This window comes from Callithrix jacchus, chromosome 9 (assembly GCF_049354715.1).
Source record: "Callithrix jacchus isolate 240 chromosome 9, calJac240_pri, whole genome shotgun sequence".
Lineage (NCBI taxonomy): Eukaryota > Metazoa > Chordata > Mammalia > Primates > Cebidae > Callithrix > Callithrix jacchus.
This window is the reverse complement of record NC_133510.1, coordinates 10155484-10436516: the sequence shown is the minus strand read 5'-3', so window position 1 is coordinate 10436516 and position 281033 is coordinate 10155484. Positions and strand designations below refer to the sequence as shown.

General features: G+C 45.1%; 5 protein-coding genes, 3 long non-coding RNA genes, 1 other non-coding gene and 3 pseudogenes across 16 annotated transcripts; 8 read left to right on the top strand and 4 right to left on the bottom strand.

Annotated features, from left to right (window-relative positions):
- The first annotated feature begins 18866 nt into the window (after positions 1-18866).
- GPRC5A (G protein-coupled receptor class C group 5 member A) lies at positions 18867-40172 on the top strand. The gene is made up of 4 exons (XM_017975818.4): positions 18867-18971; positions 35274-36202; positions 38576-38634; positions 38979-40172. Exons 2-4 carry the CDS (start codon positions 35281-35283, stop codon positions 39069-39071), a joined length of 1074 nt encoding a protein of 357 aa, XP_017831307.1. The 5' UTR covers positions 18867-18971; positions 35274-35280; the 3' UTR covers positions 39072-40172.
- Positions 40173-53198: 13026 nt separating this feature from the next.
- Positions 53199-61090, top strand: LOC144577831 (uncharacterized). The gene is made up of 2 exons (XR_013522449.1): positions 53199-53295; positions 60683-61090. It is a non-coding gene; the product is annotated as an uncharacterized LOC144577831 (long non-coding RNA).
- A 3436-nt stretch (positions 61091-64526) lies between these two features.
- GPRC5D (G protein-coupled receptor class C group 5 member D) lies at positions 64527-76772 on the bottom strand. 2 transcript variants are annotated; one of them, XM_017975816.5, is made up of 4 exons: positions 76709-76772; positions 73876-74815; positions 66496-66563; positions 64527-64800 (listed from the first exon to the last, which is right to left on the bottom strand). In XM_017975816.5, exons 2-4 carry the CDS (start codon positions 74768-74770, stop codon positions 64729-64731), a joined length of 1035 nt encoding a protein of 344 aa, XP_017831305.1. In that variant the 5' UTR covers positions 74771-74815; positions 76709-76772; the 3' UTR covers positions 64527-64728. The 2 variants fall into 2 exon arrangements, with proteins under 2 accessions (XP_017831305.1, XP_017831306.1); XM_017975817.4 differs by lacking the exon at positions 66496-66563.
- Positions 76773-79027: 2255 nt separating this feature from the next.
- Positions 79028-85415, top strand: LOC100408184 (interferon-induced transmembrane protein 3 pseudogene; annotated as a pseudogene).
- Positions 85416-97055: 11640 nt separating this feature from the next.
- LOC118144698 (small nucleolar RNA SNORD88) lies at positions 97056-97134 on the top strand. The gene has a single exon (XR_004729448.1). It is a non-coding gene; the product is annotated as a small nucleolar RNA SNORD88 (small nucleolar RNA).
- A 3255-nt stretch (positions 97135-100389) lies between these two features.
- On the bottom strand, positions 100390-126373 carry HEBP1 (heme binding protein 1). Its single transcript, XM_002752124.7, has 4 exons — positions 126183-126373; positions 115380-115518; positions 112854-113034; positions 100390-100991 (listed from the first exon to the last, which is right to left on the bottom strand). Exons 1-4 carry the CDS (start codon positions 126258-126260, stop codon positions 100820-100822), a joined length of 570 nt encoding a protein of 189 aa, XP_002752170.1. The 5' UTR covers positions 126261-126373; the 3' UTR covers positions 100390-100819.
- A 1144-nt stretch (positions 126374-127517) lies between these two features.
- LOC108593073 (5-hydroxytryptamine receptor 7 pseudogene) lies at positions 127518-132011 on the top strand (annotated as a pseudogene).
- A 7763-nt stretch (positions 132012-139774) lies between these two features.
- On the bottom strand, positions 139775-148370 carry LOC108593268 (large ribosomal subunit protein eL30 pseudogene; annotated as a pseudogene). The gene is made up of 4 exons (XR_008473595.2): positions 145954-148370; positions 141583-142365; positions 141021-141141; positions 139775-140254 (listed from the first exon to the last, which is right to left on the bottom strand). The product of XR_008473595.2 is annotated as a large ribosomal subunit protein eL30 pseudogene (transcript).
- A 12628-nt stretch (positions 148371-160998) lies between these two features.
- LOC144577830 (uncharacterized) lies at positions 160999-163676 on the top strand. The gene is made up of 2 exons (XR_013522448.1): positions 160999-161184; positions 163080-163676. It is a non-coding gene; the product is annotated as an uncharacterized LOC144577830 (long non-coding RNA).
- Positions 163677-170473: 6797 nt separating this feature from the next.
- Positions 170474-208125, top strand: FAM234B (family with sequence similarity 234 member B). The gene is made up of 13 exons (XM_002752123.6): positions 170474-170529; positions 180671-181066; positions 183858-183956; positions 187655-187843; positions 188965-189095; positions 193272-193419; positions 193770-193911; positions 194913-195056; positions 195231-195312; positions 198317-198472; positions 202851-202968; positions 204487-204701; positions 205306-208125. Exons 1-13 carry the CDS (start codon positions 170493-170495, stop codon positions 205309-205311), a joined length of 1863 nt encoding a protein of 620 aa, XP_002752169.4. The 5' UTR covers positions 170474-170492; the 3' UTR covers positions 205312-208125.
- Positions 208126-208204: 79 nt separating this feature from the next.
- Positions 208205-227630, bottom strand: GSG1 (germ cell associated 1). Of its 6 annotated transcripts, none has more exon segments than NM_001270902.2 (7): positions 208205-209330; positions 211255-211366; positions 212274-212426; positions 213215-213262; positions 213577-213645; positions 214836-215154; positions 227406-227630. In NM_001270902.2, coding segments are annotated over 7 exon segments (1092 nt in total). In that variant the 5' UTR covers positions 227454-227630; the 3' UTR covers positions 208205-208987.
- Positions 227631-269609: 41979 nt separating this feature from the next.
- On the top strand, positions 269610-279953 carry LOC128928686 (uncharacterized). The gene is made up of 3 exons (XR_008474112.2): positions 269610-269796; positions 273634-273752; positions 274048-279953. It is a non-coding gene; the product is annotated as an uncharacterized LOC128928686 (long non-coding RNA).
- Positions 279954-281033: the final 1080 nt, after the last annotated feature.

Here is a 281033-nt window from a genome sequence, read left to right as displayed (position 1 = left end):
TCGGGACTAGAGTGCCTTTGTAAGACCAATATTAGCCACAAGATTAGAAATTATGGCCAGGCATAGTGGTTTATGCCTGTAATCCCAGTACTTTGGGAGGCTGAGGAGGGTGGATCACCTGAGGTCGGGAGTTTGAGACCAGCCTGACCAACATGGAGAAATCCCATCTCTACTAAAAATACAAAATTAGCCAGGCATGGTGGTGCATTCCTGTAATCCCAGCTACTCAGGAGGTTGAGGCAGGAGAATTGCTTGAACCCAGGAGTCGGAGGTTTTGGTGAGCTGAAATCATGCCATTGTACTCCAGCCTGGGCAACAAGAGGAAAACTCAGTCTCAAAAAAAAAAAAAAAAAAAAAAAAGAAGTTATGGTTTAGTTGTCATGCAGATGGAGGCTACAAGATTCTAACCCACCCCTAAACTGCTGCTAAGATCAGTGCTTGAGATATTTTGCAGACCCTGTACTTGATGGATCAGCTGGTTCCACCCAGATCAATAAGCTGGCTCATCTGATCTTGTGGCCTCCACCCAGGAACTGACTGAAGTCAAGAAGACAGCTGTGACTCCCTGTGATTTCATCCCTGTCAATCAGCACTTCTGAATCCCTGGCTTCTCCCCACCCACCAAGTTATCCTTAAAAACTCTGAGACAGAGTGAGTGAGACTCAGTGAGACTCAAAAACAAACAAACAAACAAACAAACAAACAAACAAACAAACAAACAAACTCTGCTCCGTGAGTGCTCAGGGAGGCTGATTTGAGTAAGAATAAAACTCTAGTCTCCTGCACTACCAGCTCTGTGTGAATTACTCTTTCTCTATTGCAATTCCCCTATCTTGATGAATTGGCTGTAGGCAGCGGGCAAGGTGAACCCCTTGGGTGGTTACAGTAACTGAGAGAGGAGACTCAACTATAAATTAGTTCCATTTGTATGTTCATTCTTTTTTTCTAGTGTCTTATCTTTGGGCTTATTTTATAACTTAAATCTGTAAAGCAGTCATCTGAACCTGTGATGAGTTGAAGATGGGAGGCTGAGGTGGGTGGATCACCTGAGGTCAGGAGTTCGAGACCAGCCTGACCAACATGGAGAAACCACGTCTCTACTAAAAATACAAAATTAGCTGGGCATGGTGGTGGGCACCTGTAATTCCAGCTACTTGGGAGGCTGAGGGCAGGAGAATCGCTTGAACCCGAGAGGCAGAGGTTTTGGTGAGCGGAGATCACGCCACTACAGCCTGGGCAACAAGAGTGAAACTCCATCTAAAAAAAAAAAAAAAAAATCCTCTGAAAAATGTCATTATTACCTTTCCATAGTTGCAGGAGTCTGGGAGCCTCCTTTGGGCAGAGATCTTTGTATTGCCAGATTAGTACAATGCCCTGCACATAATAGATGCTTAATATGTAGCACTGCACGGACCCGTTTTGGAAAAGAGGCGCAGGCGAATCCCTGACACAATTCAAGGTCTTATAGGAAACCACTTCCAGTCAACCAAAACGAAACCAAGGCACAGCTTTCCTTCCTCACCTGGCTTACTGATATTTTTATATTTACAATGCTGCAAGGTCTTTGGTTTCCACTGCCTGGGGTTAGCCCATTAAACCTTATCTGCTTTATAAACCCTGCCATGAATATGCTTATCAGTTTCTTCCTGGGAGCATAAATGGATTTGGATAATGAATATAAAGCGGAGTATCACAGAAATCGCAGAATAAGGAAGAACACTGGAATAAGAATAAGAATAAGAAGCCGGGCGCGGTGGCTCACGCCTGTAATCCCAGCACTTTGGGAGGCCGAGGCGGGTGGATCACGAGGTCAAGAGATCGAGACCATCCTGGTCAACAATGGTGAAACCCCGTTTCTACTAAAAACACAAAAAAATTAGCTGGGCATGGTGGCGCGTGCCTGTAATCCCAGCTACTCAGGAGGCTGAGGCAGGAGAATTGCCTGAACCCAGGAGGCCGAGATCGAGCCATTGCACTCCAGCCTGGGTAACAAGAGCGAAACTCCGGGTCAAAAAAAAAAAAGGAATAAGGACTGGAATAAGGAGGGTGCTCAACAGATGTTAGTGTAAACTAGAGCAGGTTAGAGGTGAGCAGGTGCTCAGAGAAGACAGAGGGGATAAGGGGAAGGACATGGAATTAGTGGGTGGAACTGGGGAGGTGAGCGGGGCACCAGGCACTGAAAGCATCTCCTTCCCAGCTTGTTCTAGACAAGAGTGGCCTTGCCTGCCAGAAGCCCTAAGATTACAGGTGAGCTGGATCCCGAGAAAGGAAGTCCTTGACTAATACCGAATAAAGACCCAGCCATTTGATAGTTCTGTTCTGCATCTTGGAATGGGCAGAAATACAGTAACAGCACCAAACACGAATTCTGAAAAGCAAGCTATGAATGGAGACATTTGCTAAGAGATGCCAGCTCAGCTTCAGCGAAGTCAATTCATCAGCTATTTTCACTTGGGAAAGAGAAATTAAGGGTGGAGCCGCAGCCCCTGCCAAACCTAACAGTTTAAAAAGCAGACTATGTAACTAATTTACCAAGGCCTCAGGGCAACATTAGCTGCAAATGAGCTCAGCAGGGCGGGGGGGCCTCCACACAGTTCTCTGGGGGGAAAGAGTCTCTAATGTGAAAGCCACCTGCAGGGCCAGAGGGCTTCTCTGGGGGCAGAGGGATGCAGCAAAGACGACTTGGCTCTGGAGTTAGGGCTGCACTGGGCGGCGCCTCACACTTTCTAATGATTACTTAACTCTCTAAGCTTCAGTTTCTTCACCTACAAAGTGAGACTAGTAGCGTCTGCTGTGCAGTTTCCATAAAGATTAAAAACAAGACAAAGCGGCCGGGCATGGTGGCTCACGCCTGTAATCCCAGCACTTTGGGAGGATCACTCGAGGTCAGGAGTTCGAGACCAACCTGTCCAACATGGTGAAACCCCATCTTTAAAAAAAAACAAAAGCAAACAAAAACAAAAACAAAAAACAAGAGAAAGCAAGCACAAGGGCTTTGGAAACTGTATAGACTCTGGATGTCAGATATCATCATCATGAAAGAGAAACAATACTGGTTAAACACAAAAGTTTCCTTCTGTTGACTATTCCGTGATGTATTTTAGTGAGAGGAAAAAAAAAATCCTGCCATCTATAGATAAATATTTTCTTCCTGTAGTAAGCAAATAGGCTTCCAATAAAAAGCTGCCTGTAATTCCAGCCCTTTGGGAGGCCGAGGCAGGTAGATCACATGAGGTCAGGAGTTCCAGATCAGCCTGGCCAACATAGTGAAACCCCATCTCTACACTACAGGTGTGGCACACACCTGTCTTCCCAGCTACTCAGGAGGCTGAGGCAGGAGAATTGCTTGAACCTGGGAGGCAGAGGTTGCAGTGAGCCGAGATCATGCCATTGCACTCCAGCCTGGGTGACAGAGTGAAACTTTGTCTAAAAAAGAAAAGAGAAAAAGAAAAAAAATGCTGACATAAGGAAATGTTTTTCCCTCTGGAAGACCATGCCTTCCTCTGCCCTGTGTTGGTCTATCCCTACCAACCCGTTTTTGTCACCTGGAGAGGCAGCCAGGTGCGCCTTCTAAGACAAACCGACCTATGCTGGCAGGTACACAGGTGAAGGGATACAGGATCATAGCACTTCTAACCTTATGGATTCCTTTGAGAATATGCTGAAAGTCATGGACATTTACTCAAGGAAAATGCACACACCTTTCTTTCTTGCTTGCTTGCTTTCTTTTTCTTTCTTTCCTTCTTTCTCTCTAGTTTCTTTCTCTCTTTCTTTTTCTTTTTCTCTCTCCCTTCTCTCTTTCTTTTCTTTCTTTCCTCTCTTTTACTCCCCCTCCCCTCCCCTCCCCTCCCCTCCCCTCCCCTCCCCTCCCCTCTCCTCTCCTCCCCTCCCCTCCCCTCCCCTTTCTTTTGGTTTTGCTCTGCTGCCTAGGCTGGAGTGCAGTGGCATGATCATAGCTCACTGCAGACTTGACCTCCCAGGTTCAAGTGGTCCTCCCACCTCAGCCTTGAGAGTAGCTGGGATCACAGGTGTGTGCCACCACACCTGGCTTTTTAAATTTTTATTTATTTATTTATTTTTCTGACAGAGTTTCACTCTTGTTGCCCAGGCTGGAGTGCAGTAACGTGATCTCATCTTACAACTTCTGCCTCCCTGGTTCGAACGATTTTCCTGCCTCTGCCTCCCGAATAGCTGGGACTACAGGAGTGCGCCACCACACCCGGCTAATTTTTGTGTTTTTAGTAGAGGTGAGGTTTCACCATGTTGGCCAGGCTGATCTTGAACTTCTGACCTCAAGTGATTAATCCACCTTAGCCTCCCAAACTGCTGGGATTACAGGCGTGAGTCACTGCATCCAGCCTAGTTTAAAAAAAATTTTTTTTTTGAATTTTTTATTGGATTTTAGGTTTTGGGGTACATGAGCAGAGCATGTAAGACAGTTGCGTAGGAACACACATGGCAGTGTGCTTTTCTTTCCTTCTCCCCTTCACCCACATTTGGCATTTCTCCCGAAGTTTTTAAAAATTTTTAGTAGAAATGAGGTCTTGCTCTGTTATCCCGGCTTGTCTGGATCTCCTGAGCTCAAGCCATATATTTCTGACAACAAGGGAGAGGGTTCTGAACTTGAGTCCCGTCCTGAGTCAGTGTGTGTGGGGGCTCCATGGTCACTAGGTGTCATAGTCTGATGGGGCTGCAATAACAAAATGCCACGGAACAGGTAGTCAAATAACATATTTATTTGCTCATAATTCTCGAGGCTAAAAGTCTAATCAGGTAGCAGGATGTCTGGATTCTGGTGAGGACTCCCTTTCCGGCTCATGGATAACTGCCAACTTTCAGTGTGCTCATGATGTGACTTTTTCTTTGCATGAGAAGGATGAGACGGGGGGTGGCGGGGAGAGAGAGAGAGAGAGAGAGGAGACAGAGAATGAGCAGAAGCTCTCTCTGGTGTCTTCTAAGGGCACCAACACCCATAAGTATCCTACCTTTATCACCTCGTCTAAACCTAATTACCTCCTAAAAGCCCTACCTCCTGATGCCATGGCACTGGGGGTTGAAGCTCCAAATGTAAATTTCAGAAGGGCACAATTCAGTCACTGGCATCAGGTTATGAATCCTTTCACCACAGAAAATAGGGAGCCTTGGTGGTCTCTGGGCTCATGTATGACATTTCTTTTCCCTTTGGGTGAAAGCAGAAAATGCAGGATTAAAAAAATGCAGAATCCAGTGAAACCCTGTCTCTACTAACGTACCAAAAAAAAAAAAAAAAAAAATTAGCTAGGTGTGGTGGCATGTGCCTATAGTCCCTACTACTTGGGAGGCTGAGGCAAGAGAATTGCTTTAACCTAGGAGGCAGAATTTGCAGTGAGCCTAGATCATGCCACTGGACTCCAGCCTGGGCGACAGAACGAGACTCTGTATCCAAAAAAAAAAAAAAAAAAAAAAAAGATAAAGAACTGCAGAATCAGAATCAGGCTGGGCGTGGCGACTCACTCTTGTGTGAGAGATGGGAAATTTCTCCTTCAAAGTTATCTTAGGCTACATTTATAAGGAGTTACAATCTCTCGCTCTGTGGCCATTATCCGCTATTAGCATAAACATACGCCCATGTATATTTATTCTCTAAATCGTCCACGACTTAAGTCAGCTACCTTGACCCGCTCCAGCAAGTTTGAATAGAACTGGGCAAACTTCAAACCTTGGTGCATGCCATTCCTTATTTGGAAACCCTCTGACCTTCTCCTGACTAGCTTATTCTTTTTCCTTGTCTGCTTTAGGTCTTCTTTCCCCCTTATCTATTCAGTAAATTTCCAAGTTCTTTAGCCAATCGGGTCAAGCTTAGAATGTGAGGTCCCGTTCTGGCCAATGGAAACTAGACACAGTAGTAGGGCAATTGCGTCAGGTTATGAAAGTTATAAATGTCCCCGTCTCCTTGTTCAGGTGTGCTCTCCTGGCAAGGCCACGGGTGAGTTGCCCCCTTCCTGCAGGAAGTAAACCAGCCTTGCTGAGTGATCCACTGTCTCCGTGTGGATTCTCCCGATGTTATAAACCTGTTTCCAATTACCTGTAATCCCAGCACTTTGGGTGGCTGAGGTGGGTGGATCACTGGAGCTCAGGAATTTGAAACCAGGCTGGGCAACATAATGAAACCTCGTCTCTACAAAAAATACAAAAATTAGCTGGGTGTGGTGGCGCATGCCTGTAGTCCCAGCTACATGGGGGACTGAGGCGGGAGGATGGCTTGAACCCAGGAGATGGAGGTTGTGGCGAGCTGAGGTTGCGTCACTGCACTCGAACCTGGGTGACAGAGTGAGATCCTGTCTCAAAAGAGAAAAAGAAGAAGGAAAAAAATGCAGGATGGCAGAGTTTGCTATCTAAAGTGTCATCCTTGGGCAGGCACTAAAGTGGGAATTAGGGTGCTAGGGCAGCTGGATGCTGGGAACAAGAGTCTAGAGACCTGGGTTCTAGTCCTGCCTCCCCAGCCAGAACTGGGACCTAAGACATATCACTTGGTCTCTCTGAACTTCAGTTGTTTCACTGGTCAAGCTTATTCCCACCTAATGCTACTACTTACTGATGCCATTATCATGGGCCAGACACTAGGCTATTTCCTCCGTCCCCCCACCCCAAATATAATTGCTAATGTGTTTAATATTACTTCAAAGCAAGTATACCCATTTTGCAGCAAAGGAGGAGGTTAAATAGTTGGCCCAAGGTCATGTAAGCTATTTAAAGAATGAGCTGCAACTGGCATTCAGGCTTAGCCAGCTCCAGGCTCTTGCTATATATGGTTGTACTGACATTATGATTATGCCGTGAGAATTACACAGGAACACATGCAGAAAATCTTCTGAAAACTATGCAACATTCTCTCTGTCTCATATAGACACATACACACACACACGTACACACACACTGTTATTATTTTGTGGGAAGACAGCCATACTACTTCACAATGAGAAAATAAAATTCCCATAGGTCTCAATTCAAAAATTCTTTCTCAGGGGATCCAGACGTGCTTTGGTTATGAGAAACTAAGTAGTCATACTCCTGGGCCCTCATCTTTAGCAAGATCAAAGTGGCTTGGTCTTCTCCCACTTCCCCATAAGATCTCTTCTCTCTTCAATACCCACCTTTGTCAGGCCCTATTTACACTGTTCCCTCCCAAGGCCACACCCATCAATATCTTGAAAGGGCATTTCATGCAGTCGTGGTTTGGGGCAGTACAAGAGAAATAAGGAAATGACTCGTGGGTGAATGGAGAGCCCAATGGCACCCTTGTTCTGCCACCTGCCTGCCGCAGGCCAGGGTGGCTTGGAGCTGCCACTGCAGTGGGTCCCTGATGGTGGGGCCCTGGGGTGTTTCCTCAGCAGCAGCTCAGAGTCTCTCCACAGGAGTTTCACTCTGGGTTTGGGTCTCTGTTGTTCTTGGAATGGGCCCGTTAAACAGATGATATCAGGTCAGGCACGGTGGCTCACGCCTGTAATCCCGGCACTTTGGGAGGTAGAGGAGGAAGGATTTTTTGAGCGTAGGAGTTTGAGCCCACCTGGGCAACATAGGGTGACTCTGTATCTATTAAAAATTAGCCAGGTGTGGTGGTGGGTGCCTGTGGTCTCAGGTACTCGGGGTGGGAGGATTGCTTGAGTCTGGGAGGTCAAGGATGCAGTGAGCCATGATCCTACCCTACACTCTGACTTGGGCAACAGAGTGAGACCCCATCTTGGGATGGGGAAAAAAAACCTAAAGAACCCAGATGATATCTTGTGTCTGCTGGTGCCACTGGCCCCTCTCTGGGACAAGGCTAGAACCAGACTCAGACATGGCCGAAGGACTGGAGAGCAGACTGAGCCTGTCTCTTCCCACCCCTGTGGGACCCTACCCCATCCCTTCCGACTATTTTCCTTGGGATCTTTTACCAACAAAGCAAACAAACTTAGCAACCAGAAGAACAGGCAGCAAAGGTGGTAATCAGATTTTCTAACTCAAGAGAGGAGGCTAAGGACGCTTGGATGCAAAGGTGTTTTTTTTTTTTTTTTTAATTTCAGTGTGGTCTGTTTGTTTATTCATTGATTCAGATTCATCTAAAACACTACCCATACCTGGCACGTAGTATGTAGTTTATACAAGCTTGTAGAGAGAATCCATGAACAGTTCTCCTTAGTCCTTTTGCACTAAAAAGGAGAGTCAGCACACAGCAGGCCTTCGATTAATACTTGATTCTTACCTCTGTCTTCCCCTCTGTGTTTTGCTCTTACTTCAGACACCTCAGGAAACCATAAGTGAGGCTGCGTGAAAGAACATATTTAAAAACCTCAGGCCAGCCCGGCATGGTGGCTCACGCCTGTAACCCTAGCACTTTGGGAGGCCAAGGTGGGCAAATCATGAGGTCAGGCAATCAAGACCATCCTGACTAACATGGTGAAACCCCGCCTCTACTACAAATACAAAAAATTAGCCGGGCATGGCGGCACGTGCCTGTAAATCCCAGGAGGGATTGGGAGGCTGAGGCAAGAGAATTGGTTGAACCCAGGAGGCAGAGGTTGCAGTGAGCCAAGATGGTGCCACTGCACTCCAGCCTGGGTGACAGAGCGAGACTTACACAGGACCATATGTAGAAGAAAATCTTTTGAAAACTATGAAACATTGTCTCTGACTACGCTTGTGTGTGTACACACACACACACACACACACACACACACACACACACTGTTATTAGTTTGTGGGAAGATAGCCATACTACTTTACAATTCAAAAATTCTTTTTCAGGGGATCTGGATGTGCCTTGGTTATGGGAAACCAAGTAGTCATACTCCTGGGGCCCTCATCTTCAGCAAGATGAAAGTGGCTTGGTGTTCTCCCACTTCCTCATAAGATCTTAAAAAAAAAACCAAAAACCTCAGGCTAGTCTGCACTGAAAAGCCAAATATTTCCTCTATACTCAGGGGAGATTTAACTTTGTTTACTGATCTTCTTATCTCGGGAGGAATGCTTTCCTGGGTTCCACTGACTCATCAGGTAAATTTCAGACAAGGTCATTTTCTTTTTATAGGTCTTAGCCCAGCCCACCTGCTTAGGGACATAGGAGATCTGAGTGCATTTGGGAAGAAAGTTTCTTTGAGAACAATTTCAGAAGTGAAGGTGTTCCTTGCCTCCCTAAATTGAAACTCTGGATTGTTCCAGTCCATGAGAGTAGAAATGTTTTCCTTTCTCTCACCTTATTTTATTTGCTGGGGGATAAATGTTGTGGCTTGAAGACAGAGGAAGGAATTTGTCTTCTATACGTGGACTCTAAGTGAATCATCTCACCTGTGAACTATTGTGAAAGAAACCTATGACTTCAAACTTGTGCAGGATGGTGCCAGAGAGGATAAAAACAAGATGGAGGCCAGGCACCGTGGCTCATGCCTATAATCCCAGCACTTTGGGAAGCTGAGGTGGGTGGATCACCTAAGGTCAGGAGTTCGAGACTAGCCTGGCCAACATGGAGAAACCCCGTCTCTACTAAAAATACAAAAATTAGCCAGACAATGTGGCACGTGCTTGTAATCCTAGCTACTTGGGAAGTTGAGGCAGGATAATCTCTGGAACTTGGAGGCAGAGGTTGCAGTGAGCTGAGACTATACCACTGCACTGCAGCCTGGGTGATGGAGCCAGACTCTGTCTAAAAACAAACAAAACAAAAACCAAGATGGCAAATGTTGTCATTTGTGCCCCTGTGACACTTTCCCGTTTTGGACGAACGATGATTGATTTATTCTAGACTACTCTGGAGTTTGGCAAACTTCATGTTAATTCTATATCCTAGCATCTGATATGTCACCAAACTCTTACCTCACTGTCAAAGTATTCCACTCCATCCAGCTCAGCCACACGGGCACCAGTGATTTGACCAGGAAATAGTAAAGAGAATTAATGAGAAAGCATCCCCAGAATTCTGTTGGGGAAAGTAAGAGGTTATAATGTTTTAAGGGATCATCCCAGTTTCAAATACTCACCCCAAAACTGATCCCATAAACCTTTATAGTGTTGCAACTTTTTTTTTTTGAATAGAGGTGGGATTTCGCTCTGTTACCCAGGCTGGTCTCAAACTCCTGGCTCAAGCCATCTGCCTGCCCAAGCTTCCCAAGGTGTTTGGGTTACAGAAATGAGCCACCATGCTGGGTCCAATATCCTGAAATCTTTGAAGCTTAGGTCTCTTTATCTTTGAACTGCCCCTGCCCTTACAGCATGGCATCAAAACTATTTGGTAGTTCACACCATCTCATTTTGTATTTTGAAATATGGTCATTTAATTTAAAGGAGAATTTAGTCATAAGGGCCCTCGTTTTTTTCAATAACAAATACACAGCAAAAAGAACGTTCAATGGTATTCAAAGTCCCCCAGACTTTGGGATTGTCCTGGACTCTTCTTTCTTTCATATCCCACGTTCAAGCCATTAACAAATTCTGTTGGCTTTATCTTCACAGTGTAACTGGAATCTAGGCACCTTTTACCAGCTCCAGGTACTGCTTTTTCCAAACAACCTTCACCCCCAGCAAGGCCTCCCAGGCTGCCCTACTGGAGCACACCGCCCCTTCCCATCTGCTCTCAACCCCAGAGAAGGGAGAGTGAGTCTCCTAGAGCCTTAGATCCTATCATTCCTCATCTTTCAATGGCTTCCTCACTGAGAGGAAAAGACAAGCACCTCTCAATTTGCAAGGCCTGTCTTGTGAACCCACAACTTCCCAATGCCTCTCTCCTCCCACTCTCTCCCTCCTCCCTCCCCTACCATTTCTAGGGCCGTCTGGCTGTACCCTAAATATGTCAAGCACAGGGCCTGGCACTGCCGTTCCTCTCCCCAGGATATCTCACCCTAGATATTTGCAGGGCTCTCTCCTCTCCTGCCTCCAGGTGTCTGCCTAAGTGTCGCCTTTTCATCAAGGGCTTCCCAGGCCACCCTATATAAAAAGCACCTGCCCCTTCAACCGTACGCTGTCTATTTCTCCTGACTCTGCTTAACGTATTTACTTTCTTATTGTTTTATTTCCTCCACTAAAATGTTAACTGCATGAGGACGGAGACTTTGTCTTGTTCACTGCAGAATTCCTATCTCCTGGAAGAAGGCCTGGCACGTAGAGATTTTCAATATATATTTGTTGAATGAATACATATCCTAGTGTCAAGCCAGGGAGTGAAGGACAAACAGAGAGGAGATAAGTCATCACGAATCCTAAATCTTCAGGTGTCTAAACCACATTTCCAAAATAGCTTCTTGCTGGGGTGCAGTGTCTCATACCTGTAATCCCAGTACTTTGGGAGGCTGAGGTGGGCATATTACTTGAGGTCAGGAGTTTGAGACTAGCCTGGGCAACATGCCAAAACCCCGTCTCTTCAAAAATACAAAAATTAGCAGGGCGTGGAGGTGCATGCCTGTAGTCCCAGCTACTCAGGGGGCTGAGGTGGGAGAATCGCTTGAGCCTGGGAGGTTGAAGCTGCAGTGAGGAGAGATCGCTTCTCTGCACTCCAGCCTGGGCAACAGAAAGACCCTGTCACAAAGCAAAACAAAACAAAACAACAAAACAAAACAACAAAAAAAAAAACAAAACTGATTCTTATGCCTGGAAAGAACACCAAATAATTTTCAGACTAGAACCTTCTCCTGAAATGCCTTCTATAGCCTGTCCCATCATCCTTCAGCTTTCTTAGAATTAATTCTACTCTTGGCGCTCTTCGTGATCCCCCTCCTTCTCCCCTCCCCCCTTTTCTTTTTTCTTGAGTCTTGCTCTGTTGCCCAGGCTGAGGTGCAATGGTATGATCTTGGCTCTCTGCAACCTCTGTCTTTCAGGTTCAAGTGATTCTCCTGCCTCAGCCTCCTAAGCAGCTGGGATTACAGGTGCATCACACCTGTATTTTTGTAGAGACGGGGTTTTGGCATGTTGCCCAGGCTAGTCGCAAACTCCTGACCTCAAGTGATCTGCCCGCCTTGGCCTCCCAAAGTGCTGGGGTTACAGGCTTTTATTCTCCCTCTCCACCATAAGAGTTTTTGAGATCCATGTTGTGTGTATCAGTAGTTCATTCCTTCTTCTTCTTTTTTTTTTTTGACATGGGAGTGTCGCTCTGTCACCCAGGCTGGAGTGCAGTGGCCCAATCTCGGCTCACTGCAACCTCTGCCTCCTGGGTTCAAGTGATTCTCCTGCCTCAGCCACCCCCTACCCTGCCCCAGTAGCTGGGATTGCAGGTGTGTACCACCATGCCTGGCTAATTTTTGTATTTTTAGTAGAGGCAGGGTTTCACCATGTTGGCCAGGCTGGTCTCGAACTCCTGACTTCAAGGTGATCCACCTGCCTCGATTACAGGTGTAAGCCTCTGTGCCCAGCAGTTCATTCCTTTTTATTGCGAAGTAGAATTAATAAGCCCTTCTTTAAATGGAAAATACTCCCAGAAGGGGTCATCAGGAAGCTTTTCAGTCCTTTTAACACTCTAGTATGAATTAGTTTTTTGGTTGAGCAGTCTATGAAAGTACAGGAGTGTTTGGGTGGGAGGAAGTGAGGAGGCCTGACCAAAGGGAGAGGCTGGAAGGCAGTTTTGCCAGCTCGGAGGCCTGTCTTCCTGTGCAGATTCACGAAGCTGCCTTCCTTCCTGCCTTTGGTGCCAGAAATCCAAGAGTGGGTGAGTGAACGTTATTGAAGATCTCCTGAGTGCTAGATGTAAACCGCATTTGATGCTCGACACAACCCTGTGAATTCAGTGCCGTCACTGCCCTTAGGTGAGGAAATAGACCATCGTGTTGTTGAGCAGGGTTCAGGCCAGTTCTTCCCAATTCTGAGGTTCAAGTGCATTCCAAATTACTGCCTCTAGGTCAGGCAAAGGCTTTTAAGCAGCAAGAACCAGAAGAATAGACTGATTTTTGAGGCGTGATCAAAAATGAGGCTGAGGTATGAGCCTTCCTGGCCACTGGCTCCCTTCCCTACCGTGGGACAGGCTCAGAGAGGGTGAGAGAAGTCGGGGTGGATTCTCGAAGCGGAAGGAGAATCCCACAGCTGCGTTGGGTTTCATGTCACTGAACCAGTCTGAGCACTTAATGGGATTCTCTAACCCAGCCTTGGGGTTATGGTAGCACCTCTCTGGTTTCAGCCTGCGGGCTTCGGTTTATGAGTTTCCTCGGAATGAAGGCCCTGGGAATGAGTGCGATCTTCAAGTCCATCCCACAAAAGGCGGGGAAGTCTGAGCTGTAACCACAGCATTTTAAAAATAGTCTGATAACGATGAGAGGCCCCATGAGAGGCAGTGCTGGGACCGGCCAGCCTGCTGACTGCATTCCGGGGCTTCAGGTGTCATCTCTCTCACTCTGTAGGCACGTGTTTGCCCTCTGCACACGCCACTCCTGTCCCCATTCCACCTGGGGGTGGGGGGATGAAACCAAGGACGTTGGAGATGAAGCCCTAGAGACTCCTGCTGTGCTAGGTGGACTCTGTTCAGTGACACATAACCCGCTGGCATATGCAAAAATTTCAAAGGTGTATTGTTGCCCTAACAAAGTACAACAAACCGGGCAGCTTAAAACAGCAGAAACGTGTGGTCTCTTACTTCTGGAGACTGCAGGTTCAAGATCAGGGTGTAGGCAGTGTGGGCTCCTTCTGGAGGCTCTTAGGGAGAAGCCTCTCACGCCTTCAGTCTTGGGGCTCCTCAGCTTGTAGCAGCCCACTCCAGGCTCTGCCTCTGTCTTCCAAGGCCTTCTCTGCGTGTCTGTTTCCTCTGCATCTCTCTATCTCTCTTCCTGTAAAGACACCAGTTACTGGATTTCAGGCCACAGGAATGGCTCTTCCTCTCACACGTGGCATCGTGGCCATCTCTACTTCATGCCTTCTGTGCCCTTCTGCTTCTAAGATGAGTCTGGGACTCTGGACTCAAGCTGGCCACTGGCCATCTGCTTCTCCTCTTGCGCACATGTTGTGCTCACACTTCCCCCCCCCGCTTAGAGTCTTGCTCTGTTGTCCAGCCTGGAGTGTAGTAGCACCATTATAGCTCACTGCAGCCTCGACCTCCTGAGCTCAAGTGATCCTCTTACCTTGGCCTCCTGAGTAGTTGGGACTATAGGTAAATGCCACCAGACCTGGCTAATTTTTTTTTTTTTTTTGTAGAGATGGTGGTCTCACTCTGTTGCTTAGGCTGGTCTTGAACTCCTAGACTCAAGAAATCTTCCTGCCTCAAAGTCTGGGATTAAAGGTATGAGGTACTGCGCCCCGTCTGTGCTCACACTTTCTTAACAGGCAGAGCTGACACAGGCCTCTGTGTTTCTGTGCATTCTGCCCCACATGCCTGAAATGCCCTTCCTCATCCTTACCCCTCTTCCCTTCTCCATCTGAAAAGCCTTTACTCATCCTTTAAGCCTCTCCTCCTCACTGGGGTCTACCCTGAATTCCGGGGTGAGTACTGCCTGCAGCTTTTTGTTCCCGAACGTGGTTCCTGTGCATTTTTTCTGGTGTGACACCTAACACAATGCACAAGTTGTGTTTGATTACTGCCCATCTCTCGACCAGACTGAGCTTCTTAGAGGCAGTTTTCTTTTGATTCTCCAGCATAGTTACATAGAAGACCATCTACATTTGCTAAATGACTGAATAAACATAGACATTCCCTTCAGGGGAGATTGAGTCGGGTCTTTCTCCTACTTCCCTACAATGCGTAGTGCACTAGTGGCTCTCAAATGCTTCCAGTGTGGTTGAGTGACTGAATGGAAGAACCGCTATGAGCAGGAACCTGGCGGGACCTGTGGTTCACTGACTCTAGCAGTTCCAACAGAGTAATGACCTAAGGAAACAGAATTCCCCTCTGCCTTTCTCCGACCAACTCAGGTACTTCTTATATGAGATTTAATTGGGGTCAGGGAGAGGAATAAGTAACACCTTCCATCTTGCCAGTTAAAAAAAAAAAAAAGGAGCACCTTCCATCTCTTCCATCTTGCCATCTCTCCCAAAGGGAGAGAAAGGGGGAGCCCCAGGCCTGAGGTTCTGTAGCCGGGAATTCCAAGGCAGCATTGGAAGGGGTCAGGATCAGGACACTGGTAGCGCCGTCTGTGTTCTTGCTTTATTCCTGCAATCAAGAGTGCGGATCATGGAGGTGCTGGTTGGTGGGCATCAGAAGGAAAGGGGTCAGCAGAGACTGGGTTCTGGGACTCCCTGAATGAAGCAGACCCAGTCCCATGCTCTTGGGCCATAGGCACCCCCCAACCCCCTCCTGCACTTCGCTTGCCTTGCAGCTGAATGAAGGTCCTCTAGAGCATCACACCAGCCTCTCTTTTTGTGGGGAACAAGGCACCCTTATGGGGCTCTCTCTTCTCCTCTCATTTCCAGTCTGGTAAGCTTTCTTCTGTGTTGTTTAGCAAAGCTACTTGTCATTTTCAATCTGGTGACACTCTAAGGAGGATAACTAGAGTTGGGAGTGAAACATGGGCTTCCAGACCCCCCTTCCTATTGTATCTTCCATTGATTCCCAAGGACCCTCAAACTTGGTCTCCAGACCATTTTAGCAGGATGAAAGACCTAGGGAATGAACAATTCTATCTACTGCTCCTGTCTGTCTTCTCCTCTGGGGCATCTCAAAATCACTCATACACCCCGGAATCACTCAGCTATTCTACCTGCCCTAGTCCTCCCTGTCTTCTTCCAGAGAGCTAGCCCCCCAGGGACGCAGGTGCAGGGCTGGGACTAGGAGAGGCAAGCAAGGGGCCTAGAGCTCAGAATTTAAAGGGGCCTTCACAAAGTTGTGGAGTGCCTCCCTGAATTCCGTGCTCTGGATCCCTCATCGACCTCACTTAGTCCCGGATTTGTGCAGGCAGGTGTCTCCATAAAGGGATGGGAGAAGAAAAAGAGGTTAGAGGAGTGTACTAAGAGGACAAAGTGGGACATCCAAAGTCAATGGCACTACTTAGGAGGCCAAGGCAGGAGGATGGCTTGAGCCCAGAAGCTGGAGGCTGTAGTGAGCTATGGTGGCCTGTGAATAGCCACTTTGCTGCAGCCTGGGCAACATAGTGAGACTCTGTCTCTAATAATAACAACAAAGAGAAACAAAGAAAAGCCAACAGCAAAGTGGACAACAATGACCGAAGACAGCTTCAGAACAAGCATGGCCACACATGCTTTCTCTCTCACACACCCGGGACCTGCCAGACAGACCCCATCCAGAGAACAGTGACGAGGTCCTCCTAATGAGAATGTGGTCCTGGGCGGGGGTGGTGGTGTAGAGATGGGGTAGGATCCTCAAAGTCACATCGTCTTTGCTCTCTCTCCATCCTCAGACTTGACATCTTTTGCTTGATGTCATGAAACTCGCCCTAGGAGTGATGATTAGACTCCATGCTGGAAAAGCCCTCGGGGATGACTAGTCCTCACTGTCCAGTGTGGTAGCCACAAGGCGCACACAGCTTTTGAGCAATGGAAACGTCCGTGGTCCACACTGGCAGGTGCTTTAAGTATAAAAGACACACTGGGTTTTTGAGGATACAGTTGGAAACAAAAGAAGTAAAATGGCCCATTAATATTTTTTTAAAATATTGATTACAGGTTGAAATGATTATATTTGGGTAAAAGAAAATATACGCTATTATTAAGATTAATTTTCTTTCTTTCTTTTTTTTTTTTTGTTTTTGAGATGGAGTTTTGCTCTTGTTACCTAGGCTGGAGTGCAATGGCGTGATCTCAGCTCACCGCAATCTCTGCCTCCTGGGTTCAGGCAATTCTCCTGCCTCAGCCTCTGAGTAGCTGGGATTACAGGCACGTGCCACCATGCCCAGCTAATTTTTTGTATTTTTAGTAGAGACGGGGTTTCACCATGTTGACCAGGATGGTCTTGATCTCTTGACCTCGTGATCCACCCACCTCGGCCTCCCAAAGTGCTGGGATTACAGGCTTGAGCCACTGCACCTGGCTTTAAGATTAATTTTATTTCTTTGTATTTCTTTCATTGTGGCTAGAAATTTAACATTACGTATGTGGGCCAGGTGTGGTGGCTCCCACCTGTAATCCCAGAAGGAGGGTGGCATGAACCCAGGAGTCTGAGACCAGCATTTGCAACACAGTGAGACCTTGTCTCTAAAATAATAAAAAGAATTACTTGGGAGGCTGAGGCGGGACAATTGCTTGAGCCTGGGAGGTCAAGACTTACAGTGAGTCATGATGGTGCCACTGCACTCCAGCCTGGGTGACAGAGTGAGACTGTCTCAAACAAAAAACAAACAAAAAAAGTAGCCAGGTGTGGTGGTGCGCACATGCGGTCCCAGGTACTTGGGAGGCTGAGGTGGAAGGATAGCTTGAGCCTGGGAGGTTGAGGCTGCAGTGAACCATGATTGTGCCATTATACTCCAGCTTGGGTGATGGTGAGACCTTGTCTTACACACACACACACACATACGCAAAACACAAAACAAATGAGGTTTGTGTTTGTGGCTTGAATTATAGTTCTATTGTACATAGGCAGTCTAGTTGAAGTTGTTCCTTGAACAGATAACGCTGGGGTCCAGAGATAAGCCTTGACTTAGCTTAGCGGATGGCACATTGTAAAGCACTGTCATTTGCAGTCCCCAGTCTCTCAGTACCCACCCCTCTCTGCCACACACACCCCTGGGAGCCCTGGGAGGGAACCAGGTGGACTCTCAGACCCCTGGGCTGCACACCTCAAGGGAAGTGTTCCAACGCTAAAGGAACCGCCTGTGTCTTTTGGGAGTGAAATAAAAACCTGACAATGGTGGGGTCATAGTCTCCAGTAGGTCACATTTTAAAAGCACTTTAGGCTCTGGAAACTTGGGGTTTGGGGAGAAGTGAGGAGAAAGCCGGGGAACCCTGAGGCTTCCTCCATTTATTCATATGCAGAATAATCCTGGTTAGTTTACCAAGTGCGCTGATCACTACCTGCAAAGCAGAGTCCCTCCAGCCTCCGGTGAGGCGGGGTAGAACCTGCCTGAGCCCGGGTGCAGGCCGGCAGCCTCTCCAGGGTTGTTTGACAAGTAAACAAGGACAAGTTTCAGTCCGATTGGCTTGATCCTGGAAGGAGGAGCGGGCAGTGGAGGGAGGGGAAACCAGGCACCAAAGCTAATTCCTTCATTTCATAATTTCATCTGGCGCCCCGCTTCAATCAACCTTCATTGTCAAGGCTTTAGGAGGCCGCTAGGAAAGGAGAGAGAGATACTGATCTCTCGGCCCCGGGGCAGCACTAATGGTGCTTGTCTAGACTCTGACAGGTGGAGCTGCTGGGCAGACTAAGGACCTGCTGGGGAAGTTTTCCTTGGCTTTCACGTGGCTTTGGCTGGGGAGCCCTGAGAAGGTGGCTGTCTCCTTTTTATTAAATCTGGCTTCCCATAAGGCAGTAGCTGGGAGAGAGTGATGGAGAGAAAGGCTAAGCGAAGGGTGAAGGAAAGTGGAGGAAGTCTGACTTGTCCCACTGGACTTCACCGCGGAGCTGCTGCAATCTCACGGGCTCGGCCCTTGCCCCGGGTGGACGGAAGTGCCTGCGGGGAGGCGGGTGTGGCTCCCCCGGGAGGTGACAGCCGGCGGGGCCCGGGTGGTGCGGGTCTGCTCCGGCTCCCCTCTCTAACCCGCGGCGTGGGACCAGCGCGTGCGTGCGTCCCGGAGCAGTTCGATGCGCTGGGCGGGGCCGGGGTGGTCATCCCCGCCCAGGTTCCAGGGGTGACTGTGCCTCTGACGTCAGACGGCTTCTGGGTCATTCCCTGGCACGGGGACTTTATTTTCATAACAGCATGAAGTGCCGTGGAACTGGATTAGGCGTGTCCTCTCCCCGACCCTCCCCCGCCCCTTGTCCCTCTGCTCACCCCTCGCTCGCTCCCTCCCTCCGGCGAGGGCCGCCTTTATAACTGCTCTGCCCACGAGGGCGGGATAGCTGCCCGAGGGATCCCCCAGCATTGAGGGGCTCACCTGCTGCCTTCTTGCGCGCGGGAAGCCGCACAAAGTACACGGCCAAAGCCTAGGCAGGCACTAGGGTAAGTGAGGCGCCAGAGCCCAGCGCGCGCGGGCCTCCGGATTTAAATCGCCTGGGGAGAGCGCGGCGTTGGGAGGGGTGGGGTAGAAGAGGAGAGAAATCCTGGTAATGGAATAGCGTTGGCTATGAGAAAAAAAATTCCCTAGGAAACAGTTCCTCTAGTTTAACAACTGAGGATTTTTTTTTTTTTCTTTGCGGGTTTCCCAGGCTAAGATAGAGTCGGAGAACAAAGAGATAATCAGGGTAATCGTGTCTGCTGGGACACATTCTACAAAGTTTGAGTAGGTGGAATCCAGCCAGGCAGAGGTGAGGAGCTCTGGGATTACTCTGAAGGAAAAGAATAGAGGGAGAAAGATCTCAAAGGACGCGAAGGGCCTGGGAGTGGAGGGGGAATGGGAAGCAAGAGGCAGGGGCAGGAGGAGGACACGGTGACAGATGCTTTTTTTTTTTTTTTGAGACGGAGTTTTGCTCTTGTAGCTCAGACTGGAGGGCAATGGCATAATCTCGGCTCACCGCAACCTCTGCCTCCCGGGTTCAAGCGACTCTCCTGCCTCAGTCTCCAGAGTAGACTGAGATTACACGCATGTGCCACCACGCCCGGTTAATTTTGTACTTTTAGTAGAGACGGGATTTCTTCATGTTGGCTAGACTGGTCTCGAACTGCCGACCTCAGGTGATCCGCCGGCCACAGCCTCCCAAAGTGCTGGGATTATAGGCGTGAGCCACCGCGCCCGGCGAACAGCTGCTTCTTTACCCAGATGCTGCAAAGAACCCTTCTGAGTTTGAGGATTTAGATCTAGAAGCCCATCCCTTTTCTCTTGATGTGTGTGGTGGTCAGTTCCACTGATATCCCTTGAGTTGCTCAGGAACTCGGGACAGATGGAAGTTGAATGCACTAAAAGCTCATCTTCCACCACCAACTCTGAAGATAGGACTTGGGAATAGCCTGATGCTATTCAGGATGCTCCCTTAAACATCCGTGGGAAAGGCTAGCACACAGCTCTAAACGTCCACGGGAAAGGCTGGCACATAGCTCTAAACGTCCACGGGAAAGGCTGGCACATAGCTCTAAGCGTCCACGGGAAAGGCTGGCACATAGCTCTAAGCGTCCACGGGAAAGGCTGGCACATAGCTTTAAGCGTCCACGGGAAAGGCTGGCACATAGCTCTAAACGTCCACGGGAAAGTCTAGCACATAGCTCTGAGCATCCACGGGAAAGGCTGGCACATAGCTCTAAGCGTCCACGGGAAAGGCTGGCACATAGCTCTAAGCGTCCACGGGAAAGGCTGGCACATAGCTCTAAGCGTCCACGGGAAAGGCTGGCACATAGCTTTAAGCGTCCACGGGAAAGGCTGGCACATAGCTCTAAGCGTCCACGGGAAAGGCTGGCACAGAGCTCTAAACGTCCACGGGAAAGTCTAGCACATAGCTCTGAGCATCCACGGGAAAGGCTAGCCAACAGCTGAAACCTGCTCGGAATCAAGGACTTTGAAGGACTTTTCATTCCTGACATCTTTCCAGGCTGATTGGCTCCTCAGAGGCTTGTGTAAACACCACACCTGTTGAAGGGTTCGGCCAATCAGCCACTGCCGAGGGTTCATTTTTGAAGGGGAACACTTGAGCCACTTCAGATACAATGTGGGCTAGGGACCACGGGAGGGGCGAGGGCAGAGGGTGGCACCCACCCTCCAGGTTTCCCTGCTGGTGTCTGCTAGGGAGGGAAGGAATGAGGGGAAGGAAGGGCTGGGAGAGGTGCCACCTGGGAGACCAGTGGCACCGCCAAGAGTGTGGTGAGTTGAGTGCTTCGAGGGCAGAATGGAATGAACAGAGAACCCTTTGGTTTCCTGGGAAGAGTGCTCAACCTTGAGTCAGGACGACTGATTTCTCCCCCAGCTCCGCTGGAACATGGAATTGTGATCCCCGAAGGGCCTGGGCCTGACTTCCCTATAGGGTGTTGTGGAGACCCCCAATTTCCTCTCTTGTATTTAGAGTCTAGCCCCTCTCTGTCTGCACACATCACCTGGGAGTCCTCTTTAGAACCTGCTTTTTTGTATTCTAGTCTTTAATGCTTATTTAAGACAACAGGGTATGAAGAACGATTTTGACGGTTTGATTTTATTCTTCTCATGCTGGGTCCACTGCTAAATAGCTTCATCTGGGGACTAAATAAGTATCTGTTAGTATTCTTTTTGAATTTAAGTCCTCAGATTAAGCTGAGGAATATATAGTAAACAATAAATTGAATACTATTTTTGCTTGAGGAGCCTTTGACTTCCCAAGTAGTTCAGGGTGTTTGTTTCTTCTTTGTTATTTTTATTGCACTGTGGTCAAAGTATATGGTCTGTACATTTCCTCCTCCTCCTCCTCCTCCTCCTCCTCCTCCTCCTCCTCCTCCTCCTCCTCCCTCTCCCCTCCTCCTCCTCCTCTCCTCCTCCTCCTTCTCCTTCTCCTCCTCCTCTTCCTCCTCCTCTCCTCCTCCTCCTCTCCTCCTCCTCCTCCTCTCCTCCTCCTCCTCCTTCTCCTTCTCCTCCTCCTCTTCCTCCTCCTCTCCTCCTCCTCCTCCTCCTCCTCCTCTCCTCCTCCTCCTCTCCTCCTCCTCCTCCTGCTCCTCCTCCTCCTCCTCCTCCTCCTCCTCCTCCTCCTCCTCCTTCTCCTTCTTCTACCTTTTGAGACAGGGCCTTGCTCTCTTGCTCTGCTTCCCAGGCTGGAGTGCAGTGGCACAGTCTTGGCTAACTGTAACCTTCACCTCCCAAGCTCAAGTGATCCTCCTGCCTCAGCCTCCTGGGACTACAGGCACCCACCACTACACTTGGCTAATTTTTAAATTTTTTGTAGAGATGCAGTTTTGCAGTGTTGCCTAGGCTGGTCTCAAACTCTTGGGCTCCAGCGATCTTCCTGCCTCCACTCCCCAAAGTGCTGGGGCTAAGGGGTAAGCCACCACACCCTGCCTTCAGCAGTTTTTGTTTTATGTGTTTTGGTGCTATATTAGTTGGGGCATGGAAGCTTACGATGGTTTTGTCTTCAGTGTAGAGCATCCCTAATTATTATAACACAAGCTTTTTGGTCCATATAATACCTTTCTGCTTTAATTACAATTTTGTATGATATTAAAACCTCAACTTCTGCTTATTTTACCTTGAACGACCTATCTAACTTTGTGTCCACACATAACACTTGTTAAATAAGTCTCTGTTAGTATTCTTTTTGAATTTATTTTAATTTCTTTCTATTCTTTTGCTTTTAACTCTTGTGTATCTTTTTGTTTTAGGTTAGGTTCTTCTAGGTATGATATAGTTTAGTCTTTTTTTTCCCCCAAAATAAAGCAGTTACCATTTGCATTTGTTATAATAATAATTACTTGTTATTGTCCTCTAATTTTAGGCCATGTGGTTTGCTTGTCCCCGTCTCCTCCCACATTAGACAGTATATATCATATTTGTAGATCTGCTAGACAACTGAGTAGATAGCAGCGCGATTCCCGGAGCTTCGAAAGATAAGCTTTAAGGAGAGGTGACTAGTTTAGGTTTGAACTCGTGGGATCCAATGCATGTTAACTACCGTCATGTATTGGAATAAGATATTTAAATGAAGGGGTCTTTGAGAGTTTTAAGATAGTATACCAGCAGAGGACGTCACTTTATTTTCTTATTTTCTGGAAATTTTATTTCTTAGAATTCTGGGCATAAGAGATTTAGAACCATCTGAGTCATGGTTCTAAAAAAAAAAAAAGTTTTTCAAAAAAAAAAAAGATTTAGAAACCTCATTCAAAATATTAAGCTTTATTTAAAAAAATGATTTTCAGTATTTCATTTTATATTTACATTAAGCAAATCTACATGCTTTGTTTAGAAGAAGAGGAAGATGGGAATAATCCCAGGGAACTGCCTGGAAGTGCAGAAATCACGATGAGCATTGCGGTTATACTTGTTTTGATCTGGCTGTGATGACTTATTTTCTCGGGTTATTACAAAGAAACCCAATTCAGTGATGTTATTCAGATGTTATTCATAAGGTATTACTTTGATTAATCACTTTTTTTTTTTGGAGATGGGGTCTCCCTCTGTCGCCCGGGCTGGAGTGCAATGGCGAGGTCTTGGCTCACTGCAATCTCCGCCTCCTGGGTTCGATGATTCTCCTGCCTCAGCCTCCCAAGTAGCTGGGATTATAGGCACCCGACACCATGCCCAGCAAATTTTGCATTTTTAGTAGAGATGGGGTTTCTCCATGTTGGTCAGTCTTTTCTCGAACTCCCGACCTCAGGTGAGCTGCCTGCTTCGGCCTCCCAAAGTGCTGGGATTACAGGCATGAGCCACCGCACCCAGCCGATTAATCACGTTTGTGTCATCAGAATTGGGATGGCTACCTGGAGCCAATCACGTTTGTGTCATCAGAATTGGGATAGGTGATCCTGGAGATTTCCTTGTAGATGCTTTGTATTTATAACTAATCCTTTATCAAGGGCAGAGGGATTTCTGTGGGATTTCTCCCTTAGAAGAACTCAGCCTGAGTAGAAATATGAGGATTAGGATCAGCTCATATTCATCTTCAAAAAAATGTTCCTCCCCATTACTCACACTTGCTAATAAATAACTTGCTTTGGGCAAATATTCAGCACTCAGTCTTAGTCCAAAGCATTTGCTCAGCAACTACTGTGTAGACTATAGAGTAGAGGGGATACCAACAAAGAGAAGATTTGCCCTATGTTCTTAAGAAGGTTATTATCTCATAGACATCTCAGCACTGGTATTAATATGTACTATATAACACAGAAATGCAAAACCTTGAGTGCCAAGAAATAGTTAATTGTAAAAACTATGAAGAGATCAACACATTTAGAGTGCAATAGGATTAAGTGCATGTGTGGTGGCTCACACCTGTAATCCTAGCACTTTGGGAGGCTGAGGTGGGAGGATCCCTTGAGCCCAGGCGTTTGAGACCAGCTTGGCCAACATAGCAAAACCCTGCCTCTACTAAAAATACAAAAAGTAGCCAGGTGTGGTGGCGCACTCTTGTAATTTAAGCTACTCAGGAGGTTGAGACCCAAGAATTGCTTGAACGTGGGAGACAAGGCTGCAGTGAGCTGAGATTGTGCCATTGCACTACAGCCTGGGCGAGAGATCAGGACTTTGTCTTAAAAAAAAAAAAAGCTATAGGATTAATAGTAATAATAATAATAATAATTGCCTGTAATCCCAGCATTTTGGGAGGCTGGCTGAGGCGGGCGGATCACGAGGTCAAGAGATTGAGACCATTCTAACCAACATCATGAAACCTGTCTCTACTTAAAATACAAGAATTAGCTGGGCATGGTGGTTCATGCCTGTAGTCCCAGCTACTGGGGAGGCTGAGGCAGGAGAATTGCTTGAACCCAGGAGGCGGAGGTTGCAGTGATTCAAGAACATGCCATTGCACTCCAGCCTGGTGACAGAGCAAGACTATATCTCAAAAACAAAACAAAACAAAAGGCCGGGCTCAGTGGCTCACGCCTGTAATCCCAGCACTTTGGAGGCTGAGGTGGGTTGATCACCAGAGGTTGGGAGTTCGAGACCAGCCTGACCAACATGGAGAAACCCCGTCTCTACTAAAAATACAAAAATTAGCTGGGCGTGGTGGCGGGCTCCTGTAATCCCAGCTACTCTGGAAGCTGAGATAAGAAGGAAGGAGAAGCTAGGTGGGAGGATCAGTTGGAGAAAGGCCCTTGAAGCTCAAATTGAGGTGGATCTGTCATGACAGGCAAAAAGGAGCAAATATGCTTTTTTTTTGGTTGAGAACAAGTCTCACTCTGTTACCCAGGCTGGAGCCCAGTGGCACGATCTCAGCTCACTGCAACCTCCGCCTCCTGTAAGCAATTCTTCTGCCTCAGCCTCCCGAGTAGCTGGGACTACAGGTGTGTGCCACCATGCCCAGCTAATTTTTGTATTTTTAGTAGAGATGGTTTCACCATCTCAGCCTCTCAAAGTACTGGGATTATAAGCGTGAGCTACTGAGCCTGGCCAGGCTTGCTTGTTCTGGAGACTTCTCAGCAAGGCAATGCTTGACTATAAGGCGGATTGAATGGAGAGAGTTGGGGTCAGGGGAAAAGCTCTAGAGATGAAGACAGCGATTTAGAAATTAAAAGGAGGGCTGAGTTATGATTGTGACTACTCATAAACAGCTATTCTTCTGACCGTGTGACACTGGACATGTACCTTTCTCTGAGTCAGGCTTCTCACCTATAACATGGGTTGTAGGAAATTAAATGAGATAATGGGTGTAAAGTATGTAAATGAGAGATATGTGTAAAAACATATAATGACACCATAGTGCCTGACTCATAATAAACTCAGGAGGTGACAGTGGCTGTCATTATTCATATTGATTATTACATCGTGACTGTTGTTATTACCACTGATTGAATGTAGCAATTCGAGAATAGAGAGAAAATGAAGGTAATTGAAAGTCACACATTTTCAGAGCTGGGCTGGTGTGAAGACACATTTTGACAGAATGAGAGAAATCTCTTAGGAAGGAAGACAAAATCAGTTTGTCTTCGCAAAGTTCAGGGTCTCAGGTGATTCATTCTCAGATACTCTGGGAAAGGCTGCATAGAATCAGCATGGGCAACCTTCCAGGCCTAGGCATGAGCAACTGTAGACACTTTTCCCATCTCTCTGGTTGTGAAGAGGAGTCTTGGGTCTGAAACCCAAGGTGGGAGACTCATCACATGTTGATGTTTGTCCCTGCACAGTGGTCAATGCTGTGTCCGTCAAGGCCACGTCCATGGTCAGCACTGCTCCGGGAGCCTCTGGCTTTGTCCTTCAGGTGGGCAGTCCCCTCATGTGCCTCTTCTTCAGGCCCTTCAACCTCACCTCCAGCCCTGGCTTTGAGTTTGGATAGGAGTTTGTGGCACATACTCTTAATGACAGGAGATGGGGCAAGAATGGGGGTGAGAGGTAGAAAGAAAGAGATCTGGAAGTCGTGTGCATGAAGCTCCCCAGATGGGTGAACGGTGGAGCTGAACATGAGCTCAGACCACCTAGTTCAGCAGCGTGTCCTGCATTTTATAGATGAGAGGAGGCTTTGAGAGGTCAGGTGACTTACGTCCACACAGCCTTGAAGCTGAAACCCCTTCTCCCTAAAGGGGAGGAGGAACAGAGGGCCTGGAGTTGAGCCCAATAAGTGACCTCCCCCTCATCCTCTCCTCCCTCTTCCTCTTGTCCTTATTCTTCCTTTCCCTCTCCCTTCCTCCCACTGCTTTTTCTTTTTTTTGAGACAGAGTCTCACTGTCACCCAGGCTGGGGTGCAGTGGTGTTATCTTGGCTCACTACAACCTCTGCCTCCTGGATTCAAGTGATTCTCATGCCTCAGTCTCCTGAATAGCTGGGATTACAGGTGTGTGCCACCACGCCTGGCTAATTTTTGTGTTTTTAGTAGAGACGGGATTTCACCATGTTGGCCAGGTTGGTCTTGAACTTCTGACCTCAAGTGATCTGCCCGCCTTGGCTTCCCAAATTGCTGGAATTATAGGTGTGAGCCACTGCACCCAGCTCCACTGGTTGATTAAGCCTTTCTTTCATGCCTAGACTCATTCCAAAAGGGTTTAAGACAGCACCAAGTGATTCCAGGGTCTCAGCTGTGGGCATCCTTTATTATTGGATGGCTGTGTGTTAACTGTTAGCAGCTGGAAGAAGTGAAGAGGGTCTCATCCTCATACTCAAAGTCCTTTGCTCATGCCCGAGGCCAGAGGCTACTCATGCTGAAACATTACCATCTTCCTCCGAAGTGCAGGGTTTAGTCACTGAGTACTGGGTGGAGCACATGTCTGCATCCCAGTTAACCCCTCCCTGCTTGCCAGGAAAACCTCAGGATCCATGCTCTCCTGGGAGCCACCTGCCGCCAATAAGATAGGAGCAGGGTTCAGACGTGGCTAGGTGCTCCTAATCTCAGACCCAAAGTGCAATTTTTGGCAACCCGCATGAGAAGGAGGGAGGGAGGAAGGGTGGGTAGAACTAAGGATAGCAGCCTGGGGGCTTGAGAGGAAACCAGGCACAGCCCACCCTACCCTGTCTCATGAGCAGCCCGTCCTGCTCATGACTCCCCGCTTACTTCCCACACTGGGCACCGTTCTCTTGCTGCCTCATCCTTTCTGGTTAGGCCTTTACTGAGCATCAGGTGCTAGGCAAGTGGCTGGGAGAGAAAACGTTTAATGACTCAGTCTCTGCCTGCACAGAGCCTTTGAGTCCAGAGGGAGACAGACTTACTGACAGGCTGGATTGTGTAAGAAGTGCTATGGGAGGAAAGGCTGAGAGAATTTATGGGATGCGTGTCTCATCAGACTTGGGCATTAAAAAACAAAGAAAAAAACCACCCTGGAGGAAAGGACCTCTACGTCAAGTGAAGGGGTGGGGTCCATTTGGTCTTTTTTTTTTTTGAGATGGAATTTCGCTCTTGTTGCCCAAGCTGGAGTACAATGGTGCCATCTCAGCTCACTGCAATCTCCACCTCCCGGAGGTTCAAGTGATTCTCCTGCCTCAGCCTCCCGAGTAGCTGGCATTACAGTTTGTGTGCCACACACCCGGCTAATTTTGTATTTTTATTAGAGATGTGGTTTCTCCATGTTGGTCAGGTTGGTCTTGAACTCCCGACCTCAGGTGATCTGCCCGCCTTGGCCTCCCAAAGTGCTGGGATTACAGGCGTGAGCCACTGTGCCTGGCGGTCTTTATAGGAGCAAGTTCTTTGTTGATGGGATTCTAGGTCTCCCTTCCCTTGACTTTGGTTACAAATAATGCCTGAACCACTGCAAGTCCCATTCTCTTTTCTCCTCACTGCTCCAGCCCTTGCCCCTCTCCCAGGCTGTTTCTCCTCACTGCTCCAGCCCTTGCCCCTCTCCCAGGCTGTTTCTCTCACTGCTCCAGCCCTTGCCCCTCTCCCAGGCTGTTTCTCCTCACTGCTCCAGCCCTTGCCCCTCTCCCAGGCTGTTTCTCTCACTGCTCCAGCCCTTGCCCCTCTCCCAGGCTGTTTCTCCTCACTGCTCCAGCCCTTGCCCCTCTCCCAGGCTGTTTCTCTCACTGCTCCAGCCCTTGCCCCTCTCCCAGGCTGTTTCTCTCACTGCTCCAGCCCTTGCCCCTCTCCCAGGCTGTTTCTCTCACTGCTCCAGCCCTTGCTCCTCTCCCAGGCTGTTTCTCTCACTGCTCCAGCCCTTGCCCCTCTCCCAGGCTGTTTCTCTCACTGCTCCAGCCCTTGCCCCTCTCCCAGGCTGTTTCTCTCACTGCTCCAGCCCTTGCCCCTCTCCCAGGCTGTTTCTCTACCTCTGGACAGTTCACGTTCCTAAATGCTGATCACTTCTCTTGTCCCTCTCAAACCCTGCTTTCTAGAAATCCTTTTCAGTTCTTCAGAACGCTGTCCTTCTCTTCCAGTGTCTTCCCCTCGCCTGGGTCATTCTGGGCAACCTGGCACCCTTTCAGTGCAGACTTGCTTCTTAATAACTCCAGTGAGTTTTATTTTCCTCTGACTAAATTCAAAGTACTCAGAACACTTGTTGGGCAATCCCTATCAGGCTATGGGAGGGGTGGGGGAGGCCAGCAGAGGTGGATTAAGAATGATAATTCCAAACTAATTAGTCATCCAGATTAAAAAAATTTACTAAGAAGGCTTTTTTTTTAAAAAAAAAGACAATTGTGAGAGAATTTGGAAATATGAATCCTAACTAGATAGTTGATAGTAAAGGATTCTTGTTAGTTATGAAAGCATGATTAAGAAGGAGTTTTGTTTTTCTTTTAGAGAAACATTCTAGGCTGGACATGGGGGCTCACGCCTGTAATCCCAGCACTTTGGGCGGCCGAGGGGCAAGGATCCTTTGAAGCCAGGAGTTCAAGACCAGCCTGGGCAACATAGCAAGACTCCATCTCTACAAAAAATAAAGATTAAAAAATTAGCCAGGTGTGGTGGCATACACCTATACTTTCAGCTTCTTGGCGGGGCTGAGGTCGGAAGTTAACTTGAGCCCAGAAGTCAAGGCTCCAGTGAGCCACAATCACACCACTGCACTCCACCCTGGATGACAGAGCGAGAACCTATCTGGAAAAGAAAGAAAAATACACGTACTATTTATAGATAAAATTATATGATGTTTGGGACTTGCATAAAAATAGGGAGTGGGGTAGGGAGTGCAGATGAAGCAAAAGCAGCCACACAGCCACACAACCTTTAAATGAAGTGATGGATAGATGAGACTCCATTATAAAACTTTCAATCATGACAACATTAGTAAGTTTTTTTTTAATTTTTTTAATTTTTTCAAAGATAGGGTTTCACCATATTGGTTAGGCTGGTCTCGAACTCCTGACCTCAGGTGATTCGCCCACCTCAGCCTCCCAAAGTGCTGGGATTACAGGCATGAGCCACCGCACCCGGCTTTAATTTTTAATTAAAAAAAAAAAAAAAAATAGAGACAGCGTCTCGCTCTGTCTCCCAGGCTGAACTGCAGTGATATGATTATAGCTCACTGCAGCCTTAAAATCCTGGGCTCAAGCAATTCTCCCACCTCAGCCTCTTGAATAGCTGGGACTACAAGTGTGCACCACTATACCTGGCTACTTAAAAATTTTTTATTTTGCTAGAGACAGTGGTCTCACCATCTTGCCCAGGCTGGTCTTGAACTCCTGGGCTCAAGCAATCAGCCCACTTCAGCCTCCCAAAGTGCTAGGATTAAAGGCATGTGCCACTGCACCTGGCCTATATGTTTTAAAGGCACTTCAAGAACTGTTTCTCTATCCTTCTTTCGTGACTGGGAGGTGGGAGGTGGAGGTGAAATTTGGGGAAATTGGTGTTTTCTTTTTTTTTGAGATGGTCTTGCTCTGTCACCCAGGCTGGAGTGCAGTGGTGCAATCTCAGTTCACTGTAACCTCCGTCTCCCAGGTTCAAGCCATTCTCCTGCCTCAACCTCTTGAGTAGCTTGGTTTACAGGCATGTGCCACTACGCCCAGCTAATTTTTGTATTTTTAGTAGAGATGGGGTTTCATCACATTGGCCAGGCTGGTCTTGAACTCCTGACCTTGTGATCCACCTGCCTTGGCCTCCCAAAGTGCTGGGATTACAGGCGTGAGCCACTGTTCCCGGCCGTTGTTTTCTTCTCTTCACATCCACTGCCATTGTTCTTGTTGGATCCTGGTCTGTGGGTGCTAGAAGGCCCCTCCCGCACAGCTACACAGGAAGGGAAGCCTGCAGGTTCTAGATGGGGTCTCTGCCTTAATGCTTGTCTGTCCAGTACCAGAACGGTCCTTGAGGCAAACACCTCACCAATCTCTGTCAAGATTTAGAGTCATCAGGTTTAAAGTCCTTCATTAACAATCAGGTAATTATGATAACAACTACCTGTCCACAAACAGCAATACCTTGATGGGTGGAGAAGGAGCAATTGGCAGGGAGGGGCAGGGAGAGTGAGAGAATAAAGGGAAGAGGGAAATGCCTTTCCTGTGAGACCACACCTTGTGATTAATCCGTCCCCCAGGTGTGGAGAGAGGAAGTGAAGTGCCCAGGGCCTGGGTTCCTTTCTGGAAGCCGCTGGATGAGACAGGGTCTTCCTCTTCCACATTCATGCTGTAGCCTGGGAGAGTCCTCATACCTCCCCTTACTCATGTCAAAGAGGAAGCCGCTGGATGAGACAGGGTCTTCCTCTTCCACATTCATGCTGTAGCCTGGGAGAGTCCTCATACCTCCCCTTACTCATGTCAAAGAGGGACATTTGTAGGAAGGCGGATCAGACTTGGGTGCTTGGATTGCAGGGGCTGCCTGTATCTGAACCTCATTTGCCTTTCTCTTCCTGTTTCTCATTCTGCACTGCCCTGCAGAGGTGAAGCATGACCCATTCTTTGTGTTCTGCTTGTGGTCGGAGATGGCTGTGGTGTAGATTCCAGGAAGGCAGAGTGTGCAGGTGACAGATCCACTGTGGGGAAGGCAGTGGCAGGCCCATGGCCATAGTGACAGGTGCCATCTGTCTCTCTCTTCTACTGTGGTAGGGAATGATTCTGTTTTCCCCTTTACCATTGAGTGCCTAAAGCAGTGAGCAGCACATAGTGATGCTTGGTAAATATTTGTTGAATGAATGACTATATAAAGTTGGCCGGGCACGGTGCCTCACGCCTGTAATCCCAGCACTTTGGAAGGCTGAGGCTGGTGGATCATGAGGTCAGGAGTTCAAGACCAGCCTAGCCAACATGGTGAAACCCCGTCTCTACCAGTAATACAGAAAAAAAAAATTAGCTGGACATGGTGGTGCATGCCTATAATTCCTGCTACTCAGGAGGCTGAGGCAGAAGAATTGCTTGAACCGGGACTCAAGAGGCAGAGGTTGCAGTGAGCCGAGATTGAGCCACTGCACTCCAGCACAGGCTACAGAGTGAGACTCTGTCTCCCTCACCAATAGATAAATAAATATGTAAATAAATAAAGTTAAGCTTGGAGAGGCAAATTTTATTAAAATTCAGGAAAATTGATTTAAGCTATATCTGGTCTCACCTTAACACACTATACTATTACTATAAGCTGTACCTGGTGTCATTTTAACACACTACACCAACACTATAATATTGCAATTATATTGTCACATGATATTCATATGCATCATACATATGTATGCATATGTATATAGTGCATATATATACATATATACATATATACAATCTTTTCCTACTTGCCATATGAATTAAATAATTTTGGTAAGATGACTATCTCTTCTAACAGAAAAAATAATGTTGTGTATTTTTTTTTGAGGTGAAGTCTTACTCTGTCTCCCAGACTGGAGTGCAGTGGCATAATCTCTGCTCACTGCACCTCTGCTTTGTGGGTTCAAGCAGTTCTCCTGCCTCAGCCTCCTGAGTAGCTGGGATTACAGGAGCACACTGCCACGCCTGGCTAATTTTTGTATTTTTAGTAGAGATGGGGTTTCGCCATGTTGGTCGGGCTGGTCTCAAACTCCTGACCTCAGGAAATCCGCCCGCCTCTGCCTCCCAAGAAGATTGCTTTTTTCCAAGCCTTTTTTTTGAGACGGAGTTTCGCTCTTGTGACCCAGGCTGGGGTGCAATGGCGCGATCTCGGCTCACCACAACCTCCATCTCCTGGGTTCAGGCAATTCTCCTGCCTCAGCCTCCCGAGTAGCTGGGACTACAGGCACGCGCCACCATGCCCAGCTAATTTTTGTATTTTTAGTAGAGACGGGGTTTCACCATGTTGACCAGGATGGTCTCTGTCTCTTGACCTCGTGATCCACCCGCCTCGGCCTCCCAAAGTGCTGGGATTACAGGTGTGAGCCACCGCGCCAGGGCCCCGAGCTGTTTTTTCTGCTCTGAGGAAAGAGACAGGATTCAGCCGATGCTTCGCACCTTTTCCTGCTTCCCAGCCCCAGTCCTGCCTCTTGTTTTGGATTTCTTGCTGCATCATCTCTGTCCCTCTTTAGGGCTGGAGGTGACCTCCAGGAGCCTTCCCTTCCTCTAACTCTGGCCTCTTTCCTGCCACACTGTAGTTCTCTTCTAGTCCATTCAAAACTTTTTACTGCCATGTGAACAATCCCATTGGGAAACGAAAAATTCAAGAAAAAAATTCCATGCCCCAAAAGCATGGAACACAACAAAAAGAATAGTGTAGAAGACACTTAAATAAGCATTAAAATAACCGAATGAAATTGTTGAGAAACTGGACTAGCCCTTCCCTTCCTTCTTTAAAAAAAAAAAAAAACAAAAAAAAACTGGACTGTCCCTACGTCTAGCCCTGTCGAATCTCAACATCTTGTTCCACACATTGACTTTGGAATTTTCAAGCCATGTGTTTTGAGGAAATGGGGACACTCCTTTCTCTTTTCCAGTTTCCCAATTTATCTTCCCACTTGTGTCCTGAATCCTGAGGATTTAGATTTCCTAGGGATACGGGCAAAGAGCTGGGTCTAAAATTCACACGGAGGTTGTAGAAGCGGAGAAAGAAGCATTTCTCCTGACAGATTAAGGACAGATACATGGGAAGTAAACCGTTATTCAGCCAGTGGATTCCTGATTATGAAGGGTTCACCACCTGGGATCTCCTATCCTCCTGGGGCTGAACTAGGAGAGTGGAACCAGGGTCATAAAGAGGCATCTGTGAGGGGAGGGGGAGGGAGAGAGAGAAAAAGAGGGAGAGAAAAGGAGAGAGAGAAGGATGTCCCAGATCGCATTTTAAGGGCAACTTGAGAGGAGGCACCTGGAGTACTTGGGAGCCTGGGTCCTGGTGCCAGACACCCTGGATTCAGGTCCTGGCTTTACCATTTCCTGGTTATGATGTTGGGCATGTAACTTGACTTCTCTCTGCCTCAGTTTTCTCATTTGTAAAATAGGGTTAATTTTACCTCATAGGGTTGCGATGAAATGAAAGGAATGTATAATAAAGTGATCAGAAGTAAAAGTTCAAGGCTAGGCGGGGTCACTCACACCTGTAATCCCAGCACTTTGGGAGGCCGAGGCGGGTCGATCACGGGGTCAAGAGATTGAGACCATCCTGGTCAACATGGTGAAACCCCATCTCTACTAAAAATACAAAAAAAATTAGCTGGGCATGGTGGTGCGTGCCTGTAATCCCAATTACTCAGGAGGCTGAGGGAGGAGAATTGCCTGAACCCAGGAGGCGGAGGTTGCAGTGAGCCGAGATCGCGCCATTGCACTCCAGCCTGGGTAACAAGAGCGAAACTCCGTCTCAAAAAAAAAAAAAAAAAAAATTAAAAATTAGCCAGGTGTGGTGGCGAAGGCCTATAGTCCCAGCTACCCAGGAGGCTGAGGTCGGGGGAGAATGACTTGAGCCTGGGAGGTATCAGTTGCAGCTGAGTCGAGATCATGCCACTGCACTCCAGCCTGGGTAACAGAGTGAGACTCTGTCCCTCTCACCCAAAAAGAAGTAAAAATTGGAGCCATACTAAAAATGAACATGTTAGCTATGAATGCTGTTTTTTTCCGGATTAGCTGCTGTTTATGTGCCATCCAGGACTTTCCTCTTTATAGTAGCCAATTTACAGCTGGTTATGACAGGCAAGATGCCTTCCATCACTTTTCGGAGTTAGTGGGTCTTTACAAATCTTAAGGAGGTGCCGGGCACGGTGACTCAAGCCTGTAATCCCAGCACTTTGGGAGGCCGAGGAGGGTGGATCACGAGGTCAAGAGATTGAGACCATCCTGGTCAACATGGTGAAACCCCGTCTCTACTAAAAATACAAAAAATTAGCTGGGCACGGTGGCACGTGCCTGTAATCCTAACTACTCAGGAGGCTGAGGCAGGATAATTGCTTGAACCCAGGAGGTGGATGTTGCAGTGAGCCAAGATCGTGCCATTGCACACCAGCCTGGGTAACAAGAGCGAAACTCCATCTCAAAAAAAAAACCCAAAAAAACAAATCTTAAGGTGGGGGGGGGGCAGAATCATTCTAATATGAGACCAGAGAGCCAAGGAAGGGGACCCAGCCACTGGCTCAGAAGGGAATGCTTGGCCTTCTGTAGAAAAATCTACCATCCTGATAACTCCTCTTATCCATGAGAGAATAGGATGCTTACAAATGATAACTGCTGGATCAGGCCCAAAGACAGAGGCTGCTAAATTATGATTAAAGTGTTAACTTCAAGCTTAGATAGTTCCATGTTCACTAATTGCTAAGAAAACAGTAGCAAAAAATATCAGGCACCCTGGCAGGTTATTTGTAATATGTACATATAGGTATTTCAAGAGACAGCGTCTTGCTTTGTTGCCCAGGCTGAGGTGCAGTGATGTGATCATAGCTCACTGATCTTGAACTCCTGGGCGCAAGCGATCTTCCCACCTCAGACTTTTGAGTCGCTGGGACTACAGATGCGTGCCACCATGCCTGGCTAATTTTTTTTATATAAAGATGGAGTCTTGCTATGTTGTCCAGTCTGGTCTCAAATTTCTGAGAACGAATGATCCTCCTGCCTTGGCCTCTCAAAGTGCTGGGATTATAGCCATGAGCCAACATGCCCGGTCCTGTGAATTTTTTTGCAATTAGGCTCCAAAATACCTCTTCAGAGTGTTAGGTTCTCTGGCTTTAAGGTAAATATTAATATAGTTAATTCTGGGGGAAGGGACATATGAGATTTCTTCCTGTTCCTCATCAGGTTTTAGAATTTACTACGGGAGGTAGGGGACAGTTAGTAGCTTTACTTAGTGTAGTAAGTTCAAAGGCAAAACTCTGGCGAAATATGCAAGACTGGTTTCCTCATCCTTTTTTAGTCTTCTGTGTCTAAGGACTGCGTCAGGAGATTCACCACCTTCTCCCCACCCCAACATTGCTTTTCTGCAGGTCCAGAATGTCTGCAATAGCCCCCGATGGTTGCCGCAACAACCTGAACCCCAGGTACTACAGACTCTGTGATAAGGCTGGAGCCTGGGGCATCGTCCTGGAGACAGTGGCTGCAGCCGGGGTTGTGACCTCGGTGGCCTTCATGCTTGCTCTCCTGATCCTCATTGGCAAGGTGCAGGACTCCAACAAGCGAAAGATGCTCCCTACTCAGTTTCTCTTCCTCCTGGGTGTGTTGGGCGTCTTTGGCCTCACCTTCGCCTTCATCATCAGACTGGACGGGAGCACGGGGCCCACACGCTTCTTCCTCTTTGGGATCCTCTTTTCCATCTGCTTCTCCTGCCTCCTAGCCCATGCTCTCAATCTGACCAAGCTCGTCCGTGGGAGGAAGCCCCTGTCCCTGCTGGTGATCCTGGGTCTGGCCGTGGGCTTCAGCCTGGTCCAGGATGTGATCGCTATTGAATACGTGGTCCTGACCATGAATCGGACCAACGTCAATGTCTTTTCTGAGCTTTCCGCTCCTTATCGCAATGAAGACTTTGTCCTCCTGCTCATTTACGTCCTCTTCTTGATGGCGCTGACCTTCCTCACGTCCTCCTTCACCTTCTGTGGTTCCTTCGCCGGCTGGAAGAGACACGGGGCCCACATCTACCTCACCACGCTCCTCTCCGCGGGCATCTGGGTGGCCTGGATCACTCTGCTCCTGCTTCCTGCCTTTGACCGCCAGTGGGATGACACCATCCTCAGCTCTGCCTTGGCTGCCAACGGCTGGGTGTTCCTGTTGGCTTATGTCAGTCCCGAGTTCTGGCTGCTCACAAAGCAACAAAACCCCATGGATTACCCTGTTGATGATGCTTTCTGTAAACCCCAACTCATGAAGAAGAGCTATGGTGTGGAGAACAGAGCCTACTCTCAAGAGGAAATCACTCAAGGTACGGACGCAGCCTGGCTAGGCAGAGAATCCCTTGTAGAACGGTGGGGGAGAATCACAGGATATTATAACTGTAAGGAACGTGCAAGAGTTTCCAGATTATACCCCTGATAGAATAAAGTTCCTGAAGGCTCAGCTCTTGCTTAAAATCATCCAACCTGCCAGAGACAAGTAGAACCAGAAGCAGGCCTCTGGAGTCTTGATCGAGTACTTTGTACACTTGGCGTAGGCAGGGGAGAGCCCTCCTCACCTCCCCCTTCTTGTGATATGATTTCCAGTGGGGCAGAACACCTCAGAGGTTTCTGTGTATCAAAATAAGATGGAGCAAAGAAATGGAAAAGGGAGAACGAGACAAATTCCCAGTAATAAGTAGGTGAGGTTGTGTTTTTTTGCAAAAGAGAACGGGACATTCCTTCCAGAAATATGTAGATTTCAGTGCCTAAATCCAAGCCAATATTTCCTGCACGGATCACAGAGCGGAGAAGGGGGAACGCCCTTTTATCCCAAACCCGCAGGAAATCTGCATCAAAGCAGGAAGGATGCTGGTTTAGTGTCAAGAACCACATTTTCGTGTGTGTGTTTCTGGGCTCACGGGAAGGAACACATCATATTGGACATACAAGGATCAAATGGTTCAGGCCGGGCACGGTGGCTTAGGCCTGTAATCCCAGCACTCTGGGAGGCTGCGGAGGGAGGATTGCTTAAGCCCAGAAGTTTGAGACCAACCTGGGCAAAATAACAACAGCAACAAAAAGAATCAAATGATTTTGCTCGTCTGGAGTTTTGAGAAGCCAGGTGTTCTCATGTTGTTTTCATAAGCAAAAGAGGCTAAACTCATGGCCAGAAAGTGCCCCTGCTCGCAGGGACCTATTCATTGGTCTCCAGGATTTACACTGACCTTTAAGTCTAATCATAGGAGGTGTGTGGTTTGAGGACAGGAATGAGGAACCTCCAGCCTATGTTTTTAGCTCCAGCTAAAAATAGGTCTTTCCTCTGCTCTTAGGTCTGAGGTGTGGAACTTCCTGGTGCTTCTCACCTTAGCTGTGGTCTCTGTCTAGGGCCCTTGGAAGTCTGAAGGGAAGGGAGGGAGGGGGTGCAGGGGATGGAAGGGAGGAGGGGAGGAGGGGGTGGAGGGGATGAGGGGAGGAGGGGGTGGAGAGGTATACGGGAGGAGAGGAGGAAGGGGTGGAGGGGAGGAGGAGAGGAGGAGGTAGAGGGGAGGAGGGGAGGAGGGGGTGGAGGGGATGAGGGGAGGAGGGGAGGAGGGGGTATTTTACCACCCAGTCCCTCCTGTCCGTTTCTATGGCTTCACGCCATCACCTCACTCCTGGACACTCTATTCTCATTCACTGACGAGTCTTCCTTTCTGCCTTCATTTTATGGGCCACTGTCAGCTTTCTCCCTTAAAACACGTCTCTGGCCTCCGTGCTTTGCTGCTTGCTTTCCTCCCTGGCTCCCCTGATCTATCCCATCTCATAAATCCTTCCTGATCCCTGCCGCAGTTGGAACCAACAAACTCTGAAGCGTCACTCTCAGTCCAGACGAGCCAAGTCCCGGTGCTTTCCTGCCTGTGCCTGAGCTCCAGATGTGTCTGTCCTCTGCCTGGCGTGGCCATCTCCCCCTTCTGCCCTTCTCCAGGGTCAGGCATTCCGCAGCCTCCCCTGGTAATCGCTCCGCCCTGTGCATCTACGGGACTGTGAATTGCTCTTATCGGGGTCTGTCTTATTGCATCGGTATTTATGTCTCCAGCGTCGGCTGCAAGGAGGGATCATTCTGGTTAATGCTTGGGTGTTTCACAATCTCTTACATAAAGATGTTTAAGTGTTTGTTCAGCAACTTGGGCAGGGAAATTCGATGGGAAATAAATGAATTCTTTGAATTGCATTCATGACAATTGCATAGTTTATCCTTCTGTTCCCAAGTCTCTGATTTTCTCCCAATACACAGAAAACAGTTGCTCATCAATCCTGCCTCTTCCCAAAGAAAACGATACAAATATATACATATTTTCCTTGTCAGGCAGTTAAGGAAATAGGTAACTCCCCAGCGAGATTCACTCTAGGTACACCTCTGGCCAGATCTGTATCTGAAAAGACTGGTTTCAGATGTGCTTTTGAAGTGGTCCTCGGATGAGGTGGGGCTCTGGTGAATTTCTGAAAAGTCATCGTAGTTGCTCATTCATTCAACCCACATCGTGTTTGCTTTGTGCCTGGTTCTAGGCTTCAGGACCTAGTCTCTCCCTCCAAGAAACTTAAGGTTTGCTGGAGATACAGGCAATTAAATGGGCAAGGTGTCACACTGTGATACGTGATGCAACGGGGTGAACACAGGTGGGAGCCTCAATGCTTTAATTTTTTCTCTCCCTCTGTTTCAGGTTTTGAAGAGACAGGGGACACACTCTATGCCCCCTATGCCACACATTTTCAGCTGCAGGTAATTGATGTTTTTCTCCTTCTTCATCAATGGCATAATGATGTTACCATTCTGATGATCCCTAGATGGCCACTTGAAGGAATGATGGGTCTTCTTTCCTATAATCAGCCTCATGGGGTTAGGGGGGCAAGAGTGAGTGCTTGGCATGGCGAGACTTGGGGGTGGAGGTGTTGGGAGAAGGGGAAGGGAATGAAGGGTTAGGGGGGCAAGCGTGAGTGCTTGGCATAGCGAGGACTTGGTGGTGGGGTGTTGGGAGAAGGGAATGACATTCCTGCCCAGACTGGAGATCTGTTGAAATGGCTGGAAACTGGAGTGGGTTTCACCATATGGTTTTTCCTTTTCAGAGTCGGCCTCCCCAAAAGGAATTCTCCATCCCCCGGGCCCACACTCGGTCGAGCCCTTACAATGACTATGAAGGAAGGAAAGAGGGCAGCTAACTCTGTCCTGAAGAGTAGGACGAACGCAGTCGGGTGGCAGACCCAGCGGGAGCTCAAAGTGATGTGGGCGAAATCTTGAGTCTTCTGAGAAAACCGTACAAAACGCTACAGGAACAGCTGACCTCCCTCCCAGCCTCAGCCAGGATTTTTCCGTGCTGCGGCTGATGTGGGCTAAGAAGGCTCCAGTTCCTAGCGGCACTCGTTTTTTTGTTTTTTCGGTCTCATCCTTAGGATACTTCTTTAAGTGGGAGTCTCAGGCAACCCTTACTCTTTTTGTTTGGTTTTTGAAACAAGCTCTGGCTCTGTCACGCAGGCTGGAGTGCCGTGGTGCCGTCACAGCCCACTGCAGCCTCGGCCTCCTGTGCTCAAGCAGTCCTCCCATCTCTGCCTCCCAAAGTGCTGGGACTGCAGGCGTGAGCCACAGCTCCCAGCCTAGACCCTTACTCTTGCTGTTACTTTCCATGGACTAAAGGTCTGGTCATCTGAGTGCACACGGGCTCATGCGCCTCTAACTTACAGTGGGTTTTGTGAGGATTGCTTGGCCCAGAGGAGACCTGCACATCTGAGCAAGAACAGCAAAGTCCTGTCTCTCAGCCCACTGGCCTGAGTCTACACTGAAAGCCAACTTGCTGGCACCCCCTACTCCCCAACCCTTTTTGCCTGGGTAGGAGAGGCTAAAGATCACCTAAGTTTACTCACCTCTCTGATGCTGCTTCATGTCGGGCCTCAGCAGCTCCCCAGCACCAATTCACAGGTCAACCCTCTCTATTTGCACCGTCCCCAAACTCACTGTCAATTCCCAGACCTAATCTCCCTGTACGCTCTGCCAGGAGTTCTTTCAGACCGCACCAGCACGGGCCCAGCTGCTCCTTGTCAGGAGAATTTGCAGATGAGTCTCACTCTAAACTCTTGGCACGGATTCTTCTCCCAGCTCCTTCACCCCAGCCTCTGTAAACAGATTTACTGTATTCACGGCTGCATTCTGGAACTGGGCATGGTCTCCTAATGGAGGAGTGTTCATTGTGTAATAAGTTATTCACCTGGATATGCAATAAAGATGTGCTGGCCACTCCTTCTCGGGGGCGGCAGCAGTGACCGGCAGTGGGCATTAGATGCTGGGGGAGAGAACTGCTCCAGGGGATTCACTTTGGAGCTGAAATTCAAGGTTCACTTCCTTTGCGTTTGTACTTAACCCCTCTCCATGTGTCTCTCCTTCGGTTGCCTCTAAAACAAGTGTGTTTCCCCTAATTTTTGAGGCTGTCAATGGTGAGAGAGCCAGGATCGTCACCGGGCCTGAGGCTTAACTCCACGAAGGACGAGGAGCGGCAACCTTGGAATGGGGTTTGGCAGCCCAGGAAAGGCAGGGAGGAGACCTCAAAGCCAGTTTCATGTTTCACCCAAGGTCTAGCTATGGGAGAGGACAAATCCACCTCCTCTATTTGACTTAGTTCACAAGTGTCTCTCAGCAAAGACGTGATACCTAACCATGATAATTGACTTAATCCAAGAAACAGCTCTGTAGGGCACAGCAATAAGAAATCTCTCTTTGGTTATGGAAAAAAAAAAAAAAATCCCTCTGTGTAGAAACTGAATGACATGTAAAAATGTGTAGCTAAGTCAGGGAGTTGCCTCCTAAAAGCCTGACGCTCTGCTTCTCATCAAAAGGAACCACCAGAGTGGGACAGTGCTGAGGGCGTCAGAGGTGAATGGATGATGTGCTGAGTTGGGGATGTTCATGTGCCACAGAGGTTTGGTTGGTAGGCTTTGCACTAAGATTAGCCAAGCTTTTTAACAAAAAGGGGGAAGGACACATAGTGACACAGATCCTTCTGGTCTTTCCCAGGAGGTGTGACCTAATGAGGTTTGTTGTGAGAAAAAAGCAATGTGGTTTCACATGTATTATCTGTCACAGGCGAGGGACTCAAGAAATGCATATTCTCTCCCCCTCTTTTCTTTCTTTCTTTCTTTCTTTCTTTCTTTCTTTCTTTCTTTCTTTCTTCTTTTTCTTTCTTTCTTTTTCTTTGTTTCTTTTTTTGAGATACGGTCTTGCTCTGTTGCCCAGGCTGGAGTGCCATGGCGCGATCTCAGCTCACTGCAACCTCTGCCTCTTGGGTTCAAGTGATTCTCCTGCCTCAGCCTCCTGAGTAGCTGGGATTACAGGCATGTGCCACCGTGTCCAGCTAATTTTTGTATTTTTAATAGAGACGAGGTTTTACCAAGTTAGCCAGGCTAGTCTGGAACGTATGACCTCAAGTGATCTGCCCGCCTTGGCCTCCCAAAGTGCTGGGATTACAGGTGGGAACCACCGTGCCCAGCTTCCCTTCCCTCTTCTTTCCTTCACTGATCTTCATCCTACCACCCAAGCAACAGGGGAGGAGTGAAAGATAAAATCACAGAATTCTCTGTATCGGCTTTCTTTTTTAGCTTTTTTTTTGAGACAGGGTCTAGCTCTGTGGCCCAGGCTGGAGTGCAGTGGTGCAATCACAGCTCCCTGCAGCCTCAATCTCCTGCGCGCGAGTGTCCTCTCACCTTAGTCTCTTGAGTAGCTGGGACCACAGACATGTACCACCACACTCGGCTAATTTTATTTTTTCAGAGATCATGTGTGGTTTAATTGTGGGAGGGCAAGGAACACAGGGTGTCAAGAACAGCAATTTCACCAAATTTGTGTAAAAATGAAACAGGATCTACGCATGGGTCTTCACACGGATAGTCACAGTAAGTTTTAAAATCTGAGCAGTAATTTGAATCACTTCTTAAAAAACAAACACAAAAAATGTATTTTTTGTAGAGATGGGGGTCTTGCTATATTGCCCAGGCTGGTCTTGAACTCAAGAGATTCTCCTGCCTCAGCCTCCCACAAGTGCTGGGATTACAGGTGTGAGCTATTGTGCTTGGCCTTTCCTTTTAGGGAAGAGGATCTGTGGGATCTTTTATCCCCATGGCTGCCTTCCTCAATCAACCTCTTCCAAAGTCAGGGGGGATCCAGAAATGGCATCATCTCTGGACCCCTCCCCTTTTTTTTCAACCTCCCTTTTTTTTTTTGAGATGAGTCTTGCTCTGTTGACCAGGCTGGAGTACAGTGGTGTGATCTTGGCTTACTGTAACCTCTGCCTCTGGGGTTCAAGTGATTCTTCTGCCTCAGCCTCCCGAGTAGCTAGGAGTACAGGTGTGCGCCACCATGCCCAGCTAATTTTTGTATTTTTAGTAGAGATGCAGTTTTACCATATTGGCCAGGCCGGTCTTGAACCTGACCTTGTAATCCACCAGCCTTGGCCTCCCAAAGTGCTGGGATTACAGGCACGAGCCACCATGCCCAGCCCTGTTCTTTCCCTTCTAAAAAACACAGTGGTCTCTGGAGTCTTATAAGCGGGCCAGCTCTGCACTGAGTGCCTGTTCTTGCCAGGTGGCAGAAGGCTGCTGTCCATTTGAGCAGTATCTGTCACCCCTTCTCCCCCTGCTGTGGCTGTTAACTCATCTTCAGGTCGAACACCTTCTGCACATAAATAAGCTCTTTTTAAACATTATTATTGCCTGGTGCGGTGGCTCATGCCTGTAATCCCAGCACTTTGGGAGGCTGAGGTGGGTGGATCACTAGGTCAGGAGTTTGAGACCAGCCTGGCCAGCATGGTGAAACCCCTTCTCCACTAAAAATACAAAAACTAGCCAGGTGCAATAGTAGGCACCTGTAATTCCACCTACTCGGGAGGCTGACGCAGGAGAATCGCTTGAACCTGGGAGATGGAGGTTGCAGTGAGCCGAGACCACACCATTTCTTTTTTTTTTTTTTTTGAGACGAAGTTTCACTCTTGTTACCCAGGCTGGAGTGCAATGGCGCGATCTTGGCTCACCGCAACCTCCGCCTCCTGGGTTCAGGCAATTCTCCTGCCTCAGCCTCCTGAGTAGCTGGGATTACAGGCACGCGCCACGGTGCCCAGCTAATTTTTTGTATTTTTAGTAGAGATGGGGTTTCACCATGTTGACCATGATGGTCTCGATCTCTTGACCTCGTGATCCACCCGCCTTGGCCTCCCAAAGTGCTGGGATTACAGGCTTGAGCCACCGCGCCCAGCCCGACCACACCATTTCACTCCAACCTGGGACAGAGCAAGACTCCCTCTCAAAAACAAACAAACAAACAAACAAACAAACAAACAAACAAACAAATAAAAACCCTATTTTTTTCACTCTTTTCTTTGGAGAGGGTACCAAAGGATAGCTCTTTTGTTAAGTACGGACCTCTCAGGGCCTGGAGGCTTTGGCATCTGAGAATCATACTGGCGAAGAAGATTCCGAAGCTGTTCTTTATGTGTCTCCATCTCCACCTGGGCTGAAATGGAATGTGCAAATGTAGCCCAGCCTGGTCCTTGGGTGTTGCCAGTTGATTGATAGCTGGGAGCCAAAGTGACATCTCCTTTGATCTAAACGGGCGATGATGAAATAAAACGCAACAGTCTTTCTCTCATCTTTCATTGTCAGTTGCGAAATAGACCGTGTCTCTGCCTCTCGTTTTAGGCGGAGTCTGTCCAAGGCGGCCATACCCCATCCTACCACTAGATGGCGGTAACACCTCGGGTATCAACCCTCAGGGCCTCGGAGCCTTGCAAAGGCAGCCGCCTAAAGCCCTTTCCTGTACAGGTCACCGAGCTGAGCTGCCGACACCCAGGAGGCGCGAGGCAAATGCGTCCCATTTTAAGGGGCTTGTATTTATGAAGCTCCCACTGTCTTTAAAGAATTGCTCTCCATCTCCTTTGGCAGAGTTCCTTTGCCCTTTGTCTGATTTTTTTGTGAACCCTTCCAAGGTATTCCCAGTCCATTTGCATGCGATCTGGCATCGTTATGAAGAACGGTCTCACTGCTGTTGTTTTAATGTCGACTAGTAGTTATGTGTTGAGAACAGTGGCTGTTTGTCAGGAAAAGTGTGCCAAAACAAAGAGTATGGCCCGGCCCTGGAAATGCAGCGGCGAAACCCATTTCCCCCGTGCATTCATTCTGAGCTTCCTGCCTTCATTTCTACACCTGTCATTACTGCTGAGAACTGGACTGTGCCCAGGCGACCTTTTCCTTCCTTGCCCTCCTGTGGCTGTCAGGGTCTGCAGATTTGCCACCGTCCTGGCCCCAGTGTGAAACATGGGATTATTTCAGAATTGGAGGTGGCAGCTTCAGAAAAAAATTCTTCTCGGGTGTTGACGGCTGAGATCCAGGAACTGGGAAATCAACCTCCGGTTTGTAGATTGCCCTCTTTGGAAATTCTGTGGCCCAACCTTGTGGCTGTTTTCTGAAATTCCTTCTATCCGGGGCAGACAGTGCTGTGCCTTTCTTGGCTTCAGGATGTTCCAAGGATGCTGGTGGATCTCTGTGTGGGTGCCTGACCCTGATTTCTGCAACCTCCAGCTTTCATTCTTGACTCTTCAAAGTAGAACAGTTCAGTGTCAGCTGGGCGCGGTGGCTCACGCCTGTAATCCCAGCAATTTGGGAGGCTGTGGGTGGATCACGAGGTCACTGGTTCGAGACCAGCCTGACTAACATGGTGAAACCCCATCTCTACTTAAAAATACAGAAATTAGCCGGGTGTGGTGGCGCACACTTGTACTACCAGCTACTTTGGAGCCTGAGGCAGGAGAAGTGCTTGAACCTGGGAGGCGGGGGTTGCAGTGAGCTGAGAGCATGCCATTGCACTCCAGCCTGGGTGACTCTGTCTCAAAAAAAAAAAAAAAAAAAAAAAAAGAACAGTTCAGTGCCAAAAATTTTAGAGTTTGAGAAGTCCACAGAAATCCTCTAGTTGGTGCCTCCACAGCCTTCATTTTACAGAGGAACTCAGGCCTAATGGAATTAATGTAACCAGGAGCAGCGTCTGGTTTGCGTTCTTTCTGCCATTGGTACCTGTGTACTCAATTCGAGACACTTTTCCCAGAGAAGTCTTTGAGTAGAGAATCCTACTCGAATTTCACTCCATATTTTAAGTGTTCCTCTCCTTTTCCTTCGCCTTCCCCGTTGCCTTTTCTTCCCCTGATTTCTTCTCTGGTCATCTCCTCTCCCTTCTGCATGTAAGCCGTGGGAAAGGGACGGGGAGGACAGCTTCTGGTTAAACACAGGTCCCTCCTCCACATCAAATGAACATTGCTTCCTGGGACGGAAGGCCTTCAAAGGAGGGATTGCAAAGCAAGGCAAAGATTCTGTCTTCATTTTCCCCACCCCCGTGAGATAGGACTGATGGAGAGATGGAGAGTGTGACGGACAACACAGGACTGATGGAGAGATGGAGAGCGTGATGGGCAACACTGCCTAATGGATACCTTTTTATGTCATTTCAATTTTTAGTCCTCGTGACTGTATTTCCTAATCAGAGACAATAATATTTTAATAAAACAACACTTAAGAAGTCTGAGTCAGGTGGTAAAATTTGTTGTTTTCAAGCACCACCTTTTGATATAATTAGTTTCATATCATAATGTATTCAAGGTTTCAACTGGTTCTTACATGCTCCCCTTTACTGAGATTTTCTTTTTCTAAAAAGCAATTTTAAATTTTTTTAATGTAATTTTTTTCTTTTGAGATAGGGTCTTGCTCTGTCACCCAGCCTGGAGTGCAGTGGTGCAATCGTGGCTCACTGCAGCCGTGACCTCCTGGGCTCAGGTAGTCCTGACCTTCTGAGTACTGGCTGGGACCACAGGTGCACACCACCACACATGGCTAATTAAAAAAACATTGTAGAGACCGGGTTTCCCTCAGTTGCCCAGGCTGCTCTTGAACTCCTGGGTTCAAGCGATTTTCCTGCCTCAGCCTCTGGAGAAGCTGGGACTACAGGCACGCGCCACTATGCCTGGTTAATTTTTGTATTTTTAGTAGAGACGGGGTTTCACTATGTTGACCGGGATGGTCTCGATCTCTTGACCTCGTGATCCACCTGCCTTGGTCTCCCAAAGTGCTGGGATTACAGGCTTGAGCCGCCGCGCCCGGCCTGAGACAGTGTATCCTTATTCACTTGTTTGTGTTGTTGATTCCTTCAACTTCCCTGAGGCCCACAAGGAGCCAAAAACCCACACCTGTGTTCCTTCTTTCTCTTTGCATGGAACTCTGGCTGCCTTCAGGGAGCATGTGCTGCACCTGGGAGAGCCCTCCCTCCCCGGGCAGCTTCTGGGAGCAGGTGCAGAGGTAGTCCTTGGACAGCTCCCGCAGCTAACTTGTGTTTGTAATAACTCAGCCAAGATACTTGCCCTGAGCTTGGCGATTCAATCCAAACCCAAGCCAGTCATGGTCCTCAGCAGAAAAGATGGCATTGTAGTGAAAATTTGGTTGCTTCATGTCCACACCAAATTCCCTGGTTCTAGTCGCTTCTAGTGCAACCCCCTTCTATATGATGATCTGTCAATCCTGCTGGGTTTGTATCAACTCAACTCAGAAAACTCCTCTGACAAACCCATGTAGCCACGCTGTGAGCTCTGGGACATGATTGTAGGGGTAGCACCATGCCTCGTGATTATGGAAAGCTACTACCTTTCTCTTTCTAAGAAGAAATGCTTCCACATCAACTTTTTTTTTCTTAGCCATGAGGAATTGAAAGAGAAAAAGCATGTGTCAAGTTTTAGCATGATACATTTATGAAAAATGGAAAAAGGCAGAGATCATCACAGAGTTAGGTGGAGTCATAACTCCGTCAAGAAGAGATCCTTTACTAGATGGAAGTCTCCAGGGATGGGCCACAGGGCTCCATCTTTGCCTCTGTTTGGATGACGTTTTCTTCACCCACTTGGACAAGGACAAGGCACACTGATCAAGTTTTGCACATGACACAATATTAGGAAAGACTGAAAAATAAAACCAGAATACAAATATGTTTCAAGAAGCCAGAATAAAGACCCCGAGCCAAGAATGTACCTTAACAGATGTAAATATATTCATGCCCTCAAAGTAAATTACATAAATACAGATGGGAACGACTTGGTTTGACCGTAGTTTTTATGAAAAAGTCCTTGTAGTTTGAGGCGTCTAGAAAACTGAGAAGACCCAGCGACGAGATGACAGCCAGAAAGTCAAGGCCATTGTAGGCGGCACTGACACAGCTGTGAAGTCCGAGTCGAGGCACGTGCTGTTCCCACGAGGTACCACATCAGAGCATAGTCTATGTTTGTGCGGCTCACGCTAGTGGAGGGGCTGGTAACGGAGAAGCTATTTTTGGAATTTCATGACATACAGAGTGGCTGACGGGACTGGAGCTGGCTCCTCCATAGAGGAGGAGATGCTGCAGTGGCATGAACGTCACCGTCACGAATGCTTACTGTGTGCTTACTCCGTGCCAGGCTCTGTTTCAAGTGCTTTATGTCATTTTGAGACAGAACTTTGCTCTTGTTACCCAGGCTGGGGTGGGTAACAAGATCTTGGCTCAGTGCAACCTCTGCCTCCTGAGTTCAAGCGATTCTCCTGCTTCAGCTTCCCGAGTAGCTGGGACTACAGGTGCGCGCCACCACGCCCAGCTAATTTTTGTATTTTTAGTAGAGATGGAGTTTCACCATGGTGGTCAGGCTGGCCTCAAACTCTTAACTTCGTGATCCGCCCACCCTGGCCTCCCAAAGTGCTGGGATTGAAGACGTGAGCCACTGCACTCGGCTCACGTATGAGCCGACCATGCCCAGCTTTAAGACCCCTAGCTCTACCCATGAAGGGCTCTTAGATTGTTAGTTTTACTGGACAGTTTTCTTTTTTTTCTGAGACGGAGTTTCTCTCTTGTTGCCCAGGCTGGAGTGCAATGGCACGATCTCGGCTCACCACAACCTCCGCCTCCTGGGTTCAGGCAATTCTCCTGCCTCAGCATCCTGAGTAGCTGGGATTACAGGCACGCGCCACGGTGCCCAGCTAATTTTTTTGTATTTTTAGTAGAGATGGGGTTTCACCATGTTGACCAGGTTGGTCTCAATCTCTTGACCTCGTGATCCACCCGCCTCGGCCTCCCAAAGTGCTAGGATTACAGGCGTGAGCCACCGTGCCCGGCCAGTTTTCTTTCTCTATACCTCCAACCCGACCAGGGCTTCATTGGGAAGAAAGGTCAGAGTGAGGGGGAGGGGATGGGGAGTGATAAGTAGGAGGAAGAGCTGTGAAATCAGAGGCTTGGCAAAGTAATGAAGATAAAACAATGTTACAGTGAAGTTAAAATTAGGGACTTAAGAATCAGGAATTCAGGAAAATATTAAGTTAGAATTCCCAAAGGGTCATGACCTGTCTGTGAAATTGGGCAGATGGGTTTGACCTCCTCATAGAACATCCTTCGAGTTTCTCCTCTGCGAGGTGAGGAGGAGCAGCCTCCTAAAAGCTCAGAACACAGCATGCTCAGAGGAGGTTCTTTTGATTATGTTGCAGTCCCCTCCCCGCCCAAATGCCCTGGCTAGGTCCTCTGTCCCTTCCTGTCTCTGACAAACCTGGTGGCAGTGCCAGAAACAATGAATTGGCACCTGTATATTTCCCCCATGTCATCAGGGCTAGAGTGCGTGCGTGTGTATTGCATTTAACTTTAAAACTAGAGTTTAGGAAAAAAAATGGCTGTTTATATATTCTGAATAATGGAGAAGTCTTTCTTTCCCTCCTTCCCTCCCTGTCTCTCTCTCTTCCCCTCCCTCCCTGACTCCTTCTCTCTCTCTCCTCTTTCTTTCTCTTTTTCTTTTTTACAGGATCTTGGCCAGGCTGGGCAATCTTCCTGCCTCCTGAGTAGCTTGGACTACAGGTGTGCACCATAACACCCAGCTTTTTTTGTTTGTTTTTTTGTAGAGCTAGGGGTCTTGGGGCTGGGCATGGTGGCTCATACCTGTAATCCCAGCACTTTGGGAGGCTGAGGTGGGTGGCTCACCTGAGGTCGGGAGTTTGAGACCAGCCTGACCTACAGGGTGAAACCCTGCCCTTAAAAAAAGTAATAATAATAATAAAAAAGAGATGGGGGTCTGACTATGTTGCCTGGGCTGGTCTTGAACTCCCCCAAGCTCAAGCAGTCCTCCTGCCTTGGCCTCCCAAAGTGCTGGGATTACAGGTGAGCCACCATGCCTGGCTGTGGAGAAGTTTTCATGCTTCCCAGATATCTTCAGGGGTCTGTGAGAATCTCAGAAAATCATGGTATGTGTGGGTATCTGCTGATGGCTGGGTGTACACACACCCACACACCCACTCACATCCATGTGCCCCCCTGTATACACAAATTGGCTGTAAGCATAAGGTATGGAGAGTCATTTCCACACGGGAGAGGAAACCAGTGCGCTTACATGCTATCACTGTGTGTGTACGTGCACATTGTCATGCCAAATCTAACACATTTCCATTCCAATCAGTAGCAAAACAAGGTTGTCGATTGTGTAGCTGAAAAGCAGCGCATGTCACCAGCTGTCCCTAACTCACAGTGAGTGATCCATCCCTGTGACCTTGATTTTCATCTTTCATTTTAATTTACTTTTTATCTTTTGTAGAGATGGGGTCTCACTACGTTGCCCAGGCTGATCTCGAACTCCTGGGCTCAAGCAGTCACCCTGCCTCGGCTTCCCAAGTAGCTGGGACTACAGTCTGGCCCAAACCCAAATATAAGCAGACAGTTTTTTTTTTTTTTTTAATTTTTTTGAGATGAAATATCACTGTATTGCCCAGGCTGGAGTGCAGTGGCACCATCTCATCTCACTGCAACCTCCACCTTCCAGGTTCAAGAGATTCTCTTGCCTCAGCCTCCTGAGTAGCTGGGATTTCAGGCACAAGCCACCACCCACGCTGGCTAATTTTGGTAGAGATGGGGTTTCACCATGTTGGCTAGGCTGGTCTCGAACTCCTGACTTCAAAAGGTTTGCTGGCCTCGGCCTCCCAGAGTGTTGGGATAACAGGCGTGAGCCACTGCGCCTGGCCAGAGCAGGCAGTTTAGTGCCAGGCTTCCATAGTGCTAAGTCTTCAGATACTGAAATTTTGAATTTAGGTTTATTTGTTGGTTTGTGTGTTTTTCTCTCACTATCATATAGGCTTTAGAAGGACAGAAATGTGTTCTGTTTTTCCCTGAGCCTAGGACAGTGCCTGTACACACGGGTCAAATGAATGAACTTTTTGGGAGAAGGGTATTTTTCTTTTTTTTTTGGTCACACGCTAATTAGAATGATGGCCTCTCCCTCAGAGAACACGACTCTCAGATTCCTCTCGTCTATTCTGGTGTCTTGAATGCCAATTTGTAGTCAAATAATTTTGATGAATTTCAGCTGATCCACCGTCTGATTTTTGTGTGGTTTCCTTATAAGAACACTTAAATCCAGTGTGATAAAAGCAACTTACAAGTCGGAGGCTTGGAAGAAAGGAAAGGAATTTTTTACTATACATTTCATCACATCCCAATTTATTTCCCTGAGGCTTTTCTTTGTCAAGCTTGGGAAAGTGCGGTTTCCTAGGAGAACCACACAGGAACAAACTTTAAATATGAGAAAAGAGAAAAGCATACCCCAAAGCAAAACCAAACAAAAAAACAACAAAAAATACTAATAAGAGAAGCATTTTAGATGGATTTTCCCCCAAGCATAGATTGCATTGTTTTCTAAGTGCATTTCTTTTCTTTCTTCTTTTTTTTTTTTTTGAGACAGTTTCACTCTGTCGCCCAGGCTGAGTGCAGTGGTGTGATCTCTGCTCACTGCAACCTCCGCCTCCTGGGTTCAAGCAATTTCCCCGCCTTAGCCTGCCGAGTAGCTGCTGCAGGCACGTGCCACCATGCCCAGCTAATTTTGTATTTTTAGTAGAGACAGGGTTTCATCATGTTGGCTAGACTGGTCTCAAACTCCTGACCTCAAGAGATCCACCAGCCTCGGCCTCCTAAAGTGCTGGGATTACAGGCGTGAACTACTGGCTTGGCAAAAGAGCATTTCTTTTCTAAACTGACCTGAACCAAAATGGATGAACAAGGACCCTTCAGGTGATATACACCAAACTGGAAACAGATCAAAATGCCAGCAAATAGGCTCAGGAAGAATTTATCTTCCTGAATTTTCAGGCATAAGCTGCTTTTGGCAATGTTTTCTCTTAAAAAACAGGGCAAGCTTGTCCTGGGTGGAGGCTGGGTGGGAGCCCCGGGTCAGTGCAGATGCGGAACGGTGGCATTGGGTGGGCTGAGACAATACTCCAAAGAGGTGGGGGTGAAGAAGAAGAAGATGAAAGGTGAAAGCTGAATATTCCCCGGGGCAGGATAATTCATAAACGCTTTCCATTGATTCCGCCCTCTCAAGCCAATCACTTTTGCCTTTCTGTACCAAATCGGGAAAGCCTGGCCAGTCCTCTGCAAACCAGACCAGGAGCCTTTGCTCATCAACGCAGCAGCGCTTCCTAAACTTATACTGTGTTAAAAATCACATGGGAATTTTTAAAAAATGCAGTGTCTCGAGGCCTTCTGGGGTTCTGATTTAGTTGGCCTGGGTCCGGGACCGAGAATTTGTATCTGGAGCAAGTATCCGAGCGATACTTCTGCTTGGACAGGGTTGGGACGAGGCGTCGGCCAGTCAGCCGTCTTTTTTCAGATCCACCCATCTTCCATGCAGGCTCCAACAGCTCCTTTCTGGCCTGGGAACCCAAATCCGCACGAAGAATCTCAGGGTGTTCTCTCGGCTTATTCATTCAGTGCAGATAGCACTCAGATTCATTTCCCTTCCGCGAAGGGATGTTGCTGGAGATGCCAGGGTTAACGGTGGGACTCCATATGGAAGCAGAGGCATGGGGGCAGCTCTGTTGGAGATGGGACAGCCTGCTCCACTGCAAGGCCCACTGAGGCGCTCTGCGTATGCAGCCCATGCAACCTCATCTCTCTGCCCCACTGCCACCTCCGCCTTGCATTTCACTCTGCCTCTGTCGTAACTCCACAACCTCATCTTCATCTGCCTAGGTGTGTTACAGTAGGTAGCTGTCAGGTATGGGCAGGGCCCAAGAGGGTCCCCCCCAGTACCAGGAACCTCAGGTGATCATCAGGTGATGGTCAGGTGGCTGTTAGCCTTTAGCCTTTTCTGACCTGCATACCTGGGTCAATGCAGTCAGTTGACTAGTTTGGGTTTTTTGCACTGCACAAAGGCACCGGGCTGAGATGGCTGGGGTGGGGCTGGAATTCAGCCTCACTGCTGGCCTAGCCCTGGACCCTGACCTGAGGTCACATCCTTTGGAGTGGGGGCACATTTTCAAATTCATCCACTCAGAGGGAGCACATGTTTCTAACTCACACAGAGACTCGCTGTGTGCCGCTCTTCTGAGTATGTGATTAGTAATAGTAATGGGTCACAGCCGGTGCCAGGGAAGGCGGGCTCCCAGCAGATAGGAAACACCTGAAACTGGTGAGCAGCAGCTTCCCAATAAGATCTTAGGAGTTGGGCCAGTGGGCTCAAGCATGAGCACTAAGAGGCAGAATGACAGAGTTTAACTGGTATGTGACGAGCTAGGGACATTCGACTGATAAGGGAGGAACCCCTCACGTTAGCGTTTGCGCACCTCCGGCAAGTGTGCAGACACACTGCGTGTGCTCCCCTCCCAGGGGCTGGCAGGCCACAGCGCGTGCGAACACTCCACACCAAGGGAAGGATCGAGGGAGAAGGGACAAGTCTCCGGAAGCATGCCAGTGTATAAAACCCTACGCCAAAGGTCAGACTGTGTGCTCGATCTCTCATGCCACCCAGCTGGCCTTACTTCTTTTCATTCCTGCTCTAAAGCTTTTTTCATTTTTTGAGACGGAGTTTCGCTCTTGTTACCCAGGCTGGAGTGCAATGGCACGATCTCGGCTCACCGCAACCTCCGCCTCCTGGGTTCAGGCATTCTCCTGCCTCAGCCTCCTGAGTAGCTGGGATTACAGGCGTGTGCCACCGTGCCCAGCTAATTTTTTGTAGTTTTAGTAGAGACGGGGTTTCACCATGTTGACCAGGATGGTCTCGGTCTCTTGACCTCGTGATCCACCTGCCTCGGCCTCCCAAAGTGCTGGATTACATAGCACACTTACTCTTTAACAAGAAAGCCGACCAGGCCCGGGTCTAGAGGACACACTTTGGGGGCTCCACCTTAGATCAGCCCTCTGCTGCCTGCAGGGTGACCTTCTACATGCCTTTATGATGTAAGCAGGCTGCCTCTGTGAATTGTAATTATGTGGACAAGCGTGGAGCCACATGGCTGGCAGAGCAGTCTGGCATGCATCAGTCAAGAGCAGGGCGGTTCTTCTTTGATCTAAGAATGTCTTTGAAGAACACTAGAATAACCGATGGTAAAGTAAAATGTTCAGACAAGTAACTCCTTGCTTTACCTCAGGATACCACATGACTGGTTCAGTGGCTATGCCAGTCAGGACGGGCTGGGCTAGCCGAGGTAACAAACAGCCCCAAGTCTCGGTGGCTGTGGGAAGTAGAAAAGTTCCTTTTGACAGTTTCCTTTCTTGTTGAAGAATAAGTGTGCCGGCCAGATGCGGTGGCTCACGCCTGTAATCATGGCACTTTGGGAGGCCAAGGTGGGTGGATCACCTGAGGTTGGGAGTTTGAGACCAGCCTGACCAACATGGAGAAACCCCATCTCTACTAAAAATACAAAATTAAATTAGCTGGGCACGGTGACGCGTGCCTGTAATCCCAGCTACTCAGGAGGCTGAGGCAGGAGAATTGCCTGAACCCAGGAGGAGAAAGTTGCGGTGAGCCGAGATCGCGCCCTTGCACTCCAGCCTGGGTAAAAAGAGCGAAACTCCGTCTCAAAAAAAAAAAAAAATTTGCTGGGCATGGTGGTGCACACCTGTAATCCCAGCTACTTGGGAGGCTGAGGCAGGAGAATTGCTTGAACCCGGGAGGTGGAGGTTGCGGTGAGCTGATATTGCGCCATTGCACTCCAGCCTGGGCAACAAGCACGATACTCCAACTCAAAAAAAAAAAGAGTAAGTGTGCTAATAACTTTGTTAAGCCCTATCCTATGTAGCTGTTAGACATGCCATGCTTACAAGCATGTAGTACATTCTATGTCCTTGTACTTTAGCCAAAATATCTGTGCTGGACGTGCTCACAGGCATGTCCCAGCTCTCCATTGCTTTTACCTGTTTAGAAAAGTTTTAAGTGGTTAGCCAATCGGGTTTTAGTTTAGATTGTGAGGTCTGGCTCTAATCAGTGGAGACCAGACACAGCAGTGAGGATGACCCCAGATGTGTAGGGAATACATTTGTGTGGATTCCCTTTGCTCATTGTACTCTCGGGGCAAAACGGCTAGCGAGGGTACCCTTTCTGCAGCCCTGGAAGTAAAAATTCCGGTGCTGAAAAATCCTTTGTCTCATGCTCATTCTTTGGGGCACTGAGCATCTATTTCCAACAACAAAGGTTTATTTCTTTCACACATTGCGTGTTCGTCATGGAACCCAGATGAATGCAGCAGTTGCTATGTGGAATATTGCTTAGCACCACGGGAGGAAGAAAAAAATCGCACAAAGACCTTGCATCAATTAATTGCTCTAGTCCCTAAGAAACTTGGAAGTGACATCATTTCTGCTCACAACTTACAGGGCAGAATTAGCATCATTGTCCCCCACAACCTCAAAACGGGCAAAAGTGCAAACTGGCGGTGTACCCAGAAGGCAAGAGGGTTTGGAAATCTTTGGAAAACAGCACTTATGACTACCACAGGGACGCTTTTCATAAAGTTGACAGATTTTCTTAATTTTCTAAATAACCACCCCTACTAGTTGTTTTAGTGTCAAGAAAAATGAGTTGTCGACAGCAGGATGGCAATAACGACTGCAGCTAAAGACTAAAAGCACAGTCTGTTTTGAAAATCATACAGAGACATCTCTGCCAGTAAATGAAAATTCTCATGGGGTACGTGCCTATTTTACGTTATAGAGGTAGCTCAGATTATGCCGTGAAAAACAGCCGAGTGATAATGGCCCAAATGCAGCTTATTAGGTGAGAGTCTTAGCATCTGAGTAAAATATATATTATAATATGTATACATATGTATGTGTGGGTGCATATTTCTTTTTTTTTTTTCCTGAGGCGGAGTCTCACCCTGTCACCCAGGCTGGAGTACAATGGTGCGATCTCGGCTCACTGCAACCTCCACCTCCCGGGTTCAAGCAATTCTCCTGCCTCAGCCTGCCAAGTAGCTGGGACTACAGGTGTGCGCCACCACACCCAGATAATTTTTTGTGTCTTTAGTATAGATGGGGTTTCACCATGCTGCCCAGGCTTTGTCTCGAACTCCTGACCTTGTGATCTGCCCACCTCAGTCTCCCAAGGTGCTGGGATTACAGACGTGAGCCACTGCATCCAGCTGTGTATGTATATTTTAGAATTGAAAAGCATTGGCTAATCCATCCAATGGATCAAATGAGATGGTGGATGTGAAAATTATTTGTAAATTATAAAGTGCTATAAAGTAGAAAGCACTATTTAAAACAATTATTGTTACCCTAAAAGAACAGGCATCTCATCATAGGGTCTGCAGTGGACCCTTATGATCTAATCTCTTATTCTGCTTTAGGTATATACCCATTTCTTTTCATTTGCTTTTAAAACAAAACTCTAATTATAGCAGCACTACAACAAACATTCTTTTTTTTTTTTTGTTTGAGATGGGGTCTCGATCTTTCACCCAGGCTGAAGTGAAGTGGTGGGATCTCGGCTCACTGCAACCTCCACACTCCAGGTTCAAGTGATTCTCCTGCCTCAGCCTCCCAAGTAGCTGGGATTACAGGCCCTCATCATCACACCTGGCTAATTTTTGTATTTTTAGTAGAGATGGGGGTTTTGCCATGTTGGCCAGGCTGGCCTTGAACTCCTGACCTCAGGTGATCTACACTCTTTGGCCTCCCAAAGTGCTAGGATTACAGGCATGAGCCACCACGCCTGGCCAGCAAATATTCTTTTACTTTGACCAGCTATAGATACTCAAAACAAAATTGAAAAACTCAGTTTTCTAGAGATAAATTACCCTGGGAATAATGCCACTGAATTAAATATTGAGAAATGTATTAAAAATTAGTTGCAGATGAACTCTACACAAATTTCTTCTACATACAAATAAAGCCTACGTGGAAACTACAACAAAGTGTTCCATTTATAGCAGATACGTGAGAAAGTTCAGCCCCCTCAATACATGTAGGTGGGTCTTGTTTTAGGAAGATGTGCAAATTTTCAAACTCTTAAAACAGAATAATTAAGGGGTGACTTGCACATTAAAAAGTTATTTTAGGCTTGGTGTGGCATCTCATGCCTATAATCTCAGCACGTTAGGAGGCCAAGAGGGGAGGATTGCTTGAGTCCAAGAATTCAAGACCAGCCTGGGCGACAGAGTGAGACCCTGTTTCTTAAAAAAATTTGCTGGGTGTGGTGGTGTGTACCTGTAGTCCCAGCTACTCAAGAGGCTGAGGTGGGAGAATGCTTGAGCCTAGGAGTTCGAGGCCGCACTGAGCTATGATTGCATCACTGCACTATATCCAGTGTGACATAGTGAGACCCTGTCTTTAAAAAATATATAAATAAAATAGAAAGTAATTTAAGCTCAGCACGGTGGCACATGCCTGTAGTCCCAGCTACTCGGGAGGCTGAGGCAGGAGGATCACTTGAGCCTAGGAGTTCTGGGCTGTAGTGTGCTATACCGATCGGGTGTCTGCACTAAGTTCGGCATCAATATGGTGACCTTCTGGGAGCAGGGAACCACCAGATTGTCTAAGGAGGGGTGATCCGGCCCAGGTTGGAAATGGAACGGGTCAAAACTCCCGTGCTGATCAGTAGTGAATCGTGCCTGTCAATAGCCACTGCACTCCAGCCTGGGCAACATAGTGAGATCTTGTCTCTTAAAAAAAAGGAAGAAAGTAATTTAAAAAGCGTAATGTGCTCCCTTAGTGCATTTATAGCATATAAAGAACATGTGAGTGAGTGAAAAATTATGTCAGTTCTACAAGTTAAAATATATATGCAATTCTTGGATAGCTTCCTCTGTATGTATGTTGTAGCATATACGCTGCCATCTCACAATTAGTGGGGAATAATAGATTTGGGGCAACTGTTTATTTTGAATCCTTTGCTGACGTAGTTACCTCAAGAACTATATCGTTTGCCAAGCCTAGACTTGATTTAACTAGATGCTAAATATGATTCAAGTTCTAATAGCTCCACTGTCTGTAGAAAAATTCAGAAAAGGTATTCAGGGGCACTTCCAAAGTGCACTTGGCAGCTCTGTTAGTGACGATTCAGGTGAATACTAGAAATCATCCTTGTGCTTGCCTCTGATCCAACAGTTAGATTATTGCCGTCCAAAAGACCACCATGATGGCTAAAAGGCCGAAAGAAGAACGTGAGTGGTGATACTGCTTTGCAGGCTTGGAAGAGAAAGTGTGCAGTGTGGATCAAAGGTGCTCTCTTCAAAGAGCGGGAGGATGGTTGGGTTTTACACCTCACAGGATAGTCATACATTCAGCAGATTAGGGAGAAAAGCTATACATATTTATGAAGGAGGCCTAGCAATGGGTAACTATATATGCAACATACATCTCATGTGCACTTTGGGGTGGGGTTTTAGCATGAAAACAAGGTAGAATTTGGCTCTTTATGTCAAAAGGTGAATTTTATGACACAAAGATGTTTGTGTGCAGCCTTTACAAGCTGGCTGAAACTGGCAAGGTCTGCAGTTGTCAGAGAGCGTTCGTGAGGCTGATCCTCTGCCCGACAGAGTTGTAGTGGTCTGGGTTGTACGCCGGAGTCGGGATAATCTGCCCCATAGCTCTTATTGTTAGGGAGTTTAGTGACAGTGCAGTTTTGCTTGTAGAAATTTAGAAATTTGGGCCGGGTGCGGTGGCTCAAGTCTGTAATCCCAGCACTTTGGGAGGCCGAGGCGGGTGGATCATGAGGTCAAGAGATCGAGACCATCCTGGTCAACATGGTGGAACCCCGTCTCTACTAAAAATACAAAAAAATTAGCTGGGCATGGTGGTCTGCACCTGTAGTCCCAGCTACTCAGGAGGCTGAGGCAGGAGAATTGCCTGAACCCAGGAGGCGGAGGTTGCGGTGAGCCGAGATCGCGCCATTGCACTCCAGCCTGGGTAACAAGAGCGAAGCTCCGTCTCAAAAAAAAAAAAAAAAGAAATTTAGAAATTTGCCCTGCCACCTGGGCCTCTAGGTAACACTTTGGTTTCTTTACCCTTAGGGTCCATTTTAGTTGATAAAAGGGTGTCTATTCTGGTCTCTCGGGTCGCATCATCACAGTCATCCAGTCACACGGATCTTCTCGAGACATTCCTGAAGGCAGCTCCAGGAAAGGCGTTCTAATAATATTTTAACAATGGCAGCAGTTTTGTGCCTCCTGATGTAACGACTTTGAAGTCCTTTAAATAAATAAGTTCTGATATATGTTACCCGACAAACTTAATGTCATAGGGAGTGACTATCTGGGGCCAATGGCACAGGTGGTAAAGGGATTTACCAAGACAGTTGTGTGTAAAGGAATGCAGATTTATTAAGAAGGAATGAAAATACTCTGCAGTGGTCAGCACCGCGGAGAAGGGTCTGTCTGCCGAGAGGTAGGGGCTGGAGGGGTTTTATAGGGTTGTGCTGGAGGGGGCTATGTGCAGAAGGGGGTTCCATAGCAGGTCGCTGTGCCAGCCGAGGGTTGTTTGTGATTAGTTATCGCTCAGAACAATCATTCATTCATTGATGTTCCCCACCTGGGCCCCCCCACCCCTAGCTGGGGCCCCTTCCTTGTCATTTACTTATCAGGATTCCACACTTAATTCTGAATACACTATCTTTGATGAAGTGTGGCAGATATGATCTCTTAAAGGCCTGAGCCATTAAGACATTTTTAACAGCCCCAGGAAAAAGTCTGCCTTTATTCAGATGGCAGGTGCATCTTCTCAGAGATCTAGGTCTCCCTATGGCCACTGTTTAGCATTCATTGAAAAGCAGCTCCCCAAGTGCAAAATATGAGGCTTTGGACCAAGGAAACTGGAAAGCTCTTTTCTAGTTTCGTTCTCATTAATTGAGTTCTTTTAAAATAGGTGATTATGCTTATTCTGAGGAGGATGCCACAGCCATAGAGGTATCTGATTTTTATCATTCTGCCATAACTTTGCAAGCTTAGTCTATGACAGCCCTGTGTCCTAGCATCAGAGAAAGTTTCCAGGAAAAGCTAGATCAAATTGACTGTGGACGAAGAAAACAAAGAAGAAGGCACGAAGCTGACTGATACAAAATAGATATGACTGTAAGCCTTTTAAGTTTATGGGATGATCATGAAATTTAATATGGAGGGAAATACATCTCTGATGTTCTTTGAATCAGGAAAATATTAATATCAAGAGGAATGATATGTTAACTCTCCCCTGACAGGTATTTTGTTAGCAGAATGCTGTAAAAAGCTGAGTTAACTGGCTACATTTACCAGGCAGGCATTTTAAAATAAAATTTTTAATTGACACCATTTCTTTTGGATAAGATAAATAAAATCAGAGGGATACTATCTAAGATATTTAAGATGCAAGATGAAATGAGCCACTCAGAAAAAAAAATAAAAGTAAAATATTTTAGAGAATATGTACCTTTCAAATTACATAACCCATTACATACAAGTAAAAAAGTTTAGATGGCTGCGTGTGGTGGCTCACATCGATAATCCCAGCACTTTAGGAACCTAAGGCAGGAGGATTGTTTGAGCCCAGGAGTTAAAGCCTGGGCAACATGGTGAAATTTCATCTCTATTTTTTTTTAAGACAGTCTTGTTCTGTTGTCCAGGCTGGAGTGCAGTGGTGCAATCTCGGCTCACTGCAACTTCTGCCTCCTGGGTTCAGGTGATTCTCCTGTTTCAGCCTCCTGAGTAGCTGGGATTACAGGTGCCTGACACCACACCTGGCTAATTTTTTTGTATTTTTAGTAGAGATGAGGTTTCATCGTCTTGGCCAGGGTGGTCTTGAACTTCTGACCTCATGATCAACCCACCTTGGCATCCCAAAATGCTGAGATTATAGGCGTGAGCCACTGTGCTCAGCCATCTCATCTCTATTCACAACAAAAAAAAGTAAATGAGTTTAGATCTTCAATAATACTTGTCAAATTGAGTAATTGAGTACAATACACTAACCATAAATAGCTTTATATTTTATTTTTAATTTTTAGCTAGGGTCTCACTGTCACCCAGGCTGAAGTGCAGTGGCATGATCATAGCTCACTGTAGCCTTGAACAACTGGGCTCAGGGGAGGCCTTCTCTTAAGTACCTGGGAAAATCTTTTTTTTTAAAGCAGGTTCCTCACGGTTCTCTACTTAGAGAGTTCACAGTTTTTTGCTTTATGTGAATTGCTGCATAAACTTGAAATAAATTTTATTGTATTTTCATAAAATATTCCATAGGCTAGGTATGGTGGCTCATTCCTGTAATCCCAGTGCTCTGGGAGGCCAAAATAGGTAGATCACTTGAGACCAGCCTGGGCAACATAGCAAAACCTCATCTACAAAAAATACAAAAATTAGCTGGGTGTGGTGGGGCACACCTGTAGTCCCAGCTACTTGGGAGGCTGAGGTGGGAGGATGGCTTGAGCCACTGCACTCCAGCCTGGGTGATAGAGTGAGATCTTGTCTAAAAAAAAAAAGTATTCTCTAATTTCATAAAATTATATTTTTGTATTTTTCAGGATGAATTTCTCCTGTGTCGGTTACTCATGGTGCATGCTCCCCAGAGAACACTTCCATCTCCACAGCTTCCCACAGAGGAAGTGGGCAGATGTGACCAAGCAAGGCACAGCTGAGTGGACCAGTGGTGGGTGCCGGACCCAAGGGCAGCCAATCCACAGGCTGATTCAGCCTAAGAGAAGGGCTGAATGATGACATGGGAGATAATCAGTCAGCTGCTTGTGGGCAGATAAGAGAAAATACCCATCAAAAGAAGCAGAGAAAGTGTAGAAGAGACTGTGGGAGAGAGCAAGCCTCTCTCAGTGTCTGTGTTCACTCTCCGTCAGGCCAGCTGAGTGGCTGGACTGTATCCTGAGGAAGTTTTGTTTCCCTGTCTTATGTGACATTAAAGTAAAACTCCATTCCTGAAACAGTTTGAATGAGACACTTTCAACCTACAATCCCCTGAATCTAAACTAATATGTAATCTAAAATTAGATAAAATTGTGGTGTAAATATCAGAGGCAGTTTGGTAAAAGGGGTTCAATTTTAACCTTCATCAATTTTAGAAAAAACATTTTGGGAGGCAATATTAGGCCCTTGTACATGGCTTCAATGGGTTTTTAAAAATTTGTCAGCCAACTCTATAGAAACATCTCCTGCTTGCAAAACAAAACAAAATTGGCTGGGCGTAGTGGCTCATCCCTGTAATCCTAGCATTTATATATGTCCCTGCTGCCAAGAGAGGCTGAGGTACACAGATCATGAGGTCAAGAGATCGAGACCATCCTGGCTAACATGGTGAAACCCCATCTCTGCTAATAATACAAAAATTAGCTGGGCATGGTGGCATGTGCCTGTAGTCCCAGCTATTCAGGAGGCTGAGGCAGGAGAATCCCTTGAACACCAGAGGCTGAGGTTGCAGTGAGCCGAGATCATGCCACTGCACTCCGGCCTGGCAACCGAGTAAGACTCTGTCTCAAAAAAAACAAAACAAAACAAAATTATGTTGAAGGTATCATTATTATGATTATTGGGATAAACACCAGGAGGGTCTGTCATAATGGTTTTCTTTCAGAACAGGTGGAAGCTTGCAAGGCTTGTTTCTACCTTTCAAATTAGGGTCTTCACGTGGATGCCACCTAATCTATAGGCCAGAGCACTGCTTAATGCTTAAACAATTTTTCTCTATTTTTCATTATCAATAAGGCAGAAGGTCAAACACTTTGGTCATTTACTAGGTCCTGGGTTGTGCTGACAACATTGCTATGGCACAGATTTTGAAAAAGAGCAGCTAATTTTAGTGCAGCAGGGACATATATAAACATGTTGGAATAGGCTGGGCCTGGTGGCTCATGCTGTAATGCCAGTACTTTGGGAGACCAAGGTGGGTGGATCACTTGAGGTCAGGTGTTCAAGACCAGCCTGGCCAATATGGTAAAACCTCATCTTTACTTAAAAAACAAAACAAAACAAAACAAAAGTTAGCTGGGTGTGGTGGTGCGTGCCTATAATTCCAACTACTCAGGAGGCTGAGGCAGAAGAATCACTTGAACCCAGGAGGCGGAAGTTGCAGTGAGCCAAGATCGCACCATCACAATCCAGCCTGGGTGACAGAGTGAGACTGCAACTCAAATGAAAAAAAAAGAAGTTGGAATGGAACATTGCGTAGAGATGAGCACTGGATAGGGTTTGGAAACCTGGATTCTGGTCTTGGTTCTACTGCTAACAAGCCATGTTATACTGGGCAAGTCCCTTCTCTCTATCTGTAAAACAAAAGAGCTGTGTTCCTGAAATTCTCTGCCTTGTATGTTTTCCGCAACAAAATGCAAACCCTGCCAAAGCAGTGTTGTATGCCTTGTCTGGGGCTGAGTCCTGGAGCGGTTCCTGGTACCTTGCAGATGCTCAGGAAAGATTTACTGCTGTTGAACAACTTAGGCTGTCCATTGGCCATTAAAAACGCTCTCTTGCCTGTGGAGAGCCTTAGTTATTTTTCAGAATGCTTTCACTTAACAGGCACTCAGCACTCAGGGCTCTGAGTATTCATTTGTTCTCAAGGGGAACACACCTTACTTGCTCATGCAGAAATAGGAGCATGGAGGAGCCTTGTGGACAGAGAAGAGGACTGGCCTAGGAGTCAGAAAATCTGGCTCGCCACTGATGAGTGTGTGGCTTCGGGTAAGTCATTCTGTTCTCCAAAGTTCTGTTCTCTCATCTGCAAGGTGGGAGGGCTGAATCAGACCCCAGGACCCTTCTGGAGGCACACCTCTGACTCTTGCCCTCTTCTTCTTGTAATAGATAACAAAGGAGTATTAAGGGCAGATGAAAGAATGGAGAAGAATGCGCGGCTGATGAGGAACAAAGGCAAGACAATTAGCACGGAGACACCAGCTCAATAGAAACCTCAAGACGGGCAGACTATGCTTTTTATGTTCACGTAAAATTCTTTATGAGCATCTACTGGGGTGGCTCTTCCTTTGCTATTACTGGCTCAGCAAAGCAGGTCATGCCCTTAACCATGCTGCCCAAGGAGCTATCACAGGGAGGTGGCAGCAGGAGAGAAAGCCTGCCAGCTTGCAAGTCCATGGCAACGTCATGTTCTTTAAACCACCCAATTGTGATCCTGAGGATTAGGCTTTCACTTTTGCAGGCAATTCTGGCCTGTCGTATTTTGAGTTCCTTTATGGGCCGGGCGCGGTGGCTCACGCCTGTAATCCCAGCACTTTGGGAGGCCGAGGCGGGCGGATCAAGAGGTCGAGAGATGGAGACCATCCTGACCAACATGATGAAATCCCATCTCTACTAAAATACAAAAATTAGCTGGGTGTGGTGGCGCGCCCCTGTAGTCGGGAAGGCCGAGGCAGGAGAATTGCTTGAACCCGGGAGGCGGGGGTTACAGTGAGCCAAGATTGCGCCACTGCACTCCAGCCTGGCACCTGGCGACAGAGCAAGACTCTGTCTCAAAAAAAAAAAAAGAATTCCTTTATAAAAAATTACTAGATACCTCACACTCATTAGGAAACAAAACACCCCAGGAAATAACAACGTTGGCAAGGATGTGGAGGAAGTGGAATTGTTTGTGCATTGTTGATAAGAGTGTAAAAGGCTGTAGCCATTGTGGAAAATAGTATGGAGGTTTCTCAAAAAATTAAAAATAGAATTATCATATGATCCAGCAATCCCACTTCTGGGTATACACCAAAATAATTGAAAGCAGGATTTCAAAGAGATTTTTACACACCTGTGTTCACTGCAGCACTACTCACAATAGCCAGGAGGTGAAAGCAACCCCAGATGTCCGTGGACAGATAAAGAAAACGTGGAATAGACATACAATGGATTAGTGTTCAGCCTGGAAGAGGAGAGCCTGCAACATGCTACACCATGTGACTTGGACCTTGAGGACATGACGCCAGGAAAAATAGGCCAGTCGCAAAAAGACAAATACCGTATGATTCGATTACATAAGGTATCTAAAATAGTCAAATTCACAGAAACTAAAAGTAGAGTGGTGGTGTCAGGGGCAGGAGGGAGTTGTTCAATGGATTGAGAATTTCAGTTCTGCAAAATGAAAAAGTTCTAGAACATTCACAACGGTGTGAATATGATGAACACTACTGAACCGTACACTTAAACATGGTTGAGATGGTAAAGTTTCTGTTATGTGTTTTTCAGCACAATTTAAAAATTGACCAGACGTGGAATCCAGTGGTAAGCTCCTACTAACCTCGCTGTTACATTAGAATGCCCTTAATTTCTTCAGACAGGGTCTTTCAGTTCTGTGAATAAGAGGCACCAATTCTTTCCAGCATTGCTAAGAAAGGGAATTTTGCAGTTACACGAATGAAGAAAGAGACACAGTCAAGGTAGGGTGGCCAGCAAGATTGTAATTATGCTCGAAAGGGCAGTCTTCTGGTGGAGGGTCCAGGAGGATGGAGGGTCAGGAAACAGCAGGAGGGATGTGCTGACTCTTCGTTGGCAGCGTGACTCTGTGGGCCCCAGTGGCCCATCACGGCTCTGCTACCCAGGAGGGTCTGCTGGGTTTTCTCTACTCGTGTTTCCTGTAGATTTATACTGCTGCATCTTGCTGGGGGCTCAGTTTAGTCCGTGGGATGAAACATTCTTGTGTGGGATCAACAGTCTGGAAAGGAAGAAAAGCCATGATCAACTTTCTGAGCAACTAAAGGGATGATATGCTCCAAATTTATGTATTTATTTATGTATTTATTTGAGACAGAGTCTCACTCTGTCATCCAGGCTGGAGTCCAGTGGCGTAATCTCAGCTTACTGCAACCTCTGCCTCCGGGGTTCAAGCGATTCTCCTGCTTCCACCTCCTGAGTAGCTGGGACTACAGGCATGTGCCACCACGCCCGGCTAACTTTTTGTGTCTTTGGTAGAGACAGGGTTTCACCATGTTGGCCAGGCTGGTCTCAAATTCCTGACCTTGTGATTCACCTGCCTCAGCCTCCCAAAGTGCTGAGATTACAGGCATGAGCCTCCACGCCCAGCCTGTTTTTGTTTTTTGAAATGCTGTCACCCAGGCTGGAGTGCAGTGGTGCGATCTGGGCTCACTACAACCTCTGCCTCGCAGATCCAAGCAATTCTCCTGCTTCAGCCTCCTGAGTAACTGGGATTACAGGTTACCACCATGCCTGGTTAATTTTGTATTTTTAATATAGACAGGGTTTCACCATTTTGGCCAGGCTGGTCTTGAACACCTGCCCTAAAGTGATCCACCCACCTCGGCCTTCCAAAGTGCTGGAATTACAGGCGTGAGCCACTGTGCTCAGCCCTAAAGTTATTTTTGAAGTATTATGATCTCACCTTCAGTTAATTCTTTGTCAATAACAAAAGAAGAAAAGTAGGGAGCCTACCTATACCAGGCTACCCCCTAGCCATGAACAAGAATCTTTTTGCAAGCAAGGTTGAATAGCTGATCACTGGAAATTGAAATGAATCCAAGAAACTCTTGGAGGGGATAATAAAGATGTTTTCATTATGTAAATGCCCTCCTGAGGGTTGATTAAAGCACATGATATAGCTATGGGCTGGTCCATATGTCATTCTAGGAAAAGGCGAAGTCTCAGATAACATACCAGAGGGGTTAGCTTAGTTAGTGACCTTGTAAATTAATTGAACAATTGATCTGAGTGTGACTTTCATGCTGGGGTTTTACTTACTTTTGATCCTTATAATGTAAGAATTGTGTCCCAATGTGATATTTTTGGCTGTTTAGATTTGCATGTCTTCAAGTCTTCACAGCCTAAATGTGAATTACCCCCAAACTACTCAGCAGGGCTCCCTCTGTTTTTGCCTGAAAGGATTGCAATTTGTTCATCCATCTGGACATCCAGATGAAGGTGACAGATCCTGCCCAGTTCTTAGAGCAGCCTGGGCTGCTGGAGAGAGACTCAGAGAGGCAGTCGGTGGGGCTCAGGTGATAGGTTCAGACAACTGCTGCTACAAGCAAACCTGGCGCTCAGACACATTTGCAATCCTCTACCGTCCTGAGGCAAGATTTGGTGAGCCTGCTCCTCTTCACCTTCACACAAAAACTTCAAGCTGTCCTTTCTTTCCAGGGACACACAGTTGCACCAGAATGCTGCTATATTGTTGCTGGCAGTGAAGACTGGGAGGGTTTGGGTGAAGGCTGTCTTGTGCCACCTGGTCTGGCTTAAATCTGGGTGGCTCAAGCTCCACATGCCTTTAGGGATGCTCCTGCCCTGCCTCTCTGCTCTCAGGTTAGTGAAACCATTAGAAACAAAGCCTGAGGCTGTCCTGAGGAAGGAGTGCTTGCTAGATCCCTCCTGAGTGTGTGTAGGCGAGTACATTTACCTGCGGCTGAATGGGAGTACCATATGAAGTTAATGCTACATCCTCCTCAGCTCCATCACTGTCTCGGGCTGAAAGCCAAAGGAGGGAAGGGCTGGGTTAGTGTCTGAGAGTCACGTAGAAACAGCACATGAGGACTACAGGAAAACTCCATGGCTTGCAAACAGGCTCTTCACTCTTTAAAAGGGATTCTCAGGCTGGGAGCGATGGCTCATGCCTGTAATCCCAGCACTTTGGGAGGCCAAAATGGGTGGAACACTTGAGGTCAGGAGTTTGAGACTAGCCTGGCCAACATGGTGAAACCCCGTCTCTACTAAAAATACAAAAACTAGCCCGGCATGGTGGTGTGCGCCTGTAATCCCAGCTACTCAGGGGGCTGAGGTAGGAGAATTGCTTGAACCCAGGAGGCAGAGATGGTGGTGAGCCGAGACCGTGCCACTGTACTCTAGTCTGGGTGAGACTAAATAAATAAATAAGAGAAATTCTTAGTTGTGGCTGCTATTGAAAAAGTTTATAATTTAAAGGAGTGCATTTAAAGTTGATGTGGAAGGCATGGGTAGCGTCTGAGTGTTTAAGAGAAGCACATTGGCGTTGGAAGAGCACTAGCTCCGGGTCAGTTCTTTCTCTCTCAGTATTACCTGTGTGACCTTGGACATCTCACTCTTTTCAACAGTCCCTTTAGGCTTGATTCTCTATAAGCTTGAATTCAATTTTTAAAAATTTTAGGCCGGGGGCAGTGGCTCACACTTGTAATCCCAGAACTTTGGGAGGCCGAGGTGGGCGGATCACGAGGTCAAGAGATCGAGACCATACTGGCCAACCTGGTGAAACCATCTCTACTAAAAAGACAAAAATTAGCCGGGCATGGTGGCATGTGCCTGTGGTCCCTGCTACTTGTGAGGCTGAGGTGGAAGAATCGCTTGAACCCAGGAGGCGGAGGTTGCAGTGAACCGAGATTGCGCCACTGCACTCCAGCCTGGTGACAGAGCAAGACTCTGTCTCAAAAAAAAAAAAATTTAAAATTTTCCCAGGCGGATCTTAAACCCCTGGCCTCAAACCTCCCACCTTGGCCTCCCAAAGTGCTGGGATTACATGTCTGAGCCACCACATACGGCCTGAATTCAATTTTTAAAATCGCACATAATAAAAGAGATCACTTGAGACAATTCTGTATTGTCGTAGGATAATCACAGACATAGGTATTTGTTTAATGGCTGTCTCCTCGACCAGACTATAAGCTCTGTGAAGACAGGAGCTGTGCTTGTCTCTAAGAACAGGCACCTGCTGGATACCTAGTTGTTTTTTGATGATCATAGACATAACCATGTCAGTAGCGTTCACACTTAGGGGTTTCATGTTGAGTGGATGGACCCTGGAGAAGGACTGCTTGGCTCTCTCACTTGTGTTACCGACCCAGGGCCAAGTTCCTTAACCTTTTGTTACCTTTATTTCCTGATTGAAATAAAAGAGGAATAATGACAATCATAACAGTAAGTCTATCTCACAGGACTGTTTTGAAGATTATATAAAAATATTATATAAAGTGCTTGGAATGGGGCGTGCTATATAGAAAACACTCATGAGCTATCCTTTTTATATGATTATTGGTGGTGGTGCTGCACTTAGAATAGATGCTCTGACATCCTCTTCTTGGTGGCATTTTTTCTTTAAAAGCAGTTGGATGCTGTGATGCATGAAATTTTTCCTTTGGGCCAGGAGCAGTGGCTCACGCCTGTAATCCCAGCACTTTGGGAAGCCGAGGCAGGTGGATCACGAGATCAAGAGATCCAGACTATCATGGTCAACAAGGTGAAACCCCATCTCTAAAAATACAAAAATTAGCTGGGCATGGTGGGGCATGCCTGTAGTCCCAGCTACTTGGAAGGCTGAGGTAGGAGAATTGCTTGAACTCAGGAGGCGGAGGTTGCAGTTAGCTGAGATCCCGCCATTGCACTCTGGGTAACAAGAGCGAAACTCCGTCTCAAAAAAAAAAAAAAAAGTTCTCTCCTTTATGGTAGAATAAACCGAATCCTTGGCTCAACTTTGCTCCTTGTGTCATAACAAGGCTCCTTCACACTCAGTCTCTTGGGAACCAGCTTTCATCCAACATTCTCATCAAACCCGATCATCAGTTAGAAAAGCCTAAGACTTCCAGCTCTAGCTATCAAGGGTTTACAAAAAGGCTGAGTGGCTTTTATACACTAAATCTGCACTGTGTGATAGGAAGTCTGAGTTGAGTAAGACCTTCCATTGATCTGTGAAGGAGGCAGGGAGGGATGTGATGAGCAGCATTTAAAGATGAGGAATCTGAGGCTCCTAGGGCTTGAGGACATTGGTTTGGTCTTAAAGTTGGTAAGAAGCAGAATCTCGAAGCCTGGGTATGTGAGGCTCGATTCTGCACTCTTTCCACTACCCCTTGCTGTCCAATTAAGCTCCGGCTCCCTGAATTTGTTTTTTTAAATTTAAATTTAATTTTTTTTGGAGTGTGCAGTGGCACGATCATAGCTCACTGCAACCCTGAACTCCTGGGCTCAAGTGATCCTCCCCTCTCAGCCTCCTGAGTAGCTGGGAGAACAGGCGTGCACCACCACATCCAGCTAAGCTCTCTGAATCTTTATGAATATCATCATCCGTGACTTATCTGTCCTCAGACCAAACAAATCCTGCCTATGACCCCACTGTTTTCTTCTCTGCTTGAAGCTAGTTCTCTCTCTCTGTAACTTGAGAATGACAAAAAAGAGCTTTCCGTGCATGAAAGAACAAACAAAAATGACACCACTTGGGACCTTGTAAGTTGGATTTTCCCTGCTAAGGTGAGTGTGCCTTGACGAAAAAATGCTGAGAATCGTCAAAAAGGGCTATATTTGGCAAAAGTTGGAGTTTGCTAGGGAAACAACCAGAAGGGCCGATGTTTGCAGAAATAGTGTCCTCTTGGTTCACCTTGTTTTATACTCGTTGACTCATTTTTATATTATGTAGACTCATTGATGATCTAATATTTTCAAAGAAGAATCTTATGAGCTTTATCTGTAAGCATCCAAACACTGGATGGAAAAACGCCCACAGTAATGTGACACTTTCTTTTCTTTTTGAGATGGAGTTTCATTCTCGTTGCCCAGGCTGGAGTGCAATGTGTGATCTTAGCTCACTGCAACCTCCACCTCCCATATTTAAGCAATTCTCCTGCCTCAGCCTCCCAAGTAGCTGGGACTACAGGTGTCTGCCACTATGCCTGGCTAATTTTTTGTATTTTTAGTAGACGGGGTTTCACCATGTTGGCCAGGCCTGTCTTGAACTCCTGACTTCAGGTGATCCACCTGCCTCGCCCTCCCAAAGTACTGGGATCACGCTTGGCAGACACTTTCAAATACAGATGCGTCTTACTGTTAGCAAATTTGATATAACGATATTCTAATTAGTCTAAAACAGATAAGGCAGGCAATAATTAGAAGAGTTTTCCCTCCTAAAGCAATTCGTAGCTGATATTCTACCATATTTAAGATTTCTGCAAACTATATCACATTTAAGATTCTCAAAAGACCTACTGATTTTATTCTATTTATTTATTTTGGAGATTAGTTATCATTTATTCAGGAAGAGAAATATTCCAAAACTTACCAACTCTAAATTAAATATAAAACAAGTATTATATCCATCAACTAATCTAATTAATGAAGACTATGTTAAAAAATAATCCCAGGTGCATGTAAATGAAGTAGTTAAACATCAAAATAATTTCAGAATTACGTCTCTATTTTTATTTTGCATTTTAATTGCTTCATTTACATGTACACAAATTCTTTGCCCTCATCTTTTTGTTGAAGTTTCCTGTGCCTGACAATATGTTGAGCATGTTACATTTCTTTCTTTAAATTAAAAAAATTTTTTTAAATTTCTTTTTTTAGAGACGGGGTTTTACCATGTTGGCCAGGATGGTCTCGATCTCTTGACTTCGCAATCCGCCTGCCTTGGCCTCCCAAAGTGCTGGGATTACAAGCATGAGCCACCCTGCCCGGCCTGAGCTTGTTAAATTTCAATCAAATACTGTAAGAGCATGTATCTATATTTTTGGCTCAAGATTTTGGCTGAAGCCAACTGATTTTTCAAAGTCCAATCAATCTACAGCTTCTCAGAGACACACTTATAACACAGGGCAAATAATATTTATACCCATTTGTTTGGAGTCCTACAGTAACACACTTGATTGCATTTTCATTCTCCATCCAGATGTTTTTGTATCTTAAAATTAAGTCCATAAGCCACTTCAGAAGCATAAAGCCTAATCTTCTTTAGAAAGAATTCCAGGGAAATGAAATTCTTAATTCCCTTTGCTGATCTGTTTCTGTCTACCAACTCTTACGTTCATATTTAATCTAAATCTCTCATGCCTCTGAGTCCATTTCCACCTGCTGCCTTTAGCTGGAGATGGAAAACAGGGAGACCGCCTCTTGGGGACAGGTCTTCGTACTTGTGAAATTTTCTTTCTTTTGTTTTTTTTTTTGAGATGGAGTCTCACTCTGTTGCCCAGGCTGGAGTGCAGTGGCACAATCTCTGCTCACTATAACCTCTGCCTCCCAGGTTCAAGTGATTCTCATGCCTCAGCCGCCCCAGGTAGCTGGGATTACAGGATGCACCACCATGCCCAGCTAATTTTTGTATTTTTAATAGAGACGGGGTTTTACTGTGTTGGACAGGCTTGTCTCTGACTCCTGACCTCAGGTGATTCACACGTCTTGGCCTCCCAAAGTGCTGGGATTGCAGGCGTGAACCACTGTGCCCAGCCATGCTTGTGAAATTTTCAGCCAGGCTCCCCTTTCTTACTCTCCTTTCAGCTGAATAATTCTGTTCTCATAACCCAGTGGTAAATCAAATAATTATGTGACTGGAATCACAGCTACAAACAGCATTAGTCAGAAGCATCACATCACAAATGCATGCCTCATGGACTGGAACTAAATGGGACAGAATTTCAAGAGAGAGCTTGGATAGTCTGATAAAGCATGCAAAGCTTGAGAACGACCATCTCATTCTCACTGTCTTCACCTTTCCACACAGGTCTGATATTAAATCCTTCAATCATCTTTGTGGGGTTCTGCCGAGCCTCCCCAAGCTCCCCCCACTTCTCGTTAGTGGATCAGTGGGTATCCCTGCTGGAGACTAACCGATGCTGGGTACAATGGCACGGTTGTTCTTGCTGACCTTATACAGTACCATGATTGTTTCTTGAGCAAACAAAAGCAAAGTCAGTAGTAAGCTGTTTCCCTACTATCAGCTCGTGGCCTACCAGAACACTTAGGACGTTTCAGGTTATTGTTATTATGCTTCTCTAGCCCTTACCCATTTTGTATCTATTTGTATGTTTTTCCTAGCTAGGTGGAATCCTGCACTTTTAATTGAGTTTTAATTGTTCCTCTAAATTTTGATATTTGTACTTCTTCCAGGTACAAATATAAAAATTCTGATTTTACTTTCTGAGCTTAAGCTTCTGGTTATTTTGCCCAATCCTGGAGAGCAATCCCTCCCTCCCTCCCTCCCTCCCTCCCTCCCTCCCTCCCTCCCTCCCTCCCTTCCTTCCTTCCTTCCTTCCTTCCTTCCTTCCTTCCTTCCTTCCTGGCTGCCTTCCTTCCTTCCTGGCTGCCTTCCTTCCTTCCTGGCTGCCTTCCTTCCTTCCTTCCTTCCTTCCTTCCTTCTTTACTGCCTTCCTTCCTCCCTCCCTCCCTCCCTCCCTTTCTTTCCTCCTTCTCCTGAGCTGAAGTGATCCACCTGCCTCAGCCTCCCAAAGTGCTGGGATTACAGATGTGAGCCACAGAGCCCAGCCAATCTATATGTTCTTTACAACACTATGGATTTTTTTTCACAAAATTTCAAGTTACATTGATCATGACTATCATTGGCAGACTATTTCCTGCTCAGAAATGGATTTTCTAACCTTGCTTGAGTCATAGGATACTCCTGGCCAAACCAGGAGTTGTCAGATTTTTGCAACCCCTTGCTTTTCAACTAACATACTCCTTTGAACCCTTTCAGCACTTGCTGGTATTTTGTGGGGTGTGGACTATTGATCATTACAAATCTCAGTGTATTCTGGTTTATTGTGAAACTCTAAGAATTCTTTTCGCTCTGACTTTTGCTTCCTGGAAACACAGCAGCAGCAACAAAAACAAACACAAGAAGTTTTATCTTCTGGTAAGAACTATGCTATGGGAAGTATTTTCAGGAGAGATTGACTCTGCAGTTCTGCCACAAGCCTCAGCGGTGTGATTATGCATCGTCAACAAGCAACGAAAAACTTTTATAGGAAAACACGTGTAGTGTCAATTTCCAACTTTTCGTCAACTGAACTGAAAAGAATTAATGGATGCATTTATCTGAACAGGATTTAATTTGAATGTGCAATTTGCCATAGATTACTGCTCAAAAAGAAAGTGTATGTACTTAAAAGGAAGCTTATGTGAATTTTTTTTGAGCCTGGTGAGCATTATGTGTGCTCTACAATATATAAAATAACATCATCGTTACACATTAGAAATAAAATGTGAGAAATCAGATGCCTATTAAGACATAAAAATTGATGTAAAGCTATGATATTGGGTTTTGGATAATAGTCCAGATGTTTCAGAAAAGGAATTAATGAGTTTTGACATACTTCCAGATAACTGAAATAGGCCACTATTTTCCCCAGGTTGTTGGGGTCCAAGCATCCTTGTTGCCATGGATAATGTGCTTTATTCCTTAACAACATGTAGTCAGGTGGCTTGGATAAAAATATGACCCAGAAAGTATTATGAAAATGTCACATAAGCAAGTTCCTTTCTTTCTCCTAATGGTCACACATCTGAGTCTTTACTTAGAATTAGGATGTAATGGCTCTTCATCTCGCTTTTTGCAAACCTTGAAGGATTTTAAACAGTAAATGGTTTGAAAAGTTGAAATCCAGAAGTGATTGGGCTTTATGGCTTTAATGAGGTGACGAGTCCTGTGAATCAGTTTTAGGCTATGCTTGGGCAAATCAGCTTGGAGACAATGTTTTAAAATGTCCGTCACTGCTGTCAGCATTGGCTTCTGCACTTGACGGCCAACACATCTGGACTGAGCATTAGATGTCATGCAAAATCTCATGGTCCAGGCCTAATTTAGGGCTGGTTAACTCATTTAATAGGGGATGTCTTTCGATAGCCAGTAAGAACATTCAGAGTCACACCCTCTTTATCGAGGGCCTCTGATTCATTGATGTCTTGGTCTCTCCCCATAAAGCTCTATGTTTTGGAAGAACTCATTTTCCATAAAAATTTAACCTTGATTCTGAGAGTGTGCATCTCCATGCTTGAACTATAGACACCCATCCCAAATCTGACCTGCTCCCTGAATCCCCTAGGAAAGTACCTCTGGAGAGTTCCTGGTTCTCCACTCGGAAGCTGTGTTGGTAGGCTGCCACGGGACAGGCATTGCCTTGTAAAGGGCACTCCTGCCTGCACGATCTGTAGAGAATGCAGAGCTCAGGGACGATGTACAGCAGCAGGAAAACCCATGCGTTGGTGACGAGGCCAATGCAGATGACTGGGTCATCCCACTGGGGCTGTCGCTGGAACTGTGGGTTGCCTCTCAGGAGCATGGAGATCCACACCACCCAGATGATGATGGAGAAGAGGACAGTGACAAAGATGAGCCTTCCATGCTGCTTCCAGTTCTCACACGGGCCACAGAAGGTGGCTTTGGAGACGAAGAATGTGAGGGCCATCAGGAAGAGGACATAGACCAGGAGTACAACGAAGTCCACATTGAGCTGGCAGGGTGTCATATGCACAAACATCATACCTCTGGTCATCATGAGAGTCACGTACTCAGTGGCAATAATGATCTGCAACAGACTGCAGCCAATGGCAATGCACAGGATTGTCGTCCAGGAGAAGGAGACGCGACCTCGAACCAGCTTCACCAGGTTGGAGGCATGGGCTAAGAGACACGAGAAACAGAGAGCAAAGAGAACCCCAAAGAGAAAGTATCGAACCGGGGCAGTTTGTTCATTGAACTGGATGATGAAGGCAAAAGCAAGTCCAAAGAGCCCCAGCACACTCAGGAGGAAGAGGAGCTGGGTGGGGAGCACATTCCACTGGCTGCAGTCTTGGATCTTTCGCATGAGGAAGAGGAATGCCAAGAGTAGCAGAATCGTGACCACGATGCCAAGTATTGCCAGGGACTCCAGGATGATGCCCCATGGCCCCTCCGTGTCACAGACAAGAAAATAGTCTCCGGTGGACTCGACGCAGTCCTGGTACATGGTGACTTACAGGTGTGGACCTCGCGAGAATGGTTTTCTGATGCCCTGCAGAAAAAGGATGAGACTAATTGACAGCTCCGTAGCTCTTAGGTTGGTGCAAAAGTAATTGCGGTTTTTGCTATTAAAAGTAATGACAAGAATGGCGGGCACAGTGGTTCACTCCTGTTTTCCCAGCACTTTGGAAGGCCGAGGTAGGCAGATCACTTGAGGTCAGCAGTTCAAGACCAGCCTAGCCAACATGGTGAAACCCCCATCTCTGCTAAAAATATAAAACTTAGCTGGGTGTGGTGGTGCACGCTTGTAATCTTAGCTACTCGGGAGGCTGAGGCAGGAGAATTGCGTGAACCCAGGAGACTAACATTGCATTGAGCCGAGATCACCCCACTGCACTTCAGCCTGAGTGACAGAGTTAGACTCTGTCTCAAAAAACAAAAAATAAGGCAAGGGTATGGTGGCTCACACTTGTACTTCCAGCACTATAGGAAGCCGAGGCGGGTGGATCACTTGAAGTCAGGAGTTCAAAACCAGCCTGGCCAACATGGTGAAACCCCATTTCTGCTAAAAATACTTAAAAAAATTAGCCAGGCATGATGGCACGTGCCCGTAGTCACAGCTACTTAGGAAGCTGAGGCAAGAGAATCTCTTGAACCTGGGAGGCAGAAGTTGCAGTGAGCTGAGATCGTGCCACTGCACTCCAGCCTTAGCGACAGAGTGAGACCCTGTCTTAAAACAAAAAACACAAAACACAAACAAACAAAAAAAGGTAATGGCAAGAACGGCAACTACATTTGCACCAACCTAATACCTACAAGAATGCCTATTGGGTGGTCCGTGCAGGGCACCGTGATGTCTCCTTCTGAAATGAGGACACTGGGCATATGAAATAAATATCTTTACCAAAATTGTCCGTAGGACACTATCCAGAGCCTGAGTTACATTTTGTTGGACTCCTGATACTTATATAAATGCTAAGCTTCCCTACATGGAAAAAATTCAGAGAGATATGCAAACATAGTCTAAGGGGATGGGAAATGCTATCATAGTATATTAGCCCAAATTTATAAAAGTTTCATGTAGAATGCCAGTAAAGGAAATGAGAAAGGCAACCTAAACCCCTCAAAACGATCTCAGCTTCATCCTGCTCGGAAAAGCTGAACAGACTTCACCTGATAATATGTCCATTTGTGTATCCCAATTTCCAAGGCTTTTTCATAAAAGGAGGTGTGTGCCAACATTAAGGGATCACTGGATCATTCTAGACACTGAAACGGTGCATGAAGGAGACAGGCAGATGAATGACTGGGAATAAAGTTTCCCAGTAATTTTAATGACTGTTCCTTCTTTCAGTTCAAGTCAATACAATGCAACATGTTGTAATTAAACACCTATTATTTGTTCATCAAAGAATTGTACAAAATGGTACCTTTCTTTAAATACCTTTTTGAATAGTTTTGTACCAAAGTCCATGTCTTGATTGAGGTAGCCGACAAAAAAGATCCCACGGCCTGGTGCCGTGGCTCACGCCTGTAATCCCAGCATTTTGGGAAGCTGAGGCGGGTGGATCATGAGGTCAAGAGATCGAGATCATCCTGGCCAACATGGTGAAACCCTATCTCTACTAAAAATACAAAAATTATCTGGGCATGGTGGCACGCGCCTGTAGTCCCAGCTACTCAGGGGGCTGAGGCCAGAGAACCACTTGAACTTGGGAGGCGGAGGTTGCAGTTAGCCGAGATCGCGCCACTGCACTCCGGCCTGGTGACAGAGCTAGACTCCATCTAAAAAAAAAAAAAATCCCACATATTCATTTGAAAAAAAAAAAAAAATCCATCACAATTGAATACCCCATAGTTCTACTTCCCTTCAGTTATCCCCAGACCAGATGGCTGGAGTGACCCTGGTTACAGCTGAGGGCATGGCCCCCTGATTCCGACTTACCTTCTCCGTGTCCACTCTGGAAGCCGAGGCTGTAGTGTTGGTGAGGTTGTAACTGCCAATGAGTAAGAAAGAGCCAACCTCAGCTTCTTTAATCTCTCCCTAAATGGGCGGAAGAACCATAGGCTCTCACCGAGGTCCCTGCAGTCTCTATAAAAAGAACCGGAAGGACAAACAGACACACCTACACCAGTTTCACAGCAACTTTTAGATTTCCTTGGTGAGAACAGTTCTTTTTCTTTCTACTGCTGACCAGAAGCACCTTGGCTTTAGGGAGCGCGTGTAAATCTGAAAGCAAGGGGAAATCTAGGAAAGACGGTTTCCTCCCTGTGTTTTCCAACACATTCAGGGAAGCTACACAAGGCCCTCAGGTGACTCACACCAGGATACTTCGTCCTTCTGACCTATTCCCTAAAAAGCCATCTCTGGAGACTTTCCCACATCTTGATTTTTTTTTTTGCTGTTGTTGAGATGGAGCCTCGCTTTGTTACCCAAGCTGCAGTACGATGACGCGATCTCAGTTCACTGTAAACTCTGCCTCCTGGGTTCAAACGATTCTCCTGCCTCAGCCTCCCGAGTAGCTGGGACTACAGGCATGTGCCACCACATTTTGTATTTTTAGTAGAGATGGGGGTTTCACTATGTTGGCCAGGCTGGTCTCGATCTCCTGACCTCATAATCTCCCCTCCTCGTCCTCCTAAAGTGCTAGGATTACAGGCATGAGCCACCGTGCCTGGCCCTCATATCTTGATTTTCATTCAAAAGAGCATCCATTCAACGAAGTACAGGTAATGAGGGTTTCACTATGGAAGGGTGGTTTTGCCTACTGCTGTCATTAAAATGGCCAGTGGCAGGCAAAACTGTGAGTCAGGGGAAATTCGTCTTCTCTGCTAATCTCTTTTCCTTCCTTTTGAAAATCCTTTCTGAGGCCCAGGCTTCCCACAGTGGGTGAACTCTTACCTGCACCAGCCAGCCCTAGTATTGCCCAAGGCTTTGGCTATAATTTTCCAACATCCTTCCTCTCCTCCTTGCTCTGGGTCTCATTCCATGTGGCATTTCTAGGTCCTGAGATAAAGAGCTGACAAAAGTCACCGGCTGATACCGGAGTACCATATTCCTTTTCTCGTATGGTGACACAAAATACAGCACAGCACAGTGTCCAGCCTACACCTACCAAACAGCCCCGCCACCTCCGAGTTACTCCTTGATTCTTTTCCTGAATATATGGGTTTTTTTTTTTTTTTTTTTGAGATGGAGTCTCGCTCTGTCACTGCAGACTCCTTCTCCTAGGTTCGAGTGATTCTCCTGCCTCAGCCTCTCAAGTAGCTGGGATTACAGGTGCATGCCACCATGCTCGGCTAGTTTTTTATATTTTTGGTAGAGACAGGGTTTTACCATGTTGGCCAGGCTGATCTCGACCTCCTGACCTCAAGCGATCCACCTGCCTCTGCCTCCCAAAGTGCTGGGATTACAGGCATGGGCCACTGCACCCGGCCCTTGAATATATGTATTTTGACAGAGGACTGCTGAAGACCTCGAATCAGTGCTCGTTTAATCTAGTTACAAGGCGTTTGTGATCTGGCTCTACCTTTCTTGTTCACCTGTACTTCCTTCACGTCTCCAGGATCTATGATTTAGCCCACTTGGTTTTCCCACTGCCTTACAAAAATAATAAGTTCCCATCTGCTCACCTTCGCTTAGATGCTGTCCCTGTCCCAACCTGCCTTTTGCTTGATTCCCATGTATCCTGTTTTTGACCCAAATCTTTCCCTCCCTGTAGGATTTTGTTCATCTTATCTCCTCTATGACTCTTCCTGCCTTCCCTCATCATTCTAGCCCTCGCTGATCACCTTCCACCAGGAACTCTATAAGACTTGGGGTCTATTCTATTCAAAATTCCAGAACCCCTATTTTCTGCCTATTAGTTAACTTATGAATACATATTAAGTAATAATGAATTGGAATAAATGAATAATAAATAAGAAGTGTCTCCATTTATGTTATTTGAATTAATCTCATCTCCTGATTGGATTTGTAGCTGCCTGGGTGTCAGGTTGACCATTTTCTGCTCCCATGTGGACAACCTCCTAGGTGATGGATGGTTTGATTAATGGATGATTCTAAAGATAAAATTCCAGACCCTTCAGAAGGTCCTTTATAGCAGTATGGTTTTTCAACAGATGTGTATTTATGGAAAGCACCTGCAAATAAATCAGAGACTAACAAACCCTTGACAAAAGAATTCTGAAGTGGTGTTCTGTCTTTAGAGATTCCTCAACTTCAACAAGCCATTTTCTCCTATGAGAGAAGAAAATTCGAGGGATGAAAGTGCTCCCCCTCACCTGCTCTGGGTGTAACAGCAGTCTTTCTGAAGCTGTGAAGGCTAACATTTACATTAAGGGGAAAGGGATTTTCTGGATGATGAAATATGACATCCATGAGCATCCACTCCAAGAGTCTAGTGAGTGGTTGAACTGCTGTCAGCAGGATCACAGGAGGATTTTCCACTGAACTCTTCCAGGAGCACTGTTGTGTTGATCCGGCACCTCCCACCCCCTTCCTGCTGCTTTAGTCATGGTTGTTATTCCTCCTCCTTGTGATGTTTTGGTTTCTGGTCTGCTTGTCTTCTAAGGAGATTCCTCTTGAGCTCCTGATGGCTTGAGGCCGGTGGATTTATGGGTTAATGACCACAAAGCCCTTTGAGCACCTTAGATAAAAGGCTGTGTCCCAGGTAGTAATTAGTGTTATTTTAAAATCTAGCATTATAGAATTGACCCATCTGCAGCTAGGCCTTAAGGATATGAGGGCCTTTTTGCCTGCACACATCCAAATGACTCACAGCTCATCTCTTTCGGCTTCTATGCCAAATCACATCAGAACAAACAGCTCGGATATGGCTTTGATTAATCAAAATACACCGATTGCCATGAGTCCAATAAAAATGGAAATAAAACAGTCAGGACACCAAACGCCTTATGTCAAACACCTATTTATGTTGTTTCCTTCTCACAGAAACAGAGCTGGAGGGAATGTTGAAGGTTACCTAGCCTAACCCCTATTAATAATTAATAATAAGGAAGCCAAAGTTACAACATGAGGAATTTAATAATAAGGAAGCAGAGGCCCAGAGATGAATGGATGTGCTTATCCTATGGAATGCTGAAGATGACAGCCAAGGTTTTTTGTCTCCTGGCCATATTCTTGCTGTTGTACCAGGCAGCTTCTCTTGACTCTTCCCACCTAATAAGGACAGGCTTTTAGAGAGACATGAGCCCTTAAGCATGATTTGACCAGAACAACAACAAGAACAACAAAAACGTGAACGCGCCTCACACATTCTTCATCCTGCAGCCATCATGACTGGCCATGTGGGGACAGGCTGTGTGGGACAGAATGCATCAGTCAGGAGTAGCTCATTTGTTCTTTTGCTCACTGGCATCTCCAGCGCTGGCTTCACCAGGGTGTAACCAGTGCCTTGTATGGGGAACCCCATTCAGAAGGGCCCGGTGCTTGGAATCTGCTTCCCTGTGGTTGCCACATTGAAATGTTAATACTTGCATCTTTGAATTTGTGTTTGGTAAGTGAAGTGGGGCGGGGCACAGAAGCTTGTGTTGAGACTTGAGCCTTGACCACACCCCACCCTGCCTTCCATGGCCTCCCCTCCTTCCTGAGACAGGTTCTTGGCCACCCACCCTGTGGTGGGTGGGTTGCCCGGCTAGCCTCCCCATTTCTCCTTCCTTCCTTCCCTCCCTCCCTCCCTCCCTCCCTCCCTCCCTTCCTTCCTTCCTTCCTTCCCTCCCTCCCTCCCTTCTTTCTTCTTTCTTTCTTCTCTTTCTCTTTCCTTCTTTCTTTCTTTCTTTCCTTCTCTCGCTCTCTTTTTTCCCTCCCCTCCCCTCCCTTCCCCTTCCCTTCCCTTCCCTGTTTTATTTTCTTTTCTTTTCATGGAGTCTAACTTTGTCTCCCAGGCTGAAGTGCAGTGGCATAGTCTCAGCTCACTGCAACTGCTGTCTCCTGAACCAAGCGATTCTCATGCCTTAGTCTCCTGAGTAGCTGGGATTACAGGTGTATGCTACCACACCTGGCGAATTTTTGTGTTTTTAGTCGAGATGGGGTTTCACCATGTTGGCCAGGCTGGTCTTGATCTCCTAACCTGAAGTGCCTCACCTGCCTTGGCCTCCCAAAGTCCTGGGATTACAGGTGTGAGCCATTGCACCCAGCCTGGGCTGCATAGTTTTGTTTTTGCATTTGGCTCCAGAAATTATATCACTGGCCCTGCGTGTGTTATTCAGTTTTCTGGTATTTGATGCATAGTTTGATCAGTTTTCTATCAGGATGTGAACACTGCACAGTTTAGTTTTGTGTTGATGTAAAGTGCAATTCATTGTGACGTGCCATAGCAATTGATTAGCAAATTGTCAAGACTCTCAACTGAGTGTCACTTATGAGTGTCAGGGTATTTTTTGGAATAGAAGTTATTCCTTTTTTTCAGTTTGTAGCTATTATAACACTTTAATTGAACTAGTATACGGAGCTGCTTTATTATTAGAAAAAACAGGTGATGTAAAAATATAGAGGTATATTCAAGTTCAGCTTGTTGACACCTGTACTATTACAGAATAATTAGAGGCAATTTTTTTTTTTCAGATGGAGTCTGACTTTTGTTGCCCAGATTGGAGTGCAATGGCAGAATTTCGACTCACTGCAACCTAATAAAGCGTGGTGACTCACTCCAATAATCCCAGCACCTTGGGAGGCTGAGGCAGGCAGATTTCTTGAGCCCAGGAGTTCAAGACCAGACTGGGCAACATGGCAAAAACCCATCTTTACAAAATATACAAATATCAGCCAGACATGGTGGTGCACACTTGTAGTCCCAGCTACTCAGGAGGCTGAGGTGGGAGGATCGCTTTAGCCCAGGAGGTTGAGGCTGCAGGGAGCCCAGATGGCACCACTGTTTGGAGCCCAGATGGCACCACTGCAGGGAGCCCAGATGCCACCCAGATGGCCTGGGTGACACAGTGAGACCCTGTCTCAAACTCCCCCCACCAAAATCCAGAATAGAATACTATTTTGTATTTTATTTTATTTGAGTTGCTTTCTAAAATGGAAAAAATATATGCAAGATCTGATAGTGAAGATTATTTAAATGTGATTTATAAAATATGCAAGACAACAGAAATGACAGACTCGACATGTAATTTACAATAAAATCTTCATAATTGAAAGCTTAAACCTTCCAGATAAAACACATGTCTGGAAAGACAGCATAATATCTTGTCAATAAGTCAAGAAAATGTTTCCAAAGAAAAAAATACACATTATTAATAATTTATAAGTTGTCAACTACTATTAATGTAATGAAGGAGCCTTATAATCACCTACTTAGTAGTGTATTAGAGGCAAAAAAAAAATGGGTCACACAGCTGTCAAAAATTATTCTTCCAGGTTGGATGAGATTTTTGATGATAAAATGATAAATCAGCTGAAAAATCAAAAATTACAGCTTTTAGTAACCCATAATGTCTCATCAGATCTATACTATTACAGAACAATAAGAAGGAATGTTTTTAAATGTAATTACAGCCTGGGACAGATTTTGTGTTTCAACTTAATGAAGAAAGCACTGATATTGTGAGTTGCCAACACTTTCAGTCAGATCAGATATGACTGACAAGACAATTTTTATGGAGAATTCATTGTGTTGTTGAAGTTTTATTTTATTTTATTTTTTTTGAGATACTGTTTTGCGCTTGTTGCCCAGGCTGAAGTGCAATGGCACGATGTTGGCTCACTGCAACCTCTGCCTCTTGGGTTCAAGTGATTCTCCTGCCTCAGCCTCTCGATTAGCTGGGATTACAGGTGTGTGCGACGACACCCAACTAAGTTTTTTTGGATTTTTAATAGAGACGGGGTTTCACTGTGTTGGCCAGACTGGTCTCGAACTCCTGACCTCAGGTGATCCGCCTGCCTCAGCCTCCCAAAGTGCTGGGATTACAGGCGTGAGCCACTGCACCCGGCCTTAAATTTTATTTTACCCTCAACTGGATTAGATATAATCTCTCAGTTGGAAAAGTATATTGCTTATTAAATATTATTATTTTTCTAATTTTTGGGTTTTATTTTAGGTTTGTGGGTACGTGTGAAGATTTGTTACATAGGTAAACTCGTGTCATAGGGGTTTGTTATACAGATTATTTCACCAGCCAGGTATTAAGCCCAGTACCCAGTAGTGATCTTTTCTGCTCCTCTCCCTCCTTCCACCCTCCCCATTCAAGTAGACCCCAGTGTCTGTTGTTTCCTGCTTTGTGTTCATAAGCTCTTATCATTTAGCGCCCCATTATAAGTGAGAATATGTGGTATTTGGTTGTCTGTTCCTACGTTAATTTGCTAAGAATAAGGGCCTCCCGCTCTAGCTATGTTCTGGCAAAAGACATGAACTCATTTTATGTTATAGCTGCATAGTATTCTATGGTGTATATGTATCACATTTTCTTTAATCTGTCATCAATGTGCATTTAAGTTGATTCCACGTGTGTGCTATTGTGAGGAGTGCCACAGTTAAGTTGGTTCCACGTGCATGCTATTGCGAGGAGTGCCACAGTTAAGTTGGTTGCACGTGTATGCTATTGCGAGGAGTGCCACAGTTAAGTTGGTTCCACATGTATGCTATTGCGAGGAGTGCCACAGTTAAGTTGGTTCCACGTGCGTGCTATTGCGAGGAGTGCCACAGTTAAGTTGGTTCCATGTGCGTGCTATTGTGAGGAGTGCCACAGTTAAGTTGGTTCCACGTGCATGCTATTGCGAGGAGTGCCACAGTTAAGTTGGTTCGAGTGCCACAGTTAAGTTGGTTCCACGTGCGTGCTATTGCGAGGAGTGCCACAGTTAAGTTGGTTCCACGTGCGTGCTATTGCGAGGAGTGCTACAGTTAAGTTGGTTCCACGTGCGTGCTATTGCGAGGAGTGCCACAGTTAAGTTGGTTCCACGTGCATGCTATTGTGAGGAGTGCCGCAGTTAAGTTGGTTGCACGTGCGTGCTATTGCGAGGAGTGCCACAGTTAAGTTGGTTCCACGTGCGTGCTATTGTGAGGAGTGCCGCAGTGAACATTCATGTGTGTGTGTCTTTATGGTAGAATGCTGTATATTCCTTTGGATATATAGCCAGTAATGGGATTGCTGGGTCCAATGGTAATTCTGTTTTTAGTTCTTTGAGGAATTGCCATACACTGAATATTATTTAAATTGAAAAAAAAAAAGTAAAAGAATTGTAAGTGTAGACAACATAAAACCAGAAAATACGGCAGAATTAATAAATATTGTTAAAAAACAAACAAACAGAAAACTACTAACAGCCCTGGTTTATTCATCATGAGGCTTTGGCACCTAAAGAAATTTTACTGAACTTCATGGATTTATTTATCAAACGAGATGCCAGTGGGCAAAACCCGTAGAAATATTTAGTTCAGATATTGAAGCTGATCATAGCCACTTACTACACATAGTCAAAGTCCATGAGGAAAAACACTCAGAAATCAGATTTGGATTTTGTTAATTGGAAAGCTATCTACTACGGCAAATATTTTTGGACGTGGTATTTGGATAGTAAAAGTGCACATTTAGCTGATTTGGGTGCAGCATGTTCTTTTTCATTTTTTAAGACAGGGTCTTGCTCTGGCACTGGTGCTGGAGTTCAGTGGCATGATCAGAGCTCACTGCAGCCTCGAACCCCTGGGCTCAAGCATACCTGGAACTACAGGTGCACACCACCACACTCAGCTAATACATTTTTTTAATTAAAAAAATGTTAGACCGGGTGCAGTAGCTCATGCCTGTAATCCCAGCGCTTTGGAAGGCCAAGGTGGGTGGATTTCTTGAGGCCAGGAGTTTGAGACTAGCCTCACCGACATGGCAAAACCCCATCTCTACTAAAGATAGAAAAATTAGCCGGGTGTGGTGGTGCACACCTGTAATCCAAGGCTACTCAGGAGGCTGAGGCATGAGAATTGCTTGAACCCAGGAAGCAGAGGTTGCAGTGAGCCAAGATCATGCCATTACTCTAGCCTGGGCGACAAAATGAGACTTTGTCTTAAAAACAAATTGGAGAAATCCAAACTACGGTGGAAAGGGAGAGCTCACTGAGAACCATCCCAGCAACCTGACCACAGCTGGTCTTCCCTGGACACCTTGAACCACACTGTCCAAACCCTCTTCACTCCTGCCAACACTGGCCGGCCTCCTAACTATAAGATGATCAAGAAGGAGCACGAGGTGACTGTGCTGGGGGCGCCCCACAACCCTGCTCCCCCGACATCCACCGTGATCCACGTCTGCAGCGAGACCTCCGTGCCCGACCATGTCATCCGGTCCCTGTTCAACACTCTCTTTGTGAACTCCTGCTGCCTGGGCTTCATAGCGGTTGCCTACTCTGTGAAGTCTAGGGACAGGCAGATGGTTGGCGACCTGACGGGGCCCAGGCCTATGCCTCCACCGCCAAGAGCCCGAACATCTGGGCCCTGATTTTGGGCATCATCATGACCATTCTGCTCGTCATTATCCCCGTGTTGATCCTCCAGGTCTATCGATAGAGCAGGAGGCAGCTTCCAGGCCAGGAGCTCTGCCCATGACCTGTATCTCACGTACTCCATCTTCCATTCCTCACCCTGCCCCTGGAACCAAGTTCTGTATCAGCCCTTTATCCTCACACACTTTTCTACAATGGCATTCAATAAAGTGCACGTGTTCCTGGAAAAAAAAAATTAAAAATTTTTCATGAAGACAGAAACTCGCTATAGCAGACTGGTCTTGAAGTCCTGGCATCAATCATTCCACCTTGGCCTCCCAAATTGCTGGAATTACAGGTGCGAACCACTGCACTCAGCTGTATGATACACTTTGATACCTTAAACACATTTAAGGAATCAAAAGGCAGCAATTTTAAAAGGTGGCTGTAATTATCTAACAATCCTCCCAAAGGAGTCTAATTCCTCTCCTCTTGAATCTAGGCTGGCTTTAGCTACTCTCTTGTAACCAATAAAATGCGGTGGGAGTGAGGATGCGTGAATTCCAAGGCTGGGTGAAAATTAGCCTTGCAGCTTCTGTTTTGGTCTCTCGGACCAAAAGCCTTGGTCCATAGGCTCTTCCTAGGACACAGCTGCCATGTTCTGAAAACCCCAAGCTACGTAAGAGCCCGCATATAGATTCTCTGGTCAATAGTTCCAGCTGAGCCCAGCCTTCCAGCTATCCTTGACAAAGCACCAGACGTGTGAATGGGAAGCCATCTGGGAAATGAATCCTCTTGTTCCAATTCCTCCATTGAAACTCCACCGAACAGAATTTAAGTGCATGTCTGTATGCAAGAATTATTTGCATTGCTATCAGTTTTCCATATGTTAACTTTTATTTCTGCAGAGTTTTTAAATAGCCTAGTCATAATCAAAGGCACATATCACCATAGGATCAGATAATCCCAGAGGCCCCAGCATTCCATGGAAGGATGTTCATTCTGAAGTCTTAAAATTTTCCTTATAAAGGTAACAATGACAGTTGCTGTATATTCCCAACACTGTTGTAACACACAGGAGAGAACACTATAAAATCAGTTTGAACGAAATAAAATTAGAGATATCACTACGTCTCATTTTTCTTTCAAAGTCACAATGATTACTTTTCAGAAGAAAACACGAAGCTTGAAAGAAAAGCATTTCAATAAAAGATCTGTTTTCTTTTCAAAACTCTGAACCAATAATTGAATTAAACCTGGTGAACAAAGAAGAGAAAAACTGATTGTATTTAATTCTTTTTTTTTATTTGTCACCCAGGTTGGAGTGCAGTGGCATGATCTCAGTTCCCTGCAGCTTCCACTTCCCAGGCTCAAGTGATTCTCCCAGCTTAGCTTCCCAAGCAGCTGGGACCACCATGCCTGTCTAATTTGTGCACTTTTTGTAGAGATGAGGTTTCGCCATGTTGCACAAGGTGCTCTCAGTCTCCTAGACTTAAGTGATCGGCCCTTCTTGTTCTCCCAAAGTGCAAGGATTATAGGTGTGCCCCACTGTGTCTGGCCTGTATTTAATTCTTATACTGAAGAATGATTAAAAGACATTATGTATAGTACGTGGATTCAGACTGAAGAAACATTTTCAGTGCCACTATCATAACTGGTGTATTACTATTGTTAACAATCACTACAGCATATTCGTGTGAATTTTTAGGGTTTCAACTTTGACTGAATTTTAAAAAGAAAAAACTAGGTTGAACAATGTATCAGATGTACATACCACCTCAGGTATTCCCGGAATGATTTTATAAAGGCCTTAGCATATCTGTGCACTAAATAAAAATCATGTCTACATTTCTGCTTTGTGTTATTTTGGATTTTTATAATCTATATAAAAATTAATAAAATAATATATGACATTAGCTTTCCTCTGCTTTTATTTTACATTGGTAGTAATGGTAAATATTATTTCGTGAAACGTTTGAGGGGTATGTGTGTGTGTGTCTGTACTGGGTTGAATACAAAATGTATTTCTGACTGCGGACTAGGGTAAAAGAAAATTTTGAAAATATTAGTCACATTGGATGAGCACTGACTTGGAGTCTGACTTGATTTTGGATGTCTGCTCTCTGATCTTGGGCACGTTTCTTGATTTTCTGAACTTAAACAAATGTTTCCTCTTCCCTGTGGCGTATCTACTCCATGACGGTTTTCAGGTAATTTGGTCTGAGCTGAGTTAAAGGGTTTTGAAAGCAAAGTGACGGTATAAACCATATTCGAGGTTAAGAAAGAGTGCAACTTACTCAAGGATTCGAACAATTTTATTTTATTGTTTTTATTTGTTTGTAGATGAAGTATCGCCCTGCTGCCCAGGCTGCAGTGCAGTGGCTCAACCTTGGCTCACTGCAACCTGTGCTTCCTGGGTTCAAACAATTCTCTTGCCTCAGCTTCCTGAGTAACTGGGATTATGGGCACGCGTCACCATGCCCAGCTAAGTTTCATATATTTAGTAGAGATGGGGTTTTAACATGTTGGCCAGGCTGGTCTCAAACTCCTGACCTCAAGTGATCCACCTGCCTCAGCCTCCTAAAGTGCTGGGATTAAGGCGTGGGTCACTGCGCCCAGGCAGGATTCTAACAGCTTCAAAGGATTTTTATATGTAATTATCAACATGCAAACGATTAGGTTAAAGTCAAGTATTAAGTCTACATATTAATGTAGCCCATTTATTTACTCTTAGACTCTCTCCCTAGAATTATATCATTAGTGTTAATTTACTCATCTGCCCGTTTGTTCTTTTAATGACTTTTTTTTGAGCATCTATTTTGTGCTGAGTACTGTGCTTATGCTTGAGATACTACAGGGAACAAGACTCAGGGCCCACTACCTGTATTTAAGTTGCTTACCTACTGGGTGGGGTGGAGGGTAGCCAGGTAATGAAGACATCAGTAGACATTCAGTATGTTCTGTGGGTTCATAGGTGTGGGCTTCAGAGAAGACCTTTCAGAAGAGATGTCTAAGCCAGGTGAAGTGAGGTGTAGGAGGACTCCGGATGGAGGAAGGGCAGCCTGTACCATGTCCACAGCAAGGAGGACCACAATCTCTTCTCCAAATACCAAATGGATGGGTGTAGTGGGGGGATGGATGGGTGAGAGAGGAGAAGGAGGCCCCATGGCTGGATCATCCAGGGAGGGCGTGGCTCTGTTGGGGGGTGTGAATGTTATTCTGAGAGTAACTGTCTTTATTGCATTTAGGCTATAAAGTGCATTACGCTTGATATTCATTCATTCATGCAGCACATTTTTAGGGGCATCCATAGCTGCCCATTGTGCTAAATGCTATGGATATAATAGTAAACAAACCAGGCACAGTTCTTAGCCTCAATGAGCTTACAGTTTGGTGGGAGAGCAGCCAATAGAACAACAATTAGAACAAGCTCATGTGTAATTACTAGTGCAAAAGTGCTGTAAAAGGTGTTGTGGTAGAGAGTAGGAGTGAGGGTTCCTCTAATACATTGGGTGAGAAGGGCCTCCCTGAGAAGGTATCATTTAAGCAGAGACCCAGAGGACAGAAAGATCCAGCCATGCCCAAGTAGAGTGGGAGGAAGAGCGTTCCAGGTTGAGAGCGCAAGATAAGCAGGAGCCCTAAGACGCCAAAGAGCATGGTGTGTTTGAGAAATAGAAAGCTCCACTGTATCTGCAGCAAGGAGGGGAGTAGCAAAGAATGAGCATGGAGTAGGAAGTGGGCATCAGATGAGACAGAGAGCTTGAGTGTCAGGGAGGGGAGTCTGATGCAACAGGAAACAGTGGAAAGGTGTTAGGCAAGAAAGTGACAGCTCCTCCTGTAAAGATCAATCTGCTCCAAACTGTGTGATGCACGATGGAACACCAGGCATTGAGAACGGATTAGAAAAGACCAGGGTAGGAAGCCGGAGACCATCTCAAGAGTCCGCGTGAGGCATGATGGTGGTTATTAGTCCCCCAGACTTGGGAGGAGTGTTGGAGAGAGCCAATAAGATTCAGGAGACTTTGGAGGTGGAATCTCTGTCTTGCTGGCTGTTGGGAGGCAGAGAATGAAGAACGACTCCTGGAACCCCAGATCAGCTCTACCGGCCCAGATCTCCCGCACCTCACTTAGTAGCAAAGCCATTCTTCTAGCTGCTCAAACCAAGAATCTTGGCGGCATCTTGATTCCTCTCTTTCTTTCATGTACAGTCCACCAGGAAATCTTGTTTGTTCTACCTTCAAAATGTCACAGACTCTGACCACTTCTCACTTGTTGAGTGACACCATCCAAGTCCAAGTGACCGTCACCTCTTGCCTGCTTGACTGCAGGAGACTCCTAACAGGTTGTCCGCTTCTGACCTCGTCCCCTAGCCCCAACCCCGACCCCTTTACAGCATATGATCAAAAGAGCAGCCAGAGCAATTCCTGCAACAGCTGAGCTTGACTGTGTCACTGCCCTGCTTGAAATCCTACAATGGCCTTTTCCATTTTATACAGAAGAAAAGTCAAATCCTCTGAAGTGACTTCTAAGGACTTACCAGACCTGCCCACTCCTGTCACCTCTGTGCTTCCCCTGGGCTCTCTGTTTCAGCCCCTCTGACCTCCGAGACGTTTCTCACCCACACAGGCCCGCCCTGTCTGACAGCCTTCGCGCTTCCAAGGATGGGCTTCCCCCAGGTCGCATCTGGCCGACCCCCTCACTGCTTTCAAGTCTTGCTTCTCCAGGAGGGCTTCCCTGGTCACACTAGCAGCAACTGTATACCGCCCTCTCCATACCGACCTCCCAAACACTACTCATTCTCTTCGCTCTACTTTTAAATTTTGCCATAGCACTTACGACTTTCTTTCTTTCTTTCTTTTGAGACAGTGTCTCGCTCTGTCACCCAGGCTGGAGTGCAGTGGTGTGCTCTCGGCTCACTGCAACCTCCACCTCCCGGGTTCAAGCCATTCTCCTGCCTCAGCCTCCTGAGTAGCAGGGATTACAGGCGCCTGCCAACATGCCTGGTTACTTTTTGTATTTTTAGTAGAGATGGGGTTTCACCATCTTGGCCAGCCAGCCTGGTCTTGAACTCCTGACCTCATGATCCACCCACCTTGGCCTTCCAAAGTGCTAGGATTACAGGCGTGAACCACCGCGCCCGGCCAATAAGATTTTTTGTTTTGAGACAATCTCACTCTTTTGCCCAGGCTGGAGTGCAGTGGCATGATCTCGGCTCACTGCAACCTAGGTTCAAGTGATTCTTCTGCCTCAGCTTCCCGAGTAGCTGGGACTACAGGCAACTGCCCCCACGCCCAGCTAATTTTTTGTATTTTTAGTGGAGATGGGATTTCACCGTGTTAGCCAGGATGGTCTCGATCTCCTGACCTCGTGATCCACCCACCTCGGCCTCCTAAAGTGCTGGGATTACAGGCATGAGCCACCGTGCCTGGCCTCTACTTTCCAAGATATAATGTAATAGATACTATTAATATTGATATGTCAATTTTTGCTGTCTATATCCCCTACTCTACAAGGTTAAGGAGCTTTGTTTTGTTCGCTTATAAACTGAACTGCCTAGGACAGTGCTTGGCATACAGGAGAGGCTCAATACATGTGAGATGAATGAACATGAGACAGAATCACAAATGTGTGAAGCCAGAGGGTGGGCCAAACAGCACAAACAACGAGGTGCAGGCAAAAGCCTGGCTCATAGGGAGGAATTACAGGGGGATGGGCAAAATGCCTATGGCCTCCCAAGATCTCACTCTTGGTGCTTGGCTGGACAGGGCTGGAGGCACTGTAGGTTTGTGCTCCAGGAGACATCCACTCTTTCCCACCCATCCCTCCACTTTACATAAGACAAGTTCCGGGGAGACAGGAAACAGCTGGCTGCCTGATCAAGTGCAAATGTGAGGTTCCCAAGGAGGGGGATGACACTGTCGCCCAGAGGAGTATTCTGAGATCAGAAGATAGTCACGCGGGGGAGAGAGATGATGCCTGAGGGCTGTCCAGCTAACAAGGAAGATGTCTCTTTCCTCAGGGTGATTTCCTGTTTTGGTTTGAGCAAGCAGGTGAATGGTAGTGCCATTTAGAGCCACAGGGAAGATGGAGGCATGAAAAGGAGGGTGCAAAAGTGTGCAGTGAGAGTCCAGTTTTGGACGTGCTGTCTGAGGTGTCTGCGAATTCCGTGTATCAATATGTCAAGGAGGTCAGTAGATACACGCTTCTTGAGCATCCTGACTTATTTCAGCATTTTGGTACTTTTCTTCATGTGCCAACTCCTTGTTGGCATCCTAAGCAGGTACCAGGCTGGTGGCAGAGTCAGGACGCCCCTCCCTATCCTCATTCCTCAGCTTTCTTTCAGCAATGTCATGAATTGGGAAACACATTCATTCATTTATCCCACAATCACATGCAAGCTTTCACTACATACTTGTACTCGGCTGGGAACTGAGAGTACAAAAATAAATAACACTAAATATCAGCACTCAAGAAAATCACATCTAATCGGGGCTGATAAATTAAGTAGTTGAGATTTATATGCTGTGAAGTATTTGTAATGTGAAGAAGAAATTAATATTTCCCTGATCCCCCCTCTCTTCCTACTAGAGAAAGACCTCAAAAAGAGGGTGGATCTTATCCATTCCTTAGAAGCCCTTACAAGTGGTACTTCTACAACTTTTGTTATGTTTAGGTCTGGCACAGTGGCTCATGCCTATAATCCCAGAACTTTGGGAGGCCTAACTGGGCAGATTGCTTGAGGCTAGGAGTTCGAGACCAGCCTTGCCAACCTGGTAAAACCTTGTCTCTACTAAAAATACAAAAATTAGCCAGGCATGTTGGTGCACCTGACTGTAATCCTAGCTACTCGAGAGGCTGAGGCATGAGAATCATGAGAATCACTTGAACTCAGAAGGTGGAGGTTACAGTGAGCCTGGATTGTGCCACTGCACTCCAGTCTGGGCGACAGACTGAGACTTCATCTAAAAAAAAAGCCTCAGAATTTTTGTTATGTTTTTGTATCAGTCAAAGAGAAATTGTTCAGTGTCTGTCTCAGCAGTGAACCCACTTCTTATTTCCACATGCCTGAGGGTGACATTTTGAAAGGAGATGAGATGAAGAGGAAAATGAAGTCAAGAAGGGAGAGGGTTGTAAATAAATACTTAGGAGTGAATGGGTCGTGGATGCACAGAACCCACGCACATGATTTTTATGGTCATGGATGAGCTCCTGTTGGGAGTGGGCGCAAGAACATGATACAGCCAGAAGAGGGTAGAGAACCCTCTCCTGGGGACACCAACATTTAAAGGCTGGGCAGGGAGAGCTGTGCCTATGAAAGAAGTGGGGAGGTAGGCTGAGGCAGGTGCACCTGGAGAATGGCAGGTTATAGGTACTGGAGGAAGGATGCCAGGGAGAAGGAGAGGTCTCAGTACTGAACAGTACAAAGGGGGTGCTTAGCCTGATAAAGGCCAACTATGCTGGACTTCATGATCAGTTTCAGTGAAAGTAAATGTCAATGAGTGGAGGAAATGAGGGGGAAAGATGTAAACACTCTGTGTAACGTCATTTTGCAATTTATAGAGTTAATGAGAGAGCTGAGATGTACCTGGAAAGCAATATTAGATTGAAGGAAGATTCTTTTTTGTTGTAATTGGTGAGATGTGAGCATGAATATATGAGGAGCCAGAGACCAGGGAGAGACTGAAATCAAGAGGACAGAATAGATGGTAGAATGAAATTCCCAAGGAAGTGAGAGACCTGGCCCCCATCACAGGTGATAGGATGAGCTTTGGATGGAAGGTGGAACACCTGATCCTCTGAGAGAGGGAAGGAGGCAAGGGTGGTATTCTCCAATAACCAAAAACCCTCTTCTCCTAATAATTAAATCAAGTCCCATGAGTTCATTTCCTCCGTGGAGTCTTTGCAGGTACATACAAGCGCTGAAGCTTCCTTTTGCTTCTTAGAATGGTCGAGGCTTTGCTGGGCTCTGCCTCCAGTTTAGGGCCCCCCTCATAAGACACATTTTGCTCACACCAGCAGACACCCTTGTGTGAATCCACAATTGTTAGCCTATAAGTAAAGGCTCTAAAAAGTAAAAGAGACAACAGGATCACAAACACACATTACATATTCCGGAGCATGTCACAGACATAATATAAGGAGGGGCAATAGGCTTGTGTTTGTATTGGTGGTATAAGAATTTCTTGTAGCTGAGTTTTACTAAATGAGAGAAAACAAGGACTGCTAAATTGACAAGTGGCAAATAGCTTGCTGCTGGGTGTCCACGCTGCTTCTGGAGTTTTGATCTCATGGGGTTTGTTCATTTAAATTCCAGGCAGCAGCACATACCCTAGGGACACAGGGATTATATCACTGCCACTCTGGCTGAGCCACAGGGTAAATTATACAGGGATGAGGGAATACCCACCCAGCATACTCACTGGTAGATTCACACCCAGCTTATTTCCTTTCTTGTTAGCCAGGGCCACCAGCCACTGAACTGAGCATTTAATATTGTATTACAGAGTGGATAAGGGCATGGGCTCAAATTCTGACTATGTCACAGGTCATCTGAGTAGCCTGGAGCATGCTAACGAGCCTCCCCGAACTGCCCCAGTTCATCTGTACACGGGGTGGAGATGGCAGTGCTAGGGAACACTCATAGGGCTCTGTAGACTATATAAGGTAGTCCATGTAATGAGTTTGTACAGTTCCTGGGACGTGGTGAATGCTCCGTAAATATTAGCTGTCAATAGCTCTTTTTGTTAATTCCAGGCAATCTACATTAATAGAACTGAGCATCTACGGTACCCACATCCTTTATGCTATGGGTGAGGGGTGAGGATTATAAATCATAGAGGAAAAGGTGTGTTCCTGAAGGAATAAGGGAAGAATTCAAAGACTTTTGACCTGGACTCGAAAGGGAGTGGGGATTGCAGGTATGGGAGCACTGTGAGTGAAGGCATGGAGGAGGGGCGGTGGGGAGGTTGCCGGGGAGCCAGCAATAATTCCAGTAAGGAGTAACTGGAGGATAAGGAACCCAAAAGGGAGCAAGAGGCAGGATATGAGAAGAGGCTGGGGTTTGAGCCCACTCTTGAAATGATGTGTTTGGCTGCGCCTGTAATCCCAGCACTTTGGGAGGCTGAGGTGGGCAGATCACCTGAGGTCGGGAGTTCGAGACCAGCCTGGCATGGTGGCACATGCTTGTAATCCCAGCTACTCGTGAGGCTGAGGCAGGAGAATCAGTTGAACCCGGGAGGCAGAGGTTGCAGGTGAGCTGAGATAGCACCATCGCACTCTAGCCTGGGCAACAAGAGTGAAACTCCTTCTCAAAAAAAAAAAATTTTTTCAAAAAATTAGCTGGGTGTGGTGGTGCATGCCTGTAGTCCCAGCAACTCAGGAGGCTGAGGCAGGAGAATTGTTTGAACTGGGGAAGTGGAGGCTGCAATGAGCCTAGATTGTGCCATTGCACTCCAGCCTGGGCAACAGAGTGAGACTCTGTTTCCAAAAAAAAAAAAAAAGACTTTTTGATGCTGGTCTAATTAATTCATTGCCAAGGAGAGAGGAGGTCTTTTTACCTGAAGTTTGATTATGCGATAGCTTTTCATAGCCTACCCCAATTCTTGCCATGCCTTCAGTCCTCTCTGGTTTGATTCTTGATTCTGCATTTGTGGATATTGTTTGGGTCTGTCCCCAATTCCTTCAGAATAATGTTGCTATAGAAACAAAATTCCTTCTAAAGGAAAAGGCTAGAGCTAGTTAGGAATATAATTTCAAAGACAAAATCCATGGCATTCAATCAACTACATACCCACCAATGTGGCAAGCTATGAAACTTTAATTACTGTGCTCAGGATCAAAGCAACATTACTCAGGAGTGGAGAAGCCAAATGTAAATTAAGGAGGCCTTTCTTCAACAAATGATGGCCAAGTAACTCCCTGAGCTCAGCCAAGCCTTCCACTGTATTTATACACAGTCACCCTATGGCCCTTAAACCCTCACTCTAGCATGAGAATGAGGTGGTGTTCTGGGACATCCGGAACAACTTTTACTGGGTGGTGCTCACAAAACATGCAAGGAATATTCATGCATCAGGAAGATTACTTCTGGGGGAGGGAAAGCATCCTCATACATGCCGATCTGCAGAGGCAGCAGCTTTTTTTTTGAGACAGTCTTGCTGTGTCACTCAGGCTGGAGTGCAGTGGCACGATCTCAGCTCACTGAAACCTCTGCCTCATGGGTTCGAATGATTCTTGGGCCTCGGATTCCTGAGTAGCTGGGACTACAGGCACGTACCACCACACTTGGCTAATTATTGTATTTTTAGTAGAGATGGCGTTTCACCATGTTGGCCAGGCTGGTTTCGAAGTACTGACCTGAAGTGATCCACCTGCCTCTACCCCCTCAAAGTGCTGGGATTACAGGTGTGAGCCAATGTGCTTGGCCGAGGGAGCAGCCATAAGGCTGTGGTCCTGAGCATTAAACCTACAGTTTAGATTTTATTAATATCTATATTCTTCTGGTTACTGCTTTCCAATTTACAATCTAAAATATTAGCCCTATGCTCTAATCCGGGCCCTAGAGAGGAGTGAGATGGGGCCAGAGGGTTTTTTCATCAGCTCGTATTTTGGGAAAGATACTGACAAGAGGATGACTGGGAATCAGGAAAAAAGATCACTTTACTAATCCGCAGATGGACAATGACAAATCCGGATCCCATCGGTTCTGTTTTTCATTCCTAAGTCTAGAACAAGGATAAACTTACTTCATTTCCTTAGCTCCTATCCCCTTTTTCTCTTAATTGACTCTATCACTACCATCCAGGAACCTGCTATGCCCTTGCTGTGGGTAGGAGACTGAAGGAGCTTCCTCCCTTCCTCATCTTGACCAGGCTTCACTATTTTGGGTTTTCAAAGGAGAAAAGAAGAGAGATGGGGGAAGCAGGAGACACCACAAGGGGAGGCAGCTAGTGCTCCTGAGCCATATGCCTTGTCTCAGAAGTGAGAATAGGCTGGGTGCAATGGCTCATGCCTGTAATCCCAGCATTTTGGGAGGCTGAGGCAGGAGAATTGCTTGAACCCCGGAGGTGGAGGTTGCAGTGAGCCGAAATTGTGCCACTGAACTCCAGCCTGGGCCACAGAGCGAGACTCTGTCTCAAGAAAAGAAAAAAAAAAGTAAGAATACAGAATTAAAGTCTTTATGATCCCCTGCAATCTGGCCTCAACCCATCTCTCCAGCTCTTTCCCATCTGCCCAAACTCTTGACCTCAGGTATATATACTTTCTCATAGTCCCCTTTCAGAAGACACGATTGATCAGCTACCCCGAGCCATTCTGAATATTCTTCTTCCTTGCTGCTCCTCACTACAGAGGCTGCAAAGCCCAACCCACTCTCCCTTGCAGCTATGGGTGGCCCTGTGTGTAGTTTTGGCCCACAAGAGAAAAGTAGAACTCTGATGGGGAAACTTTTGGGAAAGCTTCTGTTTCTTCATAACATGGGACAGATGCAACTGATACAGCCTGTCCTCATCTCCCTAATTTCCTGCCCTGAACATGGATGAGATGACAGGAGCTGCATCAGCCATCTTGCAGCCATCTTGAGGGAAAGAGAAAGATAAGTGCAGAGAAGTCAGCATTGAGAACTGAACCTGCCTCTGGATTTCTTGCTATGGGAGGAAAGAAAACCTTCTTGGTTTAAGCTCCTGTTGGTTTTTCTGTTACAGCTTCATGCATTTTTAAATGATGTATCTCTGAGCTAGGTGCTGGGCATACAATGGAGAACAAAGCATGTATGAGGATCCTCCTTCTCAAACTTACAGTCTTGTGTGAGAGACAGAAAAAAAAAAATAAAATGAATAAGTTAGAAAATTACATCCCATGATGTCCAGCACTGGGCTATGATCACTCCTGAGGACACAGTGTTCCCCAAGACCTTTGACACCTGGGGATCTGAGACAAAAAGGAAAATAATTATACAGTGGTTTGTATTACAAAAAACAAAAACAAAAAATATAATGGTATGATGGAAGACTATAGGGGGGACTGACTATTTTAGCTAGAGGGGCCATTGAAGGCCTCTTTGAAGAGGAGCATTAAGTTAGGATCTGTAGGATGAGAAGACCTGGCTGTAGGATGAGGAGACCTGGCGATTTGAAGGAAGTGAAAAGGGTTTTAGGCAGACAAAACAGCTAGTGCAAGGGCCCTAGGGTAAAAAGGGCTGTGTGTGTTCAAAGTCCACTGTAGCAGAAGGGTATTAAGGGAGAGATTGGAAAGAAAGAAAGAAGTGATCAGAACAGGCCAAATCATACAAGGCCTTGCAGGTCATAAAATGGAGTTTGAATTTTAGTCTAAGTGCAAAATAAGAATTTTAAAGCAAAGACCTGTTTGAAGTTGTGTAGAAAATGTGTCCAAGGGAGGCAGGAGCAGAAATGTGGAGACCAATTAGAAGGATGAGGCAGGACGTCAGGTAAGGATGATGGTGACACATCCTAGGATGGTACCAGCAGAGATGGCCTCGAGATGATTTAGGACTTGGGTCAATAGAACTGATGTAGTGTTTGATATGCACCAATCACCTTCTTCCTTTTTCATTTTCTGACATCATTTCTCCTATATAACTAGCCACTTTTGCAAAATCTTTGTTGGCTCTTTTCTTCTGTTTGTCTGTAAATATTTGGGTTCCTCTGAGTCCTCACCTAAGTTTTCTTCTCTTCATACTCCCAGCCTTTCCCCAGAAGAGTTCATAATTCACCCACTCCATTTAGACATCTGTGATGTCCAAACACGTCTCCACGTTAGGCTTCTATCTGTAGCATCAGATTCATACTTTCAGCTGTCCACTAGATAGCCTCACTTGGATGCTCTGCAGGCCTAAATAACCCTTGTGGACACCACTTGCCAATCAACCTGCTTCTCACCTGTGCTCTCTACCTCAGTGAGTGACAGCCTCCTCTACACCCTTGCCCAATGCCAAATCCTGGGCATTGTACTAGACCCTGCAGGGAAGGAAAGACTTTTTCTTTTACTTAAGTTCTGCGGCTTGGGCCTCTGAGTTGAACTGCTAAAAGACGGATTAACACGGTAAAAAGAAGATTAATAGAAAAAAAAAACCATAGAGTTTTTATCTGATGTTAATATTTCTATATGGCAGGCTGGGTGTGGTGGCTCACACCTGTAATCCCAGTACCTTGGGAGGCCAAGGCGGGTAGATCATCTGAGGTCAGGAGCTCGAGACCAGCCTGGCCAACATGTTGAAACCCCATCAGTACTAAAAATATAAAAATTAGCTGGGTGTGGCGGCGTGTGCCTGTAATCCAAGCTACTAGGGGGTGCTGAGGCAGGAGAATTGCTTTAACCTGGGAGGCAGAGGTTGAAGTGAGCCAAGATTGTGCCACTGCACTCCAGCCTGGGCAACAGATCGAGACTCTACCTCAAAAAAAAAAAAAAATTTCTATGTGTCATGAAGAACTTCACAGAAAAAAGTGAAAATGCTGAAGCAATTAGACTTGAGAATTGTATACCATTTTAACAAAGAGCAATACATTGTGGAGACATGAAACAGGAAAAAGGGTTTTGGGCTGGGAGGGGGATGGGAAAGTGACTAGGAAACATATTGGGGAAGCTGATGAAAGATCAGGGTAACTTTAGTAAGGTTTGTACAGACTTACCTTGGCATTGACTCCCCATCCCTGGTGATAAGCATGTTCTCCTCTTCCTAGTACAACAAGAGCACCTGTCTCGGGAAATTTACATACTGCTTTTAGGTAGAAAAGGGGAGGGCAGACAGCACTTCCTGTACCCGCATTTTTCCATTGCCTTTAGCTAAAAATAACCAATTTGCCAAAGTGGCATAGTTTGGTGCAATGTTCTTATTCTCTTCAAACCTTTTCCTCATCTCATTCACCAGTCAGTCACCAAGTTCTGTTGACCTCTTCTCTTGCTCCAAACTGTCTACTTCTCTCCATCCCCACTGCCATGATTTAGTTTTGGCCTCCAATATCTTTCATTTAGTCTTGTGACTGGTCTGTCTCCAGTCATATCCTTTTTCCAGTCTATTTTCCACACTGTAGACAGAACTTTCTTTCTAAAGCATGACAGTATCATGTTCCTGCACAAAGCTGTCCATGCATTTTTCAATTTTCTTAAAACAAAATTTAAACCCCTTGACATGTAATAAGGCCTCTGTGGCTGCACTTTTGTCTTGGCTCCAAGGCTTCCTAAGTGTGGGAGCTTGTGGGACCCTCAGCTTCCTCTTCTGTGTGTGGGAATAGCAGTTCCTTCCTCACAGAGTTGCCCATGGAGTAAGTGGGGCAAGGCATGCAAAGCTATTGGCATGGTGTCTGATAGTCAAGGCTGGGTGGCTGATGGTTTCATCCTGGATCTTCAGAAATGGTCAAGGCCCATCCCTCTGAAGACTATTGAAAGGAATCCTGGAAAGATGATAACATATAGCTCTTGTTCCTCTCCTTAGGAAACCCCACTTTATGTCCAGTAAGAACTCTTCATGGTGAGGATTAAAGCTCACTTTTCTGTTTCCTATAGATACAGGAAATGGGGTATGGGTGGATGCTAAGGTGGGTTTCTCCCTGAAAAGCTGTCCAGTTGTCCCAGGGAGGGCTGCTGAAAGCATGCGGCCCTAGCACACCACGAGGATCGGAGTATCTTCTACACACCCTGGGACCACTGAGAGCTTCATCCTGCCCTGCTCACTCACGGGCTCTGCTCCAGCTCAGCTGCCATCCTGCTTCCTGCTCACAGCCTTGTATCTGTGTCTTTCTCTGCAGGCCAAACCGTACCATTTCTTTCATTCCTATCCTCTTCAGTTAATGAAACTGGACCCCACCTACATCTCTTCTCATCCCCCTGAACCAATCTTCCTAGCAAATCTCCCATCTCCAGGGCTGTCTGTACACCACAGTGTGATGATTTTTCTTCTCAGTCTGCTCTTGTGACTCCTGGAACCCTTCGCAGGTCACAGCTGCAAACATGATCTTCAACCTATGATCACAGAGTGCTACCCAACAGTTATGAGAAATGTCTAGTTTAAGTCTATATATGGTGTGTGTCCTGGGATCTTTGGGTTTATATCTGAAGGACTTGGGAGCTCTAAATATAGAGTTTCTGCAATGGTAAACACCATCAATAGTACACACACCGATATTACCTTTAGGACTGTGGACCCCTGGAAATAACTGCACTTGTCTTAGCTGTTTAAGTTAATGCCTTTTATTTTTAGTTTTTCTCAAGACAAAGCTCTTATCGGAATCACAGATGAAAGATCAGGCACAAATCACATTTTCCCCCTTAATAACAAAATACAAATCCCATAATTTTAGAAAATCAGTTTTTAGTGACCCAGATGGCTGGAGAAAAGCTGCCAGGATTTTTCTGGTCTACTGCAGAATTTTCTAAATCAATGAGAAGGATGCTGCCTATCTTGGCTGTGTTCTTTCCCACGGTGAGAAAACAGACAGTATATGGAACATGCTTTTTTCAGAAAATTGGCAGTAAGTGGCTTTGAGGGAAAGCTGGTTCAGTTGGACTTGTAGTTGGATCTTGGGAAGCACTGTCCCCTCCGGTCCCCCTGAGGAAGGAGACACAGAGGCACACTTCCAGGAAGTTCTCGGCTCAGTGGGTCACTCATGTCTTCAACAGCCAGATCTCGTTGCGCCGTCCGTAGGGCTTCATGGGAGGGTCATAGCCGGTACAGAAGTAGACATCCCCCCTGCAGGTGGCTGTGCCCTCCAGGGCAGCACGCAGCCGGGAGGCATGCGCTACATAGTCTGCTTCCTTGGCATAGCCACCAAACTGCCTGAGGATTCAAGAGCAAGGGCTGGTTAAGAATGGACATGGCCTTTGAGAGAGCAGGAGTCTTTGGAAATGGGAAGTCACTCACCACGCTTATTATGACAAGCTTGCTAGAGTGGCAAGACTGCGGACTCAGTCACCACTTCCTAGATGGGTTGAGTTTTACCTCTCTCAGCCTAAGTTTCCTCCTTTGAAAAAGGAGATACACATTTCTTTTTCCTCCAAAGTTATGAGTGGTAAATGCAGTCATGGACGTGAAAAACTCTAATGCAAGGCCTGAAACACAGTAGCCGAGTATAAATGTGAGCTTCCCTTCCCTGTAATCTGCCAAGGGGACAGAAGGCTTGCTTTCCCCAAGGCCAAGCCTTCACCCTCTTCTCTGGCTCCCTCTACTGTCCTGCTGCATCTCTTTTCTGCTGCTCTGTCACCACCTTGGGAAGGAGGAAGAATACAGGGGACTTCGGGCAGAGCTGCAGCAATGAGAGTGGTAGCTAACACCCCTTCCACAGCAGAGCAGCTCTAGTGACTGAGTTCATCACAGCAGTGACCTGAAGCAGCTTCATTCACATACACAGCTAGGCTAGCCGGGGCAACACAAGACCCTGTGTCAAAAAACTAAAAAAATAACAAACCCAAAGCTAGCCAGGTGTGGTAGCTCACACCTGTAATCCCAGCACTTTGGGAGGCTGAGGCAGGCAGATCACCTGAGGTCAGGAGTTCGAGACCAGCCAGGCCTACATGGCGAAACCCCATCTCTACTAAAAATATAAAAATTAGTTGGGTGTGGTGGCGGGCACCTGTAATCCCAGCTACTCGGGAAGCTGAGGCAGGAGAATAGCTTAAACCCAGGAGGCAGAGGTTGCAGTGAGCCAAGATTGCATCATTGCACTCCAGCCTGGGTGACGGGAGTAAAATTCCGTCTCAAAAAAAAAAAAAAAAAGAAAACAAACATAAAACCCCAGAGCTAACAAAGACAAAGACCCCAGGAAATCTTAGGAAGGCTCCACGCAAGCTTTAAACATGCCCCAAATAAAGAAATCACTCCTCATAAATCCTTTCTTCTGCTCAAATCATAAAAGCCTTCTTTTCCTAGCAAGGAAAGAAAAGAGACGGTTCCTAAATCTGGTATTTCTTTTGATGGCAGAAATTGGGGACAGAGAAGCAATAAAGCCTTTCTTTTCAAGATTATTATTCTCTCCCTTACGTCATCTGCCTCTGTTCCAAAATTCATCCTGTAGTCTACCCTAAATATACCACTCTAAATCTGGGTTGCACTAAAATTTTTATTAGAGTCAAGTATGTCCCGACTTCTAATGAGCTGTATGACTCAAAAGTCTGAATTTGCACCAGGCCAAGATTAGGCCAAATAATGCATTATTTTTGGTGGAGTCCTCTGAATCATGCTTTGCTCTTTTACAAGTGGTTAGTCATGCCGGACAAGCATTCAGCATGTTGATTACAGGATCACTGATGTGAGCACCCAGGATGTTGTCTATAATGGAGTGGCTGTTCTTTCTTCTTTCTTTCTTTCTTTTTTTTTTTGAGAAGGAGTTTTGCTCTTGTTGCCCAGGCTGGAGTGCAATGGTGTGATCTCGGCTCACCGTAACCTCCGCCTCCTGGGTTCAAGTGATTCTCCTGTCTCAGCCTCCTGAGTAGCTGGGATTACAGGCATGTGCCACCACACCTGACTAATTTTGTATTTTTTATTAGAGACAGGGTTTCTCCACTTTGGCCAGGCTGGTCTTGAACTCCTGACCTCAGGTGATCTGCCCGCCTCAGCCTCCCAAAGTGCTGGGATGACAGGTGGGAGCCACCGTGCCCAGCCAGAGTGGTTGATCTAATGTCTACACCACAGCTACAGACATAGATAAAACTGAGACCAATTTTGAATAGTAGAGGCTTGCCTCTTCAAATATATCAAAGAGATTATAAGGCAGATAAAGAAAGTTGGGCTCTAGCTTCATTGAGGCTCAAATGAGAGGAAACTAGGTTAGTAAACAGACGATGAACATTCAGGAGACTTTTTTCAGGCAAGAAAAGCCTGCAAGACACTGGAGTTTTTTATGAAGAATGTTAATTGAGAATCATTTGTCTGAAATGAATCAGGTGCTCGAGGTGGAAGCAGGTGTTGAGTGCTCTCGGCAGCCCCTACTTGTGCTGTGATACTGAATTGTTCTCTAGGAAAAGGGACAATCTTGGCTCTTTAAGTAATGATTTGGAAAGTTCCAAAGGAGTGGTCCTCAAATGTCTTCCTTCATCAGTTAGAGGCAGAATGGCTAGTGCGTGCTCAAATCCTAGCTCTGCCCTTTCTAGGTCTTAAGCTAATTCTTCAGTTTCTCAGATCTTCGGGTTCTTCATTGGTCTAAATAGAGATAGTGACAACATCAGTCTTCAAAGGCTATGGTAAAGATTAAAGGAGCAAAGACTGTACACACAGCTCAGCGCAGAGCCCATCACATAGTAGGCTCACAACAAACAGTAGCTACTATTGTTACCTGCAATTTGCTCAGAACAGCCTTTTAATTCCCTGACTCCAAGGTGAGGGACCTGATGGTAATCTAAAGAGTATCATGTAGCTGAGTGTTGCGTGCTTGTAGTCCCAGCTAGTTGGGAGGCTGAGGCAGGATCACTGATTGAGGCCACGTGTTGAGGCTGCAGTGTGCTATGAGCACATCTGTGAAGAGCCACTGCATTCCAGCTTCAACAACGTAGTGAGACCCTGCCTCCAAATGAAACAAAGCAAAACACAATATATGACTGAAAAAAAAAACAAAAAACAAAGTAATATTATGAGCTGGCTCAATGAACAATTCTCACTTTCTCAGTTAGGCCTGCTCTTAACGTGCGATGTGACCTTGTAACCCCACTCGCTAACCCCATCCCAATCTTCTTCCTGTGTTTTACTTTTTCTTCTTTTTTTAGCAGCATTTATCACCTTTTAACATATGATATAACTTCTTATTAAGTTTATTGTTTATGGTTTGTGTCCTCTGCTACAATACAGGCTGCACAATGGGAGAGATATTTGTCGCCTTTTGGCCACGGATGTACACTGAGCAGCCCACACAGTGCCTGAACATGTTAGACCCCGTGGTTAAATGAACAATTCTAGGATAAACAATAAAAGCGATGTCTTCAGGCTGACAGAGCTAAAGATGACAGCACTTAGGACTTAGTGAGTGAAGTGTTTATGTAAGTCTGTTGGCTCCATATTCACTCCCTCACTCATTCACATGATAAACATCTGAGCACACACTAAGGGGACAGTGGTGGGAACTCCAAGAGGAGAAGCGGATCCACTGCAGCCAGGTGTGAAGGCCTTGAATGCCATGCTGAAGAGTAAATCTGATCCTAGATGCACAGGTAGACCACAAAAGGGTTGTTTTTTTTTTTTTTTTTTTTTTTTCAGACAGAGTCTCACTGTGTTGCCCAGGCTGAATGGAGTGCAGTGGTGGGATCTCAGCTCACTGCAACCTCCACCTCCTGGGTTCAAGTGATTCTCCTGCCTCAGCCTCCTAAGTAGCTGGGACTACAGGCATGTGCCACCATGCCCAGCTAATTTTTATATTTGTAGAAGAGATGGGGTTTCGCCACGTTGGCCAGGCTGGTCTCAAACTCCTGACCTCAGGTGATCCACCTGCCTCAGCCTCCCAAACTGTTGGGATTACAGGCATGAGCCACTGTGCCTGGCCTCGAAAGGGTTTTAAAGTAGAGGACCTGCACGATACAATTGTGTTTTGGAAGGACCCCTCTGGTGGCAGCAGAGGGACAGAGGAAATGGCAAGGCGTTCAGAGATGTGGGATCACTGGAGCCCAGAAACAGCTACGTGTGAGATGATGAAGGTGGGAAAAAGGCAGATTTGAGAGGTTCCTGGATGTGGAGGGAGGTGAGAGAGAGGAAGGAGGACAGGATTCCCGAAGGCTTCTAGTTAAGCCTCTGGGTAGAAGCAGATGCCACTAATCTGAATAGGGATTAAAGGCTAAAGAGTAACATTAGGCAGGAGGGGCAGGTACGGGGGTGTTCATGATTTGGTTTGGGGGCATGTTAACATTAAGGTTCCTCTGTGAAATACATTCACGCAACAGTTATTATCTAAATGTGTGTCTGACCATGTGAAAATCTCTAGACCTGGGACAGAACTGGAGTTAGAGATACCGATTTGGGAAAGAGATGGCTCTAGTGACAGCAACTTGAGAGTTCCCAGAGAGTAGGTCCTGTCTATAATCACAGTAAGGGGTGACATGAGGTAGGGAGGTTGTGCGAACAGCAGACCAGAAGCTTGCTCCTTAGAATCCTAATATCTAAGGGGTGGGTGGAGGAAGAGGACGGGGCAAAGGACAGTGAGAAGGGGCTGTCTGAGAAGCAGAAGGAAACCCAGCAGAGAGTGAGACAGAGAATGTCCTCATTCAGGGATTCCTAAAATTCACTCTGGGAAAACCCCCAATTCTTTACATTTATTCCCAGGCAGACTGAAATGCTGTTAATGCTGATAAAATTTCCCCTATTGCTTCATCATGGAAGCCTTTTACTGGAAAACAGACAAAGCTGGGTGGGCTATGGGAACAGATACATGTGTTCTCCTCTTTGCTAATTTAACTAAGTCACACTTACTCCCATCACAGAACCACAGAAACAAGCCAGAAACCAAGCCCTACCAGGAACACAGCCTTAGTGTAGGAAGGGAGCCTGGCTCTGGCTGACTCCGCTTGTGTTCACAGACACGTTGACTCATTTGTTCCTGCCTTAATCGGGACATGGAGCACAATAGCAGTGGGCCCACCGCTCTCTGAATTCACATGTGTGCTTGAAGGTGAGCTAAGACATGCTCATAAAGTGCTTTGAGCTCCTAAAAGAAACAAACATGAAATCTATACATTATTTTTGTAAGCCTGTGAATAAGTCTCTTCTCATCTTGAAAGAAGCTCTCTTCTAGGGCAGTGTTTTTATCTCACCCAATGTCAGAGCTCAGTATCTGAACAAAGAATCTGGTTACCATGGGAACCGAGGAATCTCACACATACACACACTCCCTGATTCCAGAAACACAAAAGCTGACTCAAAAGGTCTGGAGGAGTCAGAAAGGGGAAAGATGATACAGGCCGTAGTGAGGGCTAGTGGAGGGACTTAGGGCTTTCGTCCAAGGAAGCAGAAAATCATAATGCATTATCTTTCAGGGAGCGTCTGGTGCAGGCATGCAGGGAGGAAGAAAATATGACTCTGAGCTTAACTATTCAGCTTCAAAACTCTAACAATCAATGGATTAACACACGCTGGTGTACGGTCTGCTGTGCATGCAGCTCTGTGCTAGGCAAAAGAAGTAACAGATCAGAAACTGACAGCCTCACAGCAACAGGAAGAAAGGCTTAACATAATAAGCGTTTCATTCAACTCGGCTGGCCTCGTGCTGATAGAGTTGAACATCACTGAGCACAAAATATAAGCCAGACACCTCCAGAGCTGTAAGGATGATAAAAATGTCTTTCTACCCTTGCGAGGTCCAAGTGTAGTGGTCAGGAGAGAAACACACACAAAGATGATGCTGGCTGGAGGGAAATGCTGGAATGAAGGTGGAAGGGACATCCAGAATGTTCTGGGAGTGGGGTATAGCGAATGATTGGTTCTGACTTAGAACATGAAGGGAAGGTATTAAGAAAGAGGTGATATGCAGGTTGTATGGGAAGGGAAAAAGAAAAAAAAGGAAAGGTGATTAAAAAAAAGAAAGAGGTGGGCCAGGCGCGGTGGCTCAAGCCTGTAATCCCAGCACTTTGGGAGGCCAAGGCGGGTGGATCACGAGGTCAACAGACTGAGACCATCCTGGTCAACATGGTGAAACCCCAAATCTAAAAATACAAAAAAATTAGCTGGGCATGGTGGTGCATGCCTGTGATCCCAGCTACTCAGGAGGCTGAGGCAGGAGAATTGCCTGAACCCAGGAGGCGGAGGTTGCGGTGAGCCGAGATCGCGCCATTGCACTCCAGCCTGGGTAACAAGAGTGAAACTCCGTCTCAAAAAAAAAAAAAAAAAAAAGAAAGAAAGAAAGAAAGAGGTGATATTAAGCATTTATTGTGCATATCTATGTTTTTTGTGTATGTGACCTTGCTGGGAAATGGAGTATCTCTTCTTGATGCTGGCAATGAACAATGCGACAACCTTCTATCCTCACAGAGCTTCCAACAAACAGAGGCTGGGGCGGGGGTTGAGAAGCTGGGGGAGTATACGCAAAGGTCTGGAGGTGGATGTTGTGTCTGGAGAGGGAAGCATCCTGGGTGGTGGCAGATGGGATGCTCTGAGATCAGGTCGATGTAGGAGTGGTGTTGTGTGTGGAGGTGGGTAGTGCCATCACAGGGCATTTTCACTAGGCTTTACTGCCTGGTCAAATCTTTGGGACCCAAAGTTGACCCACCTTCTCCTAGCACCCATCTCCTAGATGCTAGAAATGAAACATCTCATTACTAGCTGGGCTTCTGTTCAAACCCCAGTGTCTGGTTGGAAGGGACTGAGGCCCCCAACCAGAGCTGAGCAGCCTCCAGGGAGGCTCAGTTTCTGAGCAAAGACAGGTGATGTGATCAGTCTGTGCCTTAGGCAGGTGGTTATAAAAGAACACTTCAGAAGGGTCAGAGATGGAAAAGCCGGAAGCCAATGCCATGGCAATTGTTCAGGCAAGAAATGACAAAGACCTGTAATAGATGAATGGGAAGGAAGGGACAGCTGGGAACTGACCAGGACGAGCCAATAATTAGATGCAGAAGTGAAGGAGCCAGAATGACATTGGAACAGGGTGGGTAGGAGGAGGGAGGGGACCATCAATAAGACAGAGAACACAGCAAGGGATCTGATTTTGCATGGAATCTGCATTGTGTTTTGGATGTGCTGATTTGGGAGATACTTGAAGAGGATTATGTGGTGATGCCTCCTGGGAGCTGGAAATGTAAGGCTGGTGCTTGGGAGAGAGGCAGCATGAGATGTGTTGACCTGGGCATCATCCACAGAGAAACAGAGCCTGAAGGCCCTGCCTGGTGGGAGTTTATAAAAGACTTACAGGATAACTGACAGCTGTGCGGGGAGAGAAAATGACAATTAATTAGGCTGAGACACCAAATCTTATCATTAGCAAGGCTTCTGGAGGTGAGATGGCTTAAATATTAAGAGATACTCAATAAATGTTTGTCAAATCGAACCAAACTTCCCACTTAGGGCAAACATCACATGGCATAAGTGTCACCTGTTTATCAGGGCATAAGTGTCCCCGATTCTCACACAGCGTATGATCGTTCCTCAGCTAGCCGCTTGGTGTCACTGCAGAGTCAGATGTACCCTGCAGTGATTTGTGTAATTTCTGATTCTGTTGAAAGCAGTGTTCATGAGATGGTGGAAGGCAAATGTCTAGGATTGTGTAGATATTTACAGATGTTATCATATTTTATCCTCACAACACCGTAAAAGCTAGGTACTCATGCCCATCTTGCAGATGAGGAAACTGAGGCACAGTGAGGCTGGCAATATACCAAAGGCTATGGCCACTGAGTGATGAACTGGGTTGGAGCGTAGGTCACCCTGAGAATAAACTCGGGGTTTCCAACTTTTCCCTTTATATCTAGACATTTCATTTAAACCATGAAAGTTTCATTAAAACCATCCAACTTCTCCTGCTGTTGGTCCCTATTGAGAACCTGGGGCTGAAAAGGCCCAACTCTAACCTAAGTGCATGGAGAAAGGACAGTAATCGGGAATGTCGCCGCCGGTCTAAGTATGAGGATAATTCTATTGCCTCTTTTGAATACTAAATATATTCTAATAGTGCTATTTTTTTTCACAGCATTCAATTTTCTAAAAGCACTTGTAATTAACAATGCTAATAAATGAACAATCCCTTTGTAGATATCTCTTCACAAGGTCATAAAGAAGGAAGACTGAATGAAGGCTTTCATTTTAGAATTACTCTTGTCATTGAATGCACTCACTGCATTATTTGATAGAGCACTTTTTGCATTTGAAGGAGTACATTTGCCTTCCACCATCTCATTAACACTGCTTTCAACAGAATCAGAAATTACACAAATCACTGCAGGGTACATCTGACTCTGCAGTGACACCAAGTGGCTAGCTGAGGAACGATCATACGCTGTGTGAGAATCAGGGAGCCACACTGGATACCACATTTGGCACTTTCATCTGTTTAGATTTCAGAGAATTAAAAGGTAAGAGTCACCAACCTGCCTTTGATAGTCCCCTTTAAATAGATACCCATTCCCACCATAAGAATCCAGCATTCCTTAGAGAAATGGCTAATTCCAGCTCTAAGGCAAGAAATGCTAAGATGTGCTCAAAACATCTCATTATACCAGAAAGCCAGGGAGCTATCAAAGATTACAGGAGCTGTGTTAAAAGGACCAAGAAACCAACTTGAAGAGGCTCCCACTGGCCAACGGTGGGGCAAATAGAGCATGTAATCCCAGCACTTTGGGAGGCCGAGGCGGGTGGATCATGAGGTCAAGAGATCGAGACCATCCTGGTCAATATGGTGAAACCCCGTCTCTACTAAAAATATACAAAATTAGCTGGGCACGGTGGCGCGTGCCTGTAATCCCAGCTACTCAGGAGGCTGAGGCAGGAGAATTGCCTGAGCCCAGGAGGCGGAGGTTGCGGTGAGCCGAGATTGCGCCATTGCACTCCAGCCTGGGTAACAACAGCGAAACTCTGTCTCAAAAAAAAATAAAATAAAATAACTCCAACAAACTGAAATATATAAAATATATTTAAATTCATACATTTATAATTACACTCAAAAAAACAAAGATGCAGACCACCTCACCTTTGGAAGATGTTATAGAATGAAATTATCATTCTGAAAACCGGTAAAGAAAGAGAAGGTATCAAGCAAGCACATATCTTACTTTTTCTATATGAAATAAGGGAAGCCAAAGAGTAAACGAGGGGAAGTTTCTCTTCACTGAAATATTTCAGGTAACAAAAGAAGGAACATTATCGTCTTATGGCCTCTAATGGAACAAGGCATCTAGGCGATGATAATCGGTGGTGACCAACCTCAGTCAATCAGGGGCAACTGGACACTGTGGACCCCTGAAGGAAGTGAATGCCACCACGTAGGAAGTATTCTTGCCAAAACTTCAAAAACTTCAATCTGATCAAGCCTTTAGTTCCAACTACTAATTTACAGGCAATATGGGGGTCAGGGGGACATGGTAGAATGGCATGGAAATGCAATCAGCAAAATCTAGACTACAGGGAATAGGACAACTGATCCATAGATGGCAAGGAAGAATGCAAAGGTGTGCTGGTAAAGAAATTCACAGAATAACAAAAGCTTAAAAATGTACGGCTGTGTGCACCTGTAATACAGCTACTTGGGAGGCTGAGGTGGGAGGATTACCTGAGCCCGGGAGTTGAAGGCTGCAGTGAGCTATAATCACGCCACTGCACTCCAGCCTGGGCAACAGAGCGAGGCCTTGTCTCTTAAAAAAAAAAAAAAAGCAAACAACAACAACAACAAAAAAAACTGGGCCAGATGTGGTGGCTCATGCCTATGATCCTAGCACTTTGGGAGGCCAAGGTGGGCAGATCACTTGAGGTCAGGAGTTCGAGACCAGCCTGGCTACCATGGTGAAATAAAAATATGAAAAGTAGCCGGGCACGGTGGCATGTGCCTGTAATCCCAGCTACTTGGGAGGCTGATGCAGGAGAATTGCTTGACCCTGGGAGGCAGAGATTGCAGTGTACCGAGATTGTACCATTGCATTCTAGCCTGGGGAACAAGAGTGAAACTCTGTCTCAAAAAAAAAATACTGACCAATTGTAATAGATAGATCTGAGTTGGATCCAGATTCTAGCAAAATATTAAAACAAATGATAAGATAATGGCGGAAATCTGAGCTCTGAATATTTTATATTATAAAGTAATGAATTACTACTAAAATTTTAGAAGAAACAAGGTATTATGATTATATTTTAAAAAAATCTTCAGTAGTTACCTGAAATATTTATATATGAAATAAAATGTCTGGAATTTGCCTAAAAATAATCCAGGGTAGGGCTGGGTGAATGCTGTGAAGATATACATGACACAGAATTGGCTTTGAGCTGGTCACTGCTGTAAGTAGGGAATGGGCACATAAGGTTTCATGATCTTATATGCTTCTACCTTTCTATAAATTTGAAAATTTTCATACTAAAAAGTTAAGGACAAAAGAAAAAAAATTATATCCACTTATTACCCTGGGTCTGGTAAAACAAATGATCAGAAACTAGCCCCATCTGCTTGAAGTCTTAATGTGAACTGATTCAATCATGTTCATCTCATTCCGTATGAAATAAGAATGAACAGAAAGAAGGAATAACTGCCGAAACCTGCTTCAGGCCATAAACATTAGGTAATATCGAAATAGTATCTTAGTAAATACTGAAAGATATTTAACAATAATCCTATAATGTTACATTACATGCACATACATACACCTCATACAGAGGAGGTTATGTTACCAGCATTTAACAAATGGAAAAGCTCAATTTTAAAGTGGCTGAATAACTTCCCAGGCATCATCCTGCTATTTTGCAGTAGAGCCGGAAATCAAATAAAATACAAGTTCATTATATTATACCTGCTGCTTCCCAAACACAGGAAAGAGAATGGAAAAGACAAGCCCACATCTAACCGAGGGTGCAAGATTTAAGGAGGCGCTCACTCTCAGTTCCCATCCTGCACTTGGACAGCTGTGACAGTGAGTGCTTCCTTAAATGTTGCACCCTAGGTGCTTTACTTCTTCACCGTAGGAAAAGATATTAAGTTAATTTGCTTTCTCCACAGCCTCTGCAGGGACGCTGGGAAGTCTAAATGAGGACTGCGGAAGAAGCACAGGAGCTGAGGCTCTGGTGCCAGCTCCCAGCTGCATTACATTCGCTGTCCTCCGGGGTCACCTGGCCTAGGACTGCCCTAGACCTAATGTGAGCAGTGAGGCTCACATTCTCAGAGCTTTCACACAGCTCCAGGGAAAATGGTCCCACCATCAGGTGCAGGGTGGCAGCAGGGCGGCCAGGTTGGTTCCTGAAAGTGCACCAACACTCAGTCCTGTGCAAGGTTATATGGACATGAATTTTTCATGAGGTTGCTCCCGAGCAGACCCCAACCACCGACGGTTACTTCTGCTGAGGGTCCTGGTCTTCCCCTGAGCCTGGTTCGCTGCCCGTCACGTAGGAGGATTTTAACAAATACGGGAAGTCAGCAATGATCTAGAAGAGACTTGGTTTCCGAGGGCAGGTTGTAGCCCGGGGGATAAAAACTAGTAACCACTTGCACCTGCTATTCTCTACAGTCGAGGGAACATGATGCCACATGAAGTCCTGGAAACAGGACCAGGATGACAATAGAATAGATGTGTGCTCTGCTTAAATGACTACCGCCCCGGAACAACAAGCAGGGTGGCAGCTCAGCTCTGGCAAATGCTCCCTGCTCTCTGGCATTCAAAGGGAGTATGGGGTAGAAATCAGGTATTCTTCAGCCCTTTATGCTTCCCATGTGTCCATGAATCCAGACCATGGCTTGACTTAGTATATTTGCTGAGTCTCCCAGAGCCTTGCTATGGCCAATGTAGACACTGATTGTAAACCTAAGCAAAGCTTAAGCTCTGCCCATCCATTTGACAACTGGCCAAGGCATTTCTTCTGATAAAATACAAATGTGTGTGTGCTGCAGCCTGAAGAAATTAAAACGAGAAACTGTTAGGATTCAGTATTTCCTATTTAAATTAATTCAGCTGCCATAAAAATTTGATGTGAATGCTTGCTAGAGATGCAAGGAGTGGTTAGGGAATCAAGTGCCACCCCGGGATACCGGAAGGGTAATCTCCTTACATGGAATAGACGGTGATGCCTTCCCGTTCCTCAATCTTAACGCTTTTGTCACTGGGAGCTGGTGGGTCGCTTTGAAACTGGTTTGGAATCCGGAACCAGACTTTCAATTTCTTCTGCAGAGAGCCATCTTCATTGGGGAACACGGCAAAGGAAATAGGGACCGTCATCCCCATCCCAATTCCTGAAAACACAAAAACACCGAGTGGGGCAGGGATTAGAGGCAGAGCTTGCTCAGTGCTGTGGAAGACACATTAGTTCCATTCTTCTTTCAAGGCGGTATCTTTTGTTCTTGAAATTAACAATAAACATTTTAAATGTTAAAAATACATAGTCAGAAATACATGAATACCTCTTATTTGTATACACTGGTGGTAGGAGTACCACTGGTACACCAGACAACTCTAAGAAATTATTTGGCAATATATATCCAGACCGTGGATTATCAGTATCAAATTTCTTTCTTCCCTTATCTCCCTCTTTCCTTCCCTACCTCCCCTCCATCCTTCCTTCTTTCTTTCCTTACTCTTTCTTTCTCTCTCTCTTTTCTTTTCTTTCTCACCTTCTCTCTCTCTTTCTCTTTCTTTTCTTTCTGACAAATTCTTGCTCTGTTGCCCAGGCTGCAGTGCGGTGGCACGATCTTGGCTTACTGCAAACTCTGGCTCCTGGGTTCAAACAATTCTTGTGCCTCAGCCTTACTCCCAAGTAGCTGGGATTATAGGTCCCTGCCACACGCCCAGCTTATTTTTATATTTTTAGTAGAGATGGGGTTTCCCTATGTTGGCCAGGCTGGTCTCGAACTCCTGACCTCAAGTGATCTGCCCATCTTGGCCTCCCAAAGTGCTGGGATTACAGGTGTGAGCCACTGTGCCTAGCCAGTATTTAATTCCTTTCTATTTAAAACGTCAATTTTAAGGAAATCATCTAAAATATGGAAAAGGTTATAGGTAATAAGATATTCGTTACAGCAGAATTTAAAACTCTGTTCAAAACAGGAGTTTGTCTAGGTAAATTATAGACACATGATACAATATAGCATAGCTATGAATTATGCTTAAGAAGACTGTTTGGCAGTAGCGGAAAATAATTATGACATAATAACGAACAGAAGCAGGATATGTAATTGTAGAAACACAGATTACATTAAAAAGCCCTAAAAATAGACATTCAAAAGACAACATTGATTGGATTGAATGGGGGAATTAGGGAATACTGTTTTGTTATTTTCAAGGTTTTCTTTAGTGAGCTTTATAATTCTTATACATATTTTCATCTTAAAAAATGTTAAGACAGTGTTAGAAAGGAAAAGATTTCGTCCTGACCTCTTACAGGTTAACATATCTTCCAAAGCCTTATTACTTTAGTCCTAGTAAATGTTAAAATTTTTTTTTTTTAAAGCAAGTTTATTAAGAAAGTAAAGGAATAAAAGAATGGCTACTCCATAGGCAGAGCAGCTCCTTTTAAATGTTATTAAGGCTAAGAAATGTTTCTAGCTCTCTATCAGCTTGAGAAACATCTTAAATATTAAACATGACATCTCTTTTTTCCCCCTTGCTTTCTGACCCATTTTTGGTTTGCAGTGATTATGAAGGGCTACCCAAATTAGAGAGCTAATGAGTCAAACACATTTTAAAATATGGTTTACATCTAACAGATACACCTTTCACGAGACTTCAGGCTTATCGTTTTAAAAGTAGAGAGGTGACCTAGCCTGAACTGCCAAGTTTTTTTCTTTGAGGCAGAGTCTCACTCGGTCACCAGGTGCCAGGCTGGAGTGCAGTGGCACGATCTCGGCTCACTGCAACCTCCGCCTCCTGGGTTCAAGCAATTCTCCTGCCTGAGCCTCCTGAGTAGCTGGGATTACAGGCATGTGCTACCATGCCCGGCTAATTTTGTACTTTAAATAAAGATGGGGTTTCTCCATGTTGGTGAAGCTGGTCTTGAACTCCTGACCTCAGGTGATCTGCCCGCCCACCTCGGCTTCCCAAAGTGCTGGGATTACAGGCCTGAGCCACCACGTCTGGCCTGAACTGCCGAGTTTTTAAGAGTAGGATGGCCTAAGAATTCTCAGACCCTTCATTTGCCAGACAGGGTCTGGAACCTCATTGCTCACTGAGCCTCAGGGCCCAGCAGAATCTGAGCTACCATGGGGCTGACTCTGGAGATCTCTAGCCTGACACTGGCCTTGCCTTGTGCTATGGCTCGACTTACAGTGGGCACATATCACCTAGTCAACAAATCCAAAGACATAATACGCACTGCAGGGTTAAAAAAAAATAGAGCATATGGTCCCACACCTGGGAGTGAAGCAGGAACTCGGAGATATTGAACAGGGATGCCTTCAAGTGGGGGACAGGCTGCGGGTTTCCTCAGAATCCTGCAATAAACTCCTTGTTCTCGCAGTGCAGAAAGTTCATGGGCCACTGAAACAGGTGGCTTGTAGCCCCTCACTTGCGTTTACCCTTGATGAAGTGAGACCTTGCAAAGCTGGCCCCTGAGACCAGAGCCACTTCCTGCAGGGGTACTCACCCTTGTCATTGGTGCCCCCCGCGTACTTTGCAACCTTGGGCATTGCTTCCCGTAGAGCCTCATCCACAGGCTTATCTGTCACTTCTACTGTGGCAAACTTGCCTCCTTCACAGGCCCTTTCTTCATAGGAGACTTCTTCCTAGTGAGAGAGAAGGCACAGTGTTTAAGAGGAACGAAGTAGCGACTTGTGATGTCTGCAGAACCGCGGGAGGTACAGAGGGCTAAGAAACTTTCCTTGGTGCATCCGGCCATAGAGTAGAAGGGACAGGCCTGAGTATAAAGAGCCGTGAGAAATAGATTCCGGGATTCCTGTAGAGACAGCAGCCAAAGCAGGAAACTCTAATACTTGATACTCCTGGGGAGATACGAGAAGACATTGCGTCCTGAAATGCCAGAATGCTACAAAAATGGAACATTCAGAGACCGAAAGACCTCTCGGAGATTAAAATTCTGAAAACAGAGAAGAAAAATTCTGTAAAAAGGTTGGAAGATAAAGTTAAACAAATAGGAGATCCAGAATAAAAAAAGAAGAAAAGAAAAACTTAGACGGGAGGAAACAAAAAATCCAACAGTCCAACAAAACCGTGAAGCCCCAAGATCAGGCTCATTCTAGCAGGAGGGCTGCAATTCCAGAAGAATCAGAGTTCAGTTGTCCCTTGGCATCCAGGGCCTCTATGGACACCAAAATCCACGGATGCTCAAGTCCCTGATAGAAAATGGTGTAGTATTTTGCATATAACCCCCACACATCCTCCTATATAAATGGTCTCTACATTACTTCTAATACTTAATACAATGTGAATGACAAGCAAAGAGTTGCTATTCAGAATTGTATTTATTTATTCATTTTAGAGGCAGTGCTCTGTCCCCCAGGCTGGTATGCAGTGGTACGATCAGGACTCACGAGCCTAGACGTGATCCTGCTACTTTGGCCTCCTGAGTGAGTGAAACCACAGGTGCACACCACCATGCCCTGCTAATTAAAAAGTGTTTTTTTTTTTTTGGTAGAGTTGCCCTATGTTGCCCAGGCTGGTTTCAAGCTCCTGGGCTCAAGCAATCCTCCTGTCTTGGCCTCCCAGTGTTGGGATTATAGGCATGAGCCACAATTAAAACGGCCTCAGTTTGCAAAATTATAACTGAGGAAATTATGACAGTGAAAGAAATCAGACCTAACCTACTCTATCTTGCTTCTAATACTTAAGCTGTCCTGGTGGATTTCTGGGCACAGGCCAAAGTAACCTTGGGAAGGAATTCAGTTCATGGTTTGACTGAAACAAAACTGATGACAGCCCTTTCCTAAGACCCGCTTCCTGCCTGGGGTCCAGTCTGCCTTTGCAGGACTAACAGATTAGCTAAGGATTAGAAATTACAAATTAGGGGCCATGCAGCCTCTGGCTCCAAGAGTCTGAACCTCCTCGAGTTGCTCCTGGGGATAACAACACTGTCGTAAATCCCAAGATCAGTGCTTGTGACATTTCGCAGACCCTGCACTCAGTGGATCAGCTGACATCACTCAGACCAGTTGCACCCAGCGACAGAAGACAGCAAGAAAACCTCATTCAACCCTCCCACGATTTCATCTCCAACCTGACCAGTCAGCACTCCCCGCTTCCCAAGTCCCTACCCGTCAAATTAGCTTTAATTAAACTCTAATCCCTGAATACTCAAGGAGACCGATTTGAGTAGTAATGAAACTCTGGTCTCTGCGCAGCCAGCTCTGCGTGAGTTATTCTTTCTCCATCGCAATTCCCTGTCTTGATAAATCGGTTCTTTCTAGGCGGTGGGCAAGATGAACCCACTGCGCAGTTATACCGTGCCTGGCCTCTATTGTTGACTTATATATTTTTTATTGCTGTATTGCTGTTATTATGTTTTGAGTATTTTCCATCCATGGTTGGTTGAATCCGTGGATCCAGAACCCACAGACAGGAAGGGCTGACGGGAGGTCTGTCCACACCGCGCTCCCAGACACATTATATACTCTCCCTCACTCTTATCTCTCTACCTGACCTGCTTAATGCTCAGCTCCCCTGTCTCTTTTCACTCAAATCCTTCTTTTATCACCACTTTCCGCACTGAGTCCCTGTCCTTGTACTACCCCTTCCCCGGTGTTGAGACTCATTACGGACCCCTGCAGCTTTCCTTCAGCACACCTCCTGCTCCTTGCCACGTGATCGCTCATAGAATTTAATTTTAGATTCCTGGATATACTGAAAGGCAGTGTTCTTCAAACTTAAAAAAAAAAAATCACAATCCATAAGAAGGAAAGCATTTTTTACAGCCTGCCTCATCATGAATATATACATAGTTAAGCTTCACAAAGTCACGCTTTATCCTTGTGGGTGGGATGCATCCTGGTTCTTTTTTGTTGTTGTTCCTTCCCCTATCCTGCTTTCTTTTCTTCTGCTGTACTGGAGTGAATTTCATTCTATCCCGTTAGAAGAAGAAAAGTTGGTCTATGTTCATCTTACTGTCTAGTAATGACACATTATTAGTTTTAACAATCTGCAATAAAGCCTCTATGGGCAGAAACTAGACGGCAGAGCTTTGCGTGTTAGAAGTGCAACAGATATTTATTTGATTAAGGTTCTGTCTCTCCTAACAACGATTATGAAAAACAGACACATAGTTGGGAGCCTGGCTGCCCTCGACTGGTCAAATAGATGTTCACATAAGATCCCAGACTGAATATTCTCAACTAGGGAAGAGGGCGTGACTCCCAAAGGGACAGAAGTGCCTCCGGAGGAGGGCAGGACTGCAGGGCTGTGAGTGGCAAGTGTGCTCTGAATGAGCGTATTTCATATTTCTCTTTTTTTTTGTTTTCTGAGACAGAGTCTCGCTCTGTCACCCAGGCTGGAGTGCAGTGGTGTGATCTCTGCTTACGGTAACCTTCGCCTCCCAGGTTCAAGCAATTCTCCTGCCTCAGCCTCCCAAGTAGATGAGATTATAGGCGCACACCACCATCCCTGGCTCATTTTTGTATTTTCAGTAGAGATGGGGTTTTGCCATGTCAGACAGACTGCTCTCCTGACCTCAGGTGTTCTGCCCATGTCGGCCTCCCAAAGTGCTGGGATTACAGGTGTGAGCCACCATGCATGGCTTTAATCCTGTAATTTTAACCCTGAGTGCCAAGTTTGTACTTAAACCCCCCTTCACATGGAGTAGAGGAAATTGCGCCAGACCAGGAATCATGAGGCAGCAAGTCAGCCTTGACTTTGGGGCACTGTGATGACTCATTCTGAGGCTGCTGTGACGCCCTCCATCTGGTGAATCTGACATTTCCAAAGAGCCTTCAGTAGCAAACTGTTAAGTAAACTTAGGGTGTTTTCCTCTTTCTGTTGCAGCAGAGAATTCCAGAACTCCCCTTTCATTTGAGAGTGTCCCTACTCTCGGCACTTGTAATGTTTTAAATTCCGGAAACACTATCCTGGGAATCACGGAAGTTCAGAACTTAAAATGGTTTTAAAGTTTGCCTAAGCTAACTAGTTTTATCAAGGAGAAAATGAAGAACCAGAGAGACTGAGTTGCTCAAAGTCATGTGACTATTAAATGGTGAAACTGAAACAAAAACTCCAGTTCCCAAACTCCAGTTTACTCCAGTCTAATACTAGTTGCAAGGTTCTCTAGCTATGGGGGCTGAAGTGAGCATTTAAACCTCTCTCCTCCCCCTCCCCCTTCCTCTCCCCCTCTTCTCTCTCTCTCTTAATCCTTCTTTTTTTTTTTTTTTTTTTTTTGAGACAGAGTCTCACTGTTGCTCAGGCTGGAGTGCAGTGGTACAATCTTGGCTCACTGTAGCCTCAACCTCCTGGGCTCACATGATCCTCCCACCTCAACCTCCTGAGTAGCTGGGATTACAAGTGTGGGGTGAAGTGAGCATTTAAACCTAACTTTCCCTCCCTCCCCTTCTCTCTCTCTCTTTTCCTTTTTTTTTTTTTGAGACAGGGTCTCACTGTTGCTCAGGCTGGAGTGCAGTGGGCGCAATCTTGGCTCACTGTAGCCTCAAACTCCTGGGCTCACATGATCCTCCTACCTCAACCTCCTGAGTTGCTGAGACTATAGGCATGTGCCACTATGCCCAGCTAATTTTTTTTGTATTTCTTTTTCTGTCTTCTTTTGTAAAGACAGGGTTTCTTCCATGTTGCCCAAGCTGGTCTCAAACTCTTGAGCAATCCAATCCACCTACGTCAGCCTCCCAAAGTGTCTTTGCTTTTTAAAAAACGTTTCCTCCCTCTCTCTCTCTCTCTCTCAGATGGGGTCTTGCACTGTTGCCCAGTCTCTAACCTCTCTCTTTAGCCACTATATTAGACACTTTGGGCAGACAGTTGTATGCCGTGTCAAATTCAGAATAGAGGTATCAGAAGTCATTTTATGCAGTTACTTATTTTACAAATGGGAAAACCAATGACAAGATCTCACTGGAGAAAGAGCTAACGGACTCTCTCCTTTGGTCTCTTTTCTTCATCTAACCAATAATTACTGAGCATCTATTCTGTGCTGAACATTGTTCCAGGTGATACAAGACAGAGATGAAAGATTTGGTTCCTGATATCAGGATCCGCATGGCCTAATAAGGGAAGATGCCAGGAAAACAGCAGGTTATCATCTGATGATATTTCTAGGGAGCAAGGCGTGCCAGGGCAGTATGGGAACCCAGGACTACTTAGGTTAGTTTGAGGGGCACGCGTGTATGTGTTTGGGGAGGTCAGGCTGATTTTGAGGTGTTTACAGATTACCCAACTGGACATTCAGTCACTAATTCATTGATTCATGGAATAAATGATCAAAAACCTCTGCCAGGTGCTACAGATTTTGACACTAATATGATAGGGATAATTAGGAGGGTGGTGAGGAGAATTACACAAATTATTGTATAATGCAGAAAATGCTCTGATCATTAAGGGAGGGGATTCCAGGTAATGGGTACCACAGGAGTAAACGAGGAGAGGTCAAGAACAGTACGATGATGGTGAGCACAAATGGTACAGATATTTGTGGCTGAGCAAAGACTGTCAAGCAGGGCATACAGAAGGTGTTCGGGCAGGGGCCAGATCCCAGAAGAACTCAGAGGCTGTTGTGGGAGTTGGATTTTGTAACTATTAGTCCAGTGATGGTGATTTGATAGCGAGCCAGTTCATCTTCCCTAAATTAGTTCAACTGACATTTGTGACATAAACATAGGATTTTGCAAGTGTGTCTGAATCTTGAGTGGAGGGTGTCTGCAGCAGAAAAGAGATCCAGAAGATGGCTCAAGTGATCTGGGTTCTCGGCCTGTTCTCCAGGCGGCAAGTCCACAGCAAGGAAAGAAACACTGCCAAGAGGGGACTCCAGCGTGACTCGGAGAGCCAAGTCCCCCATGATACACCTATCATCCTCTAAGGCTCGACTCAACTCCACCTCCTCCTCCTCCAGAGTGATCCCTTCTTTCTATGAAACCCTAACATCAGATAACTCTAGAGCTGCAAGGGGTCTTATGTGTCCATCAGTTAATCTCCTCCTGATATAGTTGAGCAAACCGTCCACTGAGCAGTTGGACACTCAGGTTTGGAGCTCAGCAGGGGACTGGCGTAGAGGTATAAATTTGGGAGTCATCAGCCTGAGGGGAGACCAGAGCTGTGAATGAGGTTGGAATTGTCCAGAGAGCGTGTATAGGGCGCAGTTACACCAATGTAGCTGTGTTAACTAATCGCCATGTAAAGGCATTCCTTCACCAAGTTCTTAGCCTGCCTTCCATGATGCAGGCACCCCTGAGCTTTTACCTACTTGGCCAGCCACACCACAGCACCTGCTCTGCAGCTTTCTGCTCTTTCCTTTAATGCCATGGTTATTTCCACACCAGGGCCTTTGTGGCCGCTACTCCCTCTCCCTGGAGCATTCTCCGCCTGCCTTTGTCTGGTGTCCTCCCTATTCATCTAACAGGTTCCAGCCTAAAGTGACTTCCTCGGAGAGGATCCTGACTTAAAACAGGTTCCCCATGATATTCTTACCCACCCTTGTATTTTCATAACACAATACTTATTTCAATGATAATTAAATAATGTGTTAAATTCCCACCTCCACCCATAAGCCCCACAGGGTCAGGACTGTTTCTCTTGTTCACCGCTGTATCTCTCTGTACCTGGATGTACCACATCTTGCATATTGCAGGCACTCTAGAAATATTTGTGAGAAAGGGGAGATACAGAGTAAAACCTGTTTTTACTGTAATGACAACGAACACAATGGCCACAAAAGGCAGGCAGAGGGATGAGGACCTCATCTGATAGGATCTCATGGAGGAAAGCTGGGCCACGGTGAACCACTGGACCACTGTGAAAATTCAGACTTGAGAGATGGAATTGTAAAACTCTTCTAGTTCTCCAGGAAGCTCTATTTAAATTTATTTAATTAGAATTCTCTATTGCTGTAGAGAATAAGGCAGCTAAGTCAACACAGTCTTGATTCTGAAAATTTAACATCTTTGGTGCATTTGCTTTTGACATGGAACACAATAGCCCTCCTTCACCCCATCTCCGTTAGCCTATGCTCCCAACTAGTTCCTAGATGGGGATTTTGGCCTGTGGCTACAAAAACCAATTTTCAACATTCAGTGGGTCCTTGGTCAAGTTCAAGTTCCAGAGAAAGGCCTAGCAAGAATGCCTCTGGCTCTGGGATTTGCAAGTCCTTTCAAAGGTCAGTTTTTTTCTTGCCACTTCATGTAGTGGGTATACATGCTAAGCATGGAAGCCTGCTTTCTCGTTACAAGAATATACTGACCATAATAATTAACCTAACAGAGTCCTTACTGTTTGTCTGTGTTATTTTAAATGCTTTACATGGATTCATTCCTTCAATTCCTCCTATAACCCTGTGAAGAAGTTAGTGCTTTAATCTTCATTTTCAGATGAAACCGGGGAACAATAGGTTAAGTAACATGCCCAAACTGCAGTGGGTGTGTATGGTGGAGCCAGGACTCAAAGCCAGGCTGTCACGTCCTAACCTGTGTGCACATCCGATGAGGATGCCAGTTATTAATATCAGTACTGAACTGAGCACCCAAAGGCACACCCAGTCCAACACAGAGAGCTGTGTATCCTCCTCCATCCCTGAGCAATGAAGAAGGCACCTGAGAAGGTCTGCAGCAGCGCTGGCCTCCCTGCCAAGTACCTGGAATCAGTCCTGAACATCTGGTGAGCCTGAAGCCTATGCTATATGGGGAACATGGTATGCCATCCATTTGCCCAGGAGGGTGGACAACAGTTTCTGACCCAGGCTGTTTCCAGGATAAAACAGGTAATTTCAGGGAGAGGCTCTCTTCAAAAATAATAATACCATTAAGTTTGTATATTTAAAAAAAAGGTTTACAAGGATCTATGCATAATTAATTAATTTCACATGGGCATTGTTTTTCTCATCTCAGAGTTGAGGAATGCAAAGGCTCACAGGGGATGTTAAGTAACTTATTCAAAATTTATTGCAAAATGAGGGGGAAGCTAACCATTACCATCTCCAACCAAGTACTAGTGTTCAACAGTTTTATAACTGGTTATCTCATTTGAACCTCAAAGCAATCTATTAAGATATGAACTATTCTTTTTTTCTCACAATTAGCTTCAGAGGGGCTAAGTTGGCCTATGACCACACAGCTAGAAGGAATGAAGCTGAGATGAGCACTAATATAATGCTATTACTATATTTGTAGAGTATACTACTTTACCAAATGTTTTCATGGTTTTAAAGAATTTAATATTTCTTGGTTGGATGGTGGAATAAAAAGTATTTAAAAATTTAAAAAAAGAATTTAATATTTATAGTAACTCTGGAAATAGATGGAAAAGATATTTTATACCCATTTTACAGCTGTTGAAACTGAGGTTCATTTGGGTTAAATGGTTTGCTTTAGCTTGGTATCAGTATCCCATATGGCCCCATATTCCCATCAAACACTGAGGGAAGATGCTTATTAGGGACTTCTTATTCCAAAGACCCCAAATTAACAGCAGGTGACATCGTATCAATAAGAGTCAAAGAGGAAACAGAAATTACTAGTGTATTTAGAGCAGAGGCACCTTGATGCAAGGAATTGGTTACACAGATAACAGAGGGGCTGAGATGCCAGCAGGGGACAGAGAGGCAACCTAGAGGTTAGTAAGCACCCTGGGAGAGATGGAGGGAGGCTTGCCTATTATCTAAGTTCAGATACATAGATTACTGGCTAGAAGCTAGAACCATGGTAGCCTGTGTAGTCGAAGCCAAAGCCACAGAGAAGCTCCTAGTAGGGTAGAGATCTGACGGGGTGGAGAAGGAGGAGGAGAAATACTCTGCTTTCTCCCTTCTTCCTGTCTCCCAGTAGTGCCTCTCACTGAGCAAACCTAGCTGGGAGCCGGCTGACATCTGGTCAGGGAAACAGAGGCTGAATGGGTCAGCCTCAATTCTACAGGGAGGCAGCAGAGCAGGGGATGGGTGACGAAGGAATCTGAGGGCATAGGCCATGGACCAGCCCAGACCCTCCGCCTGCGTGGGCCATCATCATGAACCCAAAAAGACAAAGTGAGCCCCATTCCATGACAAAAAGCAAGAACAGGTGGATTCTTTAAGTGTTAGAACCACAGGAACCTTCATCAGGGCTGAGTGTTAGGAGAAAGGCTGTGGTTTTGGGTGGGGCAACTACTTGGTGGGGAGGCCAGTGATGCTGCAGACCTTATCAGGTGCCTTCTTCGCTGCCCAGGGAGGAGGACAGGCAGCTCTCTGTGTTGGCTTGGGTGAGTCCTTTGGATGCTCAGAGCAGGACTGATATTAATAACCGGCATCCTATTGGACTTGCGTCCAGCCTCTGCACAACTATGTTAGTTTCCCTACTCAGAACCACAGCTCACTCCTAACACTCCCTGTTCCTCACTCCCCTTCCCTGCTTGCTTTTCTTCACAGCACTGATCACCATCTGATCCATGACACATTCTGTTTGTTCATTAGCCAATAAAACCTAAGTTCCATGAGGGCAAAGACTTCTGCTGGTTTTACTCTTTTATCCCCATTGCCTAGAAAAGTGCCTGGCACACAGCACTCGAAAAATATTTTTTGTCGAATTAATTTTAAATTGGGTGATTTCACATAAGAATTTGGATATATGGTTTTCCTTAACAATTGGGCCACACTGTTTCATATCGCATCACTGCATAGCAACAGGTGGCTGGAAGTGCCCTTTATAGATGGGGACCTGAGCTCACTCTCTAATTTGCCACAGTCTCCACCATGACTTAAAGCCTTAAACAGCCAGCTTCGCCCATGTCCATTACCTGCCTGGCTGCTGCAGGCATTCAAATGTGTGACCTCTGATTAGGGCTAAACTGTTCATTCTACATGGAGCTGGGGAAACAGAGATAAGAACGGGTGAAAGGTCTTTGGTTGCTTGAAGAGTTCAGATTAGAGTCTAATTGAGGCCTTCTGTGATATGAAGATCACTGCACCAGGTAGTAGAACTTGGCCCCCAGGCAGTGCAGTCCTTTCACAAATGAGGTATCGTACTGGGAGCTCTGCATACAGCTGCGCTGTACAAACTACCTGTCCACCAGGACATTATAATCTAGCAGCAGACTCCTTGTTTTCAGGGGTGGAGTTCAGTTAGCCCGCGTTAGCACTGACATAAATTTGGAGGAAGACAGCAACTATGGCTCTTCTCACTCATTCTGTATTCTAGGTACCCAACTCCAGCAGATCTAATGGGCCAAAAGCAATGGTACAGCTCTGGGCCCTTGTGCATGCCCTTATCTGTTGTGTGCACTCCTACACATCCCTGAGGCCCAGCTCAGGACACTCCACTGAAGGCCCCATCATAGCTCCCTGGCAGAATTCACTGCGCCTGTGCTCCCTGCCTACATTTACATCTATTCTGCACAGACCTTGTTCTTTTACACAGCAGTCCCTCCTTATCTATAGCAGATACCTTCCAAGCCCTGCAGTGGATACCTGAAACGGTGGGCAGAACTGAACCCTGTATCTACTATGTTTTTTTCTCTACATGCATACTTAAGATAAAGTTTAACCTATAAATTAGGCACAGTAAGAGAGTAACAATTAATAATAAAATAAAGCAATTGTAAAAATATGCCAGCATTGCTAAGCTTGCACTTTGGGGCCATTATTGTGTAAAATTAGGATTACTTGAACACAAGCACTGCAATACTGCCACAATCGATCTGATCACCAAGCTAGCTACTAAGTGACTAAGGGCGGGTTACAGACATAGCAGGCTGACCCTTGGGCAAAAGGGCATTCTGGTCCCAGGGACCAAGATTTCATCCTGCTATGCAGAATGGCCGCAAACTTAAAACTTAGGACTTCAGTTTTTCTGGAATTTTCCATTTAATAGTTATGGACAACAGCTGACCGCGGGTAACTGAAACCGCGGATAAGAGGGGCTCAGTTCTCTAGTACTCAGTTCTCCAGTACTTTGGAGCTTCTTGCGACGCTCATTTCTGCAAGTGAGTGTCTCTCAACAAATAAAACTGTTCAGAATGTTTGGAATATTTAAACGAAAGAATGCATTCAACAGGCAGTGCCCAACTCGCCAAGTTGGGATTCTCCCCTTGGATCAATCTCTCCTCTTTAGCCTGCTCCTCCCACCAGCGGCTGCAGGGGGACCACTCACTTCTCCCCTTCCCAGTCCACGTGCTGGGCGTCGGAGGGCCGCACTTGCGACAGACACCAGAACGCACCTTCGATAGCACATTCCTGCCCCACCTGCCCCCCAGCACCCGCTGCAGCCCCGATGAGGGTGGGGGTGGGGCGCAGCCACCCTTCAGGTCTTTGGCAGCCCTACGGGCCTACCTTGTCCCCTTTGCTTAGGACCTGCCAAGGCCACGTCTCTACGCTTCCGAACAGCGAGTTCCTGATCATGCCCAACATGTTGTAGCCGAGACGCTCCCTCCGGACGCACGGAAGGACGTGAGGTGGAAGGTAGGTGGCAGGGCCGCAGGGCGGTGAGCAGAGAGGCGAGAGGCGGGCTAGAGGGAGGGGAAGAGGGCGTGGCTAGAGGGCGGGGCAGCCAGGGGGCCGGGCGGTGAGGCAAGTGGGCGGGACAGAAGTGAGTGGGGCGGTGAGACGAGGGGGCGGTGAGAGGGCGGGCCAGTGATGCGAAGGGCGGGGATAGAGGGCGGGGACAGAGGACGGGGCAGCCAGGGGGCCGGGCGGTGAGGCAAGTGGGCGGGACAGAGGTGAGTGGGGCGGTGAGACGAGGGGGCGGTGAGAGGGCGGGCCAGTGATGCGAAGGGCGGGGATAGAGGGCGGGGACAGAGGACGGGGCAGCCAGGGGGCCGGGCGGTGAGGCAAGTGGGCGGGACAGAGGTGAGTGGGGCGGTGAGACGAGGGGGCGGTGAGAGGGCGGGCCAGTGATGCGAAGGGCGGGGCTAGAGGGAGGGGCCAGAGGGCGTGGCCAGAGGGCGGGGCAGCCAGGGGGCCGGGCGGTGAGGCAAGTTGGCGGGACAGAGGTGAGTGGGGCGGTGAGACGAGGGGGCGGTGAGAGGGCGGGCCAGTGATGCGAAGGGCGGGGCTAGAGGGCGGGGCAGCAGGGCAGCAGAGCCACGAGGTGAGAGGACAGGGCGGGGCGGCAAAGCAAGGGGTGGGCCCGGCGTGGCGAGCGGCAGGGTCCTGCTCCGGCTCTTCTCTGGCGTTCTGCGGCTGTCTTGGGAGGGAACCGGGCAGCGGGCCCCAGGCCATCCCCCTCCGCCGACCCCTTCTCTTATTCCGAGTCTAACCTATCCGCTAAGGCCCTGGAAAGCAATTCTCGCGTGGACTGGCTTTAGGCAGCGGTGGGGAGGAGCTTCCTGCCATGCTCCCTCGACCCTAGGCCGGTACACGGCGGCGTCCCCTCTCGTGTGCCTGAGCTCCAACCTCCGAGCCCTGGGCTCCTCACGCTTCTCCAGGCCCCCACCCGAAGGTCCGATCCCGCTGGTACAGCGGCGGCCGGGCTCCCTGTCTCGGTAGCCGCCCCTCTACCCCCGCCCCATGACGCCTTCTAGACGACTGAAAGAGCATGCGAACCACTGTCCTGCTGCCACTCCCTCCGACCATCCCCTCAATCACGGCGTCCAGGTGCCTTTGTAAGCGTGGCTTTGCTCGTTCGCTCCTGTTCAGAAATCAATTTCTCACTATTTACTGAGTTGAGTGCCTGCTTTCTGTCAAGTCTTACAAACATATCTCCACTCCACACACCACAGACAAGAAATACGTTGCGCGCCCTCGGACAATGCCTCCAGCCGCAGGGAGCAGATCAGCTACGACAGAGCCGAGAGAGTTGTGATCGGCTTCATCCCGACGCTCATCTCCCTGCTGACGATTGCGGGCAACTGCCTGGTGGTATCTCCGTGTGCTCCGCCAGCCCTCCAACTACCTAATCCTGTTCCTGGCGCTGGCCAACCTCTCATATGGCTGCGGTGGTCATGCCCTTCATCAGCTTCACCGACCTCATCAGGGGCAAGTGGATCTTTGGACACCTTTTCCGTAACGTCTTTATCTCCATAGATGTCCTGTGCTGCACGGCCTTGACCCCGTGCATGATCAGCATCGACAGGTACCTTGGGATCAGGAGGCCCCTCACGTACCGTATGAGGCAGAATGGGAAATGCAGGGCGAAGATGATTCTTTCTGTCTGCCTTCTCTCTGCCTCGGTCACTGAACCGCACAGTTTGGTTGGGCTCAGAATGTAAATGATGATAAGGTGCGCTTGGTCAGTCAGGACTGGCTACACGCAGTAGCATGTTATAGCCTCATGTCTGTCATGCTTTTCATGTGCTACCAGATTTACAAGGCCGCCAGGAAAAGCGCAGCCTAACACAGGTTCCCTGGCTTCCCTCGAGCGGAGCCAGACAGCAGCAGTCACCCTGAATGGCACAGTGAAGTTCCAGAAGGAGGTGAAAGAGTGTGCAAAATATCTCCATCTTGAAGCGGGAACAGAAAGCAGCAACTACCCTGGGGATCATCGTCGGGGCCTTCACCATGTGCTGGCTGCCCTTTTTCCTCCTCTGACAACCAGACCCTTCATCTGTGGCGCTGCCTGCAGCTGCATGCCACTGTGGGTGGAGAGGGTATTTCCATGGCTGGGCTATGCAAACTCTCATAAACCCTTTTATATGTGCCTTCTTCAACCTGAGAACTGCCTATGGCACCCGCTTCGTGCCGATACCAGAATATCAACCGGGCACTCTCAGCTGCAGGCGTTCATTAAGCCCCGAAGCTTGCTGAGAGGCCAGAGGCCTGCCTTTGTCCTGCACAACTCTGACTACTATAGAATAAAAGGTCATGATTCATGACTGAAAGTGGAATAATGAGATGAAATAAAGCAAAACAGACATGGAAACAGAAGAAAGTCATTTGCCGAGACTGCAGAATGAAATGCGGCTTCTGTCCTTTCTTGGGATGGGTAAAACATGACAAACAGGGTGATCCAGTTTCCAAAATATCTTACGAGAGAGATGGTGACCTCTCCTTCTTTCTGTGGAAAAGTGCTATTGTGTGTTCTCAGTTTAAGATAGCAGATCATCTCAGCAGTAAGCACACCAACAGAACTGAGTTCCAGAAAGGCAGCAGTTTCAGGTTCTTTGGACATGTCTAAATCCATGGGAGTGGGAGAAGGTTCCAATGCACACTTCCTATGCTTCCGAGTCTAGGTGTCATAGTGAACATTCAGGAATCATTCATGGACAGAAGGTATTTTGTTGTATGACAGGAGGGTTTTCCAAGCAAACTGTGGTAAGCACAGTATTGAATATGTTGCATGTCCGTGTTAGAAAACAGAACCCAGTCATCAGCTAATACAAATGATTTCCCAGTGTTTGTTTCAAGCTTCTGATAAATATTTTGGCTTCTCTGCGGGGGCTCTGTAACTTCCCCAGTCATGTACTTCCTTTGTTAACTCACTTATTGTTATGGTGTAGCTCAGGAGCAGGTCTTAGGATGGAGAGAAGCATACAACCTGAGTAAAGCTTTTTCCTGTGCTCTGAAGGGTCCTGAGAAGTGAGGGGGAGTCAGTTCTATCCTCTGACTCCCACCCCCACCCACCAAAAAATGGTAGACATAGAGGGCAGATAAGGGAACAGAAAAGTTCTCTTTGCAGATGCGTATTTTTAAAATGATGCCATGTAATCAGTATGAGCAAAGGAGACAGACAGTAGATGAGAAAAGGAGAGCACCTATATCTACAAGGGGGAAAATGAGGATTTTTACCTCAGTGAAGTGCAAGTGGTTCCCAACCATATTGTCATTAACGTGATTATTGACATGTTTTTGACTTTCATTTTTCACAAGGGTGCAGCGGAGCTACCCATGGGACGATCCATAACTGTACATTATATGGAATAAAGGGTTTTCCATGAAAGGTTGTGATGCTTCTGGAGACGGGACATAAACATGTTCATTCTTGTTGAGCAGCATTGTATTAAAAACCAAATTGTGTGAAGCGGTCACCTGGACCACTTCTGGGAAATGCTCCAGAACACCAGTCTGTTCCTTCTAGATAATTTGTTCTCTGTGTTTATTTTTATTTTTTACTTTCAGGCAGAGTGTCACCCTGTCTCCCAGGCTGGAGTGCAGTGGTGCAATCTCAGCTCACTACAACTTCGGCCTCCTGGGTTCAAGCAATTATCTTGCCTCTGCCTCCCAAGTAGCTGGTATTACAGGCACCTGCCACCACACCTGGCTAATTTTTATATTTTTAGTACAGAAGGGGTTTCACCATGTTGACCAGGCTGTTTTTGAACTCCTGACCTCAGGTGATCCACCTGCTTTGGCCTCACAAAGTGCTGAGATTAAAGGTGTGAGCCACTGTGTCCAGCCTGTTCTCATGATTGGGGAAGTTACAGGGCCCCTGCAGAAAAGCCAAACTTTAACATATGGAGTTCTCCGTATGTCAAATCAGCTGTGTGCCAAGGCAGTTCTATCCTCTGACTCCCACCCCCACCCACCAAAAAATGGTAGACATAGAGGGCAGATAAGGGAACAGAAAAGTTCTCTTTGCAGATGCGTATTTTTAAAATGATGCCATGTAATAAGTATGAGCAAAGGAGACAGACAGTAGATGAGAAAATGAGAGCACCTATATCTACAAGGGGGAAAATGAATGCAGTCCTTCATCTGATAACAGAGAACTGAAAGAGAGTATTATTTTTCTACAATAAAGCAAGCTGCCCTCCAAGGGTAAAGTAGAATTTTGACGTGGAATATGAACCCTTCCAACTCCTATTGACGTTGCTTCTTACCAGACATGTGGAAGAACTGCCTTTCCAGAAAGGGGAGGAAGACACTGTCCTTTCAGTCAAAGCTTGTACAAATTCCTGACCTGGAGATTTGCTAATGTGACCCTGTATACTTATATTCATAATATAAGTGATTATTTATCGTCAGATACATATTGTTAAACTCAAAAATGTTTCATTACATTACATTGAATAAAGACTAATTGTAGCTGAAAAAACAAAAAATAACTAAAAAGAGGAAACTGAGGCTTAAAATAATTAAGGAACGTTCCCAGGCAACAACCAATGTGCGGCTTGTTGAGGATTTGTACTCACATCTGTGGTGTCAATGTCCATAATGCTTTGTACTCTGTCACCCTGGCTTTTCTGATCTGTATCTACATCTACATATGGTACTGCTTTCCAAATACTATGTGAATGTTCAGCTTCCTCCTTGGACTCACTTCTTGAAATTGCCTTCTCTGAAAGTGTCCCTCAAACACTGTGTCCGTGAACGCTGTGTTGTCCTTCTGTTTGAACTCTCTTCATGAGGATTCTTTTCTCTTTTCTTTTTTGATACAGGGTCTCATTCTGTCACCCAGGCTGGAGTACAGTGGCACGATCTTGGCTCACTGCACTTCAAGCTCCGTGGCTCAAGTGATCCTCCCACCTTAGCCTCCCCAGTAGCTGGGACTGCAGACACACACCTAATTTTTGTATTTTTTTTGTAGAGACAAGGTTTCTCCATGTTGTCCAGCTGGCCTCAAACTCCTGGGCTCAAGCAATTTGTCTGCCTTGGCCTGCCAAAGTGCTGGGATCACAGGTGTGAGCCACCATGCCCAGCCTATTTTTCTTTTTCTAAGAGAGTATCTCGTTCTGTTGCCCAGGCTGGGGTGCAGTGGTGCACTCATAGCTTACTGCAGCCTAGAACTCCTGGGCTCAAGTGATCCTGCTGTTTCAGCCTCCTGAATACCCGGGATTACAGGTGTGCACCACTACTGCCAGTGAATTTTTAGTATTTTTGCAGAGAAGGGAATCTCACTATGTTGCCCAGGCTGGTCTCAAACTCCTGCCTCAATTGATCCTCCTGGGTCGGCCTCTCAAAGTGCTTAGATTAAGCCAATCTGCCTGGCCTTTATGAGGATTCTTTATGCCTTTTTTTTTTTTAACCCATTGGTTGCATTGTCATTTGAAATTGTTAGCCTAATTGTCAGACTAGGTTGTGGCAGCAGCTGCCCTGAGGGACTGCCTGCTGTGCTTTCATCCTAAGGAAGGGGAAGTTGAGCTGGAGCCAGGCAGTGGCAATCAATAACGGCGGTACTGTTGACCTCCAGCTTTGTGGCAGAAGATAATAACTTTATTAACTCCAGACAAAAAAGATTTGCCCTTTGACAAATATTTGTTCACTGCTATTAAACAAATTGCCATTTAATTATTTCATAGTTCTTGACTCTAAGATGCTATCGATTGTAAGAGAGGCCCTCTTATTTGATGCACCACCGAGAAAGAAATGCTGCTGAGTAAACGATGACATTCAATGGATTTTAAATGCATCCAGAGACAATAAAATGTGAGACAGCATGCAGCTCGCAATTCATAAGAGATTCTTAGGCTGCTTTGTAAGGGTCTCTGAGTATTTTTGTCTGCTCACAACCATGCCTCCTTTATAACAATCTAATCTTTTAAAAGGAAAGATCTATTTTTCCTTAATATTTCCCTCACTAGCCACACTCAGAGGTTGCTCAATAAGTGTGAAATGATGAAAAAAATTCTTGATATTACATCTAGTCAATTAGCTACTAAACTAGATACAGTGCAATGGGTTCTATTAGTATGGTCAAGTAGCAAAAATATTTGGGAATCATAAGACATCCGGTGAAAAGACATGAATTCCAGTCTGTCTCTGTCCTACCAGTGTCATGAGTATTTCTTCTGCAAATTTCCTAACTTCTGAAGAACGCACTTTCTTTCTTTCCTTAAATTTAGAGGCAGGGTCTTGCTATGTTGCCCAGGTTGGTCTCCAACTCCCAGGCTTAAGTGATCTTCACACCTCAGCCTCCCAAAGTGCTGGGATTACAGGCGTGAGCCGTTGCACCTGGCCTCAGAACTCACTTTCTACATCTGCAAAGCTGTGGTGATAATGCCAGCTCACAGTGCTGTCGGGAGGATTAGTGGAGCCCAGGTAATAAAAAGCACTGTGTACGCTGTTAAGGGCTGGATTCCCCACACCCATGGTCAAGTTTCTTTTGCTACCAAGAGCTGAACATTGCTGCTTCAAGAGTATATGGGAAGCATTATTTTAGAGTCCAGATTATTTGGTGTCTTGTTTTTTTTGTTTTTAAGAATGAAATCTTGCTCTGTCTCCCAGGCTAGAGTGTAATGGCATGATCTTGGCTCACTGCAACCTCCACCTCCTGGGTTCAAATGATTCTCCTGCCTCAGCCTCCTGAGTAGCTGGGACTGCAGACGTGTGCCACCACGCCCAGCTAATTTTTGTATTTTTAGTACCGACAAGGTTTCACCATGTTGGCCAGGCTAGTCTTGAACTACTGACCTCAAGTGTTCTGTCTGCTCTGGCCTTCCAAAGTGCTGGGATTACAGGCATGAGCCACCATGCCTGGCTATTTGGTGTCTATATCTGAAGAATTCAATATGCTGTGAGACATTTTCCTTTGCAGTTTATTATGTATTATGATTGAATACGTTGAGTGTGTGGAAACCAAAAGACAAATTCAAGCCCCCCAATTGACTGAATGGACCCCTCATCTCAACCAAGGGGATTCTAAAGAAAATGGGAAAACTGGTTCAGGTCATGATGGGAAGTGGGGATCCAATCATGCCTCATTACACTCTCCTCCTTTTGGAATTCAGGCATAACTGACCAGCATTAACATTAAATCTTAAGGCTGAAAAAACAGACTCTTTGTAGCAATAAGACATCAAATTCTAACCCTGTATAGCCTCATAAGACAGATAGCAGCTCTCAAAGAAATCAAAATATTTTAGGAGCCGGGTGCAGTGGTTCACACCTGTAATCCCAGCACTTTGGGAGGCCAAGGCAGGCAGATTACCTGAGGTCAGGCGTTCAAGACCAGTCTGGCCAACATGGTGAAACTCTATCTCTACTGAAAATACAAAAATTAGCCTGGTGTGGTGGCTTATTCCTGTAATTGCAGCTACTTGGGAGGCTGAGGCATGATAATTGCTTGAACCCAGGAGGCAGAGGTTGCAGGGAGCCGAGATTGCATCACTGCACTCCAGCCTGGGCAACAGAGTGAGACTCTGTCTCAAAAAAAAAATTTCACAAGAAACAGAAAACAAAACAAAAAAAAACCGCACATGTGAATAAGAACATGGGTGGGTAGACATATCTCGCATCATAAGAGGAGAGAGGGAGGAAAAGATGGATGTCTGGCTATGTACTTTGGGAGGCTGGAGGTGGCAAGTTGTAGGAGCTCCTGTCGGAAGGCTTTCATTTTCTCTGTGAAACAGATTATGAATGATGGAACAGGAAGCAGGAGAGAACAGCTTCCACCATCTTTCCCTATAGGAAAGACATGGGCAAATCAAATAATATTTGGCAATAAGGTATCGGGACACAGTTGCTTATGATACTAAGTAGGATGGAATTTATTCTCAAGGTAACGAGGATCCATTCCATTAAGATTTTTACAGAGGGTGGCTAATTAGTGTTCCTGCCTCAGTTTAGCAGTAGTACTTTCTGGTGCATCTGAAAGTCTTCTGAGTCCTGGCCCAAGAGTATGAGGCTCACGGAGAGGGGGGCATTTCCTCCTCACTACCCCTTCTTCCCTTGTGCAGTCTGCACAAAGACTGCCTTCCAGTAAGCTTTTTAAATTTTTGCATTCCTATATTTTATTTTTAAGTGACATACAAAATTGTATATATTTATCATGTATAACATGATGTTTTGAAGTATATACACATTGTGGATGACTAAATCTAGCTACTTAATGTATGCATTCCCTCATAGTTAACATTTGTGTGGTAAGAAAGCTTCATACTAACTCTTTTAGCAGTTTTCTTTTCTTTTTTTTTAATAAGAGATGGGGTTTCACCATGTTGGTCAGGCTGGTCTCGAACTCCTGACGTCGTGATCCACCTGCCTCGGCCTCCCAAAGTGCTGGGATTACAGGCATGAGCTACAGTTCCTGGCTTTTTTAGCAGTTTTCAAGAATATTTTGTTATAACTATAGTGTTAATGTTGTAAAATAGATCTCTTGAACTTCTCCTTTCTATCCTGTAATTTTGTATCATTTAATGTGGGAAGTAGAAAAGTTCCTTTTTAAAGTTTCCTTTCTTGTTAAAAAATAAGTGTGCTAATCACTTTGTTAAGCCCTATCCTATGTAGCTGTTAGACATGCCATGCTTACAGACACGTAGTACATTCTGTGTCCTTGTACTTTAACCAAGATATCTATGCTGTACGTGCTCACAGGCATGTCCCAGCTGTCCATTGCTTTTACCTGTTAAGAAAAGTTTTAAGTTATTAGCCAATTGGGTTTTAGTTTAGATTGTGAGATCTGGCTTCAGCCAATGGAGATCAGACATAGCAGTAAGGATGACCCCAAATGCGTAAGGAATACATTTGTGTGTATTCCTTTTGTTCTTTGTTCTCTCGTGGCAAGATGGCTAGTGACAGTAACCTTCCTGCAGCCCAGGAAGTAAAAACTGTGCTGCTGAAAGATCCTTTGTCTCCGTGCTCATTTTTCTTTGGGGCACCTAGCATCTGTTTCCAACATCTATTTCCAGCATTTAACAAACATGATCCCAACACCCAACCCTCCCGACGGCCCAGCCCCTGCTAACCACTGTTCTATTCTCTACTTCAATGAGATCAAGTTTTTTTTTTTTTTTTAGATGGAGTCTCGATCTGTCACCAGGGTGGAGTGCAGTGGCGCAATCTCGGCTCGCTGCAACCTCCACTTCGAGGATTCAAGCGATTCTCCTGCCTCAGCCTCCCGAGTATCTGGACTTACAGGTGCACACCACCATGCCCAGCTAATTTTATATTTTGAGTAGAGATGGAGTTTCACCATGTTGGCCAGGGTGGCCTTGAACTCCTGACCTCAGGTGTTCTGCCCGCCTTGGCCTCCCAAAATGCTGGGTGTGAGCCACCACACTTGGTCTGCCTTTAAAAATTTTTTTTAAGTTAAAAAAATACTTTGAGACTGTTGCCTAGGTTGGAGTGCACTAGCACAATCTTGGCTCACTGCAACCTCCGCCTCCTGGGTTCAAGTGATTTTCCTGCCTTAGCCACTTAAGTAGCTGGGATTACAGGCATGTGCCACCAGGCCTGGCTAATTTTTGTATTTTGGGTAGAGACAGGGTTTTACCATGTTAGCCAGGCTGATCTTGAACTCCTGGCCTCAAGTGATCTGCCCACCTTGACCTCCCAAAGTGCTGGGATTACAGGTGTGAGCCCCCGCGCTGGCCTGTATTTTAAAAATAAGATTATTTATTGTATTGCTATTGAGTTATTTGAGTTCTTTATACATGTTTTGGCATTCATCTTTTATCAGATGTTTAGTTTGCAGGTATTTCCCCACTTCTGTAGGCTGTCGCTTCACTCTGTGGTTTGCCCCGTGGAAGCTTTTCAGTTTGATGTGATCCCATTGGTCTATTTTGGCCTTCGTTGCCTGTGCTTCCGCCAGCATTTCTCATCAGAACAGGGCTCCTCCCAGGGTGTCTGACTGGACATGCTCCCGCTTCAGCGTTGGCCCACTGCTTGCCCACATGGTATGCTTTTTCTTCTGTCTCTCATCAGAACACAGGGTACCAGCATATTTACTCACTAAGAAATCATTTCCTTTCACCTTTCCTTCTAAATTATAAAATGAAAAGTCATCTTCTTTAATGTTCAACAGTTCTCAATTTCTGATTTGTTTAAATTTATAAACAATTTATAGATTTAAATTTACTTATTTATCTTAAATTTATTCACCACTGTTTATTTGTTACTTGCCCTGTTCCCAGCTAGACTCGGGGGTTCTACACTGTAGCAATGAACAAAACAAAACAAAACAACCTTATTTTACTGGCATTCACATTTCGGTGTGGGAGACAGGCAGTAGATAAACAGTCATAAATATATAATAGGTCAGGTGGTGTGTGTTGAGGCCAACGTATGTCAGTGTGTGCCACTTTAGATAGGGTGGTGACTTTTCAACAGAGACCTTCCCAAAAAGTGCAAGAATCACTGAGCAGATAGCTAGGGTGGAAGATTTCCAGTCAGTGGGAAAGGCATGTACAAAGGCCCTGAGTTGGGAGAGTACCTGGCATGTTGAGGAAAGCAAGGAGGCTGGTGTGGCTGGAGTTGACTGAGAAGGAAGAGGGTTGCAGGCATGGGCTCCAAAACCAGGCTGCCAAGGTTCAAACCCCTGCTTACAAGTCAAGTGACCTTGGGCAACTTATTTACTCTCTCTGTGCCTCAGGGTTCTCATCTGTAAAATGGGAATAATGATAATACATACCTCAGAGGCTTGTTATGAGGATGAATAATCGTGAAGCACTTAGAACAGGGCCTGGCACATTGTAAGTACTCTAGAAGTAAATCTTAACCTAAGAAAGGAGAAGAATGACTTATCAGATAGGGTGTGGGGCAGGTCATTTAGGTCCTTGTAGGCCATTTATTGTAAGGACTATGGGTTTATTCTGAGTAAGATGAAAGCTATTGGGGGTTAAGAGGAATGCTGTTGCTGTTGTGTTGTTGAGGGTAGATTGTAGGGGTAAGAGCAGAGGCAGGGAGACCAGGTAGCCGGCTCTTGAGGTGATACAGGGGAGAAATGGTGGCTCAGACGGGCAGGAGCTGTAAAGAAGGTGAGAAGGGGTTGGGATCTGGATGTACTTGAAGGTATCCTTAATAGAATATTGTGGGTGAAATCGGGTATGAGGCATTGAGGATGACTATGGTGTCTGGCCTGAGCAACTGGAAGAATGAAGAACCTTAAAAGTACGATATATAGGCCGGGTGCAGTGGCTCAAGCCTGTAATCCCGGCACTTTGGGAGGCCGAGGCGGGTGGATCACGAGGTCAAGAGATCAAGACCATCCTGGTCAACATGGTGAAACCCCGTCTCTACTAAAAGTACAACAAATTAGCTGGGCATGGTGGCGTGTGCCTGTAATCCCAGCTACTCGGGAGGCTGAGGCAGGAGAATTGCCTGAACCCAGGAGGTGGAGGTTGCGGTGAGCCGAGATCGTGCCATTGCACTCCAGCCTGGGTAACAAGAGTGAAACTCCATCTCAAAAAAAAAAAAAAATTAAAAAAAAAGTATGATATATAGACCTGGCGCAGTGGCTCATGCCTGAAATCCCAACATTTTGGGAGTCTGAGGCAGGCGGATGACCTGAGGTCAGGAGTTCAAAACCAGCCTGACCAACATGGCAAAACCCTGTCTCTACTGAATATACAAAAATTAACTGGGTGTGGTGATGGGCGCCTGTAAAAAATCTCAACTACTTGGGAGGCTGAGGCAGGAGAATTGCTTGAACCCAGGAGGTGAAGGTTGTAGTGAGCCGAGATCGCGCCGTTGCACTCCAGCCTGGGCGACAGAGTGAGGCTCCATTTCAAACAAACAAAGAAACAAACAAACGAAAGTATGATATATAGGGCAGCAAGTCAGTTATCTCTGTGGCCCTCCTTCAGGAATGGGGCACAGATGCGTCTCTCCTGTACTCTGTGCCTCAGCTACTCAGCTCTTGGTTGCAATTGCTCAAACATGAACACATTTATCTCCCTCAAATAACCCGTAGGTTTTAGCTATAGCACAGTCCACTGTAAGGAAGTGGTCTGCAGAGATGACCCCGGCTCCCACACTGACAAGCCAATGCCTGGACCCCTTGAGTTTGGGGTAGCAGCAGCTTCCTAAGCATGATCATTTCCCACCTGGTTTCTGTTTTACATTTGCATAACTAAGTAGTCCATTTGGATATTTTTCCTAAACATAACTGTCTGTACACAAAAGGACACTCAAGACTGTCCCTCTTACAAGACACACACACACACACACACACACACACACACACGTTTGCATGTTGAAGTGAATGTTTTACCAGCTTCTATCATTTCCAGTAATGGTATTTAAACATTTTATAGTCAAATTTCACTGGGATTTAAGTTCCTTTCTGCCCCAGTCGTCATTACAAAGAGCAAGTTCCTCCAGGCACTTAGTCTGGCAGAGCTTGGCCCTGAGGTAATGACAAAAAAAGGACTATTTTCCCCATTTTATACCCTGCCGTCAAATTGGCAGCTCTCCCAAGGCCCTGCTGGGACTGTGGCTATGGTGATGTTTGGCACCCCTGTCCAAGCCCTTGACCTCACCCAGAATAGAGATTACAGAGTCTGGAGACCACAGCATCGTGGCTACCTGCAGCGGAATGAGGCCATGTGTGCTGAGGGAAGTGGGGACCCAAAAGTTCAACAAAAATGTATAAGCTCAATGTGCCAGGTGCTGGAAACAGAATAATGGCCTTGCTGTCTGTGTCCCAGGTGCTTTTCTCAGTCACACAATTTCACACTCGTAAGAGTTGATAAGAATTTATGGTCCCCTGCTGCAGATTGAAAGAGACTTGCTACCAAGCCAATTCATTGCATGGACCCTCTGTGGATTCTGATTTAAACAAACTAAAGTTAGAAAGATGTCTAAATAATGCAGGAAATAGAACCTAACGATTGTTGTCTATTTTGCTGGGTATTAATTAATGTGTTTGTGTTTAATTCTTTTGATGAGGTGCAAGGTATTTATATTCTCTCGAATTATTGCTTCATAAAGAGTAATGGCTCATGAAGAGCCAGGCATGGTGACTGACACCTGTAATCCCAGCACTTTGGGAAGTCGAGGTGGGTGGATCACCTAAGGTTGGGAGTTTGAGACCAGCCTGACCAACATGGAGAAATCACATCTCTTAAAAAGTAAAAAAAATTAAAAAAAAAAAGAGTAATGACACAGTAGAGAAAATGAACAATACCACCTACAGATAATCCAAACGATAAAAATTAACATCAGCAACAAAGGGCAATGTGGCTCTGTAGTGATACTGTGAGGGGGACAGAAAATTGTTCGTGTGGCCTTCATGCCAAAAATGTGAATCTAACCTTATTTTAAGACACCAAAAAAAAAAAAAAAAAAAAAAAAATCCAAATTGAGGTAACTATTTCAATATCATAAAATTATTAATCTATATTCTTTAAAAATGTGCCTTCCTTCTTTTTTGTTTTTAAACAAGTTTCGGAAAATTTTATTAAAGGAAAATTTCGCATGGTTTCCTTTTCACCAGTCTGTTCCGGCATGCTTCTAACGATGTCAGAATCACCTGGATCAATGATAGCCAGTGTGCACACTCTGGTATTTTCCACATGCTGTGCCCAGTTCAGTATTGTTGCCACTGTAGTGACGGACACCAGTTTGGGCTAACATTGCGTAGCACTCTATTTCGGATTTCCTCGAAGCTGGGCAGTGGTTAGCCAGAATGACCAATTTCGCTTTGCCTTCTCTGATCATCTTCAGAGTCTGCTTGTACCCCAGCACCTACTTTCCACTTTTCATAATGAGTTGGAGCCTAGAGTTGATCAACTCCAGCGACTTTTTCGTCTTCTTTGCAGGCACCATCTTCCTGTCTTAGGTGCGGGATGGCCCCCAACCAAGAGCAGCCACTAAGACTGCCGGGGAGTGAGAAAGGCAAAAATGTGAGTGTCTTAAAATACAAGAAAAGGCTGAGGAATTGATTCAAATTAAAGGAGACAACTAAATGTCGTCTGTGATTGTGGACTGGACCCCATTCCAGGAAAAAAACTAAAGAACATTAGTAGAATTAAATTGATTAAATTAGAATACAGACTATAGATAAAAGTATTATATCACCGTTAAAGTTCCTGACATCGATAACTGCATTGTGGTTATATAAGAGGATATCCTTGTTCTTAAGAAAGACACACAGAGAGCTGGGCACGGTGGCTCATGCCCGTAATCCCAGAACTTTGGGGGGCGGAGGTGGGCAGATCACAAGGTCAAGAGGTCGAGACCAGTTTAGCCAATATGGTGAAACCCTGTCTCTTAAAAAAAAAAAAAGAAAGAAAGACACACATTAAGGGGATAAGGGGACATGATGAAAACAACTACTATCAAATGATGTAGCACTAAACTGTGACACACACACACACAGCCTACTTCTTTAACCTAATATATTAGTATCCTCCTAGTTTCCTATATTGTAGCCACATTGGCCTCCTTGGCATTCCTTAAGAATACAAGTATGTTCTAGATCAGGGTGCAGGTATTCACTTTCTTTGCTTAGAATGTTCTTGTCCCAGAAATGGACTTGATGGCTTATTTTTATCATTCAGGTCTCAAATCACCTTTTCAGAGACAGCTTCTTTGACTCCCCCAACCGAAAGTGTCCCCTCTCCCTAGAGCACTTACTGTTATCTGAAAATAATTAATTCATTTCTATGCTTCTTTTCCTTTTTGCCTTTCTCTTCCCTCTAAATTGTAAATGTTGTAAGAGGAGAGATCTTCTAGATCACAACTCTATCTTCAGTACCTAGAATAGTGCCAGAAACATAAGCTCGCAATATATCCCATTGTTGAATGAATGGGATGGGATGGGGTGGGTTGGTGTAGGATAGGAGAAGACTCTAGGAGGAAAGTTGGCAGCACGAACGCAGTTATTGGACAGACCGTGTGTGCATTCGTGTCTAGCCTTCCATCCTACTGCGGTACAAATTTTTAAGAAGGGAGGTATGTTTAAAAGAGGTGGGGGCCAGGCGCGGTGGCTCAAGCCTGTAATCCCAGCTACTCAGGAGGCTGAGGCAGGAGAATTGCCTGAACCCAGGAGGCGGAGGTTGCGGTGAGCCGAGATCGCGCCATTGCACTCCAGCCTGGGTAACAAGAGCGAAACTCCGTCTCAAAAAAAAAAAAAAAAAAAGAGGTGGGGAGGAGAGAGAGAAAGCACAAAGAAGAAAAACATATAAAATATGCTTACTTGACACTTAGAGGTTGATCATAATCAGCAATTTTAGAGAAAAAGGAATCAAAGGAGACGAACTTTGTTGACATGTCCAAAAGAATTGTAACATCAGCTATTTCTTTCCTTTTTTTCTTTTTGCACCAGAGTTTCGCTTTTCCACTTAGGCTAGAATGAAGTGGCTCAATCTCAGTTCACTGCAATCTCCGCCCCCTGGGGTTCAAGTGATTCTCCTGCCTCACCCTCCTGAGTAGCTGAGATTATAGGCGCTCACCACCACCCCCTGCTAATTTTTGTTTTTGTAGCAGAGACAGGGTTTCATCATGTTGGCCAGGCTGGTCTCAAACTCCTGACCTCAGGAGATCCACCCGCCTCACCCTCCCAAAGTGCTGGGATGACAGGCCTGAGCTACCATCCCTAGCCTAATGTCAGCTCTTTCTTTTTGATGACATAATCCATATTAAAATTGCATCTAGAACAGTAAGAGGAGCTAGTCTCCCATGACATCCACATGGGTGTATTGTCCTCTATTTTGGAAAATTCCCCTTCCATCTTATTTAGGACAATGTTGTCAGTTTCCCACTCTACCGGGATCAGCAGCTGGATCTTGTCTTTGGCTCTCTTCATCCTCACGTCCTTTTTTCCCCTCCCAAATCCTCAATTCTTTGTGGTACTCCTATTGTTCTCACATGCAGACCTGTGATGTGGGTCAGTGATGTTTCTCAATGTGCTCCTTGCATCTGCTGTATCACTTGGAGAGCCTATTAATTATGCAGATTCCTTGGCTCCAAATCAGAGTCTCTGAGGATGGGGGAAGAGGAAAACTGTTAACTTTTAAAATTTCTAACTTTTAGAATTAAAATATATGTTTCACAAATTCAAAATATATAAAGTATATGAGGTAAATAATTTTTCTCCTAGCCTCCTTTTCTCAGCCACCCTTTCCCCTTTCTTAGACATAAGCATTTTTTTTTTTTGAGACAGGGTCATACTCTGTCACCTAGGCTGGAATGCAGTGGAGTGATCTTGACTCACTGCAACCTCTGCCTCTCCCAGGTTCAAGTGATTCTCAAGCCTTAGTGTCCCAAGTAGCTGGGATTATAGGTGCTAGCCATGATGCCCGGCTCATTTTTGTATTTTTGGTAGAGAAGAAGTTTCATTGTGTTGGCCAGGCTGGTCTCAAACTCCTGCCCTTAAGAAACCACCTCCCTCAGCCTCCCAAAATGCTGGGATTACAGGCGTGAGCCACCTGCACCCAGCCTAGAAGTATGCAGTTACATTACTTTCATATATATTTTTTCCAGAGATTTTTTTTGTACATAGACATGAAAACACAAGCATATATTTTTCTCTCTACTTTCTTATTACACAAATGATAATGTACTATAATCATGGTTTCTGTAAATTGTTCTTTTGTTATCATGTGCCAATATTTTTTGGAAATCATGCCATAGTGATATATAATGAATGATTCACGTTTTTCTTAGCTGTATGGATTTTCATGTATGGATGTGCCGTAAGTACTTAACAGGGAGCCTATCAATGGAGGTTTACGTTGTTTTCAATCTTTTGGTAATAGGAACAATACGGCAATGAATACCCTCCTACACATATCATAGCCCACCTGTATAAATATACCTGAAGAAAATTTTCCTAGGTCAAAGGATACGTGCATTTAACATTTTGATAGATATTGCTAAATTATTTTCTGTATAGGTTGGTAAACTCACCAGTGAAAACATCTGGGTCTTCAGATATCTTTTTTGGAAGGCTATTAATTATTGATGCAATTTCTTTTTTAGAGATAGAGCTATTTAGATTATTTCTCTTTGTGTGAATTTTGATAGTTTGTGTCTTTCAAGGAATTGGTCCATTTCATCTAAATTATCAAGTTTGTCGGCATAGAGTTTTTCACAGTGTTCTTCCTTTCTCCTTTTAATATCTGTGTGATCAGTAGTGATAAGCCTTCTTGTATTTCTGACGTTGGTAATTTATGTCTCTTCTTTTTTTCTTGGTTAGTTTGGGTAAAGGTTTATCAATTTTTTTGTTCTTTCCCAAAACCAGCCTTAGGTTTTGTTGATTCCCTCTATGGTTTTTCTGTTCTCAACTTCATTGATTTCTGTTCTCATTTTTATTTCTTCTGTTCTCGTGTTAGGATTAAATTGTCTTTCTTGCTCTAGTTTCTTAGGTGGAAGCTTAGGTCACTGATTTTAGATCTTTCTGTTTTTCTAATACAGGCACTAAATTTCCCTGTAATCACTGTGTTTGCTGCACCTCACAAATTTTGGTAAGTTGTATTTCCATTTTCATTTAGTTCAAAATATTATAAACTTCTCATAAAAGATAAGTTGTTGAGCCCATATAACTTAAAAACTGACATATTTGCAGACTATGTGTGCTTAGAGAAAAGGTAGAGAGCAACGTGAGGCCAAAGTTATGGAGACAATGGAGCTTGTGAACCAAGAAAGTGAAACAGGCAGGGAAAGTGAGAGAGAATTCCAGGGAAGAGTTTAGATTGTAATGCCTATTGGGAGAATCTCTATTTGGAAAGCATTTTATTTTAAATATATAAAATACAAAACAAAATTACCAATTTAACATGCAGTTATGGGTATTTGTAATAATATTTTCTTTTCTTTCTTTCTTTTTTTTTTTTTCAACAGGTCAATAAAGAAATCTGAGGCCTTTTCCAGTTTTTAATTCTAACCATCCCAATTACGCACTTAGGGGCCAGTCCAGGTACCCACTGTGAAATAGACATGGACTGGGACTCCATGTATCTCCTGGCTTTCATAAGCTCCCACTCTAACTTGGGGACTATGCTGGCATTTCAGGCCCCCTGGCAGAAGTATCAGCTAACTGTGTGTCTAATTGCCCTCAAAAATCTGGGCATTTCCCTTTTCCCTAGTATATCTGGAAAAAGGCTGCAGGTCCCTTCGGGGAGGGAATGGGGGCATGCTTATTGTATGTATTTGCTGTGGGATTGCAGGATTCCTTATCGAGGGGATTAGACTTCCTCTTTAATCAGTAGGCTTTGGTTCTGAAAATTGGCCTGAGATCTGAAATACAGGTTTGCAATTACCTATCTGGTGACTGACATCAGCCTTTTGCTCACTAGCTTTCAGTTTTTTGTGATTGTATAAACCACATAGTAGTCTAATTGTTGCCCTTCTGTGTTGCTTTTTGTAAAGCCATTAGCCATTGCCACAGATCCTAGTAGGTCAGGAAACCTGACTGCCACTCCAGCTTTGGTCTGTATTACAGCAATTATGTTCCTCTTGACTCCTAAGATTAGATGCCACCATCTGGTCTCTGCTATTCTTGAATCTTATCATCCCCATTGACAATAGCCCAATTCCATTGCAAGATCTCCTGCTGTTAAATGTGATATACAGATGTACTGAGGGACAGTTACGGCTGATCTCAAAAGATGCTGGCACCTCACCAGCACTGTCATTACTTCCTCTATTGGTTATTACTTGGGCCTTCTTGGGGGACCTAGTCAGGTGGTAGGTACTCTGATTCACATCACAAAGGATTTTAATATTTATACTTTTCTGAACCTGTTGACACCTTTCTGAACACTCTGTTGAGGCCGTTCTAGCATCTCTATCTCACAGGAGACAGATACTGTAGCCAAGCCTTGAGGAGTCATCCCAACAGCATTTTAGGACTGACTACAAGTGTCCTTATCAAGATATTAAGTTCCAGTCACGAAAGAGTGCTCCCAAATTATTATTATTATTATTTTGAGATGGAGTTTTGCTGTTGTTACCCAGGCTGGAGTGCAATGGCACGATCTTGGCTCACCACAACCTCCGCCTTTCTGGGTTCAAGCAATTCTCCTGCCTCAGCCTCCCGAGTAGCTGGGACTACAGGGGTGCACCACCATGCCCAGCTATTTCTGTATTTTTAGTAGAGACAGGGTTTCACCTTGTTGACCAGGATGGTCTCGATCTCTTGACCTCGTGATCCACCCGCCTCGGCCTCCCAAAGTGCTGGGATTATAGGCGTGAGCCACCGCGCCCAGCCGCTCCCAAATTATTTATCTGCTCACTTAGTCCACTTTATATACTGCCCTCCCCAGTCTAATGTCCTCAAGCTCCTCTCCCATAAACACCCCAATTCCTTTTAAGACATGTTAACCAGGTCTTTAAATTTGTTGGATGTGTATATAATATGCTTCCAGAGGAAGAATTTTCACTTGGGTTGTGCTGTGACTTGTTCCTTGTCACTGGTTTGGAGGTAGTTAGGGAAGATGGAGTTAGATCTTGAGAAGGATAAGCTCAATTTTGTGAACCACCTGCCTCACGTGAGTCCTTTGCAAGGTCTCCTACTGAATGGAGGCTGTTCTCTTTTAACAAGGGGGAGGGAGGTTTTTTCACTAACCTGGAGGATTAAGAGGTAGCTGATGGTTCAAGGTGGTCAGGTTCATGCAACCAAATATCCTCATCCTGGTCTCTGATTCTCATGATTATCATACTGGATCTTCGACCTTGACATACGAGACCTACTGAGGCTATCATTCAGTATTCTTGGAGCTCTGCTAGCCTGGCAATTCGATCTCAGGCTTGCTTTTGAACAGCTCCTGCCCTGTGGCTACAAAGGATGAGAACCATTTTAAAACACAACCATGGACGCTTTCTCACTTTCACAGTGTGTCTTGAGTTGTCTGCCTAACCCGTACCCATCTATGGGTCTTTTTTTCCTTTTTTCTTTAAGACCTCTAAAGCCATGAACAAAAGTCAACCAAATTCAGTTTTTATGATGATCTCTTTCCTACTTATCCTACTTGGTGCTTTTTAAGGCTGACCAGTGAGTGACCAGTCCCAGCATCTCAATCTGAGGGTCTGCTTTCTAGAGCTACTTCTTTATTTAACTGATTTTTAAATTGACAAATAAAAGTTGCATATATTTCTGACATACCACACAATTAAAAAAAATGTATATACTGTAGAACAGCCAAATCCAGTGAATTAACATATGTTTTATCTCACATACTTATTTTTTGTGGCAAGAATACATAAAATCTAATTTTGTTTTTCTTTTTCTCTTTTTTTTTGAGACCGAGTTTCGCTCTTGTTACCCAGGCTGGAGTGCAATGGAGCGATCTCGGCTCACCGCAACCTCCGCCTCCTGGGTTCAGGCAATTCTCCTCCCTCAGCCTCCTGAGTAGCTGGGATTACAGGCACGTGCCACCGTGCCCAGCTAATTTTTGTATTTTTAGTAGAGACGGGGTTTCACCTTGTTGACCAGGATGGTCTCGATCTCTTGACCTCGTGATCCACCCGCCTCGGCCTCCCAAAGTGCTGGGATTACAGGCTTGAGCCACCGCGCGCGGCCTAAAATCTAATTTTCAAGTATACCACAAGCTGTTATAACTATAGCCATGTCCACAATCACCATCTAACATCATTATATTCTATGATAGATCTCTCTTTTTTTTTTAGATGGAGTCTCACTCTGTTGCACAGGCTGGAGTGCAGTGGTGAGATCTTGGCTCACTGCAACCTCTGCCTTCCAGATTCAAGCTATTCTCCTGCCTCAGTCTCCCAAGTAGCTGGGATTACAGATGCATGCCACCACACCCAGCTAATTTTTGCATTTTTGGTAGCGATGGGGTTTCGCCATATTGGCCAGGCTGGTCTCAAACTCCTGATCTTGTGATCTGCCCACCTTGGCCTCCCAAAGTGCTGGGATTATAGGCGTGAGCGACCGTGCCCACCTGACAGATCTCTTAAACTTATTCCTCCTATGAAACTGAAATTTTATATCATTTGACTGACATTCTCTTAATGACCTTTCTATCCCTCATCATTCTACTCTCTGCTTCAATGAGTTTGGTATTTTTTTTTTTAATTCCACATATGAGTTTGTATGGTATTTGTCTTTCTGGGTCTGGCTTATTTCACTTAACATAATGCCATCCAGGTTCATCCATGTTATTGCAAATAACAGAATTTCCTTGTTTTGTTTCCAAGACTGAATAATAGTCCGGTATGAGGAGCTACTTCTAGTACCAACTGTTTAGCCTAGGTTTCTTTAAAACGCTGAGCCTGAGACAAGACTTGTGTGATGGTCATTATTGTGGAAAATGATCCTCCAAGGAAGAATGAGGGAAGGATGAGGCAGGAAAGGAGGAAAAGATAATGTCAGAGCACCTAACTGAGTGCATCACGCTGTGGAGAGCTGGAGATTAATCCTATTAGGGACCCTCTGGGAAGTTATGTCCAGCGCATGTAAGAATAGTCTACTTGAAGGAGAAGAAGGGAATAGTCATCACTGACTTCTATACGTTGCTGGCCGAAGATTGTCCCATGGGATAGAACTCTCACATTTCCATTTTTGAAAAAGTATTTGGTTCTTTTAGATAATCAATGAGATGATGAATGAGACTTTTTAAAAAAAGTATGATTATGAACTTACAGATTTTAGCATATTTAAGTGTCTCTATGGTAATCATTCTTATTGATAATGCTCCATCTTTGGCTATTGTGAGCTCCTTCAAAGTGGTGCCTGTGACCTTTTAACATGAACCCAGCAGACTTTAATAGCTTCCTTGTTTTCTGGCATGACTAGGTCTTCTAGGCTCATTCCTGCTCCAGGCACAAAATTACCCATTTTCCCAAGGAGCCCTTCAGAGATCACGGTCTGGCACTAGAGGTCCTCGTTGCTATTGGGTTGGTCAATGCATGAAGACCTGTTCCCTGGACAGAGCCAGAAATACGTTTTTGTTTATGGAAAAGGGAAATACCTCATGAGTTAGTACTTACATTTCCAATTCAAATAAAGTTTTACAGTTTTTCTTTACCTACCTTCTTTGATTTTATATTTGTACTTCTTTGCTCTAATTAACATAATCACTTATTTGCTTGTTAAAAGAAAAACTTTAGACACAGTAAACAGTTTAACTGATCAAAGAGGGATTCACAAATTGGGCAGCACCCCCATCTCCTGGAGCCAGAATAGGTCTGGAGCAACTGCGGAGCTGCCGTGTGGTTGGATAGTATTTATGGACAGAAAGAGGAAAGTGGTGGACAGAAAACAGAAGTGAGGCACAGAAACAACTGGACTGGTTCCAGCTCAGTGTCTGCCTCGTTTGAACAGTTGGCGGCCAGTGATAGGTTACAGTCTGTTTACGTATCCAGTTAGGTTACGGTTCACTATATACGGAGCGACTTTTAGGCCAAACTTAAAATATGTAAGGCGGCAGCTTTAACTTAATTTAACCCAGTTTAGCCTGTTCTATTTGTATATATAATTGTTTCCAACATCATTACGAAATTCCTTATTTGCTGTATCCTGTCATATACACGTGTATGGTAGTTTCATACTCACCATGTCAATATCATTAACAATACGATCCCTGAATACGATTGAAGATTTCTTTGCAATTCTGCTTTTCCCTTAGAATATATCCCACTAGGAAGGTACAGTCAAGTTAATATGTTCTGAAGTTGCCGAATTAATTGGATATCACGTTCTCTATATGGTAATGGCTAAACCATCAACTTAGTTATTTATTTTGTTTTCAGTTTTTAGGAACTGATGTATTTTTTATTATGTAAACCATTTATGTGGTTTGTAAGTCAAGAGCTCTGAAACAAAGTCTATTCAGAGAAGTTCAGCTTCTAACCCTGTTCCCTCTAACTTGCTTTTTCCTTCCATTTTTCATTAAAGTTTAATTTATTCTTCCAGTTTTTTGTTTGTTTGTTTTTGTAGAGACAGGGTCTTGCTCTGTCACCCAGGCTGGAGTGCTGTGGCATAATCTCGGCTCCCTATAAACTTGAACCCCTGAGCTCAAGCAATCCTCCTGCCTTGGCCTCTCAAAGTGTTGGGATTACAGGTGCGAGTCACTGCGCCTAGCCCCTTATTCTTCCATTAAAAAAAAAATCTATCTATCTATCTATCGCTCAATCTATCCATCCATCCATCTATCTATTTGCATTCCTTCTTTTCTTAGATAAAAGGTAGAATACTGTATACTTAAATCTGCATCTTGCTTTTTTTCACTTAATCATACTTCATGAAATTCACTTCGTAATGGTCCTTAAAGATTGTATTCCTTTCTAGAGCTTCATAATTCTCTTTTTGTGAATTTATCCAAATATCAGCTGAAGACTGCCAGCAGATTTGGAAATAATTGAGTCATTAACTAGAAGGATAGATTTATCACTTACTGCAATGCGGAAGACTGCAAAAGGAACAAATTTTGGGGGAAGTATCAGAAATTTAGTGGACGTATTTTGCTTGAGATGTCTATTAGACATATAAAAGAATTACAAATTGACAGTTTTGGATATGCTGGTCTGGAATTCAAGGGTGAGGTCCAGACTAGACATATAATTTGGAAGTTAATTGCTGGGGAGTTTGGTGAAGGAATGGAAGAGTCTAGGCTGGTTATTTCTCCCCTGATTTTTTTAACTCCTAAATTTAGGAGACTTGGGTTGCCTGTTTTTAGCCCCTGGACTCCTGTTTCACTGATTTCCACGGTGAACAGGGAGGCAATCATTGTCTCCAAGCAGAGTAGGAAAGGGGCAAGAGGAAAATGCAATCAAGTTCTCGCTCATCTACGTCCCCTGCCAGTCTTCTCTCCTGGGCGATAGTCAACCCTTCTTCCCCACCCTCTTCAGGTGCAGGACTTCCATCTCCCAGGGGTTTCTTACTGATGTAATTAGTTCCTGGAATTTATGTTTCCTTCTGAGCTTCTCCTTGTTTGATTCTGGGGAAGGGAGCCAACAACCCATGCCAGTTTTCCATCTTTGCAGGAAGTCGAAATTCTATTAGATTTTAAAAATTAAACAAGAAGAAATAATGTTTTTAAGAGAAAAAAAGATGGGGAAACTAATTTATCATCTCTTTCAAATATCCTATGAAAATATTTCCAGGAGATTGATGCTGATTAGACTCAGATTGGGGAAAACAGGGATTCAACAAAGCTGGGAACTGTACAATGGTTAAGAAAATAAAGGAAACACAATATTCTATGTGAAGACATGCTTTAGCTCTAAAACCTTTCTGAAACTCTACCTTGGGTAAACATGTATCGAATTTCCTTAAGAGCTACATTTCCCCAGCTGCAGTAAACAAGGGGAAGGAGATCAAGTTGATCACAGACTGCTTCTCTTTAATCATGTAGGATTCACTAAGATTATGTAGAGAAAATGTTTTAATATTATAAAGTCAAGCATAAAAATCTACAATCAAAGTTAAATATGATAAGCATTAAAATTAACAGGAGAGAGTTTATAAAATTAAACTGATATAACTGGAAGTTAATAAGACCTAAACAGATATTAGAAAAGTTTTATGATGGAAATTAATATCTACATTTTTATATAGTTTCTCTTGATTGACTATGTCCTTAGTATACTCTGTTTTTTGTTTTCTGTTTTTGTACCAGTGGCTTTTAAATGATTTTTACAAGAAATATGTTTATTATCTACCAATACAGATAAAAAAGAAGTCAAAAGGGAAAGTTCCCCTATGAGAGCAGAAACTTCCCTTCATGAATGCAAAGCAACATACCTCCCAGAGATAATTGCTCTTGACAGTTTAGTATGTATATTTCCAGACTTTAAAAATACACATTAACATTTTTACATATACACACATATATTTAATACATACATATTTCAGATATATGTAGAGAGGTCATTACATCTCTATATATCTGGAACTTATGATGAGCATGTTTATATATTATCAGTACATTTAGATCTATGCCATCATTTGAAATTCATTTTGTACATATGTTAATAAATTATATTTTTTTCATTGAAAAATACTCAAAAAAGGAAATTTAAAATGAACCCACCTGTGTTTCCAGCCACCCTGGAGGCAGAGGTGGGAGGATTGCTTGAGCCTGGGAGGTGGAGGTTGCAGTGAGCCAAGATTGTGCCGCTGTACTCCAGCTTGGGTGACAGAGCAAGACCCTGTCTCAAAAATAAATAAATAAATAAAATAGAAAAGAATAAAATGAACCGTATATTTTTATTCCTTTTTAAATTAAAATATTATAAAAATAATCTGAAAAAGTAGTATCCGGTCATGGGTCCCAGTTGTATCTCTTCTTTTCTATCTTACCAGTTTGTACTTTTTTTACATTCACTAAAGAGAGAAGCGATCAAAAAAAAGAAAAGAGAGAAGAGATCCACAGATCCATAAGGCTAAGTGTAAAAAGTAATACATTTGTAACAGAAGCAAATAAACTCTTGAATGCCTTATCTTTAAGACTAGGAGGCCGGGTGCTGTGGCTCACGCCTGTAATCCCAGCACTTTGGGAGGCCAAGGCAGGCAGATCACCTGAGGTAGGGAGTTTAAGACCAGTCTGACTAACATGGATAAACTCCGTCTCTACTAAAAAAAGTACAAAATTAGCTGGGTGTGGTCATGCATGCCTGTAATCCCAGCTCGGGAGGCTGAGGCAGGAGAATTGCTTGAACCCAGGAGGAGGAGGTTGCGGTGAGCCAAGATCGTGACACTGCCCTCCAGCCTGGGCAACAAGAGTGAAACTCCGTCTCAATTTATAATAATAATGATAATAATAATAAAAGTAAAAAAGGACTGGGGAGTGGAGGAAAATATATTCAACAATTTATCAAATAAGAGAACAGAGATGGAGGATTAAAATTAAGGTTAAAAAGAGAATTTGAAAGGGATTATATGGGATAGACAGAAAAACTTCATGCAAAATCCTTTCTTTTTTTTTTTTGAGACGGAGTTTCGCTCTTGTTACCCAGGTTGGGGTGCAATGGCACGATCTCGGCTCACCGCAACCTCCGCCTCCTGGGTTCAGGCAATTCTCCTGCCTCAGCCTCCTGAGTAGCTGGGATTACAGGCACGCGCCACCATGCCCAGCTAATTTTTTGTATTTTTAGTAGAGACGGGGTTTCATCATGTTGACCAGGATGGTCTCGATCTCTTGACCTTGTGATCCACCCGCCTCGGCCTCCCAAAGTGCTGGAATTACAGGCGTGAGCCACCGTGCCCAGCCGCAAAATCCTTTCTTTAAAATGTTTACTGTTATTTAAATTGACCTTGTAATAAAGAAAATAGCTTCATTCTTAGAAATGAGAACAAAACGTCAGGTTTTTCAGGCCAACAAATGTAGGAAAATAAGAAGTAAGTTCTGTGATGGGACAGGTTGAAGTAGCCCCTGGTACATTCATGTCCCTAAAAATAGCCATCTCTTTAATGACAAAATAGCTATAGAAAAATAATGAAAATTGCTATTCTTGGTCTTTAAGCCTCTATTAGTTGAAATGGAAATTTTCTCAGCTTTTAGAGTCCATATCTAAGGTCTTTAAAGACCTAAAGTACATGCAGTGAGAGAGAAAACATTTCTGAGAGGCAGGAGGAATTAACTTCATAAAGAAATATCTCTCTAGGGAATGTAAGGCTTTATTGCAGAAGTAAAAATTAGCCTGAAAGGAAAACCTTTAGTGAAACGACAAAACTTCATGTAGTTAAGGCAAAGGGAAGGGGAAATTTCTTTTTTGTTTTGAGACAGAGTCATGTTCTGTCACTCAGGCTGGAGTGCAGGGATGCGATCACAGCTCACTGCATCCTCAACCTCCCAGCTCAAGCAATTCTCCCACCTCAGCCTCCTGAGTAGCTATGATCACAGACATGTGCCACCATGCCTGGCTCATTTTATTTCTTTTGTAGAAATAGGGTTTTGCCATGTTGTCCAGGCTGTATTTTTGATAGAAAGAAGAAAATAACCTCAAACAAGATTTCCCAAGAATTCTGCGTCAATATTTCAGGCATTTGCAGGGTTAATGTGTGGAGCAGGGATTCGGCCTTGCTCCCTCTGGCTTCAGAAGACAGTATCAGTTCTTCTGGGAGGCAGTCACAGGTGCAGTCTCCAAGCCCTACAATAGTGGCTATCTGCTGTGTGCCCTGAGCTCTGGGGAGCTGAGAATGTCCCAGCAGAGACAGAATGACTGAGGATTAAAGAAGCAATTGCAACTCACTGGGGATTAGATTTGCAGACCTCTGAGATCCCTTCCAACATTGAGACTGAATGATATTAAAAGAAACAATCACACACACAAATCCCCTTCAGCAGGGCTGAAATTGGACCTGGGTAGGGGTGACGTAGGGTGGCTACGTGGGGTGGGGAGACGGCAGGGATGCGGGAAGACCTGGGGAAATGCTTCTAGCAGGACCTCCTCAATAGAAGCAGTTCAATTGCAAATGCAGAGCTAAATTTACCGGGATGTGGGTGGGGACAGGTTAGAGAACTCCCCCAAGGAGACAAACAGGGACTAGCAGGGGCATGCTTCACTCAAATGGCGTTGCAGCCACTGGAGGGGACTTAGATTTCAAGGAAGACACCCCGTAGCGTGGGATTCCCTGAGGCAGAAGGCTCAGAATTAGGGCCCGTTTTGTGTGAGGGTTGTACTGCTCTTCACTCTGAAATTGTCATTCTGGATTTACTGAGAAGGCATGAAATTAAAGTTGGTAGATGAACTATGTATCAGGCAAATACATTGTGTTTAGGAGTGAAGAAGTGTTTTTTGTTTCTTATTCCATCTTTTTAAAAAAAATTTTAACCCTATATATTTTTATTTTATTTTATTTATTTTTATTGCATTTTAGGTTTTGGGGTACATGTGAAGAACATGCAAGACAGTTGCATAGCTACACACGTGGCAGTGTGATTTGCTGCCTTCCTCCCCTTCACCTATATCTGGCATTTCTCCCCATGCTATCTCTCCCCAACTCCCCACCCCCTGCTATCCATCCCCCATTCCCCCCAACAGACCCCAGTGTGTAGTGCTCCCCTCCCTGTGTCCATGTGTTCTCATTGTTCCATCTTTTTTTTTATGTTTATTTTTATTTTTTTTATTGAGACGGAGTTTCAATCTTGTTGCCCAGGCTGGAGTGCAATGGCGTGATCTCGGCTCACTGCAACCTCTGCCTCCTGGGTTCAGGCAATTCACCTGCCTCAGCCTCCTGAGTAGTTGGGATTACAGGCATGTGCCACCATGCCCAGCTAATTTTTTGTATATTTAGTAGAGACGGGGTTTCACCATGTTGACCAAGACGGTCTTGATCTCTTGACCTCGTGATCCACCCCCTTCGGCCTCCCAAAGTGTTGGGATTACAGGCCCTCTTATTCCATCTTGAACTAAATGTTTGCCCAATTTTCTCCTCCATTTCTTCATTTAAATTAAAGCTGAAGAACAAGTAGTTTTTTGAGAACCAGGAACTGGAAGAGATGATAGATCACCAATGACATTAATATTTTAAAATCTGAGTAATGATGTAATGGAAGATAGATTGAAAGTTAAATTGTTATTCTACTTGGAAAGAATTATATGATATGAAACTAAAGGGTAATACAATTATTCAGTGTCTAATATTTTAGCCCCAGTTTCAAGGTGAAAGAGTGAGGGATCTGTGGGGATCGCTCCTGTGTGAGGCCCCTAGGAAATGGGCCTTGACATACGGTGAGCTTGAGCCTGGACACAGATCCCCGGTTGGGGGAGTCGAGCTGAGGGAAAGCAGGAACCGAGAGAGGGTCTATGCTATTCAAAATAATCAACAGACATTACTTTATGGATATGAGGACTTGGGAGGCATTGTGTCCACTTTCAGCTCCTTATGGTTTATTGCTTGATTGTGTTCATTTTGGACCCTTGTTACCTTCATTGTAAAATATTAACTTAAGTATTTACACTTGGTAACTTACTTACTGTAACTTACTGGGCGTAACTGTAACTTGCTTACCTTGTGACTTAATTTGAGTATTTACAATTGTTAAGTATTTACTGGGCGTAACTTACTTGCTGGGTGTAACTTACTTGCCTTGACTTACTGGGCGTAACTTACTGGCCGTAACTTAGTGGGTGTAACTTGCTTACTGTAACTTAAGTACGTTGATCTGGCGTAAACAACATTAACTTCAGAAAAGTATATAATGGAACATATTGCAAAAATAAAATTGCTGCTTGGACATAGCCTAAGCCAGCCCTCCAGACTCCGCTTTTCTTTTTTCTTTCACTTCTGCGCACTCTCTCCCTCAGGTTGAACGAGACATCTACATTGGCGGTCTTGGGGACTCCCGCAGGTCGGTAGCCCCCCGGCAGACGTGCTGGACCCCAACAAAAGAGAAAACATGTATACGGATTTTGTCAATATGAAAACCCAGTAAGTTTTTAAGGTTGAGAAAAAAATATTTCACGTCTTTTTTTTTTTTTTGAGATGGAGTTTTGCTCCTGTTGCCTAGGCTGGAGTGCAATGGCGCGATCTCAGCTCGCCTCAACCTCCGTCTCATGGGTTCAGGCAATTCTCCTGCCTCAGCCTCCTGAGTAGCTGGGATTATAGGCACACACCACCATGCCCAGCTAATTTTTTGTATTTTTAGTAGAGACGGGGTTTCACCGTGTTGACCAGGATGGTCTCGATCTCTTGACCTCATGATCCACTCGCCTCGGCCTCCCAAAATGCTGGGATTACAGGCATGAGCCACTGCGCCTGGCCTCTAGTTTTTTTTCTTTTTTTTTTTTGAGATGGAGTCTCCCTCTGTCACCCAGGCTGGAGTGCAATGGCGTGATCTTGGCTCACTGCAACCTCCGCTTCCTCAGTTCAAGCAATTCCCCTGATTTGGCTTCCCGAGTAGCTGGGACTACAGGCGCATGCCATCATGCCTAGCTAATTTTTTATATTTTTAGTAGAGACAGGGTTTCACTGTGTTAACCAGGATGGTCTCAATCTTCTGACCTTGTGGTCCACCTGCCTCAGCCTCCCAAAGTGCTGGGATTACAGGTGGCTGAGCCACCGCACTCAGCCTAAATATTTCAAGTCGTAAAGAACAAGTTCAGGTTAGGTGGAAGTTCTCTGTGAGGAATCTATTTGTCTTAGAGCCTCTATTAATGAAGGAGAAAGTAACTTTATGTAAATAAAATCTCTGAAATAAGACGACAGTTTCATGATTTTAAGGCCAAGGCATAAAAAGAAATACAGAAATAATATTTTTTTTCACTGAAATAAGTAGCTTTATGCACAGTCTCCTCAATAAAAGAATAAAATCTTAGATTTTTGCGGTGGAGGGTGGGGGTGTAGGATGAAAATAAAGTATTTGTGATGGTAATAAGAAAAACAGCTTCATGTCAATCTCTCTAAGAATCCTACTTAGAAGTCTTCAAGCTATTGACAAGGCAAAACAAACAGCCAAAAAAACTAAACAAGTCTTTAACTCCAGGGTAAAAGAAAGAATAAAAATTAAATGTCTAGTCTGGGCATGCTGGCTCAAGCTGTAACCCCAGCACTTTGGGAGGCTGAGGCAGGTGGATCACAAGGTCAGGTGCTTGAGACCAGCCTGGCTAACATAGTGAAACCACGTCTCGACTAAAAACAAAAAATTAGCCTGGCATTGTGGTGCATCTGTAATCTTAGCTACTCCGGAGGCTGAAGCAGGAGAAATGCTTGAACCCAGTGTAAGTTCTTTTAGGCTGACTGATGGTGCCATGGACGCCATGTTAACCTCTGTGATCTACAGGGACACTCCAGATGAGTTCCTGGAAAATCTAAAGTAACTGAAGACCAGGATAAGAAGAAGAATGATCAACCCCTGGTGCCTACTAACTTTGAGACATTATCTATTGTTCCTTATTCCAGCCCTAATTGATAAGGTCATTGGACTTTGTAACAGACCTTGGTCAACCTTCTGACTCCAGACCCTACAATCCCCTCCCAGCTCGCAAACCTACGAACCCCCTCCCAGCTTGCAAAAAACCGCCCTAAACTGTAACTTTCCACTGCCTGCCCCAAACCTATAAAACCAACTCCTATCCCACCCCACTTTGCTGACTCCATTTTTGGACTCAGCCTGCCTGCACCCAGGTGAATAAACGGCCATGTTGCTCATACAAACCCTGTTTGCGGGGGTCTCTTCATTCGGCGCACACGTTTTAACACCCAGGAGGCGGAGGTTGCAGTGAGCTGGGGTCGTGCCACTGCACTCCAGCCTGCGAGAAAGAGCGAGACTCTGTCTCAAAAAAAAAAAAAAAAAAAATTAAATTAAATGTCTAATTTCATGGAAGATAACTCCATGCAATATCATCTCTCTTTTGTTTTTGTTTGTTTGCAGAAAGTGATTTATTTAGGTAGAGAAAGAGAAGAGGGAGAGGAAGACAGAACGCTTCCACGAGAGAGTGTGGAAGGGAACCCCAGAGGGGAATCCAAGAGAGAGAAAGACAGCTTCCACGAAGGGAGTGTTCATGGAAGGGGGTCCAAACATGGAGTCTCCACAATATCATCTCTCTAGAAAATTCTCCTGGGTTTCATTATTAGGCTCTTCCAAAATTAGGACAAGAGCCCTTTCTTACCTAGGCTGTACCTTTGTTCTTTTGAGCTTGAGATAGAAATTTCAGACACGAAGGGACAGAAGCCATTAGTGAATTTTTTATCACCTTTATCCTCATCATACAGTACCATGTATGACCCTTGTGGCTCCTATCCTCTGTCTGAAGATGCCTCTTTGAAGTTTCCAGTGGTCCTTGGCCCACATGTGGTGTGTCTGTTCATCAGGACATGGATGAAAGACAGGTTGCCGACCCCTTGCAATTGAGTATCTGCAGGCACGCCCTCATGACTATTTCAAAAAAGATTGCTTTTCGATTCATATATATTACTTTGTTCAAAGCATATCCTGTGGGCTTATGGAGATATCACATCTTATCCTCGACTTCATTTGGTTCACCGAGGGACAAGTTTATTCCTGTCCTCTTAGAAACATGAAAAAATACAAAGCACAATTTCTCAGCGAAGAAGGACTCTTCACGGTGAAGTTAAAAAAAAAATCCACGTTTCCCTCTTTGTGTCAGATGTGCAGCCTGGCTTTTGGGAAGAGATTTATAAATCTTGCAGTGCCTTGCTTAAGAATAATAATTAGTAATGGTCTGTTAATACCATCTGCTTCCCAGGAGGAGAAAGAATCACCACGGGGCTGCATTAGGGCCTCTCTCCAATCCTATATAGGGACATCGGCAAAGACTCCCATAATAGGTGTTAAAAGCTTGACTAGAGAAGAAAGTTGCTTTAGAGAGAATCTCTCTAAGATAGAGCAAGTAGATAGATAATACTATTGGGAAAATCTACTATATAAGAGAACAAAACTTCACATCTACTAAGCAGAGGCAAACGAAAGGAATATTTATGAGGGTTCTCAGTAAATTAATACCCATCTTCTCTGCATAGCTCTGATTGAACTGGGAATAGACTGAAGGAGCAGATGGAGATAAAATATCAGCTTCACTATTGAAAGAAAGCTACACTGAATGATGTGGTTTAGATCTATTGCAAAAGGGGCTTGCAAATTCTTCCTCTGAATTGGAGGCTGGCACAGCTGGACAGCTGCAGGCCCCTAGGCCACAGCAGAGTAGAACAAAGTGTGTGCTCTCTGAAGGCAGGCAGATTACTCTTTAGTCTTTTCTTCTTTGCTCTCTCTGCGGCATTTAAAATAATTGGCTATGCTTTTCCCCAGAATACTTTCCTTGCTGTGTTTCAGGGACACCAAACTCTCCTGGTTATCCTCTGATTATACTGGCTATGCCTGCTGGTTTCCTTGGCTGGTTCCACCTCTTCTCCCTGAACTGTGAGTGTTGAAATACTGCAGGGTTCACTCTCCCTTCCCCTCCTGTATCACACATGCTTTTAGTGATCTTATTCAGTTTTCTGACTTTAAATATGGGTTAGGTACATTAGCTACCAAATTTACTACCGAATCTACCAAATGACTAGCACATTTATGTCCACACCTAGGACTTCTCCCTGAACTCCCGAGATTCATGCTTGCAACTGCCTCGACATTTCCACTGGCATGTCCAGTTGGATGTTGAATTTGACACATCCAAAGCCATCCCCTGATGTCTCCTTCCCATTCCACTCCTCTCCCAGTCCTCCCCTTCTCTAGTCTTCTGGTTGCTAGAGCCAAAAGACTCATGACTGTCCCTGACTCCTCTTTCTCCCATGCCATCCATTCAATTCTTCAACAAATCCTGTGGGCTCTTCCTTTAAATTAACTTGAGAACCCTACCACTTCTCCCCACCCCCGAAGAGACTAACCTAGTCTAAACCACCAGCAGCTCTGGTTAGTTTAGTTCTAGGTTAGTCACTGCAGTAGTCAAAAGTGATTTATCATCCCAAGGTCCCCACAGTCTGTTCTCAAGACAGCAAAGCGATCTCAAGGGACACTTTTAACATCTAAGTCAAATAAACACTTCTGTGCCCCAAAGCTTTCAAAGTCTCCCTATTTAATGTAGACTAAAACCAAAGTCTTTACTTTTCCCTACCAAGTCTACAGAATCTGTTCCTACTCTGGCCATATCTGACCTCATCTAATCTCTAATCTCTCCCTAGAACCACCCTTTCTTGGCCTATGCTGTGGCTCCCGCCTGTAATCCCAGCAGTGCTGGAGGCTGAGGTGAGTGGATCACTTTAGGCCAGTAGTTTGAGACCAGCCTGGCCAATGTGGTGAAACCCCGTCTCTACTAAAAATACAAAAATTATCAGGGTGTGGTGGCAGGTGCCTGTAATCCCAGTTACTCTGGGGGCTGAGTCAGAAGAATCACTTGAAGCTGGTAGTTGGAGGTTGCAGTGAGCAGAGATTGCGCCACTGAACTCCAGCCTGGGCGACAGAGCGAGACTCTATTTCAAAAAAAAAAAAAAGAAAAGAACCATCCTTTCTAGCAACCTTTTTGCTAGTCTTCAGACAGGTCAGGAATGCTTCTGCCTCCAAGTTCTTATTATTGGTTATACCTCTATTAGATCTTTCTTCCAATATCACCCTCTTATTGAAGCCTTCCCTAACCATCCTATTTAAAATTGGACACCTGCCCACCACTCCCTGCAACTTCCGCATTGCTTCTCCCCTTCTCTATTCTATTTTTCTGTAATACTTATCACCATCTGACACAGCATATATTCCACCTAACTGTCTTCTCCCCTGCTTGACCCTGTAGCTCCCACAAGCATACATGATGAGGAGAGGGACTTCTGTCTGTTTTTGTCTGCTGTGGCATCCCCAGCATCTAGAATAGGGCCTTTCAGTAATGACCACTCAAAAATTTGTTGAATAAATAATTTTATTTTTATTTTTTGAGATGGAGTCTCACTCACTCTGTGTTGTCCAGGTTGGTCTTGAACTCCTGGCCTCAAGTGATCCTCCCATCTCAGCCCTTCAAAGTGCTGGGATTATAGGTGTGAGCCACCACAAATGACTGAGAATTTATTTGTATACAGCATATCTCAGCCGATGGCTGTTCACCTTCCCCTCCTGACAGCTCAATTTACAGGGAGTTTATTTCCACATATTATGTATTAGGCTGTCACCTAAGGGCGTGGTTCTATATAGCCCTGCCATCATTCAGGGCAGACGACAGCCAGGGAGCCTCAGTGCCGACAAGATTCGATCCACTCCTCCCAGGTGAGAGCTGACAGAGGCTGCAGGAAGACCAGCTGCTGGGGTGGCAGGAACGTGTTAAGCTAGGTATGGGTGACTGTCTCATTTGCAGTCAGGCTCGCAGGTGAAAAGTGAGAATTTGTGCACACGTTGTTTCTGGGACACAAAGCACAAGTAACTGAATCCTCCAGCATGACCTCTCGCTTGTAAGTAGCCAGTCTTCCTGTCTCCATTCTTGTTCTCTGCCAGTTTATTCCCTGCACAGCAGCCACTTGGATCACGTCACTTTTCTAATTAAAGTCCTTCAGTGTCAAGGCACCTGCATGATCAGGTCCCTGTCTGCCTCTTCCTTCCTTCCTTCCTTCCTTCCTTCCTTCCTTCCTTCCTTCCTTCCTTCCTTCCTTCCTTTCTTCCCTCCCTCCCTCCCTCCCTCCCTCCCTCCCTCCCTCCCTCCCTCCCTCCCTCCCTTCCTTCCTTCCCTGCCTCCCTCCCTTCCTTTTTTCCTTCCTTCCTTCCCTCCTTCCTTCCTTCCTTCCTTCCTTCCTTCCTTCCTTCCTTCCTTCCTTCCTTCCTTCCTTCCTTCCCTCTTTCTCTCTCTCTCTTTCTCTTTTGTCTTTCTTTCTTTTTTTTTTTTTGACAGTCTCTGTCGCCCAGGCTGGAGTACAGTGGTGTGGTCTTGGCTCACTGCAACCTTTACCTCCCAGTTTCAAGCAATTCTTGTGCCTTAGCCTCCCAAATATCTGGGATTATAGGCATGTGCCACCACATCTAGCTAATTTTTTGTATTTTTAATAGGGACAGGGTTTTATCATGTTGGCCAGACTGGTCTCAAACTCCTGACCTTGGGTGATCTGCGTTCCTCTGCCTCCTAAAGTGCTGGGATTACAGGTGTGAACCACTGTGCCCGGCTGAACCAAGCTTTTTTCTGACTCTTCAGCCTTTACATGAACAACTTCTACCCATTCTTCAGGCCTCAGCTTAAGCATCGGTTTCTCAGAGAGCCATTCATTTCCTTACTCCCCAAGCTAATCTATGATCTCCCTGCGATTCTGTCTCACAGTATTAGGTTCTTTTCCTTTATGGAGCTTGCCACACTTTGTAATGATGTATTTATTTATTACTTGCTTAATGTCTGTCTCTCCCCTAGATTGCAAGGCTTTTGAAGGAGCTTACTAGATTTGTTTACTATTTTATTTTATTTATTTATTTTTTTAAAGATGGGATTTCACCGTGTTGGTTAGGCTGTTCTTGAACTCCCGACCTCAGGTGATCCGCCTGCCTTGGCCTCCAAAGTGCTTGGATTACAGGTGTGAGCCACCATGCCCAGCCTGTTTACTATTTTATATCCAGCTCCTTGAAAGCACTGGCTAGGAATGGCCTCATGAGAAGGCTATAGTCAGTGGACATCAGGAGCAGGAACTTGATACTAAGTGTCAATTTTCCTATTCTGTGTTAGAATTCCCTTTTTTTTTTGAGATGGAATTTCATCCTTTTTGCCCAGGCTGGAGTGCAATGGCACCGTCTTGGCTCACTGCAACCTCCTCCTCCCAGGTTCAAGTGATTCTCCTGCCTCAGCCTCCCGAGTATCTAGGATTGAAGGCACGAGCTACCACACCTGGCTAATTTTGTATTTTTGGTAGAGACTGGATTTCACCATGCTGGCCCGGCTGGTCTCGAACTCCTGACCTTAGGTAATCTGCCCCCCCCCCAGCCTCCCAAAGTGCTGGGATTATGGGTATGAGCCACTGCGCTGGGCCTTATAATTCTTTATTGATTCATGACAGATTTCAGTGTTGAATGTAGCTGTTATTTGGCCAACATTTGTTCTCATTGGTTGGGAGTGCTAGCTGATGAGTCAGACATGTTCTGATTGGTCAGGACCTACGCAGTACTGTTTTTTTCCTTTCTAGATTACGTCCCTTGTTGAGGCTTCTCGGTTCTGCATGCTCATTGGTCAAGTCCTAAGTAACGCTCTAAAAGTCAGTCACTTAGGGTACCACTGGCTGTGTGTCTGAAGTTCTGGAACACTTCATTTTTCCGCACGTCTTCAAGTATTATTGATTTAAAAATTTATATTTATTGTATTATATTTATTATGCAGATGTGCAGAGATGGGATGACCAGAGGTAATTACTGAAAATCCTGAGTCCACCTAACAGGAAGGATGGGGAGAAGCAGCAGCCATGAGGCATCTGTGGAGCACACTGCTGAGATTCATGTGCAGAGGGACTGCATCCCCCCAAGTCATGCAGCCTGGGTGCTTGGACCATGACATTGGTATGAAGAAGAGTGGTGAGAGAACATGAGAACATTCACATTACACAAAGAAAGAAATATGAGCTTAGGAACAAAGTTTTATTAATTATTAAGTCCAACTGTGCACAGTGGCTAACGCTTGTAATCCCAGCACTTCGGGAGGCTGAGGTGGGCAGATCACTTGAGCTCACAAGTTTAAGGCCAGCCTGGGCAAAATGGCTAAACTCTATCTGTACGAAAAATACAAAAAGTAGCCGGGTGTGGTGGTGCACACCTGTAGTCCCAGCCACTCAGGTGGCTGAGGTGAGAGGATTGCTTGAGCCTTGGGAGGCAGAGGTTGCAGAAAGCTGAGATCACGCCACCACACTCCAGCCTGGGCAATAGAGCCAGACCTTGTCTCAATAAAATAAAATAAAATAAAGTCCCCCCCCTTTTTTTAAAATTGATTTCACTCTTTTCTCATACTGTGATGGTTATCTATTCTTACATTCACATTTCTCCAATACACATCTGGGGCCATATGCTATGCATTGTATTGGGCTAAAAAGACACAAAATTTCACTTCCATTCTTTAAGGATTCAACATTTAGTATGAGAGTTTGAATATAATAGACATATATTCAAATTTAATATTAGATATTCAAATTTAATATGGTATACATGGATTCATATGACAGCACACAGCTGCCTATAATAAATACTTGAAGATGTGCAGAAGAATGAAGTGTTCCAGAACTTCAGTCACACAGCCAGTGGTACCCTAAGTGACTGACTTTTAGAGCGTTACTTAGGACTTGACCAGTGAGCATGCAGAACCGAGAAGCCTCAACAAGGGACGTAATGTAGAAAGGAAAAAAACAGTACTGCATAGGTCCTGACCAATCAGAACATGTCTGACTCATCAGCTAGCACTCCCGACCAATGAGAACAAATGTTGGCCAAATAACAGCTACATTCAACACTGAAATCTATTGTGAATCTAGTACTGTCATAAAGGAGTTTATAGTTTGGTTACAATGCTATAAGGGAGACAGCGATTACAAATAGTTTTCCATTTTTGAGCTGAATCAAATTGATAGGTAGTGGCTCCCTGGATAGCGGAGCGAGGGATTCTGAAGCTATGCCTGGGCCCACGGTCAGAGGTGGTGATTGACATGTGCCCTAGAAGAAGAAAAAACAAATTAGAGCACACAGGTCATGTATCTGATGTCATTGCTTGTGATTGAAAGACAGAAAAACTTGCCTTCAAATCCTTCTTCAAGTCCTCAGGAATTGTGTAACTTGGGGCAAATGGCTTTATCCATCTAAGTTTACCTTTCCTCACTGATAGACAACTGGGGCAGAAATACCTGCCTCCTAGGATTGCTGTCAAAATTCAACAAGATATTTTTGGAGGGGTGATATGGAGAACATTGTGTGAGAATTCCACTGTTATGGAATCACAGCTTCCATGGAGAGGTTCTGCCTGTAGGATGGATGTGAGACTCCAGCCTCATGTTGACGCTAACGGCAGCAGAGGGCAGGAAATTAGGGAGTAGAAAGCCTGAGAGTGGAACTGACCCAGGAGGTCTTAGTGGAAAGGAAGAAGTGATGGGGCCAAGAGCAGAGACCTGGAGAAGAGATGCATCTAACAGAGACTCTTTTTGGGGGTGGGGGGTGAAATTCTATGTGCCTTGATCTCTCTCCCTGGCCCCTTGAATGTTCTGGAAAACTCCCCAAGTCACAATATGCTTGACCCATTGGATTTTTTTTTTTTTTTTTGAGACAGAGTTTCACTCTTGTTGCCCAGGCTGGAGTGCAATGGCATGATCTCGGCTCACTACAACCTCCACCTCCCAGGTTCAAGTGATTCTCTTGCCTCAGCCTCCCAGGTAGCTGAAATTACAGGCATATGCCACCATGCCCGGCTAATTTTTTTGTATTTTTAGTAGAGATGGGGTTTCTCCGTGTTGGTCAGACTGGTCTTGAACTCCCAACCTTCCCAACCTCAGGGGATCCGCCTGCCTCGGCCTCCCAAAGTGCTGGGATTACAGGCGTGAGCCACTGTGCCTGGCCTGGATTTTTTTTTTTTTAGAAGCCAGTGAAGAGGCTGTTCAAGACTGGTAAGGGTCCAAAACATTGTCTTCTCTTATAGGTGAAGAGTGCTCAGTGAATGGGGGCTGTTACCATCCACACTGCTACTACAGGTCCTTCGGTTGACATAGGAACACGCTAGAATGAGCAATGGGAGGACAGAGAGCTCATTTGGCCTGGGTATGCCTGTCCTTAATTATACTGTTTCGAAACATATGTTCCAGCCAGAGGCTTGTTAAGAAGAAGCCTTTGTTTAAATTTCAGGTCCCAGAAACCATTTTACAGTCTAGCCTCTAGAAAGTTTTATAGGTTGGAAGTCTGCAGGATCTGAGTGAGCCCTTGTGTTTTGTCCAAGGACATTCTGGGAACATAAACCTGTTTGTCTTTATGACAAGCCATGCAACTTCTGGGTAGAGTTGAGTTCTCTGTGAAGAGAAGTGAATAACCCACCAGTACACCCGCTTTTCAAACTTCCTGATCCCTATGCAAGGCTGATTTCACAGGCCCCTCGACACTGCATTTAACCCCCACATGTTCTCTGCTGGGCACCTCTTTCACTTTTCTCACTCTCACTGCCCTCATTGCTATTTGCTATGACATTTTCTTTTTGCTTTTTGAATCTCATACTTATTACTGCTTCCTGACCCTTTCTGGCACCAGTGTGGCAGAGGGTACTACCCTTAGCTTGAGATAAGTCAGTGGAGTTCAGATTTGCCCATTCTCGGCTGATAGATGTGGGAATGGCCTCCAGAAATCTCTCTGCAGAGGGAGTGAGGAGCCTCCTGGGAGAGCTTCAGCTTAGACACGTAAGTCATGACGAGAAACTCAGCTCAGGAACAAAGCCTTGGTCCCTACAGGAGAAAGGCAATCCCAAGTAGAGCAGTGCCTGAACCCTCGCCTACCATCAAGAACTCAGCTCTGTAATTTACAGTGGCACGGGGTGACCAGTGTCGCAGAGATTGGCTCGATGCTCCCCAAACTCATCTTGTTTTCTTCCTGGGCTCCTACCTTCCTGGCACACACCCTCTATGTCTGAGTTCTAGCCTAATAAATGCGGGCAGAAGTCATGTGCAGCAGCTCCAGGCCTGGCCCAGAAAACATCCTGCATGATCTGGGATGCAAACGATCCCGTGGGGGACTTCAAGGCCCTGAGGATGACGCAGCTGGAGACAGAAGGGCCTGGGTCCCTTAATGGCTGGGAGGAACAGAGCCCCAGCACAGTCTACTTGCACCCCCACCCTGACTGTGAAATAGGCAGAAATGAACTTTTACTCTCTTCAGTCACTGAAATCTTGAGGTTCTTTGGTACAGCAATGATCTTGCTCTGGTTGACTTGCTAAGTACAAATAGAAGCTTTGTCCAATGAAAACACTGCATTCAACCTGAAGGAGTAGCAGCACAGCACTGGAATTTCCTAATAAAGTGTAACATAAAAAGGAGAGAGGCAGTCTTCCCTAGTTTCCTTCGCCCGTCACAGCTTTGACATTTTAGGAGCACTAAAATATGAGGTGGCTGTAAGGTCTTTTAGGCTGACTGACGGCGCCATGGACACCAAGCTAACCTCTGTGACCAGAACGGTCACTCCAGATGAGTTCCTGGAAAATCTAAAGTAACTGGAAGACCATGAAAAGAGGAAGAATGATCAACCCCTGGCGCCTACTTAACTTTGAGACATTCTCTATTGTTCCTCATTCCAGCCCTAATTGATAAGGCCACTGGACTTTGTAACTGACCTTGGTCAGCCTCGTGATTCCACACCTCACGACCCCCTCCCAGCTCGCAAACCTACGACCCCCTCCCAGCTTGCAAAAAACCGCCCCACACTGTAACTTTCCACTGCCTGCCCCAAACCTATAAAACCAACTCCTATCCCACCGCCCTTCACTGACTCCATTTTTGGGCTCAGCCCACCTGCACCCAGGTGAATCAACAGCCATGTGGCTCGTACAAAGCATGTTTGGGAGGTCTCTTCATTCAGCGTGCAAGTTTTAACAGTGGCATTTAGTGGGAGATACAGGAAGAGGTAGCAGTTTTTGAGGGCCTGGCAGTACAGTGGAACCAAGGAGGAAGGGAGGCGGCTGGTAGACATAGTGGCATTGGTTCCAAGAGGAGGTGGTGAAACCTAGTGGGGTGCTCAGGACCAGCAGAAGTGGCCACACTGTCCAGGAAAAATCAAGCACCACGTGGCCGGATTTCATCCTAAGCCTATGCAGGGCGCTTAGAGATTTCGGGCAGTATTTGGAGTATTAGAAAAGTAATAGCCAGCAATATGGGTTCCCTCTATGTTATGCGAACTTGAGAAAGTTGGAGAAGAACACTTCACTGTAGATCTATGTAGGAAAAATAGGTGATTTTTCTGGCTTCAGTTATGATTTTCAGAGAAGTAATTTCTTTAAGCAGGCACAGCCGCCAGGCAGGTCAGGCCGTTCCTGGGCATCCCGGCCCTGCCACTCTTGTACTTGCCAGGGAGGCAAGCCAAGTTCAGAAGTCATAAGGGCCTGGGTGTCTGCATTTTCCACAGTGACCTCAGTGGGTGCTTAGGCAGCAAAGGTATTCACATTCCACTCGGTAACTAGAGAGGAACTCACAGATATCCTCTATGTGAAAGATAAGGATCCTGATTCATTCTGCAGCTGCTTTGAGTTTTTTTCTTTAATTGAATAAAAAGTACATTAAATTTGAGAAATACTATTCTAAGCTGCAGTTCCTATGTTAAAATGGAAACAAATCTGTGGAGATGAAAGAGATTTCCAGAGGGACAAGGAAGACAAAGTGGGCAAAGCTCAGGGAGCCGAGGAAGGAGGGATTCCCGGGCATCGGCCTCTCTGCAGAAATTATCCGGGCAAAGCTGGGGTGATGATGGGGAGAGTGGAGATGCCGCACAGGTCCAGCATTGAAATCTGAGGAGCTGGAGATGCTGCATCTATCGGATGTGTACACACTGACACGTTTATAGGTACACATGTAAGTGTGTGCATGCACATGGGCCCTTTGGGTAACTATACGGCAAAGTTTTTTTTTTTTTTTGAGACAGGGCCTCACACTGTTGCCCAGGTTGGAGTGCAGTGGTGCAATCACAGTTCACTGCAGCTTCCAACTCCTCAACTCCAGAAACCCTCCCGCCTCAGCCTCTCAAAGTGCTGAGATTGCAGGCACAAGCCGCTGCGTCTAGTCGTGAGGCAAACCTTTTAATAATACTTTAAATTATACATCTCTATTTTATTTCTATCACAGAAGAAGGTACTCTCCTGTAATATACCTTTTTACTAAGAAAAGGAGACAGATTTTTCTTCTTTCTTCTTGTCCCGTGTGATCTGGCTATTCCTTTCCACCCAAACTTCCTCCTAGATACACAAGTTCTTGTTCTGCAACTAAAACGGACATTTTCTACATCCCTGTCACACTCCCAGGTTATTTTTCTCAGTCTTCACATTTCAGGAATGTGTTCTATTTAGCTAAACTGATATCAGCCAAGCTGCTACTGGCTCATTGTGACTTGTAGTGTTGCTCCTCTTAGATGACCTACATAGATGTAAAGTATGTTTTTTAATCATGCCTCCAGAGATATGGCAAGCAGTAGAAATTTAGGGTTGTTGTAGAATGCTCATGGCTGTAATCCCAGCACTTTGGGAGGCCAAGGCGAGCGGATCACGAGTTCAGGAGTTCAAGACCAGCCTGGCCAACGTGGTGAAACCCCGTCTCTACTAAAAATACAAAAATTAGCTGGGCATGGTGGCGTGTGCCTGTAATCCCAGCTACTCAGGAAGGTGAGGCAGGAGGATTGCTTGAACCGGCATGGAGAGGCAGAGGTTGCAGTGAGCCGAGATCGTGCCACTGTACTCCAGCCTGGGCTGCCGAGAGAGACTCCATCTCCAAAACAAACAAACAAAAAAGAATTATAAATACATTACTAAACCATCAAATTACTATTAATGTATTACTATTTATTAAGTTACAACTTTGTAATTGTTATAACGTTAAGAAATTATTGATAAAAAGAAGAGTGAACACTTCGAAAACACTAAGTACCAGGCACTGTTGTAACTACTTTCCATGTATACAGTTAATTCTCAGGAGAACTCTATTCCTTAGGAACTGTTTTATCCCCATTTTGCAGATGCGAAAATTGAGGCGGGAAGAAATTAAGCAACTAACCCTCTGGCATCTAGGAAATGATGGAATCAGGATTTGAACTTGGGAGGCCTGGCTCCTGGCTCCAGAGCCTGTGCTCTATCAGAGACAATGGCATTTTTTCCCCCTGTGGGAACAAAGGTGAGACTGATTGCTGGAGACTCTCACATTACTCCCACAGGATAGTCCTGTCTCCAGTTTCTCATGAGAATTAGGCAGCCTCCAAGTGAGATGTATCTTAGAGCTCGTTGTGACACTCAGAAGTTACATTACCTTTCTATTTCTCAGCTTTTTCTTAAATAAAACAAGAAGAGTGGGACGATATAGCCTCTAGTATCTGTTCCAGTTCTAAGATAGTATAGTATTAACATTCCTGCACTAAAATGCTGATCTCTTGCGTGTGGAAAAGCAGCAAATCAGTTTCTCCTTCTATACCCTTCAACTAGAAGCTGCAGCACTGAGAGCTGAGTAGACACTTGTAAAGAACTGGGAGCAAGAAATGAGGGTTCAAGCTCTAGGAAATTTCAACCTCTACCTAAGAAGCATAATAGAAACACTCTTGCTAGGTGCCTACTGTGTGCTGAGTGTTTTAAACAGGTCCTATCATTTAATTCTCACTGCAAACTTGTGAAGTAGGTAGTATGTCTTTAATTTAAAAAAAAGTAGCTGCAGCTTAGACGCCCCAAGGGACTTGCCCAAGATGGCCCAGCTAGTAAGCGATGCAGGCAGGATTCAAATCCAGTCTGCCTGATTTCAAAGCCCACGCACACTGCACAATCCACACCTCCTTAAATATCTTATTCGAATCATGTTCACTGCAAGCCTACGGGGTATTTTCTCCCCGTTTCACTGACGAGGCAACTTTGACTCAGAGGGGTGGGGTGACTTGCCCTGAAAGGGTGGGAGAAAAGCCTGCGGAGCGTGCACGCGGGCGTGGGCCTCCCCCAGGCTCTGTCCCCGGGCGTGCAGGTCCCACCTTTCCCGGTCCCAGCCCGCCCTGAACTACACTTCCCGGCAGAACGCGGGTGTGCGCACGCGCACCGGGTCCTCCGCCATGGCGACCGTGCTGTCCAGGGCGCTCAAGCTCCCGGGTAAGGAGTCGCAGCTTTGCGACCACCCTGTCCCGCCGGTGTTGGGATAAGGGGATGCGAGGCTCTGGGGACGAGGCCGGTCGGGGCCTGGCTTCAACACAGACAGAGCTGCGGGCGCCTGGTGGCGAGGCGGGTGCAGCCCCTGGGGGCTGGGGTCCCCGCACCACCAGAGGGCGAGAGGGGCGCCCAGCCGGGCAGGGGTCGCCGGCGCGGGGAGAGGGCGCGGAGCAGGTGTCGCGGCGCGGAGTGTCAGGGCGCCGGTCGCCGCTGTCCTGAGGGGAGACTGGTGAAGGGAGCATCCTTTCCGAGCGCCGCGGACCAGGCACCGCGGGGACTCCGGCGCCTTCTGTCTTGGCTGGATCTGGGCGGGGGCGGCGGGAGGGCGAGTGGTCCCCTGTAGAGCATCCCCTCCATCTAATGACAGCAGCCACGCAGCCGTGAGGCAGGTGGGGCAGATAGGTATTTATGCCCCTTCCTAGTTTACAGAAGAGAAAAATGAGAGTGATTTGGCTAATTGAATTGTCTAAGGTCTCACAAGTATTGGGAAAGCTTGGCCTTGAACGTCAGGGGTCTTTTCACTTTAAATCTGAGTTTTCGATTCTACTTGGTCAGTCTCCGGCGGTCGAGGCTAAGCATGGGAAATGATTTGGAGCCTGTAAGTTGCCGGTGATGTATGGAATCTTCTTTAAGGCAGCATTAGGGGTGATGACAACTTCCAGAGCGGATTCAGTACTTCGGGCAGCAGCTCTAAGTTCCCCCCCCCACCGCCTTTTTTTCTCCTAAACCTCAAAGGATATTTATTCCAGTAAAATAAACTGTAAACATTAGTGTTTAGAAAAATTGATGGCTCCACCTGGATAAGTTTTAAGCATTAAGCGATAAACATTTGCTTGCTGATAATTTTATGAGAGGGAAAAGCAGTTGCTTTCACTGTTATCTCTAGAGAGGGCTATTTGGGTGTTGGAGAGAGCTACTTGAGGTTGCAGGGGGATTACAGGGTCTTTGCTCTCAAGGAGCTTCCAGCATGCTACCCTGAAGCAGGCCTTGCCATTTGGACAACACTGGGTTGGATATTAATTTGTATTTCTGTCCTCAGACTTCATGACCTCAGACAGATTTTTCTTTTTTTTAATATGGGCTCGTTGGACCTTTGGAAGAAACACTGATAGTATCTGTCTTGGAATGTGTGCATAACATTGGAATTATGTGTCTGTCCCTTACCTGCAGGATTAATTCTTTTACTTTGAAGAGGGTAGCCTTGTATATTCTTAGTGTAGAATGATATCCTCCCAGAGGGGCAATAAGATGTCAGACACATTCAGCTTTATTTCTTTTTGCTTTTTCATTTGGAGTCCTTGTTTTATTTCAGTGTAGGTCATGGTTCTTCTCTGAGGATGAGAATGCAGGAAAATCTTGCTTTAGCAACTCTTGGGCTCTTCTGTGTTTTTATGCCCCAACACTGTGGTTATTTTTCCCTGGTGTATTAGATGTAGGAACTGGTTGGAATTCCCATAGCCCAGTCCATGGGCCTGTTTGGAAGGCAGCTTGGCCCTGAGCCCTGAGGTATGCTTGATACTTTTTTAGGCCCACATATAGTAGGCATATGTTCTTTCATGTTATGTGGGTTTTAAAAAACGTTCACTTGCACTTTTCCTTGCCTCCTTCTTGCCCTTTCTCCCCTCTACCCAAAATACTATTTTTAGTTTTTACATTACGTATAAGTTGTTTTTGTATAGCTCTTTTTGGCTCCCCTGTAATTGGGGTTCTGAGACTGATGTCCTGTTTGGGCTACTGTGTTATATTTCCGTAGTTAACATCCCCACTGTTTTCATGTGTGAGGAAGGCAGGATAGAACGGTGGCTAAGAGCATGAGACAGGCTCAGGTTCAAATCCAGTCTTTACCTAATTTGTTACTTAATCTCTTTAAGCTTTAGTTTCCTCATCTGTAACAATAACATTATTATCAGTATATGCCACAGGTTCTGCTACATATCTACCTCCTAGGGTTGTTTGAAATAGTAAAGGAGATGGATGCACTGTAGTCACCTCTGATGTATGTTAATTAGTGACATAGCTAATCAGTGTTAGCTGTTGTCATCAGGGCCGTGCTCATTTATGAAAGTGATACCTGAAGGAAGGCTTGATGTCACAGTGAGCTATTGACAGATCTCTGCAGCTTTGTTATGAAAGAGCAGTTTCACCAAGCTCAGGAAGGAAAGATACTTGGCTCACATGCATGAAATGAGGTTAATTAGTAGCAGAAGGCCAATGTGACATTCATAAAGCCTGTGGGACAACTTATCTCCTAAGTTTATGTTTTTTTACCTTGGGTCATTTTAAAGTTTGAAGGCTAAACACTGGAGGGAATATCAGAGCAAAATGACTTGTTTTATTTGCGTAACTTAGAGTCATTATATGCCCTTGGATAAACTAACCCATGATATGAATTATTTACCTTTAGTTGCAGTAGAGTGTATTGTATAGTACATGTACAGTATAGTGTATGCTATAACATCTAGAGTATGTGTTCTAGAATAGTGTATGTTTTAGCATATTTCCTGAAAACATCTGGGTATGGTATTATTGCATCACTTTCTTATTTGTGTTTTCCTTTATACCATTTTGGAAATCCTATTATATTTAAGTGACATCTTCAGTCTTCCTAAGAGGAAAAGCAATAGTTGTGGAAAGCTCATTTATAATGATGTGTTATGAAATCAATGCCCTCTCTTTTATTCTTTGAAAATGTTTCATTCATTAAAAATCTGGGTGGTGGCTGAAAGTAGCACGGAAGCAAGTGAGTGCTGAGTGCCCTAAGCTTGGAAGCTGGATTTGATGCCTGGCTCCTCAGCCTGAGGAGGACTTAAGGCGAGTTTGTGGACTTCTTTTACTTCGCTCTCTTGTTGTCTTTCAGTGAACAGATAGACAAAGATATTATTTAAGACTTCTCTGATCAAAACTTGCAGTCTGTAATGCTTAAGCAGGCTTGTTTCTGTACTATCTGAAAAATAAATCAGTATAAAAGTAAACATTTATTCCTCTCAAAAGGCTGGCTGAGAACTGGCCCCAGTCCTCTATGATGTAAAGAAAGCACAGGAGTAGGATAGCTCGGAGCGCTTGTGTGCTTGCTTTTATATTTCAGCGATGTCGTGGCTGAGTCAGAATGCCTGGACTTCCCGTTGCATGTTCTTTCTCTGAGGACTGTTTAGCTATTGCTCCACTATCTTTTAGTGGTGTATGTTGCTATGGAGAAATCTTTGCCTGTATTTTGTTCCCATCATTAGTTTTGGCCTGGCTGCTTGTAGGATTCCTTCTTTGTCCTCGAAGTCCTGTGCCTTTACTAGGATATATTTCAGTATTGATTCTTCGCAATCAGTTTTTCTTGGGACCCTGTGTACTCATTATTCTGCAGTTAAAAAAATTGTTTTTTTATTTTTTCACCTGGGTGCGGGTGGGCTGAGACCGAAAAGGGCGTCAACCTATTCTGCAGTTTTAGGTCTTTATTATAGGAACTTTTTTTTGGCAACTCTTTAAAATATTGCCTTTGGTTCCATTTCCTTTTCTTATATTGGCTCACCTTTGTTGTCAGTATCTATCCCACTGTTTCTAGTCTTTTTTAAAGTCTTGATTTTTTTCCATGGGATTGTATGTAGCCAGTACAGACTTTGAAGCCAGGCTGGTTTTCAATTGTTGCTTATCACCTGCTGTTTAACTAGGGGACAGTGTATTAGTTTGTTTTCATGCTGCTGAATAAAGACATCCTAGAGACTGGGCAATTTACACAAGAAAGAGGTTCACTGGTTTTACAGTTCCATGTGGCTAGGGAGGCCTCACAATCGTGGTGGAAGGCAAAAGCCACATCTTAACATGGTGGCGGCAAGAGAGAGAATGAGAACCAAGTGAAACGGCATTCTCCTTATAAAACCATCAGATCTCTTGAGACTTATTCACTACTGCGAGAACAGTATGGGAGAAACTGCCCCCATAATTCAGTGATTTCCCACCAGGTCCCTCCCACAACACATGGGAATTATGGGAGTACAATTCAAGATGAGATTTGGGTGGGGACACAGAGCCAAACCATATCAGCTAATTCCTTAAGCTTCCAAGCCTCAGCTTCCTCATCTTGAAAGTAAAGACAGTAATGTGTCTACCTCACAGAGTTGTTAAGAAGATTTACTGAGATAAAAGTTTTTTTTTTTTGAGGCAGAGTCTTGCTCTGTTGCCCAGGCTGGAGTGCAGTGGCACGATCTGGACTCATTGTAACCTCTGCCTCCCAGGTTCAAGCAGTTCTCAAGCCTCAGTCTCCTGAGAAGCTGGGATTGCAGGTGCATGCCACCACACCTGGCTAATTTTTGTATTTTTAGTAGAGACGGAGTCTTGCCATGTTAGCCAGGCTGGTCTTGAATTCCTGGCAAAGTGCTGGGATTACAGGCGTGAGCCAGAACCCCCTGCCTGAGATAAGACATTAAAAGGGCTTGGAAGAGTGTAGGATAAATGTTCAGAACTGCCAGCTGTAGTTATTTCCATTTCATTTTGCTTGATTTTCATGAATCTATTCTTTGTGTTTCTGTTTGCAGCAATGTGTGTTCCTTTAGCTCATTCCAATAAGGATTTCTTTTCTAAAATTGTTTTGTTATTTTTCCCATTGTTTTCCTGAGTGCTTGTTTCAGAGAAGATGATTTTCCTGAATTTCTCAGACTCCATGGGGAAGTGTATGTTCATTATTTCTTCCCTCTCACGGTGTGAATTGTTCAGCATTTGTTCTTTAATTGTTTGCTATGTTTCATTGTTACTTCTTTCTTGAGTATTTGTAGAGCTTTGTGGTACCTTATGGGATGAGCACTAAACATGGTTCCTTTCTGATTATTACGGATATTTAAATGGGGCAGCTGTTTGACAGCAAGGCTATTGTCACAGGCGTGATCTAGGGCAGTTGGAAGCGATAATGTAATCCCGGCCTGTTAAGTCAGCTGGCTTCCCATTGGTGCTCTTCCTGTGTGGACGTCTCTATCCTGGCTGGGAGGAGGCTGCTGGCTTTCTGCAGGACTGTGGGGTTCGCATTTCCTTCACTGACTTTGTTGTGCCATTTATCAGTTTATTGCCCCTGAAGTTTACCTTTGTTGACTGATCTGTGAAAGTGGGTCTGAGCCCTTTTAAATACCAAGTTTGTCCCGCCTTGGATATTGTCCCTCCGTCCTGGGGGACCTTTGAGAGTTCTCTTCCCATCTTTTTGTTTACTCTCCTATCATTGCTTAGTAATTTTTAAATGTTAAACTTGTCCGCTTTGAACTACTGTTTGACTTCTGTCTCCTGACTGGACCCAGTCAAAGTGATTTATGCCCACAGTTACTTTCCCAACCTGCCATACCAACAGTGTGCTTTTTGTGATGTCTGCTTGTACTTTTCCTCATTCCGTCTTACTTCCCTTTGACTGTGGTGTTGAATGAGGCTCACTGGTGCTTCTGTGACCCCAGACTTTGTCTTTCCAAGCTAGCAATTACTGGTTGGGCTACATTTGTGGAACAAGGGAGGTAGTATAACTTGTTGGTTAGAACAACGAGTGGACTCTGCGGTGAGATGCCTGGGTTTGAATCCTGGGTTTTCTTTTGGCTGGTTCTGTGATCTTAGTCATCTTAGCTCTCTATATTTTATTTTTCTTGTTGATAAAATGGGAGGTAATAATACTAATACCACACAGGGTTGAAGTGAGGTTAAATGAATTAACACATGCAAAATGCTTGGATCAGTGCCTGGGACAGTAGGCACTCAGTACATTTCCAGTTGTCGTCGGCATCATCTTATTATTGTCATGATTATTAATTCTCTGAACTCTGCTCATTGCTGAAGATCTGCAGTGTATGCGCAAATTATATCTGAAGATGTATTTGCCTGCTCTTAGCTTTCTCAGTTGAGTACAAGTTTCAGTGCATTTAGTTCATAAATTGTGGTTTGGGAATGCGGCTGTTTCCTATTTTGTGTTCTATTTTTATTTCTCTTTATTTGTTTTCCTGGTTTTAGGGAAGAGAGAGTGACAGAAATGCCCACTTTTGCCGTCATTAACTAGAAGCATGTAATCTTGCTAAACAGACCAATTTGACTGCAGCGTTTTTTCTCAAAGAATGCTTGCAAGTTGTTTTTATAGATTTCTTACAGATTTTATACGTCCCTGTAGCATATGCTTCTCTTCCTTCCTGCCTGTGATAGTATATAGCACGATGAAAATACATTTCCTTTAAATTGTCTTGCTGACCAGTGTCTTAATTAATGATTTCACTTTGACAAAGGTGCTGTTTTAGATGTTTGCTGCAAGGTGGAAACTGACTAGCAAGATTGAATTTGATGTCGAAGCTAAATTTTTTGCTTGGTGCTAAAAATCTGATTGCACAATTGTAGGGTGGCTTGAGTATGTGTTACAAATGCTTAGGAGTTTTAACTGAATCAGTAGGTGATTTCAATGCCAAGAAAGCTATCAAGATCTTAAGTTATAGAAATTGAATTGTTGTTTGTTATCTGGAGTAGGTAGGACACAGCTCCGCCCTCCCCTTCTCTGGTCAGACTGTACCTGGGATTTTATCTAGTTCCAAGAATTATACTTTAAAAAGCACAGACACATCACATCATGTCCAGAGGAGAATGACCAGGATGTTGAGGACACCTGAAAACAATGCTTCTTTAGGCCTGGCGCAGTGGCTCACACTTGTCATCCCAGTACTCTGGGAGGCTGAGGCAGGCAGATCACCTGAGGTCAGGAGTTCAAGACCAGCTTGACCAACATGGTGAAACCCCATCTTTAAAAAAAAAAAGAATGCTTCTTCAAGTCATGGGTTGAAAGAGGTGGAGCTGTTTAACTTGGAGGTGAGAAGAGTGGGGAGGACAGTGGGAGATACACTGCTAGTGATGACAATAATAATAGAAGCCATTGTGTGACTATAAGCCAGACATTAAGAACCACACATATATTATCTTATCTGATTCTCCTCAAAATCATATGAGGTAAAAAGATTATTCCATTTCATAAATAGGGAAACTGAGGCTCAATAAAGTTGACAAATTTGAGATCACATAGTTCATAAGAGATATAGCCAAGATTTGGCTTGATGTTTGATTGTGAAGACTTGAGTTCTTAAATACCATATCTTATGTCTCTTATGATCGATACCTTTGAGTGTTTGAAGGACTTACATATAGAAGAGGGGTCCTAGAAATTAAAACTAGGACAGATAATTGGCAACTTTCCAGAAAAAAAAAAGCTTGAGTCAGTGTAAAGAATTGTTTTCTAGATTGGAGTCCAGGGGATTCCCTAATACTGTTTACATTCAAGTGTTTGCTAAGTGACTGGTTGGTATAGGTCTTTGTAAGTAGTAATTGTAAGTTTGGAATGGGGGTGGGGATGGGTTATGTGATCTTGCTGTGCTTTCTCAAGTAACTCTGAGAATTGGGAACTCTGTGTGTGCTTTCCTGTTTTTCACGTATATATTTAAACATTTTAAATTGTGAAAAAATACATACACCATAAAATTTACTATCTTAACCACTTTAAGTATACAGTTCAGTATTAACTGTATATGCACGCAATCTCCAGTACTTTTTTGTCTTGCAAAACTGAAACTCTATACTAAGTACCAACTTTTCCTTCTACCTCCAGCCCTAGGCAACAAACGACCATTCTACTTTCTGTTTTTGTGAATGTGACTACCCTAGATTACTCATATAAGTGAAATCACACAATATTTGTTTTTTTGTGTGTGGCTTATTTCATTTAGCATAATGCCCTCGAGGTTCATCCATTTTGTAGCAAGTGTCAGAAATTCCTTCCTTTTTAGGGCTGAATAATATTCCACGGTATGTATATATCACATTTTGTTTATCATGTCAGGGGTATTTTACCTAAAAAACAAAACAAAAACAATCACTTTGAAAAGTATTAGAGTTACTATTATTCTAACAACCTATGGCTCTGTGTGCAAATTATTATACATAGAGTTATCTGGGATGCTTAAGGGTGTGCCCTAATTAACCAAACAATGTGGTTCACGGAGTAGAAATACAAATGATAGGAGATTAGCTGGAACCTGTACTGACCCCATGGCATATTCTGAAAGTACTATTTTGAATTAAGTTTCTAATAATTTATTTATTTTCTCATAATTTGTGTCTTTAAAAATCAAATCTAGGCTGGGCATGGTGGCTCATGCCTGTAATCCCATCACCACTTTGGGAGGCTGAGGTGGGTGGATCACAAGGTCAGGAGTTTGAGATCAGCCTGACCAACATAGTAAAAACTCGTCTCCACTAAACACACACACACCCACACACACACACAAATCAAGTCTAATATTTTTTGGGCAAGGTGTATAGCTTCGAAAATAAAAATAAACAAATATTTTCTAGTTATTAGGATGACAGATTATTTAGTATCTTTTTTATTTTATTTTTTGAAAGCACTTAATGTTATAGTTCTGTGGAATGTTTATTTTAAAAAAATCTAACATTTATTGATTTTTTTTAAATGTGTCAAATACTAAAGTTTAACACTAAAGGTTTTACTTCCAACATCTGATCTCCATATAGTGTTTTCTTCCTTCATTTCATTAACTGAACAAACTGAGATGTAATGTGTGAAGTGACATCACCAAGGCCATCGTGACCCAGAGGTAGACACTAGCATTGATAATTCTTCGTTTCCCATTTTTAATTAGCTAGGTTATCTGGTCTTTTTTATATTTCTTCTGAACAAAAGATTTAACATTTACATTAGCGTTTACATTAGTGATAGCTTACCAGATAAAATCTTCCCAAAAGAAACATTTTCTTGTTTTTTACTTGGTGGTAATGTGAAATAAAGGCATGAAATCATCCAGTCATTGGCAGTGAGGGCAAAGGGGCAGGTGGCTTGGGAGGACGTGTGCCTAGACCCTCCTGTAATTTCTCTCTCAGCCATCTCAAATCAGCATTGCAGGCTAAGTAAAAACGAAGTGCTTGCCATGCGAAGCAGCTTCAGACAAGTCCGTACCTTTGTGTTCCTGCTAGATCACCATCCCTCCCGGAATACTTGCTCAGAAGAGCAGTTTTTGAGGTAAACACTGTCTACTGGAAGATGTACTAAAAGAGCATTCAAATCACGGGATGGTTGGTTCTTAGAAGTGAGGTTTTTTTTTTTTAAGAGAGAGGTTTCACCACATTGGTCAGGCTGGTCTCCAACCCTGCACCTCGAGCGATCCGCCCGCCTCGGCCTCCCAAAGTGCTGGGATTATAGGCATGAGCCACCGCTCCTGGTCGGAAGTGATTTTTCAATACATCTTAAACACGCAGTGTTCAACTTTCTAAGTTGTTTCCATAGAAATAGTTGGGAAGCCACGGACACTGGGCTGTGAGAAGCAGCATACAGAGAAGAATTGTCCTAAAAGTTTACCAGGAAAGATAGGGACGTCACAGATCTAAGAAAATCTGAGGCAGTATGCACATTAGGTACATGGAGAGTTGATGCAGGAGCCACGGTCTTTTTCACCAGTGAGCTTCAAACGCATTAAGAGAGCTTTCTTTTTAAACTAAAGACATTTGAAATTTGCTAACTTCTGCCTCCGTTTCCATTGTCTTTTTTTTTTGAGACAGAGTTTCGCTGTTGTTACCCAGGCTGGAGTGCAATGGCACGACCTCGGCTCACTGCGACCTCGGCTCACTGCAACCTCCGCCTCCTGGGTTCAGGCAATTCTCCTGCCTCAGCCTCCTGAGTAGCTGGGATTACAGGCACGCGCCACCATGCCCAGCTAATTTTTGTATTTTTAGTAGAGACGGGGTTTCACCTCGTTGACCAGGATGGTCTCGATCTACCTTGTGATCTACCCGCCTCGGCCTCCCAAAGTGCTGGGATTATAGGCATGAGCCACCGCACCCGGCCTCCATTGTCTTAAACTCATTCAGGCTGTGATCCTGGAGCGCTGTGCTTTTCTTTTTCCTTCCATTCCTTTTCCCTGCTTTGCTGGCATCTGTTTTACAGATAGCCAGCAAGGTTCAAACTTGGTATAAACCTGGATTTTTTGGTTTTAGTTTTCCGTGTTCTCCTGGGTCTTTACAGTTGCCATATATTTGGTGAGGGTGTCCCTTCCTCAGTTTCTTGTCTGTTTCTCTGTCTCTTCAGGGAAGAAGAGCCCAGACCTAGGGGAGTATGATCCCCTCACTCAGGCCGACAGTGATGAAAGTGAAGACGATCTGGTGCTTAACTTGCAGAAGAACGGAGGGGTCAAAAATGGGAAGAGTCCTTTGGGAGACGTGCCAGAGCCCGACTCAGATGCCGAGGTTGCAGAGGCTGCGAAGCCACATCTTTCAGAAGTCACCACGGAGGGCTACCCCTCGGAACCCCTTGGGGGCCTAGAACAGAAGGCCGCCTCCTCCCTCGTGTCCTATGTGCGCACGTCTGTCTTTCTGCTGACTTTGGGGATCTCGATGATCCTGGTGCTCCTGTGTGCTTTCCTGATCCCCTGTCCTCCCAGAGATCTACACAGCACCTGGAGCCGCCACTTGGGCTCCCAGGGAGGTAAGCTGCAGAATCTTCAGCCCTAATCCTGTAAAACTTCATGCTATGTCTAATTACCTTAAAATTTGCCTCCAAATCTTGTAAGTTAATATGTGTCATGTGGCATTCCCTACTCTGCCCTTCCTGCTGTGTGGAGGTAGCAGGGAGGTTAAGATTTGAAAGAAAACAAACACCTCCAAAAACCTGGGAATCACTGCTCTATTGTGTTTGTCAGCATTGGTGTTTACTAGACGCAGAGAGGACAAGGCTGGATTTGACCAGAGAGGTTTGCTGGGTTCCTGCTGTGGAGCCAGCACCGTATCGGGAATGCAGAGAAAAGCGAGGTTCAATGCCTGGCTACATCAGGGATAGGATTCCTGTAGAACCCTCAGGCATTGGTTGATGATAGAGGCTGGGCGTAATTTAAATTATAAAATGATTAGGCCGGTCGTGGTGGCTCACATCTGTAATCCCAGCACTTTGGGAAGCTGAGGCGGGTGGATCACGAGGTCAAGAAATCGAGACCATCCTGGCCAACGTGTTGAAATCCCATTTCTACTAAAAATACAAAAAATTAGCCGGGCGTGGTGGCCCCCGCCTGTAGTCCCAGCTACTCGGAAGGCTGAGGCTGGAGACTCACTTGAAGCTAGGAGGCAGAGGTTGCAGTGAGCCGAGATCGCGCCACTGCACTCCAGCCTTGTGACAGCGTGAGACCCTGTCTAAAAAAAAAAAATTATCATTTTGTTTCCTGTAAAAGCTAGTTGCTGTCTTTTTCTTGCTCCTCATGGTTAAGGATGGTGCTGTCCAGGTCATTCCAGCTATTTTGTCTCCTTTTGGAGCAGAATAAAACCTTTTGATCTGGAATGGGGTTTATATCTCACCTGTGTTGAGTCGTCCTGCCTCTTGTGAACTGGATTAGGCTATCCTCAGGCTCTTGGCGTCAACTTGATCTAGAAATGTTTATCTCTGCCACTTCTCTGATCCCTGTTGAATTAGCTTCTGATGAGGTCTGAGTTCTCATCTTTAGTTTCTCTTAAGGCAAGTTTAATTTACATATGTTTATATACAGTTTAAAGGTAACAAATTGTTTGTGTGTCCACCACCCAGCTTTAGAAATAGAACGTCATTGAGACCTTCACACTCTCTTGTGTGTCCCTCCTGACCACATCCTTCTCTGCCCACCAAAGGCCTCTGCTATCCTGAATTTTGTGTTGATCATTCATTTTTCTATAAAGTTTTACCATGTCAATATGTACCCCTAAACTACATACTCATCAGGTTTGCTGGTTTTAAAATTTTATGTAAATTTAATAATCCAGTCTTCTGCGACCTGCTTTTTTTTTGCAACAGTGTCTTGCTCTGCCCAGGCTGGAGTGCAGTGGCGCGATCTCAGCTCACTGCAATCTCTACCTCCTGGTTTCAAGTGATTCTTGTGGCTCAGCCTGCCATGTAGCTGGGATTACAGGAGCTTGCCACCACACCTGGCTAATTTTTGTATTTTCAGTAGAGACAGGGTTTTGCCATTTTGGCCAGGCTGGTCTTGAACTCCTGACCTCAGGTGATCCGCCGCCTTGGCCTCCCAAAGTGCTGGGATTATAGGTGTGGGCCACTGTGCCTGGCCTATGACCTGCTTTTTTGTTCAACATAATTTTTAAAAAACAATTTATTGATATTCATCTATATTGATGCATTATATCTGAAGTGTATTCATTTTTCACTACTGTCTAATTTTCCCTGGCATGAATACCCCGTGATTTATCCATTTTACTGTTGACGAACCTTTAAATCGTGCTTCCAGTCTTTTTTTAAAAAATAAACAAATGATGCTGCCAAGAACATTTTCGTGTATGTTTCCTGACGTAGCGTTTAAGAATTTCTCTAAGGCATAAACCTAGGAGTAAAATTGCTAGATCGTATTGTAGAGTGTGTGCATGTTCATTGTTAGTAGTTTATGTTAAATTATCTTCCAACATGGTTGTCCCAATTTACACTTCCCCTAGCAATGTGTGAATTCTCTCTAAATTTGATGGGCATCATCTGAGTTCACACTGTTGGGGGTGGGGGAATGGAAGTCCAGACTCCACACTAGGCCTTTGCTGACACCATCCCTGTGGAGAGAAGGGAGAGAGGGGTGACTTACTGATGCTGCTTGGGGTGGAACTCTTTTGGTCCTGCTAGGTGAGGATCACAGTCCTAGCCCCCACCTGGCTTTCTCTGACATGACCCTGATGGTGGAGCTCGGGGTGGTGGTGGTGGTGGTGGGGTGCCTTGTTACATCCAGGAGAAGGTGGGAGCCAGGCTCCACATTCAGCCTTTGCTATATGGATGGGTAGGGCCGGGCCCATAATTTTATCTGGGGTGTTTGGGTGGAGTAGAGCAGTTATTTTCTATAACTTTCTCGTCTTCCTGGACTGCACCTTTCCTGGCTATTGGCTAGGGAAGCCAACCTTTTTTGGGGCTTTTTTTGTCTGTACCTGTGGCATTTCTGGGTTGCTGGCTTTTCCAGAACCCTATCTGGGGTATATGAGGCCAAAAGAAAACCCAAGGGACACATCACCTTGTCATTCCTTGGGTCCTACAGTCCCTAGCTGGTCTGCTTCCTTCTCTCTGCCTTTCAGAGTCGTTGTATGTTTGTTTTATGTATAATGTCCATGGCTTTTCGATGCACTTAGCAGGAGGAGTAGAGAGAAGTGTGTCTACTCTACCTAGTTGAGGAACTGGAGTCTGTCTGGTGTCTGTGGAGCTGCTGGCAACAGAGAGCTGGTTTGTGGTAACTTGCTCAAGACCTTTTTTTTTTTTCCGTGTATATCAGGTGGGGACCTGTCTCCATTGGAACTGGCTGATGTCAATGGAGATGGCCTACGTGATGTGCTTCTCTCCTTTGTGATGTCAAGGAATGGGAGTGCAGTAGGTAAGACACCTGTCTTTTTAAGGCTGCTACAGGGTCACTGTCAGCTAGGAGAAAACATCAGAGTTATGTCCCACGTCGTACTGCAGAAGGGTCTGCAGTGAACAGAAAGTTACCATGGTTCTGTCATATGTGAAAACCCTGAGCAGAAAGCTCCCACATGTAAATAAAGCTCAGTCTAAGAAATCAGAGGGACTTATAGCTAGAAGGAATTTTTAGTGGTGACCAGGCCAGTGAAGAAACTGTGATGCAGAAAGGAAGGGACTTGCCCACACACTTGGCAATGAACGGTGTTAGTCCTCGGGTGTCATGGGTTTTCTCCTGGTTTCCACTGCCTCTTAGATCATGGTGAACGTTGGTTTTATGCTGCCTCCTTCTACCCCTGGCAGAAAACTTTTGTTTGTGGACTCTCACATCTTTACACACGTACCACCTGTCAGGTGTTTTCCTTCCCCCTTCAGTTTGCTCTTGCAGATCTGCTGTCCATCCTGCTCGCTGCATCGGGACACTGAGCTGTGTGGATGATATCAGCAGGCTTCCTTGCCTGTTGGCCTCCTTTCAATGTGGAGCACAGCTCAAGAACAGGAGGGGAGGAAGAGTGTGAGGAGACATATTGACTCCCCTGGCCCCCTCCCCTCCGGGGTCACCACAGGATGGCTGCTACAGCCTTGACCCTGGGTCACAGCTCGTTTCAAGGTGGCCATCCTATAGGACTTTCCTTTTCTGGATTCCAGTAATTGCATCCTCTCCTTGTGTCTTTGTGTGTAGGGGGTGGCTACAGTTCTGAGGGTCTGCACTATTGCTTGTGGTGTTTCTACACACATCTTTGTGAATAGTCTCCTTATGAAACCCTCCACAACTTACCCTAATTTAGGGTGTTGTTTCTGGGATCCCAGCTTTTTTTTGGCTGGTCCTGCAGCCTCTACTATGGTGGAGTCAAACCGTCGTCTGTGAGCTGATGCAGGGACCTATTTTGATGCTGAGGGTGCCCTGGTAACTGCTTTTAAGTCATCTAGGCCTTGGAATACATTTCTAGGGTGTTTTAGAGAGTTCTTTTCTTCTTTTTTTTTTTTGAGATGGAGTTTCACTCCTGTTGCCCAGACTGGACTGTAATGGCATGATCTTGGCTCACCCCGCAACCTACACCTTCCAGGTTCAAGTGATTCTCCTGCCTTAGCCTCCTGAGTATCTGAGATTACAGGCATGTGTCACCACACCTGGCTAATTTTTGCATTTTTAGTAGAGACGGGGTTTCTCCATGTTGGTCAGGCTGGTCTCAAACTCCTGACGTCAGGTGATCCGCCTGCCTCGGCCTCCCAATGTGTTGGGATTACAGGCGTGAGGTACCATGCCCAGCCTGTTTTAGAGAATTCTAAACCGTGTCTCTTAATTAGTAGGAGTGGCTTTCTGAGGCCTGCATGAGATATGGAAGCAGTCTGTCTGGAGATCTGCTATAGAGAGCATCTCTAGCCTAGGAGTAGATTTCTGTGTGATCAAAACTTGATTACACTTTTCCTACCTGTGACTTCTGAAGTAAAAATCTCCCCCATCTACTTAGATCTAGATATGTTTTTAGTAATTTGGTATCTTATGCAGTTTGCTTCATATCAAGACTCATAATGGCAAGGCCGTGGGTTTGGACACAATGTGGACCAGGCTGATTTGGCCAGATTGTACAAATGCGGATATAGCGAACATATGGTACTTCCTATGTGTTATACACCATTGTAAGCATGCAATATATGAAGGAATTTATCCCTCCATACAGTCCTGTGAGGTAGACTCATTATTAATCCCCCTTTTGCACATGAGGAAGGTGAGACATCATGAGGTTAAAGAACTTGCCCAGAGTCCTGCTGCTGGTAGATGGCACAGCTGGGGATTTGGGTTCAGGGAGTCTGGCTCTGGAGTTCATGTGCTTGGCCCTCGTGCTGCTGTGCCCATAACCCACGAAACTCTGTGCCACTGGACACAGATGGATTGAGTTTTTTATTTGTCTACTCACTTGTTCCTGCATTCACTCAGCAACTGTGTGTTGATACTGACTATGCAGCAGCCGCTGTGCACATCTCCATCTCTAGAGTTCTGCTGGTTACACACAGCAGCCGCTGTGCACATCTCCATCTCTAGAGTTCTGCTGGTTACACACAGCAGCCGCTGTGCACATCTCCATCTCTAGAGTTCTGCTGGTTACACACAGCAGCCGCTGTGCACATCTCCATCTCTAGAGTTCTGCTGGTTACACACAGCAGCCGCTGTGCACATCTCCATCTCTAGAGTTCTGCTGGTTACACACAGCAGCCGCTGTGCACATCTCCATCTCTAGAGTTCTGCTGGTTACACACAGCAGCCGCTGTGCACATCTCCATCTCTAGAGTTCTGCTGGTTACACACAGCAGCCGCTGTGCACATCTCCATCTCTAGAGTTCTGCTGGTTACACACAGCAGCCGCTGTGCACATCTCCATCTCTAGAGTTCTGCTGGTTACACACAGAGTGCCGTACAAGAGGAGCCTGGCCTTGGCCTCGAGGAGTCATGGTCTAGCAGGAAGGGGTAACCCATCACCACCCGGGGAAAAGATGAGTCAGAGCATTGTAGGATGGGGCATGGAGTAGGGTCCTCCAGGAGAAAGAACCGCACAGGATAGGGATCCTAGCACCTTCGAGCAGCCTGGAAGTTACCGGATGCCACGCCTGTTTGTCATATATATCTTCTGGCAACAAGATCTGAAACAGCCAGCCATAGTTCGTCACTTGTTTTTAGGTTGTGTATTTATTTAGTCTGCCTATGGAGGAATAGGTAGAAGGAAGCTCTAGAAGTTTTGTTTTATCCGTATTAGTTGTTGCTGAGAGTGGAAACTGTGAATTGAGTCAAGTGTGTGTTATCCTGCAAGCGAATGTTAAACTGACAGGGCGGAAAGTTATGAGTGTGATCTAGTAATTCAGTGACCTAAAGGTCTGTTTACTGAAGACATGGCTACTCTAATCCCTTAGCAGCTGTCCTTGGACCTAGGTATGACATCTTCCCAAGTGTTATTTCCTGACCGGGACCAAATCAGCTGATTCCATAGAACTCAAGACTAGCAAGACCCACTCATTATTGCTATATGTAAGCTTCAAGTTTATTTTTTGAAAAAAAAATTGTTTTCTGCTCTCAGGAAGCATTTGCTAGTGATGACTAGAATTCAGGTGTTTTGCTCCCTGCTCTGCGCACATTCTAGATCAGTCTCATGTTTCCAGGCATATCTTTTTCTCCTGGTTTTTTATTCCTAACTACTTTTTCATATTCTTGATTTTACTCCTGTCTCTTACTAGGCAAACAGTTGGTTGCTATAGATGCAGGGCACCTACAGTAGAGGTGCAGAGATTAGTGAGACAGTCTTTCTCCTTAAAGATATCACCATTTAGTTGGGCTGAGGTGGCAGACGTGTAAAGAGAAGTGTTGGGAAAGGTGCAGAAGTGGAGATGTGTTCGACAGCGTAGAGGAGGCCACAGCTCTTGTCTTACATGAGAAGCGTGTTAAGCAGAGATGACAGGCACTCTGTGTTCACACCTTGCTGTCAGAAGTGTGGGAGCGAGCTGGATGCACAAGTGTGGTTGCTGCCTTACCAACGTCCACTTGCGGTTTTCTGGCCTCTTGTTCATCTCTGCCTCTTATCTCCCCTGCCTGCTTTCCTTTTTTATCTCTCTGTGTGCTTTTAGGTGTCTCAAGGCCAGCTGCTAATCTTGTGTGCCTTTCGGGGATGAATGGCAGCACACTGTGGTCTACTCTTCTCCCCGAGGAGGCCCGAGATATCACATGTTTGAAGCTGATACCAGGAAACTTGGCCGAAGCCATCTGCCTTGTGACAGGGACACACAAGATGCTCAGCGCATTCAATGCATCGTCAGGTAAAGACCATTTACCACATAAGCACTTCGCATCTATGAGCCATAATTTTGGATTAGAATTACCTGCTGAGTAGGAGACCTTTTGACTCTCACGTGGTGGAAAGTCTGATTTCCTGCTCTGGAAGGTGGTTATTAAGGGAAATGAGAGAGAAGGTTTGGGCAGATTGAGTAAACAGATCCATGGTTCAACCTGTCTGGTGATAGGATGGGGCTGAACCGAATTACCCAAACAGAAACTACCCTGAGGACTTTCGTGTGTAAATAGTCTCCCGACTCTGTTCTTTGTACAAAAGACAACTGAATTTTGGCTCTTCATATTTGATATACACGGATCCATGTGTAAATTGGGCATTAACTACTTAAAAAAAAATGTCAGTGAAGAAGTAAAGGTTTGTTGAGGCTTGCTGACTGGACTTTTTAGGTTTTTATTGCATTTAGACATACAGGACAAAGGGAATGAAAAAGAATCCCATGCCGTGAAGCTCCTACAGAATCCTAAGTTCACAGCTCATAGGCTTGGTACCGCCAAGCTGTGTGCTCACGTAGAGCTGAATAAATAACATCCTTCCCAGGTTTAGAGGTTGGCGATTGATCATGGGGTGCTTCTGAGTGAAAAAAACTACGATTTGAGTTAACTGTAGAACTGAATCCATCTTGAAAACTTTTGATGATGCTGTGGTGCTTACTTATGTGACCATGTGGGAGAAGCAAGGAGAGTGGTCTGGTCAGCTGCCCCTGGGTGGTTCCTTAATAGTTGTTATAACCTCTAACAGATCAGTTCCCTCAGCCCAGGCAAGGGAGCCCTTCTTTGTTGGAAAGGAGTTAGCACCTCCATTTTATCTAAAAAAAATCTAGGTGAGAAATTACTACATGGATTTGTTAGCTGGATACATGAGGATTCAGATCACACTCCCTGCTCCCTCCTCCTCAGTGAGACAAAAACTAAAGGAAATAAGTAGGTAGGAGTTGCTATTTGTCACTCAGCCTGTTGTGTTTCTCTTGTCTGGTCTGGGAACATGGCATCTGCCTTTTCCAGCAGCAGGAAGCTGTCATAGTGACCAGCCTATGTGTCCTTCCCTAGGGAAAGCCATTTGGATTTTAAACTATGTGTCCTTCCACAGGGAAAGCCATCTGGACTTTAAACCCAAACTACTTGTCCAACGGTACCTTGGCTGCCCCAGTCGTGGTGCTGCCAGACTTGGATGAAGATGGCGTTCGAGACCTAGTGCTTCTGACCATTGGGGAATTGCAGGTGTGACCTCTGTTAAATGGTTTTCGTTTCTTATGGGGAATGCTTCCATTTTAGTTGTCTCACCTCCTCATGTTGCTGTTGTAAATGCTGTTTGAAATGTTCTTTTTACCAGAGCTTAGGTTTAAGTAAATTCTCCTTGTGAGGTTAAGTGAATACATGACCTTTATGAGTCTATTTCCCCTGGAGAGGAGTGGAGCTTTAGAGTCAGATAGGTCTGTGTGTAAATTCCACCTCTACCACTTTATATCTCTGCGGCCTTGGGCAAGTCACGGAGCCTGTCCAAGTTCTGGTTTCTTCATGTGTAAAAAGGGCATGTTATATCTACATATATAATTGTTATGAAAATTAGAGCTAGTGCTTATTTTTTACTGTGTATATGTATTTTTAGTTTTACTATATTATATACATATATATGTACATTTTATGTCAGTTATAAAACAATAGAACAGGCTGATACAAAGTCCATAAAAGATTTACAGGAAAAAATCTAAGTCAAGCAATAATAACAACAATGACCAAAGAAAGATATATTGTCATCTAGGCTGTGACAAGGCAGACTTTGATTCAGGACAGTGACCTTTGAATGATGGTCCTAAATTATGCTTCGCAGGAACTTCAGTGTGCTGGAAGTAATTACTGTGGCCACAGATGAAGTAAGAGTAGTCCTTCCCCCAAATCACAGGGAGGAATAAATTAATGAACAGGATGGACTCAGTTTTAAGTGTTTATTCTAGAACTGTTTGTCAGAGCTTTTGTTGAAGTTCCTCTAAGATTTTTTCCTCAGACTTCCTAGTGTGTCTGCTGGGGAAATGCTTGTGCACAAAAGAGTCAAGCAATCGGCTGAGAATATTTGTGGGAAAATGTGAATACGCCTAATTTCGCTTCATTTGCTAACATATTTTAATTTTAGTAGACCTTGTGTTTGCGTTTGTGATCTTTGTGTTGCATATATGGAGAGGAGTTGTAATTTCTGAAGGTAAAATTACGTGGAATGGAATGAAATCTGTTAAGATTTTGTGGCTTTCTGCCAACAGTCCCCGAAAGTCAGAGTGCCCCGTCAGCCATGAGTTTTGAGGAGTACTGCTCTAGCACATTAAACTCTCCCTGACATTTGCAAGATAAAGGAGAGATCTAGAATGAGCTAAATTTCTGAAGCCTACTTAGTTTTAAGCTTTTGAAGTTTTAAGGGTACTTTGTGTTCATTTTCTTTAGCCAGTTGGTCTCAAAGTGGACCTGAACCAAGAATTCAGGAATTATTCATGTAATCTTTTTTATCCCAGCCATTGTGAATAAAGAGATTGGGGACCAGGGAAAATTTGAGTTATTACTTCCATCAGGGAGCAGTTCTCTGAAGGGGAACATATGGCGAGGAACAGCCTTTGAACAAGTTTTTATATCGTGATCAAGTTTAGAAATCGTGGTCTCACCACCCTATCTGGCTGCTTATTAGCTGGTGGTGGTTGGTGGGATAGTGGCTCAGGCCCTTGGGGACCCTCCATAGTAAGGAGGTCTCCACTGGAGGAAGCGGCTTGTCCGCTGTTACTCCGTGCCCTTTGTGTTGGTCTCTACTCAGTGTATCGCCCATCTTGCCTTACAGAATTTACTTGTTTTCACAATAGGGTACAGCTAGGGCATAGTCTCTGTTCTGCTTGAAAAGTGGTAGACAGTTCTGGGAAACTTTGCAGAGCCACTGGGTATGTAGCGCAGCAGCTTCATCTTTGTACTGACCTCTGTATTAGCAACAAGTTACCTGAGGAACTTGTATTAGCTCCTGAGATGGAGGACTCTCATCACAAGGAAGGAAATCTGTCTCTATGACTTAGAGTGATTGCATTTGTTGATCTGGATTTAGAGTGAAGTGGGCTTGGAGAACTGGACCTGATTGGGGATTAGAAGAACTGATGTGGTCTAGAACATTAGTGGGAAGGGACCTTGAAGACCATCTGATTAACCTTGCACCGTGTTTTGATCTCTGGTTCAGCGTTCCAGATATACTGGCATCCCTACTCTCTTGGCGCGCCCAAGCTGATGAGAATAACACTAATTTGTGAGGCAGTCCATTTCATTTTTGGGCCAGCTCCAGAAATTCTGTCCTAAGCAGAAAGAAATCTGCTTTCTCATAGCTTCCCCTCATTATTCCAGCCTCATTCCCATAGAGCTACCCTGAATGAGTCTAATCCTCTTTCCATAGGAAAGCCCTCTAACCATTAGCCTGGTCCCTCTAAGCTTCCTCCTCAAGGCTAAATATCCCTCTTTCTTTTTATTTTATTTTATTTGTTTATTTTTTGAGATGGAGTCTTGCTCTGTCACCCAGGCTAGAGTACAGTGGTGCAATCTTGGCTCACTGCAACCTCTGCCTTCTGAGTTCAAGCAATTATCCTGCCTCAGCCTCCTGAGTAGCTGGGATTACAGGCACACACCACCATGCTTGGCTAATTTTCGTATTTTTAGTAGAGATGAGTTTTACCAGGTTGGTGAGGCTGGTCTTGAACTCCTGACCTTGTGATCTGCCCACCTCTGCCTCCAAAATTGCTGGGATTACAGGCGTGAGCCACTGCGCCCGATCCCCTTTGCATTCTGGTTTGTCCAAATTGCTTTTAAAATGTGGTACTTATATCTAAAAACATCATTTTATTTGTGGTCTAACCAATTATATCAACCTAAGGGAATTGTTACTTATTTTGACGTAGACTCTATTTCTGTTTTTGCAGCCAAAGATCGTAGTAGCATTCCTAAGATTTGCTTTTTGTTTGCAATCGGTTGCAGTATCTAACGTAGGTACTAATTAAAGCACCTTTATTCATAGGCCAGTTTTTTTTTTTTTCTGACAGATTTTGACTCATCTTCCAGCCTCAGGTTTTCTTGAATTTTGAGTTTGTCATATGCCATATTCGCTATCCCTCTCAGCTTTGTGATAAACTTGAATTCTGTTCTTTCAAGTCTTTGATAAGAATGTTTAATAGGAATGGGGCAATAGTAGAGTGCTATGACATTCCTCTAAAAGCCACCCTCTAGGTTAGTATTGATCCCATAAGTAGCTTTTCATGGTACACTGCAAAACACATTTTTTTTTTTTTTTTTTGAGACGGAGTTTCGCTCTTGTTACCCAGACTGGAGTACAATGGCGCAATCTCGGCTCACTGCAATCTCCGCCTTCTGGGTTCAGGCAATTCTCCTGCCTCAGCCTCGCGAGTAGCTGGGACTACAGGTGCGCGCCACCATACCCAGCTAATTTTTGTATTTTTAGTAGAGACAGGGTTTCACCTTGTTGACCAGGATGGTCTCGATCTCTTGACCTCGTGATCCACCCGCCTCGGCCTCCCAAAGTGCTGGGATTACAGGCGTGAGCCACCGCGCCCAGCCTGCAAACCACATTTCTTCATCTTGTCCTTAGAGTTCATGATGATAAACTTTATCAAAAGCTTTATTGAAGTCAGGATATCAGTAAAATCCTCATATTTCTTAACTGATGACTCTATCCCCAAAAGAAAATCCCCTAGAGCTGAGGTTGGCAACTGTGGCCTGTAGGTTAAATTTGGCCCACTACTTGTTTTTGTAAATAGATTTTTAATGGAACACACCCACACCCATTCATTTACATATCGTTTATGACTGCTTTCACACTGGAACCTCAGAGTAGAGTAGTTTCTACAGAGATCATCTAGCTGGCAAAGCCTCAAATATATACCATTTGGCCCCTCACAGAAAAAGTTTGCTGATCCCTCCTTGAGAGTAACGTTGACGGTGTCCAGGCCAGACATCTAACGTTCTGATGGGAGAGCATTGCCTGGATTGATTCTACCTGGAACCGAATATTTCTGGGGATTTCTAGGTATGGAAGTAAAGACCCAGGGGCCAGCCATCCTATGTTTAGCTGTAGGCTAGAATTCTGTGCCTCAGGAGACTGTTCAGCAAGCAACAATTGTGCTTTGGAGAGACTGTCTGAGGTGCTTTGAAGATGGCCTTGGCCTGGCTCTAGTGAGGCAATGGATCATTTGCTTCTCTTGCTTACTCGCAGCGGAATAAAGCGAAGCAGATTTGGCTTGGTGCTTCCCAGCTTGGGGAAGTGTTTCTGAACCCGTGGCTAATGAGGAGGCAGTGACTGTCTGGAGAAGCCATTTGATTAGGAAACCATAGGGTTTCTATTGACTCCACCCCCTTCTCTTACTTCCCCAGCCAGATCTGTGCTTTCTGCTGGTGTCTGGCCGGACAGGACGTCCATTGGGCCGACCTGTGAAGTACAACATCGTGGGAGTTGGGAATCTGATTGGTCCTCAGGTTTACATCACGACAAATGGGGCCGTCTACATCCTGTTTGGCTTTGGTAAGAAGCAAGGCTAGTTTTTGCTACTGTTCCCCACTGGCGTATGAGATGAGACCTTCCTTGTGAGACAGAGTGAAAGCTCAGGAACTCCTGAGCTTCCCATAGCCTTCTAATGCAGGGACCTCTCACTCTCCCCCACCCATCACAGGCTGTTGACTCTGCTTGCTGCCTCTTCTAAAGGGAAGACGCTTGTCCAGCACCCACTTAATCACCTCCCCGTTTATTCCATGTTGTCCAGTCTGGGCAGGCTCTGTTAGACACATCTGGTCTGTGTCTCTTGCTCAGATCCTCACCTTGGGACAGTTCTGTTAAATTCAACTTCTCAGTGTTGGTTCTTCCTGTGGTGCTAGGAAATATACAGGCTGTCGCCCTGCGGGACATTTTTGTTCAGGCCCAAAATCGAGACAGCTCACCACCTTCTCTGCAGATAGAAGAGCCAGAATGGGAGAAGCGAAGATCCATCAACCTGTCTGAGCTCATTGACGTTTACAGGTAGGGCAGACCTTTGGTCACAGTGAGATCTCCTGTGAACTCACGTGTCTTTGAGTTTCTAAGTTTGGTTGGGTTGGGCTGGTGAATATGTGGGTAGAGGTTTGGGGGAAACAGTGCTAATCTGAATTTACCATCTTCTGATCTGGTTAACATGAGTTAGCAGTTTTCTTATCTTGATACTGTAATGCATTGATATCTATGTGTTGGTGACCATGTGTGATCATTCCTCAGGTAGGATGCAAGGAAGGATACTTAGGGCTGAGTCAGAGCGCCGAGGGAGAGAGACTTATCTAGCTGTTTGTGAAACTGTGCTGAAGGATCTGACCTCCTCTTTTCCTGTATTTTTCTTAGTTGAAGCATCATTTTGAAAGAAACAAGGATAGCATCCATGAAATCTTATTTTTTATTTTTATTTATTTATTAACTAGAATCATGTAGTTTGTCACATGCTGGGGACTTTACCCATTTAAATCCAAGCCTGGCTAATACTTGTTTTGTTCTTTTCTGCCAGAAATTCCAAATCATTTTCTAGCGTTTTCTTAGGGAGTATCATGTTTTGGCAATTTTGACAGCTATTAAACAGAAAAGTCCCGGTGGCACCGAGTAAGAACTAATTCAGCGAAGTATATGTCATGGGCTGCTACTCAAGCTCGTTGACAACCTCTGGCCTCCTGTCCAGGTCTCTGTCTGCCCTCCCTATAATTATCCTTGTCTCTGTTGCCTTTCCCAGAGTGTCCCGTGTGAGAGATATTGCACTGGACCACTTTTCCTTTAAGTTCCTTTTGAACTTGTATGGAATTTTCTGGGGTCATTGGATTCTAAGGTCAAGAAAATGAGATTCCACTGAAACAGCAGTGTGTCCCACTTGACGAGATCATGGTGAGGCATGAATACAAGAGTGTACACAGGTGTATGTATGCTGAGGGGAAGAAGCCAAAAATAAATGGCTCAAAAATCTCGTCCAAGCCAGAGACTGACTGTTGGGGTCTTATTTAACCCAGTGATGGTGTTGAGCTACTCCAGATGGTGAAGGCACCAGATTCCAACTGCAGCAACCTTCTGATTACAACCAGACAAGGCCTTGTGCTGCTTCGGGGGCAGAATCTTACACCTTACTGGACATCGAGCCTTCAAGGCCTGCACAGGTTTGCAGTGTGCTTTTCCTCGTGTTTGCGGTTTATCCACTTTCCCATGTTTAAAAGTTGTCCAGAACAATTGCTTGCAATTCTTATATCTGGGGCCACTGCAAGGGAAGGGAGGGAGAGTTCTTCGTCTTCCTGTTTTTTGCTATTGATTTCTCACTTTGTCCTTATTTGCAGCCAGCCTACTCCTGGGTATTTCACTGATGATCAGACGTTAGACTTCCTTCTGCAGATACAGGATGGAGTCGGGATGAAAAAGGTAAAACTTTGGGCCTCAGATCAGTCAAAGCATATGTAAAGTATGCACTTTGTGTCCAGCCTTCTGCTGTGCACAGTGGGGAATAAAAAGAACCTAAAATATCATCTCTGCTTTCAAAGAACTCAAAGCCTCACTGAGTGGATAAAATGAGAACTCAGTTCTGTGCTAAAATCTGTAGCACTGGAAGTCTTTCTAGGATAATCTCCTTCCTGTATAGGAGTTTCTTGTTCTGGATCCCTAGCTTACAGTTAGGCAGTCGGAGCCTTCTGAAATCTCTTGGTGGGGAAAGGCAGGTATAAAGAAATGTAACGCTTTAGCACACAGCTATACCTAAGATTTCAGAGAAGCCTGTGGTGACTGAGTTTTTATGGAAGACCTTATAAAGGAGGGAAATATAAGCAGGGCTTTTTCCTTTTTTCGAGAAGGAGTTTCGCTCTTGTTGCCCAGATTGGAGTGCAATGATGTGATCTCGGCTCACCGCAACGTCCAACTCCTAGGTTCAAGTGATTCTCCTGCCTCAGCTTCTTGAGTAGCTGGGATTACAGGCGTGAGCCACCATGCCCAGCTAATTTTGTATTTTTAGTAGAGATGGGTTTTCTCCATGTTGGTTAGGCTGGTCTGGAACACTTGACCTCAGGTGATCTGCCTGCCTTGGCCTCCCAAAGTGCTGGGATTACAGGCATGAGCCACTGCATCTGGCCAACCAGGGCTTTTAAAAGCTGAACTGTCTTTATGTGGACAGGAAAACATGCCAGGTCAGGGGTGCCAACACCAGAGGCCCAGAGACAGAAAGGATAGAGCGTGTTCTAAGGACACTGAGTAGATCTTTTTGATATTACATGAAGTTGCATATTGTGAGAATATGCAACTTGTATAGATGCAGCTTGGATAGATTGGATAGATGACTTTCATTTCTTTTAACATTACAGCAGAATTATAATTGATCTTGCATTTTCATTTATTTTCACGGTGAAATAATATCTATCTCTATATATTGCACACTGTTTCCTGAGAGAGAAAAAGAATTCAACAAACACTTTATCATCACCTCTAATGTGTGCCAACTTCCGTGCTGAATGCTGGAGACACAAAGTTAATGGAGACAAAGTCACCACCGAGCTCTACCACATGGTAGAACGTGCTGTTGTGAAGGTTTGCACAGGGCCCACCGGGGCACAGGGAGCAGACAGAGTGCGGCGAGCTGGAGGGCCAGGGAGGCAAGAGATGCCTCATGTTGGTCAGGGGCTGTATGTGGAGAATTATGAGGGCAGAGCAAAGGTTTGCTGAATGGATAGGGAAGTGTGGGCTGAGGTGCACTCCCACCAGAGAGATGAGAATGAGGTCAGCTTACCGAGGGCCCCTAAAGCTCAGCTGTAGAATCTGGAGGAGGCGCTGGAGGCCATAGGGCTGTGTGGTAATGGGCAGAGGACAGATACAGTGATAAAAACATCATGTTGGGGAGAGACTTCCGGCAGTGTTGTGTACGAAAAGCCAATGCCTGTGTATAATCGAAAGGAATTTCCAATACAGATTGGAATTTCACTGGTGCTGGGAGGCTAACGGAAGAAGGGTGTATAGTAGGTAATAGTAGGTCGAAGGTGGAGATGCTGAGAGTTTCAGCTCTGGGTTTTAATCCTGGCACCACTACTTACTGGAGACCTTGGGCATATGACCTAATCTTGCCTAGCTGTAGTTTCTACATTTATAAAACAGGGGTAATATTACCTGCCTTCATAGGGTAATTGTGACAGTTAAATGAAATAATGTGTTTGAGTAGATAAAAGTTTTTGGCAGAAGACTGCCAAAGGGAATTTTTCTTTTTTTTTTTGAGATGGAGTCTTGCACTGTCACCTGGGCTGGAGGGCAATGGTGCAATCTTGGCTCACTGCAACCTCCGCCTCCCGGGTTCACACGGTTCTCCTGCCTTAGCCTCCCAAATAGCTGGGATTACAGATGCACACCACCATACCTGGCTAATTTTTTGTATTTTTAGTAGAGATGGGGTTTCACTATGTTGGCCAGACTGGTCTTGAACTCCTAACCATGTGATCTGCCCACCTTGGCCTCCCAAAGTGCTGAGATTAAACTGCTTGTCTGTTTTTCCTTCTCTGCTGGTTCAGAAGATTTTGTCTCTGCCAGGCTGGTTCCAGGAACTTGTGTGATGCAGAGTCTGAGCATAGGCAGAGAAAGGCAGGATTCAGGAGCCTGGAAGAATAGGGCAAGTGATTGTCCAAAGAGGTTAGGTCCTCCACTTTCAGAAGCATGGAGACGCCGAGCAGGAGAGAGCAAGGATGCTTGGGCTGGAGGAAACTGGGGAGCTTCTTGGAGATTTTGGTGAATGAGAGGCTCTAGATTTGTGAGGCATTTAGGGTGAAGAGCAGATATAAGTGTTGCCAGGATTATAAATTTGAACCCCTTCATCATTATCCTTTGAGAAATACAACTAGGCAATGAATTCCCTCTTGGATTATTAATAATATTATTATTATTATTTGCCTGTTTAAATGGCGCTGCTTTAAATTTGAGACTTCCCTAGCTCCACATGCCATGACACCAGGAGTCAGATCCATAAAGCTGGGAACATCGTGCCCGAGGACAGTGTTCACGGGGCATCGTTTCCTGAGTGGCTGCTGTGGGCATCTGCAGAGGGGCTGCCCTCTGTCTGAGGACTGTCCTAAACGTGGACAGTCCCTGTCTCCGCATCACTTCCTGTATCTCAGAGCTCCTTTCCTCACCTGTAAAATGGGGTGGACTACATGATTTCAGTGTCCCTTTCCCACTTGAAAACTTTGCAGTTCTTGAAACTCTATTAAATGGGGACAAGGGCTGCGGAAGCTTAGGTCCTGCTCCTTAGCCATTGTTCACGCTCTCTGAGCACCCAGTTTGCCTGCATCTTAAGAGCTTAACCTGTTAACATTTGTGTTACTTGAATACCTGTGCATTTTCTGGGCCTGCTGTTTTTTTGAGATCTGACCATGTTCACTCTCTGTCTTCTCTTTTGTAGATGATGGTCGTGGATGGTGACTCTGGCTCCGTTATTTGGAGTTACAGTGCTCCATGTCACATGAAAGAAACGCCAGCCACCTCAGCAGTTACTTCAGACCAGAAGTCTGTCTTCCTCTTCTGGGCCGAAGGGCTGTCACCTGCATCTCCCAATTCTGTGAGTGAGCCTGAGAGGGTCCCTTTTTCATTTTGTCAGACAGCAGCTGCTGTGCAGGGCTGACTGCATTCTGGACATGTTATTTGACCCATCACTTTCTAAGGGGTTGGGGTAGAGACAAGTTAGCACTTGCTGGAGAAAAGCAGGAACCCTGTGTCCTCCTGAACCACACCTTTGCCTGTCAGCAGAGAACGTGAATGCGGACAACAGTCCCCTCCCTAACTGCTGGCTACTGATAGTGGGAGGCTGAATAAAGAATAAGTCCTTCCAAGATACTAGATCCAAATTTACAGGTAGTTAATATATGCTGCCGTTGTTGAAGAGGATAAATCATTTTGACTGGTCTGGAGTGGGCTGAGAGAATTTCATGGAAGGGTAAGGCTGGGCTTTGAGGCATGTGCTCTGAGACTGAAGGAACGGGGATGGGGGAGGGTGGCCAGCAGTTGGAGAGGGACATTGACCAGATAAAACTGAGAGGTCATTTAGGGAATTATGGGACAGAAGGTCTGACACCTAGAAGGCAGATTTTAGAAAGTCTTAAATGTTACACTGCAGTATTTGCATGGGGTTGATGAGACAGGGTGCCACCTGTAATAGGTACTTGGGAGTTTTTAGTAAGACTCACCCTGACTTAGTTCAGTGAAACACATCTTGACTCAGCACTTTTTGAGTGCCAGGCACTGTGATCTCTGTAGGAACCTAAGGATAAACTGAAAATAGTCTTGGCCCTCTAGATAAGACAGATGGTCCACGGATAATGGGGGGAAACTGATGGAGGCAGGATCCTGAATTCATCAACCGAGCTCAGCCAACAAGTCACGCACCTTTTCTGAGCCTCATTGTCTTTATCCATTAATGAAGATGCTAATATATTCACTCACTTGAGGATCAGATTTACCTAAAATCTAGATCGTATTTCTAACTCTGATATGTCCTAACAGGTGACCATGGGCAATTATCTGACATTTTAACTTCCTCCCCTGAATATGAGGGGACTTCAGAAAGTTTATGGAAAAGTGGAATTAGAATATAAAAAAAATGAACTTTATTTCTCAACATAAGCTCCATCAAGTTCAAGACACTTTTGGAACCACTGATACCAGCCATTTAGTCTATCCCTAAAGAACTGAGCGTCCTGGGGACTTAACCATGTCAACGCAGTCTTTTTTTGTATTATAAGCTGAAGAAACATGAACGCCCTTCAAAGATTTTTTTAAGGTTAGGAAACTAAAGAAAGTCACAAGGAGCTACATCAGAAGTGTAAGGTGGATGCCTCATGATTTCCCATTGAAACACAAAATTCCCTTGATTGATAAGAGGAGTGAGTAGGAACGTTATTGTGGTGAAGTGCTCCCTGGTGTTTTTCTGCTGAAGCTTTGGCTTTCTCAAGCACTCTCATTTTAAGCAGATGTTATCATTCTTTTTTTTTTTTGAGATGGAGTTTTGTTCTTGTTGCCCAGGCTGGAGTGCAATGGTACGATCTCAGGTCACCACAACCTCTGCGTCCTGGGTTCAAGCGATTCTCCTGCCTCTGCCTCCTGAGTAGCTGGGATTCCAGTCATGTGTCACCATGCCCAGTGAATTTTGTATTTTTAGTAGAGATGGGGTTTCTTCATGTTGGTCAGACTGGTCTCGAACTCCCGACCTCAGGTGATCTGCCCTCCTCAGCCTCCCAAAGTGCTGGGATTACAGAGATGTTATCATTCTTTAGCCCTAAAGTCAATAAGCAAAATGCCTTGGGCATCCCTCAAAAATATTGCCATGACTTCTGCTCTTGGCCATTCTACTGTTTCTTTGACTGGGCCACTTTGAAATGACCACCTCTTGGAAGTCACTGCTTCGATGTGCTTTGTCTTCGGGAGCATACTGGTAAGGCCACGTCTCATCTCCTGATACAGATCTTCAAAGAAATGCTCCAGGGCCTTGATCCCACTTGTTTAAAATTTCCACCGAAAGCCCTGCTCTTGTCTGCAGCTAATACGGGCCAACTGTTTTGCCACCCTCCGGTGGAAAGTTTGCTCAGCTTTAATTTTTCAACCAGAATTATGTAAGCTGAACCACGTTAGGTTTCTTCCATGGTGGCTGTTGTTTGTGCTCTTAATCACTGGTCCTCTTCAGTTAGGGCATGAACAAGATTAATTTTTTTTCTCACAAATTGATGAGGATGGGCTGCCATTGTGGGTTTAATCTCTGACATCGTTTTGTCCCTCATTAAAATGAGTTATCCACTTCTAAGCTGCTGATTTCTCTGGGGCGTCGTCACCACACATTTGTCATAAAGCATCAATGATTTCACCTTCTTCCACCCAACATTCATCATAAATTTGATGCGTGTTCTGGCTTCAATGTTTTGGCAGAATTCTTCTCACTCTGTTAGGGGCTCTTTTCAAACTGACGCCTCACCCTTCTGGCTGCCTCAGACTAACTCCCGTTCAGGCATGTTATAACAAGTTAGTATGAGTTTACTTAGGTGCAAAGAAATTTTGAAGTTCATGCATGGTTTTTTTCATAATCTGCATTTCCACGAACTTTTTTTCCCTTGTATAATAAAATGAGGGTATTGGACAAAGTCTCAAATGTAGTCTTCTATAAATAACTACAAAGCAAAGCCATGTTACAAATGCTTTAATAGAATTAAATAGGTACAACTAAGAAGTTTACATGGAAGCACAAAAGAAAGGAGGTGTTAATTTTGTCTGGGGTGATAAGAGCGCTTTCCCTCAAAGAGGGGGCATTCAAGGTGGGCACCTAAGGACGAGAAGTGTTTTCATGTGTGGAGATGGGTAGAGAGGATGGTTAGACAGTCTGAGGGGCAAATAAGATTGACAATGCTTAGGCAGAGTAAGGTGAAGCGTGGATTTAGGTTAATGATCAGACTGTAGCATGAGGTGGACAGATGAGTCATTGCAGCTCAGTCTGGAAAAGGCATATTTTGGTTAAATGGTATAAGACTGTGGTTTTTGTGCTAAGGGATTTGTGCTTCATTCCGTAGGCAGTGAGGAAGGTGTTTGGCTATTTTCTTGTCACGTTAGCTGGGCTGGAGATCTGTCCCTTCATACCTGGGATCCTAAGGGTGTGTGGAAAGTGCCCTCTTCTGCTTTGTGGGCATGTGGTGAGGGTGAGGTTGTGAGTTTCCTGCTCACACTTCTCCTCACTTAGGGGCTTCTTCCCATGCTGTGATATGGAAGCAGGGGTAATATTCATCCCTCAGAGCTTCCATTTCCTCTACTGCAGGAGGCCCAGGGTAGTCCCAGAGGAGGAGAGGCACTTGGGAGGCTCTGGAGAGCAGCCACTTGCTAACCCATGGGTGTACTTCTGTGCTTTAACAACTGCATGGCTGCACACTCATGACCTGCCAATTCTCAAGTCGTGTCCCTGCACAGAAGTCACACTGACAAAGATGGTCCCAGTGTGCATTTCTGCTGCTGTAGAGAGTTTGAAGACTGACACTCAGGCCTTGGAACTTGTGTTTTGTAATTGATGATTTGCCTTGGTCTGGTCAACATCCCATTCATTTCAGGAACAGATAAGATTTTTATAATTTTTAGTCTGATGCTTGCCATTGGCTTCGACACCCAGTGAAAGGAAATATCTTTGGCTCACTCTGTTTTCATAAATAGATTACAACTCCACAAAGCCCCATCCGCTGCAAGGGATGAACCAGGATCCCAGCACTTCCATGGGGAGAAGACTGAGAAGTCTCCATGTCAGATTCCTCTCTTGGGTCATACACATTGCGTTTCTTTTTCTCCTTCCTTTCTTTCTTTCCTTTCCTTTCTTTTTTTCTTTTCTTTCTTGCTTTTCTTTGCTTTCTTTCTTCTTTTTCTTTTGACCGAGTCTTGCTCTGTCATCCGGGCTGGAGTGCAGTGATGCGATCTCAGCACACTGTAACCTCCGCCTTCTGGGTTCAAGCAATTCTCCTTCCTCAGCCTCCTGAGTAGGTGGGACTACAGGCAGGCGCCACCGTGGCCATTTTTTTTTTTTTTTGTATTTTTAGTAGAGATGGGGTTTCACCATGTTGGCCAGGATGATCTCGAATTCCTGACCTTAGGTGATCTGCCCACCTCAGCCTCTCAAAGTACTGGGATTACAGGCATGAGCCACTATGTCCAGCCTTTCTTTTCTTACAAGGGAGAAAGCTTTTTCCAGCTGTAGATAGTGGTTTGAAAGAGTTAGTAATTAGTGTTTTGAGCTCTTTGAAATATGTCTCTTGTATATGGGAGTTTCTTTGAAACACATTCTTGTAGTTAGGATCAGGTATTAGCCTCCGAGAAGAATGAGTAATCACCATTTTCTCCTCTGATTTTTCATCTGAGGACTGCCATGTGTGGGAATGTAGAGTTACCTCTGCTCTTTCTTCTTTGCGGCTCATTGTCAGGGTATCATCCTAGGAACTGAGCCACCTGGCCTTCACCACCTTTACCTACTGCATCCCGCGTTCCCCTCCATCCTTCTGGATCTGGCCAACACCACCGGCACAGTGACAGCTTCAGAGGGTGAGTCCTGGTGCCAGCAGGAGTCTGTGTACGCAGATGGTGAGAGCGTATGTGCTGACTGTGTGAAGAGACCATTGCCCCACCCAGGGAAGGATGTGTGCTTCTCAGATGACAGCAGGGCACTTTCCCTGGTGCCCCTGGTGCCTCCGGCTTTGCTGGAATCCTCCTTCTGGGTGGAAGCACCATGCTTGCGGGGTGAGAACCCATATGCTCTGAATGTGGAGGTGGAAGTGCGTCCCATTCCAAAGGGTCTGTAAGGTGATGATTCATGTAGCCACTCCTTCAGCAGACATTAATTGAGCATCAGCTGTATGCCAGGCACTGTGCCAGGTGCTGGGACTACAAATAAGACTAGTTTCCTGACCCTCCTGGAGATTAGGATTTGGAATTAACTGTGGAGGACATGATGGAGATAGAGTGTGTTTTGCCAGGGCATTGATTTAGTGAAAACCTTTTTTTTTGAATAGTAACTGTGAACATTGCATAGAAATTGGAGAAAGGGAAAAAATCAAAGGAAGAAAGAAAACTGGCCATAATCTGGCCAGTCATAACCACTATTAACATTTTGGAAGTGTTCTTCTACTTCACTTATCTGTCTAAATAACACTGTAAACAAAATGGGATCCAATGTGGGAGACCCGCAACTCAGGAAACCAAAGCACTGGGATCGCAGCCTCTGCTGCCTGCTGGTCTAGGCTGTCTGGTATCTCCTTCTCAGTGATTCTTTGCCTCATGGAGTCTGCTGTTCCTGTTGGCAGGTCAGGGAGTGCAGGAGTGGGAGAAGACCAGATGGCCACATCTCCTTCCTTTCTTTCTATATCCTCTCGCTAATTATGGACTTGGCTGTCTACTTACAAACTCACTGGTCTTGGGCTGCAGGTGGTGCTTGTAGCTCTCGATTTATTGGGATACATGGGGAAGAACAGCTTACCTGGCACTTGCAGGCACACCTGTCCACTGGTTGGGGGGTTGGGGGTAGGAGGTATGTGTGAGCTTGGAAAATCCTGTGATTGGATTTGAGTCAGCTATTTTTTTTTCAACAGCAGCATAAAATATTCAGTGAACATTAAATAATCGTAATTAAGAATGTGGACACCATTTTTATTACAACTTGTATTTTAAAGGTGAGGCAAAATAAACACTGGCAAGGTAAATGGCTTCTGTGACCATGCACTGGCAGTTTGGGAATTCTCAGGCTCCCTAGTGTTTTGGGCTCACTTTTCTCCTGAATTCTCGCCATAGGGGACAGATTCTCTCGGTTCCCAAGGTGGGCTTTTTTGGAAATAGCTTCAGAGGAGTAAAGGTGCAAAGACCAGGAAGAGCGTGCTGCTTTACCAGCATCCAGGTCTTCCCCTCTTTGTGCCCATGGGCCGGCTCACTGCCTTCTGTTTATTCGGCTCTCAGTACATTTCCTGTGTGAACTAATGAGTAAATAAATGTATTGCTGAATCAAACCCCTCTCCTGTTACTAGACAGTATGTGTCCTTGTTAACTGCTCTTGTTTTTGTCCTTCCTCAGTTGGAATAAACGACCTCTGGAAAGATGCCTTTTATGTTACCAGGACAACAGGCTCTGAAGGCCATCCAGCAGCCCTGGTGGTCAGCAAGCTTAGTCTACGGTGGGCACTGATGGAGGGCCAGATGGCCCAGCTGCAGGAGTCCACCCCCAAAATTGGCCGTGGGGAGCTGCGAAGATTTCTCTCTAGGATCAAGTTTGTTGAAGCTCCCTACGAGGTGAGTGGCTGCTGAAATGTTGTTACTCTTGAGAGTTTAGGACAAATACTACCAATTCCAGCTTTGTCCTTTACAAGGAGGGAGAATAGGGAGTTTTCTTGAATAGATGAGTATCAAGACAGTTGTTTTGGGCCAACAGTTATTTCCTGTGGATGCCTTCTGACCATGAAGAAATGGTTCTCAGCTGGAAATAATAGCATCTTCCTTAGGAGGCATTTGACAATGTGGGGTCATGGTTTTTATTGTCTCAATGACTGACGGGTGGATACGACTGGTATTTTCTGGGTTGGGGCTAGTGATGCTGACATCATGCAGGCCTTGCACCAGTTACATGCTCCAAAGAATCATCTTGCTCAAATGCTAATGTTCTCTCCCCACCCCTACTCCCAAGAAACACTATAGTTTAGTTCAAAGTTCCAAAGCTTATCATGGAAACGGACAACGTTTCTGGGCCTTTCTGGAAGGAGAAGATGTTTACAAACTATTGGGACTAAAGAAAAGGGCAGGAAAATAGAGGAATATTCTGACCTTTAGTTTTCCTTCTTTTCTTTTGACATCTCTACCGTGAAAAATAATAAAGTCATTGCTAACTCTTTTTCCACAGATCTAATCTGATGGAATCTTCAGTTGCAGAAGAAGTGAACAGAGTGGATATCCTTTCTACTCTCCTGTCACTGTAGAATCTGTTCTATGGAGAGAGGACTTCTTCATCCTCATTTTACCACCTCCCCGATGGTCGTAAAGCACTTGGGAAGGCATGATGAAGTACTGTGACAACAGCATGATCTATTTGGCTGGGGCGTCTTCTTTACCTTTTCAGTTCCTGCATTAACCCCCTGTAGGAACTCTGCGTGGACCGTTTGGAAATGTGAATCTCTTAAGTATTTTATTTTTTTGGTATGTCTAATTTATGAACTCCTGCTGGGAAAGCCAGTGAAGTCTATGACTAGGAAACATTTTGTTGTATGTTATGCCGTGTGTGTGTAGTTTTTAGTGTTATGGCGAAGTTCTTTTCCAGATATGTCCTAAGCTTCAGGGATCCAGTTTCTTGTCCTTCTGAAATATATCTGGTTTGTTTGGTCACTTTGAGACTTCTAGATGCCCTTCCTCTGATTTTGAGGGCCACTTACTTCTCTCCTTATTCTTTCCCACCTGTACCTTAGCTACTTCCATGCTGTAGACAGAGTGAGAAAGATTTGTAGTGGAAGACTGAGTTACCCATCACAGCATTTTCATCTCTTCTAATATCCTGTTTCCTTAGATTTTTCCATCCAGTGTCTATTAAGTGGCCGCAAGAATAACCATATTCCTGTCACAAGGGGAGCAAGAGGATGTAGTCTCAGTGGCCCACCTCTGACCAAGTCCATATGTTGTGTTACATGTGGTTCTGATGGCTCTGCCAGTCACGATTTTTTTCTGTGGCGACATCAGAAGTGTATGTGTGCATGCTGTCTTCAACTTAGAGAAGAACCGGAAGTCAGGAGCCTTTGATGTCCTTATCCTGCTGTATCTCTTCCCTGCATCTTTTTTATGGGGCACCCTCCATAGCTCCTCTCACTCTGCTTTCTCTTCTATTCAGGGATATGTTTCTGGACTTTCGCTTCTTCCACCTGAGTCCAGGATACAGCCGTTTTCTCCTGCATCTCTCCTTTCCTGTAGAGCCTTTGAAGCGTTGTATTTTGGGAAAATTCTTCTGTAAATACTATAACTTTTATAAATGGTTATTTAGAATTATCTCCAGTGCTTACTTCTCCCTTCTTCTGTATAAATCTGTTACTTCAATTAAGTTCTCCTCTGAACTTTTAGGTCATGTTTATATAGCCGAAAATTCAATGTTAACGGGCAGAAAACTGCTTCTTAAATAACCTGATAGGTCATCCCTGAGTGCAACTCAGGTTCTGTCTTTACCTGGGCTTGCATCTTATTTTTTTTTTTGAGACGGAGTTTTGCTCTCGTCTGTCAGGCTGGAGTGCGATGGTGCGATCTTGGCTCACTGCAACCTCCGCCTCCTGGGTTCAAGTGATTCTCCAGCTTCAGCCTCCTGAGTAGCTGGGACTGTAGGCATCTGCCACCGTGGTTGGCTAATTTTTTTTTTTTTTTTGTATTGTTAGTAGAGACAGGGTTTCATCATGTTGGCCAGGCTGGTTACCAACTCTTGACCTCAGATGATCTGGCCCAGGCCTCCCAAAATGCAGGGATTACAGACGTGAGCCATTGCACCTGGGCGAGCTTGTATCTTTTAACTTGTGTTAGTAAAGGGATTCTGGAAAATTATGAAGTTCAGATTTAAAGGGATATCTGTTAATTACCCACTGACAGGCATTATGACATAACAGGAGGTTGGTAGCAATAGATCCAACAGGCGTGTTGCCTGGGCTGCAGATTGGCCTTAATAGGTTTCTGGGTGCCTCTGCCTTAAGATCCTTAAGAGAGAGGCACCTCTTAAACTGTGTTTAACAGTTTGGAAGTCATCTTGTGGGTCCAGCTTGACTTTGGGGGATGAAGAAGATACCCTAGAGTATGGGAATGATTCCAGATAATTTTGAGGATTTGAATCCGCTTGAGTATAAGGGCCTGGGACCTAGTTTGGTTTAGTATAGAATTTTCAGGATTAATTTATAGGCAGCTGAACGCCCAAAACTTGGATGGTGGTCCTGTGGTCTGCCGGGGCTGTCCAGGCATAATCTGGTTCTTTGTCATGTTAAGGCTCTCTGGGAAGCCAGCCACTCTATGCAGGAGTGAAACATGAAGTTGTTAACTGAGGACCTGTTCTGGTGGGATTGTGTGGGCAGAGGACTGTGTTTATACAGAGTAAATACCAGAAAGAGATGAGAGGAAGCTAGAAAAACATAATGTCCCTGAATTCTTCATGGTGTATTTGCAAACTAACTTGACATAGATTCTTTTGACTACAACACGTTTGAATCCCTCCTTCTCCAACAACATTATAAGCTTAGTTTTCTTCTTCCTCTTGCAGCTGGTACAGAAAGGTATAAGTAGTGGCTGAAAATTGAGGAGGCTGCGTCGGACCAATGTGGGTGCTGGTTTCTTGTGAAATGTGTCCCTAAACCTTCTTCTCCTTGCAGGCAGCCACCTACCCAGGTGTCTAAAATAGGAAACGCTCCTTTCTTTCTCTAATCTTATCATGGGGTTGCCGGCAAAGCCAATATGACCACTACTGAGAAATAGTAATACTTCTGCAAATGCCAGGGTCTTCCCCTCTTCCTTCCCTTACAAACCCTCCCTCTTCCTTAGACCCCGTTTTTGCCGTCCCCCAAATGTGTGGCGTGGTGAAACTAATCCCCCTGAATGTGAGTTGCTATCCTTATTGCCCTTACAAAGGAGAGCCAGCCGGTATATTGTCAGGGAGCGCCATTCAAAATGTGAACTGTTATAGAGTGAATAAATACATACTCTACCGGAATATACTTGTGTGCCATTCTCATTCTTCTTAGCCATCGAGGATGGTTTGTTTCCCCGTATAGAAAAGGGAACGGGCAAGTAGATGGGTGGCATTCTTCATGGAGGAAATAATAACATACATTTCTCAGAAGGGATGAAAAGGTGGGATCCAGGGAGGAGCCTGTGCCCCCTTGTTCACTGGGAAGCCCCTGGTATGACTGTCCACTGGGGAACCACAGTCCCATCTGAATAGCCTTGGTTGGCTGTTTCTAGAAGTGACCTTGACCCTGTGTGCTGTTGGTGCTTTCTTGTGTTAAACCACTCTTCTAAGGGGTCCTGGGTCAATATTTAATAACACATTTACTGGGTACCTACTGTGTGGATGCAGGACACAGCCCCAGGCAGTGTGGAAAACCTCTGTGTGACATGGGAAAGCACTCAGGGGTGCTTCTGTCTTCCTGTCTGTGACTTCCAGAACAATTCATGTGTACCATGGAAAGCTGAGCCACAGTCACGCTACCGTTAACTTGGTCACCTCCATTTCTTCAATCTCCAGGGGGATAACTAGATTTATCAGACCTTTAAGGTCAGGAAGTGTATTCTACCCCTCTTTTTATCTCCATGGTTTAGCCCAGAACCTGGTGCAGAAGCTATCAGTAAAGCAGAGGAGGGAATTCTGGATGCGTGAGATATGGGGTGGGTGAAACAAGCTGTAGAGGAAAAGACAGCAGTGGCACCCAGGCATCCCTTAGGACTTAAAGATAACCCTTATTTATAGCCTCTAAAAAACAAGCTCAAGAGACAGGCTTTGGCTTAAGCAGATGTTGATAATCAGTAGACATGTAAGGCGAGGCTCAAGCCTACTCCCCAAACCCACTTAACTCCTAACACTGCTCTTCCTCTACAGATGACCTAACCGCTTCTTTCAGCTCCTGGCTGGCCCCTCGTGGAAATCCCTTGTTCCGCAGCTCCGAGTAGAAGTCGACTCCTTCAGAGACAGAGTGGATGGGCTGATTATGATACTGGTGGTAGCCGGTCATAGGACCCACGGTGGGGGCTGCACGTGACAGCCGCCGAGGGAAACACTGGTGGTGATGCGGTAGGCAGTTCGGGTTTTCCTTGAAGCCCTTACTATGCTTGCACTTGAACTCCAGCACCATCCTGGTGTACATATTGAAGGTGGTGACTGCCGACGCCATGCAGCAGGTGAAGGAAAGCCAGGCCATGCTAGGGACAAACGACACAAAGTCAGAATAGGACTCTCTTGAGAGAAAAATGTCATGACCTCTTCCTACTAGTTGACTAGCCTAATGCCTTGTAGGGACTTAGGGACTTTCCACCATGTTTCAGGTAAAGAACTGTGAGGAGAAAACTTACTGCTTTCTAAAAAGAGAATGACTCATGTAGTCCTAATATCAGACAAGAAGCTTAATGGATTTGTTTTCATTGAACTGATGAGTTGGTGCCGCGCCCTTTTCTATCTGATGTGCCGTGTGTGTGTGTGTGTGTGTGTGTGTGTGTGTGTCTGTGTGTATTTGGATTCCTATTTCCCAAGCTGCACTGACCCTTATAAAATCTCTAAGATGCCCCACGCCTGTAGCTCTGCTGTATGCAGTGGATATAACCTGTATGCCCTCCGTCTCCCACCCCAACACATAAACACACACACACACACACACACACCCTGCCAAAGGTGTCCCCCCACTCAGATGCTAGGAGGAATCATCCCTCTTTATCTTCCTTTGTTTTGAACATAGCAGTCTTAGGGTCAGGGTCCACAAAGTTGAGCCTCTGAGAGTCATTCAGGAAAACATTTACTGCAAATTAGGAGGTATTATATTGGTTGTACCAGTGGAATTTGCTTCATATGAAAACTGTGGTTTTGGCTTAAGGGAGTTCATAATGGGTGGACAGGAGCTGGAGATTAGGAGAATCTCGATGGATTCAAGAAAGTAAAAGCAGACACTAGAGAACCATATTAAACACATTCTGGAAAACTTGGAAAGTCGGATCCCTAAGTCTCCCTGTGGTTCTGGGAAGCTCAGGAAACAGGCAGTTTTGAGAGGTTAGGGGGGATTCCATGAGGACAAGTGATGCTTAAAGCCAGGCCGCATGCAAGCACTGTGTGTTCCTATCTGCTGCCTCTGACAAAGGCAGTAGGTTCAGTCTGCGATGCTTCTGGGAGTTGATTGATGGGTGTTGCCTAGCCTGAGCTCTATAGCTGTAACACCAAGAACAGCCTGAAGACAGTCAACAGGTGAGAAATGCTGGATCTGGGAACTGCACTGAGCTGATGCCCTGGCTGGTGGGGTAGACCCAAGACTCCCAAATCAATAGCACAAGATTGTACCACGGGAAAGTGGATAGGACCTCGCAGCAGATGTGCAGGCTTCCTTCTCTGAATGGAAACTTGAGCCCATCACTGTGTCTTTTCAGTGCGCTCAGAGTACTTAGCACTTATCTCAGGCAGTAAATATCAGTACAGGCTGGCAAGTTGCCGTGAGTAAAGAGTGCTCCTTGAGGGAGAAAGTAAAGAGCTCTCAAAGATAATGTTTAATTTGAATGTGTTGCGTTGTGATGGTTGCTGTGGCTCTTTTTAAGAGAAATCTAAAATGACCCCGTAGTTCTTTAAGGGTTGGAGAATGACTGTGGTAGTGAAGTTTTATTTCCAACACAGTTGGGTAGAATAAGCACAGATACAGGAGGAAGTGAAGAGAGGAGCAAGCCAGTGACAGAGAAGGCAGTTCAATCCAAATTTCAATGTCCTCCAATTCCAAATGTCCTCCAATACCTTGAATTATGTTTAAAAAATACAGCACATTTCCATAAGGCCTACAAAATCAGCCTTGTTTCCCCGGGATGACATATATACCAGATGAAGAGCCAACTGCCACAGCTGAGGAGCAGGAAAACTGGACAAAACAACATCCTCCCAAGACAAACCCGAGGAATCCTCCCTGTACCCTCTCAGAAGGCAGGGAAGAATGGATGTGTCCTGATGATGCAGTCCTGTGTGTGGTTGACAGACTCCTGGGATGTGGGATGAGGAGAAGGCAGGGCGACACCTAATAAGCATCTAGCTGAGGGTAGAAAATCTTATGAAGGTTGGCTGGACAAGGGCTACAGAGGTTCAGGAGATGGCAGCACTTACTAGAAGGCCCAGCCGTAATTCCAAACATGTGGTCTCCAGTCTTCTGGACCCAAGTTGGCAGTTGCCTGGAAGACTTGTGAATACATCATGTGGGCCACCATTCCCAAGAGACCTAAGGAGGAAACAGGAACGTAGAGCCCTCAGAGAAAGGCTTTCATGCCATCTGTCAGGAGTATCCTTCTCCTTTTGCCGCCAGGCGCAGCCTCTGTTGGAGTGGCCCATTACCCTATGCCGCCACACTTCCCGAAGACTAATCCACAATGGGGGCTTCTCCTTAAATGCGCATATTTGTAATAGGTGACCCAGACTGTAGGCTGAGGGCTGTGGAAAACGTCTCTGAGTCAATGCTGCACCCAAGGTCACTGCACCCCACCCCTACTCCTTCCTACCCAAACCCCAGTGTTGGCTTAATTCTTCGTCTTATATATTCATCTCTCACTTGATCCAGTGGAGACTGGTCTGAAAAGCTGGGTTGTCACAGCTGAAAAGTAACAAACAATAGATTGTACATGTTGAGAAAGCTTGCACGTAAAGGAACCTAGAAGCAAATCATTTTATAAGGCACATGATGATCCGACATGCAGTTTCATGTGTCACTTCACTTTAAAATTAAAGATGCCAGGGCTGGGCATGGTGGCTCATGCCTGTAATTCCAGCACTTTGGGAGGCTGAGGCGGGCGGATCACGAGGTCAGAAGTTTCCAACCAGCCTGACCAACATGGTGAAACCCCGTCTCTATTAAAAATACAAAAATTAGCTGGGTGTGGTGGCGCATGCCTGTATTCCCAGCTACTCGGGAGGCTGAGGTAGGAGAATAGCTTGAACCCGGGAGGCGGAGGTTGCGGTGAACCGAGATTGCACCATTACACTCCAGCCTGGGCAACAAGAGCGAAACTCCATCTCAAAAAAAAAAAAGAAAAAATTAAAGATGCCTACTTATTCTCCATTCTTTATATTGCCTTTGGGCTCCTTCTGGGCAAAGACTCATGCCCTCCAGCCAGGGTTTCAGAGGAACTCACCTGACAGGACAGAGGAAACAGCAGCAAAGGCGCTCAGTTTGAGCCCACAGGCAGGGTTCCCAGTGAGTAGCAAGTCTGTTAGTAGCAGGAGGAAGCTGATGAATTGAAGTCCGATGTAGGTGATCTGCGTTCCCAGGGACAACCAAAGGATTTCTGCCAGAAACCAGAGGAAGAGGAATGCTCACCCTGACGCTTAAAAACCTGAACAAGTTGGAGCATAGGATGTCTAGTAGGAGTTAAGGTCCGAGAAGGGGAAAATGAGGCACAGCGGAAAGCAGTGAGGAACATTACTTCATTCCAGCTCTTTAACGTCGCTCACAGCTCCCACTCCATAACCAATATGTACTCAAGTACAGCTCAGTATATACTGACTGTAAATACTGTTAGGGAGATTTGAGAAGAAGGCATCGCATTTTCATAAATCCTGCAGGGATATAGTGTTACGCTATTTTGTCTCTCTTTTTCCTCATTTAATTTTGGGATGGTTTCCTCCCTCCCTCCCTTCGTCACTCCTTTCCTGTCATTTTACAATCATCATCATCATCATTGGAGGAAAAGGGGAAAAACCTAAGCCTTCCTACATGGTTACTTGGCAGCAGGAGTAGGTTAGCGCTGTCAGTGGCTTTCTGTTTGTGAATCTTATTTATCCCTGCTGTTCCGTTTTTGCCTCCCTGCATATAAATGAAAGTCAGCTCAAAGAGGAGTTTGTGTCACCCTGTGGGGCTCAGAAGAGAAAAGCGGAAGATCACAGTGCAGTTTAGATCCAGAGAGGCCCAAGTCTATGGTAACTACTGTAAATTCCTTATCAGACACATACTTGCCACAAAGCCCCAAGGGAGGGTAGGGGAGGGAAGCCTTCTCCATCAACTGCTTCCCTCCAAATCGGAGAGTGGGGTGACATGGGCCTTGCAACGTGGCAAATTCCAGTAGTCCTTTCTCACCTCTCTCGGTTGGTGGTGTGAGTTCAATGAAGCTTCGGCACCTCTCCCCTGAAACATATGGGGTACAACATCATGGAGCTGCTCCCTGGTATGGTTGCAATAAAAGCCTTCCCCACCCCATACCGGGCTCTGCTCCCTCTTCTCTGACAGCACCTGCCCTGCATAGAGCAGGAAAGCAGGACAGAATACCTGGGTGAATGAACGGCAAGCCAAGAGTCAGCCCAGGTTCATTTCTCTCTCTTCAGTCTCTGATAATGCAGAAGATGTTTCTGCATTATCAGAGGAGGAAGTGAAAACAGGAAATGTTCCCGTTTCCTGTGTCCAGAAGAGTTAATGTTCTTAGCGTAACTTTCGCTTAATACCTTCTGCTGCTGCTGTACCACTGGACGGAAGGGCTCTAAAGTATTTCCAGGACTGGGGATGGAGCAGTGCTAAGTGGTACAATAACAAATACAAATGTAAATACACACTTTTAAAACACTCCTCTTCCATCTCCCTTTTAGTTCAAATAGGGAGAAGTGGCAGATAACAAATTGTTCCTAATTCTGCACATTAGAGAAACTTCGGTACCAGGTGCTTTCCCCCCAGGCCACAGAGTCACCTTTCCGTACTCTGGGCAGGGAAGAAGTATTTTTAGCTCATTCCTGCAAACCTGAGGAACACACATGGACCAGCACCTGCTTGCTTTGCTGGTGAGCACTGATGGGCAGGAGACCCGGCAGATCTGGGTCTAGCCAGCCATGATCTAGTTACCACCCTGGCTGCCTTCATTTCCCCTACTTTTAAATGGTAGCAGTAATACGTAGAATGAGAAAACACTTTCGGGCCAGGAAGAGGCTGTAAAGATGATCTACAGTGATGCTTTCATCGCATAAATGAGCAAATCAAGGCTGAAAGAAACGAAGTTCTTTGTATGAGGTCACAGTTGAGCAGAGCTAGGCCTTTCCTACAATATTCCTGTCCCTTCGTTTTGTTTTTAAACAGCAATTCTAGCTCACTAGACTGGAAAGTCTCATCATGGGAAAGGTCTAAATGAAATTTTTAAGGTTAATTCTATTTTTTTTTTTTTTGAGATGGACTCTCACTTTGTCACGCAGGCTGGAATGCAGTGGTGGGATCTTGGCTCACTGTAACCTCTACCTCCTGGGTTCAAGCAATTCTCCTGCCTCAGCCTCCTGAGTAGCTGGGATTACAGGTGCACACCACCACACCCGGCTGATTGTATTTTTAGTAGAGATGGGGTTTCAACCCTGTTAGCCAGGATGGTCTCGATCTCTTGACCTTGTGATTTGCCCACCTCAGCCTCCCAAAGTGCTGGGATTACAGGCGTGAGCTACAGCGCCTGGCTGGTTAATGCTATTTTTGACATGCTGTTTTGAACCAACAAGTCTACTAGAGAGGGAGGAAGTGAAAAGCCAGAAGACTTTCAACCTCATGAAAGGGCACTAGACAGAGGTGGAAGGTTCTGTGCTGGGAGGGGGGTGAGGCCCACTAGGGTGTGGCAGTGCTGCGCTTCCCAGGGCGGCCCCAGCTCCAAGTGGGCCTACATGGTTTCCATGCCTGCATTAGATCCCTTGCCCACCCTGACCCCATTGCTCTTCCATCCCAGAATGTAGGCTACCTGGTTCTTCCACAATTTCCTCACAGGATAACCACATGCCACTCCGGAAGCTCCGGAAGGAGAAGCGGTCATCCCCGGTCTCCCAGTTGTATTGTACCACCTCCTGGGTGGATGTGTTGGCGACATCTCCATCCAGGGACACTGGCATGTCAAAGCACTTGGCTGCCAGATCTTTCTCGCACAGGGGCTTGGGCACCTTCTGTGTTCCCACAAACCAGTAGTTGCTGAACAGGGATATTGTCGAGAAGCTGAGTGATAGCATGCTGAGGATGGCAGATAGGCGTGTCCGCTGGCTAGAGAAGGCCTTCGCGAGCTCCATCTGTAATAGACAAGCACAAGTGGAAAGGAGGGAGCTTGACTCAGAGCCGCCTCGGAGATGTGGCCATGCTTCCCTGCACTCCCTCGGCTCAAGCCATACTCCTCCAAGGCAGAAAACCCACCTCTGACAGTTTTCTCCAGGGGCCGCATGGGAGCCTGGCTTTAGGAGTGGTCTGGAGCAAGCACCTGGAGAGTCTCAGAAAACCAGACCCCAAAATGGGGGCCTCAGAAGCAGGTGTCTCTGACCTCCTGTCCTCCTGTCTCAGTCCCACTCTTTCGAGGCTAGCTACAGAAACAAGAATCTCTCTTCCTCAAGGTGGATCATAGAACCCAGAGCCCCCTTCCCCAGAGGCAGCCATAAAACCTAAAAATATGACTTGAACTTTCCCCTGCCTTTCTGTGTATAAATTGGCCCTAAATAAGTTATACGACTTGTTTGACTGTAGGTCAAAAGACTCCCATTCTAGAGAGGGTCCTGCACACTCAGAGAGGCCAAGAAGAATCTAGACAGACAGGCCTTGCTGGGTTTCCTCACTCAGTCTATTAACGCTATTAGATCTAATAATAATTAGATCTGTTATTAGATGCAGTGGCTCACACCTGTAATCCTAGTGCCGTAATCCCTTCTGGAGGTGGGAGGATCGCTTGAGTTCAGGAAGTCATGACTAGCCTGGGTATCATAGTAAGACCCTGTCTCCATGAAAAATAAAAAAATTAGCCAGGCATGGTGGTACCTGCCTGTAGTCCTAGCTACTTTTGAGGCTCAGGTGGAAGAATCACCTGAGCCCAGGAGGTCGAGGCTGCAGTGAGCCATGATCATGCCACTGCACTCCAGCCTGGACAACAGAGCTGCTTGTCTCTAAAAATATAAATAAAGATGAATTAAAATAACAGTGGAACATACCCTTTATGTCCAATCATATTTCTTTGTGACTGTCCATATTTTGTTGGACCTAAGCAAAAAAATGAAGACCCTGCATCTTTGGGTCTTCATTCTGAAGGCTCTCATGTCACATGAAACTACCATCAAATAAACCTGTATGTTTTTTCTCCTATTAATCGGCCTCTTGTTTGTGATTTTCAGTGAAACTTCAGAGGGCAAAGGGAAAGATTTCCCCTGGCCTAAGTTGAACCTGACACAGATCTAACTATAGAAAACAGTGATTTGCATAGATTGATGGGCCGCACGCTGGGCAGGATATGCAGCAATATACAAAGTAGGATAAAGGCGATCCACCAGAGAGGACAAATTAGAATGAGGGGTGCAAAAGTCAGAATGAATTGGATGTGAACATGTTAACATCTTTCATTTCTCCCTCAAATGGTGAGACTGGAATCAACATAGCCTCTAGCTGACAAATCCTAGGGAGGATGTGTGTGTGTGTGTGTCCCTTTATGGTGAGTGCCATAATGACCCCACCAACAAGAGCAGGAGGATCATTCTGAGTAGCAGTGATGGATCTGCCAACCTATAGTTCTTGGACCAGCGGATTGAGCAAGAGCCAGTGAAGGCGGATTGCTGCAAATATTGACACTACTGCCGGCCAGGCTCTGTCTACTGAAGTCCTGCCCCTCTGAGGCTCACCCCAAGTCCCAGCTGCTTCAGGGAGGCCCCTAACCAGCACCTTCTGTGGGAAGTGAGGCTTGGACGGGCTTCAAGGACTCTGGTGTATTCCTTCTTAATGGTGCCCTTTTCAAGTTCATTTCTGGCCATGTCTTACTTTCATTCCAAGATTTCAAGCCACCATTAGGTAGCAAAGTGTCTTCGTGATTTTTATCTTTCCCAGAGCAACACATTAGCCACTCAGTACTAAATTGCTCAGTAAATTGAGAATGTTCTGAATAAGCATCAGATAGCAATAATCTCAGAGGTTTGGAAACAATAGTTTATATAAGCTTTTGACTTTATATAAAAATGTATAGTTAATATAGAAATATACATATATAAACACATAATTATATAATTAGTTGACAAGGCAGTTGATAACTTCTGGAAGAGTTTTGCATAAAGTCTAAACTTCGTAAAAGTGTAGAAAGAAGAATCGGGGTCATTCCACAGGTCCTTTGTGATAATCGTTTTTGGCTTTGTCTCCACTGACAGGTAGTAGTGGAGCACTGACTTGCTGAGGCACTTGCTTTTATAGCAAAGTGAGTTACTGCTGTCCTCTTCCCTGCATTACAGATTCCTCTGAACGGTGTCATAGCAATGAATATTAAACTGAAAACCTCCGGGGGAAGCAGATGGATGCTTTGGGGCCTGGAGGATTAAAGAGGGCAGAACCTCTTGGAGAGGAGATGGGACTTATGGTTCTGGGAGAGGTAGCCTTATGGTTCTGGGCCCATAAATCGGGCCTAGCTTCCAACCACTGCCAAAGAGATATCAGAATTTCAAATGTGAGATGGCTGTGTGGTGTCCGTGTAGGCTGGACACCAGATACAGTGTCCACACAGCCATGGGTAGGGTGTCGGCAGCCAAGCCCTTGGTTGGTGGAGAGGAACCTGGAGGGCGGTGTCTTCCAGCCTGGTGTATAAGTGCCTGCCTCACAATGGGGACACGGGGGAGGCTGCCGAAAGAACTGAGGTCCTGGGTGGCTCTGGCTGGAGCCCCTACTCTCTAAGTCATTTTCAGCCTAAGAGAAGAGGGCAGGCAAAAATATGACCAGTGTTAGACTGCCAACTTCGTTGAGTGCTGGCTTGGAGCCAGATTTAATTTGACTTAGAAAAGTAATTTGGCAAGTCTCTCACTTTGTGTTAGAGCAGTTTATGCAGTTACATTAACGCACACTGAACAGAAAAGAAGCCCATGCTTAGTTGCTGACAGACGCTTCTTAAAGTAAACCTTCTTGAGCTTTCCAGGGGATCCTTCATATCAGAATTAATCAGGCTTAAATCTGCTTAGCTAAAGAGCCATAAATAAAACCATAGCTAAATGGACAGGCCCATAAATTTCTCTCCCTTATCACCCCCAGCTTAATGTTTCTACATTTAACAGAGAACTTTACCTTAGAAATACAACAGTTTGTTCTTCAGAGATTCCAAGGACTATGACAGTGCATATTTCAAACAAAGTGTATATTATTTATGGTAATAAGAAACACACAAAGATCATATATATATAAAACAACCGATATGCAAAACGTGATAAAGACAACTCCTGGAAAGCAATCTGCTAATGTGATTTTACTTTTAAAAGCACTTAATGAATTAACTGTCAAGAATTGTCAGTTTTTGCAAGACTCTGGGTGACCTTGACGAAGGACAAAAATTCTGCAGCATCTGGAAGGAGGAAAGATTTTCTGTGGCCGGATACTGAAGTCGTATATTGCCCAGTTCCCCTTTCCTAAAATGTTTTCATCTTGGTTTTAGTTATGGAAATCCTATTGGTGTTAGTCATCATACTGTGAGTCATCCTTTCTAATAATTCTTACATTGCTTGAATAAGAAATGGACTTCCAGGTAAAACATCTTCACTAATCATTCTGTGTAAAGACCGACGGAAAGACTTAGGCCATTCTAACTTTTGTAACCTCAGCGTTCATTTTTCAACAACTATTTTCAGTCTGGTTTGGAGATTTGCCTACTGTCATATCAGATTTTAACTCCACATTCAATCCACTTCAAGTCATATATATTTGCAAGTTATTCTCTGCGTTATTCAGAAATAAGAATAATGAACCCCATACCAAGGTACACCCACTTTGTGGCACCAAGGTGACAACTAATTTATGGAAGAGGCCATTTGAAGAATAAAAAAGAGCTTAGACTGAAGCTCAAAGAGGTTCCTTCCAGAAGGAGTGTCCGCCAGGGAGAGACACAAGAACCTCATTCAATAATCATCTTCTTGATATCGAATGATAATCTCACTTGAGACTTTCCAAGAATTATCTTCAACACCTGTAGCACCTTGCCCTTTGTCACATACATTACTCCTTTCCCCAAACGTGCCTTTTCCTGCTAGGATCCAGATACCTCTTGAAGTGGAAGAACAAATCTAATTTTGCAGTGGTTTCCATAAAGTGATCCTGAAGAAGTAATGGCCATAAGAACAACTCTATCTCTGTGTATGCGACGGATCCCATGCCAAGGTAACTCTTTACTCTCTAGTAAGGGGACAGAGTGGTTTCTCTAACACTCAGGGCCTTAGGTCATTAGGAAGTGCGTAGGCACCAATGTATCATCAGTGACACTTCCATCAACATATGGAAGTGTAACCCAGAGTAACCCAGAATTAGCACAGGCTAGGAAGGACAACAGATCGATGAGGCAGGCGCACTTCTTAAAAGACCCAGGTACAAAATAGCTGTAGACTGCATCTCTTGAGCAATAAGAGGGGAAGCCGGTTACCTTGGCTGTGGTCAGCGTCTTGCAGGTTGTCTGGAAGAACCGAAGGATGCCATCTGCACTCCAAGTCCCTTTGGTTTACTGTTGCAAGAATGCAAACTGTCTTCCCACCCTCCTCCCTCTCCCCCCACCCTCCTCCCTCTCCTCCCACCCCCGCCCCTTCTATCTCATATTCTTTGGAGTGCTCATGATTAAATGCTGCCTTACAGGGAACATGGCCATTTAATAATTGACAAGGCAATCAGAGCCCAGCTGTTCTGGGAGATTACAGCAGAGAGCTTGCCAATGGGGATCTGGGATTAAGCACAAAGAACCAAGGACCTGCAATTTGCAGGGGAAAATTTAAAAAGTAAATGATGGTTTAGTTTCCACTGCCTGCCATTCCTTAGGTGGCTGGTGTGAATGGACTGGGCTTGAATATATGGCAGACATGAAGATATGGTGGGTCACCATTACTGCAGAAGTTTACATTCTCCTGATGGCGGGTTTTCATCCCTTTGAAGAAACTCTGATCTCTGCAATGTCAGGCCCTCATGGAACCTGTACAGGAAATAGCTTCCTTGTTCCATGGGTTGTCTCCACCTTCCAGCTAGAACATTCGAATAAGGACTATTAAGTACCTCGCTCTACACATGGAACGCTGAGTGAGGGAGAGTGTTGGCTGGGGATGGGCTGAGGATGCAGATAAAATAGGATTGGAGAGAAAGGAAATCCAGGATCAGGAATGCCATGACTATTTACCATTCCTCTCCCACCCTTCAGGCAAAGAAATGAAAATATTTTATATTTCAAAAAAGAATTTCTAAAACGTTGAAAAAGTAATCTGATAAATCAGTAAGGGGTCGTTTATATATCTTCTTGCCACCTGTCAACCAGAAATACAAGTTGTTCTTTCTTTCCTCAAAATTGTACAAATAGCTGGATGTGGTGGCTCATGCCTGTAATCCCAGCACTTTGGGAGGCCGAGACGGGTGGATCACGAGGTCAAGAGATTGGGACCATCCTGGTCACCATGGTGAAACCCCGTCTCTACTAAAAATACAAAAAATTAGCTGGGCATGGTGGTGCACGCCTGTAATCCCGGCTACTCGGGAGGCTGAGTCAGGAGAATTGCCTGAACCCAGGAGGCGGAGGTTGCGGTGAGCCGAGATGGTGCCATTGCACTCCAGCCTGGGTGACAAGAGCGAAACTCCGTCTCAAAAAAAAAAAAAAAAACCACAAAAAAATTAGCCAGGCATTGTGGCAGGTGCCTGTAATCCCATCTACTTGTGAGGCTGAGGCAGGAAAAATCGCTTGAAGCCAGGAGGCAGAGGTTGCAGTGAGTCAAGATCGCACCACTGCACTCCGGCCTGGGCCATGGAACGAGAATCTGTCTCAAAAAAAAAAAAAAAAAAAAAAAAAACTTGTGCAAATTAATGGGGACGCCAAGGTTGAGAGAGATTCTGCTGCTGCTTTTGATTCCTTAAACCCGGCATGGACTTTCATCCCCTGAGCCTTTGCTGATGCTCTTCCTTCTCCTGGAATGCCTTCAGTCTCTTTTTACCTGGTGAATTGCCTGCCTCTCATTGAAGTTAGTCTAAAAAGTCATCCATTCTTTGAAAATGTTTGTTTTCTCCCTTGACAGACAGTTTCCTCCTCGTGGTCCTTGTTACCCTGTACCTCTCTCACAACACTTAAAAAATATTCGGAAACAATTTTAGTAGAGACAGGGTCTCACTATGTTGTTCAGGCTGGTTTTGAACCCCTGGGCTGAAGCAATCCTCCCACCTTGGCCTCCCAAAGTGCTGGGATTACAGGTGTGAGCCACTGCACCCAACCTTCTCGCAACACTTTCTATATTCCATTATAACTACTGCATTTGTCTTAAATGTAACTTCCTCAAAGACCTCTCTTTCACTTTAGCGCAGCCGTTCTCAGTTCCGATGGAGTATCAGAACAATCTTTGGAAGTATGGAAAATATGCAAATTCCTGGACCCACCCTGAGATTTCACAGTAGTTCTGGGTGAGGCCCAGGAATTGGTCATTTCAGAAAGTTCTTAATATATACCCAGGGAATTCATGAAAAATGGCACCTGTTCCACTCATTTTGGGCTTACATTTAATAAAACCCTCTATATCCTGCCCGGCCCTTCCTCCCCTTCTTCCAGATTAGCCATGAGGTCATGTCTTTCCCGTTCTGTATTTGTGCAGTTCATTTAGGGAATCAAAGTCAGGTTCTTCTGAACTTCAGTGTTTGAATCAGACCACATTTAAGCCAAAGGACTTGCTTTGGGTCCTGCTCTTATTACCCGTAATGTCTGCTCTCCTTGGACTGATGTTAACAAGCAAATTTGATAAACATGTGCCATGTTTGGGTATATTTTCTGCATCCCCTGAACAACTCTTTATTGATTGTGACAGAACTCACTCTCCTTTGGGAGGAGAAGCCGGAATTTTTATTTTATTTTTTAACTGTTGCATTGGCTATTGGTTTCCTGGCCAATAGTTTCATCACAACGCTGGGTGGCGCTATCCCCTCATCATTTCCGCTTCCATCACGTGCTTCCCCTACCAGTCAGCAAAATGTGGGTGGAGGTGGCAGCTCCTCCCTGTAGGATCCTTTTCTTTGTATTCATTTGGCATCCTCCCTGCCTGCTAATCTACAGAATGCCGTGTGTCATCTTTATGGAATTCAAGGCTCTGGCTCAACTTTGGGGGCATCCAGCCACTCCCTAGAGGAGTCTGGTAGGATTGTTTCCTGTAGCACATTTTTTTAAATTTTTTTTTTTGGTGTGGCCAGTTCCAGCTTTCAGTGACTCAGTAGATCCTCAAATACTTCCCATGGGAAATACAACTCCACGGTATCAGAAAACACAGCCAATGTTACTTGATGAGTTTTGTGCACATTTTTCTTTACTGAATTGTATCTTCATTCTCTTTCCACCCCAGAACAGTGAATAATTATTTTCCCTTCTCTGTGCTTACACCCTTCAAATACTTGCAGACACTTCTCATGTCTCGCTTGAGTCACTGTTTGGCACTGCCTGATGTCTTCAGTTTTTATTGCCTCTGCTCATAAACCGCACCCCCTGTACCTTAATAGCCTGAAGTTCTCTTTTCCAGGGAAAAGGGGATGGGAGTGGCAGAGTCTTAAGTGTGTTATATGAGGAGGCCCAGGGATGGATTTAGAGTGAAGCTAATGAAACTTCAGCTTCCATGTCCCCTACTCACTCCACCCCTTCTCAAACCTTGTAACCTAATTTGTACGTGCAACTGTGTACTCTTTTTCTTAGAGAGGGCCTCCAAAATTATATTATTTTAGGCCTCCACAAAGCCTGGACCCACCCCTTGGGAAGCTGTGCATTTTGGGTGTGTGCTTGGCTGCCTGGCTGCTGGATGTGACCAGTCTTGATCACCCCTTCCCCAAGGGCCCTGGGCCACAACGTCTAATTTCCTCTTTTTTGACAAATCATGAGTTTCTCTGCCTGGCCACAAACATCAGAGCCCAGCATCCCACTCACTTCCTTTCATTGTAATTTGGGCATGTTAATATTTTTTTCTTCCCTTTCCTCTCTTAGAACAGAAGAAGTAATTGCTAGTCAATGCGACAGAAATATAATTAGGTTCGGCTCAGAAGCTCATGACTCAGCACAGACAAGAAGATTCCACATCTAAAAACAGTATTTAGCTCTGGTATGTTGGGCTGTGATCTTTTCAAGATGACCTCCGCAGGAATATGTAGGCACCTCACCATTATGACACCACAGGGCCAATGGTGGGGATTGACCTATATTTGCTAAGGTCCCCAGTCACTGTTCCTACTCGACAAAACCACATTTATTAGGGTGTGCATCAAGGGAAAACAGTGGTTTTGGGGCATCCACACATACTTTGTAAATGGGAATGCAGTTTATGGTTTTGTGAATACACAGCAGTTTAGAGGTGATTAAAATGATAGGTGAATGCTCAGCTGGAGAGCAGGTTATACACCACGCCACTTCCCTAATGCCGAGGCCTGGGGCTAAGGGATCCGGTGTTTTATGTTTTCTTCCCGTCATTCATCCTGGCATCTTCCAGGAAAGGTTTATTTGCCCTGACTGGCAGGAGTATCTCTGTCCTCCCAGGAGTCAGATTTCCAACCCATGAGTGATTAGCTCCTTTCTGTTACTCAGTAGAGAAAGGGCTGGAGTGAAGCGTAAATGTCTCGGCTATCACGGATCTGATGACCATGCCCCTGTTCTCTGCTCCTCCGCGTCTAGCATGTGCCTCTCTCGTGTAACTCATCACATGGCTTACGTGTCTGTTATGTTCATTTGACTTTAAGTTGCTTGATGTAGTAGCAGCTATGTTTTATTCATTGTTGATCCTCAGAACCTCGCAGTGTTTTAACGCCTATGAATGAATGAATGAAGTGTGTAATGCAAACAAGGCTCATGGATACAATTAGGAATCCTGAGTGAAGATGGGAATAAAGAAGTGTGTCCAAACAGCCTTCTGTTGCTAAAGGAAACAGGATGCTTCCCGATTCACATATGTAAGAGCAGTGAGAAGCTACAAAGGAAGCCCATGGGTCCACAGACACACCCTAAGCCTTTCTACACAGATGCACCCAGAGTTTCATCAAACAGATTCTCTGCCAATCCATTTCCTCTCACCTGTGGAAACATTCCTGCTTTTCAATGAGCAAACCCCAGAAAACAGTGATGATCTCATGCAAGAGTATTTTCTTTAGTGCACAGAGATCAGGGGACAAACACATTGCTCAAACACCAGTGACAGATTGGAAATGTTATGTCCTTTTCCAAGCTGGGTGGTGCCCTACAGATTAGATGCCATTTTGGATGATGTATCTCTAACCTTCTGAGCTTTTGCTGCTCTAACGGCAATGTTTACATCAATGCTTGACCTTTGACCCCTTCAGTGATGAAGGCAAAGAAGGTCTTCACACAGGACACTTTCACATTTGTTTCCCAGCCCAGAAGGGAAGAGTAATGCCACCAAAATGCCCGTACTTAGTGTCCAAAATGACTACAGCACTGTAGGACACGTAGTTCCGGGATTTATCCTCAACTGTAACCAGGCCTAAGGGGCCACATCATCTCAAATGCTCGCACAGCCAAATGGCTCCAGTCTTCCTAACATAGGTCCCGAGTTCCGGGAATACTTCCACTTCCATTCGGTGGGAAGGACCCTAGAAAAGCATCTCGGGGCCTCGTTCTCGTCTTTCCCTTTCCGCTTTTTAATGGAATTGTTTGAGGACTTTTGCTAATGCAGTCATTTCCAGGAGAGGAAGCCGCCTTTCTTCCAGGCCCCAAGCAGCTGGGGTGAATCAGAGGGGCAGCCACATCTGCACATCCTGTGGGGCAATCGCTCCTGCGCGGGTGACAGCGCCCGCGGGTCGGTTGGGGCCGGGGGCTCTTGGGGACCGCGGGCGAGGCGGGACGTAACGGGTGGGGCCTCTAGGGGATGCCTGGGCCGCGTCATCTCCACTTCCGAGCGCTCCCCCTTTGTCTCCAACCCCGATGAGTAACGCGCCTCCTCCCGTTTACTACGGCGCCCGGTCGCCTAGCAACGGGGCGCGTTGCCACGGCAACTGGCGGGGCGTGTTTGGCATTGTTTGCGAGGCCCCGCCCCGCGGCCGCTAACACCTCGGGTTTCCTGACCGGGTGGGGCTGGGGATCTGGGCTGTTTCTTCCTCTGGGTCTTCCTGCGTCGGCTGAGAACCGTGTCCCCGGGGCCCTCCCAGAGAGCAGGGACGGCCAGGGCAGCCCGGGGGACCTGGCGAGCCGCGGAGGGCGCGGCTATGTGTGCCCGGGAGCTGGGCCGGGGCGCTAGGACACCCGAGGCGGTGGCGCGGCCCCTTTGCGGCCTGGTGAGGCTGGGAGAGAGGGCAGGAGAGACGGGGTCGTCGGAGGGAAGGATTCCTCACACCCAGGCCGGTGGGCCAGAGCTCGGGATGTGGCGGGCTGCTGAGAGTCCAAAGTCAGGCATTTCCCTGCCCTTGCTTCCCAAAGCTACGGGTCCCAGGCTCCCGTGCTAAGGACGGGGATGTAGGACCCGAGGGGCGGGACTGCGCCACTCAGACCCCTTAGCAGATCCCAGTTCTGTTTACGACTCTAGGAACGACTGCACTGAGGATTTTGGCCACGTTACCTTCCCGCAGGGTTAAATTTAGCCCCGGGGCAAATGAAGGCCAGGAGCTGTCTTCAGTTCTGTGAAAATAAAAGAGGTAGAGGAAGAGTGCCTCTAAGAGGAAACGAAGGGGAGGGAACCTGTGCTACCAGCAGACACTTTGCTAGACTCTTCACAGGCATCTTCCTTAACCTCACGACTAGCCTGAAAGGGACGTGGCATCTCCAGTTTACAAGTGAGGGTTCCGACTGGGAGGGTTTGACTTGCTCAAGGCCACAAAACAAGTAAATAGTAGAGTCACCATTGGCAACCTTCTAGGACTGCTGCCTGACTCATCACAGGGCTGCCACTCAGTACAAGCCAGGGCACAGTCACCTTTAACAAAATGTACAGATTGCAGGCCAGATTATGGGACCTCCTGCAGAATGAGACAATGGGTTGAGTGTGCTTTATAGTTCTCAGGTACAAATTGGCAACCAGACTCTCCCATATTCCCTCTGTGCCTCTCCTAGAAAACCACTGATAAAGAACAATAATAAAATTAATTCTAAGCCATGACTGGCTTTTTCTGCCATGTTCACATCCACTTCTTTATCATCTATTCACTTTGGGCTGCTTCTGATTTAGGGAGGCTGCCTGAGCCCACACTTTGATGGCTCTTCAGAACCACCAGCTCAGCTCTGCAGTCACAGATGTGCCCCTTAATTTATCCTGTTCTTTCCTTTGAGATCCTAACTTCCAGCTGGTCAACAACACACCACATTGCTCCCTGTGTTGGAGTGTGTGAGTGTGTGTGTGAGAGTGTGTATGTGTGCAAATGTGTGTGAGTGTATGTGTGTGAATGTGTGTGTGAGTGTGTGTGTTGGAGTGTGTGTGAGTGTGTATGTGTGCAAATGTGTGTGTGAGTGTGTGTGAGTGTGTTGGAGTGTGTGTGTTGGAGTGTGTGTGTGTGTGTGTGTATGTGCTACTTTGCTGGCTAATCGCAAGCTTCATATTTCTCTCCTGAGAAAGGCAAAATATTTGAGAATGCACAGCATTTGTTTTTCTAAGTAACACTTAGAGCTGAAAGTTGGGCGGCTGGTCGTTTCAGGATGTAGGTCCACAACATCCTGAAAGGTAAGTCCTGTTTAGGTCCTAAACAAGCCACAACTTCTCTGCAGAGTGTGAGAGTCTTCCTGGGTCTAGAAGGGTCCCTGAAGACTCTCCTGGATTCTCTGAGACTAGGAAGAGCTCAACCTTGTGTTCTCTTTCCCAGTTCCAGATTAGAGCTGGCTTCCGGCAGGACCTTGGGGATGTCTCACTGTTCTCTGGCAGAAAACTTAATGTCTGCTCTTTCAGCTCACCGGGTGACCCACAGCTCTATCGTTGCCACCACTACTGGGCCTTTACTAGAGTCCAGATTTGGGCAACAGGAATATAAATTGACTAAAAATATAAAACGACTAAAAATCCAGATACCAGATATGGATGAAAAGAAAAAAAGAGAGGCATAGGGAGCCCGGGGAACAGAGAGGGAAAGGAAGATGATGAGGCAAGGGAAGAAGAAATGGAAGTTTTAATGAAAGAAGATGAAAAGGTAATAGGCCAAGGTATGGACCTTACCAGGTTTATCTATGAATGCTGGGCTGAGTAACACATTTTCATTCCATTTTGTAGAACCCTATAGTGCATTTCCAAGCTCCTTACTGTGACCATGAGAAATCTATGATATTGATAAGTTAGTGTAACCTGTATTACAAATCCAGCATTAAGGGTATGTGTATGAGATGTACAAGAGATCTCAAAATCAATGTACCTACCTCCTGGGTGAGGTAAACATTTTGAGTCAGTTGAGAGGGATCGCTCATTCACTTTTGCAGTGCAAAGGCAGAGAAGTTTCAGTTTCTCTTCTGTACCGTCTCAATCAGCTGGATAGAATGTTTCGCATGAGGATGAATCAGGCCCCTCTTGCCAGCAGAGGGGTAAGGTGGTGTGTGATGGATTGAGGAGGATGTCCTGAGGGCAGAATGCCAGCCAGGGAGGGGCCAGGTGACCCATGGGGTTTACTCTGTGATGTCACAATGGCAGGCAGGGGTCTTCTTGTGCTCCCTCAGCCTCCTCCTGCCCCTGGCCCCAGAAGGATTTGGGGGAGTGTCACGCTGGGTACCTGCCAATGGCTGGATGTCTTCTGAAGTCATCCAGATTGGTGCTTCTCTTACTGTGTGTAGGATTCACCAGGCAAACTTAGTCATGGGCAGATCCTGAAGGTCTGGGTGGGCTCTCACATGAGTCCAGCCAGACTACGTTGAGTTCTGAGACTCTAGACCAGTGCTGTCAAAACAAAATGCAATGTGGACTGCATATGTCATTTAAAATTTTCTAGTAGCCACATTAAAGAAAAGTAAATTGTCCACTTACACACTGGGAATAATTATTAATTAAAAGAAAAAAGGAAATTGGACACACATATTGTGATACAGCAATCATGTTATATAGCACCATGTTTAAAATGTAGCCCTCCCCAAACAATAAAGTTGGGTTTAATAAAAAGTATTTTATACTGCGTTCATTGTAAAAATAAAAGTTAATGAATTCAGATTACATAAAATTAGAAATTCAGTTGCTCAGTCGCTCTATCCATAGCATAAGACCTCCACAGCCACACGTAGCAAGTAGCTACCGTATTGGATGATACAACTCAAGGCCATTTCCTGAACAGGTAGCAATGTACAGAAATTACCCTTCTAAAGGGCTGGTGTCTGGAAGCCCAGTAAGCATTCACTAACATCGTTTTAATGAATAAGTAATTAGTGTTTAGGGACTATTAATAACATGGAGGCATAACTCCCAGAGGCTGGGAGGGAGGGTCATGTTGGCCGCACCCAGAGTTCCAGCCAACAGTCTGGATGGGGCCCTCTGTTCTGTGAAACATGACACACTCAGTCCTCCTCTGAGCTTTCGCCAGGGTTCCCCTCACTGGGACCCCTTCCTCCCCCTTGCTGCCTGCCTACATTTTCACAAGCCCCCCCAGGGCGGGTGATTCCAGTCTCGATACCTCGTGACTCTAGCCCTCCTTACTCCCGCTTTTCTCTGCACTCACACAGCACGGCTGCTTTGCTTTCGGTGTGTTAGTCTGTTGCTCTCGTGAAGTGCTAAGCTGCTTGAGGACAGAATCTGCTTTTTCACTTCTATCGGGCCTCATAGAGTGCCAAGGGCATATTAGCGGCTTCAGAAATACTTAATATTTTACTTAATGACCTAAACTACCTAAGGAAGTGTCTAAGAGAGAATACCAAATCTCAGAAGTCCCAATCACTTGACCAGATGGAACAACATGCCTTATTTTTGGCACGTCTTAACTGGATTAAGATGTCCGTTCTAAGTCAACTTATGCATTTAATACAAATAACCATGAGTATTTTTAAAGACCAGCAGAAGTTGTATTAAAGTTCATATGGGAAAAAAATGCACAAGACTACCTAGGAAAACCCTGAAAAGGAAGAGCTCTGAGGTGATGCCAGCCCTAATAGATAATAAAGCATACTACAAAGCCTGTGTGATTAAAACCATGTGGTACTGGCGCATGACTAGGTAAACAGAGCAATGGAAGATAATAGAAAGTCTAGAGATAAACACAACTATGTATAGACTTCCAGAATAGGAGAAAGATGATGCATATAATCACTGGGGCACAGATAATTTTTTTAAGAAATGTTGTTGGGATAAACTAGATGGCCATTTAGAAAATTGTAAATTGTATTTATTTATTTATTTATTTGAGATGGAGTTTCGCTCTTGTTACCCAGGCTGGAGTGCAATGGCGTGATCTCGGCTCACCACAACCACCGCCTCCTGGGTTCAGGCAATTCTCCTGCCTCAGCCTCCTGAGTAGCTGGGATTACAGGCACACGCCACCATGCCCAGCTGATTTTTTGTATTTTTAGCAGAGACGGGGTTTCACCATGTTGACCAGGATGGTCTTGATCTCTTGACCTCGTGATCCACCCGCCTCGGCCTCCCAAAGTGCTGGGATTACAGGCTTGAGCCACCGCGCCCAGCCCTGTATTCATTTAAAAATCATATACAAGAATAAACTCCAAATGGACTAGAGATCTGAATTTTACAAACGAAATGACATAAGTACTAAAGCAAAGCATGGTAAATTTCTGTACAACTTGGATGTAAATAAAGGCTTTCTACCTACGACTAAAAAGCTAGATACTTGATAAGGAAAGACTGAAAAATTTGACTACATTAAAAAACCTCCAAACTCCTGCATGGCAAAAATCCCCATCGTAAACAAAACTAAAAACAAATTACAACTGGGAGAAAATATTTGTAACGTATACCAAAGATAAAAGGCTAATATATCTAATAAACACGCATTTTTTTTTTTTAATTAAGAGGGGGAAAAAAATACCAAAATTCTGTAGCAAAATGGGCAAAATTCAGGAGAGGACAATTCACAAAAAGAGACATATGAATGCGCTGGTTGTGGTGACTCACACCTATAATCCTAGTATATTGGGAGGCCGAGGCAGGAGGATAACTTGAGCCCAGGATTTCGCGACCAGTCTGGGCAACATGGTAAAACCTTATCTCCACAAAAAGTGCAAAAATTAGCTGGGCGTAGTTGTGCATGCTGGAAGTCTCAGCTACTTGGGAGGCTGAGGTGGGAGGATTGCTTAAGCCTGGGAAGAGGAAGCCTCAGTGAGCCATGATCCTGCCACTGAACTCCAGCCTGGGCAACACTGGGTGACAGAGCAAGACTGCCTCAAGGAAAAAAAAAAAAGAGACACGTATGAATGACCCTAAATATATGAAAAGTTGTCCGACTTCACATATAGTAAACATAATGTAAATTAAAACTAGAATGAAATTTCACTTCTTATTCATTAGACTGACAAAATTATGAAGTTTGACAAACAGTGCTTGACTGTCTACTGGTCAGTCTTGGGTGAAGTTGAGTGGGGAAGAATTGCAAACAGCTCCTGAACCCTTTCTATTTATTTGTAACTTTGAAAATTTTATTTTGTTTTAGACACACGGGTACATGTGCAGGTTTGGTACATGGGTATGTTGTGCGGTGCTGAGGTTTAGGCTGCTGTGATCTCATCACCCAAGTAGTGGACGTGAAGTGAACGAGGCATCTGATAGTTTTTCAATACTTGCTCCCCTCCTTCCCTATCCCCATTTAGAATCCCCAGTGTTTATTGTACCCATTTTTTGTGTCCGTGTGTACCCAATGTTTAGTTCCTACTTATAAATGAGAATATGTTGTATTTGGTTTTCTGTTTCTGCATTAATTTGCTTAGAATACTGGCCTCCAGCTGCATTCATGTTGCTGCAAAGCACATAATTTCCTTCTTGTTTCCGGCTGTGTATTAAGAGTATTCCATGGTGTATATGCGCCACATTTAAAAAATCTAACCCACCATTGATGGGCACCTGAGTTGATTCTATGTGTTTGCTATTATGAATAGTGCTGTGATAAATAGACGAGTACAGGCTGGGTGAGATGGCTTACACCTGTAATTCTAGCACTTTGGGAGGCTGAGGCAGGAGGACTGCTTGAAGACAAGAGTTCAAAACCAGCCTGGGCAGAAAAGTGAGACCCTCTCTATGCAAATTAAGTATTAGCCATAAATTATTTACCTACACCAATGCCTAGAAGAGGACTTCCTAGGTTTTCTAGGATTTTTATAGTTTGAGGTCTTATGTTTAAGTCTTTAATACATTTTGAGTTAATTTTTTTATATGGTGAGAAAAAGGGATCTGGTTTTATTCTGCATATGGCTAGCCAGTTTTCCCAGCACCACTTATTGAATAGATTATCCTTTCCCCATTGTTTAATTTTGTTGACTTTGTGGAAGATCAGTTGGTTGTAGGTATGTAATTTTATTTCAGGTGTCTCTATTCTGTTCCATTGGTATGTGTTCATTTCTTTGTACAGGTACCATGCTGTTTTGGTTACGGTAGCCTTATAATCTAGTTTGAAGCTGGGTAATACAATGCCTCTGGCTTTATTCTTTTGCTTAGGATTGTCTTGGCTGTTTAGGCCCTTTTTGGTTCTATATGGAGTTTAAAACAGTTTTTTCTAATTCTGAAAAAAATAACGTTGTAGTTTGATAAGGAGTTGAGTCTGTAGACTGCTTTAGGCAGTATGACCATTTTAATGATACTGATTCTTCCAATCCATGAGCACTGCACGCTTTCCTATTTGTTTGTTGTCTATAATTTCTTTCAGCAATGTTCTATAATTCTTGTAGGGATCTTTCACTTCCTTTGTTGGATGTATGTATTCCTGTTTTTTTTTTTTTTGGTCTTTTTTCCGTGTGTGGCTATTATAAATAGAATTGCGTTCTTGATTTAGTTCTCAACTTCAATGTTATTGATGTATGGAAATGATACTAATTTTTGTGCATTGATTTTTTTTTTTGAGATAGAGTCTTGCTCTGTTGTCCAGGCTGGACTGCAGTGGCACGATCTTGGTTCACTGCAACCTCTGCCTCCTAGGTTCAAATAATTTTCTTGCCTCAGCTGCCCACGTGTAGCTGGTATTACAAGCATGTACCACCATGCCTGGCTAATTTTTGTATTTTTAGTTGAGATGGGGTTTCACCATGCTGGCAAGGCTGGTCTTGAACTCCTGACCTGAAGCAATCCACCCACCTCAGCCTCCCAGAGTGTTGAGATTACAGGCGCGAGCCACCATGACTGGCCTGTGTGTCGTAAGACTTTGCATAAATTTACCAGGACAAGGATTTTTTTGGTGGAATCTTTAAGGTTTTCTGGGTATAGTTTCATATTATCAGCAAAGAGATAGTTTGATGACTTATTTTCTTAGTTGGATGTCTTTTATGTCTTTCTCTTGCCTGACTGCTCTGGCTGGGACTTCCAGTATTATGGCTGAATATGAGTGGTAGGAGTGTACATCCTTGTTCCAATTCTTCGGGGTTTCTCATTCAGTATTATGTTGGCTGTGGGTTTGTTTTAAATGGCTGTTATTATTTTGAGGTGTGTTCCTTTGATGCCTAGTTTGTTGAGATTTTCATCATGAAGGGATGTTGGATTTTATCAAATGCTTTTTCTGCATCTATGGACATGATCATATCATGTTTTTTATTTTTAAGTATGTTTATGTGGTGTATCACATTGTTGATTAGCATAGGTTGAGCCATTCTTACATCCCAGGAATAAAGCCCACTTATGATGAATTAACTTTTTGATGTACTGCTGGATTCAGTGTGCTAATATTTTTTTTGAGAATTTTATGTCCATGTTAATCAGGGATATTGGTCTGTAGTTTTTGTGTGTGTGTCTTTGTCAGATATTGGTATGAGGATGATACTGGTTTTGTAGAATGAGCTAGTGGAGAGTTCCCCTCTCCTCGATATTTTGGAATGGTCTCAGTAGGCTTGGTACCAGCTCTTCTTTGCATGTCTGGTAAAATGTGGCTGTGAATTCATCTGGTTCAGTCCTTTTTGCGATTGCTAGGTTTTTAAAATTATCGATTGTGTTTAATTACTCATTCTTGACCACCTGAACTATTTTTAGCCTATGTACCTTTTTCAACTTGTGGTAGATTGTGAAACAATTGTGGAACTATTTTGGATGTATCATGAGATTGGGCAAATGAATAAATGCTGTTGAAAGCTGAGTTTTCATGGGAAAGGGACATCAACACGTGGAATGGAGGAAGGCACGAAGGAACCTATGGGCTCAATAGGAATTAGAGGCATCAGTATAAAGTTATGATTTCTTATATTTATATATGAAATACACACATACATACATGCATATGTGCATAAACACATATGCATGTATATATATTTGTCTATGTGTATGTGTATATTATATTTGTATATGTATATGTAAATAAATGAATATATTTTGGTTGGGCGCGGTGGCTCATGCCTGTAATCCCAGCACTTTGGGAGGCCGAGGTGGGTGGATCATGAGGTCAGGAGATCGAGACCACCCTGGCCAATATGGTGAAACCCCGTCTCTATATTAAAAAAAAAAGAGTATATTTTAAAAGGACTTAGAAAAAAAGACTCCTCCATAGCAATGAAAAACTAGCACTCAAATCTTGGTCTTTAATACTAAGAGGAACCAGAGCTCCTCAAATAAATGTCCAATTCCAGAGCTGGGATAGGGCAGGTGCAAGATGAACCTGGAACATCTTGATATGCCAGAAAGTAAAGAAATATCTACAAAAAAGTGATGGGGACATTCACAGGGACAAACGAGGCCCCTGAAGGGGTTCCTCCTGCCTAAATATGGTATAATCTAAGCACCAACATAATTAAGCAAGGTATTGAATTATAAGCCATGGGAAAAACAGGACTCCGTGAGTCCATATGGATGATAAACAGATAAGCAGATAAATTTGTACATAAATGAATGGGAACAGAAGACTCTTGCTTACTCTACAAAGCCAGAAGCTGACTGGTGAATATGGAGGACGCGCTGAAGTTGAAAGATCATCGTTTTGCAGCTATTGTGGCAAATGTGCATTTAGACATGTTCATCAACAGATGCTAAACGCAGAGGAACATTTAATGAGGAACAGGGCAGTTGCATGGTCTAGTCTGTCTCCCCACAGATGGCTTATTAATCGTAAAGGAAAAAGTAGCCCTCCAAGAGGGAGCTCAGATAACACTTCACACAGTCGCGAGACTGAATAACAGCTCGACCAGGTAATTAAAACTGACTTCAGCTTGAGGAGGCAGATGGCCATTGTGTGTCTCCTGAGAAGGGCACAGTGTCACGTATGAAGAATTCAGGCAGCAACTGTGTAACCTGAGTCGAAATGCAAGAAATCATCATACAAATTCAAAATGAGTCATAGTTCATCTTTAAAAGTTGGATTTGTATTCTTCAAAAGTGTCAATGTCAAGACAATATTACAAGCATCTGGGGACCCCCTTTACAATTCTCAACTATTTTCTAGGGGTAGTTGTGAATACATCCAGAACATCTGACACTAGATCCTTTTGAGACTATAGGCTCAGGTCCCACTGTGATTTCCAGGTGTTCATTGCTGTTGATTTCTTGTTTACTCTGTTTTTTTTTCATATAGGGAAGTGAAATTGCTGTTTTTTTCTAGTTCCACCTGGTTCATTCCTGGGGGGGGGGAGGGGGCAGAGAATGTATCTTACTCATCTCTGAAATCCCCACAGTGCCTGAAACACAGATGCATGCTCAGTTAACATTTGCTGACCTGAAATGGATTGAATGAATCCAGATTGTTCTAGTAGCTGAAGTTTTGTGTGGAGGTCTGGGGAAAAAACCCCTTCAAAATCAAGGAGTATGGTCTAATTAGCAGTATCTCTAAGATCCTTTTTTTAAAAAAATCTGGTGAAACTGGTATAAGCAAAGCTAGATAACTGGTTGTGGTAGGCTGAAAATGCCACCCCCCACAACCCGACCCCAAAGATATCCATATCCTGTGACTGTGGTCTTATATGCCAAAAATGGACTTTGCAGATAGGATTAACTTAAGAATTTTGAGATGGAGATTATCCTGGATCATCAGGATGGGCCCTGAATATGATCACATGTATCCTTATGAGAGGGAGGCAGAGGGAGATTTGACATGTACAGAAGAGGAGCAGGCAACAGAACTGTGGAGGCAGAGGAGTGCTGGCAGCCGCCAGAAGTCAGAAGAGGCAAGGAAGGATTTGCTCCTGAGCCTCCAGAGGAAGTGGAGTCCCACTGATACCTTAATTTCTGCCCAGTGAAACAGATTTTAGACTTTTTGCCTCCAGAATTCTGAGAGAATAAGTTTCTGTTGTTTTACGCCACGAAGTTAGTGGTAATTCATCACAGCAGACTTAGAAAAGTAATACAGTGGTAAAATGGAAATTACTTCAATTCCATTTCTACTAGTAACTCATACACATACTTCCAGGAAGGCATGTTCTCTCTGAGCTTCATTGCTTTTAACTTATGATATAGAAAAATTGAACACGTAAAGATATAGTGCACAAAGGAGCAAAAGTATGAAAAATACAACCTTTTCATGCAAGCCTCTCCTCCCTCTAATAATGGCAAGTGGTTCCCATCGTTTCATTCTTTCCTTGATCCATTGCAATATTATGAACCATAACATGAGCCAAAGGGACTATATGAATAATTCTACCTCTTGTCTTTTCTTTGTTAAAGCATTGTCAGGCTGAGAAAGGATCCAACTCAGACTTAAAAAAATATCCCATCGTATATTCGGATTAGTCATACTCTCCATAGTGAAATGCAACAGACGTAACCTCCTCATTCATAATAATAGCAATAGAATGTTGACTGGCTAATATTTATGAACTACTTAAAATGTACCAGGTACTCTGCTATTAACTTTTTTGCTTATTGTCTCACTTAATCTCCATAATTCAATAAGGTAGGTCCTGTTAATATTATTTTACTGAAGAGGAGCCTGAGGATGTGACTTTATTGATGGTGACACGTGACTTTCTGATGAATTATAGTAGGGCCACAGTTTTTATAGGGATTCATGCAAGTGGGAGTACTATGGCCAAGATACACATTTTGTCCAACTTGCTACGGTGATTAGCAAATCTGGCAGAGTTTCAGAGAAGGCGAGTCTCTGTGGAGGCAAACTGAGAGTGGGCAGGATGTATGGGGAGAATTTCCAATGGAGTTTGGACTCTGCTGAGTCATCAGGGATCCAGACCTAACTGCTATTTTAATTGGATGATTGCTCAGGGGAGTCTGCTTGATTATTCTTCCACCTCTGGCATTTTGCAGCTTTGGGAAGAGGCTAGGGCAGGACTTTTCTCAAATGTAGGTCATTTCCAGTGTGGCTTTGAAGCTTCCAAACCATCTGCATTCTCCATTGGGTAAAAGGTAGAGTTTTTAACATTTGGATGTGATATTATCCATGAAGCAAAGAACGATTTAAAAACGCACAAATTGCACTCCTGTTTATACTCAGTCTCAGGGCTAATTATGACACTCTTGATTTTCCTCTAAATGCAAGTAGTTGCTGTTACCTTAGAAAGATGATGGGATGGATTGTAAGTAGAACTGAGTTGCAGAGTTAGTGGAACCTTTGGGTGTTGCCCCTTTATAAAGTGAATTGAGGCCGAGCGCAGTGACTCAAGCCTGTAATCCCAGCACTTTGGGAGGCCGAGGCGGGTGGATCACGAGGTCCAGAGATCAAGACCATCCTGGTCAACATGGTGAAACCCCATCTCTACTAAAAATACAAAAAATCAGCTGGGCATGGTGGCGTGTGCCTGTAATCCCAGCCACTCTGGAGGCTGAGGCAGGAGAATTGCCTGAACCCAGGAGGTGGAGGTTGCGGTGAGCCGAGATCGCGCCATTGCACTCCAGCCTGGGTAACAAGAATGAAACTCGGTCTCAAAAAAAAAAAAAAAAAAAAAAAAGTGAATTGATACAACATTCCCTACTTACTTCATTAAGACCTCATAAGGTTAAACTAAGGAAATAATAAACTTCTTAAGAGCTTTGGATTTAGAAGGATCTTGGTTTAAATTCTGCCTTTTCTGTTTATATGCTATATGACTTTGGGCAAATTTATTCAAAATCTCTCTAGTCCTCAGTTTCTATATGCAAAGAGCAGAGATAATAAAAGCTACTTCATGGAGTCTTAGAGGGAATCGAATGAGATCACAGTTATAAAGCAGTTACCTGCGCACAGAGTAAACATTTAATTAAGAGAAACAATTACTATTAATGTTCATAGTTTGTATGTTCATCTAAAGGAATTAAAAAGTGAAAAGGAATTATGCAGTATATTAGTTGTAGTAGTAGTGGAATATGCAAGGCTTGTGAAATTAAAGCTCGCCTCTGAGTCTATGCAAGTGCGTTTTGATTTACTGATGACAGTAAGCAAGGTGAACGTGTCATTTCCAGTGACTGGCTTCAGACGCGGAGTATGACCAAATCCTAACGAGTTTTCCTTGAGACATAGCCCACCTATATTCAGGCTTCACGTGCTGGTATTTGGCGCAGCATTTTATGTCTTGGTTAATTTGATATGCATCTTCTTCTGTTTCCTCTTAAGATTGTCAGTTCCTTGAGCAAAAAGACAAGATTTTCTCTGGCCGTGAAGCCCTGCAGGGCTTGGTGAGGCCTGCGTGGGTGTTCAATTTATTGAGTACGAATTGGTGCCACAGGAAAGCTGAGATTGTTATTAACTTTTCCACCCAATGTGATTCTGGGGAGCTGAGTGTGGTGCACATGGGGAGCAGGCTCTAGAAGGCCTGATGATTTGCCAGGGATTCGGGTGCTTACAAAGGAATGCATGAGAGGTTCTCTCCCTAGGGCTTCCACGACAGTGGCGTGAATGCAAGTACATTCTATAAAGCAAAGAGGATTGGTTCTGCCTCCTTTAGTCTGCTTTTGAAGTGCTGCCTTTCATTAATGTAGACACCGAAGTCCATGCCCCGCCACTCCCTACCTGTGGGAGCTTGAGTATGTCATTAGGTCACTTTGAGCTTCAGTTTTCTGTTTTAATTTTTAAAACAGGGGTGATAGTATCAGTTCTGTTTACTTCTGATAGGGTCGTCATCAGCATCCCATCGGATGCTGTATAGTATACATAACAGCTTTGCACGCTGCCAGGCGTGATACACAGGGAAGGTACTATCATGATGTTATCAGCTGGGGCCTGGGTCTTTATTGGTGGCTTCCGTCCTCAGAGATGACAGTCAGCTGCATTCAAAGCTTCACACGCTTCCCTGGCTTCTAAGTGGCATGGCTGTAGAGAGCACTCTGGGGGACAAGCCCCTTGGTGGCCTCAGTTTTCCAGTGCACGGACTGGTCTTCAATTGCCCCAAACAGTACAGATGCAAACCTGGCAGTCCTTCAGTAGCAAAGGAGATGTGCAGAATACATTCCCCCATCCTAACACTGCTGGACAGAGAAAATTCTGTCTGTCTTCCAAGGCTGGAAGTTCACACGGACTAGCCACTCTTTCACGCAGGGCCCCTGGGACCACTGGTAGGCATTTAGGCTGTGAATGGGGTGCTTTTGAGGACCCCAGAGCAGAATTTCCCTGTGGGAAGGTAACTAGCCCCTAGAGGTTCAGGGTTCCTGGTGTTTTCTGGGTCTTCTGCTAATATTTCTATCCTGATAACTTCCTTGTCTACCCCACATTTTGCCAGATTTCTCCTTTGAGAGTCTCTGCTTTAACTTACGGGATGGGGTGAAAGAACAATAAGCCACTGGTACACCTGGCCATGGAGTTTAAGCTTGACTAGCCCAGTGGCAAAGTCAGTTGCTGATGCCAGATTGGTCTCCTACCCATGTCTCCTCAGCTCCCTCGGGAAAGGGACACCACTAGCTCTCACCATTATACCCACCATCTCTTGTTTTGAGGAGATTTTCAAAAGAGAAGGGGCATCTGAGCTTGCTTTTGCCCTTCTTGTTGGTAACTATGAGACACAGAGGAAGACGGGGCAGCTGGTCCTCTGGAAGAGCGTAGGGGCTTCCGTGCTTACATTTCTCATCACGTCTGTTTCTATTAATATTTACAAGCAGCTCATGAAGAAATTCTCTTCTTGCCACTTTCTGAATTTCATTGCTTCACCTGGAGGAAGGTGTTTCCAGGCCAGTCACAAACTCCTTCAATCACAGCATCAGAGTTAGGGGCCTTGGAAACATCTATCCTAAAGACTTCATGTGAACACGTGTGAACCCTGAGGCTCAAAGAGGCAGGATGATTTAAAGTCCCTCAGCTGAGCAGGGGAAGAGGGACTCCCACTCTGCACTGGACTGAAGTTCCTCTTTGCAATAATCAAACAATCGTAAACTAGAAAGACTTGAAAGATCCCTGCTCTATTCCTTAAATGGAGGCAGATTACTTCATCTTAGATGATTTCTTTTACTGAGATCCCTTCAAAGCCTCTCTCTCCTTCTCTTTTCACTTGCTTTTTCTCTTAATTCCTCCCTCCCTGTAAACTGTAATTAAAAATTACTATTTTAGCCACAAAGTATGTGATGCATGCATAAAAAAAAAAGATTAGCAAAACAGAACAGTGCTGTAATCCGAAGGGACAACCGTGCCCTGGACGCTGTTTCCTACCTGGCCTACAGGGACACCAGCCTGGACCCTTCTCACGCCCCTCCTGCCCTTGCTGCCCATTTGTTTTGAACTTACATCCCTTCATCAGGTCCTCTACGCCCCAAAGAACACCGTGTTCAGAGAGCTCTGTCACTTCTCCACCCTGCCTGCCCCAGCCGCGGAATTCCAAGCCAAACAGCACTTTCCTGCCTTTCCCATTCTGTACAACATTCCTGGGCTTGTTTCCGCTGCTGGCATGGAGCTCGTAGGTAGAGGAAAATGGAGCAGACCTTTGCATGGACATGTTGAACACCACAATGGAAATGATGAAACGTACATAAAAAGTTTCAGCCATGTAGTTACAAATCCTTAAAAGGATTGCTATCTCAAAACATCTTGTATATGCACATTTAATAATTGCAAGCTTGGAAGTGTAGTGAAGCCAACACAAGCTCTCTGGGAGCTGTGTGGCTCTTTCTGGTGACCAGTAATTGAGACTCAAATCAAAACTCTTTTGAGAGTGAAAAGGTGTGTTACTGACGAGGACGCCAGTGGGCTTTTAGCTGGTATTTAAATATCTTACTGAGACCAGGAATATCATTTGTCTTTGAACATCTCTGAGCATTTGCTGAAATTAGCATCTTTGCCTCTGTGTGACTTCTCCCCCTTGGGATCACCGGGCAGGGAAAACCTCATCCCTTTTCCCAGGAGGACAGCTGAGCTATTTGGAAACAGCTCTCCCGTCTTCTGAGTCTTTGCTTCTTCAGGCTAAATATCTCAAGGTCCTTCAGCGGTCCGTTATTTGGGGTGGTTTTCTGGCCTTTCACTGGCCTGTTGCCCCTCTGCATGAGCTGCCTGTGGTCTGTTTTACAGGGTCTGCCCGGAGCTAGGTGGGTGCAGCCTCCTCCAGGCTCTAGTTCTCAACTTTCTCAGCCTGACCTGATGTAGCCGCTGCTTAGGCTCAGGGAGCAGGTGCTCAGCTCCCTCCTTTCCTTGAGCTTCTTTTCACATACTTTCTTGGGCACAGTAGATGGGATTGGCGTTCATCAATGAAAAGACCAGAATTAGCGGGAGGAACAAGGGCAGCATGGGGGCTTTATTCTCACCTGAGTTGCTCAGGGGCTTTATGAAATGAATATGCTTCAATACCTGTGTCTCTTTTGCTATGTCAAGAGCTTCATTTCCAGAATCAGACTACTTGGATACAAATCCTGTCTTGTTCCACTTATACAACGTTTAAATTTGAGCTAGCTACTTCATCTCTCTTTGCCTCAGTTTCCTCCTTTGGGAGATTTAAAATCGTACGGGATCAAATTAAAAGTACTGAAAACAGCCGGGCTCACCCCTGTAATCCCAGCACTTTGGGAGGCTGAGGCGGGTGGATCACAAGGTCAAGAGATGGAGACCATCCTGGTCAACATGGTGAAACCCCGTCTCTACTAAAAATACAAAAAATTAGCTGGGCATGGTGGCGCGTGCCTGTAATCCCAGCTACTCGGGAGGCTGAGGCAGGAGAATTGCCTGAACCCAGGAGGCGGAGGTTGCGGTGAGCCGAGATGGTGCCATTGCACTCCAGCCTGGGTAACAAGAGCGAAACTCCGTCTCAAAAAAACAAAAAAACCAAAAACTCACGCTGTTAATGTTGTTGTTATTCTCTCTGCCCTCCTTTTCTCTCGGTGCTGCAGGTCGCTCTTGGGGAGATTTTCCAGAGCAGCAAAAACTGCACCTTGCATGAGTGCTTCAGGCTGAAAAGTCACCTTCTGCCCTTTAGATTGCAGGTGTCGGGGGAGGATAACAACACCTGCAGCCTGTCATTAACGCCTTTCAGGTTCCTGAGGCCTTTCATCCTGGAAGACTCCAAGGGCCTGGAATAAAAGAAGCAAAAACATTCATTAAAACATTAACAATTGCATGGCAGGTACAGCAAGTCATGCCGATACAGCCCATGATGAAACATGTTGCTTATCTGGAGCATCGAGCAGTTTTAAGAGGTTTGCCTATTCCAAGTAATCTTTGAATTTTAGTGACCAGAAGAGTTGAACCCAGAATCTCCCTTCCATTCCTTCTTTCCCTCTCCCTTGGTGAATCAGAGACAAAGGCTTGGTCTGAATGTCCCCTCCAGCTCTGTTTTCTCAGATGGGGCAAAGTTGAAAGCACAGGACGAAAGAGGGAGAGGGCAGGCATAACAGATGCCCACAACATAACGTCACCAACAGCAGAGAGAACTGGGCCTTTCATCTGAAGATCTCAGATCTATTTATACTTGACATATCCGATATCTGCTTTCAGGCATAGTTGTGCTTGATTTCTAGAGAGAACATTTTGGCTTGACTCAGGTTAGAGTTTCACTTCCTAGGTGTAAACAGCAGTAACAGTGATGTGTTGGCTTGTGAAAAGATCAGTTTATTGCTTCTGGCTTTTCTTCCTCCCGAGATGGAGTCTCTCTCTGCCACCCAGGCTGGCGTGCGGTGGCATGATCTCGGCTCACTGCAACCTCCGCCTCCCGGGTTCAAGCAGTTCTCCTGCCTCAGCCTCCTGAGTAGCTGGGATTACAGGCATGTGCCATGATGCCCGGCTGATTTTTGTATTTTTAATGGAGACAGGGTTTCACCATCTTGGCCAGGCTGGTCTTGAACTCCTGACCTCAGGTGATCCACCTCAGCCTCCCAAAGTGCTGGGATTACAGCTGTGAGTCACCGCGCCCAGCCCATTATTGCTGACTTTAAATGAACTCTGCAACATTCATCAATCGAGGATGTGCAAAAGGTCCTCTCCAGCCTCAGTTCTGGGCTGCGTGGTTGGCCCAGCGGACTGCACTGTAGTGACTACATAGTGGGTCATTTGGAGGGTGGCACATGCACAGCTGTGAATGGTCCAAGGCTGACTCAGTCTAATTCACTGGCACTCAACTGCATTGCAAATCTCTCATTCTGGTGAAATAAAGTGACGGCAAAATTTCATTTCCTGATCACCTATGTGAACACTCTCAATAGGGTGTACTATCTGCTAGAGATAACCTGAACCTATCAATCAGAAGGATTAGGGTCCATTGATCAGGGAAGATCTGTTTTCCACACAGGCTTTTAAAGACATTCATTCCTGGGCCGGGCATGGTAGCTCACGCCTATAATCCCAGCACTTTGGGAGGCTATGGTGGATCACCTGAGGTCAGGAGTTTGAGACCAGCCTGGCCTACATGACGAAACCCCGTTTCTACTAAAAACAAAAAAATTAGCTGGGCATGGTGGTGGGCACCTGTAATCCCAGCTACTCAGGAGGCTGAGGCAGGAGAATCATTTGAACCCAGAAGGCAGAGGTCGCAGTGAGCCAAGATGGTGCCACTGTACTCCAGCCTGAGTGACAGAGTGAGACTGTCTCAAAAGAAAAAGTACATATGTATATATACACACACACACTCACACACATTTTTAATATATATATACATTGTATATATTTATACATTACACACACACACACACACACACACACACACACACACACCACACACACATGTCCCTGGATTTTCCTCTTGCCCACTGCTCTTGCCCTCTGCATGGATGGGTGTTCCTCTCGTCCTCTGCTCAATGCATGGCTGGCAGGCATGGAGGCGGCACTCAGTGAAACTGGCTGTTGTCTCTCACTGTCACCACTCTCTTGGGTTTGGTGGCACATTCTTATCTTCCATTTCTAGCTTTTTAAGGGAGATGGAAAGAGAGAAGTGAATGAACATCCAGTGGATGCTGATAATGAGTCAGACACATTATATACATGAGTTCAATTAATTTTGCAGGTTACAATATGACCTGAGAGCCATTGTGTTTTTGAAAATTCAAGTTAAGGAACACAGTGGGTAATATACATATGAATATACATTTAGACCCGAACACAGGAGGTAAGAGTAGGGGGAGGTTCCCTGTAAGGTCTCCTCTATTCTGTCTGCTTGCAGGTGATGAAAGTGTTGTCAGACGCTAGCTTTGGCACACTACCACATTTGGGTACTTTTTGGGGTAACAAATTCCTGTTTGCAGGTTCATGAAATGATCGACTTCTTTACTCTCTGGACTGTCATACCGTCGGCAGTGGCATTTTGGATCCGTGTTGGTGTCTCTGTAGAAACACTCAGTATCTTCAGCCTAACTCGTGGGGAGAGTATTCTGAACTCTTAGCCACATGTCCGAGGATCTTAGCCATTAGACCATGAGGCCATAAGCAGGCATCTGTCTCACCTTGCGGGACCCACATCTTGGAGGAAATAAACTGCTTGTATGGCCCCAATCTATAGAAATTCAGGCAATGGCATAATAACGATTTGCAGTTTTGGTTCCTGCTGCTTTAGTTTTTCTTTTGCACATAAGAATGATTGCTTGCTGACCATACAGCTGAGACCTTAATTCCATTAACATCTTTCTGGAATAGATGGCATGCTTGGTGGCTCAGGGATCCTAGGAAAGAGGCAAAGATGTGGCTTCTGAGGTTTGACCCTGTGTTCTGTGGGTGGGCAAATGGCGTGTTCCACATGATGAGTTGCTGGAAAGAGCTAATATGAATTATCGCAGTTGACTTTGCATATATAAACGCTTAAGTTGTGCTTAGTAATACACTTCACGCACGTATCCTGCAAACGCTTTAACTGCTAGACCAGTCTCAGATAAGCTCCGTGGGCTTGTCATCCCACAAACAGTTTTTACTAGCCTGCCCTCTCTCCAGGCTATAAGCCCGTATCACAGAGACAGTAAAACGGAGTAGATGATTAACATTCTTTCCTATTGACTTTTCTTAAGCTTCTCCTCGTAATAGGTATGTAGAATGCTGATGTGTGAGACTCATTCCATACACAAGTGTTTACTGGCATCTCGTGTGCTCCCACCATAAAGCTAAGTGTAGATGCGAGATCCAGAAGAGGTGAAAGATGTGATCTCTGCCTCCCTCGTGCATGAATAATCAAGTCAGAGAGCTAAAAATAACACTCAAGAAGCAAGCATAAAAATTTTTGACAATATGTATAAATTATGTGACTAACCTCTGTCCTGGAGTATTTGAAAAGGTCACCATAGAGACAAAGGGATGAGCTGGGGCTTGAAGAAGGTTTGGATTCTTGATAATAATTACTTATAACGGAGCACATTAGCATTTACAGTGAGCTCTTTTTATAATCCCTCTGAGAAAGGTGACAGAAGGGGGTAAGAAAATTGGTTGAGTAAATATACAAAGTGGACCAGATAACAATTGCTTGGGAAATAGGTTTCATTCTAAGAATTTACAAACCCAAATCTTATTTTCCTCCCTCCCTCCCTCCCTCCCTCCCTCCCTCCCTCCCTCCCTCCCTCCCTTCCCCCCTCCTCCTCCTCTTTCTTCTTCTTCCTTCCTTTCTTTCTTTCTTTTTCTTTCTTTCACAACGTCTTGCTTTTTTGCTCAGGCTGAAGTGCAATGGTGTGATCTCAGCTCACTGCAGCCTCGACCTCCTAGGCTCAAGTGATCCTCCCACCTTAGCCTCCTGAGTAGCAGAGACTACAGATGTGCACCCCCATGACTGTGACTTTCTTATTTTTATTTTGGTAGAGATGGGGTTTTGCTATGTTGCCTAGGCTGGTCTGAAACTCCTAACCTCAACTGATCTCTTGCCTTGGCCTCCCAAAATGGTAGGACTATAGGTGGGAGCCACTGTGCCTGGCTTCCCAACTCTTTCATGATGGACAGTAAGCCTGCTTGACTTCTGTTTCAAAGGAAAATTCTACTCTGTCTTCTAAGGCTGCTTCCTATACAAACATCCTTGAAAAAGTAGCCTGGAACAAAGCTAGTACCTTTCTCACAAGACATGGAAAAATGTGAGAGACCCATGGACAATTCTCTCCTAACAACTTGCTCAAGTTTCCCAGGCTAGCAGCAAGCAGCTGTGCTAGGATTAGAAACAAAGCAGGCCGAGGAAACTTTAATGACCTCACTGACTCTGTCCGAGATCGTCAGACTCCAGTCTATCCCAGTTTCTGGGATCACCTCTCTTCCTGTTGGGGCAATTTTGGCTTTTAAGCAGCACGGCTTTTGTGTTGCTGACCTGGCTCGTATGGGGTAGCCCCGTGTCAGTGCTGATGCTCCTTCTTTGTCCCTTGGGGCCATGCCCTGATCCTGGGCTCCACTTCTGTGATGTTTCTTGCCTAGTTCTCCAGGATGAAGTGCCTGCCTTGTCCTTGACCTAGTCCCACAGTCCCAAGAATTCAGCTGCCATGTTCCAGGCCATTCTTGGCCAGCATGATGCCTGGATCTTTGTGTCTTCTATCCCAGATGTGCCGCTGTATGTGGCCCACTTGTCACACTTGCAGGAGCTCCTCCATGTTGACCTACCCACCGAGACCTTTATCCTGTCACTTCCTTTGCTGACCTGAGACTGCTCCACAGGTTCGGCTGGACTTCAAGTATCTTTTTTTTTTTTTGAGACGGAGTTTCACTCTTGTCACCCAGGCTGGAGTGCAATGGTGTGATCTCGGCTCACGGCAACCTCCGCCTCCTGGGTTCAAGCAATTCTCCTGCCTCAGCCTCCCGAGTAGCTGGGACTATAGGCGAACGCCACCATGCCCGGCTAATTTTTGTATTTTTAGTAGAAACAGGGTTTCACCATGTTGACCAGGATGGTCTCGATCTCTTGACCTCGTGATCCACCCGCCTCGCATCCCAAAGTGCTGGGATTACAGGCGTGAGCCACCGCGCCCGGTTTCAAGTATCTTCTTCGATAACATCTACTCCCCTGTGCTTGCCTCACCCTGAACCATGTATTCTGTTGCTGGATCATTGTCTTGACACACTCAGGCAGCAATATCATAGCCTAAGTGGCTTATAAACAGCAGAAATGTATTTCTCACACTTTTGGAGGCTGGGAAGTCCAAGATCGAGGTGCCAGCTGATGTTGTGACCGGGGAGGGTTTACTTTCTGGTTCACAGACCGCTGTCTTCTCACCGTGTCTCCACATGGTGGAAGGGGTAGGGGAGCTCTCTGGGTTTTTTTTTGTAAGGGCACTAATCCCATTCATGACCTATTAAAGGCCCTACCTGTTATTGCCATCATATTGGGGGTTAGGATTTCAACCTATCGATTTTAGAGGGCACGAGCACTCAGACTCCAGCGGTCATTTGTCCAGTTGTTTACGTGGTTTCATTGCAATGGGGGGCGGTGGTGGTGGGGGGCACCTCAAGGGTGGACAGCGTAAGCAGAGTGCTGCAGGGAAATGAGTGTATTGTGCCAACCGGGAAGCCAGTCTCATCTGACCCCGCGTAAAGAGTGGGAGAATAGAGACTTCCGATGCCAGGACGAAGAATGCGAATGGAACTCAGTGACCAAATCACGGAACGTGACAAGAGACTTCTTGGTGGTGTGGACTGGTGGATGGAGTGTGGCTTGGGCATCGGGTAGAAATGGGTTTGAATCCTAGATCTGCTACCTATGAAGTGTGGGTTTGGAACTTTTACTCTATGTCTCAGAGTTTCTCTTCTAGAAAACTGTAGTAATAATACCTAACCCATGGGGCTGTTATGAAGATCGTCCATAAAACAGATAGAACATGGAGCATGGTGACTTCGGATTGTAAATGCTCGATAAGGGGTAGCTGTTACAGATTGATCCTGATGGAATGCTGGTCCTGGAAGGGAGCTCACAGCATATTTAAGCTAACCTTTGTATTTTAGACATGAGAAGAAATGAAGCCCAGAGCAGTCAGCTAAGTGACCTGTTTGCTCAACCTTGCCAGGGGTGACAGAAACTTACTCACTGAACACTGATTACTTATCGAGGGCTTGATCGTGTTCTGTCAGACATTTATTAGCTGCTGACTCGCTGCCAGCAGATAGACGGCAGCATCCTCTGGAGACACAGATGATGCGTTTGTTCTGGCTTCCCTGTAGTGGGGCACTGTCCTCTCTCAGCTGTGCACTATCTGGAGTAGATCAGTGAAGTCTTCTGTGATGCAGCCAGCCAGCCGCCCTCAGCCTTGTCGCCTTTTTCAGTTCCTCAGCTCTGCTCTTTGTTGCACTTAGGGCCACTTCACTCGGGTAATTCCAGTCTTTTTTTTTTGAGACGGAGTTTCGCTCTTGCTACCCAGGCTGGAGTGCAATGGCGCGATCTCGGCTCACAGCAACCTCCGCCTCCTGGGTTCAGGCAATTCTCCTGCCTCAGCCTCCTGAGTAGCTGGGACTCAGGCACACGCCACCGTGCCCAGCTAATTTTTTGTATTTTTAGTAGAGACGGGGTTTCACCATGTTGACCAGGATGGTCTCGATCTCTTGACCTCGTGATCCACCCATCTCGGCCTCCCAAAGTGCTGGGATTACAGGTGTGAGCCACCGCACCCAGCCCCAGTCTTTTTTTAGGTCTCAGCTTAAGTGCTATTTTTTCAGAAAAGCCTTCCCAGATGCCAGCGGCGAGGTGAGGTTGCCTGTCATCTGCCCCCAATGGCTGCGGCTCCTCGTTCACTGTGCTTCTCCTGCCCTCATCAGCACCTGCCTTTCTCACTAGGGAATCTCTGTAAGAGCAGAAGTTGGTTGGTCTTGTTCACTGGGACATCCCAGGGCCTGGCAGACAGAAGACGCTTAGTGAATGTTGGTTAAATGACTGATTAAGGTTTGTTAGCTGCAATCATTGTTCCAGAATTTTGGGGTTGCTGCTTGGGATGTAAAAAATACTCTAAAAATGGGCCTGGTGTGGTGGCTCACGCCTGTATTCCCAACACTTTTGGAGAACGAGGCCGGCAGATCATGAGGTCAGGGGATCGAGACTATCCTGGCCAACATGGTGAAACTCCATCTCTAATAAAATACAAAAACTTATCTGGGCGTCATGGCACGTGCCTGTAGTGTTAGCTACTCAGGAGGCTGAAGTAGGGGAATAGCTTGAACTGGGAGGCGGAGGTTGCAGTGAGCCGAGATCACACCACTGCACCCCAGCCCGGCAACAGAGCAAGACTCTGTCTCAACAAAAAACAAAAAACAAAAAGCTCCAAAAATGGAGTTGTTCTTAAGAGTATTTCTTCCCAAGAAAGGCAGTGAGGAAGGTTACACTGATGGGTACATATTTATGTAATATGTATTCTACCTGCCGACATATAAGCAGGCATTGCACTGCCCTATGCTTCTCATTTTATCTTGCAGTGACACTTCATCATGGGCCACTTGGTCCAAGGACTGGTATTTGGAAACTGCCCTCCTAAAAGTCACAGCCATTAATTAGCTGTAGCAATTGTCATTGTTCTACACTGCTAAGGAAAGCAAATTTCTGAGTCCCAAAGGTTTTCAGGACAAATTTGCCAAATATACATTCTTCTTTTATTTCTTCATAGCTCAGATTTTACCCTAGTTCTACTTTTAATTTTTTTTTTTTTTTTTTTGAGACGGAGTTTCGCTCTTGTTACCCAGGCTGGAGTGCAATGGCGCGATCTCGGCTCACCGCAACCTCCGCCTCCTGGGTTCAGGCAATTCTCCTGCCTCAGCCTCCTGAGTAGCTGGGATTACAGGCGCGTGCCACCATGCCCAGCTAATTTTTAAAATATTTTTAGTAGAGACAGGGTTTCACCATGTTGACCAGGATGGTCTCGATCTCTTGACCTCGTGATCCACCCGTCTCGGCCTCCCAAAGTGCTGGGATTACAGGCTTGAGCCACCGGGCCCAGCCTCCTAGTTCTACTTTTAATTTTTTTAATGAAAACCTAACCTTGTCATGGTGGCTTGTTTAGTTCCCAGGTCAGTTCACCCTGTCCGGGAAAGGGTGAAGAAATGAAGCCCATGCGGATACCGACACTCCTCTGGGAACTGTCATTTAACCAAAGTGGAACTTGACCACCTTCTGCAGCTGAAATCCCTTCATGGACTTATGGTGCCTTGAGATCTGCTCAGTCCTGCCTCAGGGTGAGAACTTGAGAACTATGCATGACCGTGCTTGGGAGATAGGGCATGGTGACATAGTGTACAGTGGTTCAGGTTGGACCGTGCCAAGGGTCCCCAGCTGAGGGAAGAGTGGGCTCTTACCAGGCTATGTAACAAAGTGGGGTCTGGGTCTGCTAGCAGGACAAGGCCACATGTTTCTAGTTCACACAGAGGAGAAAGGGCAGGAGGTGATGGGGGTCCAAGAGTCGATAGAGAGGATTACTTTGGAGCATGTGGGCTTTGTAGGAAGAGCGGCATAGGTTTAGATCTTTGCCCCTCGCCACTATCCATGTGACTTTTGGTAGGTTTATAAGCCTAGTTTCCTCGTCTGTAAAACAAGAATAAAAACAACAGCAACAACAAGATGTGTTTTATGTTGTTGTTGGAAGGATTAAATGAGCTAATTCAGCGGAAGGCTCAGCAGAGTGGCAGGGATTCATAAATGCTGCCCACATTGATCATCGACGGTTCCAGGAAGCCCTGGGCCATCCGGGATGTCTGATGGACAGAGAACTCACGTGCTCTCTCCTGTCTCCTCCTCTTACCTCACTGGCCTGTCCGAACAAGTGACTCCCTTCGCGTCCCCGCCATCTCATTTACTAAAACCAGAAACCGAGACATCCCTCTAGACTTGTCTCTCTCCTCCTCCCTCACCTCAACATCGAAGCAGTCTCTGAGGTCCATGAGTTCTACTGGCTCACCCTCCTCCTTCCGACCTTAGCCCAGCTACTTGGTCCAGGGCCGCCTCATCCCTATTTTGAACAACGGCAGCATCCTCAGACTGGCCTCCTCTCCGGTTGTTCAGAAATGCAAATCTGATCTCATTGCTTCCTTGCTTAACACTGTCCCCCAGAGCACTATTTATCTACAGGATAAAGCCTAGATTTCTCTGGGAGGAATCACTGTTTGGCAAGACCTAGCCTGTCTCCTTACGGTTCCTACCATGATGCCTGTGTCCCAGCAATATGGCACTCTGCACACTTTCGGCAGCTTTCTGGCTTTCCCTGTCTCTATGCCTTAGACATGTTGTTCTGCTTTCCAGGAATGCTGTCGATGATAACGATGATGAAGAAGATGAGGCGGAGAGTAACAACGGCAACCATTTTCTGAGCTCACTGCTTTGAATTCATAATCTGTCTTTCCCCAACCTTGGTTACCTGGTGAACTCCTCAAATAGAATTATGATCTTGTGGCTCAAGCCTGTAATCCCAGCACTTTGGGAGGCCGAGGCGGGTGGATCACGAGGTCAAGAGATCGAGACCATCCTGGTCAACATGGTGAAACCCCGTCTCTACTAAAAATACAAAAAATTAGCCGGGCATGGTGGCGCGTGCCTGTAATCCCAGCTACTCGGGAGGCTGACGCAGGAGAATTGCCTGAACCTAGGAGGCAGAGGTAGCAGTGAGCTGAGAACCCGCCATTGCACTCCAGCCTGGGTAACAAGAGCGAAACTCCATCTCAAAAAAAAAAGAAAAAAAAAGAATTATGATCTTTATGAATTTATCATCATGTTGATGTACAGGAAGGCTTCACCTTTACCTGTAATCCAGAGGGCTGGACTTTCCTGGGTCCCTACTTAAGCACATGTTGGCATGTGTGGTAGTCAGTGCTGCCCTCCTACTCATTTTAAAAAGTAGACTTTGGTTTTTAGAGCAGTTTTAGGTTCACAGCAAAACTGAGCAGAAAGCACCGAGTTTCCATATATCCTCTGAGTCCTTGCCCCAGCCTTGCCTCACTATCTGCATCCCAAACCAGAGCAATACATTTGTTATGATTGATGAACCTCCATTGACACATGAATATCACCCAAGTCCCCAGTTTACATTAGGATTCCATCTTGGTGTCGTACATTCTACGGGTCGCACATGTGTAATGACGTGTGCCCACCATAGTGAGACAGAGTACTTTCCCTGCCCTCCAAATCCTCCGTGCTTCACCTATCTGTCCCTCCCTCCAACTCCCGGCAACTACGGATCTCTTTATTATCTCCGTAGTTTTGCCTTTTCCGAAATGTCATATAGACGCAATCATACAGTACATAGTCTTTTCAGACCAGCTTATTTCACATAGTAACATGCATTTATGTTTCCTCCATGTATTTTAATGGCTTAATAGCTCATTGTCATTTAGTCCTGAATAATATTCCATTGTCTGGACGAAAAACAGTTTTTGAAGGACAAAAATGAAGGACATTTTGTTGTCTTCCAAGTTTCGGCAATTATGAATAAAACTGCCGTAACATCTGTGTGTGCAGGATTTGGCACGGACATAAGTTTTCAACTCATTTGGGTTGAAACCAACCAAGGATCACAGTTCCTGGGTCATTTGATAGGAGCCTGTTTTGTTTCTTGAGAAACTGTTGAACTGCGTTTCAAAGTAGATGTATTGTTTTGCTTTCCCACCAACAATGAATGAGAGTTCCTTTACTCCACATTCTTGTCAGCACTTGATGTCATCATTGTTCTGGATTTTGACCATTCTATTATGTAATAAGTTCACGGGAGTATCTTATTTTAATTTGCAATCTCGAGTGACATATGATGTTGAGCACCGTGTCGTATGCTGATTTGCCATCTGCATCTCTTCTTTGTTGAGGTGTATGTTCAGATCTTTTCTCCATCTTAAAATCAGATTGTTTTCTTATTGTTGAGTTTGAGGAGTTGTGTGTGTGTGTGTGTATAAAATATAAATAAAACATATGTATATATCAATTTTTTTTGAGATGGAGTTCTGCTCTGTCACCCTGTCTGGTGTGCAATGGCACAATCTCTGCTCACTGCAACATCTACGTCCTGGGTTCAAGCGATTCTCCTCCCTCAGCCTCCCAAGTAGCTGGGATTACAGGCACCTGCCACCATGTCTGGCTAATTTTTGCATTTTTAGTAGAGGCGAAGTTTCATGTTGTTGGCCAGGCTGGTCTTGAACTCTGGACCTCAGGTAATCCACCTGCCGCAGCCTCCCAAAGTACTGGGATTATAGGTGTGAGCCACTACACTGGGCCTGCATTTCGGATAACAGTCCTTTATAAGATACGACTTTTGCAAACATTTTCTTTCATTCTGTGGCTCGCCTTCTCATTCTCTTGAGCTCCTACTCATTTTTCTTTCTTTTTTTAATTTAATTTATTTTTTCTTACTCCCCACATTGGAAGAGCTCCTACTCATTTTTAAAGCACAGCTTGGGACTTGACTTCTGTGATACTGGACTGTCTCTTTCTGTCTCCAGAAGTTGATCACTATCGACTATGTGCCATGACTGTGCCTTTTACAAATATCCATCATATTGTGAGTATTTACCCATCAGACTGTGACATGCTTGGGGAGAGGGACATAACATTACTTTTTGCATTTCCAGAGCAAAGTATAGTAACTGGCACCAATTAATGTGTGTCATAGTATATGTGTGTCTAGTGAACTAAAGGCATAAAATGAGGTCACAGGAGAGCAGGGCACCCCTGCTTCCCTGAAAAGCACCGGGTGAATTTTCCTTCAGCAGAAGTAGTGAGAAACATGCTCTGTGAATGGCATTCTGGTCTTGGTTCCATTACGTCCTTACCTGGACACAGGCTTTTTTTCTTTTTTTTTTGAGATGGAGCCTAGCTCTGTCACCCAGTGCAGTGGTGCCATCTCAGCTCACTGCAACCTCTGCTTCCCAGGTTCAAGCGATTCTCCTGCCTCATCCTCCTGAGTAGCTGGGATTATAGGTACCCGCCACCACACGTGGCTAATTTTTTTTTTTTTTTTGAGATGGAGTCTCTCTGTTGCCCAGACTGGAGTGCAGTGGTGCCATCTTGGCTCACTGCAACCTCCACCACCTGGGTTCAAGTGATTCTCCTGCCTCAGCCTCCCGAGTAGCTGGGATTACAGGAGTGTGCTGACAAGCCTGGCTGAATTTCGTATTTTTAGTAGAGATGGGGTTTTACCATGTTGGCCAGGCTAGCCTCAAACTCCTGATCTCAGGGGATCCATTGCCTTGTTATCCCAAAGATTACAGGCATGAGCCACCATGCCCCGCCTGGACACAGGCATTTTTGATAGATCCTGTATGTAAGCCATCCCTCCGCATCAGAAAATGAGCAGGTGATTAGAGGTTGAATCCTTCCCCAGTCAGGGCAAATACATTTGTAAATTGCTGTGGGGGTCTCTGTGGGTAAGAAGTGTGTCTGTTGCCTGCATATAATTTTCTAGAGTGTGTCCCGACTCAGCTCTTCCCACTTCTTTTTCCATTTCTGCTTATCATTTAGCTAGAATCTTCACTGTGAAGGAACAATTTACCATTCTGTTTGCCTCCACAAAGTCTCATTTCCTGGATGGAGCTGTAAGAGCCTGTGCATGTGCGTGCTCAGGTGGTGAAATACCTTCTGGATTCTTCCACAGGTCAGAATCTTGCAGACTTGAGTCAAAATCCTTTCCTTGCTCTCTTCTCCTTCCTCCACCACGATGTTCCTTCTGCTGTTTTCTTACTCTCATCTCTGCCTCCCTCTTTCCTTTGGCTTGCAGTGTTTTTTTAAAATTCTCCCCTTCTTGACCCCATATAATCCCTGGCATTTAGCTTAGAATGCATTCCATTATATCTAAGAACACTTTTCTCTCAATGGGCCTCTGTTGAGATCAGACTTTGCATCCAGGGTTGGCTTAAGCCCCAAGGGGATGAAATTAGGGGAAGAAAGAATTTTCACATGATTTACAGGCTGTGACCGTTAGATTTATAGACATGAATGCTGAGACATTCAAATGAAAAGGAGAGAAAAATCCAGTGAAATATCACCAGATCTTTTGTCTGCAAGGCTTGAGGGTTTTGATGCTAGGCAGGAAAAATGTGGATTCTGGACTGAACTTTGCAATTTTCACAGGGTGTTTTAGGGATATTTAGGTAATGGTCATTATTAGCATCTTGAGTCAGTTTCGATAATTAAAAAAGTTAGCAAACGATTGCATGATTGCTGTAAAAAGGCCAAATAATATAGAAATCTACAGAGCAGAAGCTTAAATGTCCCTTCCACCTTCCTTCCTCTCCCGCCGTTTCACTCTTTCCTGAGACAAGTTCATGGATTGAATCTGTGCGCATTGGGACACGTTTTTTCCCATGCATTTGCACACACTCAGTTCTATTGTTACTTTCACGTAAATGGTCGTTGTGTACAATTCATTCTGTGATGTTCATTTTTTCAGTAAATGATAGACCTTGGAGATCGTTCGTATTAGTACATACAGAATCATCTCCCTCTTCAGCTGCTGTGGAGGGTTCTGGAACATGGACACAATGTCATTTTTCTAACCATTCTTCCAGGGAGGGTTGTTGGGTGGCATCATTCTTATTCTGTCTTTCCTTTTTCTATTTTGAATAATAAAGCAATCAATATCCTTACCCATAGTTTTTTCTCATATATATTTTTGTGGATGTTATCAAACTTGACACATTCTTTGCTGATTTCAGGTGACACTGAACCTCTTTCTTTCTATCCATTTGGCTTTTTAAAATTTCAAATTACCTGCTCATTTGCTTTCTTTTTACTGTTCTTAGGAACCGTATATGTTTTCTTATTAATTTTATGGGATTCTTTTCCAAGATTTTATGATGAAATTTTAAGTACACAGAAGAATGAAAAGAATTGCATGTATAGTAAACACCCACGTACCCACCACTGAGAGTTTATAAATATAGCACTTGCTGTATTGACTTTATCACATAGTTTTCCACCTATCCTCCTTTAAATCACTTATCCATCCACCTTATTTTTATGCATTTCAGAAGAAGTTGCAGATATCAGTACACGATTTCAGATTCTTATCAATAATGGAATTTAATATTTGTTTACAATCCTTTTATTTTTTTATGGTAATGTTTACATACAGTGAAATGTACAAATCTTAAAGTTTAATTCAATGTAGGGGGGCTTAAAAATTTTTTTTCTCTCTTGAGGTTGCAATTTGATTAATATCTTTCTTTTCTTTCTTTTTCTCTTTCTTTCTTTCTCTCTCTCTCTCTCTCTTTCTCTCTCTCTCTCTCTCTCTCTCTCTCTCTCTCTCTCTCTCTCTCTTTCTTTCTTTCTTTCTTTCTTTCTTTCTTTCTTTCTTTCTTTCTTTCTTTCTTTCTTTCTTTCTTTCTTTCTTTCTTTCTTTCTTTCTTTCTTTCTTTCGTGCAATGGCATGATCTCAGCTCACTGCAACCTCCGCCTGCCAAGTTCAAGTGATTCTCCTGCCTCAGCCTAACGAGTAGCTGGGACTAAAGGCTCATGCCATGACAACAGGCTAGTTTTTATTTTTTTCATTTTTTTTGTATTTTTAGTAGGGACAGGATTTCACCATATTGGCCAGGCTGGTCTCAAACTCCTGACCTTGTGATCTGCCCACCTCAGCCTCCCAAAGTGCTGGGATTACAGGTGTGAGCCATTGTACCTGTAATATATATAATTAAATATTATATTTTAGATGATACAGGGGTACCCAGCTAGGCATATTTAAAGTAGGAAATTGGAGAAGCTGTTTCCAAATACATGGGACTCATCATAGTGTTCCTTTATTTTTGTTTATTATTATTTTTGAGACAAGATCTTGCTCTGTCGCTCAGGTTGTCATATATTAAGGGTATTAGTCATTTCCTTATTATTTATATTGCAAGTATTTTCTTTGAATATACTTGCCTTTTAACTTTGCTATGATATCTTTCACACACAGAACTGCGAAATTTACATAGGCAACCCGTCAGAGATTTTTTTTATGGATTCTGGAGCTTACATCTTCCTTAGGATGACTTCTCCCCACCCACTATTATTTTAAAAATTCAATGTTTTCAGTGTTTTGGTAGTTCTATTTTTAATTTTAAAAATCCATATTAAATTATATTTTTGTGTAGGGAATGGTAAAACCTAACTTTTGCAATAGCAAACCAGTTGTCTCAAAGCCAAAGACTCTTTTTAGAATTATCTGCTGTAGTCTTTGATGGATGATTTTCTCCAAAATTTAGAAGTTGGAGGAGTGGAGGAAGAAAAGGTAGCAAGAAAGTAGGAGAAGGCAGTGCAGAGGGGATAGAGAGAAAATGTGATTTTGGAGTGAAGATTTTAAAAGTCTCACTACATTTTTCTGCAACAATTGAATGAAGTTATTTTTTGTATAAAACTGTGAAAGTGCAACTTTCGTCTTCAGTAATATCTCCCATGTAATTTTATTTAACAGAATGATAAGGTGATTCTCAGCTTGGGAATGATCTAAAGAAGAGTTTCTGGATCTTGCTAGTAAAGACTTATCTGTGAATGTGTTGGAGTCAAGGTGTGCAATTTGTCAGGTATCAACTGCAACATTAGTGATTGATGAGTCTGGGGACACCTGAAATGAGGGAGAGAGAAGACAGCAGCCAGGAGCACAGCAGTCAGAGGGTCTGGCTGCACCTTGCAGGTTTCACTTTCGAGGTAGGGGACATGACAGTGTTTGGCAAAGAAGCATGATCTAGGGTTAATGTTGTCATTTGAGAAACAAGAGAACAAAAGAAATTTGCATATATTGTTCTTTTGAGAGCACATCTAGAATATCTCATCCAGTCTTGGAAAAGTTAGTGTTGTTTAGCAGACAATCAGCTGGAGTGAACCAGAGAAAGAAAAGAAGAAGAAGAAATTACTTATAAGGACATGTTAAAAGGAACGCGAAAGAATTTTTGTCAATTGCACTGCACAGCACAAAAGCAAATTCTTTCTATTATTAGCACAACACAAGGAAAGAAGAAAACGTCAATGTTTTGTTGCCATGATAAATACTTGCAGGGGTTCAAAGAACTATAAATAAGGGTTCGCATGTGTTGTGCTTTCTACGGTACACTATTTATTTAAGATGTACTTAAAAGTGAATATTGTACCGCAGGTCCTTGAATACTGTCATTTCGTTCAATGTAGTTTTGTTATAATACTGATGAGAAAAAATAATTGCTTCCTGGCTGGGAAGGAGTTTACTCCACACAGATGGTGTCTTTCCAGAGTGGAAAGAAACTGGAATTCCTGGAGAAAATCCACACAGACAAGGGAGAAGGTGAATTCACGTTAGGTGAATTGGCGTGTCTATTTTGTCCAGTCTGTGTGTGTGTGTGTGTGTGTGTATGTGTTTGTATGTGAGAGTGTGTGTGAATGTGTGAGAGTGTGTGTGAATGTGCGACAGTGTGTGTGAGTGTGCCCTGTGATTCAATGGCATCCTGTCCAGGGTGGTTGCCTGCCTTGTGCCCTGAGATGTTGGGAGCCGCTCTGGTCACCCATGATGCTCAACTGGAATAATTGGGTAAACAACTATCTTACTCGTTTTTATTAATCTTTCATGAAGGTGTGTGTAACTCATTTTTATTTTATTTTATTTTTTTGAGAAGAGTCTTGCTCTGTTGCTCAGGCTGCAGTGCAGTGGCATGATCATGGCTCACTGCAAGCTCGACTTCCTGAGCTCAACGATTCTCTCACCTCAGTCTCCCAAGTAGCTGGAACCACAGGCACGCTCCACTACACCAGCCAGTTTTTTGGTATTTTTTTGTAGAGACGGTATTTTGCCCTGTTGCCCAGGCTGTTCTCACATTCCCGGACTCAAGCCATCTACCCACCCTGGCCTCCCAGAGTGTTGGGATTGCAGGTGTGAGCCACCATGCTGGCTCCACTTTCATTTGAATGTTTAATATTAGAATTGCTTTTGTCTTTATTTCAAAGTTTGGTGATGTTTTTGTGATCAGTATGCTGTAGGAACTTAACTCTGTTTATATCAATTAGCCTATGTTGAAATTGATTTTGTTATATGTTGTTTTGCTTAAAGTCACAGATTCCAAGAAGCTATCAATGATGTTAAGCAAGGACTTACAGTACTATATGACCCAGCCATTCTACTCCTGAGGATTTAGCTGGGAGAAACAAAAGGATAGATCCATACAGAGCCTAGTACATGAATGTCCATAGCAGCTAGGTGTGTAGCAGCTGTGTGTGAAACAGCCTAAATGTCTATCAGCAAGGGAATAAGATATACCACAGTGAAATATCTGCACAATGGCATCCTGTTCAGCAGTAAAAAGGAATGAACTATGCTACACCCAACAACATGCGTGAATCTCAAAATAATTATACTGAGTGGAGGAGGCCTGGCCGGGCGCAGTGGCTCACCCCTGTAATCCCAGCACTTTGGGAGATTGAGGTGGGCAGATCACTTGAGGTCAGTAATTCAAGACCCACCTGGCCAACATGGCGAAACCCCGTCTCTACTAAAAATACAAAAATTAGTCAGGTGTGGTGGTGCGTGCCTGTAATCCCAGCTATTCACTGGAGGCTGAGGCAGGAGAATTGCTTGAACCTGGGAGGTGAAAGTTGGAGTGAGCCGAGATCATGCCACTACACTCCAGCCTGGGTGACAGATAGAGACTCTGCCTCAAAAAAAAAAAAAAAAAAAAAAAGTAAACTAAAATAAAAATAAATAAAGGAAGCTGGACAAAAGAGAGCACATGCCTCATGATTCCATTTCCCTAGAATTCTAGAAAATGCAAACCATGGTGGAAAGGAGACAGTGAGCACTAACAAAAGTGCACCAACAGTTTTAGGTGTAGTGGATATGTTCATTATTTTGACTGTGGCGACGGTTGCTTGGATGTCTGTGTATGTCAGAATTGTTCAAATTGTATAAACAGTGTATTTTACTGTACGTCAGTTATATCCCAATTAAGTTACAATAATGTAAGAAGGTGTCTGTTCATTTTAAAAAACATGATCTTTTCTAAAAGATTCAAAATTAAATGTTTTAAGCCAGCAAGATTTACTACTATGTTCAATCCACAAATTTATTTAGAAAAAAAGATTCAGCTAATACCAATTTAAAAAAATTTTTATTTATTTATTTACTTATTTTTTTAGGGATGGAGTTTCACTCTGTCTCCCAGGCTGGAGTTCAATGGCCAGTGATCTTGGCTGACTCCAACCTCTGCCTCCCGGGTTCTAGCAATTCTGTCTCAGCCTCCCAAGCAGGTGGGACTACTAAATTTTTGTATTTTAGTAGAGATAGGTTTCACCATGTTGCCCAGGCTGGTTTCAAACTCCTTAGCTCAGGCAATCCACCCTCCCAAAGTGCTAGGATTACAGGTGTGAGCCACTGCTCCCAATCCCCAAATATTTTTAGAATTAAAATTATTCAAATAATTTTTCTTAGAGTTGAATGAGTTTATGTTGATCATCTATGAGAAGGAAAATGAGTCAGAAGGAAATAGAAGAAGTCTGTAAATGCATCTATTTGCCACGACATTCTTCGGATTATGGAATTAACTCCCCAAAGGGAAATTATAGAAGCCTCATCGCCATTGTCACTAAAACCCAACTGTACAAAGACCTCGGCTACGAACAGAGCTCAAAACTTATAAACTCTTTCATCTGAAGACACAAGCTTTTCCAGATACCAATTAACAAAATCTTGCACCATGCTATGAGCAGAGGGGTACACTCATTGCTGGTTTTACAGATGCTGAATTGGAACCCCAAAGGGCTCAGACAACCTGTCTATGGTCATCTGGTGAGGCAGCTGCTGACTCAGGGGTGAAGCTTAAGAGTTCTGCCTTCGGGCCCCGCCCTGCCTGACTCTAACCAACAAAGAACTCTCTGGCCCTGAACCGGATCAAGTAAGGGGAAGAAAACTCATGGTTTAACCAGTTTGCTTTGGAACTAATATAATATTAGAGGTCACATCAAGGGTGGGAACCAGTGGGTCCAATGCTAAATCAATCTCATTTCTCTACTTCTTCCCTCCCCACTTTGGACCAGTCCATTGTTGTCTTCATTGAACTCTTCATGGCTTGACAGAATATATTATTGCATCTTTCTTGCATAAAGGAGAGATTCTTACAATTTCATTGGACTGTGGGACACTCAATCCTACTGGATTGATTATGGTGATAAATTTGGAGACTTCTGGAACCTGGGAGGGAATTACTGTCAGATCCAAAGCAACAGCAAATGGAAGATTTACCAAATACTAGGAGAGGCTTACTGGAGTTTTGAGGAGTATTGTAGACTTCAGATGCGTGGTTGGCTTTGACTCCGTAATATGGAGGAACCGATTACTTTAGATGTCAGATTCTATCATTAGAAGCAATCTTTTTCCTGCATGACATATGGTGAGACATTCTAACCAATGTAGGAGGCATGTATTATGCATTTCTTCTGCAGCTTTTACGGTAATATTTGACTTACCTGGGAATTATTCATATATGGCAGACACAGCCATCTGAAACACAGCTGAAACCAGCAGTAAACAAAAAAGGACTTTGGGTGGCCAACGTGGGCATCAAAACTCTTAGAACTTTTCTGTATCTCTTCTTTCATTTTTATTTCAGGCATGAGTTAGTAAGCTGAATTATGATCTGCAGCAGATTAGACCAGTGCATTAATGGGGCAGGGGGAAACTTTAGAAACAGAAGCTAGAAGTTAGCAGCGTTATGGTGAGGGAGGAAACAGGAGAATTGCAAAAGCACAAATGAGGATGCAGAGAATGTAGTACTTTGAGGTAAGGGCAAACGGCTCTCCATAACTCATGAGTCCAAGAGTTCATTATTTTTCTTCATCAAAGTTAAATATTGGAGGTTATAATTATCTCTTTTACAAACATATATTGGAAGCCTGGGTACTCTACCTGGCACCTGGTGTGTAATGACGGACATGGCCCTGTCCCTGTAGAGTGGTAAATTACGTTGAGTGAACTTTAGAAAAATAGAGAATAATCAGTATACTTAGAAAGATTTCCATAACAATTAAAAAGGTTTAAATGACTTCATTCCCCAAATTGTAAGCTCCAAGAATCTGAATCAATTACCTAGAACAGCTTATTTCCCGCAAGACCTGATAAATGAGGCATTAATTATATTAGCATGACATTGTTATTAGTTTTAAATGAAGAGCGGTAGACATATGTGTTCTAGTCTGAAGACACAGATGTCTGCTGTATTCTTTAATTATTACCAGCTCCTGTGACCTTACATATTTCAGCTCAATTAATGCAGCCCAGTGCTCCCGGGGTGAGGAGGCTGGGAGTAAGCTCAAGAGCATTTGCTGATTGGAGGTGACATATTCAAGGGAGGAGAAAGTAGAGACACAGAACAAAGGGTGCAAGAGGACTTCCAATTTCTTTTCCTCTGTTCATGGGAGACCCTTATTTTATCACGTTATCTCCCCATACTTTCTCTTGCGTAGAAATAAAGGTCCAAAAGGAATACATTTAATGGGCTTAGATCCGAGGGTGGAGCTGCCTGGGGATGTGCTGTGCATTTAAAGCAAGACAAAACAAAATGCCTCTTGATTGCCAGGGCAGGAAATTTCTGCTCAACTGGAAGGGCTGGTTACTGGAACACAGGAGAGTCCTTGAGGGGACTTTCTGGAAGGCTGGGGGAGGTGTGGCTTTGGGAACGCTCCTCCGGGCACCCACGCCTCCCTGCGGACTGGCTGAGGAGTGAGTCAAGTACCACAGGGGTGTCAGGGCAGTGAGATGAGTCGGAGCCAGCCCAGGGATCCGGTCCGAATGTGACCACATTCTGGCAGGGTCATCTCCATGTCATGGAACACTGTGTGCCCAGCAGGCCAAAGACGAATGAGTCTAGAGCAGAATCAGGATCCAAGCCAGTGTTCAGCCATCCAGGAGGCTTCTCCTCAGCAGCCTACCCGGACCCCAACCTTTTCTGTGTATTTTTCTCATCACTTAGCCTCAGTACCTAGCGCAGCTCCTGGCATGAGGTAAGCGTTCACTAGTGAATGAATGAGCGGATGGATGGATGGATAGAGGGATGGGTGGATGGACAGATGGACTAAAGAGGCTTCTCTGTTATCCTCTTATAATATGTTTCTGAAACGACTTGCCATTCCTGATTTAAAACACACACCTCCCAAGAAGTAAAGCAAACTAGAAGTAAAGCAAACAAGAAGGTCAGCATCCTGACCTAGGACATTTTGCAAAGCTCAAGGAAATTAATCAGATGCTAAAATTGGGAGAAACCGGACAAATGACCTCCACGTTCTCGTTATCCACTACTTCACGAAAATTTCCATAGAATGAAAATAAACATTTTTTCCTTTCCTAGTAAAGAGTTTGGTGGTTTCCTATTATAATTTTATTTACCTTTAGTGATGAAATGTATACTCAAAAGTTGATGGTTAAACAAGTTTTACCCCGAGGAGTGAGCGATCTAATTATAATGAACACAAACAAGCATAAACACACATACATGCTTCTCTCATTAAAATAACCTCCAGGCAGGTCCTCTGTTCTGTGGCTTCTGAGTACCTTTTAAATATGGTGTCCAGGACGTCAGTCTGTTATGGAGGGAAGGATGGTGGCATCGCCTCCTTGGAGACTGACCTTTGAACCCACACTTAACCTGTGGTTGTCCTTCCCCACTGCTCTACGAACAGCACTGCTCAAAGTCCACCACAGAAGCTAGGTCACAAACTGCTCCTAGTTACAACCAGTAAAAAAAAAATCTAAACCAATGATATCAGGAAGCACACTTTCAGGTTCTATTGATTTTTTAGAATAGGACTTTCTAGACCAGAGCTTGGCACATTTTTTCCATAAAATGCCAGAGAGTTGAGTATTTTAGGCTTTGCAGGACAGTCTCTGCCACAATTATTCAATGTTGCTGTCTAGGGGCACCAAAGCTGCCAAGACAATGTATGAGGAAATCAGTGTGGCCGTGTGCCAATACAACTTTTTAAAAATACAAACTGGCACAGGTGGGAGATACCTAGTGGGTTGGCTGGGCTTTGCTGCTGGGGGCAAGGGACTATAGTTTGCTGACCTCTGTTCTAGATGAAGGAAGCTATTCATTGATTACATTCTGGCTCAAGCTTCTTGTTATGGAATAGACACCCCCTGAACACCACTGGACAGGACAACTTAGGAGGAGCCATACCAGGCAGGGTCCCAAGGCCCACCCAGCCGTGCCTGGTGAGACAACCAATGCAAATACTATGAGGAGGATTATAGTTTTTCTTCATGGATTTTTTTTGAACGAGATGAAGTCTTGCTCCGTCACCCAGGCTGGGTGCAATGATGCAATCACAGCTCACGGCAGCCTCAACCTCCCGGGCTCAAGGATCCGGGACTACAGGTGCAGGCCACCATGCCCAGCTAACTTTTTAAATTTTTGGTAGAGACAGGGATTCACTATGTTGCCAGGCCTGGTCTTGAGCTCCTGGCCTCAAGCGATCCTTTTGCCTGGACCTCCCAAAGTGCTGAGATTACACGCGTGAGCCACTGACCCATGGAAAATGTTTTTACAAGAGTAAGCATTTGCCCCCTGGCTGTATTGGCTTTCCCCTCAAACCCACCAATGGCATCATCATCACTGCCAACCTCATAGCTTCATTAATGCCCACCAGACACCTTTCTTGACCTGTCTTCTTCTCAGTCCTCTTCTCAGTCCGCTTCTACACCACTGCCTACTGTCGTGTCTTCTCTCACTTCTATTTCTCTGTTCTGGTTAACCTAGGTTTTTGCATTCACTCCAGCTTCCCACTTTCTACCATTCACTGTGCCTGCTTCTATCAATATCACCCATGTCACCCAAGGAAGATGCTCTTTATCCTGCTTGTAGTCACAAAATGTCCAGAAGCAGGTGTTTTGTCATCTTTCTCTTCTTCCCTTTTCCCTTCCCCTTCCCCTCCTCCTCCTCCTCCTTCTCATTCTCATTCTCCTTCTTCTTCTCCTCCTCCTTCTCCTTCTCCTTTTCCTCCTCCTTCTCCTCCTTCTCCTTTTTAAATTTAGAGATAGAGTCTCACTATGTTGCCCAGGCTAGTCTCGCCTGGCCTCAAGCAATCCTCTTGCCTTGGCCTCCCAAAGTGTTGGGATTGCAGGTGAGAGCCACCACATCTGGCTACTTTTGTAATCTTTCTTTCTGTTTAGGTGTCCACCACATCCTCTCTCCGAAGTTCTGTGCTATTCAGATCTCTTGCCTCTGACTCCTCTCAGCCCTGCCTTTGGCACTAAGAAGACCGTCATTTCCAGGAGTAGGTTTCCATCCTATGTTTCCCATTGCTGGGTCCTTCTTTCCCTTTCTATCTAGTTTCCTCAGCTGCTGTCCTGGCCTCTTGGTCCTCTCTTCTGGGTTGCCATCGAGAAGCACCAGTGTCTTCTCTGTCTGAAAAGTGAGTGGGTTGATCCATCTTGTCTCTATTTTCCTTGTTCCATTCAGGGTCTTTGACACTCAGCCTTTCTGTTGATTTGTCCTCTCATAATCAACACGCCGAACCATAGATCTTTGCAGGAGCCGCCCTTCCCCACTGGATTGACAGAAGATTTTTAAACCCTAAACCCTTATTATCCAGCTAGTACTTGGCACCTGGTATATATTTTATAAATTCATTAGGCTGAGCTCCATGATTTCTTGTAAATGGGCAAAGAAACACTCAGGCAGGCAGTGGTAAGGCTGCAAAAGAGTTGTGTGGCCCTTGGCCAGTCAGACTCCAGGCAAGGTCTGTCTTCTGCCTCTAACTAGGTTTCTCCTTCGTTGTCACAATATTTGCCCTGTTGTCTTTGGGGCGACCTTGACCCTTGCAGGACTTGGAGGCTCCTGGGGGCTAGATTGCAGACAGCAGTAGACTGGCTGCATGCACGCAACTGTGTTGCAGAATTGGAGCAGGAGGGATGGGGGAGGCTTTGACTTCTTCCCTTCTCGTTCTAGTGGTGGATACTCTGGATGAGGCATTAAGTTCTTCATGGAGCTGCTTGTCAGTGATTGGCACTATCACTAATTTGTCACCCAAACCAGAAACCCAGGTGTCCCCTTCGATGGTCCCTTCTCTTTACCTGCTCATATCCAATCCTTTATCTGGTTCCACATCTAATCTGTCATCCTCCCACGTCCGATCCCTCCTCCGATGCCATGTCCGATCCCTCCTCCGGTCCCACATCCGATCCCTCCTCCGGTCCCACATCCTATCCCTCCTCCGGTCCCACGTCCGCTCCCTCCTCCGATGCCACGTCCGATCCCTCCTCTGATGCCACGTCCAATTCCTCCTCCGGTCCCATGTCTGATCCCTCCTCCGGTGTCACCTCCGATCCCTCCTCCGGTCCCACGTCCACTCCCTCCTCCAGTCCCACGTCCGATTCCTCCTCCGGTCCCGTGTCCACTCCCTCCTCCAGTGCCACGTCCAATCTCTCATCTTGTCTTCCATCCAATCCCTCATCCAGTCCTCTCCTCATAGGCCTTCATGCCTACTTTGCTTCTCCCAGTGCCATGAGTTGGTTCAGTGACTGGCAGCCCTCTGGTGCAAGACCAAAACAACGCTCTTCTCTCTGGTCCTCTTGACTGCAGTTTGAATCCAATGGATGCACTGTCTCTACTACAGCCTGAGTGACCTTCCTAAAATGCAGATCTGACTCTTAATGGTTTCTTGTCTTTTTCAGGTTAGAGGCCGAATTTCTTTTTTTATTTTTCTTTTTTTGAGGTGGAGTCTCTCTCTGTAGCCCAGGCTGGAGTGCAGTGGCACGATCTCAGCTCACTGCAAGCTCTGCTTCCAGAGTCCCTCCAGGGTTAAGCAATTCTGTCTCAGCCTCCCAAGTAGCTGAGATTACAGGCACGAGCCACCTTGCCCAGCTAATTTTTGTACTTTTTAGTAGAGACAGGGTTTCATCACGTTGGCCATTCTGGTTTTGAACTCCTGACCTCGTGATCTGCCCTCCTTGGTCTCCCAACGTGCTGGGATTACAGGTGTGAGCCACTGAGCCTGGCCTTTTTCAAAATTTTTTTTATATGGAGTCTCACTCAGTCACCCAGGCTAGAGTGCAGTGGTGTGATCTCGACTCACTGCAACCTCCGCCACCCAAGTTCAAGAAATTCTGCTGCCTCAGCCTCCCGAGTAGCTGGGATTACAGGCACCCGCTGCCACACCCAGCTAAGGGCTGAATTTCTTGGCCATTCTCGACTGCCATTTGCAGGTCCTCATCTCTCCTCCATCTACTGTTATGGGTGATGCCCTCATCAAAAAGTGTTTTTCCCTCCACTGCACTGTTACTGCCAGGTTCATAGCCATTCTGAGGATTTCAGAAGGCTGATCACTAGAGAACTACAGTTACTGCCAGGTTCATAGCCACTCTGAGGATTTCAGAAGGCTGATCACTAGAGAACTACAGTTACTGCCAGGTTCATAGCCACTCTGAGGATTTCAGAAGGCTGATCACTAGAGAACTACGGTTACTGCCAGGTTCATAGCCACTCTGAGGATTTCAGAAGGCTGATCACTAGAGAACTACAGTTACTGCCAGGTTCATAGCCACTCTGAGGATTTCAGAAGGCTGATCACTAGAGAACTGAGGTGTTCAAAACATTGACTTCTCAGGAGCATGGCTGGGAATGAAATGGGCCCTTAGTACCTGACAGTTTCCCAAGCCCTGATGACAGTGTAATTAATTCAGAACTTAAGGCTTCTGATTCCATTAGTGACTCATCATCAGTGGTGGCAGCAGCAGCAGAAGTCACTTAAGCTCCTCGTGCTCATGGCACCATGATGGGCGTCCTGCATGTTCCTTGTCTGCTGACAATCGCTCATATCTGCAGTGATGTGGGCCACTTTGAAAGTGAATAGCTTGGGTTTAGGTGTCTTCAGAGATGGGATTGGATGACAGTTCGCAAAGCCTGCAGCAGAGATACACTGGGTAAGACGGCTTCCCTCAGATCCTAACTGTGGCGCCGCCAGTAGGAAACACTGGAATCATCCAACTTTTCTTCCAACATTTCTTGAGCGCTGTGTGCCTGGCACTGTGCGAGGCCCAGAGGATCCCCAGGTAAATATCACCAGTTCCTGCCCTTCCTTGGCTCACAGCTGAGAAAACGGAGGCACTCCAGAAAGCCATCACTGGATGCTGTGCAGAGGAGTCACGTCACGTTCAGAGACTTAGTCCCAAGTCAGCACCACCAGTCCAGAAAACTGCTCCCGCAAAAATCCCATAAACCGACTAAGTAGCTTCCTTTGTTTTCAGCAAGAGCCTCCTTTTATAAAGCTTTTATAAAAATAATGTATAAGGTTTATTCTTTGGAGGATGGGGAATAAAGAGATCTCTTTCTCTTTCCATTCTGTTTACTGAGCATGTGCAGTTGTATTAATGCAACTCAGACATGCATAGGATGCAGCCCCTTGGCTGTCCCTAAAGACTGAAATTTCCTTGAAGACAAAGTGCTTTGGAAGCGCAAAAGAGAAATGTTCGACCGCTGCCTGAGGAAATCTTAGAAGCAGAGGAGGTCTCATTTGGACTCGGGGAGGGTTAGGAGCTTCCTAGACGCAGGGTACAGCATGAACGAAGGCTTGTAGCTCTGGAGGAACATGGCTGGTTCAGGGAATAAACTGGGGTTTATGTTTGGGGCAGGGATGATGGCAGTGGAGACCATGCAGGGACTGAAGGCACACCCCATGGCGGGCACAGCTGGAGGAAGGAGTGGTCAGGAACATTGTGTCCACTCCCTGCCAGCCCCACCCGCCCCCTCCCTCCTCTTCCTTCGCCACTTGCCTCTCCTGCCAACTACTTCCCAAAATGGCCAGATCGACCACTCTCCATCGCAGCTGTGTTGTGTGGACTCTGACTCACCGAGTGTCCTTTTCTAGCTGAAGACGCGGATGTGTTTCTGCTTCCTGAGCCTCTTTTATCTAAGGATCACCCAGTAATCTGGAGACATCAAATTGCGATTAATCTCTAGGTTGGTTCTAAATGTAGGTGGGTCTCATGTTTCTATGTAATAGTTACACTGTGGCGCAGCTGCCCCCAGGGAACCCGTGAACCAGAATGGGGACCTAAATAATATTTCGTTTCTCCTCTGTCGTTCAGACCATGAAATGCACATACTCAAGGACCACGGAAACGCTGCCTTCACTTCCCTAGAAAGAAAGAGAGAGCGACTTCTGTACTGAGACACCTCTGGAGAAAATTAAGGAAGTGACAGTGGAATTTCTCAGCAAGAATTTTTTTAAGATAACTTATGTGTTATACCTAAAGCCTCGAGAGATTTTTTTTTTAAATCAATTAGAATCAGATCAGGTCACATATAATAAAGAAACCAAAGTAATAGTGTTATAGAGAAAATAGAGATTTATTTTCTTTTTAAACATAAGAAGTCTAGAGATAAGCAGTCCAGGGCTGATACGATCATACAAACTGCCAGGGAATCAGATTTCAGTCTGAATACTCTTACTCCGCATGGGGCTTCCACCTCATAGTCCAAGGCGGCTGCTCAAACACCAGCCATCACATCCACATTCTAAGCAGGAGAAAGAAGAAAGGAACAATGAAGGAGGGGACAAAATGGCATCTGACGACAGTCGTATAAAGAAATTTCCTGGAAGCGTCACACATTAATTCTGTTTATAGCATATCGGCCAAAACTTAGTGGAGACTGGGAAATACTGTCATTTCTCCAGTTGGCATAATGAGAATAGAGAGAAACTGCAGTAGACAATGAGCAGCCTTTGCCCCAAACCCCACTAGTGAGAGTGCAGCACTGTACCTGTGATCAGAAACCCAGCACATCCTTGCTTCTCCCCCATCCCTGGTGGCCATGGGGCCCACGCCTCAGAGAATCACGTCACGGTGGCAGGGGCTCCTCTAGAGTCTTTAAGCCCCATACTCCATACTCATAAGGCATGATCTTTGTGATCTGATTCTCACTGGTTCTAATTTGAATGCTGGAGAAAGGAGAGGTCATCCCAGTTTGCGATGACACTGGCCTCCAGGTTTCTTGAGCACACATTGCGGAGAAATCCTACCTCTTGGAATTCCTTCCACGTGACGTTCACTCATTCCAGGTAGAGCCATAAATATCAGGGTTCTTATGGAACTACTTTCTCAGATTCCCTAATTTTCTTCCAGAGCCTCTGGTGTTTGGATGTCACGTAAGAGGTACCTGACATCTTGTTTTAAGCAATAGTGAACATGGATTTCCTCTATAACCTGAACTGTACATACACGAGTGAAAACAGCAGGAAGAGAAGAGAAGAAGTAGTGGTTCATGTAGAGAAGTAATGGCAGGCAGGGAGGAGGGGAAGGAAGTGGGCGGGCCGGGCCAGCCTGCACAGATATGTGAATGAATCCATTTTTCTTTCAGGGCCTTTCCCTGTCTTTGGGCACAATCCCCTCCACTGACTCTCCTGTCTGCCCCGCCCTGCACTCACCACCCTCAGGGTCCTCCTTAGTACTGCCATGACCAAGCTTCCTCCTTCTTCCGAACCTAAAGCAACATCTATTGTACTGTCTTGAGGGATCCACAGGACCAATAACACTTCAATAATGGTGAGTAAATGACAAAGCCGGGCCTGGCAGGAGGGAGTATGTACCTGGGCTCTCCCTCTTCTCATTGAGGCGAGCACTCCAATCTTTCATCTGTGCCTCCCGCTGGCCACACTCACCAGCAGCCACAGGTGCAAGAGACCCAAGGTGGGTTGGTGGGGAACTGAAGAGTTCAGAATCCCAAAAGCAGGATGGAGAAGGTGGGAAGTGGACCTGGAGGGATAATAGGAAATCTAGCACATTAGCCTTTAGAAATTTATATTGTAGTTTGAGAGACAGACTGATACCTACATAACTCTAATAAAAGGCAGTGAGATAAGACAGTGAGAAAAACAGACAAGGTGACTTCACGGGGGTAGAGGATCCCCCTTGGGAGTGGAGAGAGATGAAGTGGGATGGATATCCGGACCACTCAGCAGAGGATTTTTAAAGGGCTTAGGGCTGAAAAAGCAAACAGCACAGAGTGTCTATCAAGGTCATTAACAGAATGTAGTATTGATTCATTTAACAGAAAAAAATTTCAAAGCCTGCCGGCAGGCCCTAACTATAATCTGAGATCACCAAATCCTCAGACAAGCTATAACTATCCATCAAGGTAATCCTCCCCAGGGAAGGGAAGTTTCTTCCTTCCCGACCTCCCTCCCTCCTTTCCTCTCTCCCTCTGTCCAGCTCTCCTTTCCTGCCCTCTCTCCCTCCTTCCTTTTCTACCTTTCCTTCCTTTTTTCCCCTCCCTCTCCCTCCCTCCCTCCTTCCTTCCTTCCCTTCCCTTCCCAACCCTCCCTTCCCCTCCCCTCCACTTCGCTCCCCTCCCCTCCCTCCCTCCCTCCCTCCCCTCCCTTCCCCTCCCCTCCACTTCGCTCCCCTCCCCTCCCTCCCTCCCTCCCTCCCCTCCCTTCCCCTCCCCTCCCTCCCCCTCCCCTCCCCTCCCCTTCCCTTCCCTTCCTTTCCTTTCTTCCCTTTTCTTCCTTCCTTCCTTCCCTTCTTCCTCCCTCCCCTCCCTCCTCATGGAAGGCAGTGTGCCTGCTCTTGGCTCTTGGCTGGTTTTCTTTCTGTCACATAGACCAGCCTTTCCAGACACTTTCTGAGGGACAGCACTGCTTCCTTGCTGCTGGCAGGCAACCATTCTTGTTTAGGGAGATGTGAAAATTTTTCAAGAGAAACAAGCCATGTGGACAGAGGAGAGGAAGGAAAGGTTAGAATTCTGGAGATACTAGGCCAGAAGGCAAAGGCTACAGGACTATAAGGAAGAGGAATATGGGGGATACTTAGTCAAATGTTCTAAGGGAAAATGTACTGAAATGTCAGTGGGTTTCTCTTTCCTTCCTCTCTTCTGTAAAGAACAGGCACAAATATGAAGGAGAAACGACCTCAGAAGTTGGAGGCAGAGCTTTCTCTCAGCTCACTTGGCCCAGAGCTGACCCTTTTAAAGCTTTACGCCGGGAATTCAGCAGTGTATAAGATCCATTCACATAGTCCTGGAACCATTAAGCAATGCAGACAGACTCTTGGACACGTGGCCGTTCCCCTTGCGACATGCGCCCCTTACCCTGTCTACTGGGACCTGCTTGTTTCTCTTTCTCTCACTCTGCCAGTAGTCATTGACCTGATTTCCTCATTGCTTTGGAGAACTATTTCAGTATGTTCCTCTTCTGTCCCTAAGAGCCACTGCTCCTTCATAACTCAGTGCGTGGCCAGCCTATTCTGAAGTACCTCTGAGGCATCCCTCTAGACTTCTGTTGTTATTCAGTAGCTACTGTATGCTAGAAAGTGCGGTTCACTACGTTTCCAGCTCCTTCTTCCTTCTCTGGTGGGTCTTCAGATACCAACACGGACTTCATCTTGGTCTTTGTTTTTAGCAGCATTGTGGTTCAAAGCACTGATGCCGAAGCTGGCTTCTGCTATGAGCAGCAACATGATTTTAGACAAGTCTCTTAACCTCTTAGAGCCTTAGTTTCCCAACCTGTAAAATGAGACTGATACTAGGTCCAGTTTCATAGGACTGGTGTGGAAATTAAATGAGTTAATACGTATAAAGTGCTGGGCTCCATGTCTGACCCATTGTGGGTTCTCAATAACAGTATGCTGTTATTATTCTCATTTTGGGGGTGATTATTAAGATTCAGGGCACAGGGTAGTACTCTTTGAGTACAGTGTGCAGATTTCTTCTCTGAATTGCTTTCTGTGATGGGTTACAAGGATCTTCCAAGCGTAGAGAGGAGCTAATAGTTTCCAAGTTGATCTCTCCATAAAACTCCATTTCCCATGAAGCGATTAGAGTAGGTTTTGAGATCATTAAAGGCCACCGTAGGAATCTTGTAGAGCTTCTTTGCAATCAGAGAGCCAGCTAATGTTGGGGTGAAAGGTCCTTAGTGAGCACTTAAAACAAAAAGACAGACTGACAGGTTTTGATCACATCAGAACTAGTGGCAGCCTAGACCAGAAGACATGTCTCCTAATGTCCAAAGCAGCATCCTTTCTGCCCCAGCAGGATTTCTCATGGTGAGTATATCTTGTCTCTCTCTCTCTGTCTTGGTCTATCTTCCAATATTCATTCTATCTATCTATCTATCTATCTATCTATCTATCTATCTATCTATCTATCTATCCATCCTCTATTTAACCCATCATTGATTTATATCTATTCTATTTATCATCTATATAATCTATCATTGATTTATATGTATTCTATCATCTATATAATTTATATTGAACTATATCTAATCTATTATCTATTTAGTCTAGCATTGATTATAGCTATTCTATCTATAATCTATTTAATCTATACTGATCTATATCTCTATCTATCTATCCTCTATTTAACCTATCATTGATTTATATCTATTCTATTTATCATCTATATAATCTATCATTGATTTATATGTATTCTATCATCTATTTAATCTATATTGATCTATATCTAATCTATTATCTATTTAGCATTGATTATAGCTATTCTATCTATAATCTATTTAATCTATACTGATCTGTATCTCTATCTATCTATCTATCATGTATCCATCTATCAGTCATCGATCTAAGCCAGCTCATGTACCAGAACCCTTTTCTCTAAACGGAAGCTTTTTCAGAGCCCAGTTTGCGAGGTGTGAGAGCTGAGCTGTGCGGGCTGCAGGCGGAAGCAGGCCCAGCTCCCTGCTCACTGCTTTTCCTTTGCCCTCTGCGCAGCCCTCGAGACTGCCCACTCTCTGACCTTATCAGTACTTGTGCATCTGTTTCTTTGGCATAGTTTCAAATTCCGCTTTTCTAACCAGTTTTTCTGGTACATGGAGTTTTTAAAGCGGTTCTGTCTTAACCTAATTTTCTTCTTCTGATACATTGTAAAAGGAGAGGTTTTTGGACAGATCACTCTGAACTTTGGTCTTTCCAAGGAGCCTGGAAGCCAGACTGACTCTAAGACTGGCCAGAGTTCCGTGGGTTGGGAAGGACCCTAAAGCAAACAAGCCTACACCCCACTTTCATCAGTCCAAATATTTCTGTCCTCAGCTTGCAGCACACCCAGGATCAAGTTCCAAAAATTCCATTTAATTTTCTTGGCTTCATACTTACTTAGTTACAATTGGACCAGAAGGGGTCTTGGCACCAAAAACCTGTAAGGAAAAAGATGTTTCTCTAAACTTTGTTGCCCAATTTTGGAGATATCATAGGTTCAGATAAGGTTGTGGGTGGCCCGTCAATTCTTCCTACATGTTGTTCTGAAATGAACCCAAACCCTGCCACCTTCTGAGATTCCCGAGTCAGACTGTGGCAATAACGAGCAGACATTCCTGAGCCTGGAGCCAAGTTTTCCTAAGCGTCGTCTCTTCTTCATGCTCTTTCTCCTAGCCGTGTACTTCTCCTGACCTGCAGGTGAGAGGAGAACAATGGTCTGAGCCTCTTCCTCTGGCCCCTGCACATCTGCTTAGAGGCATCTGCGTGAATGTGCTGGTTGTTCACTCGAGAAGGTGAGAAAAGTTTTTGGAAACATTGCTATAACTTTCATAGTTACTTCTTACTTTCAAACCCCCGAGCTTTGCCCCATCAGTTGAGTCGTCTACTATAGGGGTTATAATCATAGTTATGCGAGTAGTTTCTTTCCCACTTGAGGTAGCTGTGTGTGTGTGTGTGTGTGTGTGTGTGTGTGTGTGTGTGTGTGGTGTGGTTGTGTGTATGTGTTGTGTAAGAGGACTAGGGCAAGTTAAGGAGCTCATTATCTTCTGCCGTGTTTAGTGCTGTATCCTCTGTCCTCTGCACTGTCAGATACCAGATACAAACAAGACAAGGATGTTGCTCTTGTAAGCTCCAAATATTGGCTGAAGGAATGAATGAACATCTGCCTTCTGTATCAGTAGATCTTTCCTTCCATTGCAGAGTTAGAAGGTAAGCCATCCTCTGAGACCCAGGACATGGACTTCAGTGGACTGTCGGTTTGTATCCATGGGGACTGGTCAGTGGGGCTATCCTTAAGTCAAAGAGATCATTCATGTGTTATGTTTTGAAGGGTGTTGGGAGTTCTTGATATCCAAAATCATCGCATATTTTAAGGCTTGACAGTCCAGGGTTTGAGATAAATTTATTTTGGTCTTTAGTGTTGTTTGTTCAGCATTAGGTTCTCTATGGGAATGTCACTGTTCCTGGTGGGACATCACCTTTGGATTTGTTAGATGAAACAGCAAGACATGGTGAGCAGAGCACTGTTTTTGGAATCCAGTGGACTTGTGTTCTAACCCTGCTTCCACCATTTGCCATCTGTGTGACTTGGAAAAGTTATTTGACCTCTCTCAGTGGGTTTTCTTTCTGTGAAATGGAGGTAATAATATCTAACTGTCAAACCCATGAAGATAAGTTACATAGTTACAATTGTACATTACAATTGAGTATGTAAGGTGTCCAACCATGCATTGGTACATAGAAGACCCTCACATCACATGAATTATCTTCCCTACATTTCTCCTTCCTAAGAGCCACATCCTGAGGAAGAGGCTGTGGGTGGCGTGGTTGGGGAAGGTGATAATGGTGGTGAGAACAGAGGGCAGTGAGAATGAATCTTGTCACAGATTTAAAAATTTTTCCGAGTGGGACAATCTCATTGACTAATATTGGCTGACAGCATATAAAACTATAGACCAGAAAACATGAAACTTTTTCTATTTATATTATTTTATTGGAACAGCCCAACAGGCTTTATGAAATGCCTTTGTGCACATGTGGAAAGGTAGCACAGGCCAGATATCGGTCACCATTTGCCCATCAGCCACTTATCCTGTGCAGTGAACTACTTGTCCAATGTTTGCGACGGGCCTGCTAACCAAAGAGACAGCAATTTGCAGTAAACTTGGCTGAGTCCTTAAAGATAGAAGTTTGTGGAGGAAAATTAATGACCTAGGTCAGAAGATCTGGTTTAAATCACTTCCACTATCAACTCTGTAACCCAGAGGTTTGTAAGGTAAGTAAATGCTCCAAACCCCAGTTGCTTCATGTATAAAACTCCAGTTGCTTCATGCTATCCTTTTACTCTATTCTTTATAACAAATTACCCCAAAATTCACTAGCTTCAGAAAGAAACAGTGTTTACTATCTCACCCAGTTTCTGTGCATTGAGAATGCAGGAGCAGATTAGCTTCTTGGTTCTGGTTCGGTGTGTCCCATAAGGTCATGGTCAAGATGTTGGTGGGTCAATGACTATAATACAACATGTCAACAGAATGAAAACCAAAAGCCCATGATCATATTAGTAGATGCAGAAAAAATACCTGACAAACCCCAAACACTTCCCTGGTAAAAACACTCAAGAAACTGGTAATAGAAGGGAACTTTCTCAGTTAGGCAAAGGGTATTTGTGAAAAGCCTACAGCTAATATCATATTAATGGTGAGATTAGATGTTTTCCCCTGAATATTAGAAATAAGACAAAGATATTGCTTTTGTCACTTCTATTCAGCAACATATTAGAGGATCTAGCCAGGGAAATTGCACAAGAGAAAGAAATAAAAGCCATCTGGATTGGAAGCAGAGAAATAAAACCATCTTTGTTCACAGATGAAATGATCTTGTATATAGAAAATCCTAAGGAATCCACCAAAAAAACCTATTAGAACTAATAAATAAGCTGAACAAGCTTCTAGGATACAAGGTCAATATACAAAAATCCATTGTATTTCTAAATACTTGCAATGTACAATCTGAAAATTCAATAAAGAAATCAATTCCCTTTACAGTAGTATCAAACGGAATAAAATACATCGAATGAATTTAACAAAAAAGTGGAAAACTTATACTCTGAAAATTACAAAATATTGTTGAAAGAAATTAAACAAGATCTAAATAAAGGCCTGGTCCATGCTCATGGATCAGAAAACTTAATATTGTTAAAATGGCAATATTCCCCAAACTCATCTATAGATTCCATGAAATCCCTATCAGCATCCCTGCTGACATCTTTGTAGAAATTGGCACACTGACTGAAATTCATGTGAAATTGCAAGGGACCACCACAGCCAAAACAATCTTGAAAAAGAAGAACAAAGTTGGAGGATTCACACTTTCTGATATCAACTTAGTACAATTTTGTACAAAGCAACAGCCCTCAAGACAGTGTGCTACTGGCACAGCAGCAGACACACAGATCAACGGAATAGAATTGAGAGTCTAGAAATATATCCACGTGTGCTGTGGTGAACTGATTTTTGAGAAGGATGCTAATGCCATTCAATGGGGGAAACCGTTTTGTTTTTTTTTTTTTGAGACGTAGTTTCACTCTATTGCCCAGGCTGGAGGGCAATGGTGCAATCTCGGCTTACTGCAACCTCCACCTCCTGGGTTCAAGAGATTCTCCTGCCTCAGCCTCCCGAGTAGCTGGAGCTACAGGTGTGTACCACCATGCCCGGCTAATTTTGTATTAGAGACAGGGTTTTGCCATGTTGGACAGGCTGGTCTAAAACTCCTGACCTCAGATGACCCACCCACCTTGACCTCCCAAAGTGCTGGGATTACAGGCATGAGCCACTGCACCCGGCCAGAAGAATCTTTTTAACAAATGGTGCTGGAACAACTGGATATACACATGTACAAGAATAAAGATGGATCCTTAACTTACACCATATAAAAATTAATTCAAATGGATCAAATATTTAAATCTAAGAGTTAAAACTATAAAACTATTATGAGAAAACTGGGAAAAATCTTCATGACCTTGGATGGCACTGGATTCTTAAATGTAACACCAAGAGCACAAGCCACAAAAGAAAAAACTACATAAACCGGACTTCATCAAAATTAAAATATTTTGTACTTTGAAGGATACTATTTAAAAGTGAAAAGACAATCTATGGAATGGAATAAAATATTTGAAAATTATATAGTTGATAAAAGACTTATATCTAGAATATATAAAGAACACTTACAGCTCAATAATAAAAGCAACATAATTTAAAAAAATGGGCAAAGATCTGAATAGACCTTTCTTCAAAGAAGAGATACAAATGGCCCAGAACACAGGGAAAATGCTCAGCATCGTTAGTCATCAGGGAAATGCAAATAAAACACGCAGTGAGATGCCACTTCAAATCAAAATAAGTCAGATAAAAAATGTGGGTCTGCGGAGAAACTAGAAGCCTTGTATTGTCCTGGTGGGAATGTAAAAGTGGTGCAGCCACTTTGGAAAACAGCCTGGAAGCTCCTCGAATGCTTAAACATCTAGTTACTATATACCCAGTGTATACACCTAGGTATATACGCAAGAGAACGTATATCCACACAAAGAGCTGTATATAAAATAGCAGCATGCATTTACAATAGCCCAAAGTCAGAAAAAAGCCCACTATTCATGAACTGATGAACGAATGAATGAAATGTGTGTGCATACAATGGAATGCTATTCAGCCATGAAGTGAGACAAAGTTCTGATACACGCTACGACACGAATGAACTTTGAAAACATGATGCTTACTATAAGAAGTCGGTTGCAAAACATCACATGCTATCAATTCCATTTATATGAAATGTCCCCAAGTGGTAAATTTATAGAGACGGAAAGCAGTTTAGTGGTTGCTTAGGGCTGGGGAACCTGGAAGATATGGAGGTGGCAGCTAAAGGTTATGGGTTTTTGTTTTTGTTTTGCTTTCTGTGGCGAAGGTGTTCTAAGTTTGACTGTGGTCATGGCTGCACATTATCTGTGAAATACTAAAAACTAGTGACTTCTACCTTTCAAATGGGTGAATTGTGTGGTATGTGGATTATATTTCAATAAAGCTGTTATTTACAAAATGCTGAGAGTGACTGCAGTTATCTGAAGTTTTGATAGGAACTTAAAGATCCATTTCCATGTTGCTCCTATCCTACTGGGCCACTGAACATCCTCACAAGATGGCTGCTGGCTGCCTCCAGAGGGAGGGACCCAAGAGAGCCTGAGGTGAAAGCCAGAAAGTCTCTCTCTTTTTTTTTTTTTTAAAATTGCCATTTGCTTGAAGAAGACCAAAAAGTGTTTAATGACCTAATCTTAGAGGCCACACTCCATCATTTCAGATGAGCCCTATTCAATGTGGGAGCGGCTACAGAAGAGCATGAATATCAGGAAGAGAGAATCATGTGAACTGGCTCAGAGGCTGGCCGTACAAGCACCTGCCTCATAGGGTAGCTGCCATGATCAGGTCACATGAGGTAAAGGGTATAAAACATTTTGTAAACGTTAACCTGCTCTATCAATATTCACTATTGTTCCTATTATTATTGACATGGATGAGTTGTCCAAAGCTAACTGCATTTTGCTCATGAATGTTTACTACTTTAGTTGTTCAGAATTAGTGTCTTAGGACTCCCAACTACCTGCAAACTTGAGGGATTTGAGACTATGTCCTCACTGACGTTTAGATATGATGGAGAAGCTAGTAGTTCTAGAATCTACAGGAGTGAGACCCAAACAGTCATGCTTGTCAATTCGGCCCCTCATTTATCTCTTCATCAATTTATTACGTGGGCTGAAAAGAGGCAAAGTATATTGCAAAGTTATCAAAGAGAAGGGGGACAAAACCTCCAAACTGGGACTCAAGAAGAAACACAGGCTTTCTTCGGGTGATTATCCAGGGAGAGGTTCTTTGCTCCTCAAAGAATCTGGTCCAGCTTCAGGCCAGCCCCAGGAGTGCAATTTCAGACAGGATGGAGATGAGGGTGTGGTGGAACTCCAGCCAGATGTCTGGAAGCGGCGAGCTCCTGGCCTTTGTGGCTGTCTCTCCCTCCCATGTTTATGGCTCCAGAAACACAACATTTGTGGGTCTAAAGCCCAGGGCAGCAGTGGATTTCAGGCTGTCTTCTGGTATCTACTGGTTGTGATTCTCTCACAGGCAACACACAGAGTTTAGGTTCAACACCATCATGAGACTGAAGTCACAGGTCCACAAGCTAAGGGTAGATAGAGGCTGGTTATTTACACAGTTTCCCTAACTGGTGTGTATGTTTCTTTCCTTTCTGAGTCTAGTGCTTTCTTGATCTCCAGGAGCTCTCTTAGGAGAACTCTAGTCTCCCACCTGTTTGGTCCAAGCTTCCTCCCCCAGTTGCCTAAGAAACCTGTTCTCTCTCCTACCTAGGTATTCTCTTTCATAATTTTATAAATGTTGTGTAACATCTGCGTTTGGCATTTCCAGAATGTTCAGAGAGCCAATCTCACATAATCATCAATGGAACCCCGTGGCGTAGGTAATGCTATCATCATTTGAAGACTGAGGTAATGGTGACATGAAAGGTTGTCGTGTCTAGCAGCACAGAGTTGGTAACGAGTTCCTTGGCGGGGTTCTCTGGGCTTCCTTCTGACTCTGCCCCTCTTTTCTTTGACCCCAGACACTAGGGTTTCCCTAAATCTGTAGCATCGCTACCTGTTCTTGGGGAAGAGAATTGTAGAGAACCTGCTACAATTAATCCTTGTCTTGATCTTGACCTCCTGACCTCAGGTGATCCACCCACCTTGGCCTACCAAAGTGCTAGGATTACAGGCTTGAGCCACTGCGCCTGGCACAATTAATCCTTATAGAAATTGATGATGTTTCCATAGGCTGTGGAGGCCATTCTCCCTAAACACTGTCTTCTGGTTTGGGTCATTGCTAGGAACTCCAATCTACATCCTTTAGAAGTTAATGAGGAGACAGTGAATCCTGAGAATAGCCGGAGACCACTGCAGGGTGAGCTTACAGTAACTCAAGATCAAGGTCTGCTCTGTAAGCCCCAGATGAGCTCTGAAATCATTCCTGCCTTCTGTGCCTCCTCCTCATTGGGCTTGCTCAGAGGGCACCCAGGTTGATTTGGTGTGCCTTCCTGCCTTGTGATGGGGTAAAAACTGTGGGCCATCCACTGTGGGCCTGCAGAAGCAGGAGGGAGGACACAGTGATGCCTTATGTGGAGATGTGATCACTCACGTTGCCTTACAATCCTCTTTAGAACCTAAGAAACGCCACCACAAGCAAGTACTCAAAAACTGCTTTTTGGATTTAATTAAATTGTAACCCATACTTTGCCTCCCCCAACCCACCCACCAACCCAGTAAACGTATTCAAATAAAATACATGTAAATGGAATTTCTTTCTCCCTCTCTTCCTTCCCCCTTCCTTCTCTCCCTTCCTTCTCCCGCTTCTTTTTTTCCCATTTTCTTCCTTACCTGTTTCTATACCTCATAGCATTTATATAGAATGTCACCATTCTCAGAGCGCTTTTCAGTCTCCCAAGCCCTACACACAAAGGGCAGAATTTGAACAAATAACGAGCCTCCCCCAAATAATCTCATTTGATCGGTTTCACCACTTTTACCCACAATGCATATCAAATATAAATGATCACTAATTCATTTCATCCCAAATCCTAGCGCTGGTCCGATTTTATTTTTTCCACTTTCTGCATTAAAATACTATGATTCATAGTCCTCTACTCCCACCCCTGGGAGTGGGGTGGGTGGGAGGAAGAAACAACCCAACTTCTAGTTTTCTACCGGCGGCCTGTGAAGGTTTCTGAGCAGATGTTCAGGGAATTAGCTTTCAGCATGCATAAATTTGTGGCTGGATCATTATGGTAATCTGTGAGTATTCAGTAAGTTGCTACCTCATCCTACCACCTCTTTTACTCTTTTTTTTTCAGTTCCATTCTATCATTTAAAGGAACACTTCTACTTTCTAAGGGTTTAATTTCTTTCTTTTTTTTTTTTTTTTGAGACGGAGTTTCGCTCTCATTACCCAGGCTGGAGTGCAATGGCGCGATCTCGGCTCACC

Excerpts from the sequence above, each read along its gene's own strand:
- GPRC5A (XM_017975818.4), top strand. The coding sequence starts at position 35,281 with ATGTCTGCAATAGCCCCCGATGGTTGCCGCAACAACCTGAACCCCAGG. Across the intron at positions 36,203-38,575 it reads TCAAGAGGAAATCACTCAAG|GTTTTGAAGAGACAGGGGAC; the intron begins GTACGGACGCAG and ends CCTCTGTTTCAG. Across the intron at positions 38,635-38,978 it reads CCACACATTTTCAGCTGCAG|AGTCGGCCTCCCCAAAAGGA; the intron begins GTAATTGATGTT and ends TTTCCTTTTCAG.
- HEBP1 (XM_002752124.7), bottom strand. The coding sequence starts at position 126,260 with ATGTTGGGCATGATCAGGAACTCGCTGTTCGGAAGCGTAGAGACGTGG. Across the intron at positions 113,035-115,379 it reads GGGGGGCACCAATGACAAGG|GAATTGGGATGGGGATGACG; the intron begins GTGAGTACCCCT and ends TTGTGTTTTCAG. Across the intron at positions 100,992-112,853 it reads GGCATCACCGTCTATTCCAT|GCAGTTTGGTGGCTATGCCA; the intron begins GTAAGGAGATTA and ends TTGAATCCTCAG.
- FAM234B (XM_002752123.6), top strand. The coding sequence starts at position 170,493 with ATGGCGACCGTGCTGTCCAGGGCGCTCAAGCTCCCGG. Across the intron at positions 187,844-188,964 it reads CGCATTCAATGCATCGTCAG|GGAAAGCCATCTGGACTTTA; the intron begins GTAAAGACCATT and ends GTCCTTCCACAG. Across the intron at positions 193,420-193,769 it reads CTACATCCTGTTTGGCTTTG|GAAATATACAGGCTGTCGCC; the intron begins GTAAGAAGCAAG and ends CTGTGGTGCTAG.
- GSG1 (XM_009003260.5), bottom strand. The coding sequence starts at position 227,453 with ATGAGCGATCCCTCTCAACTGACTCAAAATGTTTACCTCACCCAGGAG. Across the intron at positions 215,155-227,405 it reads ATGTTTACCTCACCCAGGAG|ATGGAGCTCGCGAAGGCCTT; the intron begins GTAGGTACATTG and ends TGTCTATTACAG. Across the intron at positions 213,263-214,835 it reads GGAAATTGTGGAAGAACCAG|GGGAGAGGTGCCGAAGCTTC; the intron begins GTAGCCTACATT and ends CATATGTTTCAG.
- GPRC5D (XM_017975816.5), bottom strand. The coding sequence starts at position 74,770 with ATGTACCAGGACTGCGTCGAGTCCACCGGAGACTATTTTCTTGTCTGT. Across the intron at positions 66,564-73,875 it reads GAACCAGGAACTCTCCAGAG|CCCGAGACAGTGATGGAGCT; the intron begins GTACTTTCCTAG and ends TTTGGCTTTCAG. Across the intron at positions 64,801-66,495 it reads GTACTCCCATTCAGCCGCAG|ACTGTTGATCCCACACAAGA; the intron begins GTAAATGTACTC and ends CTTCCTTTCCAG.